The sequence below is a fragment of the Camelus dromedarius genome, chromosome 9, assembly GCF_036321535.1.
Source record: "Camelus dromedarius isolate mCamDro1 chromosome 9, mCamDro1.pat, whole genome shotgun sequence".
Classification (NCBI taxonomy): Eukaryota; Metazoa; Chordata; class Mammalia; order Artiodactyla; family Camelidae; genus Camelus; species Camelus dromedarius.
The window spans coordinates 70,804,594-71,017,531 of NC_087444.1; the positions used below are offsets into that span (position 1 = coordinate 70,804,594).

Here is a 212,938-nt window from a genome sequence, read left to right on the forward strand (position 1 = left end):
TTCTTTGTATTTCTTATAATGCATTTTTCTTCGAGGACTACTTTGTCCAATATTAATGTATTTTTAGATTATAGAAATAATTGGAAACCTAGGATGATGCTCTCTTCCCTAGAGAGGATTTTCTTATAATGCATTTTTCTTCGAGGACTACTTTGTCCAATATTAATGTATTTTTAGATTATAGAAATAATTGGAAACCTAGGATGATGCTCTCTTCCCTAGAGAGGATTTTCTTATAATGCATTTTTCTTCGAGGACTACTTTGTCCAATATTAATGTATTTTTAGATTATAGAAATAATTAGAAACCTAGGATGATGCTCTCTTCCCTAGAGAGGATTTTCCTTTGTTTCTGTTAGGTCTTTGAAGATACTAACAAAAAAGTTTCACTCTAATCCAATTTCAAGTGCGGCGGTAATTTGGAGTTTGTCTTCAGCCTCTATCAAAGAGAATTCATTTCCTTTTATCCGTCTTCCTATAAGGCAGCTCTTTTGGGTTTTACCGCGGACTCTTCTCCTCCCCATTCAGACCTCGTCCCAAGCCCCTTGAACGTGGCTAAAGTGCTGCTTAACTTTCAACAACAGAATGGGTAGGAGTCACCAAGGAAGACACTAGCAGCTCACAACAGCACAACTTGGCCGGGCCCCGCGCATACATTGTAGGAATCAGTCGGTAGAAGCTCAAGGTACTTGGGAGTCTTTCAGCTTCAGGGGGCGGGGCCGTGGCCGTCGTTTCTCTCAGGCATTCTGGGAAGTGTAGTCTCGTGTCCGTGCGACCCAGACCACTTCCGCTCCTGGACGTCGGGGGTAGGGAATTCTGGGAAGTGGTCCTCGGGCTCCCTCTAGTAGCCTCGCTTTGGGTAGATGAGTCGTCCATCACCCGGGCTTCTCCACACCTGGGACTTCCCAAGCCTGGGCGGAGAATCAGCGAAGCCCGGGCCCTCGTCCTCGGGGAGAGTAAGAGAAGCTGCGGCCGGCTGCAGAGCATGGTGTTGGGGAAAGTTTGCGTTCCCCTCCGGTGAACCTCCGGTTTGGAGCAGTCCGTGCGGCCCCGGTTGGGGGGCTGCCCTGGTCACCTATCGCCTGATTTGCGGGCCTCCTGGCTCTTCAACCGGCTTCCCTCGCCAACGAGCCGGCTTTGCGTCTTCCTAGTGGAATAACATTATGCGAGTTACTTAAACTCTCTTGGCCTCATTATCCTCATTTAATGTCATTAATAGTAGTAACCCCTTATCGTTTTATACGAATTAATTCATTAAGTGACTGCAACAGCCTTATGAGGTAGGTAAAGCCATTAGGCTCTTTTTTGTTTTGTTTTGTTTTAAACAGATAAAGAAATGAACGTTGTGTTGGGGAAATAAAGCATCCTACCAACGCAAAGTCCTCTGTACCCAATGTAGAAAAAAGAAAGCAATCTTATTACTGAGTAAGCATTTCTAGAGTACAGTATTGTAGATATTTGCGGAAAGATATTACAAAGAAGGGAATTTAACCCTATTTATATAGTCAAGCAATTATAAACTTTTTCTGCTATTCTATTTTTAACCACTCGGTACATACATTCTCAACATTAACGGTATCTTGTCTTCCAATAAGAGGTCGTGACTGTCCCATTTGCTGCAAGTTCTTTGATAAATTCATCTTAAATTTACTTGGGAGTCGGATCTTTGTTAATTGACTTCATCCAAAGGAATAATAAAATTTACCTTATCTCCTCTGCCAGCACGTTTACAGCTCAGAGAAAGGCACCTTCGTCAAACTCCACAGTGATAGGGACACTGGATTGTTATTTTCTCAGATGTTTATATTCAAAAGGGACAAACCTCAGGACTTTGCAAAACATTCTTGGGTTATAAACTTGGTAAGAAGCTTACTTAACCTTTAACAAAATTTACATGCAAATCGAAAAGGTTAGAGAAAGGATCTGAAAGCACTTGGATTCTTATGGAATTACTCTAAGAAAAAGGACAGGGAAAATGGACCCTTTGGACAAAGAAAATTCTTTTTTATGTTTTTCATTTACTCTTAGTGAGTTTATCTTATGTGCCCAAGACTTAACAGCTAGTAAGAGGCAGAACTACCATTTGAACCCAAAGAGTTGGAACTTCAAGTCTGTGTTTTTAATCTCTATTTTTTTTTAATCATAGGAAATAGTCGTGTATATGGTTTAAGGAAATCTTTTTTCTATCAGGTTTGGAAGGCGGTTTGGGGCTTTGTAGTTTATATCTTCATTATAGAAGGAATGTATGCCCATTATGGAGAGATTATGAAATACAGAAATATAAGAAGGAAAGAATCCAAATTACCCATAATCTTGGGGTTTGAAAGTAACCACTGTTTACATTTTTAATGTATTTTGTGTTGGAGCTGTACTATGCATGATATTTTTTCCTTAAATTTTATTAAGAAACAGCCCAGACATACACACAGAAAATAGTGTAATGAAACCTGCCCCCCTCCATCAGTCATCTGCAACCCTTGTCAGTGTTTTGCTTGTCTTTTTGTATCCATTCCCTTTGTCACACAAAATACTTCTGGGGGATATTAAGGGGAGGAGGAGATGGAATCTTTCAAATTAAAAACAAACCACAGTCATGGAGTCACTATTTAAAATCCACTAACATAAAATTATCTAAAACAGAGAGCAAAGGAAAAGCTCTTTGTTAACTTAACAGTTTTCATTCTTGACAACCAGGAGGATCGTAGTTATGTATGTAAGAAAGCTAAGGGACATAGAAACATTGAAATTTGAAGAGGAATAATTACGAATTTGGTTTCTTTAATTGGAGTTTGACTTGAAACAGTCTTCTAGATCTTAGTCTCTGATCTGTTTCTCCGTTAGGCTTTGTGGTACTTTGTTGCAGCGAGAATGTCACAGTCTTTAAAGTGTGCTTCGCACCCAGCAAAGAGACGCTTTTCAGTGTTTGTGGCTGGTGAGGCTGCCCAACATCCTGAAACAGGGACCTGCAGCCCAGTTAGATTTTATTCAGAATTCCTGAAATGGATTTCGGAAACAATAAAGGGGAATCATACAAACTTTATCGATCCTAACAGGCCACGAAACAGGCTGTTCCCGTTAGCATCAAGTTTAAAGTTAAATTATGTACAAGCTAGAATGACTTCCCCATACCTCAATATGTGAAAATTTCTTCCATCAGTACATTTAAGCAAATAACAAGTCTTTATCGTGACTGTTGTATAAACACTTAACAATAACGTGTTCATCTTTCAAATTCAGAAACTCCCTGAGGAATGATTACAACGGACCTGATTGTATTGAGAAATTGATCACATAGGTCCATGCGGAAGCTTGTTTTTTTCACCCCATGTCTAGCTGTCCTTAGCAGCCAATTTCTGAATTATTTGACTATTCTGTTAACAGTAGTGGGAATTTGCAATATAATCTGTCCCCATTGGGGAGAGGGGGGTTTTTCATTCTTTTTTATATCTAAAAAGTGTCTTAAAACTTCATTTTAAAAGCTCTCATTTTTTTTCTCTTTTTTCTTGTAGAATAGGTACAATTTTATTACAGTGTTCTGTTACTTACAGTCCTTTTAAGATTCTGACTTTTCAAATATATGCTATTATGTTTTGTTTGTCAGTGAGAAAAAGCTAAATTCTACTGGCGCCAGAGAACTGCTTCAGGTCGGCAGGGAACCATAAAGGGGATTCGTGAAGTTGTTGGCCAAGAACTTCCGAGAGATCGGGGTTGTTTTGAAGCTCTGAGGGCGCGGGCGTGTCCCTCACTCCTCTTGCTATTCTGAGAAATGTGTTCCCCGAATTCTATCCGGAAACAAAAGGCTGAGGCACTCTTTCCCTGGGGCTTCTGGGAAGTGTAGTTCCGGAGCTCAGTGTAGTCAGAGGCACTTCCGCCCTTGGGAAGCGAGACTGCCACCATCTTTTCGGTCCGGGAGGTGAGTTAGCCCTGCGTCCCCACGACCCCTCTGAGCCTTTTCGGCCTGAGCGTGGGACTAGTCGCTACCTAGCCGGCTGTCTTAGGATGGAGAAGTCGCGGCCGCCGGCGGAGGCTGAGAGGCGGAGGGCAGAAGTGTGGATTCCCTCAGCTCTCCTCCCCCACTTACCAAGCAGCGCTGCTACTTCCATCGGTACAATATATGGCGAGTTGTTTATTATCTGTGCCCTACTTTTCTCCTATAAGATAGCGAGAGAGACAGTAACTCCTAGGTAGGGGTGAGATGAGACGTAAACGGGACCACACGCGTCAACAGCATAGAACGCTGGTGGCACCTAACGGGTTGGCTCTTGCTATTGATCCTGTTAGTTTTCTCACCAGCGCAGTTTCTGTTGGACGCCCCAGTGAAGGGAGAGAGCGAGGAGCAATGCCGCGGCCCGCCCGTCATCCGTCAGGAGACTGAGCTCTTTACGAACTTTTACTGATCCCTTTTTTAGGAAGCATCGAGCCCCGCGTCAGTGCCTGGAGATGTTCGCTGAAGTTTATCCGGGAGACAGATACAGCCGGGCTGTCCCACCGCATCCTTCTCGTTCCACTCCTGAATTCGGAGAGGGGAAGAAGGAGGGAATTCTTGGCTTCTCACAGCCTAGCCTCAGGTACATACTCCTTCCTGAAGGTTCTTTCTTGCTCCATCATCTTTCAGTTAATCAGATTTCCTTCAGTCAGTAAATTACTGCTAGGAAAATGTTTAATTATTTGTTGAATAAACCTGAGAATGTTTACTCTGCTTGTTAATATGCACGTGTGTATTTCCGCCATACATATATTTTTAAATAAATACATAACTTTTTATTTATTTTTTTAGTGTTTTTTGTATTTTTATTGAAGTATAGTCAGTTTACAATAATGTGTCAACTTCTAGTGTACAGTACAATGTTTCAGTCATATATAAACATACATATATTCGTTTTCATATTCTTTTTCATTTTAAGTTACTACAAGATATTGAATATAGTTCTCTGTCCTATGCAGTATAAACTTGTTTATCTGTTTTATATATATTAGTTAGTATCTGCAAATCTCGAACTCCCAATTAAATACATAAATTTTTAAAATACATAAATACAGACATTTTATTTGCTTGTTTTAAAATTTTTAAAAAATATTTTAACATATACATTTATTTTTAAATCTATCATGCTTTCCTTTTCTTCCTTTTATTCTTTGCTGTCTTCAGTTCTGTTTACTCCCCCTCCCCTTTTTTTTAACTCTCAACTGAGTTGGAAATTATGTGGTCTTGTATTATTTTTTTAACTTTTGAAAACGATGTATGTCTCAACAAATACTAAATTTAATCAGAGTGTATTCTCATTCTGAAAAATATAGAGACTGAAAATATATTTGAAAGTTGATGGCTTCCCAAACCCTTTTTTTTTTTTTTTTTTTTTGACTGTAGGTTAGGTTATAGGTCTACTAGGTTTAGTTTTTATTGTAACTACCCTCAAAAGTTGTCATTGCAGTCTTGGGTTTTTTTCCTTTTTTCTTTTAACAAAGATGTTACCAACATGTTTACGTGTTTTCTTGCCATTGCTTCTTTCAGGGTTCATTTAGTCATAAATTTTCTTCATTTTTTTTCAGCTAAGATGCCTTTGTTCCTCTCCTATGTACATAATCATTTAGTTGAGTGTAGAAATCAGGTTCACAAATTTTTTTCTTCATTTTCCCACTACTCAGTTATTTTAGCTCTCCATTTTGCTTCCTTGTTTCTGTCAATGTAATGATCATTTCTATGTGGTAAATTATACTCTCTCTGGGAGCTTTAAGGATTTTTGTCACTATTTTTAGTTATTTATTTATCCTTTGCCTTCCTGATTTTCACTCTGATTTGTTTGGGAATACACTTATTTTTATTTCTACTGATCAGAATCTCGATATATGAACTCAGCACTTGTCTCCTGAAATGAGACCTCTCTGCCATTGCTTTTGTTCTCTCCTTCTTACACTCCTATTGGACACGTGTTGGAGCCTTTCAGTCTCTCTTCTATGTTTCCTGATTTTTTTTTTGTCTTTTTCTTTTCTCTGTGTTTTTCTTTATCCCCACGCAGATAGACTAAAAGCTTTCTACCAATAAGCCTTTTCTGGTTTCAGTGAAATAAATTGACCTGCAATGATTTGTTTTAGAAAATTAATAATAGCATGAATATAATGTTATTAGCTCGGCAGTAAATTATTAAGTAGGGAGAAATTTTAAGTCAGAATCGGGGCTTTTGACTCTGGAAAACAGTATGGAGATTCCTTAAAAAACTAAAAATCGAGTTACCATAGGATCCAGCAATCCCACTCCTGGGCATATAGCCAGAGAAAACTCTAAAATTCAAAAAGGTAATGCACCCTAATGTTCACAGCAGCACTATTTACAACAGCCAAGAAATGGAAACAACTGGTTTCCATGAACAGATAACTGGATAAAGAAGCTGTGGTGTATGTATATATAGTAGAATACTGCTCACCATAAAAACGGGTGAAATAATGCCGTTTGCAGCAACATGGATGGACATGGAGATTGTCACACTAAGTAAAGTCAGACAAATATCTTATGATGTCACTTATATGTGGAATCTTAAAAATGAACAAATGAACTTACTTACCAAACAAAAACAGACTCACAGACGTAGAAAACAAACTTACGGTTACCAAAGGGGAAAGGAGGTGGGGAGGGCTAAATTAGGAGTTCGAGACTTGCAGATACAAACTACTAGATGTAAAATAGATAAACAACATGGTCCTACTGTCTAGTACAGGGAACTACATTCGATATCTTATAATAATGTACAATGGAAAAGAATCTGAAAAAAACATACATATGAATATGTATAACCGAATCACTATACTGTGCACCAGAAACTAATACAACATTGTGAATCAAGTATCCTTCCTGTTTTTTTTAAAAAAAAAAAAAAAGAGTGGGGGAGAATCAGGGCTTTCAGAAAAGAAAGATGACTTTCATAGGAGAGCAGTCACATATGAAGTCCAGATGCCTTTCAGGTCTTTTTTGTTGTCATTAAAAAGGCATTTGCAGATACAGTGATGCCAAGTATCTCATCTGCTTTTTTGCAGCTGCAAGAGAAAGGGACTCCTGGTTTTTTGAACTTTCCGTCTGCTCATTCACTCCTTGGAACAGCCCTATGAGGTGGGTATGACTTAACAATTCTTATCTTCTCGTCATTATGCAGGTGACCAAGCGAGGCACAGAGAGATTTTTGGAACACCCCTGATGTTACCCAGGTGGGAAGTATCATTTCCAGGATTGAAACCCATGCCTGGGGCCCCCTTTTTTTTAAGCCCCACATGTTGTTACAGTGCCTCTCATTTCCTACTATCCCCAGGATCTGAAATCTTTATGGCAGGGATACCGCGTTTGGCTGTGCGAGTTGTTGACTGTCCGGTGGCCACTGGCTGACAGACCTGTCAGTGGCTGCCGTGTCCCCCAGGCTCCGCGCACCGAGCTGTGCGTGGCTGCATGTGCCGGAGGTAGGGTGCTCTTGTATAACTTCTGCAGGGACGCACGTGGGCTAGTGGCAGCTCTGGCCTGTGTCTCATGGCTTCTTTGTCCTTCCCCAGTTATGCCTTCTCAGGACTCTGCCCTTCCGCACAGGGAGCGGGAGGAAGTGACTGAGTTTCAGGTGAGTGAGGCATGGCTTTCCATCCCCTAACGTGGGACTTTGCTTCTCAGAGTTGAGGCACGTCTTTTTTCTCTGCCTTGGAAAGGTGAATGGAACACAGCAGATCTGGAGAGCCTGTTGTCTGCCTGACTGTGTGCATGTGCATGTGTATGTTTGTTTTTATCGTCTTTATTATTTCACAAAGCAATCTTTGAAAAAAAATAGAGAAATCTGAAGTCGGCAAAAATAATTCACAGTACAGCCCTGCTCACAAACTAGCTCTTTTCGCTTTCCTATATTCTTTTTTCACATGCGTTCACAGTTGCATATTTGCATTATTAGAGTCAATGGGATATACTTACAAACATTAGATAAAGGCTTACTGTCTCTAATTCTTATTAAAATTAGTGAGATAAAGTAAGACCCAATTGGAATATGAGTGAAAGAAGTGAATGAGAGTGTCATAAAAAAGGAAAGTAGATTCATGAGGAAAATACTGATCATTAATACCTAAATGTGTGCAAACGTTAATAAAAGCTCTCTGTTTTTTTATCTCACTTAGATTGTTGAAGATTTCTTTAAAAAGGGAGGTGTGTCTTATTTGGCCAGTATAGAGATTCAGGAACATTTGTGCTCTCACATGCAAGATGAATTGGGAAAGGCCCCCCCCCCTTTTTGTTTTAAATATTTCCCCTTAACAGAGGCCCTGGGGACTGAACCCAGGACCTCGTGCATACCAAGCATGTGCTGTGCCACGGAGCTATACCCTACCTCCCGGGAAAGCCTTTTGAGAGGGAGATATGCCACTATGGTTTCAAAAATTTTAAAGTGCATGTTTTGTGACTTTGCAGTTGCTACCACTTGGCTAAGGTCTCTGTAAAAGGATCTTTGCAGCATTGATGATAAATAAAAATCTGTAACTGATTATACCTTATTTGGATTGAGTGAAGCTAAATCGCCTGTTCTAAGGAATACTATACTGTGTAGTTCACAACATGGAGTGAAAGATGATCATGACGTGACTTGCTCAGATGTGTGAGTGCTTGTCACGTGCTAGGCATCATTCTAAGTGCTTTACGTGTACTCACTCATCTAACTCTTCCAAACACCTTGTGATTTGGACACCGTTATACAGAGGAAGAAATGGAGACAGTGAGAGGTTAAGGAATTTGCCAAGGGTCCTGTCATTAAAACCTTGACATTTGAGCTCAGCCTGTGTCCTCACCACCTGTGCATGCGGTGGATACAGCTTGTGCCTCAAAAACACAAAGGAGGAGCTAGATGCCTGTCTTGGAGGGTTGCTGAGGGCCTGGGAGCTTTGCCAACATTAAAAACAGTGATGGAGTGGGGAGGGTATAGCTCAGTGGTAGAGCGTGTGCCTAGGATGACAAGGTCCTGGGGTCAATTACCCATTACCTCAGTTAAAGATAAATAAATAAAAACCTAATTACACCCCCCCAAAAAATAATTTAAAAATTAAGAAAAAAAAAACAGTGATGGGGTAGGCGGGGAGGGAACATCACCATCACCGAGAGGGACAGTTTTGGGGACTAAGGACTGCATGGAGACCTCCAAATTGGTAACAATTTGGGGGGAAATCTTTTTTATCCTTCTCAGTGCTGCCCTTCTTCCAGTGGGGTTGTACAATTGAAGTTACCTGTAGTTGATGTTGCAGGAGGCAGTGACATTCAAGGACGTGGCTGTGGTCTTCACGGAGGAGGAGCTGGGGCTGTTGGACTCCGCCCAGAGGGAGCTGTACCAGGATGTGATGCTGGAGAACTTCCGGAACCTGGTCTCTGTGGGTGAGGATGGGCGCCCTCGGACACTGAATCCCAGCCCCCTTGAGATCTCTGGTCCTCAGTTGTTCAAAGCTTTGGACCTTTTGAAAGGGCTCCCTGACCTTGAAGACACAAATCTTTCTAATCCATAGATTTTTCTGGTCCCTCTCTGCTCAGGCAGAGTTCTGTTCAGGGGTGATTTTGCCTCCCTGGGAACACTTGACAGCGTCTGGAGACAGTTTGGATCGTCACAGCTGAGGGTGGGGTGCTACTGGCATCTAGTGGCTAGTGATGCCGTTGACGTTCCGGCAGTGCCCGGGACAAGCCCCACCACGGAGAAGCAGCCAGTCCGGACTAGCAGTAGCGCCTCTGCTTAAATGAACTGTAAACGGGCAGCCTAGTTTCTCTACTTTGTCTTGCAAATACTTTCATGGGAAATGGAGTCCACTGAGTACATTGTACTGGGGTTACTTTCTTTGGTTGAATCAAATAGAATAAAATAGAAAAAGGATAGAAAGGATCAGCATTCCTTCTCAAGACCTCACGTTGCAGCAAAACTGACCATTAGCAGTACGTGGTGGGAGGGTGTGGGGACTATGATGAAAACAGGCAACTCTGGCTAAGTCTGATTTTATCTCTATTTGGATGTGAACTAGGTCGTAACTTGAATTTATTTCTTATTGCAGTTCATAATCAAAAAGTTCTTAAAATATCACTTGAGAGGCCTGAGGGTTATAGAACTTGGACTGAGGTCTGTATGAGCCATGTATTCATCTGAAATGTGTGTCTGTCTTTTCATAGGACATCTTCCCTTCAAACCAAATATGGTGTCCCAGCTGGAGGCAGAAGAAGAGCTTTGGATGACGGAACGAGAAACGCAAAGAAACGGGTGTTCCGGTGAGAACCGCGCTGCCGTTCTTTCAGGTACCTGCCCACCCGCTTCTCACCATGCCCGCGACGTGGTTATCACCCTTGTCCAGGCACTGTCGTCTCTTCCCTGGACTCTGACAGCTGCCTCCACGCTGGTCTCCGTGCTTCTGCCTTTGCCCTCCTGTCTTCTTTCCCTCCTAGTGGCCAGAGTGGTTCTTTAGAACACTGTTCCTCTGTTCCAACCCTCCCAAGGCTCCACGTTTCACTCACAGTCTTACGTGATCTGGCCTCCTCACCAGGTTCCTCTTCGCTCTCCCATCCTTTCACCCTTGTGGGGATCATTCCTGCCATCCTGGCCACTCAGTGTTCACCTCTGTTTCCTGGCTTTGGACTAGCTCTCCCCTCTGCCTCGGTGTGCAGGTCCCCGGCCACGCCCTTACTCACTTGGGTCTTTGCTCAGATTTCATGTCGTCAGACAGGCCGTCTGCGTCTGCCCCAGGTGAAATATTGTCCTCTCTCCACTCTCTGTGCCCTCGCTCTGCCTTCTGAGCCCTGATCACCTCGTGCCCTGGTAACCTGTTTTTGTTCACTTGTTCATCACCTGTCTCCCCATGAAAGTAGGAGTTTGGGCAGTTTGATTTGCTGTCAAGATTTCTGCTTCTAATCTGAATGAGTATAACTTGGAGACACCAGCCTTCTTGAATAGTTAGTGCCTTTGTTGGATGTATTGAGAGAACCCAGAGTGGGGTGGAGAGATGGCAGCAGTTCTCGGATGTAGATTCAGGACTTGGAGAATCTGTTACTCGTCATATTATTTGAAATAAGTCACTTTCCTGTATGCCTTGGTGAATACATTTTAAGTTTTCTAGCACATGCTGGGGAAAAAAAGGCCTCTGATGGGCCCTTTGCATAGTAGGTGCTTAGCACGTACTTGTGGGATGAATAAATTGTTTTAAAAGTTACTCCTGTTTTGAGCAGAAATGAGGACTCTCCTGACAGCTCCTCCTAACCTGTGAGCCCCTCCTCCCCTCTCCGTGGCAAGCACCTCATCCAGGTCCCCAGTGGCCGTCTCACTGCTCTGCCTTGGCTTTCAGTGCCCTGTTGCCCTGCCTTCTCTCAGTTCTTCACTTTTTAACTTCACTTTATTTATTTATTCATTTATTTATTTTTTATTGTAGTATAGTTGGTTTATAATGTATTAGTTTCTGGTGTACAGCATAATGATTCAGTCATGCATACATGTATATATTCCTTTTCATATTCTTTTTCATTATAGGCGATTACAAGGTATTGAATATAGTTCCCTGTGCTGTATAGTAGGACTTTACTGTTTATCTATTTTGTATATTGTGTGTGTATCTGCAAATCTCGAACTACCAGTTTATCCTTCCACCCTCCCCTTCGCCCCGCCAGTAACCATAAGTTTATTTCCTATGTCTTTGAGTCTCTGTTTTGTAACTCAGTTCGTTTGTATCTTTTTATTAGATTCAACAAGTAACTGATATCATATAGTATTTACCTCACTTTTTTACTCCTTTCCTTTTTCTCCACGTCTTTCTTTTCTCTTTGCATATTCTGCAGTTCTACCCATTTAAAAATATCAGCTCTTCCTAGGGAGTGTAAATTTATATACTCTCCCTCTGTCTGAAAAACAAAGCAGAGACGCTTCTCTGCAAACGTGATGGATTAGGCCCTGAATTCTGTGAGTAGGCGGTGGATACAATTCGTCTGCTCCTGTCCGTCTCCCTTCTTGTGTATGTACATAGGATGCGCACTTGGTGTATTCAGGAATGTGAGACACTTGCTTCACTTTACCGAGGCTCATCTTCATAGGCAAACAGCCTCAGGAATCGTGATTCTACGTATTGTCACGTTTCAGTTTGGTGTGGTAGACCAAGTCTCTTTTTAAATAACTCTGGTGGCTTTTTCTGCTACCCTTTCTCAAAGGTTTTTTTTGATCTCCTCAACATCAGTGTGTTTCTGGATTTTGCAACCATGCTCCATGTTCAAATGCTACCTAAAATACTCTTTGTAGGTCGCCTGAGCGCAAATTGAAGGGCTTGTTTCTGTAAGAATTCTTGAAACCCGAAACCCTGCAGATCACAGAGACAAGAGGATCTCATGTCTCTGTTACCTCTAGAGATGGCTCCTGGGCTTAGAGCACACGAATGTGATTAAGTGGATAATTTCAGAACTTTGTCTTCCTGTGAACTTCTAACGTACTTATGATCTTTTAGACATCTTCATATAAGTAAAGATTCACACTTACTAACCATAGAAGATAAAAGCTGTTTACAGTTATCAGAATGTATAACTACATTATCAAAAATTATCAATACCACGGAATAGAGAAACAAAGTCCTACTGGGTAGCACAGAGAACTATATTCAGTGGCTTGCAGTAACCTGTGATGAAAAAGAACATATTTACATGTATACCTGAATCACTGTGCTGTATACCAGAAATTAATACAATATTGTAAATCAACTATATTTCAACAAAAAATTTACAAAAGATTACCAACATCAATGTGCCAGGCATTACAATTCATCGGTTCTCAGGTAGCAATTTCAAGTCAGCTGCTTATGAGTGAAAACTGCCTCATCCGTGCAGCTGGTGTCCCACTGGTACCTCAGCACCCAGGACCTAGGCGGTCATGTAACATACACGGTAGCTGTGCGTAGATTCCGATTGGGTATTTCCAGAAGTCAGAAGACACTGGCATATGTGGAGATGAAGAGTCCTGGTTAGGAAAGAAAATTACAGAATTTCTAAGTAAGTTCTCCAGTGTAACTTGCATCCTAGTGGGATGAACTAGTTGATGTCACAGGTGACACAAGCCTGTTACATGTTGCAGAGCGTTCTGATCCCAAACCTCCAAGATTCACCCCAACTTCACAGATTAAGGGCACAGTCCTCCACAAGACTGCCCCCCGAAACTTCAGGCCCCAGCTGGGGTTCCCTTCTGACCCAGCTGGCTATAGATTTGTGGGTTCTGATGATAGTTGGCTAGAATGGCTCACAGAACTCAGGGAAGTGCTCTGCTTAAAGTTAACCATATCATTATAGCAAACAGTACAAATTGGAACTGGCAAAAGGAAGATGCATAGGGTGAGGTCTGGGGGAGTTCCCTCCCTTCTGCCTCTTGTAAGGACCCTTGTGATCAGTTTGGGCCCATCCAGAGAATCCAGGGTAACCTCATCTCAAGATCCTCAAAGCAATCAAATCTGAAGTCCCTTTTGCATGTTAACTTACTGTTAATTAACTGGACAATTAATATGTTAATTGTATAATTAGCTGTACAATTAATATGTTAATCGCACAGTTAACTGCACAATAAATATGTTAATTGTACATTGACATAGTCACAGGTTCCAGGGAATAGGGCACGGGCATCCTGAGGGCATTGGATTCGCCTGCCTCACCCAGAAACCTGCACGTACCTGTTGAGACTGTTCCAGTGTGTATTTGAATGTAACTTTCCGTTTAAGCAAATGAATCATTAAGGACTTGGTACCCCCATCCACACTTCAAGCCAGTGGCTTCCATGCATTTTTAACTACGCTCCTCAATAAGGAATACTTCACATCTCACCCCAACATAAATACAATGTATGGGCATATTTGTGTGTGTGTCTACAGCTGAAACAAGCATCTCCTATAGTGGTACCCTTTCCACTTGTAATGCACACTTCATGTTTGTATTCTTTTAATTTTTCTTTTCACGTGTCACAAGGTCGGGAATGGGTTTCACAGTTCACTCATACATGCCAGCAAGTTAAAAAATTCTGTCACAGTGGGGCTAAAGCAATGAAAAAAAGGGCATGTCTTCCTCGTGTCTTTTCCATTCTGATGGGTCTAAAAAGACGAGCACAAATGAGGAAGGCTGGAGGGAAGCAGAGAGTAAGTGCTGCAGGGGAAGATAAAGCAGAATAAGGCAGAGGGGAAGGTGAAGGTGTGTGCAGCTGGGGAGGAATGACTTTCTGCTGGGTGAGGAGGACGGCCCCCCTGCCTTGACTGACATGTGCGTAGAGAGACCTGCAGGGAGTGAGAGGAAAGGCCAGCTTTGCAGCCCTCTGGGAGGAAGCTTTCCCAGCGGAAGATGACTCTTCCCTCTCTCTCACTTCATGGCTGCCTTTGAGAGTCTGGACGGTGCCCTGTTTCTTTCCTTTGCCCAAGTGCTTTCTCAGCCACAGAAGATGAGTTTTTCCCTTTTCCACTTCTTTCAACAGAGACCTAAATTACTACCAGGTTTAGAACAATGAATGTAATTATTCCAACCACTTCCCAAGTTTTCTCTGGGAATATCCTATCTACAAGGACCTAAAATACCTTCGTAGGCCCATAGTCTGAGCTTTTGGGACCTAACTGGGTAGAAGCCCACTTGTCCTAAGCCCGCTAAGGAGAAGGTGAGTAGGCTTTTCATTGATGTTGTTGTAGGTTGGAATGTGGGTTGTCTTGGTTGCAGCCATCTGGTTTCAGCCTTAGAGCCCAGGTATTAAACTGTTAGACTTACGGTTCTCAGTGGGTCACATGTACAGAAGAGTCTGTTGACTGCATTCTTTGCTTCCACTTGTACAGAAAAGCATAACAAAACGATAAATGGTGTTATACAGACATGTCCCTTCCCCTGGCCTATTAAGGCCTTATCTCCTGGCCTAAGTGTGAAATCCTGATACTTCTGAACAAAGCATTTACTTGTCCTGGTCTCTGAATATTGCCTTTTCTCGTAGGCAACAGGAATCAAAATGAGATGGAGAATCCGCGAAAAGCTGCGTTAAAATACATTTCATGGGAAGAGCCATCCTGCTGGCAAATCTGGAAACAGGTTGCAAGTGATTTAACCAGGGGTCTTTACTGGAAGAGTTCCCCATTACTACAGGGCGATTCTGTTCAGGTTTCTGAAAATGGGAACCATGTAATGAATCGTAAAGGAAATAACTCCATTTGCCTTGAAAATCAAGAGTTTTTGGTGTTGAGAACACAGGATTCTCGTGTGAACACCTACCTGAGTGAGTCGCAGAATCAGAGTAGAGCTGAGCACATCAACAGGAAAAATGACCTGCGTGTGTGTGAAGGCTTCATGAGGAAACCACCACTCAGTGAGCCCGCTGAAACTGACACGGACCAGAAACCCTCCAAACGTAACGGATGTGGCAGGAGCCTTGGTGACGGCTTCACTCGGCACTGCCCCTTTGGAGAGAGGCTCCGTCCATGCAGAGAGTGTGGGAAAGGCTTCAGTCATCGCTCGGTGCTGCCAGCTCACCAGAAAGTTCACACAGGAGAGAGATGGCCCTGTCAGAGCTCACACCTTCAGACATGTCTGAGGATTCCCCGAGGAGAGAAAGTCGATGAATGTCATGAATCAGGTGACTGTTTCAGTAAGACGTCTTTTTATCCTCATCAGTCTCATCATATGGGAGAGAAGTCATATCGGTGTGGCAGTTGTGGCAAAGGGTTCAGTAGCAGCACGGGGCTTACCGTCCACTACAGAACGCACACGGGAGAGAAGCCTTACAAATGTGAAGAGTGTGGTAAATGCTTCAGTCAGAGTTCAAATTTTCAGTGCCATCAGAGAGTCCACACAGAAGAAAAACCATACAAATGTGAAGAGTGTGGGAAGGGCTTCGGCTGGAGCGTTAATCTTCGTGTTCATCAGAGGGTCCACAGGGGTGAGAAACCCTATAAATGTGGGGAGTGTGGGAAGGGTTTCACTCAGGCCGCACATTATCACATCCATCGGCGGGTCCACACTGGGGAGAAACCTTACAAATGTGATGTCTGTGGCAAGGGCTTCAGTCACAATTCCCCTTTAATATGCCACCGGAGGGTCCACACCGGAGAGAAACCCTACAAATGTGAGGTGTGTGGGAAAGGCTTCACCCGGAATACCGATCTTCACATCCATTTCAGAGTCCACACGGGAGAGAAGCCCTACAAATGTAAGGAGTGCGGGAAGGGCTTCAGTCAGGCTTCCAATCTTCAGGTCCATCAGAACGTCCACACCGGGGAGAAACGATTCAAATGCGAAACGTGTGGGAAGGGCTTCAGCCAGTCGTCAAAGCTTCAGACCCATCAGAGAGTCCACACCGGAGAGAAGCCATACAAATGTGACGTGTGTGGTAAGGACTTCAGTTACAGTTCAAATCTTAAACTGCACCAAGTGATCCACACCGGAGAAAAACCATATAAATGTGAGGAGTGCGGGAAGGGCTTCAGCTGGAGGTCAAATCTTCACGCACATCAGAGAGTCCACTCAGGAGAGAAACCCTACAGATGTAAGGAGTGTGATAAGGGCTTCAGTCAGGCCATAGATTTTCGGGTCCATCAGAGAGTCCACACTGGAGAGAAACCCTACAAATGTGAGGTGTGTGGGAAGGGCTTCAGTCAGTCCTCTGGTCTGCAGTCCCACCAGAGAGTCCACACTGGGGAAAAGCCGTACAAATGTGATGTCTGTGGAAAGGGTTTTAGATACAGTTCACAGTTTATATACCATCAGAGAGGCCACACTGGCGAGAAACCGTACAAATGTGAAGAGTGTGGGAAAGGCTTCGGCAGGAGTTTGAATCTTCGCCATCACCAGAGGGTCCACACGGGAGAGAAACCCCATAAGTGTGAGGAATGTGGGAAGGCCTTCAGTCTCCCCTCAAATCTTCGAGTCCATCTGAGTGTTCACACTCGGGAGAAACTATTTAAATGTGAGGTGTGTGGTAAGGGCTTTAATCAGAGTTCACGTCTTCAAGCCCATCGGAGAGTCCACACTGGAGAAAAACCATACAAGTGTGATGTCTGTGGTAAGGACTTCAGTCACCGTTCCCGCCTCACGTACCATCAGAAAGTCCATACTGGCAAGAATCTTTAAAAATCAGAAACATGTTATTGACTTCGGTCAGGATGCATGTCTTCAAGCTTTTGGTGATTCCATGCTGGTGATAAACTCTATAATAAAGTATTGAGGGTGGAGAGGGATTTCTTCAGATGGAATCTTTCTAACAAATCCATTAAAATGACATAGACCCATACATTGTAACAGAAGAATTAAGTTGTAACCCTCCTGGTAAGATCCACTTGATATAAATCATCTTTCAAAGTGAATATATGCCTGAAAATAATGTGTGATAAGGCTATTTGCTGTATACTAGCTAGGTTTTTGGGGAATTAAGGGGATTATTTTTCCTTCAGCTTCCATTTTATACTTACTTACAGTGACCGTTATTTTTACTAAAGCTGTAAAACTATGAAAAATGAATAAAATTACTGACAAAATTTCCAGTAGCCAAGAATTCATAATATGATCACTTCATTCCGTATGGTAGATTGGATTAAAATTAAAGAATAGATCCCCAGAGATGAATCTTTGATCCTCAGAAGTAAATATCTGTCTACTGTAGATGTATATGAAGGGATGTTCATTGCATCATTGTTTATAATAGCAAACATAGAAATAATCAGTTGGATTGCCAAAGTATTTTATGATTTATTGACCCAGTGGATCTCTATACGGACATCAAATGAGAGAAGGTAAATTTGCATTACGTATGTTGGAAGATGCCCAGGACACATTCACCTGGAAAAACACAAAGCATGGGATTTTCGCGTGGTCTCATTTAAAAAAAAAAAAAAGCTTATGTAGATGTTTATTTCTGGTTATTTCTAAATGATGAGAGTTTGCTTCTTATATATTTTTTACCTCTTTTTAACTTTCTTGTCTTGAAAAAATTTAAAACTTCCCAAAAGTTGTAAAAATTATATAAAATCTCTCATATACCCTTTACTCAGATTCACCAGTTAACATGTTTGAGTCGTTCTCTTTTTGTGTATGAATGTGTATACATGCACGTGCATATTGACATATTTTTCTTTAACCACAAGTATGTTCCAGACCTCTTACCCTTTGCATCTAAATACTTAAGTGTGTGTATCTTAGAACAAGGATATTTACTTAACATACCTACATCAGGAAAATTGAATTTTGATACACAACATTATCTAACATACAGACCTTACTGAAATTTTATCAGTTGTCCTGATAATATGTTTATCACACATTTTCCTGGTCTAGAATCCAGTTAATGATTATATATTTCACATAGACTCCTTTATTCTGGTTTAGAACTCATTCTTTGTCTTTAATGACCTTGATTAAAAATTTTTTTTGCTTGTTCTTTTTTTTAATTGAAGTATAGTCAGTTTACAATGTGTTAATTTCTGGTGTACAGCATAGTGTTTCAGTTATACATACACTTTTTCATATTCTTTCTCATAGGCCAATACAAGATATTGAATGTAGTTCCCTGTGCTATACAGTAGACCCTTGTTTATCTGTTTAAGTTACTATCTGCAAATCCCTAACTCCCAACTTATCCCTCCACCCCTCCCCTTCCCCCCAGTAACCATAGCTTGTTTTCTGTCTGAGTCTGTTTCTCTTTTGTAAATAAGTTCATTTGTGCCATTTTTTTAGATTCCACATGTAAGTGATAGACCTTGGTATTTTTGAATGTCACTTAACTTGGATTTTTCTAAGGTTTTCTCCTTACTGGATTTAAATTGTACATTTTTGGGTACAAGGATTCCATAAGTGAAATGTCCTTGGCGTATCATGTTAAGGAAACATGATATGTTTGTCCCGTTGTAAGTGAGGTTAATGTGGTTAACTTGATTAAGGTAGACATGAACTGGGGCTTTCCACTGTAGAGTTACCATTTTTGCCTTTGTAATTAATCATTTGTGAGGAGATAATTTTCTGGTTCCTCAAATGGCTTGTTTTTACGAATATTCCTATTCTAGTTTAAGCATCCATTGTAAAACCTAGCCTAAATAGATTATTACTGATGGTTACAAATGGGTGATGTTTCTGCCTTCCTCATTCCCTCAACATTTGTTAGCAGACATCTGTCTATTATTCACTTTTTGTAAGTTTGAGCATGTCTCTCACTCTCTGATACAATACGATATTCCGTATGCATCTTGTACCCCACTGCCCCAGCCAGGGGGTTTGCTCTTTCTTTGAGAGCCCTGGTTCCTTATGATGGGGACTGGTGTTTAGAAAGATCTGAGTAATGGATGTGCTCATTTTCACTCCTGTGGGCAGAGAGATGATAGGCAGGCAGACAGGTGGGTAGAGAGGGAGGTACATATGTCAAAAGAACAAATCATGAGTTCATACTTTAACCACCAGTAATTCCTCATTCAACATCAGTGTTCATCCTAGCCTCCCCCAAACTGCAAATTCATTCTCCAAGAATCAGAAATGTGGCTCCCAATATTATCCACATATACCAGCTAGGACTTCACAGGAAGAGAAAATGGAGTATTGGACAGCTGATGCCAGAAATGATTGTTGAATGGCATAGCTCCCCTCAATCCCCCAACTAAAACTTTTCCCATCGTTATGGCATTAACTCTTTTTTTTTCAATTGAACTACAGTCAATTTCTGGTGTACAGCACAATGTCCCAGTCCTGCTTATACATACATTCATTTTCATTTTTTTCCATTAAAGGTTATTACAAGATAATTGCTATACAGAAGAAACTTTTTTTTAAAATCTATTTTTATATATAGTGGCTAACATTTGTAAATCTCAAACTCCCAAATTTATCTCTTCCCACCCCCTTTCCCCAGTAACCATAAGATTGTTTACTATGTCTGGGAGTCTGTTTCTGTTTTGTAGATGAGTTCATGGTGTCCTTTTTTGATTCCACATATGAGTGATATCATAGGTATTCTTTCTCTTTCTGGCTTCACTTAGAATGACGATCTGTAAGTCCATCCATGCTGCTGCAAATGGCGTTATTTTATTTTTTATGGCTGAGTAGTATTCTATTCATTCTCTCTCTCTCTCTCTCTCTCTCTCTCTCTCTCTCTCTCTCTCTCTCTCTCCATATGTATGTGTATATACATTTTCTTTATCCAGTCATCTGTTGATGGACATTTAGATATTTTCCATGTCTTGGCTGCTGTAAACAGTGCTGCTATGAACATTGGGGGGGGTGTTTGCAAATTATAGTTTTCTCTGGATATATGCTCAGGAGTGGGATTGCTGGGTCATATGGTAAGTCTATTTTTAGTTATTTAAGGAACCTCCATATTGTCCTCCATAGCAGCTGCACAGTTTACATTCCCACCAACAGTGTAGGAGGTCTCATCTTGATTTCTAAAAAAATTTGCTGAGATTTTGATGGGAAGTGTGTTAGACGATTTGGTATCTTAATTTAAGTCTTCCAATCCATGGACATGGTGTAGATCTCTGTTTAGGTCTTTTATTTCATCAGTGATTTTTTGAGTTTCAGTACACATATGTTGCCTGTGTTTTGTTAAATCTATATTTAAGTATTTTCTGAAATTTTTGTTCTTTGTAGCTTCTTTATAATAGAGTGTCTGCAAACGGAGACAATTATTTCTTTTTTTCCAATGTGTTTTTGTTGTTTGTTTTTTCCTTATAGTAATGTCTGGACCCTCCAGAAAGCTATTGAATGGGAATATTGAAAGCAGACATCTTTGCCTTTTTCCTCATCCTAGGGGAAAACATTTAGTCTTTTAAGTGTTATATTAACCTTAGGCTTTTGTAAATGCCTTTTATGCCGTTAAGGAGAGTCCTTTTATCCCTGGTTTGCTGAAAAATTTTCATCATGAATGTATGTTAAATTTTCTCAAGAGTTTTTTTCTGCGTCTGTTAAATGGTTATATAGTTTTTCTTCTTTAGACTATTACTATAGTAAATTACATTAATTTTCAAATATTGGAACAACATTGCATTCCTCGGATAAACCCACTTGATCATGATGTATTATTATTTTCAAATATTGTATTCTACTTAATATTTGTTGAGGGATTTTGCATCTATGTTCATGAGGGATGTTGGCCTGTAGTCTTTCTTCATGTAATGTCTTTTTCTTATTTTGGTAACAAGGTAATGCTGGCCTCATAAAATGAGTTGAGAAGTGTTTTATTCTGTTCTCTCAAAATGCTTTTGTAGAATTGTTTTTTTTTTCTTTTAATGATTGGTAGATGTAAGCAATCTAGGCCTGGTTTTGTTGTTGTTGTTTTAGAAATTTTTAAAACTTGAATTCAGAATGGGTACAGAAATACTCTGGCTATTTATTTTTCCTTGAATGAGTTTTGGAAGTTTGTGCTCTTTTAAGGAATTTGTCCTTTCACCCACGTTGTCACATGTGGCACAACACTGTTTACAGTATCCTTTTAATTATCCTTATTTATATTGAATTATCTTACTATCCTTTTAGGATCTGTAATCATATCTTTCTTTCAGTCCTGCAATTGGTAAATTTCTATTTTATTATAGTTCTTTTCAAAGCTTACTGCTTTTTCTCTATTGTTGTTCTTTCAGTTCCAGTGATTTCTGCTTTCCCTCTTTATTATCTCCTTCCTTCTTTTCCTGAATACCATTATTAGAACTCACTTGAAGTTCCTGCTATGGACTTTTGTTCATTTTTTCCCTCCCCAGCATTAGCTCCCTTATCCATGCCTATGTTCCCTCCTCACTCGGTTGTGTTACCCAGCTCTCTGGGGGTTATAGAGAACTCTGTTTTGCCAGGTGTTTAAACTACAGGAATTATTGCTACATTCAGCCCCTCATTCCAGTTATACTTGAAAATACATTTTTAAAATACATCTTAACCCATTAAAGTTAAACTGCTTTGAGAGTTGTAGAGTTGACACCAGTGAAAATGATGGAGTAGGTAGTTCCAAGGGCCCAACCTCCATAGAAACAACAAAATCAACAACTGTCAGAATCTGCTTCTTTGGAACTCTGGAAAAATAGCCAAAGGTTCACAACAACTCAGTGAATGTTGAATAGAGAAAACAGCAACTTTAAAATGGTAGAAAGGCTTTGTGGTATTTTTACGTGCCTTTGCTTCACCCTTCTCTCCAGATCAGTGATGGTCTTGAAAGTGACAGCCTACATTCCCAGTGTAGGACCCTTATCCTTGGCTTCTAAGGAAGCAGAGCTGAACTTGTTCTCCAAGAACTGTGTTTGTCTGTTTTGAACTCTTTGGGAGCTGGCTGGAGGACTAATGCAAGGTTTCTGATTCTGTTTCACCTAACTTAGAAGTTTCTCATAGTGGAAAAGCAGCTAAATGGAGACTTCCTTGAAACATCAAAAGGCAGATGAACAAACCACTGCCATCTGTGGTAAGAGATTACAGTTGAGGCAAACAATAGATGAGCTGAAAGCCTGGGAGGAAAATCTGGAGAGAGATTCTGTGGGAGAAGTAGGGCATTGAAAAGCTCTGTGTATACTGGGGAATTTAGAAAGCCATGAGTATGCCTTTCATGTCTTCAGAAATGACCTGTTAAGCCTCTAAGCTTTTACCTGTGGCTGATCTTTGGCTACCAGTGAAACAAGAGGTGAAAGCTAAGGCAGGGTTGTAAATGGTTTGGCTAAGTGTGAAAGGAGGGTTCCAATACAGAGCCATTAGCTAAAGACTGGGAGTATTTTTTTTCTTTTATTTCTTTTTCTTCCCTTCCTCCTCCTCCTTGTCCTCCTTCTCTTCGCCCTCCATATCCTCTTCCTCCTCTTCCTGCTTCTCTACCCAGATATTCCAGGAAATCTCTATTAGCACTGTAGCTGAACAGAAACTAAAAGAACAGTGACTTTAGAGACCACATAAGACAGTTTTTAAAAGAGTTTAGAAAAGTCATTATGTTTATTCCTATTCTACTGTAACAACATACCACAAACATGGGTGGCTTAAAACACAGAAATTTGTTCTCTCATATTCGGGAGGCTAGATGTTTAATCAAGGTGTCAGCAGGGCCGTGCTCTCCATCCTCATGTCTTACTACCTTCTGGTGGTGGCCATTGATCCTGGTTCCTTGGCTTTCAGCTGCATCACTCTAATCTCTGTCTCTGTAGTCACATGATGTTCTCCCTGTGTATTGTTCTAGTCACATGGCATTTTCCTCTCCTTACAAGGACACCAGTCATATTGGATTATGGTACACTTAACTTGATTATATCAAGTTGCCCAATAAGGTCACATTCACAAATACTGGAGGTTAGGACTTCAGTGTATCTTTTGATGGCACACAAGCCCTTAACAGTCACTTAAAAACAAATCATTGCAACCCACAGCAAGCAATAAAAAACAAGTGGAAGAATCTGATTTCAAGAAATAGCACATTATAATATTCAACAGAAAATTACACAATGTGAAAAGAAACAAAAAATATGAACCATCCACAGGAGAAAATCCAAATTATCCCCAATGAGGTACAGATATTGAGCTTACTTGAGAAAGATTTTAAATCAACTGTCTTAAATATTCTCAAAGTACTAAAATCCATGGACAAAGAATACACAGAAACCAGGAGAATGTTCTCTGAACAAATAGAGAATATCAGTAGATGAAAATTATAAAAAGGAAAAAAATTCTGGGGCTGAAAAACCTTTTTTTTTTTTTCCTGGAAAAAATACTAGAGGGCTTCCACATCAGATTCTTCAGCAGGCAGAAGAATTGGTGAACTAAAAGATAGGTTAATTGAAATTATTTAGTCTGAGGAATGGAAAGAAAAATAAACAGAGCCTAAGAGTACACCATTAAACATACCAACATATGCATAATGAGAGTCTCATAGGAGAGGAAGGAGAGAAAGAGGCAAAAAGAACATTTGAAGAAATAATGATCAAAAATGTCACAAAATATATGATATAAATCTACACATCTAAGGTCAAGAGGGATAAATGCAAAGAGATCCACACCAAGACATTTTAATCAAACCGTCAAAAGCCAAAGCCAAAGCATCTTGAAAGCAAGAGGGATTATGACTCATCATGTACAAGGGATCTACGATCCAATTAACAATTAAAAAGGAAAAACCTATAGTTCTCCTGTATAGGAAAAGACATGATTCTTCCCCACTGTTTGTTTCCTCCCTGTGAGTCTCCTTTACTACTCACATAGAACACATTCCTTCTGACACTTCTGGTCACCAAATGTGTGGAGGTTTTTGCCCCCAGCAAGCACTCTCCTGTGACACCAGCTGGGTGTCCTACAATTTAGCTCAATTCTGACACTATTTACCAGGAGATAGCATCAGAGCCCACAGGTTAAGGGCTCAGTTCCACAAGTCTGTTCCCAGCCCACTTCTAATGCCAGTTGCAAATTGTAGGTTCCCAGGTTACCAATAACTTCTGTCTGATTTGGCTACAAATTGGAGATTCCCATAATCTCCTTTCAGTTTCAATTAATTTGCTAGAGTGGCTCACATAACTCAGGGAAACACTAACATTTACCAGTTTATTAAAAGTATATAATAAAGGACACAGATGAACAACCAGATGAAGAGATACAGAGGGCAAGGTATATGGAAAGGGGAACAAAGATTCCATGCCCTCTCTTGGCAAGTGACTTTCCCTGAAATTCCACCTGTTCACCAACCTGGAACTTTCCAAACCCTGTCCTTTTGGGATTTTTATGGGAGCTTCTTCACTTAGGCATGACCAATCATTATTTCAATTTTCAGCCCTTCTGCCTTCTTAAGAGAATGGGGAGTGGAGCTGAAATCCCAAGCTTCTAATCATGGCTTGTACTTTCTGGTGATCAACCCTTACTTAGGAGCTGTCCAGGTGCCCAGCCAGAGTTGCGTTTTAGATTAAAAGACACTTCTATCATCCAGGGAATTACAAGAATTTCAGGAGCTCTGTGTCAGGAACTGTAGTTAGAGACTAAATATTAAAACAAAAGATGCTCCTAGTGCTCTTAACACTTAGGAACCTACAAAGGTTTCAGGAGCTCTGTACCAGGAACTGTGGGCAGAGCCCAATACACAGTTTTTATTATCTCAACCAATTTCTCATCAGAAACCATGGAATTCACAAGGCAGTGGGGATGATATACTTAAAGTACCAAAAGAAAAAAAAAACCTGTTAACAAGGAATCCTATACCTGGCAAAACAATCCTTCAAAAATAAAGGAGAAATTAAGACACTCCCAGATAAACAAATGCTGAAGGAGTTCATTGCTAGTAGACCTGCCCTACAAGAAATACTAAAGTGATTCATTCAGGTAAAAGTGAAAGGACACTCAGACAGTATCTTGAAGCCATATGACTAGTAAAGAACACTGGTAATGCAACTATGTAGATAAGTTTAGATAAAGTAACTACATAGGTAAATATTACAAAAGCCAGTATTACTTTATTTTGGTTTGTTACTTCTATATGATTTAAAAGAAAATTCATAAACAATACTTATAAGTCTATGTTAATGGGTATGCAATGTATAAAAATGAAATTTGTGACAACAAAAATCTAAAGGAAAAAGAGGTGTGTGGGAACATAGTTTTTCTGTACTATTGAAGACTGGCAGGTATTCATTCAAAATAAGCTATAATACATTTAAGAGGTTAAATGAAACCTCAGAGTAACTACCAAGAAAATAACTTTAAAACATGCAGATGAAGAAATGAGGAGGAAGTAAAAATGATGTATTTTTTAAAAACAATTAAAATTTAAAAAGGCATTAATGGAGGAATCAAGCAACAAAAAGATGACATATGGAAAACCAGTAGCAAAATGGCAGGGATAATCTTCCTGATCAAGAATTAATTTAATGTGAGTGGGTTATACTTTCCAATTAAAAAGCAGAGATTGGCAAAATGAATAAAACATGATTCAACTGTATACTGTCTGCAAGAGACTCATTTTAAAGCCAAAGTTGTATCTAGATTGAGTGTATATAAATTTGTATATGGATTGTATATAGATTTGTATACAGATTGAGTGAAAGGATGGAAAAAGATATTCCATGCAAATTGTAAACAAAGGAGATCTGGCATGGTTACACTAATATCAGATAAAATAGGCTTTATGTAAAAAACTTTATGAGACAAAGAAGTATATGGTATATCCTTAAAGGGTTAATCTATGGAGATACAACAACTATAGACATTATGCACCTAGCAACAGAGTCCTAAAATGTGTGAAGTGGAAATTGACAGAAATGAAGGGGAAAATAGTTCTATAATAAAATTTTGAGACCTCACCAGCTCCACTTTCAATAACACATACAACAACCAGATCAATAAGGAAATAAAGAATTTGAAAGCACTATAAACCAAACACATAACAGATGTATACACAGTACTCCACCTAAAAATCAGCATAATACACATTTCTCTCAAATGGACACAGAATACTGAACAAGATAGACCATATATTAGGTCACAAAACAAGTCTCGATACATTTAAAAAGAAATCATACAAAGTATATTCTCTGACCACAGTGGAACTAAATTAGACTCCATAGAAGGAGAAAACTGGAAAATTCACAAATATGTGGAATATAAACACCACACTTGTAAAAGCCAGTGGGGCAAGAAAAAAATCACAGGGAAATTATGAAGGACTTTGAGATGAAAACAGGTCCACAGCAGTTAGTAAGTTCTTAGGGCTGTATTTTCTACATAAAAGATGGTTTATCCATCTTTATTTCCTAAAATTTACTCAAGCCTGGAAGGTGGGGCAGTTGTTTCTGTGGCTTCTCTGGCTGTTCTTCCACCTCCATCGTCCAGGCCACCATGACTGCCTCTCCTGTCTGTCCTGCGACTGGCTCTGCTGCACTTTATCCCTGACTCTGGCTGGAGCCATGTCCCACACTAACCCAGATGTAATTGTAATGTGATTATTATCACATATGAATAGAAGTCTGGGGAAACTCATCAATGAATTCAGTAAAGTTGTAGGATACAAAATTAATGTACAGAAATCTCTTGCATTTCTATACACTAACAATGAAATATCAGAAAGAGAAATTAAGGAAAAATCTAATTTACCATCACATCAAAAAGAATAAAATACCTAGGAATAAACCTACCTAAGGAGGCAAAAGACCTGTGCTCTGAAAACTATAAGACACTGATGAAAGAAATTGAGGATGACACAACGGATGGAAAGATATATTGTGTTCTTAGATTGGAAGAATCAATACTGTTAAAATGACCATACTACCTAAGACAATCTACAGATTCAGTGCAATTCCTATCAAATTACCAATGGCATTTTTCACAGAACTGGGACAAAATTTTTGAAAAATTTGTATGGAAACACAAAAGACTCTGAATAGCATAAACAATCTTGAGAAAGAAAAACAGAGCTAGAGGAATCATGCTGCCTGACTTCAAACTATACTATGAAGTAATCAAAACAGTGTGATACTGGCACAAAAAGATACATAGATCAATGAAACAAGATAGAAAGCCCAGAAATAAACTTGCATTTATGGTCAATTAATCTATCTAATCTATGGCCAATTGCACACTGAATAGACTGCAGTGTAGTGTCAACATAACTTTTGTATGCTCTAGGAAACAAAAATTCATGTGATGCATTTTATTGTGATATTTGCTTTATTGCAGTGGTCTGGAATTGAATCTGAAATATTTCTGAGGTATGCCTATATTCTAGGCTTTTCTTTTTAAAATTACAGTATTTCTTTTACTTCTTGCCAATGCCTCTTCTTTCATTTGCCAGAAAACCCCAGATTTCAAGTGAGCAATTTAAACAAATAAGAGTGTGAAACTTTTTAAATCTGTCCTGTTGTTGGATCAAAGGTTACTTTTTCTTTTCACGAGTCTCTAGCACTTAGAATAAATGACTCAAGCCCGAAAAAACTATCGGGGGTCTAGCTGCATTCAGGCACAAGTAAAGTAAAGCAAAAGCATCAAGCCAAGTTTGGTAGACTTTCGTCAGCTTTAGTTCCAGTACAGCCACATTTACTTTTCAGTCACACTTATTTGTAATGTGGTTTAAGAAGAAAAAAAAAAGGGAAGAAAGGAAAAATAAACAAACAGCAAAATCAAGCTCTAATAGCGCCTGTAGACTGAACCGAACCATCTACATATGTCTAAAAAAAAAGTGGCACTTTCTTGCCGAGGATTCTGGGAAGTGTAGTCCACGAGGGCCGGGTAGTCAGGGCCACTTCCGCTCTCCAAGGGAGGAGCTGTAGCCCTTGTTTCCGCTCAGGAATTCTGGGAAATATGGTCCAGGTGCAGCTAAGAGTCCGGGCACTTCCGCTACAGGAGAGGGAGGCCGGCGTTATCAGTACCTGCTGGGAGGTGAGTCGGTTTCTGGAACCTGCGTCGCTTCGAGCCTGCCTGGGCGTGGGAACTGCAGGTACCACTCTCGCCCTTGGGGAATAGAAGCCGCGGAGGGCAGGGGCGACAATTTTGGTCACTTTGGTGTTTAGGGCGGCTGGCGGGCGGCGGTCGTAGTCTCCGTTTTGAGAGTCTCTGGGACGCAGGTTTTCCCTCGCCTCCCCCATCTTCCGCACGCTCTGTCGTTTTTTTAGGGATTATATCCAAGTAGAGTTATTTAATTTCTCCGTTTCTCTTCTATAAAGTGGAGTTAATGTAGTACCTTACTAGTAGGCGTGAGGTGAGATTTACGTGACGTAAATGGATGTAAAAATGCTTAGAACCGGGCAGCGGCACATGCTGAAAGGCGGTCGGTTGTTCCTAGTCTTTTATGTCTCTCCGAGAAGCACTCAGTACCTGAAAGCCTCTGTGAGCCCGCACTGGGTTCTGAGCTCCAGTTGCAGAGCCACTGGCTCGTCTCTGACCCCTGCGGAAAGAGGGGGTTTTCGTGGATTCCTAATGACTCCCTGCAACCCCGCCTCCCCCCCCCCCCTTTTTTAATGGAAAGAGTGGGTCTCACCCCCTAGCTGGTGCCTGGGGATGTCAGCTGTGATTTATCCTGGACGAGAGATATGGTTGTAATATCTTCTAGCCTCCTTTCCGTTCTCCACCTTGACTTCTCAAAAAGGGCGCAGAGAGGATGGAGTGACCCTTGACGCCAGGTAATTGTCCCAACGTGAGAGCATTTATCGTGTTATTTCTGCTCTCAAGTGAGCAAGACTTCCTTCACTATCAGGTTTTTTTCTACTGGACAAGTATTCAAATATTTATAGAGTAAATGGGATGAGACGTGTCGGTGAATGAGTAATAATAATTTGTTAACATACTGAATGCTAAATACTCTTCTACAGGCTTCATATGCATTAATTACCATGATCTTCACGACAGAGATACTGTTAGTATCTGTATTTTACAGATGAGAACATTAATAGTTGAAGAATTTAAGTTGTTTTCCCAAAGCCGAACAACAGGGAAGAGACAGAACTGGGAATCTGAACACAGGCAGCCTGAGTTCTTGACCTTTAAGCCATACTCTTGAAACTGCAGGACCCTTGGGGGCTTCTCAAGGTTGTTATTATGTACCAGGCACTGAGCCAAGGCTTTCCCCCACTGTTTTTAAACTTGAGATGTAATTTACATATCATAAGATTTCCCCCCTTTAAAATATACAACTCACTGTTTTTTAGTATGTTCACAAGGTTTTGCAGCCATCACCATTGTCTAATTCCAGAACGTTTTTGTCACCCCCAAAATGCCCCTGAGCCATCACCTCCCACCTGCTGCACTCCCAGCCCCTGACAACCACTAATTTACTCTCTGTCCTTGTGGACTTGCCTAGTCATGGCTACTGGACTTGCTCACTTAATCTCCAAAGCACCCTTATAAATTGTTACCTGTTATGGCCACTACAGCCTTGTTCATTTAAGTGAGGCAGACTGTCGGACTTTTGTTTAAAATGAAGGAGAAAAAATAGCAGTCATATTTTAAAACGGTTTTTCTTTACTACTGTCAGTGTGGGAGAGGACATGGGCCATTGAGACTCTTCTGGCTGCATGAGGAAAATTCACAAGTACTCACGTCTTTTACAAAACCAGATGCTGATATCAATGAAGTATCATTAGAGAAGAACAAATGACCAATTAATAAAGCCAGTCAGAACTATGGGCTTGTTGGAGATAGAGGTGAATTTCTGAAGACAAAGCAGTGTACAGTCTCTGAAATCTGGATGTTGTAAAAGCCCCCTTTGTTGGAAAGGATGGTAGAAGATGTTTGCAAGGACAGTTTTAGGATGCATAATATCACCTTCTTTTCTGCAGATACAGTGAGATCAGTTTTAAGTTTCTGTCTACTCACACATTTGACCCTCATAGCAATCCTGTAGGGAAGCACTGTTTTTTTGTTTGCTTGTTTGTTTGTTTTTTTAATGGAGGTACAGGGGATTGAACCTAGGACCTTGTGCATGCTAAGCATGCGCTCTACCACTGAGCTATACTGCTTCCCCTGACCCTGCCAGAAGCACTGTTCTTATTTTGCAGATGACAGCTTTGAGGCATAGGGAGGTTAATTAACTTAAGCAGAGTTAGTAGCAGCGTAAGAAAAACTCAGTCTTCCTCCTGCTTTTCTCCTTTATTCTTACACTGCTAGCCCATTCACCACATTTCTTTTTTTCCCTTAATTTTATACTATTATTATTTTTAATGGCGGTACTGGGGATTGAACTCAGGACCTTGTGATGCTAAGTAGCACTCTACTGCTGAGCTATAACCAGCCCCCTTCACCACATTTCTGACACCAGATGTGGATGGTTTCCTGCCCCCCACACCAGGCAATTCTGCTTTACCAGCTGGGTGCCCTACAATGTAACTCAATTCTAACACTATCTACTTGGGTATAGCTTCAGATCCCACAGGCGAAGGACTCAGTCCCACAAGATTGCCCTCCCCCACTTCAGGTGCCATTCATAAGTAGTAGGTCCCCAGGTGACTTCCGTCTTCTGACTTGGCTACAGATCAGAGGTTCCCATGACTCCTCCCCTTTGGATTTGATTGTTTGCTGGTATGTTCACAGAGCTCAGAGAAACACCTACTTAACATTTACCAAGTTGTTAAAGGATATGTTAAGGTTACAGAGCCAGATGAAAAGAGCTACCTAAGGCGAGGTCTGGGAGGGCGGGTCCCAAGCACGGGCGCGTCAGTCCCTCCTGGTGTGTGCATGTACTCACCCACCTGGAAGCTTCCGGAACCCCATACTATTGGAGTTTTATGGAGGCTTCCTCCGTAGGCGGAATCAAATGTTAACTCCATTTTCAGCCCCCTCCCCTCTCTGGAGAATGGTGGGGTGGTGAGGCTGAAAAATTCCAAGCTTCAAATCATGGTTTGGCCGTCCCGGTGACCAGCCCCCATCCAGGAGCCCATCAAGAGTCACCTCATTAGAACAAAAACACCCCTCCACCCCCAGGAAATCACAAGGGCTTCTGGGGCCCTGAGTCAGGAACTGGAGGCAAAAACCAATAGATGATTTCCCAGTTGCTTTACCATGATTGACCTGTTGGCCCCAGAGTCTACTCTTATAGCCAGTATATTCCACTGCCCTTTCATTTTCCCTGATACCGAGGATAAGAATAAGGATCCTGAACCCTGGAGACCACAAGGGACTCGTGTGTGAGCCCTGCTGCCTAGACCTGAGCAGAGTGTCCACTGCACAGGGGCCCCTGGCTGGGGGGCTAGTGACTTACACACGGCAGGCACGTGGGCTTGGACCTCCGTCTCATGGCTTCTTTCTCCTTCGCCAGCTGTGCCTTCCCAGGACTCTGCGCTTCCACAGAAGGGGCAAGAAAAATGACCAAATGTCAGGTGAGTTGATGTTTATCTCTTAAGATTACATCTCTTTTCTCAAAGATGAGACACATCTTTTTTCTCTTCCAGGGGAAGGATAAAGGAAGAGAACAGGTGTCTGTTATGTGCCAGTTACTTGCTTCTTTGTTGGTTCTAGTTATTGTTTTTGCTTTTAGTTTTTGTTTCATATTATTATCATCTTCATTTCACAAATAACAGTACAGAAATTCACAGAGACCAAGAAATTTTAAAAGCCCAACTTAATACATTGCCTGTGAATCAGCTATACTTGATATAATTACAATCACAGTATACGTACACTTTTCAGTTTTATTTTTTCATCTAATGTTATCACTTGAGTTTTTTATGATTCAGTATTCTTCTATGAATTGTCTCAGAAGGGTTTTGATTTTTTTTTTGTCTGACATTTCAGAAGCTCCACTTCCTCATACAGACTGTTGTGCCTCTGAGCAAATTTTGTTTTGATTCATAACACTTGCACAGGGCTTTTAGAAATGAAATATAATTTACTTAAAAAAATGACACAGATCCTAAGTGTCAGATCAGTGACAGTTGTAGGCCCCATTTTGAAAGTTGTGTAATTGCATTAGCCCACTACCCAAAACAGAAATAGAACATTTACTTTACCTTCCAGAGTTCTCTCCTGTCTCTTTCAAGTCAGTTTCTTACCCCTGGAGGGCATCAACTGTTCTGATCTGTCATTGCATCATTAGATTTCCTTGTTTTCAAATTAAATATCATCAGTGAAATCATACTGTATGTACTCTTGTGTCTGGCTTTTCACTCAGCATAATGTTTTTGAGATTCATCTATGCTGTTGCTTGTGTCAGTAATTCAGATCTTTATCCTATTCCATTTTCTGAATGTATCAAAGTGTGCTTATCCTTTTGAAGGAGCTTTGAGTTGTTTACAGCTTTTAATTGTTATGCATAAAGCTTCTTTGAGCATTCTGGGCTGGTCTTATGGACATATATTTTTGTATCTCTTGGGTAAATATCTCGAAGTGGAACAACTGGGTTTGTAGGTGAATATAAACTGTTTTCCAGACTGGTTGTACCATTTTACAACCCATCAGCGGTGCATAAAGGTTTCAGCTTGCTCCTTTGCCGCCATTTGCTGCTGTAGATTTTTATTTTAGCCATTCTAATAAAATGACATCTCACCGTGACTGTGACTTGTATTTCCCTCATGATAAATGACGTTGGATGCTTTTTCATGTGTTTTTGCCATTGGCAGATCCTTTTTGAAAAGTTTATTGAAGTCATTTGCCTGTAAAATTTGACTTCTACTTTTTATTATTAAGGAGTTCCTTATATTTTTGGAGTTCAAGTCCCTTGTCAGATATATGTACTGTGAATAATTTTTTTCCATTCTGTGGTTTGTCTATTTGTTTTCTTAATTGTGCCTTTAAAAGTCATTTCTGAGGTGAAATTTACATATAACTTACATATAATAAATGTATTCAATCACTTTTGACAAATATGCATACCTGCGTGACCATTGTCACAATCCAAGTGTAGATCTCCATCATCAGAAAGGTTCTCTGAATACCAAATGTTATCACTTATATGTGGAATCTAAAAAAAAAAAGACACAAATAGACTTGTTTACAAAACAGAGACAGACTCACAGACATAGAAAACAAACTTGTGGTTACCAGGGAGCAAAGGGGGTGGGAAGGGTTAAATTGGGAGTTCGAGATTTTCAAATACTACTATATGTAAAATAGATAAACAACAAGGTCTTATTGTATAGCACAGAGAACTATATTCAGTATCTTGTAGTAATCTATAATGAAAATATATGTATATATACGTATGACTGAAGCATTATGTTGTACACCAGAAATTGACACAACATTGTAAACTGACTATATGTCGATTTAAAAAAATAATAAAATCACAAAAAAAGGTTGTCTGGTGCCCCTTCCCAGTTAATCACAATCCCATATCCCCAGCTGTAGGCAACAACTGATTTACTTTATGTCACTGTAGGTGCGATTCATCTCTTCTTGCATTTCATGCTGATGGAATTCTACAGTGTGTACTTTCTGTGCCTGGCTTCATCTGTTCTTCATGATGTTTGTGAACACGTGTCAACAGTTTGCTTCTTATTGCTGCATAGTACTTTGTTGCATGGGTATACCACAGCTTAGTTATTCATTCACCTGTTGATGGACATTTTTGATTGTGGTAAAATATATATAGAAAGTACCATTTTAAGTGTACAGTTCGGTGGCATTAGGTACATTCACTGTTGGGCTACTGTCACCACCACCCATCTCTAGAACTCTTTTTCATCATCTCAAAGTGAAATTCCATACCCATTAAACAGTCATTCCCTACCCTCCTCTCGCCCAGTCTCTGGCAACCATCATTTTACTTTCTGTCTCTGTGTATTTGACTACTCTAGTCTATCTCATGTAAGTGGAATCATCCACGTAATCCTTTTGTGACTGGCTTGTTTCAAACTTCATCCATCTGACCAGGATTTTAAATCAGCCATCATAAATAGTTAATTCTAGCATACAGGATTGATATGCGAGGTGGAGAAGAGGAGGAAACAACATAAGGTAGACTCAAGGCCCTCAGAATCCAGAACAGCTTCCCACCCATCCTTTCCACCCACTCAGTGCTGCCCCTTCCCAGTGGCCGCTGATCAGAAGATTGAAGTTGTATGTGCTTCATGTTGTAGGAGGTGACATTCAGTGATGTAGCTGTGACCTTCACCAGGGAGGAGCTGGGGCTGTTGGACTCTGCCCAGAGGGAGCTGCACCGAGATGTGATGCTGGAGAACTTCCGGAACCTGCTGTCAGTGGGTGAGGACAGGTGCCTGCTGTGATTCAGTGTCAGCCCCCAGGAGTGGCTTTGTATCCTTGGTTTCAAATGTTTAAGACTTTGGGGCTCTTGAAATGCTTCCCTGGGGCGTGGGTACAGCTCAGGGGTGGAGCACATGCTTAGCATGCATGAGGTCCTGGGTTCAATCCCCAGTACCTCCATTAACAAAAATTTTAAAATAAAAACATTTTTTAAATTAAAAAAGTTTAAAAAAGAAGTGCTTCACTGAATCTAGGGGCCTGAACATCCTAATTCCTGTGGAATATCTCATCTATACCTTGTCTGTTTTTTCAAATTGTATTTGTGACATCTTGGTGGGGTTTAAAATCAGTGAGTGGATTGCATCAATATTGCATTTAATGCAATAGGACAGAAATAGCATAGCTTCTTGTCAGGAACTGCGTATAGTGCAACAAAAATTGTGAGTAAAAGACAGGAAAGGAGAAGAGGTAGGAGCAGATGATGGTTAGGATCAGGTCATTTGATCCCTTGACTCAGTGATGTGCATCTGTGTGTTTGCATACTGGGTCACAGCATAAAAGGTGTTTATTACAATGGGTCACCATCAGAATTTGGAAAAATACTACTTAGCCGCATGAAGATCATTACATTGGAATGAAAATTTTTGCCTTTAATGCGTTCACCTTATACATGTGCCACTTCTTTTTCACAGGCCATCCATCCTTCAGGTTAGGGTTGATATTACAGGTCGGGAGAGAGGAGAAGCTTTGGACGATGGAGACAGAAATCCAAGGAGGTGGGTGTTCAAGAGAGAACTGTGCAGGTGTGAGTCCTTGCAGCTCACAGAGTGGATGATGAGGCAGTGTGATGAAAGAATTATTTCAGAACACTGGTAATCTCCTGTTGGATGTCTAGCCTAATTTTAATTTCTGTGCTGCTTGTATTTGCCATCTATTGCCGAAGGGCAAATTACTCTTAAACCTAGCAGTTAAAACTACAGGCATTAGGCCGCTCTCACCTTCTGAGATGGACTGCATTCTGCCTACGGAATGTGTAGCTCTCTAAATAAACTTGCTTTCACTTAAAAACAAAGAGTACAGGCATCACGGATTCTGTGTCAGGAACCTGAGGGCAGCTCAGCTGGGGGGTCCTGGCTCAGGGTCTCGGGGAGCGGTTGTGAGGGAGGTGGCCAGGACTGCAGTTCTCTAAAGGCTTCAGGGGCCTGAAGGATCTGCTTCCAAGAAGGGCTCATTCCCAGGGTTATTGACAGAAGGCCCCAGTCCTTCCCCGGCTGTTGGCAGGAGACCTCAGTTCCTTGCCACGTGGGCGTCTCCCTGGGGCTGCCTGAGTGTCCTCAAAACATGGCAGCCGGTTTCCCCAAGCTAATCGCACCCAAGGGAGTGGGAGGCAGAGACCACAAGGCCTTTTGTGACATAACCTTGGAAGTGACACACCATCACTTCTGCCATATTCCATTGGCTTCGCAGACCAATACTGAAATATTGTGGAGGGGACTTCAGTAGGGTGTGGGTATCAGGAGGGAGGGATCCTTGGGGACTGCCTTGTCTGCTGGCTGCACAGCACCTTTTGATATTTGCAGATGGATGTCTGCAGGACCTGGAAGATAATTCAGTTTTGTCAAAAAATTCAGCTGAATTAAGTGGCAATAATTATCATAGGATTTTTACTCCAATAGGATGTATCAGTTATGAGAGGAAGTTTTCTGGTTTTTTTTTTTTTCAGTTATAGTGTTCACTAGTCGAATATTATATTTTAGGACATCATTGAATCAAGGGGAATTTTCTCAGATCTAGCCTGTGTATAACAAGTGTGTTTAATGGCTAAATTAAGGAAACAAATTTACCATCTCATGGGTTCATCATCAGAACAGAGGAGATATTTCCCTTTGCCAATATATTCTTTTCACTTTTGCTGAGAACATCCCCTGCTCTGTAGCCTTGTATTTCTAATTTTGACCTCGTTCGTAAGTCTCCGTATATTAGTTCTCAATGAGTCTCATTAACACTTAGTGGATGGGAGCCTACTTATCACCTCTTTGTTTCCATAGGCATGAAAAAACTAAGATAGATTCTAGCTGAACTCTGCGCTGATTGAATAGAATCTCCCAATAGGGCCGACTTGTTAAATATTTTTATCCCTGAACATTCGTTTGTCCTCACTTCCATCTCTGAATTCTCTTTGTCCTTCCAGGACACAGGAATCCAAATGAACTAGAGATTCTTCAAGAAGGAGGGTTAAGATACCTTTTACATGAAGACCTTATGGGCTGGCAGATATGGGAACAACTTAAAAGTAAACTACCCAGAACTCAAGACCCGATAATAAATCTGCAAGGTAGGAAGTCCAAGTTGCCAAAACAAGGTGATGCCTCCTGTCAGATGTGGGCAGGAGAATCTACTCAGGTTCCTGAAGATGGGAACTATGTAGCAGAGCCTCAAGGGGAGAGTTCCAGCAGTATCAAAAATCAAGAATTTCCAACTCGGCCCTCCTGGGATTTCTGGAAGAAAATGTACCTGAGAGAGTCACAGAATTATCAGAGGAGGAGTCAGCAAATTGACATAAAAAATAAGCCGGGTAAGTGTGGTCATTGTATTATGAGAAGGATACCTGCTCAGCGTGGTGAACAGGAAGTACACAGAAGCGGGGAGGCTCGTAGCCACAATAATCATGGAAAAGACTCCACAGAGAACTCATCCCAGCATGGTATGATCCACCCAGGAGAGCAGACCTCTGATGAGAATGGAAAAGCCTTCAGCCTTGACTCTGATCTTGAATTCCATCAGCAACTGCCCCAAGGAGAGAAGCCCTGTGTGTGTAGTGAGTGTAGGAAGGGCACCAGTTCTAGCTTAGTGTTTCACATCCATCCGAGTGTTCACACAGGGGAGAGATGCAGTAGGAGTGATGAGTGTGGTACAGACCTGAGAGCCAGCACAGATGAGAAACGCTTCCACTGTCAGGTGCGTGCTGAGAGCTTCCATCAGAACTCCTCCCTTCCCACCTGGGAGCCTGATCACCCAGGGGAGCATCGGTATGTGCGTGGCAGGCATGGGAGGGCTGCCAGTCACAGCTTCAACCTTAACAGTCACTGTATAGCCGACACTGAAGGGGAATCCTGGAAACATGAGCAGTGTGATACAGGCCTCAGTCAGACATCACAACCTCAAGGTCATCAGAGAGCCCAACCCAGAGACAAAACATACAAAAAGGCATGTGACAGGATATCCAGCCAGAACTCTGCTCCTCAGCGGAGAGTTCACACTGGAGAGAAACTGTATCAATGCGAGGTGTGTGGGAAGGACTTCAGTAAGGCCTCAAACCTCCAGGCCCATCAGAGGATCCATACCGGGGAGAAACCATACAAGTGTGATGTATGTGATAAGAACTTCAGCCGGAATTCCCACCTCCAGGCCCATCAGAGAGTCCACACTGGAGAAAAACCCTACAGATGTGACATGTGTGGCAAGGACTTCAGTCAGATCTCCCATCTCCAGGCCCACCAGAGAGTCCACACCGGAGAGAAGCCCTACAAATGTGAGACATGCGGGAAGGGCTTCAGTCAGAGCTCACATGTGCAAGACCACCAGAGGGTCCACACTGGAGAGAAACCCTACACGTGTGACGTGTGTGGGAAGGGTTTCAGCTGGAGTTCACACCTTCAGGCCCATCAGAGAGTTCACACTGGGGAGAAACCCTACAGGTGTGAAGCATGTGGGAAAGGCTTCATCTGGAACTCCTACCTTCATGTCCATCAGAGGATCCACACGGGAGAGAAACCCTACAAGTGTGGCATGTGTGGGAGGAGCTTCAGTCAGACCTCACACCTTCAGGCCCATCGGAGGGTCCACACAGGCGAGAAACCCTACAGATGTATTGATTGTGGTCAAGGCTTTAGCAAGCGTTCCTGTCTTCAAGTTCATCAGAGAGTCCATAATGGTGGTCAACCCAGTTCACATGCCAAGTGTGAGAAGAGTGTTCTTCAGACTGCAGACTTCCCATTTCCATCAGAAAACCTGCACAGCTGGGGCTATTTATAAAATGTTGGGTTTTCAGAATTCAGGAGTGAGCTGCATTTTTTACAATCATTCCATCGAAGGAAACCTATTGGTTGTATGAACATGGCCAGTGTTTCCCACAGAGCCCCAAACTTCACAATTCTCAAAGAGAATACACAACAGGGAAACCTGGTCAGAATGGTACAGTTTAAGTTTCAGTCCAAACCTTCATATTCAGTAGAATCCACACCGGGAGAGGCTGCCAGAATGATACAGGGTCAGGATGTCAACAAAAGTAATGATGGGGGAGGGGTGGATACAGTATAGGTCAGTGGTAGAGTGCATGCTTAGCATGCATGAGGTCCTGGGTTCAATCCCCAGTAACTCCACTAAAAAAAAAACAAACAAAAAACCTAATTACCTCCCCGCACCAAAAGCCAAAATGACAGATGTGGCAAAATCCACAGCCACTAGAGTGTCAGCTCCATGGGGGCAGAGGGTTTGTTTACTGCTGTGTGACATGGCCCGGAACCAGTGCCTGATGTACAAGGTGCCCAGGAATTGTCTAACGTGGAGAGGAAAGCTATTATAAGGAAGACAAAACAGTTGAACATCTCAGTGAGCTCAGCCCCAATTAGTCCAAGTAAATTGTCCTGGGAGAAAGATTCTTGTAAGAAGCCTTCAAAGTAAATTCAAGGAAATGATCATTTAGTAAAAATAAGTAAAATCGAACAGTCTGCAATTTGAATGTTAGATTTTTGCCGCTGGCTCCTGTTCTCAGCCTCACCTTTCAAGCAGTGAAGGGCTAAAGTATTTAATCTCATCATTTAAGACTTTCTCTGTACCGGGTACCATCAGTTGTGTCCAGCCTGAGTTTCACTATTTTTCTTTCTTTGGGTCTTTGGTGACAAGAACAGACTGAATGAAAAAAAAAAAAAAAAAAAACTCATTTTTAATTCCATCAAGCTTCATGAGCAAGAGGTGTGCAAAAAAGGGGGAAAATATTAGAGCATGCATTTTTTCTTACTTTTTATTGAAGTTTAAGTGTAGTTGACTTGCAACAGAGCATGCATTTTGGGTGCCGAACTAAGCTATTAAGGGCCAGGACATTTTGGACACCACTACCCCCTTCTCAGATGCATCAGTAGCTTTCAAGATGGTTGAAATGGTTTTTGCTTGGTTGAATGGTTTACTCAGGTGTCTTATTTCCTGGAAGTAGGGGATGGTTTCCCACAGTTTCTTCTGGACCTCACCTTCCTGGACACTGGAACCCTAAGTCCCATGCTATCTCAAGTTTCATGGTTCCATCGGAAATCCAGGGCCAGTACCAGACCCTGGGGGTGACTACTGGAGCTTACGGTTGTTTCTGTCCATTAGGACGTTTTCAGCTGTGAGAAATGGGAAAGCCAACTCAAACCAGCGAGACAAAGAGGAGGCTCACTCCTTTAAAATTCTTGTCAGCAAATCGCCACATCTCAGTTACCTTGGTGTGTCTGTCTGTTGACTGCCTTTTCTCTTTCAAGTTCTGATTGTTGCTGGTCTCCGTTTGATGGGTGGGTGGTTTTGGTTTTGGTTTCTGTTTTATTGTATCCTGGATATTTAGGTTGTAAGACTTTGGGTCCCATTTAATCTTTTTGAGCAGGAAGTCACCCATTTGGGTGTAGTCGACAGGTCCAAGTGGGGGTGGAAGTTCCTTCCCTCTGGGCCCTTTTAATACACTGTGTGTGGCGGAGGTAGGAGGGGTGCACGTGGCAGGTGGGGGTGGGTGGCAGAGAGCCAGCTGCCACCATCTCCTTGCTGCTGGGAGAGGCTGTCCCTGTTCAGCTGTCCCCACTCAGCCTCCTGACACTAGTCTGGTGGGGGGAATTAGAGCGTGGCCTGGGCCAGCCTCATTTCTGTGAGTGGTGGGGGTGAGGTGAGGAGGGGAATTCAGCCCCACTGACACTGTCTGGCTGGGGAGGGGCAGGCAGACCCAATATTATGGACTCTTCTGTCATACTTGCCTTCTCCTGTTCCAGAAAGGATAGTTCAGTCAATTGCAGAGGAGTAAGATTTTCTTTCTTGCTTAAACACCTTGTCCATTTTCAGAATAGACATGTCTCTTATGAAGGGAGCTTAACATCCACGGCAGGACACTGCAAGATCCCCATTGTTACCGTGTTTAAGCCTCAGTGAGGTAAGTGATACTGTTCCTATCGTAACATGAGGAAGAGTTAAAACCATTGCCCTAGTTCACACAAGTAGCACAATTTGAACAGGTCTGCAAAATTCCAGATTTTAATTCTTAATTATGAAAGATTTCCAAAATAGTCAAAAAGAGAAAACACAATGGACCCCCAAATGTTCATCACCCAAATTTAACAGTGATCAAGATTTTGCCACATTTGCTTGATCTATCTCCTTTTCCTCTTTTAAAATTTTTTGGGTTTTTTTTTTATTGAATGATTTATTTTATTTATTATTGAAGTGTAGTCAGTTTACAATGTTGGGTCAATTTCTGGCATATTCATAGATATGTTCCTTTTCATATTCTGTTTCATTATAGGTTACTACAAGATACTGAACATAGTTCCCTGTGCTACACACTAGAAATCTGTGGCTTCCTTTTTCTGCTTTATCTTATATGCTGAAATAGTTTAAAGCAAATCCCTGATCTGTCATTTTACACTTAGCTATTTCAATAAGCATCTCTTAAATATGGACTATTTGTTACAAAACCAGAAAGCCATTATCAGACCTAACACACACATTTAACAGTTACATTTCTGTGATTAACAATCACATTTCTATGATTTCTTCAAGTTTTCACTTAACAGTTTATTTAGTCTATAAGTATAATTTTCTTTTTATTTTCTTTCTTTCCTTTTTTTTGGGGGGGGGTATTGTCCCAATTTTGGTATCAGAATAATATTGGCTTCTGTTTTCTGGAAGAGATTGTGCATAATTGGTACTGATTCTTTAAATGTTTAGTAAAATTCTCCATTGAAACCATCTGGCCTCAGAGGTTTCTTTTTTGGAAGCTTTTAAATTATGGATTAAATTTTTTCAGTAGTTACAGGGCTATTCAGATTATTGCATATTGTGTGAATTTGGGTGGTCTGGTTTTCAAAGAATTGGTCTGCTTAATTTAAGTTGTTGAATTTACCTGGATAGAGTTGTTCATAGAAATCCTTTATTAAGTTTTTATTGGCTGCAACATCTATAATTGTTTTATTTTTTAAAAAATTTTGGTGGGGAGGTAATTAGGTTTGTTTGTTTATGATGGAGGTACTGGGGATTGAACCCAGGACCTTGTGCATGCTAAGCACACACTTTACCACTGAGCTATACCTTACCCCACAACATCTGTAATTATATCTCCCATTTTATTCTTGATATGGGAAGGTTGTGTCCTGGAGGCAGCTTCCAGTGGGGGAAGGGCAAGAGGAACACATTCCAAGGACGGGTCGGGGATGAGGAGCCTCTTAACTGTCCAAGTCCAGCTCATGGGTTAACCAGTGGTCACATCCTTTCAATGACCTCCCCCAGCATAGCCCCTCCTTTTTACAAGGAGGCCTTCTTCCCTGTAGTGGAGAATGGTATTTAGAAGCCAAAATACGGGTACTAAGTTGCTCATTACTTTAGAGATTCACAGCTCCCACACTCTCTTATGTCCCAGAACTGGAGGGGACATTTGTGTTTATACACACACATTTATATTTTCTATATTTTTTATACAGTTGACCCTTGAACAACACAGGTTTGGACTGCATGAGTCCATTTATATGTGGATTTTTTTCAATAGTAAATAGTTAATACACAATCCACAATTGGTGGCATCCACAGATGCAGAGCATCAGATGTGGAGGAACCTTGGGTATGGAGGGCCAACTATAAGTTACACTCAGATTTTTAACTGAGTGGAGGGTTGGTGCCCCTAACCCCCAGGTTGTTCAAGGGCCAACTGTACGTATTGAAATGCATTTATTGACACCGGTACCACCAATTCTAACCCCAAACCACAAGTTGCATTCTGTTTTCTCCCTTCCCAGGGAAGAGCTCTTATGCCTAAAGAATTCATTGTGTTGTTTTAAGCTAAGTTTGCGCTAATCTCCTATAGCCGCCATAAGAAACTAATCTACTCTTCTACTGTCCTTTCTTGATTCCTTGAGAATCCGCCCTGCTCTCCCTCTGCCCCTGGCTCCTCTGTACTTGTCCTTAGAGCAGTTCCGTGCCGAGGTGAAGAGCACAGGCTCTTGAGTCAGAGCTGGGTTCAGGTCCAGCCTCTGCCCCTTGCCAGCTCTGGGACATGGGGAATGTAATCTCATTGAACCTCAGCCTTCCTGTCTGTCAAATGGGAGCATCAGTCCTCCTGACCATCACTGTTTATTGAGAACTTATCTAATACGCCAGGCTCTGAACCACAGCCTTAGATAAATAAGCTCACAAAATCTCCAAAACCACTCTACAGCTTGGGTTCTGTCACCAATGCTGAAGCATTGTTAAATGATACAGACTCACCATGTTTTTTTAACAGGACTAATTAAGAAACATCAAAGATTCACAAGTCCATGAACCTGGAAGCAGGATGTGCTGTTGAGCCGTTTCTGGCTTTAGGACGAAAATTCAGCAGCAATGATTCCTTTTTATAAAACACACACGAACGTCAAAAAATTACTAGGCAACAAAGAAGTAAAGCTGCCAGCCAGCATTTCACACTTTTCAGAGATAACAGTATGACGATGGGGTGTCTGACAAGCACGTTGGCAAAGATGGCTTTATGAGGCCGAGTAGCATCTGCTTCTGTATAGCTGCCAAGAAGTGGGACTTTCCCCCGAGTAGAGTTTCAACAGCTTGTCACCTGCCCACACGTTTAATCCTCTCAACTGTCCTGTGAGGTGGGAACTACTGGAATCTTCAAATTGCAGATGACAATTAACTTAAAGCAAAGTTAATTGACCAGTGAGTGGCATCACGATGATTTTTCACTTGGGCATTTTGGCCCCAGCATGAGAATATGTGCCGCCGCCTCCCCTGCCCCTGTTTCCCAGGGCAGAGTGGCTGGCCTGGCTGCTCTGTGGAACAGCTGCTGGCGTTGTTAACACAGCTGTGCAGCTGGTGCTTGTCCAAGGCGGACCCGTGACAGCTGGACTCCAGCCCACACTCTGCTCACTAAGCGCGGGGGGCTGTGTCTGCTTGGTGAAAGGGGCGCCTTTCTCTGATTTCCACAAAGATGCCAAACAGGCTAGGGAGTCCCTGCCTTTTTCTCATGACTTCTTTTCCTTCCTCCAGTTCTGTCTTCTCGTGACTCTGCCCTTCCCCAGAAAAAGGAGGAGAGGACGACTGAGTTCCAGGTGAGTTGTGTTTTCATCTCTTGTTTGGCAGTGAGTGGCTGTGTCTTTTCTGATTTCTCAGAGGATGAAAGATAATATCAGATATTTGGTATCTGTCATGTACCAGGCATTTGTTTTTTAGTAGGCAATTTTATTTATGGTTTCTGTCTGTCCTCCGTTTTATTTCCCAAGTAATAGTGTAAAAGCAAATGAAAATTTTCTACTTTACTACTCGCCTTCCAAACCATAGTTTTTGATACTGTTTAAAATAGTCACTGATAACTGTATTTGCAATAATAGGAAAAGTATGATTTTGAATTGTGCTTTCTTCACCTACTTTTTATAACAGCCTCATTGAAGTATAATTCACATATTGTACAATTCACCCATTTAAAGTGTAGAATTCAGTGGGTTTTTTTTCAAATTTGAAGTATAGTTGATTTACAATGTCACGTTACTTTCTGGTGTACAGCAAAGTGATTCAGTTATATATACGTATATATATTCTTTTTCATTATGTGTTATTACAGGCTATTGAATATAGTTCCCTGTGCTATACAGTAGGACCTTGTTGTTGATCTATTTTATATATAGTAGTATGTATCTATTAGTCCCGGACTCCTAATTTATCCTCCCCTCTTACCCCCGTTTGTTTGTTTTCTATGTCTGTGACTGTTTCTGTTTCGTAAATAAGTTCATTTGTGTCATTTTTTTTAGACTCCACGTATATCATATGATATTAGTCTTTCTCTGTCTGACTGACTTCACTTAGTTTGACAATTTCTAGGTCCATCCGTGTTGCTGCAAATGGCATTATTTCATTCTTTTTTAATGGCTGAGAGGTAGTCCATTATGTAATACACCACAGCTTCTTTATCCAGGCATCTGTCAGTGGACGTTTAGGTTACTTCCATGTCTTGGCTATTGTAAATAGTACTGCTGTGAACCAGTGGTTTCTAATATATTCACAGATACCACAGTTATTTTTAGAACATTTTCATTACCTCAAAAAGCAACCCTGTACCTATTAGCTACCACAGCCCCTCCACCCCTCATAAAAATAGAATTGTATAATATGTAGTCTTTTCATGACTCGCCTCTTTGATTTGGTGTAATGGTTTCAAGGTTTATCCATGTTGTGGCATGTATCTCTACTTCATTTTCCTTTTTATGACTGGATAATATTCCATTTATGAATATAGCACATTTTAATTATCTATTCATCATCTTGGAATATTTACCCCTTCTAGCTGTTATGTATAATGCTACTGTAAACATCTGTATACAAGTTTTTGTGTGAATGTTGTAATTTCTCTTGGATATTTCTCTTGGGTAGAGATGGAATTGCTGGGTCATCTGGTAACTCTGTTTAAATGTTTGAGGGCCTGCCAGACTTTTCCAAAGTGGCTGCACCATTTTACATTCCTGCCAGCAGTATATTAGGGTTCCTCTCCACATTTTTGCCAACACTTGTTACTGATTTTTTTTCCATTCTAGCCAGCCTACTGGGTGTGAAGTGGTATTTGTGGTTTTAATCTGCATTTTTCTTAATGACAAATCTGTTCACTTTAAAACTGGGTTTTTAGACTTGATAGCATTGAGTTGCCAGAGTGCTTCAGATGTTCTGGATACTAGTGCCTCATGAGACACATGGTTTGCAGATGTTTTCTCCCATTACGTAGGTTGTCTTTTCACCTTCTTAATAGTGTCCTTGGTACAAAATGTTTAATTTTGATGAAAATTTCAAAACTAAAAAAGAAAAAACAAAATTTTTGTCGTTTCTCATGTTCTAAGAATCTGCTCCTAAATCTGAGGTCATACGTATTCACCCCTGTTTCCTTTGGAAATATTTCTAGCTTTGACTCTCACTTTTAGCTCTTGGGTCAATTTTGAGCTAATTTTGTATAAAGTAAGACGTGTCCAGTTTCATTCTTTTACATGTGGCTGTACAGTGGTCCAACACTATTTGTTGAAAAAAATGATACCCCATTGCATGGTCTTGGCACCCTTGTTGAAAACCAGTGGAGCATAGACACACCACCATTCTGATGTGTGACTCATCACACAGTAGATTTGCCTGTTCTGGTTTTTTGCTGTAGTTGGATGTGATGTGTCTCTATGGTTTTGTTGTTGTCATTTTCTATGTTTCTTGGGTCTTTTTTTTTCAACATTTTGCCACAATTTTCAAACAGTAACATTGAAAAATCTGTTGGATTGACCCTTTTATCATTATACAATGTCATTGTCTGTGTCTGGTAACAATTTTTGTCTTAAAGTCTGTTTTCTGATATTAGTATGAACACTCCACCTTTCTTCTGGTTGTTGTTTGCATGCTGTCTTTTCCCACCTGTTCACTTTCAGCCTAGTTGTGTCTTTGGAGTGTGAGAGGAAAATCAAAATGGAGTTAATGTTGCTAAGAGAGCTGTCTGAAATAGAGCTGGGAGGCCATTAAGGAAGTTGGGTCATGCACGTCTCAGCCTCTGACCTTTTTGCTCTGATGAAGTTATCTAGGGCATCTGCCAGAAATCCATGCCTGTCCACTTACCGGACCCTTGCCCTAAAAACCAAACCAAAACAACACCACACACACACAACTCATGATTCCCGAGGACAAATATTTTCTGCCTCACGTCAGAGTCCATCACAGTTCTTACCCAGCAACTTTTAACAACCTTCGTACCTTTTTGTCTTTTATCAGCCCATGACTCTTTCTCTTCCTTGGAGCACTCTCATGGTTACCTGCATCTGTGTCTCCCAAATTGATAGACTCTTGACTTACTTGCAGACTCCTGTTATTTTTTGGTTGACAGAAGCTCCTGAGGGACAGCTCAGAACTCAGCTTTTCCTTTTAAGCTTTGTGAGGAGTTCATTGTCTTCCCCCAGCTGAACTGCTTCAGGCCGTCGTGATGTTAAAACATTGCATGGGGCGGGCCTTCCAGGGAATCAACTGATTGGTCCGATAGTAATTCTTTTTTCAAAGGAGGCTTAGAAAGAGCTCCAGTCCTACTCTGCTTCCTGGAGTATGGAAATGCAGACTGTTGGTTTCCGAGACTGTTGCTGAGCAGGGGAGTGGGAGATGGGACTAAGCTAAGGTAAAACCATAAATCTAGCTGTTCTTACTGAGGTTCAGCTGTTTTTCTTGTCTGAACAGTCCCTAGGTTGCTGCATGCCTGTGGTTAGTTTCCAGAGTTCTGGGGAAAAAAAAGTCAATTCTATATCTACTAGTTTTTCATTCCTTGTATGTAAGGTGAAGTTTCAGAGGTCCTTACTCTACCATTTTTGCTCAATGTTCCTGTGTTAGTATTTTCATGGACTTAACGTAAAATTGAGATTCATCAGTATTGTTCCATTCATCAGTTCATTCCGTTTAGATTTCCATTTCTTAGTATAGTGTGGATATACATCCATGGTATGGATTTATCACAATTTGTTTATCTGCTGACCAGCTAATGCAGCTTTCAGTTCATTTCCAGCTGTAAGAACTTATGAGTAAAGCTGCTATAAACATTGCATACAGTTTGGGGGTGTGTGTTGTCATTTCTTGTGGGTGACTACATAGGAGTGAGGTTGCTGGGCCTTGGGATAAGTTTTAGTCAAGTTGATAATAAACTGTCAATTTTCCAAAGTGCGGTTACATTTTGTGTGAGTTCCACACAAATGAACTTGATATTTTTATTTATTTATTTATTTTAATTCATAGTAATAGGTGTATACTAGCATCTTAAACTGTGGTTTTAATTTGCCTTTCCCTATTGACCAATGATGTTAAACACATCCAATGCTTATTGGCCATTCCTGGGTCTTCTTTTGAAAGTGTCAGTTCAAATATCTTTTTCCACCTAAAAACTTGGGTTATGTGTTGTCTTTTCATTAGATTGTCAGAGCTCCTTATCTATGATTGATGCAAGTCCTTCATCACATTTGTCTTAGATATTTTCTCTCCCTATGTAGCTTAACTTTTAAACTTTGTAGGAGGGAGGGTGGTAGCTCAGTGGTAGAGCACATGCATGAGGTCCTGGGTTCAGTCCCCCGTGCCTCCATTAACAACAACAATAAAAAACTTTGTAATAGTGTCTTCAGAAGTTTTTAATTTAATGAGATGGAATTTATCAAGCTTATGGAGTTTTTCTTTAGGTTCATCCTTTCTGTGTCCAATTTCAGAAATCTTTGACTAACCCATGTTCATAAAGCTTTTCTTCTGTGTTAGAAGTTTTATAGCTCCAGTTTTACATGTAGGTCTATGATACCTTCTGGGTAAACGTGTAATTATGGTGCAAAGGATTAAAGGTTCATATATTTTAACGTATGGTTGTTCAGTTACTCCAGTAACATTTGTTGAAAAACTACTGTTTCTCTGTTGAATTGCCTTGGAACTTTTGTCAAAACTTAACTGACAAGATATGTGTGGAGTAGTTCTGGATTGTCTGCTCTGTTCCATTGAGCTATGTGTCTGTTTCCATGCTGATACCAACCTGTCTTGACTGCTGTAGCTTTAGAGTAAGTCATGAAATTAGGTAGCATGAACCTTCCAATTTTGTTCTTCAACATTGTTAGAGGTGTCCTATATCCTATGACTTTTCCATATACATTTTAGAATCAACTTATCAATATCTACAGGAAAGCCTGATGGGATTTAGATGATGACTGTGTTAAATCTGTCGATCAAGCTGGGGAGAATTGACATTTTAACAATAATCTGTCTTACCCAAGAAAAATGATCTCTCTCGATATACATAGGTCTAGCCTCCTGTAAGTTCTGTCTGAATGATAGATTATAGTGTACAAATCATATTCTTCTGTCATAGTCTACCTGCAAGAGGGGGTGACCTCTCATCCCCTGACGGATGCTATGGTGCTGGAGGAGGTCACCCCTCCCCCAGGCCCCTTGGCTGCCTGGGGACCCCCTTGGGATTAACTGAGTGAACAACAGTGGAGAGGATGGACTGGGTGAGGGACGCTGCCACCACCCACGTGATGGAGCTCAGTGGAATGCCACTGCTTTCCACCCTGTAGCCAGGAAGTCCCTGATAAAGAAGAGGACCCAAGCATCCACACAGCTGGTCACATTTCAGGCAGTCTTCTCATCACTGGATGATGCCCTGGCCAACAAATGGTTCCATCTTCACATTGATTATAAACCACAGGGCCATTACCTAAAAACTATCATCTAGGATAAAGGACTGTGGGGTCTCTTGCCTCACAGACACACAAAGTATAAATCAAGTCACATGTGTCTCTCCACAAACTAAATCCACAACACAAGACCTTGCCGGGACACTCCTTAGCCTCTTCAGAATTACAGAAATTACTGATAGCATCCAAGGCACACATTTCACTTTCCAAAATACACATTGCTAGTTCTTAGAAGAGGCATTCAGTAGAATTTTCATGTTGTGATTGGCCCCAGATAGCTTGTTTTATTAAAGAGAGAGAATGGTCACCTCAACAACTCCTTTCCAAATTTCAGTCAAGCAAATGACTCCTAAATGGGTCTCTGTCTTGCCCCAGACTTGACTTTATCCTGATTCAGGGCTCTTTGGCTGACTCACACCATTTCACCCTTCCGTTATCCTTTCCTGTATTTAAAGTGGGTTATGTATGACCTCCATGTAGATAAAGACTCATTATGTATGAGGCCCCTCAATAATCTTTCCCCCCTACCATTAGACATTTTTTTATCTTGCCCCCATCCCATAAGGGCTGGAAACCAGACTGAAGGTGACTACTCTCCTGGAACCCACTGGAGCCTAAACTTCCACCACCCAGAAAACTTCCCTGAATATTTGGATTATAAGGGATGGATAATTAATCTGCACTCTCCCTCTGATCCTCTTCAGGACCACCCAGGACCATCCTCACAGACAGCATGGACATGCAGAAAAGGAGACAGAAAACTCTTCTTAGTACATTAAAAAAAGTCACATTAGGGCATCATAAGTCCATCACTGTATTAGTTTACTGTTGCTGTCCTGAACAAAATAGCACAAGCTGGGTGGCTTAAACAACAGAAGTGTATCCCCTCCCGGGTCTGGAGGCTAGAAGTCCAAGATCAAGGTGTTGGCAGGTCTGTTTTCTGCTGAGACCTCTCCTTGCCTTGTCTTTGTGCGTGTTCCCACCTGGTGTCCTTTGCCCAAATCTCCTCTTACAAGAATGCCAGTCAGATTGGATTAAGGCCCGCCCCAAAGACTTCGTTTTCACTCAATCACCTCTTTAAAGACCTCGTCTCCAAATACGGTCATGTTCTGAGGTACCAGATGTTAGGACTTTAACATATGAAATTGGGGGGAAGGTGGACACAGTTTGGCCCATAACAACTACTTACCCCATAATGATGAAGCCAGACAACCCCTCCTTGGTGACAACGGGTGCCAAGGAAGCTCAATACCATGTGACTGAGCCTACCAAATGCAGCTGTGCACCGTCCTGGTGACTGTTGGTCTGGTTATCACGGGTCCCGCTGCTGTCGCTGGTTTGTAACCTGGATGCCCAAACCCTCCAAGGAAGCCACTGATTCAACCAGAGTTGGCGAATGCTGACGCTTGCATGCCATCAGGTTTGGCTAATACAAGCCCTGTGATCCAAAGACTTTGCCAGCTTGCCTATCACCAACCAGTCCTTTACTCTAGAGGTAAGGGGACCACAGTAATGAGTCAAATTAAATGGCCTCCCTACAGGCTCAAGCTGGATATTTCCACTGGCAAACAGTCTGACACCCTGTTAACAACATACACCCAAATCAGGCCATGTGACCTAAAACCCATTTGCAGCTGAACTCCTTCCCCTGGTTACACACAGATACCACTGATCCTTACATATACTTCCCCAAACTCTCAGCACATATCCTGCAAGAACATAATTGCCAGACCTGCCACCTTGACCTGAAAAATAACACCAAGATGTCATTGTATTTTTTCAATGGCAAACTTCTCCTGATCTGTTGGCCTTACTCTGCTTCAACTTTTCTATGAATACACTGTATTTAAAACCAGGTGATTGTGTCCTCTAGTTTTATTTCTTCTTTCCAATTTGTACACCCGCTAGTTTTTACACTAACTTGGACCTCCAGTCCAATATTGAATATAAGTAGTGAAATTGGACGTCATTGCCTTGTTCTCAGTTTTAACAGGAAAGCATTCATTCTTTCAGTATTATGGATGGTGTTAGCAGTGGAGTTTTTATAGCTACCTTTTATCAGTGTGAGAGAGTTTCCTTCTGTTTATACTTTAGAGTGTTAATCATGAATGCGTATTAAATTTTGTCACTTTTTCTGTAGCTATTGGAATGGTCATATGATGATTCTTTTTAGTCTCTTATTAACATGAATTATATTGATATAGTTCAAATGGCAAACTGACATTGTATTCCCTAAATGATCACCATTTGGTCATGAATTTACTCTTTGTAAATATTGCTGGATGTGATTTCCTGATGTTTTCATATGAATTTCCATGTATATCCATGAGGTATATCCGTCTATAGTTTGCTTTTCTTGTCGTATCTTTGCCTGGCTTGGGTATCAGAGAAATGCTGGCTTCATAAAATCAGTCGGAGAGAATTTCTTCCTCTTCAATTCTCCAGAAGATTTTGTACAACATTAGTACTAATTTAACCCTTTGAATTTACCAATGAAGCAATCTGAGACTTGAGTTTTTGTTGATTAGTTTTTAATTTTAAGTGGGAAGGAATTTAACTATAGATTCAATTTTTTTTAAATACAGAGCTATTCCATTATTCTGTTTCTTCTTGAGTTTGCTATGGGTAGTCTGTATATTCCAAGGAATTTTTCCATTTGGCTTTATTGGTACAAAGGTACGCATAATATTCTGTTAATGGCTTTAATATCTGTAGTGATGTCCACTCTCTTTCCTGATATTAGTAATTTTTTTCTTGTCTTTTTATTCATAATCAGACTGACTAGAGATTTGATTTTATTGATCTTGTCAAAGAAGTGAATTTTTGTTTCACTGATTCCTGCTTTGTTATTTCCTTCCTTTTGCTTACTTTGGGTTTAGTCTTTGGACATGAAAGCTTAGGTCATTAACATCTATCTTCTATTCCAATGTAAACATCTATTGCTATGAATTCTTCCTAAGCACCAATGTAGTTGCATAAATTACTTTTGGTGTAGTGTGCTTTAATTTACCCTTGTGATTTCTTTTTTGTCCCATCTCGTATGATTTCAACTCTCTTGAAAGTTGCAGTGTATCTGAAAGGAATTTCTATTCTGCTGCTGGTGGGCTAATTGATCTACAAATGCCAATTACATCAGGTTGATCAGTAATATTGTTCATGTCTTCTGTGTTCTTACAAATTGTCTTTCTACTTGTTCTGTCGTTTACAGAGAAAAGAATGTGGAAGAGACATTCTAGTAGGTGTGTAGTGGAGTCTAGTTGTGGTTTAACTTTTAATTTTCTTAATTGCTAATGATGTTGTATATATTTCTATGTGCTTATTTGGCATCATTATAGCTGTTTTGGTGAAGTGTATGTTGATGTCTTTTGCCAACTTCCAGTTGGGTTGTTCATTACTGTTGAATTTTACAGTTCTTATTGTTGTTTTGAAAGTTTTTTTATATATTACAGAGAGATTTTTCTGAATATGTGATTTGCAAATATTTTCCTATGGCCTATAGCTCATCTTTTTCATTCCCTTGAAATTGTCATTTACATATTTTAAAATTTATTGATAAGGTCCAATTTATTAATGTGTTTTTATACGGGTTGTGCTTTTGGTGTCAAATCTAAGAACTCTGCTTAACCTCAGGTCCCAGAGATTTTATTTTTTATTTTAAAAATTTATAGTTTTACACTTTATAGTCAGATCCATAAATAATTGCTAATTTTAGTATAAGGTATGTTTGGTTAAGGCTTATTTTATTTTGCAGATAGAAGGTCAGTTGTTCAACCATTTGTTGAAAGCATGTTCTTCATCCACTGAATTGTTTTTGCGTTCTTTGTCAAAGTCAATCTGCCATATTTATATGCATACACTTCTGAATTTTCTATTATGTTCCATCAATCTATGTGTCTGGGCCTTCATTATAGCCACATTCTTGATTACTGTAGCTTTAGAGTATCTCTCAACATCAAGTAGTATGATTCTACTAATTTATTCTTTTAAAATAAAATTTTGGTCTATTTAAGTTCTTTTGCTTTTTCTAAATTTTAGAATGAGCTGGTCTATACCTACAGAAATGCTGCTAGAACTTTGATTAATATTAATATTACATTAAATCTGTAAATCAGTTCGAGGATAATTGACGTACTTTGTTTTGAGTATTCTAATTCATGAACACTGTATATCTTGTCAATTATTTAGGTGTTTGATTTCTTTCAGTACTTTGTACTGTGTGGCAGACAAATTCTACATGTGTTGTTAGATTTATACCTAAGCATCTCATTCTTTGGAGAGATTGGCATTGTGTTTTAAATTTTGTTCATTGCTAGGGCATAGAAAAATTAAAAATTGCTAGGATACAGAAATATGATTTTGTGTGTGTGTGTGTGTGTTGACCTTGATAAACTACTTATAAATTCTAGGTCTCTGTAGAATCTTTAGAATTTTCTGGGTATGTAATTATTTCTTCCTTTCCAGTCTATATACCTTTTATTTCTTTTTCTTGCCTTGGTGCACTGGCAAGCACTTCCAATACAGTTTTGAATAGAAGTGGTGGGAATGGATATCCTTGCTTTTGTTCCCAGTCATAAGGGGAAATAATTCAGTCTTTACTAATGAGGATGATGTGACCTGATGGTTTTGGTAGGTGCCTTTTATCAAGTTGAGGAAGTTCTCTTCTTTTCCTACTTTTCTAGTTTTTTTTTTTTAAATCATTACTGGATGCTTTATTTTGTCAAGTGCTTTTTCTGTGTCAGCCAATATGATAAAGTGTTTTTTCTTTCTGAGACCAATACTGGAAAACTTTTTCTGAAAAGGACCATATGATGGCCATTCTGACAAGTGTGATGTGGTGTCTTATTGTGATTTAGATTTGCATTTCCCTGATATTGGTGATGTTGAGCAGCTTTTCACGTTCCTGTTGGCCATCTGTATTTCCTCTTTTGGAAAAATGTTTGTTCAGTTCTTCTGCCCATATTTTAAATGGGTTGTTTGCTTGCTTGCTTTTTAATTGAAGTACAGTTGATTTAAAATTTTGTATTTGTTTCTAGTGTACAGCATGGATGGATTTGGAGGGCATTATGCTAAGTAAAATAAGTCAGAGTAAAGACAAATACTATAAGATGTGGAATCTAAAAAAAATTACAGCAAACTAGTGAATATAACAGAAGAGAAACAGACTCACAGATGTAGAGAAGGAATTTGTGGCTCTACCCACTTTCCCAAGCACGTTCTGGGTATCTACCAACATCAGTAACTTTGAACTTACCTTTTATCATTTGATTCTGCATAGTATTCCACTGAATGGATAAAGCCATTACTTGTTCTGTCAGATCCAACTGGTTAATGCAAAGTGTGCTAAGACCAATAATGCAGTGATGAACATCCTTTTACGTATATCCACAACACGTTTACATGCCATGAGATAAAGCAGTAAAATTTAGCTGTAAGGGATTTTCATTTAGTTAGTAATTTTGCTTGTTTTATTGCTTTGGTGAAATTGATAATGGTCACTGTTAAGTAATTTTTCAGAAAAGTAAAAGGGGAGGGTATAGCTTAGTGGTAGAGCACATGCTTAGCATCCATGAGGTCCTGGGTTCAATCCACAGTACCTCATCTAAAAAATAAATAAGTAAACCTAATCACCCCATCCCCCAAAAAAGTAAAGAAAAATCATCCCAACCCTCTGCCGGCGTAAACCAGGCAGCTTATTCATCAGCATCCTTCCATGTGCCTCTGTGCACATAGCCACGTCTCTGGGGACACACACCTTTATTACTGGGAGCAGACCAGGAAGGCGTTAACCTAGTTTTCTCATGACAGTACTTTTCCTGTCATTATACAGCTTTATTATATTTCTCACGTCTGTATATTATTGGAATATATTTAAATATTTTGCTGGTGCTTTTTTTTTTTGAATTTATATAAACATTTTTGTGTACGATCTTTCTTACTTTTGCTATACTCTTCTAAACAAAACCACTAATGCTAGGATTTGCCAGGTCAGAGTATTCTGATACATCTTGACCAGCTAATGGGGTTCACTCCTACTAAGGGAGGGTGAACCCAGAGTGCTGTGTATGTATGTGGCAGTTAATCTAAATTGCTAATGTTAATGAAATCTCAATCAAAATTCAACAGGTTTCTTGTCTACTCTATTCCATTTTTTTGTGGGGGGGACACAATGGAGGTGGAATGTGACAAAATTAATATGCTTGATTTCTGCTAAAGCCCCCGACTGAGTATGTCTCGATGAAGGGCTAGGGTAGAGAAGGCCTGTGACGTAGCCTGAATGGAAATAGTGGGAGGAAACCAATGACTAACAATTCAAGTTTACTAAGAAAATTTCTGTCATTAGTAACTCAGAGTTACAGTCAACCCTAATTAATGACTTAAGGTTTGAAATTTCCAATCATATAAACTGCAGTGTGCTGTTACCAGATTAATTTTTAAAAACTTGTATTTTTCAGTCTATAAAATACAAACTAACACTACTATTACACCACACACAGTGGATGATACTGGACCTATAACTGAAGCTGGATGGAGGATGGGAGCCAGTCCCGAGTCTTGTCCACATCTGCTCTGTTGTGGTTGGCAGTATTTATTACATGATTCTCTGTACTTCAGTTCACGTTTCCTGAAATTAATCTTATTAAGGCGACTTGAAGGATTCCTTGTCTATTATGAATCTGGGGCAGGGAGTTGATGAGAACTTAAAAATATCTGTGCTAATTAGGACTTTCTCCACTTGGTTCAGTAATTGCCGGGCGCCTGTTAGGAGCCAAACACAGTTGTACATGGTAGAGATACGGGGTGGAACACACTCCTCCCCCCACAGAGGTTACGCTGCAGCTGACGTCAGTTTGGCTTGTCCATTGTTACACTTCTGTTACAGTCCTGCCCGTGACCTTCACTTATACGCCTTCTTCTCCTAGGTAGACCCCAGTGAGTCTTCTCTTGTGTGGCATCTTGAGAACTGGGACATTCAGAACTCTTAACCACTGACCATATTTATAGGTTTTCTCTCATCTGTGAAAGCTGATGTCTGCCAAGAATCCACCTCCCAACTGAATCCTTAAAACACAGTGTTTGTTTCATAATAGAATTTATTTCCCATGAAGATTCCCTTAAGTGTCTGAGTTCTGAAGGAATTTCCCACAATTACCAGCGTCGATGTCCCAGTGGAGATGCAGAAGGGAACTCTCACTGAAGGCTCTTCCCTGCCTCACATTTCTATAGATTGCCTCCAGTGTGGACCCTCTGATGGTATACAAGATGTGATCTCTGGCTGAAGCCCTTACAACATATACCACAGATGTACGGTCTCTCTCCAGTGTGGACCCTCTGATGCGTGTGGAAATGCGAGGCCTGGCTGAAGCCCTTGCCGCACTGCTGACATGTATAGGGTTTCTCTCCAGTGTGGACCCTCTGGTGAGCACTGAGCCCTGCGCTCCAGCTAAATTCCTTCCCGCACTCCTCACATTTGAATGGTTTCTCTCCTGTGTGAAGGATCTGATGGACTTGAAGATTTGACCTCTGGCTGAAGGCCTTACCGCATGTAGCACACTTATATGGTTTCTCTCCGGTGTGGACCCTCTGATGGGCTTGAAGATGGGAGGCCTGACTGAACCGCTTCTGACATGCCTCACATTTGAACGGTTTCTCCCCGGTGTGGACGCTCTGATGGGCTTGAAGGTTGGAGGCCTGGCTGAAGCCCTTCCCACACTCCTCACATTTGTAGGGCTTCTCCCCCGTGTGGACCCTGTGGTGGTTGTGAAGATTCAAGCTCCAGTTGAAGCGCTTCCCACACACCTCACACTTGTATGGTTTCTCCCCAGTGTGGACCCTCTGGTGGGCTTGGAAATAGGAACTCTGACTGAAGCCTTTCCCACACACGTTGCATCGAAATGGCTTCTCTCCCGTGTGAACCCTCTGATGGCTCTGGAAACTTGAGGCTGAACTAAAGCCCTTCCCACACTCCTCACATTTATAGGGCTTCTCCCCCGTGTGGACACGTTGATGGCTGTGAAGATTAAAGCTCAGACTGAAACACTTGCCACACTCCTCGCATCTGTACGGCTTCTCTTCCGTGTGGACTCTCTGGTGGGTGTGGAGATTGGAGCTGCAGCTGAAGCGTTTGCCGCAGTCTGCACACCTGTATGGCTTCTCTCCCGTGTGGATTCTCTCATGGGCCTGCAGGTGGGATCTCTGGGTGAAGCCCTTCCCGCAGACCTCGCATTTGTACGGCTTCTCCCCGGTGTGGACTCTGCAGTGAATGTTCAGATCAGTGCTTCGACTGAAGCCCTTCCCACAGCTCTCACACCTGTAGGGCTTCTCCCCTGTGTGGACAGGCAGGTGGGCGTACAGGTGTGACGTCTGGTTGAAGCTCTTCCCGCACTCGTGGCACGAGTAAGGCTTCTCCCCCGTGTGTACCCGCTGATGAGTCTGCAGGTTGGAGCTCTGGCTGAAACCCTTCCCACACTCGTGACACCAGTACCGTTTTGTCCCTGGTTGAATGGGAACAGCGGAGCCATACCTGGCGTCCTTCTCACGGGTTCCACATGTAGGGGACTCCTTGCCTGAGTGGACCTGCTGATGGAGTTCAAGATGGAAGCCGTCACTGAATTCGTTTTCATGTTTATTATCACACTGGGAGGTTTTCTGTGTGGTCTGAGTCACACTGAGCCGGGCAAGAGGTGATGCCTTCAAGATGTCTTCACCACGCTCTCTGTTGCCGTGACCTTGCTCTCTTTTGTGCACTGTATCATCCTCGTGGTGGTGGGAAATACAACTGAAAATGTCAATGTCACTGGACGGAGCAAACATAAATAATTTGTGTTTCATCAGAGTCTGCTGACAGCGCCGCTGATAATTCTGTGCCTCGTTCAGGTAGAGTTTATTCCAGGAATTCTGAACTCTCCCAGATGGAAAGCCTTGATTTTCAGTAACATTGGAATGATCCTCTATAAGACTGATGACACAGCTGTCTTCCACATGAGCCTGAAGGGAGACTCCCGCAGAAGGGTTACATGGTTTGGGGGACTCAGAACTCTCTCCTCGGATATTTAGCCCGGAGTCTTGACTTTGGGTTAATTTGTTCATGACATGTCTCTTGATTTGCCAGCATGAAAGCTCTCCTAGAGAGAGGCACCTTACTCCTGTTTCATGAAGAGGTTCCATCTCACTGTGATTCCTGACTCCTGAAAGGAGAACAAGAATAAGAAATTAAGGACAGAGTGACCTCAGCAAGATGGTAGATGAGGAGCTCCAAGCCCTTGCTTCCCTGTGGAAACATTAAAAAAACGACAAACAGACATCAGTGCAGATCACTTCATTAGAGTTCTGAGAAACAGCCCCAGGTCTACGGCAACCAAGACAGCATCAAACCAAGAAAAGCCAAACTTAAAAAGGTGTGAGATTTGGGATCAGCCCAGAATGAGTCTGCTCATATCGTTGGCAGATCTCTTAGGAGAGCAGCTGCAGGAAAGCCCAAGGGCCTGGGCCAGAAAGCATCAGCTGGAAGCCAGTAGGTACATGAAAGCGTAATAGTAAAACATGTGATTTACCACGAATAGTGCAGAAAGGGACGAAAATATGAACAAAATCGATGAGAACCCCCCCAACAAAAGTAAATGCAAGTACACCTGTTTCAGTAACTGTGTTATGTGGGTGTGGACGCCCCTAAAATCAAAAGGCAGAGATTGGCAGAGGATGTAAAAAGCAAGATCCAACTGCGTGCTGTCAACAAGGGATGTGTTTTAAATAAATTAAAAGAAAAAGGACAGAAAAAGACATCATGCAAAGCCTAAGAAAGCTTGAATGGCCAAACTAAATTATCAGACAAAAAGACTTCACAGAATAGAGCCTGATTAGCTACAAGGGCATCACATGACAGAAGGGTCAATGGAGTGAACAGATGTAACAATTACATAGGTGTCTGCGTCTCATAAAAGCTCCAAAATATACGTAACAAAAACAGAGGGAACTGAGAAGTGGACAAATCTAGGGTCAGACATCTTAAAACATGTCTCTGTTCTTTGAAAGAATAATTAGACCATTAAAAAAAAATCAGTAAAGATTTTTACTTTACAAGATCCAAACCATTAATCACTTGAACCAAAATGAAACTTACAGATTGATCACTGCACCCAACTGCAGCACTCACATTTTCTTTTTCCAAACACACATGCAACATCCTTCGAGATAAACCAGACCAGACCCAGAGCTAGAAGACAAGTTTCAAAAGACTTCAAAAGGCTGGAATAGTAAAGCCCACAGCAGAATTAAATTCAAAACCAATATCTGAAAAAGCCCTAACTATATGGACATCAGACACACCCACACGTCAAATAAACCCCACAGGAGATTAGAAAGTGTTTTGAATTAATAAAGGAAAATAACATCACAATTTCTGGCATGCAGTTAAGCCACACTCAGATTACTTAAAGCTTTAAATATTAGAAAACAAGAAAAGTTTAAAATCAACGACCTGAAGTTCCATCTCAAGCCATAAGAGGAAATTAAAAAGGAAGGAAATAAACTGAAAAGCAAATAAAGAGAAACAAACAAGGTTTAAAAAAAAAATCAAGGAAACCAAAAGCCGAGTCTTTGAAAAAGAATTAATAAAAATGATAAACTGCTAGACTAATCAGGAAAAAACAGGAAAGACAAATATTACCACAAGGCATGAAAGATGGGCAGAGAAAATCTTTAGATATGTACAAAAATGCTTTTAGAAGAGGTGAATATAGGAATGCAGGCTACAAGATGGATGTATAAAAATCGACTGTATTCCTATATAGTAGAAGCAAAAAATTGAAAAATAAAAAACAATTCCACTTATATAGCATCAAACAGTAAAACACTTCTGAAAATTGAAGACATGTAATTCCTACAAACTACACACGACAAAGCGTGACACTGAGACTTAGAATACACGTTTGGGCTTCCTCCGTGGTTCCTGGCTCAGCTCCCCATGCCCTCGCAGTTTCCTGAAGGAGGAGAGCAATGGAAGCATCTTCTGTTACACAGTTTGGTCATTTGTCCTCAGTTCCTGAAACGGCATCAGAGCCCTAACGGTGAAATGGGCATTTTGTTCTTCACGATAAGCCTGGGACGCTGATTGATTCATGCATCAACAAATAAACCCTGTCTTTATTAGATCTTCTGAATTAGATCTTTGTTAGATCTTCAGATTTACTCTGTTGAATTTTATTCTTTAACAGACCGCACGAGGAGATCCCAAATCAGAACTTCGAGGGCAGCTGGGGACAAGGAGAAACACGGGCCTGGCGCCTGGAGAACCATTCTGAGTTCAGTGTCTTTCTCACCATTTCTGAGGGCCGCTGGTATGTGGGACAAGTGTTCCAGAAACTGCATGATACGTCCTGGCATAAAACGTTGTCATCAAAACTGAGGCTCACACTAAAAGGACTGAACCTGAGTGTCAGGGAAACACCCTCGCTGACTTCCATGCAGAGGCAGCCGCACAGAGTTTATAAAGATGGTGGCCCGTGCAGATGGAGTCCATTCTGCTGTTGCAAAGAATGACCCCTCAATGCCAGACTTTTGCCACCGTGATGTCCTTGTAACCTGACAACAGCCTGCTCCTGAATCAGAGAAACAAATGGGTGAACAGCTGTAAACTTCTCAGTTGGGACTCTAAGAAACCCAAGATGGCCACCTGGTTCTTTCGCTGGCAAACCCCATTTTCTGGTTTCTGCATTCTTTCACCCACCAGCGTACATTTAGGAAAAACTTTTTGCCCCAGAGGCCTCAGACCTCCTCTTTCTGAACCCTCTGAGCACCTGCAGCTGGACTTCATTCAGCTGCCTGGACTCCCGGCGGGCTGTCAGCATGCACGTGTGTTTTCCAGACGCGTCAGGGCCTTGCCCTGCTGTAAGACCAGTGCCCTCACAGTGGCCAGGAAACCGTAAAAGCATGTGTTTCCCGCTTGGGTACTCCTTCCACAATCTCCAGGGATCGAGGCACCCACCTCACTAGGCAAATCACACGAGCCTTAATGAAAACATTGCAAACTTCTGGAGTGATCCCTGCCCTCTCAGCCTCCACCATCAGGCAAGGCCGAGAGAACTCACGGGCCGACCTGAACTGAGGAGGATGCTCTCATGTTTTCATTTTCCAGGTTTAAGGAGATCTCTTCTCTTACGTTAGCTATGACTTACAGCAATTTGGTAAAATGTACCTTTTGTGAGCTAAGACAAAACACCTACTTTTTCTCCCTACCTGATCCTTCCAGAATGCAGAAAGCCTCTGTGAGTATTCTTACTTTCATGATAATATATTTGTTTTCATACTTTCAGTGTCCTATTTGAGAGAGATGTGCGTAGACTCAGCTGTGACCAGGCAGCTTCAAGGAACTGCTTGGAAAAAATCGACCTGGTACTTTGCTTACAGGGTTCCGGCGAAGCAGTCTTAAAAAAGAATTTATATGATCAGTCACTGTTCTGGCTGTTATTATAAATAATCAGGTCAAGTTTAATACAAACAAATGAGTTTTACTGCAATGATCTCTGGTTAAAAAAAAGGGGGGAGTTAATTGTAGAGAAAAAAAATTATGTTTGCTCCTTTTTAGAGATTAAGTTCTAGGCCTGTTAACTGCCTTGGAGGTTTTGTTGCATACCTGTAAACTGGACTGGATCCTGAATTTTTCCAGTGTCCTCAAGTACCTGGCTCTCCTCCCCTCCGATTTGGAATCACTGAGAATGTAGGCAGCCCCCGAGCCCTGTTGGAAGGGACCTCACCCAGTGCTCCCGCCCACCCACACCGCTGTACAACCAGAAGGGACTGGACCCTGTGTGTACATCCCACAGCTAAAGTGACACCCCACCTGCCACCAGGTCCTGCGCAGATGCCGAGGCCTGCCCATCGAGTTGACGGGGGAGAGAAGGAGCTGACATCAAGGTAGACGGCTTTCGTCCAAGATGCCAGACCAAAACTTTATACTTCACACATGAAACCCTTTTTCCTTCCCTTTCTTTCCTTCCCTCTGGCCCTGGCCTGGAGAGGTTACACCCTCATCTGCATCCCCCAGGCCACTGCTAAGGTGGGTAATGCCTGGAATTTAGAGTAACTTTCATTTCAGGCTGGGGGAAAATCTAACTGACCCTTGGCTTGAAGAGGCACATGCAACAATTCTTACAGACGAATCCATCACAGTGCCATCTTCGTGGAAGTAGTTGGTGCTCTGACAGGATTCATCTTTGTCTGTGGTGGTGCTCATTCTCCCTGGGCCTCTGAATGATGGCTGGTGCACAACTGGGCACTGCCTCTTGGGTTATCTAACCGTGCCCCTAACTTCTAGAAAGGACCTGCCGTAGGAGGTTTTTCACGATTCAGGGTTCACGTCCTTTGGTCGGGCCCTACTGTCCCGATGACGAACAGATGTAACTGAGACCATGATCAGAAACCTCTCCTTAATGTGGATTCTCCCCCAGGTCCTTCAGAAAGCATCCAGTCCTCATAACACTTTGAGTATAGCTTAGTGAGACTCATTTCATACTTCTGGGCTTCAGAACTGTAAGACAATAAACTTGTGTTGTTTAAAAAAAAAAAAAAGGAAACCTCTTCTTATTTTTAGTTTGTTTTTTTTTAGTGGGGGTGGGAGGCGTATAATTAGGTTTGTTTATTTATTTTTAATGGAGGCACTGGGGATTGAACCCAGGGCCTCGTGCATGCTAGGCACTCACTCTACCACTGAGCTCTACCCTCCCCGCCTTCTCCTTAACTCTTGAAGAAACTGTAGGTTCCCTTGCTAAGACATCAGCTGCCCAGCAGGAACATCTGGACCCTCTGGGCAAAGTTGTTCTTGCTAATAGGATGGCCCTTGACTATCTTCTGGAGGAGGTGTCTGTGCGTGGCCGGCACCACCCGCTGGACCTGGGTTAACACTTCTGGCCAAGTTGAAACTCAGTTACATAAGATCACTGAGGAGGCCACTTGGCTTAAGATGACTCCTTCAATGGGGGTCTTTCTTGGATTCACTTGGTTTTGATTGGTTTGGGTCCTGCTTTTAGTTATAAAAATCCCTCTGGCTTGTGGAATTCTCTCAAAAGCTTTAAATGCACGTTCACATTGCTAACAAACAGCCAAGCAAATGATTTCCCTAGACTAGAACAGCATCAGAAAAGGAACAAGGAGAATGACCAACTGAAGGACTGCAAACCTGGGACTATGACCCGTGAGCCTCACAGGGAGGAAATAAAAGCACGACCTACAGGTCCCTTTGCCAAGAACCAGCGAAGCCACGGGAGTCACAGAGCCGCAGCTGAGGGCAGCGCCAATGCCTTACGTTTTGAGAGTCTGATTAAAAGGGGGGAAACGTTAAGAAATAACCAGCCCCCAATGGGGTCATTTACCCCCATGATGGCAAACCAAGATGGAACTGCGGTTTCAACCTCTCCCAAGAATGTGGCCTTGAAGCAGACAATGTGAAACTTCCTGGCCAGTATTAGTGAGGTACTCTGCATCTGAAGACTCCCTAAAAAGATGACCTGGCCTGAAAGAATTTTTTCTTTTACTAACACCTTCCTTGCCCCATCCTCCTTCTGCCTGTAGAAACCTTCCCTTTTGTACACCTCCTTGGGGTGCCCTTCCAATTGCTCGGGGGAATGCTGCTCTATTCAAGAATCGCTTGATAAGGCCAATTTTATATATATATGTAATAACTTTTATATATATATAAAAGTAAGATACCAACATGAATTCTATAGTTGTGACAAATTTACCATGGTCATGTAAGGTGTTAAAAATGGGTCCTGGGGGAAACCAAGTGAAGAGTGTAAGGGAACTCTCTACACTATGTATGTAACATTCCTCTAATTCTGAAATTGTAAGTTTATTTTCAAAAAGGGTGAATTTTACTATATGTAAATTGTTTCTCAATAAGGCAGACTGAAAAGCATTTGTGACTAGTGCACAAATCTTGGTTTCTAATACCATTCTCTGCTAAAAGGAACAAGAATCCTTGGACAAATGGCTAAGTCTAAGGCTGGGCAAGAAAAATAACCAGATGAAGCGGAGCATCTGGTAGAGTCAGAAGGGAAGGAAATGCTCCCAAAACTTAAGGGTGGGGGTGGGGCAATGGGAGAGAGGAGCTAATTGTTAAGGGCTCCCAACCGTCAAAGCAGGAAGACTTTGACAGCAAAATAAACAAGGCCATGTTAGACTGAACCCAAAGTAAAGATAAATATACGTGAGTCTACACTGATCACAGAATAGGCATTAGGTGAGTTCTCGGGGGCACATACTGAAGTACCTGTGGGTGACATGGCAAACTCCAGCAAGAACAAAAGTGAGAGGGCTGACAACACAGGAATGGCAGGGAGGTGAGGACGGTTGAGATGGAACCAATGTGTATTGACTACACTGTACGATTTTCATGTGTGTGTGTGTGTGTGTGTGTGTGTGTAGGATGGAGAAGCAGAGGATTAACTTTTTAAATGGTCGGTTCCATTTTCAAGAAAAGGAAAAAGATACGATGATGTGTTAACATCAAGCTCAACTGTTGGGTTACAGTTGAGGGGCCCGTTAAATCATTTTTATCGTGGATGCCCCCAGTGTGGTGCTTTGTTACACGGTTATCTGCATGCAGCATGTACGCAAAAATTAACTGATTTTCTATGTTGTACATGTTTTTTTTGAAATTCTTCCACTTCTGTAGTAGCGGCTGCACTTGCAGGAAAACAGCAAAATGGCATTTCCATGAACATAATAACAGGTTTAAATCAGTGGCTTTACTAAGAGCAAACAGGCTTTAAAATCAAGATTTAAAATTTCGACTCACCCACTTAACAAGCTACGTGACATTTTTCTAACGTATAAGTTTCATCTCATAAATGATGTGATTACGTTACCGGGGTGGTCAGGACTATTGCAAGGGTTAAACGCATATAAAGTAATTCTTATGATAAACGAGTTAAGAGTGTTACCAAATTAAGCAAATTACACTTGAATGTACTCGAAGTTGCAAAAGGTTCATTTTGGTAACTTCTTCTCTTTTCCTATACAGATTCAGCTTATCTACACAACTGGATCTGTGACTTCCATAAATGTCATATTTGAAATTTCTACTAGAAAACTCCACATAGGGATTGCTTAAGTATTAGAGGAGAGGGCAGAGAGGATAGAATGAATGGGTGAGAAGGTGATGGTCTGGCTAGGAATATAGATTCCACACACAAAAAAACTGTTAAAGCCAATAAATGAATCCAGCAAAGTTGTAGGACACAACATAGACATTAAAAAATAGTTGCATTTCCATAGTTGCACTTCCATATACACAATGAACCAATTTGCAAATGAAATTAAGAAAACAATTCCATTTACAACAGCATCAAAAATAAACTACTTAGGAATTAACCAAGGAGGTGAAAGATGTGTACACCAAAAACTGTAAAACACTGATAAAAGAAATCAAAGACACTGAAAAATGGAATGACATTTCACATTCATGGACTGAGAGATGTAATGTTGAGAGATTTCATATTGTTTTGCCAACACTACCCAAAGGGATCTACAGATTCACTGTAATCTCTATCAAAATCCCAACACAGAGAAAGGAAAAGCCATCCTAAAATTCACATGGAAACTTGAGGGGACTCAAATAGCCAAAACAATCTTGAAAAATTTGAAAAAAGTTGGTGGACTCACACCCTAATTATAAAACTTACTATAAAGCTATAGTAATCAAAACAGTGCAGTACTGGGATAAAGACAGACATACATACAGACCAAGGGAATAAACCAAACAGCCCAGAAATAAACTACTGAGTATACAGTCAAACGATTTCTGACAAGGGTGCCAAGACCACTCAATGGGGAAAGGACTGTCTTTTCAATAAATGGTTCTGGGAACACTGGATATTCACATTGTAAAAGAATGAAGCTGGACGCTTCCTCACACCATGTACAAAAGTCAACTCAAAATGCATCAAAGACCTAAATGTAAGAGCTAAAACTATAAAACTCCTAGAAGAAAACAGAGTAAAAGCTGCATGACATTGGATTTGGCAATGATTTCTTAGATAGGACACGAAAGGCACAGGCAACCAGAAAAAAAAAAAAACCAAAAAACAAATTTGACTTCATGAAAATTAAAAACTTGTGCATCAAAAAGACCCACTCAACAAAGTAAAAAGGCTACACATGGAATGAGAGAAAACCCTTGCAAATCATGTAACTGATACGTGATTAATACTCAAAATACACAAAGAACTCAAACACTCTGATTCAAAAATGAGCAAAAGACTTACATACACATTTCTCCGAAGAAGATATACCCAGTGGCCAATAAAAGATGCAAAACATCATTAATCATCAGAGAAATACAGGTCAAAAACAATGTGTACCACTTCACTCTCATTAAAATAGGTATTATAAAAACAAACAAAATAACCAGTATCGGTGAGCATGCTGCAAATCGGAACCCTTCCGCACCGCTGGTGGGAGTGGAAGATGGCGCAGCTGGTATGGAAACCAGTATAGCGGTTCCCTAAATACTGAATAACAGAATTACCACATGTTCCAGTGTTTCTACTCCAGGTATATACACAAAAGAACAGAAAGCAGGGACTTAAATAGGTATCTGTACACAGCACAGATGCTCACAGCAGCATGAGTCACAATAACCAAAAGACGCAAACGACCCAGATGTCACCAGTGGATGAATGAAGCAAATGTGGTGTATACATACAATGCGGTCATTATTCAGCCTTAAAAAAGAAGGAAATTCTGACACGTGCTCCAACATGGATGAACCCTGAGGACATCATGCTAAGTGAAGTAAGCCAGACACAGAAGGACAAATACTGTATGGTTCCTTTTATGGGAGGTACATGGAATAGTCAAAATTCAGAGACAGAAGGTGGGACAGTGGTTACTGGGGACTGAGGGTAAGGCGAGGAAGGGGAGTTGTTGAATGGGGACAGAGTTTCAGTTTGGGATAGTGAACAAGTTCTGGAGGGAAACAGTGCTGAAGGTTGCACAACAATGTGAATGTAGTTCATGCTACTGAACTTGCAGTTAAAATGATACATTTTACGTATATTTTGCCACAATTAGAAACATATATACTAATAAGTCTGGAGGGATAGTACTTAAGACACAAATTCAGGTAAATGGAGAGTGAAGGGTGGGTAGTATTTTAAAAGGACTGGTCGGAAACAGCCTCGGGTGAAAGGACTTCTGAGCAGAGACAGGAATGAATAAGAGGGGTGGGAGGTGCGTGGGAGAGCTGCGTTCCAGCCAGAGACCTGAATGCCTACCTCCCTGAGTCTGGATCTCTGTCATCCAAAGCTTTTCCTCTCTCTCCAGCTGGGATATCATCTCTGGTTTGGAGGACTGGTGCCCTGTGAAAACATTAAAGGTAGAAAGCACTGAACAGTTTTGGTCCCAGTCCCATGGTGTGAGGCTTCGCGCCTCCCCCAAAGTTCACCAAGCATTTCTGACCCAGCATAAGGAATATACGTTGTTAGAAATGCATGACTACTGCATGGAAATGACTGAAGTAAAAGATTAAATGACCTGCTTCCAGACAGCCTGTTTTCATCACGGCCTTTGCGGTCTCACGCTCCTCAGGGTAACAGCTGCAGCGGTCACTACGACCTGCACCATTCATCGCTACTGTATTCTACATTTTTACTACAGGAATGCTGATGCAGCTTACTGATTTCATGACCCACAAGTTTAAGCTCAACTGTTTATAGTTCATTTATGAAAGGCAAATGTTTCCCTTGGAACAAAGACTAGAAACATCTTGTCTCTGTGCTCCAAAGGGACTGGAAAACTCTGACCTACAAGGAGCCCTAAAGCCTTGAAGTCACGGGCTGAGGCCAGGGATCCTAAAGCGCATGGGACAGTCCCCACAACAAAGAAATCATCTGGCCCCAAATGTCAGTAGTGCCGAGGCTGAGAAACCCTGCCCAAGGGCGCACATCCTCACCTACAGAGACCACGTTCCGGAAGTTCTCCAGCATCACATCTCGGTGCAGCTTCCTCTGGGCGGGGTCCAGCAGCCCCAGCTCCTCCTCCGTGAAGGTCACGGCCACGTCCTTGAACGTCACTGCCTCCTACAACATGAAACATGTGTAGCCTCAATCTTACCAACCAACCTCCCCTGGGAGAAGGCCAGCACTGACAAGGGGGAGGAGATGTGGGAAGCTCTTCCAGATTCTGAGCAACCTGAACGACTCATTTTAGGAGACTGTCTCCTTTTCCCCTCCCACAGTCACACGAAAACTGCTGGGTGGGGCGTGTGTGTGGGGAGGTGGGGCACGGAGGAAGGAACTCCCCCCCCCCCAATTTTTTTTAAACCCTGCGGTACATGTAAAATAGTGCCCTGTATAGAGCTGCATCTCAGAACTGTCACTGCCACTGTTAAATCACGGCGGACGTGCATTTTACAGTTGGGCTGAAAGTGCCAGATTTTGTGGGAAATGCTGAGTTAGTTTAGCCCCACAGACGGGCACTCCTCCGCGCCCAGCTCCTCCCCCGCCGGGCGGTACCGCTGTTCTGTCGGTGCTGCCGGATCTGACCGGCCTTGGCGCCTCCACAGGCAGGTCCCTAGTTCGTTGCCTCGGGAACTCGCCGTCTGTGTCGGTGGCAGCCTTCAGTGTCAAGGTGACGGGCACAGGCTCTGGAGACGAACTGCCTCCGTTCACAGGACTAGATCTCTGACCTTGGACAAGCCACCCAGCTTCTCAGCACCTGCCCATCTGCCCTAGAGCGCAACATCCCAGGGTACCTGAAGGGATTCAATGAGGCTACTCAGCGGGGAGGGTAGAGCTCACTGGTAGAGCGAGTGCTAAGCCTGCAGGGGGACCTGGGTTCACTCCCCAGTGCCTCCATTAAATAAATAAATAAATAAATAAATAACCCTAATTACCTCCCCCAACCAAAAAAAAAAAAAAAAAAAAAAGAATGTTAATACTCAACAAATGCCAGTCATCACTATAACTATTATTTCATTATTCATGGCTGTGTGGTTATTTCATGAAAGTGAAAAAATACATATTTAACCGTGCCATAAAATTAAATAACAATGTAATACCTTAAGATTTTTAAACTATTAATAATGCTGCAAAAAAACTTTTTTCACACAGATTTGGCCAGCTTGTCTGCTTATTTCCTTTGGGATAAGTTCCAAGAAGTGGCAACTGCATTGTCAACAAATATTTACCTTTGCTAGTAAAATGGCAATTTCCCCAATCAACTCTCCCTGTAACAGATTAGAAGTGTCCCTGATTCTCCATACTCTGGCCCAAACAGGGTATTATCTTACTTCTTAAATCTTGGGTAATTTGGTAAGTGAGAAAAACAGCTCTTTGGGGGGTGAGGGGTATAGCTCAGTGGCAGAGTGCATGCTTAGCATGCATGAGGTCCTGGCTTCAATCCCCAGGACCTCCATTAATACACCAAAAAACTGTCTCCTGCGGGTCTCATGACTTTGTATACAGCGTTTTCCTTTACGAAAATTAAAATGATTTATCCGAAGACCTTGCTCCTCTCTGATTTGCTTTGGCTGGAGTCTTGAGCTTCTATATATTAAACAGCTAGTTAACACATTTGGCCAAAAAGAGACAGGCACTCACAAGAGGAACCAGGTGAGGGGCAGTGCTATTGTCAGAGTCCTCCGTCCACCAGCCATGCCAGGCACGCACACAACGTGGCCTCAGGTCCCCGCATGGAGTAGTCTCTTCCGCTGGGTCTCCCCGTTTACCCTCACTGGACACCTGAAACTCCTGGCCCAGGCAGTGGGAACTGTAGTGTGAGCTGGCCACTGAGTGGATTTTAGCAGGTATCTGAATGCTCACAAATCTGTTCATGTTAAAACGCACACGAGACCATCTATGTCCTCACACAGATGTCCCTATTGCTATTAGACTCTTAAAACTAAATGTGTACTTCTTTATACTAACATGTCAATGAATAAAACAGATACTTAACCATAATACATATATGGTTTAACTTAAAATTAAAGAATCTAGTTGTTCTTGTGTGAAAACAATGAAAATTATTTTCTCTGAGTTCAGTATCAGTTGGATTGTTGCACCAAACCATACTTTAGACATTCTAGCCACAAAACGTGAGACTCCACATATGAGGAAACAATCGAGTTCCTAAAATTTTAAGAAGAAAATAGTAGAACTCTCAAATTTCCTGTTTGGGAAGAAAGGTTTATATATGTAGGGAAACTGTCCTTGTAAACATATTAAAATGGTAAAATTCATAAACCACATAAATATGGACAACAGGGGAAAATATTGGTAAATCATGGAAAACGACGAGGCCATTTAAGTTGTAGATGATATAAAATTCAGTTTTAAACATGCAAGATGGCACTGAAACACTGGTAACAAATCTACACGTGCAAACACAAAGGAATGAGAAGGAATGTGGAAAAATGAAAAGTGCTGATCTGCAAACATGTTTATAATATGGGGACTGTTTTTACTTAAAAAAAAAATCTATTAAGTTTCTGGCTATTATTTGGAAAGAAACAAAAAGAGAGGGCTTTGGGTTCCCTCTTACCCTCCCTAAGCAGGAGGAAAATGTGTCTAGCTGTGAAATGAGATGTCATTGTAAGAAATAAAGGCCAACCCAACTTACCTGGAACTTGGTCATTTTTTTTCCTCGTCCTTCTGGTGAAAGGCAGGGCTCTGGGAAGACAAAACTGGGGAAGGGAAAGCTGAGATGAGAGAGATGCTGGAGATGTGCTAGCCCACACGGTACATCAGATGAGCAGGAAGAAGGGCCCCTTTCTCTAGGCAACGCAGAGCCAACATAACCTAGTGAGAACAGGGGCTGAATTCAGCTTCCTTAGCTCATGAACAATCTATTAACAGCCCTAACCCAAGTGCTTCTTGGAGCTCCCAGGGTATTCCTGAGGCTGGTTATCAAGGAAACGAGAGACAGGACAACTTAACGGGGCCCAAACACCTGGGTTCAAATTCCGGCATTTCTCCTTAATTACTTTCTCCTTACTAGTAGCACGTTATTAACCTTCAGGTGCCTCATTCCAGTCACTTGTAAACGGGTGTAGTAATGCCGGTGTTCCCCGTTCCCTGCAGCTTCAGACAATGCCTGTCCTCTTATGAGTCCCAGAACTGCCTTTGTGAATATGCTTCAAGAAAATGAATCTTAAGAAACACTGAATTCAGAGATGACTGCTCTGTCCCTTGAGTCACCCTTACTCTCAGAAACATCTAATTCTGACCGATTGTCTCACAGATAATTTGTGTTGCTCTTAATGAACGTTAAATTGCCGTGGATTTTTTTCCCCCCTTAAAAGGTGTAATTGCTTGCACATGTTATTAAGCTGGAAGAGCTCAAGATTTCTTCTCCCACTTGCATGAAGGTAAACAATGACCAGTAAAAACCTAAGACTAGGAAATCGCGTAGCACTTAAATTAACAACACGAGGTTGTTATTATACGATACTGAACATTCTTTATTAAGGCCCCACTACACTGCAGGCACTCTTGTAAAGCCGTGATCACGATGATTTCTCAGTCTGGAATAAACCACAGAGGACTTTTTCCACGATCCAGTTGAAGGTAACTCTCCTTCCTAAACAAAGGTCTAGAAAGAGTCCAGGAATCCAGGAATAGCCCCACATCAGTGACCAGGGGGCAGTGGGGCTGTAGCTGGGACTCCAACCCCATCCCGAGCTCGCAGGCGCTTCCCTACAGGAAGCCAGAGTATTATACTAGAACCTATGATAACAGACCACATTTTACTATGCACGAGGCATTATTTTTAAGCCTTTCAAATATAGTCTCACTTAATTCTCAAAAGAACACCACTGGAGAGGAACTGACTGGAGGAAACTGAGGCAGGGAGAGATTAAGTAAGTCGCCCAATATTTCACTGCAAGAAGGACGCAGAGCTGGCTGGTCCTGCAGGAGGGCGCGGGGAGCGGAGAGCGCGGGAGATCCGCACACTCGATGCACGACGCCAGCCCGCCCCGACGCCGGAGGTCCGCCGGGGGGATGCACGCCGCCGCCGCGGCTCTCTCCCCGCCCTCCGCGGCTTCCCTTTCCCAGGGGTGAGACCCGGGGCTCCGCTGGCCCTACGCGGAGGCCGAAAAGGCTCGGAGAGATTGGAGGGACGCGCGGGGTTAACTCACCTCACTGGAAGCAATCGCAGTAGTGACCTCGCCTTCCTGAGCGGAAGCGCCTCTGGCTACACACCGTTCCCGGACTACATTTCCCAGAATCCACAAGCGGGTGCGCCTCCGCGTTAACATACCTCGTGGACTACATTTCCCAGGATGCAGTTCGCAGGAGCCTTGGCTTTGGTTTTGACTGTAGAGCTGGTTTGGATTGAGAGTCACTTCTCCGGTGCTATTAATTGTCAGATTCCTTTTCGTTTTATTCATTTCTTGAAGCTCATGAGAAAATAATGTAAGAAGACAGTTGTTTGGGTAACAACTCAATAATTCGGAATTTTAAAAAATGCGGCCGTATAAGAGAGAAAAGCGGGGCTTGCGCTACCAAAGTAAGTTAAAAGCCAAAAACTTTAGGGGAGACAAAGGGTAGACTAAAAAATGGGAAACATAAAAGTAATCTAGGCTGAGCTGAACTTAAGGAACACTGGATTTCAAACTTGTTTCGAATGCTGGCTCCCCAAATATCAGCAATAAAACCTGTTAACGAGACAAGAACGTAGTGTAGTGCTGACCGCCGTAAGGGAGAAACGCCACCTCGACAGAGCTTTGGCACCTTGACAGTGTCGGGGGAGCCAGGAAGGCAGGGTTGGATTTACTGAGAATTGGAAGTTTGGTTTAAGGTGGGTCTTTCAATGCAGGAGACTTGATTGGGACTGCGTGAAGATCATGATGCTACAATCCAACATTGACGGTACCAGGAAGGATTTTTGTAGACAAGGAGTCTATAGGTGCAAACTGTCGATGCTTTCTTTTGAAGAGATGGTAGAGTTGATGGGTGTTCGTGGAAGTTCCTGTAATGAACAATCCAGCAATTTGCTTGGGCAGGAATTTCCTGGAATAGTAAAGGTATGCTAATAAAACTGAAGTTATGTTCATGTACCCAGTAAACGGTGAGAGGAAAGGTAGGAAATCTGTCTTCATTGTCCAAGCTGTGCGTCTTGGGGAGAGGGGGGAGGGGTTGAAATGAAGTGTTTTGACTCCTTTGCTTCCTTTATTAGCAAAGCACTTAAGGGTTCTTGACAGTGTTTTGTGGCTTGAGCTGTTCATTACAATACGCTAAGAATTTGTAAAAAGGCTATACACACGTTGATTAAAGTACAAACAGGAATATCTTTAACTTCATTTTTTTTCAAATATAGTGATTGTTATGGCAAACGAAAGCAGCTCCATTGCAAGGAATTTAAGAAAATATTGTGACGTGTGCATATATAAAATCCACAGTTGTTTTCTAACGCAAGTTTGGCTTCAGATGTTTGATTACATACTTCTAAGTTCTGCTCCTGACAAATAAAGTGTCCTGTGACTGAATAAGCCGAGTGAACAAGGACGTGATGATTTTTCTCATAGGCAGGAAATGTATTTTGTAGCTTTTTATTATGAAAGTTTTCAAAAATAGACAAAAGTAGAGAGAACAGTAAAATGCACCCCATATACTCATATCCCAAATTCAACTTAATTTTAAACATTTAATTCATCTATCACTATTACTTTTTAGTTATAGTAGAATTTTGAAACAAATCCCTGACATCATGTCTTTTCACACCTTGTTAAATATTTAAAAAATAAAAATATTCTTTCAAAACCACAATACTATTATCATGCTAAATAAAATAATTATTAATTCTTTAATATTTCCTAATATCCAATCTGTTTTCAGATTTTCCCCCAAACCCCCTCATCAGTGGTTTGTTCAAATCAATGTCCAGAGTCCATTCATTTTATTTGTTCAGGTGTGTTTATTCTTGAATACTATCCATTCACTTCTTCTTACAGACCTTTGACCTGTTGAGGAATCAGGTTGATTGTCATGATGATCTACATTCTGAATTTCTCCTACTGTTTATTTTTCATATCATTAGATAATTTCTTCTTCTATTCTGTTTCCTATAAAGTAAAATTTAAATCTAAAGGCCTGTTTAAAGTTCATCTCTTTTGATAGAACACGTCATAGATGGTACTGGAAACATCTGAGCAAAGACCAGTTGAAGCCACTTCAAATCCTTGGCAAAGCACTTCTAAGCAGGAAAAAAAAAAAAAAAAAAACAGTAAATATGTGAAAAATAGTGGTTTTAAAGAACCATTTTAAGGAATCAGATGAAAGGATTTTGCCGAAAAGTAGAAACATTTGGTAATAATTGTTTTGTAGTTTCACATATGAAACAGGATTAACTTAATAATAGGAAAGATAATTTTCAGATAAAGATTACTGCCAAATTAAAAAATATAATGGAGTCTTCTACTTTGACTAGTGTTAAAATAGTTATTTCCCATTAACTAGACACACACACACACACACACACACACACACACACACACACACACACACACACACACACACACACACACACACACACACAAGGCCTATCTGTAAGAAAAGAACGTGTGGAGAATGAATTAGCAGCCCAAAATTCAGGAGAATAGGGAAATCAAGAGAAGAGAGCCAGTTACAGGAGCCAGTTTTGCCCTGAGGGGCACTGGTCAACTCAGGAAACTGTAAGGCCAAGAAACAAGGCACTTGTCTTGACACAATGATGGGAGCTACGGTTATAAAAGTTGTGTCACCCATACCAGAGCACCAGAGCTGCTTCGCAGCTGCGCTATATGAGATGCAGTGATCAACCGTCCTGAACCAGCTCTGACTTCACCACAGGGACGTGCCTGTGCAGATGAGACCTGACAGTGTCCCAGCGTTACCTTCGCTTCATTAACATGCTAAGATCTCTGCCCGAGGAAGGGGCTTGTATTCTGCTAGGCACAATTCCAGCCGGGTGCCGAGAAGCCGGGAAGACTGCGCATGCCCCAGCTGCCCGCACCCCACCCCCTTTCCTAGAGCCCTGATGACGTGTCTGCTTCTAACCCTTAAAATCGCCTTATTCCCCTCCCTTTGGGGAAAAGGTGTTTTTATATCAGGAGTTCCCCTTCTCCATTCCCTGATCAATGAATAAAGTTTCTGCTCTGCTATACTGAACCTGGTTTCATTTAATTGGCATTTGCAACTTCAGACAAAGGACCCATTGAGGGGTCAACAACCAGTTGGGGATGGGTAACTGTTGGAATCCAGTACCTCCCATGAGCAGGAAACTAGTAAAACTCCTATGTTTTGTGTTGGACACCAAAGCCCACTGTACCCTAGTGGGGAGAGTGAAGGGGTATAGATCTGCTCTGGCGGGGTCTGAAGCATAGCCCCAAATCAGCTGGTATCCTTGAAACTGGATAAAAGTAATCTTTAATCGCTAATGCTCTCAGGCACCTAATAGTATCAAATAAAAATCCTTTTTGGAAGAAAAGATATGACCCTAAGCCTGAAATTACTTTGACAAAATTTCAAATACAATATTAATATCAGACAAAATGTATTTTAAAGCAAAAAGCATTGCTAGACCATGCAAGTTGCACATGGGTGTTCGTAATTATTTATAACAGACAAAAAGTGGAAACTACTCAAATCTCCATCACCCGATGAATGGGTAAACAAAATGTACACCCATAGGATGGAACATAATTTGGCCATAAAAAAGGAATGAAGTACTGATACAAAGATGAACTGTGAAAACATTATGCTAAGTGAAGCCAGCCCAAAAGGCCACACAGTGTATGATTCCACTTATATGAAATGTCCGAATTAGGCAAATCCATAGAGACAGGAAGCAGATTAGGGGTTGCCAGAGGCTAGGGGGGGAGGTAGAATGGGGAGTGACTGTGATTGGGTGTAGGGTTTCATTTAGGGGTGATGAAAATGTTCTGGAATTAGATGGTGATGGTTGCACAACTCTGAATATACTAAACCCACTGAATTGTACATTTTAAAAGGGTGAATTTTATAGTATGTGAATCAGATGTCAATAAAGATGCTTTTTTCTTTATTTTTATTGAAGTACAGTCAATTACAATGTGTCCATTTAAGATGTTTTGAAAGAAAGCATGGCTAGAAATACTCTTCGTATTGATAAGACGTCAAATTCATCAAGAACATAAAACAATTCTAAATTTGTATGCACCTTGTATATTTGCATATTGTAAGTTTGTATAATAAATAATTTGGCTGGCCTTTGTCCCAGCTCCTGGGAGGTAGTGGAGTAAGTCTTTGTTATTCCTGGCATTACACCTGATAGGTATGTGCTAGAGAGATGGATTACGGTGGGTCCCTGGACATGACTACGCTAAAGACATGACTCAGGATGGATGCTGATCACCCCAGAAAGAACAACCGTGTGATTTGAGGTTTTTGAGCCAGGTGATACTAGTCTATGGAGAGAAAGGAGGCTGGAGATTGAGTCACATGGTCAATGATTCAGTCAATCATGCTACATAATAAAGCCCCGATAAACTCTACAGACGCTGGAGCTTGTGTGAGCCTCCCCAGTCGGCTGTCCTCTGCACAGGGCTACACACCTGTGTGCTGGGATGGTAACGTGTCCGGACGCCACGGAGGGAGGACAATGGAAGCCTTGCATTTGGAACCCTCCCAGACCATGACCCGTGTCTCTCCCTTTGGCTGGATCTGACTTATACCCTTTTGCTATAATAAAACTGTAATTTGTGAACATAGTGCTTTCCTGAGTTCTATGAGTTGTTCTAGTGAATTATCAAACCCGAGGGATTAGTGATCAGAAGTGAGGGTGGAATTGGAACCCCTGAACTGGAAGCTTGACTGGAAGTCTTGTGGGGTCTATGTCCTTAACCTGTAAAGTCTGATCTAAGTTTGGGTGGTTGGCATTAGAAGTCATTGCATCCCCTAATAATATGGGGGAATACCTCCGTGATCTCAGGGTAGGAAAAGTTTTCTTAATAAGTACATATAAAATCCACTAATCATAAAAGGAAAGACTGATATATTAGACCCTATCAAAATTAAGGACACATCTATTCATCAAAAGACACCATTATGAGACCTCACTTTAATATTGAACAAATACATTTTTAAAACCCCATTTCTAAGACAGTTGGGAAAATAAATATACTAACTGGAATGTTTGATGAGGTTACTTGAATTTTAAAAAATGATAACAGGATTATTTAAGAAGACTGAAGTTCAGCATGTATGTGTGCCTAAGTGCGTGGGTGTGCATGCACACGCACACACACACACAAACTGGTCTAAGCCCCATCTCCAATTTAACAATGAAAAATCTCAGTAGATGAATTTAAGGGGAGGACTGCCAATGATGAGAGCAAAGACAGTAATCTCTAAGAGTAAGTGACAGAAATTTCTCAAACACAGAGCAGAAATACAACCAGTTGGAAATCAAGTTGGGAAGAGAGGAGGTTTGAAAGATACATCCTAGAAACCTATCATGCGAGTAAAAGGAATTCCAAAAATTGAAGAAGGAAACCACAGAGAAGAGAAAATAATTAACTAGATAATGGAAGGACACTGTCTTGACCTGAAGAAAGAAGCAACACTGCAGACTGATAAGGCTACCTACCAAGGATCATGCCTGGATTGATGACGAAAAAAAACTCCCACCTGGGCATATCTGGGCAGAATTCTGGAATTCTAAGATTTAAAATGAAAATCTTAGAAACCCTCAGGCAGAAAGAACAAGTTACTCATAAAAGCAAAAGAATCCATTGATACTGAACTCTTCCTCTACAAAACAGGAACACAGAAGAAGGGAGGAGCTCTCCCACATGCAAAAGAGAACAGAACAGCAAGCCAACAGTGCTCTACTGAAGCTACGTGCCATTTACTTGTCGGGGCAAAAGGAAGGATCGGCCTGAACCCAGAGAGTACATCCCCACAGGAGGAAAACACAAAGAATTGCTAACCACCAAGTGCTGCCTGCAGCTGTGGCTCCCGAGAACTATAAGCCTGAGGAGAAGTACCAGCCTCACGACCTAGATGGAGCCAAGATGCCCTCTGGTTCTATGCTTGTTCCAGCTACTCCCATATCATCAGGAAGCAGCAGCTCCAGACTATCATCTTATAAACCAGGAGATACTGGCAAAGAAGACCAGTCCAACATCCTGCTCATGCAGCAGAGGCTGCACCCCATGAGAAGCAGGGTCACTGTCCTGGCCCCCAGATCCAGAGCAGTGGTGAGACTCCACCCCTGAGGAGAGGCAGGCCATAAGGACCACAGCCCTGTGGCTCTCCCTAAGGGGAATGACCTTATTTGAGAGTGTGGGTGAGTTAAACTTCATAATGTCAGAGATCCCATTTTACATACATTTATTGCTTTAGTAAGCTGAAGTTCATTGCAAAATCTAAAAAATAGAAGAGAACTATACTGAATACCTTCTAATGGCCTATATTGACAAAGAATATGACAAGGAATATACATGTGTGTCTGCATGTGTTAGAGCAGGCAGATAGCTAGATATGAGCAGAGAAAGGGGGACACAGACCAAATGGCAGGAATTGGGCAGAAAGGAGGGGCACAAGCCAAATACAGGAAAATATACATTATGTAAGCACCAGGGGTCCCTGGGCAGAGAAAGAAAAGCAGGAACTTTGGGGCTGATAAGGGGCCACACCTTTTGGCCTGAAGACCAACAAAGAAAGGTGAGAAAAGACAGGAATTTCCAGCGTCTGAATGTAACCTTTTGCTCATTATGCCCTCATTTCAATAAAATTAGCCTTGCAGATCAGAAGTACCCATCATGCACTGACGCCATGACACTTCTGATCCAGACTAAATAAGGACGAAAATCCCTCCTCCCTGTGGGAAGGTGGAGTTGGGATGATATCAGGAAATACGACCCCCAAGCCCTTTCCTCCTCAGTGAATGTTCCACTCATTCATTTTTACACCCTACGTACCTAACTTGCCAAAGAAACTCAGGGCAACCGCTCTCCTGAGCCTGCCCGCTCTTTCCTTGAGAGTGTACTATCCATCCTTTAATAAACTCTCACTTTACTTTTTTTAACCTCTACGTCTTGTCTCTGAATTCTTTTTGGGACAGGACAAGAACCTGGAACACCGGTTGCATCCACAGGCAGCATATGTATAAACAAATCACTGGACTTGCAGACCGCAGAGACACACGTTAAACATTTTGAAATATACTAACTCCTCTCCAAAATGTATTCATTTTTTACAGCTACTTATAGAGACAACTATGTAAAAATGTCAAGCCTACTCCATTAATGTAAACATTTGAAAATAAAATGACCAAATGCCAACAATTAAAAAGAATTTTTTCCCCTTGGGGTCTGGGAGGGAGAATACTGGATAGGGAACTTGACAAAATTAATATTCAAATCCAGCATAGCTGTACCTAAGAAGTGTTAATGGAAGGAATGCTATGGCAGTCTGAATACAATTACATCAAAGCTTCCTGAAAATATGAAGAATAAAACAAGCCAACTATCAAAGTTTTACTATGACAACTTTTGTCATTAGTAACTACTTTTGACACTTTCTAAGTGTTATAATAAAATTCTACTTGAACACTCTAGTGGGTCAAAAGATTCAAGTGTTATGGAGTGTCCTCTTACTGAAATAAACAAATTATTTTTGTTTATGTTACTGAAATATAAACAAAAATAATTTTTAGTCAGGTTATACCATCACAAAAGTCATAAAGGATAGCTGAACTCAAATTGTTTACAAGTGATGGAATATGAAACAGAGCGCCAAATAATAACTCAGCTTGAGAACTGTTTTATAAATTAGCCAGAGATAGACCCTGCATATCAGCCCTAGAGTGTTTACTTCTTCATAGCAGGTTGGGACCATTAGCAAGAAAACCTGCTGGTGCCAAACTAAAATCCTTTCATTGCCAATTATTTTAACAGCCCAAATAAGCATATTGTTAGTCATTTAGAGCCTGCTTATTTTGTATACTCTGCAAAACTGCATCCAACATCTGCTAGCCATAAAGACAAACCCTGGAGTTATAACAGACCTTCAAAAGCCGCTGCCTTTAGGAGTTCCCTGACCCCAAGATTCTACCTTGGACTGCCACCGAGCAACATAACTTGGACCTGTAAGTCCCACTTCCCCTGGGAGTTCCCCTGCCCTCTTGCTCTTCTCGGTGGTGGTAGCCACACACTGTAGTCTTTGCGAGGTCTTGTGCTGTGAGACTTCCCCTCACAGATGCAATCCTGTCAAGCACCACCTAAATGAACCGCACTGTGTGCCACTGCCACTTCTGGGTCATATCTTCTCCCTTCATCAGCCCTGAGATCTTTTAACTCACTGTACGAATACAGGCTGGGGAGAGACCTGGGGCCAATCACAATAGTGTAAGACCCAACCAGATCATGCAATGCCATTGGTCTTCTGCATTTTGCCTGTTTACTTAGTTTTTGCAGGGTTCTTCAGAATAAACTTTATATGAAAATTTTGAGATGAACTTAATATAATTTTCTCCCTTTTACTCATATAACAAACAAGATCACATATGTACAAAGCACAAAGCAATGGTAAGTCTATGCAGCTTCAGCAATGAACAAGGCTCTGTCCTCTGAACATCTCATAGGAAACCAGTTTTTGTCATCACACTTTTAAGCATGTGATCATAGTCATTCTTTTTAATATCTCTCTCCTAAGTAATGTCTGATAAATGTCAAAGTTCTGACCGGTGTCCTTAGTGTACCACTTACAACAGTTCTCTGCCATGTAGGCTCTTAACCACTGGGACATGTCCAGCTATGGCCAAAACACTGACTTTGATGAAAATATTTTCTCTCTCTTGACTTGACCACATGACTTGATGAATTTAGATCTCATTTCAATCTTTTAAAGACACCATTTCATACAACTGTTTTCCTATGTGGATCCTCTGATAAAATTCCCACCACTCTCATCACTTCTTCAAAAATTTATCTTGGATAAATTAGATGATTCACAAAAGTCGACCTCAAACTGAAGCTCTTACCATATTATCTCATAATTGGAAGGTTCTTCTCCTGTGTGAACAGTCTGATGACACTGAAGTTGCAAAGACCATCTGAAAACCATATTGTATACACTTTTGTATTTGTATGCCTTCTCTCCGTAGTGGATACTATGATGAAGCTGAAGTCTTGAGGTGTAGCTGAAGCACTTAGAACACTCCCTGTATTTATATTGTTTCTCTTCCATGTGGACTCTCCAACTAATCCAATGCCCTACAACCAGCATGGGTTCTTTGGGAGGCTTGAAGTTGTAGCCTCTGGCAGAACCTCCACCCACACTTTTCCCATCTGAATGTTTTCTCTTCACTGTTGTCTCTCTGATGGACCACAATGGCCTGACTGGAGCTTGACAGGTTCCTCATGCTTAAAGACTTAAGGTCTCCAGAGACAGAACTTTTCTGATGAGGTGGCTGGTGGTATTGACAAAAGTGATCTTTAAAAATACTATAAAATAAAATGTATCAAGGTGTGAAAGACCTCCAAAACTCAGCCATTTAGTATTTTCCAAATGAGTGATGCATAATTTCACAAAACCATGAATGGATACAAGACATACGAAAAATACTCTGATACAGTTTTGATTCTACATTGCAATAATTTTAATAAACTATCACTTGTGGGATTTGGGTGCAGTGTCAAAGAAGAATATTATCTGTAGAGTCTATTAAAGTAACTCTTTTGTAACTTATAACTGTGGGAAGCTGTTTTCTTTATTTCAACCAAAACAATATATCACAACAGGTAATGCAGAAAAAGATGTGAAAATCCAGCTATTTTTCTTATAAAAATTCAGGAATTAAAGAGATTTGCCCAAAATTTAAAACATTGCTACTCTTCTCATTAAATTTGTTTTTGGAAATACAGTTTTCTCATAAAAGTTAGTTCTGTTACAGGTTTATTTTAAAAGTAGTTTAATAAACAATTTTAAAGTATTAATTCCTAGATAATAAATACGTTTTTCATAGCACCATCCCAACTGTAACTTGTATAAAGCCCTTAGACTGGAACTTGATAACTAAGGCTTAATTAGTGGCATTGCTCAAGACCAAATACACATCCTACATATTCTCCAATTTATGTGACTATACAGGAAAAAAATGCCAAATCCTACTTACGTGGGGCCCTGCTGCCAGGAGCCAAGGGGTCCCTCACTCCGTCCACCTTGGTGCAGTTCTTGTGAAGTCAGGGCTGGGGAAGGAAAGGAGGCTGTGAAACATCACCATTGCCCAAATAAACCACAGAGGACATTCCAATGGTATTAGAAAGGTACTATTATCAACCAATTTTACAGATGAGCAGAGGCACAGAGAGATTAAGGAAACTGACCAATGTTGTATTTCCAGGAAAAAGGGCTGACAGGTGGGGGAGGAGAGTTAGGGGAGCCGAGGGCGCGAGAGCCTGCAACCCCCCACCGCGCCCAACCCGGAGACCCGAGAATCTCCCTAAACGTGAGACGATTCCCTCAATGTGATCTAAAACTGCCGTCCTCACACCTCAAACATCTGCTTTCCCCCTCAAGCCCACAACTGGGTTGTTGTTGCTTCAAGAGCAGGTCGAGGAAGTTCAGAAGTGTTCCGAGATGAGAAACCCACAATCACTACGAGAAAACAAGGTCGTAACCCCGCCCACCTGGGCCGGAAGTGCCTGCAACTACCAGGAGCTCTAGATCAACATTTCCCAGAACTCCCCAGTACAGCCCTTTGGGAACGGAAGTGCCTGAGACTACACGGTGTTCTTGGACTACACTTCCCAGAATGTCCAAGGAGGACAACATCCACAGCCCCGCCCTTCGGGGAGGAAGTACCTGTGAGTACTTGGAGCCCCTGAGCTGAAGGAGAGCGCTGTCCACGGTCCTGCCTGGCAGGAGCAAAAGTGCTTGCGGCCACGGGGAGGGCCTGTACATTACTTCTCACAGTGCCCTAGGAAAACAATGACTACAGCCTCGTCTTCCTGGGAGAAAATATGGATTACTACACTGAGTACCTGGATTAAATTTCCTAGAATCCTGGAGGGGAAAACATTACAGAGACATGTAGTTCTGGAGCCCAAATATCTCCAAAAACCAGAGCTCTGGCGAACTAAGCTCCACTGACCCGTTTGCCTGGCCAGAAGAAGCTTCTTCTTCTATGTCTTCTGGATCTTCTAGACTAATTTCCAGAGTGGCTGCATGGTAGTACTTTCCGCCAGGCTGTCCTTTGGTGTTATGAACAATTGGGTTCCGTTTGGATGAATTCTGTGCCGCTGGTCGAGCCCAGTCTTCCCTGTTCTTTTTTCTCACTCCCCTAATCCTCTTCTCATGTAACTATGCTAATAAGCAGTTGTCAAGGAAATACCTTGTATAGGGAACAAATAACATTTTCTGTGGAGGAAAGACATTATCATCCTTGGCTACAAATTATCACTACATTAAAAACTACAACATAAACAATAGGCAAAGTAAATTTTAACACCAAAAAACTACTACATTGTAGTGATAAAGATTAAATTATCCAAGAACATAACACAAATGTATATTTACATGCATGTAACAAATATCCTCAAATAAATATTTCTAACTGGCAGAACTAAAAGGAGACATACTCTCTGATTACATAATAGAATACACACACACACACACACACACACACACTCACACACACACACAAACAGTAAGCATATGGAAGATTTGACACTACTAGGAAATTTGATCTAATTATACGTGGCATACACATCTGTTCAGGTACACATAGAACGTTTACAAAATTTGACCACATGCTGGACCATAAAGCATAAACAGCAAATTTCAAAACATTTCAATAATATATATTCTCAGTGAGGTGCAATAAAGCTAGAAATCAGTAATAAATCCTTACTAGACAATTGTAGCTTATCTGTAAATTAAGAATCTTAACCATGGATGCACGAAAGCTCAATGGATGGGCTCAGGGGAATCTGTAATATATTTGTAGCTGGGTGCAATAAAAATACGTATCAACGTTTATTAGATGCAACCAAAACCACACTTTAAGGGAAATATAAATTATTAAATACATATACTAGGAAATAAATGCTGAAAATCAGTAAGAGACACATCAATCTCATGAAGATTAAAAAGGATGGGGGTGGGGTATAGCTCAGTAGTAGAGCGTGTGCTTAGCACTGGATTCAATCTCCAGTACCACCATTAAAATAATAATAATAATAATAATAATAATAATAATAATAATAATAATAATAATAAGGATAGCAGTGGACCTCCAATTCTGAACAAGATGGACTAAGCATATTCTACCCCATTCCTCCTGCTATTTACAAGTAAAACCCCTACACAAAAAACATAGGGAAACTAATAAAATTCTGACAGGTTGAAACAAGATGGCAGACTGGCTAGGGACATCAGTACTTGAGGAGTAACCTGAAGGTGAGTTCCCTGGTGTGTGTGTGTGTGTGTGTGTGTTTGCACACACCCTTTACAGGACAGAACCTTTTTGACTGAGTCCATTCTCCTTCAGGTAATACCACAAAGAGCTGAGCTCCTTCCTCTTTTCATTCAGTCCCACATCCTGCAGACTGTGGGCAGAGCCTTGTCGTCCATTCCAGCCCTGCACTAATGAGAGGCTACGGCCCTCTTCCAACTAGGAATTTTGGAGACTGTGAGGCGGAGCCCTGTGGACTACCCCTCACATCCCACACGTGCACTGAATGAAAGTCAGCACCCTACCCCATCCCAACTAGAAAGTGGGAGGAGGATTTGAGAGATGATGGAGCTGGAAAAAGGGACTTAAAGTGCCTCAAAAAATAAAAGGAAAAGAAAGGAAAAAAGGAAGAAAGAAAGGGATAAATTAAGCAAGTGTGGGAAAATATTTATTGTGGAATCTGATGGGAACAGGGGAGTCCACTTTACTACTCTTTTTGAGTATTGGTCAATTTTATAGCAAAGCCTCCAAAAGTAATCATAGTCCAATTAGTTTAAATTCTGCTGTTTTTGTGAAATAAAGCAGCCATATTAACCTCCCTCAGCCTGTTTTTGAATTTATTTTTCATTTCTGCAGTCAGGATGTATCTGCTACATGAGAATAGGAATACTGTATTTAGGAGAAATAACCCAAATCCCCAATTACCTGAAACTTGATAACATATCCTATTTTTGAAGAAAATCAGCGTACTAACAAGGCATAGTTGAGGGAGAAGGAAAAACCCATGACATCACTGTTTCCTGCCTCACCCAGGGCAGTTAGGTGGCGCCTACACAGGTAGGATTTAACTAGCTGGTACTATTGGGTCCCTCTTACCTGTATGATTTCTTCACACATCCTTCTTCCCAAGTTGTTCTTTCCTCTTCTCTCACCTTCCCATGTCTTGGACTCTCACATGACTCTCACTTGCTACTGAGGCTTTTGGGCCATGTTCTTTCTTTCCCTTTTCTTAATTTCCTGAATGCAATGACATTAGGTCCTAAACAACTTGAACAGGAGGCTACAGAATTGCTTTTTTGGAGATATCTCAGGGAAAATTCTCATTAACAAGGAGTGGTGTCATTTCCTGCTTTCATATTCTAGAACTCTACTATTATTCTAGCAGTCCCACGGCCTGAGGAGAAGCTTTAAATTAGCTGAAATCTTAAATCTTGGCTTTCAACAGTCTCCACTAAAAATTCAATTCTCAGGTTGTCCCTTTGCTCTGGAAACACTGACTACAAACATATTGCATTAAAGGCACGTTGTCTAGCTTGGAAGTAAAGCTCAAATTACTGCAGCAGGACAGACAGAGCCTGGGTCCCTGACTGATGGTGGAAGCTGCCCATTAATCAGGTGCTCCCCAGGGAACTCATAAGCCTGAAGTAAAGTTCTATCGTGTTAAGCCCCTGAGATGTGGGCGTTGGTTTACAGCAGTCAGTCTATCCCCACCTGAAAGGAAAGCTGTATCTGTGTGATTTTTGCTTATATCCTTTGAATCATTAATAGTATCTGCTGTGGAATAACTATAATTCATGTGATTCTGCCATGACAATTGATTACTTTGTTTTAGCACAGGAGTTAATAGGAAAATTGAAAGAATATGAATTTTGTAGTTCTCAATTTTTCACAAACATCTTTAGAAGAGTGGCAAACATTCTTCAGCAGGAAATAAGTTGAGTAATAATTAATACATAAACATAGTAGAGTACTGTGCAGACCATAAGAGGATGTGGCAAATGAATTCGTTGATAGGGTAAATTTTTTTTAACATACTGATAAGTAAAAAAGTTAGAAAATAGTTGCATGGTATAATCCCAGTTTTGAAAAAATATTATACAGAGGTGTTTGCCTACGTCACATGAGGCATAGTAGACCAAAGTATTTACAGTATGTAACTGAGTGGTGAGTTTGAATTTTCAAATAATTTCACTTACACATTGAGTTTTTCTGTAGAATTTTATTTGCAATGTTCAGGAATTGATTTCAAATCAGTCTACTGAGGTCTCATTTATATATTATAATATTTACTCCTTTTAGAATATAGTTCTATGAATTTTGAACAACATATACACCAAAATCAAGATATGGAACATGTTCATCACTCCAAACCATATTGCATGTGAGATTCATCCACGTTGTTGTATTAGTAGTTTATTTTTACTGTCGAGCAGCACTCCATTGTATGGATATAACATAGTTTATTTTTCCCATTCTCCAGGTAAAGGATATTTGGGTTGTTTTGAGGTTTTTCAGTTATAGTAATGCTGCTATAAACTTTTGCATTCAGGTATTTGCACGAACTTGTTTTCATGGTATTGCTGTGATGTATGCCACGTGAATGTTCTTTACAAGAAATTGCCACACTGTATTTCAAAGTGGCTGTAGTGTTTTGTATTTCTACAGCAATGTCTGAGAGCTCCAGTTGCTCTTCGTCATTTTCTGCACTTGGTATTGTCTTTTTTTTGTTTTCGTTTGAAGAACAAATTCATTCTAATAGGTGTCTAATTCTATCTCATTGTGGTTTTAACTTGAATTTCTCTAATGACTAGTGATGTTGACCCTAATATCATGTCCTTATTTCACAACTATATATGTTCTTTGGTGAAGTGCCTGTTGAAAACTTTTACTTATATGTTAAAAAAAAATGGGCTGTTTTCTTAGTACTGAGTTTTGAGGGTTCTTTATATATTTGGAACACAAACTCCTTTTAATGTATGTTTCAGAAACATTTTCTTCCAGCCAGTAGTTTCTCTTTCTATTTTCCTAAGTGCATTTTGAAAAGCAGAGGTTTTAAACTTTGATAAAACCCAACTTATCAAACTTCCTTATATGTATTATACTAAAAAGTCCTTGCCTACTCAAGATGACAAAGAAAATTGTCCCATCTTTTCCTCAAAGACTTCTATTGTTTAGGATTTACATTTAGGTCTAAAATCCATTTTGAGTTAATTTTTATTTGGTGTGATGTATAGGTTGAGATTTATTCTTTTGCACATGGATGTTTAATTATTCCTGCACACTTTAATGAAAGACTGTGTCTCTCATTGAATTGCCTTGGCATGTTTTTCGAAAATCAACTGACCACATTTGTGAGTCTATTTCTGGACTCTATTATGTTCTACTGTTGTACGTAGCTAGCCTTTTATTAGTACCATATTGTCATGAATGGATGTTCAATTTTGTCAAATGCTTTTCCTGCATCTGTTTCCTCTTTTTTTTTCCCCTGTGGATACAGTGAATTAGGCAGTTTGACTTTTGTATATTGAAACAATTTGCATTTCCAGAATCTATACCACTTTGTTATAATGCATTATGCTTTTTATAAATTGCTGAATATGCTATGATAATATCTTGAGGATTTTGTGTATATGTTCATGGATATTGGTCAAGTTTTCTGTTCTTATAATGTCACTGTTGGATTTTGTAATCAGGATAATGCTAGCTTCATAAAATGACTTAGAAAGTTTTTTCTTCTATTTCTGTAAGAAAATTTTTTTGTAAAATTAGAATCGTTTTTTTCCTTGTATGTTTCACTAAATTTTTCAGTAACACCATCTGCCCCTAGATTTTCTTTGTTAGAAGTTTTTAATCTGTAAATTCAGCTTTTTGGGGAGATATAGGAGTATTCAGATTGTCTACTTCTTGTATATGCATGGGTAATTTGTGTCTTTCAAAGATCTTGTACCTTTTGCTTAAATTGTCAAGTTTATAGGCATAAAGGTGTTCCTAACATTCATGGGGACCTCATCACCTACAAACCATGCAGTGTGTGGACACTCTGGGGCTGCTGCTCCTGGTGGGAGGCAACAGGCATCACTTGCTCAATATAGTCTAATTCCATTTGGATCAGAGAACATTGCGTGATTTTACTTCTTTTAAATTTGCATGGTTTGTTTTATGAACTAGAGTATGGATTTATCTTGGTGAATGTTCCAAAAGCACTTGAAAGGAAGGCGTATTCGACCACTGTTGGATGAAGTGTTCTCTGAGTGGCAAATAAGTCAAATTGGACAGCAGTATTGTTGAAGTCTTCTATATCCTTACTGCTGTCCTGTCACCTTGTTTTTATCAATTACTAAGAGAACTACTAAGGTTTCAAAATATTTCTGGTTTTCTATCAGGTTTTGCTTCATGAATCTTGAAGCTGTTTTTGGATGCATACATATTTAGCACTGCACATCGTCCTGGTGTATCCCTGACAATATTCCTTGTACCAATTCTTCGCTGATATTAATATAGCTAGCCCAGCTTTCTTTTGACTAGTTTTAGCATGACATACCTTTTCCCATCTTAGTCTTTTAATCTAATTTATTTATATTTAAGAGTTTCTTTTAGGAAACATATAGCATATAGTTGGGTCTTGCTTTTTTATCCAATGGGACAATCTCTGTTTTAAGTGATGAGTTTATTTTACATTTAACTTACGTTTAATTTAATGTAATTATTGATATCACTGGTTTTAACCTAGCATCATGCTAACTGTTTCCTATATGTACCATGTGTCACTCAATTTTACTGTCTGCTTTGGGTTATTTTTTAGAATTCCATTTTACATCTACTACTGGTTTATTAGTTATGTGCCACTTAAAACTTTTTCAGTGGGTGCTCTCGGGCTTATAATGTACATCTATAATTTTTCAGTCTACCTTCTAATAATATTACACCAATTCACATAGTGCACAACAGCTACTTCCAATTGTTTTCTGCCCTGTTTTATGGTATTGTTTGTTACAACACATTTTACTTTTATATATGCTATAAACTCACAAAACCTTTCTCCTATTTTTGCTCTAGTGAATTATATTTTCTAGTGATTAAAAATAAGAAAACTTATTTTATATTTACTTCCATTTTAACCATTTTCAAAATTCATTGTTTCTTTTGGGAGATCCAAGTCTATTTCTGGTATGATATTCTTCCAGCCTGTAGAAGATTCCTTCAGTATTTCTTGTAGTGCTGGCAGTATATTCTATTAGCTTTTGTTCATATGAAAGTATATTTATTTTGCATACTTTTTTGGAAGATTTTTTTCATTGGGTTGGAATTTCTGATTCACAGTACTTTGTTTTAGAATTAAAGATGCTACTCCATTGTCTTCTGGCATGCATGGTTTTTGATGAGAAGTTTCCTCTTTTTCTCACCTCTGTTCTTTATATGTAACGCGGCCTTTTTCTGTCAGTGTTTCCTTTGCATTGTTCATTTTCAGCTTTCTGGCAATAATGTGCCTTGCTTTTTGTTTTTGTTTGTTGTTGTTGTTTTTTAAAATCCTGCTTGTGTATTCTGAAGTTCTTGGTTTGGGTGAAGTCTTTTACTATTTAAAAACATTCTCAGCTATTCTCTCTTCAAATACTTTTCTTCTCATTTTGTCTCTCCTTCCCCCCTGGGTTTCCAATTATACATAAATTAGACCACAAAAATTTCCCCACAGTTCTTGGGTTCTCTATTCTGTTTTCTTCACACTTTTTTAAAAACTTTTTTTTTATTGAGTTATAGTCATTTTACAATGTTGTGTCAAATTCCAGTGTAGAGCACAATTTTTCAGTTTTCTTCACATTTTTTGTGTTTCAGTTTGGGTGACTTCAATTGGCCTTTATTCAAGTTCTCTGACATGTTTCTCAGCTGTGTATAACTTACTTATGAGTCCTTCAAAATCATCCTTGGTCATAAATTCTTTTCTAGTATTTCCCATTTGATTCTTCACTAATTTCCACCAAAAATCGCCCCAACTGTTCATGTATATTGTCTGCCTTTTCCATGAAAGCATTTAACACACCAGCCAGTCACATAAAATTCTGTCTGGTATTTCAGAAATACGGTCGTCTCTAAGTGTGGTTCTATTGATTGGTCTGCTGTCTCCTGACAGGGTGTTGTCTGTTCTTTTTTTTAATCTTGTAATTTTTGATTGAATGCCAGATCCCATGTATCAAACAGTAGACACTGAAGTAAACAGTACTTTTGCCTGGAACTGGGCACTTGTTCTGCTAGGACGTTAGCGTGGGGCGTTGAATCAGTCTGGTCAGGTATTAAGTTGAAACTGGATTCTGTTATTGCAACAGTTGTCTTCAGTACACTGCTTCAAATGTTTCTAATGTTACCTTGTGCTTAGGGTAGGGGTTGGAGTGCTGATGGATTTTTCTCAATGCTCCTGCTCCACCTTCAGCTTTTGGCTATCCCTGTGCACTTGTGCCACAGAAGGATTCTCTGTCCATGTTCTTGCCCTTTTCCCAAGGCAGCCTGCTATGACATGTCACTAGGAGTAAGCCAGCCTATTTATGGGGACCAGGGACATTCTTTATTGTCTGGGCTTAGTCACAGTCTTGAATAGGGATTGAAGGGGTCAGAGACCTTATGCATTTTGGGGAGCTAGGACCTGATAAACTCAAAAAACAAGACAAGCTCTCTCGCCTCTCAAGCTGTGAACAAAAAAAGCAGGTGACTGTGAGCAAACTGAAGACAAGACATAAAATGACAGAAGTTAAGAGAATTAAAGAAAAGCTTGACTGACCTGGACCCAGATCCTATCCTCCTTGTATCTTTTCACTTATATGAACTGAGAAATATATTTGGTTCAAGCAACTCGAGTTAGATTTTGTTACCTACAACTAAGAGCATCCTAACTGATAAAACCACCATTAGCTCATATGATCTTCCCTTGGAAGTGAGGGTAGTAAAGAAATGCATTAAAAGCCCTGGATTTCTAATCATACTGTGAAACCTGAGTTAGCACCTTGGAAGCCTGGTTAAGCCAGTGCCTTGGTCACCCTTTTCATCCAACAGGGAGAAATCTGACAGAAAATAGTTTGCTAATTTATAGTACTACTGAATTGTACTAGGACATCGTAGGCTGCATGGGCTTTGAGACCTAAAGAAATTTACAGAAAGGTAAGGTTGCCAACACCTAATTTATCTGTATCCTCTGGAGACTTTTGAAAATTAACTTCAGGGGTTTTATTCTTTAATTTTGGCCATAATGCCATCTAAGGAAATAGAGCAATCACGTTATGAATTCTTAACTATAAGGGACAATGTCTCAGTAGTTTATTGTTTTGGTAAAATTAGTAAATGTTAATTGTGAATTAAAAAAATAAAGTACAAAAAAGAGTAAACCAAAATTTTGCTTGTCACATAAAACCACGGTATACACGACAGTGAGAAATCTTTCACAGATAATCTATTAAATGTGTATTTGAACAGACATGTATATAGACTTAAGGTAACTGGATAGTATGAAGGTACAATCCACATTTTTACTAAACAATATGCATGATTCTTTCCTGTCATTTTAGATTGATCTCATACTTTCCATAGCTCTGTATTACAAGAATGTAGAGAAATTTAACCAAACTCATATTAATTTCCTGTTTAAAAATTACCCTTACGTACACATCATTTCTTTAAAACCGCTTTATCCTAAATTATTATTCTATGATTTCCAGATGAGTATGTACACTTTAAATTTTGACGTATATTGTCATGACTCTTCTCTAACCGACTTGTACTTTTCATTCCCTCCAACAAAATGCTTTGTTCTTGACAACAGAGATTGGTTTAGAGAAAATCCTAATAATCAGCAAAATGTTTAGAAAAAGTCAAAAGTTTTCCTTTCGTTGTGTGAGTGGAAGGAGTATGGAGATGGAAAACTTAACAAAATTAAAGTCCTCCAAACTTGCCACAGATCCTGCCCGAGGAGGTTTGGATTAAAAATCAGGTCTTAAAAATCAGTCAGATCAAAAGGACCTTGATGGAAACATGGAAATTAAAAAACCAAGTATTGTAATTTTGACATTTATTAAGAAAGTATTTTTCATCAGTAATAATTTCTGACACTTTCCAAATATTACAGTAAAACTCTGCCTTAACACACAGGGCAGGAGTAAAAATTCAATTATGTAAAATGCAGTGTTCCATTTTTGCAGTGTTAACCAGAAACATTGTTTATCAGCTTATGCATCATTTAAAGTGCACATAGGTGTACATACATACACACACACACAGCTAAACTTAAATGGTTGTATACCATATTGTAACAGACCAAATGGTAAGACACTCAGCTCATCCCTGCTTATGAGGGACAAAGGATGCAAACCAGTCCTAGTTGGGTTACAACCAAATTCATGTAATTTCAGGTTGCAATTTCGCTGATGTTCTACATTTCAAATAATATTTATTTGCTTGAAGTGCTTATATTAAGGTTACCTGCAGGGGTCCTCCTCCAAATACACTTTTAAATGATTTTTTGGGGGGAAATTAAAATTTTCAAACATGATACCTTTACACACTTTTAGTCATTTAGCAAAAAGTCCTGAGCACCTACACTGAGTTGTGCAATGTCATGGTTTCACAGACTTAGCAATGAGTGAAGCCCCTTCTCTCACTAAGCTTTCAGTCCAGTGGACGTGGATTTAGGTACGCTCATCCTTGTACTTTTCTTAAAGCCCTGACCATACTCTTATCTTTTATAAGCCCTACTGAAACAACTGGTTAAAGTCACATGCAATGACTGATGTTAAAGTTCTCACAAAATCCCACATGGAACCCCTCTTGTTAGATGTCTCTGCTGTGTGGTCTCCTGACTACTGTGAATGTTGATGTTGGGCAGAAATACTACATTTCATGAAAAATTCTTTTTCTACTTTATGAACTCTATAGTGAATGGAAAATTTCCACTCCCATTTGAGGACTTCAAAAGAGGACACCATTTTACAGAATCTCATTTCTGTATGGATTCTCTGATGAAGGATAAGATTTACCATACTCTTCACTTTTATAGAATTTATCACCACTGTGGACTCTTTGATGAATTAGAAGACCTGAGCTCCAACGGAAACCCTTACCACACGCATCACATTTGTATGGTTTCTCTCCTGTGTGGACTCTCTGATGAGCCTGAAGGTTTGATCTCTGACTGAAGCCCTTTCCACATACCTCACATTTGTATGGTTTCTCTCCAGTATGGACTCTGTGATGGGCTTGAAGACTTGAAAACCCACTGAAACCCTTACCACATTGTTCACATTTATAGGGCCTCCCTTCTGCGTGGACTCTCTGATGTGCTTGAAGACGTGAACTCTCACTAAAACCCTTCGTGCACACCTCACATTTGTATGGTTTCCCTCCTGTGTGGACCCTCCGATGTGCTTCAAGGCGTGAACTCTGACTAAAGCCCTTCGCACACATCTCACATTTATATGGCTTCACTCTAGTGTGGACTCTCTGATGACCTTGAAGATATGCTCTCTGACTGAAGCCCTTCCCACATACCTCACAGATATACGGTCTCTCTCCAGTGTGGACACTCTGGTGGCTTTGAAGGTATGACCTCTGACCGAAGCTCTTACCACACTCATCACACTGGTATGGTTTTTCTCCCGTGTGGACTCTTTGATGGGCCAGAAGAGTTGAGGCCTTACTGAAGCCCTTATCACACTCTCCACATTTATAAGGTTTCTCTCCTGTGTGAACCCTCTGATGAATTTGAAGATTAAAGCTCCAACTGAATCCCTTCCCACACTCTTCACATTTGAATGGTTTTTCTCCAGTGTGGACTCTCTGATGGCCTTGAAGGTGTGAACTCCGACTGAATCCCTTCCCACACTCCTCACACTTGTACGGTTTCTCTCCAGTGTGAACTCTCTGATGGCCTTGAAGGTACGAATTGCGACTAAAGCCCTTTCCACACTCCTCACATTTGTATGGTTTTTCTCCACTGTGGACTCTCTGATGGGCTTGAAGGTATGAACTCCGACTGAAGCCCTTATCACACTCCTCACATTTATAAGGTTTCTCTCCTGTGTGGACTCTCTGGTGAACATTAAGAACTGATCTATGACTGAATCCTTTACCACATGCATTGCATTTGTATGGCTTCTCTCCAGTGTGGACTCTCTGATGATCTTTAAATTTTGAATTCCAATTGAAGCCATTTCCACACTCTTTATAAGGTTTCTCTCCAATGTGAATTTTATGATGGCCTTGAAGATACGAATTTTGGGCGAAGCTGTTATGACATGCATAATGTTTATATGGTTGCTCCCTAGTGTGGACTATCTGAAGGTCCTGAAAATGTGAGGCCAGACTGAAGCCATTACCACACTCCTCAGAATTATAGGGAATCTGTTCTACATGAACTCTGTGCTGAATGTTAAGATCTGAGTTACAAATGAAACCCTTCTCACAATCCACATCTGTGTATAGTTTCTCTTCAGTGTGGATTTTCTGATGGGCTTGAAGACAAGAACTTCGAGTAAAGACATTCCCATTCTCCTCATATTCATGGGATTTCCCCTCAGTATGGACCCTGCAAATACCATTAAGTTCTAAGGTATGACTGAAACCTTTCTCATAAATGGTGCATCTATAGGGCATCTCTCCGGTGTGAGTAATTTCATAACTGTTATGAGAGGAACACTGGTTGAAGTTCTCACCATATTCACATTTACATGGCTTCTCCTCTGCGTGTACTTTCCGATGGGATTGCAGAGGTGAATCCTCAAAAACACAGTCATCTCCTCTATGAACGCTTTGATGAATATGAAGAACTGAACTGTAACTACAGCCCCTTCCACATGGACTGTATGAACGGAGCTTCCCTTCTAACTGTAACTGCTGGTGAACTTCAGAGCTAGAGTAATCACTGACGGCTTTCCTGTACTCATTGCCAGGGTGGGGCTTCTGCCCTGTTTGAATTAAGCCTTGATTAAGCGATGAAACCTTCGTGACATCTTCTCCACAGTCATGGCAGCTATAGTTTTTCTCTGCTCTGTGTACACCCCGATTATCATTGTGATGTGAAATCCAATTGATGCTGTCAGACTTACAGAAATCATTTTTCATGGAAACTTGCTGACATCTACACTGATAATTTCGTGACTCCATCAGATACATTTTCCTCCAAGAATACTGGGCTCTCCCAGAGGGAAATTCTTCATTTTTTATGTAACTGGAACCATCTCCTAAATGAGTCAATAGATAGTTCTCATCTTCAGAAACCTGAATTGGTATTCCTGCCCAAACCTGACAGGGGGAATCACCTTGTTTTTGCAACTGAGAAATGTTCCCTTGAAAATCTTTCATGGAATCTTGACACCTGGTTGACCCTCCTCCACTTTGTTGCCAGGTCTGCCAGGTGGAAAGCTCTTTGGGGGAAAGGCAGCTTAATCCCACTTCTTGAATACTTTCCATATTATGTTGACTCTTGGTTCCTATAAGAATAAAGAGAATTTAAACATGTGCTTGGTGGATGCTTTTATTCAGAGATTTCAAGATTTTGCACTTAGATCATGACACTTCAATAAAGTAGAGGAAAATTCATGTTATTACCTCTGACAGTACTTAGAAAATGGCTCATCTTTGGCTACACCAATAACATAAGTAGGAGCCACAGAATTCAGGGTATTTCAATTCAAAGTCAGGGATCTGCAACACAATCTGGACATTAAGGATAGTGGCTCTGTTCAAAAGGCCTAGTTAAACCAAACACATATGAGCATGGGTTTATGATGGGTTGCCTGGAGTTCCCAAGGAGAAAACAGCAGAGGGTAGTCTCAAATTGGAAAGAATATACTTTCAAGTGGACAAATGCTTTTTGCCTTTTCTTTTTTCTCTGGCACATGAGCATATTATTGTTTGTTTTTAAGAAGATCGTGTGTTAAATGCTGTGCAGATGAAGGTAAACAAAGACCTTTAATCTGTGCTTGAGGCATCATAAGGCTTATCTTTAATGAGTTATTATCTTCATGAGAATAATAAGCTCCTCTAAGTCACTGTAAGCCATTATCAGTTTTACTCCTTCCAAAAGATATTTTGCAATTATCAAGGACCATGGTGCAGGTCAGAATGTGAAACACTGTGACAGAATTCAACTCCAAAGACATTAGAAAAAAATGGAAGCTGACAGAAGGAAGCACAGGGAAGTTTCACGTCACCTGTTAGGTGTCCTCTGAGGCAACTCATTAAGCAAACAAAACTCAACGAAACGCTGACTTTGGCTTGCATCATTTTGTGGGATGATTACTTCAATGTTTAGGAAATTTGAGGCACAAGAAGAGTTGAAGATGGGCATGTTTGGGTGGAAATGGTTTATCTGTTAGTTATTAAAGCTCAGATTCTCAGCAGGCAGCAAATCTTCATATCCTGGTGAGAAGTATCCCCCCTGAGGGCAACTGGTCCAACAGGGTTGAAGCAATAACATGTACTCCCCTAATGCCTGGCAGTACATCCTCTTTCAGCATCCAAAAAAACAAAACAAAACAAAGACCTAGTAAAAGAGGACTTTTTTCATAACATGAATATTATCCTCAAACATAATTCTTCCTTATCTATTTGTGTTTTTCTATCTCCACAATGGAATATTTACCCACAAGGACAAGCACTCTGTTGTGTGCACTGCATTACCCTCACTGCCTACAACACTTCTAGCGAACAGCAGTTGTTCAAAAAGCATATAATGAATAGATCACAGTTTGAGTCACTCTCACTCACAGAACTAAAAGGGCGCGTATGTGAAAGTTATTTTTCATGGGAAAGGACTGGTGATGGCAGTTTTACTGCAAAGCTGAGAGGCTGTATGAGAAGTAGGGCTACACTCAGGGGTATCACCTGCTGTTGAGAAAAGCAAAGGTTAAAAGAATCTTGTGGGTTCTGTCTTTTTTAATTTTCAAAATTACCTTTGAAATGTAGGTTTTTCTCCACAAAATCTTACAGCTTAAAAAAAAAAAAGGAAAAAAATAAAAGGTTCCACTGATGATTGTGTGGCATGAGGCTCTGGGGCAGGGCACTGACTGCAGGGTGACACTTTACAGCATGCCCGTAAGTACTCATCTTAGTACTTTAAAAAAATGTTCAGCAATGTCTCTGGCTTCTCAAATGCAAAGCTTTCAGCCACTATATTAATATTTTATCACCTAAAAATGAAATGAAGGGACATACTACAGAAGGAATGTTAAATAAATAACTTATATGTGAGCAGTTTGGGCTTCCAGCTAGAGTTAATAATAATGCTTATAGTTTAGTCTTGGTATCATCAAAAACACTCAATATACATTCAAGAAGATACAGTTTAATATGTCATGTCTTTTGGGACTGATGTGGTGGCTTGAGAACATGAAAGAAGCTTGCTAGTCAAAGCCCAATTTCTTACGAAGCACCTGTTTCAATACAAATTTGTACACACGTAATTTATAACATAAGAATCTCTCAAATACATAAAGATTAAAATTTCTTTCTGACCAGTGGTTTTAATGTTAAAGGGACAGAGAAAGGAAAATAAAAGTTTCACTAAGGTGAAACTTAGTTTCAGCGTCTTATGGAAGAGATCATACATTTAACAACGTTAATTTTTATTATACCCTTAGTGGTACATACTGAAACAACTTATTTGTCATTTTCTCTCCATATATCAGCAGTTAAGTTCTATTTTAATATCAGTGGTAGCGTGTTGATGATAAACTGTATTAAGTTTATAAAAGAACATCATAAGATGGAGAAAATATGCACTGCAGAGAGCACTGACCGACCTCACTCGGAGTAACAAGGATAAGAATTTACTTAATCTCCTTAGTAATTCTGCTTTAGAGTTTGGGAAAGTTTAATCATTCCAACATCCTGTATCAATTAATTCAACAACAAAGATGTTATATTTATCATAAATACCAAATAATTCTTTTAAATTTAATGCTTATCCATAATGCATTAACAGAAAAAAAATCTCTTTATATTTTCTTTTTCTCTTCTTCAATAGAAGCTACTCAAGAAATATCAACTCAGGCAACCCAGGCTGATGTCACCCTGCATTCTTATTCTTACTACATTTATAGATAGTAAGAGAAACCAAGGCATTTTCTGGACAGTATCAGATACAGTAACAATAATGTCTTGATTATAGACTCATACTTAAGCTGCTGTGCTGGCTAATCTCTTGACCATACCTGAGGCTTACCTCTCTCTAACAAAGTATTGATCTTTTTTAAAAAAAAAAATTGAAATACAGTTGATGTAAAATATTGTTAGTTTACATAGTGATTTGACATTTGCATACATTATAAAATGATCACCATATTAAGTCTAGTAACCACCTGTCCCCATACACGGTTATTATAATATTATTGCCCATATTCCTTATGCTGTATATTACACCCCTATGACTTCTTTATTTTATAACTGGAGGCTTGTACCTCTTTATCCTCTTCACCTGTTTCATCCTCCCAGAGTACACTTAACCTTTAGAGGACTTCCTGTCCATCTCTACTTCTTTTCCTCACAACTGAATGAATTCTGGCTTCCTGTTTGGAAGATAATTATTTATTCAATTTCTTTACCAGATATAGGTCTATTCAAATTGTGTATTTCTTCTTGTGTAAGTTTTGGCAAATTGTGTCTTTCAAGGAATTGGTCCATTTCATTTAGGTTATCAAATTTGTGGGCAGTTTGTTCACTGTATTCCTTTATTATCCCTTTCATGCCCACAGGTTCTGTAGTCATGTCCCTTCTTTCATTTCTGATATTAATAATTTATATGCTCTCTTTTTTTCTCAGTTAGCCTAGCTAAGAAGCTTATAAATTTTATGCATCTTTTCAAAGAATCAGCTTTTGGTTTCACTGACTTTCTCTACTAATTTTCTACTTCCAATTCTTATTTTTTTCTTCTACTTACTTTGGATTTAACTTGCTTTTCTTTTTCTAGTTTCCTAAGGTCGAAGTTTAGCTGATTGATTTTGGATCTTCTTTCCTAATACATGTATTCAATACTATAAATTTTCCTCTAAGCACTGCTTTTGCTGCTTCCTAAAAATTTTGATAAGTTGTATTTTCATTTTCATGTAGTTTAAAATATTTGAAAACTTGAGATTTCTTCTTTGACCCACATATTATCTGGAAGTGTGTTGTTTAATCTCCATTTGTGATTTTCCAGTTATTTAATTTATTGACTTCTAATTTAATTCCACAGTGCTATAAGAACAGACACTGCATGCTTTTAAACTTGTTAAAGTGTGTTTTATGGCCAAGAATATGGTCTGTCTTGGTGAACATTCCATGTGAGCTTGAGACGAAAAGTTCTTTCTTTCTAATCATCTACATTAACAATGGTTCCAACAACCAATTCCATGCCACAAAGCTACCATTTTAGAATCAGTTTTAACTCTGTCCACAGGAAAAACATATTCCATACCTTGTTTTATTGTGCTTTGCTTTACTGTGCTTTATAGATACTGAGTTTTTCACAAATTGAAGGCAACTCTGTGTCGAGCAAGTCTATTGACGCTATTTCTAATAGAATTTGCTCATTTTGTGTTTCTGTGTCACACTTTGGTAATTCTCATAATATTTCAAGGTTTTTCATTATTATTATGTTTGTCATGGTTTTCTGTAATCTTTGATGTTACTATTGAGGCTCACTGAAGGCTCAGATGATAGTTTGCATTTTTTAGCAATAATGCATTGTTAAATTAGGGTATGTACATTGTTTTTTGGCATAATGTTATTGCAAACTTAATAGACCACACTATGGTATAGCCATAACTTACATATGCACTAGGAAAAACAAAAAATGCGTGACTCACTTTATTGTGACATTTGCTTTATTGTGGTGGTCTGGAACTGAACCTGCAGTATCTCCAAGGTATGCTTGTGTAATGTATGAAAACAAGAAGAGGGTTATGTGGAGTGAGGGCAGAGGGAGTGAAATGCAGAAAACAAAGACTACTTTTTGTATTATAGCACAAAAATGGCCAGCCTATCACAGCCCGTAATCAGATGTGACCACTGTTAATGATTGAAAAAGTAATCTAAAAATTATAAGAAAAAATTAATTAAATATATGTGTAATTTTAAAAACATATGTGTCATATTAGCAACATGCCATTTTATCCATAGTCCACTTTATGCCTGCAGTTAGTTAAAGCAAATGTAGTAAGTTTTTCTATTAAAAAGGAAATTCTGGCAAGCAATTGTAATGCTAGATCAGCATGACTGGCATGTGTAAGATGTCACAAGACATTTATGAGAGGTTGCATTAAAACTTAAGGTTTGCTTAAAGTTAACATACAAAGTTAAGTTACAATTTTGGCAGCTCTTAACAGTGATGTCTGATAATCTAATTAAGCCATAATGGAATTCAAATTACCAGAGGAAATAGCTGTTTTGTATAGCCTAGGAGCAAGAATAGTTTTTACAGTTTTAAAAATCGTGTAAGAAAAAACAAAGAAGAATATGTGATAGAGACCATATGTGGCCAGCAAAGCCTAAAATATTCACATCTGGACCTTACAGAAAAAGTTTTCTGACACCTGCTCTAAAGAGTGTATTGCCTAGATGACCCTGAATCTTAACGGAGATGGCAACAAAAAATTATAGAAGTGAAGTAATTTGTTTTGAAATTTTTAATTGACTAACTTTTTCCTACCCAGGAGCATCCTTAGGTATCCAGTTGTGACAATGCCTTTGACATCAGATGAGGACTCAAGAAATATTATTAAAATGCTTGCACTCACATGAAAGTACAATTTGGAAACTGTATTTCTAAAAGAAAATTACAGGCCAATATCTGTCAGGAACATAGATGCAAAAATCCTCAACAAAATATTAGCAAACTGAATTCAACAGTACATCAAAAAGGATCACATACCATGATCAAGTGGGATTTATTATTCTAGGGATGCATGGATGGCTCAATGTCTGCAAATCAGTCAGTGTGATACACCACATTAACAAAATGAAGGCTAAAAGTCATGTAATCATCTCAATAGATGCAGAAAAAATATTTCGTCAAATGCAACATCCATTTATGATAAAAACTCTCGACAAATTGGGTATACAGGGAATATATCTCAACGTAATAAAGGCCATTTTTGACAAGCCCACAGCTAGCATCACACTCAACTATGAAAAGCTGGAAATCTTTCTTCTGAGATCAGGAACAAGGATGCCTATTCTTGTCACTTTTATTCAACAAAGAATGAAAGTCCTAACCAGAGAAATTATACAAGAAAAAGAAATAAAAAGCATCCAAATTGGAAAAGAAGAAATAAAACTGTCACTATTTTCAGATGACATAATGTTATATATAGAAAACCTTAAAGATGCCATCAAAAAATTACTAGAAGTAATAAACAAATTCACTAAAGCTGTAGGATACAAAATCAAAACACAGAATAAAAAATCTGTTGTATTTCTTTACACTAATAACAAACTATCAGAAACAGAAATTAAGAAAATGGTCCCATTTACAATTGCATAAAAAAAAATACTTAGGAATAACTTTAACCAAGGACGTGAAAGACCTGTATATTGAAAACTACAAGACATTAATGAAAAAAATTGAATACACAAATAAATGGATGCTCATGGATTGGAAGACTTAATTTTGTTAAAATGTCCATTATACCCAAAGCAATATACAGACTCAAAGCAATCCCTATAAAAATTCCAATTGTATTTTTCACAGAAATAGAACAAAGAATCCTAAAATTTGTATGGAACCACAAAAGACTCAAAATAGCCAAAGCAACCTTGAAAAAGAAGAACAAAGCTGGAGGAACCATGTTCCTTGTTTTCAAACTACATTAAAAGCTATAGTGATTAAAACATTATGGTACAGGCATTAAAAAAAAGACACATAGATCAATGGAACAGAAAAGAGAAACCCATAAACATACAGTCAACTAATTTATGGCAGAGGAGCCAGGAATACAATGGGGAAAGGTCTTCAATAAATGGTATTGGGAAAATTGGACAGTCACATGCAAAAGAATGAAACAGGACCACTATCTTACACCATACACAAAAGTTAACTCAAAACTGATTAAAGACTTGAATGTAAGACCCGAAACCATAAAACTGCTAGAAGAAAATGGGGTAGAGCTCTTTGACATAGGTTTTGGTGATGATTTTTTTGAATCTGACACCAAAAGCAAAAAGAAACAAACAAGGAGGACTGCATCAAACTAAAAAGCTTCAGCAGAGCAAAGGAAATGATCAACAAATCAAACAGGTAAACTACTGAATGGGAGAAAATAACTACAAATCATATATTTGATAAGGGGCTAATATCTAAAATATATAAAGAACTCATACAACTCAACAGCAAAAACCAAACAATCTGACTTTAAAAATGCGCAGAAGAACTGAATAGAAATTTTCTCAAAGACATACAGATGGCCAACAGGTACATAAAAAGATGGTCAAGAACATTAATCATCAGGGAAATGCAAATCAAAACCACAATGAGATATCACCTCCCATCTGTTAGAATGGCTATTATAAAAAAGAAAGACAAGAGACAACAAATGTTGGTGAGGATGTGGAGAAAAGGGAACCCTTGTGCACCACTGGTGGGAATGTAAGTTGGTGCAGCCACCATGGATATCAGTCTAGGGTTTCCTCAAAAAATTAAAAACAGAACATATGATTCAGCAATTCCACTTCTGGGTATTTATTTGAAGAAATATATGTACCCCCATGTTCACTGCAGCACTATTTACTATAGTCAAGATAAGGAATGGATAAAGAAAATATGGCATATACATATATAGTGGAATACTATTCAGCCATAAACAAGAATGAAATCTTGCCATTTGTAACAACATGGATAGACTTTGAGGGCATAAGTCAGACAGAGAAAGACAAATATCCTCTGATCTCTTTTATGTGTGGAATCTAACACACACACACACACACACACACACACACACACACACACACACACACACACAAAACAACCAAGCTCATAAATATAGTGAACAGATTGGTGGTTACATGAAACAGAATTTGGGGGATGGGAGAAATAGGTGAATTTTTTTTTTTTTCAGTTTAAGTAAACTGAATAAAAATTTTTAAAAAATGCCAACAAGTGAAAGCAGATCAAGAAACTGTTCGGGAGTCAGAGGATGGGAGGGTAAGAAGAGAGGACAGAATGGGGATTTGAATGAGGAAGTTAATGTAAGAATGTATCACTTGAAATTGCTGCCTGAGAAGGGTCAATTATAGTGTTGGCTTTGATCATTCTTGATCATTACTTTAGTTGACTGGCCATTTTTAATCTTTGGAATAATGGCTACCTATCTATGAATACTCAAGGACACCTTGAACAGTTAGAATTAGGACAGGCAGTCACTGATGACAGACAACATTCTGGAGTATCCTTCCGTTATACTGATTTATTCTATACCTATTAGACTCCTATACCTTTTGTCTCAAGGACTGGAGACAGTGAAGACCATGCACGTATTAACCAATTCACTCATTCAAGGCAAAGAGAAAAGCAAGCCAAGTAACCTGAAGCAGAAGCATAATTATGACAGGTCTGATGGGGCAGTGCAGCTGGAACAGAATGAATAAGCTAGAGGGGATGAGGGGACAGACACCTTAAGGCCTGACAGGTGCCGACTTGTGTTTTATGAGGGGCTCTCTGGCTGCTGGGTCACTGCTGGATGGTTCTCACCTGAACACCCATCTCTCTGGGTTTCTGTCTCCATCATCAAAAGCTCTTCTTCTCTCTCCAAATGGAATATAAGCTCTGGTTTGAAGAGCTGCTTCCCTGTAAAAAGGCAAGGAGAGCACATGTCTTAAATTTTGACTGAGTCCAACTTATTTTATTTTTCTTTTCTGAATCATGTTTTTGGTACTGTATCTAAGAACTGTTTGCCTAACTCAAGGTCATGAAGATCTTCTCCTGTGTCTCTTTCTAGAAGTTTCATACTTCTACATTTTACATAACGTCTCCAATCCATTCTGAGTTAATTTTTTAATAGGTGTGAGGCATGTAAATATATGCATACAGAAGTCTAAATGTTTCCACACCACCTGTTGAAAAGACCATACTTTCTCCATCAAATTGCCTTGGCACCTGCAGTACACCTAAAATAATTTCAGAATTGCTTATTCCGTATCACTACAATAAACAAATCCACTAAAAAGTGTTCAGGATTGCAGTTCTTTGTCCCATCCCCCTCCCACTGTACCTAAAACTAAGGGTATGCAGTTATATACTGTGTTGGTATATAGTTATATGCTGTGTTCCTTAGCTGCTTCTGTGAATTCTTTTTCTTTTCTCTTTGATGTGGTTAAAGTATTTGAGTATAGTTGAGTTCATTTGTTTTTTTCATTTTTATTTTAGTTTCAGATTATCATCCCTTGTATTCTTTTTCTCTTTAACTTTTTTTTTTTTTTTTTTTTGGTGGGGAGGTAATTAGGTTTATTTATTTATTTTAATGGAAGTACTGAGGATTGAACCCAGGATCTCATGCATGCTAGGCAAGCACTCTACCACTGAGCTATACCCTCCTCCTATCCCTTGCATTCTCATTTAAGTTTTAGAATGTGTTGAAATGACATATTTTCAAAAGTCCAAACTAGACAAAAAAGTATACTCAGATAAGTATGACTCTCTTGAACATTCCTTCCATACTATCACCTCCCACTCACTTACAAGAAACTAACGTCATGATTTCCTGATTAATCCTTCTTGTGATTCTTCTATAAAGATCAGCAGATATACATATATTTACTTATTTTCCTTTCTTCCTTATTCAGATTGTAGTGTACTATTAATGCTCTTTTGTACTTTGTCATCTTTAGGGAAGATTCCTACAAGTGAATAGCTGGTAAAGGGTAAATCTATAGTTTTGTCAAATATCATCAAATTTCTCTCCTTAGGGGTGGTATCATGTTGCATTCCTACTTTCTTTCTTTTTCTGCTTTTTTGGGGGGGGGGCATTAGGTTTGTTTGTTTGTTTGTTTATTTATTTATTAATGGAGGTATACTGGGGATTGAACCCAGGACCTCGAACATGCTAGGCACACACTCTACCACTGAGCTATAATCTCCCCTCTGCATTCCTACTTTCAAGGCATGAAAGTGTTTTATTCTAAAGTTACTGCCCCAAAAAATACAGTGTCAAGTTTTTGAATTTTTGCTTATCTCATGGGTGAGAAATGGTGTTTCAGTATAATTTGAATTAATCTCTCTTATTTTGAATGAAACTGAATAACTATTCATACGTATACATATTTATATAACGTGCGTGTGTGTATATGAATTTGTGTCCACACACAGACACACCTCCTAGCTCTAAGCCCTGAGGCCAGGAAACAAAGACACCATGGTGGCAATGATAATCTCTGGCATCCAGACCTTGGTGTTAAATACCATTCCCCAATAAATGAAATGGAGGATTCCAGAGCTGGGGCAAAATAAAAGATGAGCCAAAGATAGCATGCTAAGCCACAAAATAAGGAAGTGCTCAAAAAAAGGGTGGGGGCATATTATAAGGGCACAGGAGTCAGCTTAAAGGGTCCAAATTTGGGACAATTTTAGCAATAAAACTACTACAGTAATAAATTATAAACCATTTTTAAAAAATAATTCACAACTCCCTACAAATAATAAATGAATAAATGGTTAAGAGAGAGGGGCTCTTGCTTACTCCAGAACGCCAAGCGCTGAATGCTAAATGTGAAGGAAGTACTGAGTCAGAAAATTATCATTTGATGCTGTTTATAGGGAAATATTTGTGTTGTCTTAGAAAGTGTTGCCCTATGATTGCAGAGGAAACAAAGCAGTGATTTTATAGTGGAGAAATTGGACATCTTGACTAGGTGATGAAAACTAGACATTTTCAATGAGGGACAGTTGGTGTGTCTCTAGATGTGATACCCTCAAAAGGACACCCCAATACTAACTGTAGAGTTCCATCCAGAATGGACCATCTGAATTGAATTATGAGGAAATACTAGGAATGTTCTATTGAAAATAAGGGGAGGGAGTGGTGGTATTCTTTTAAAATGTCACTGTTACAAAAGACACAGAAATGCTGTGAAAATGTTCCAAAATTAAAGGAGGCTAAGAAAGACACTGACAGCTAGACTAGACTCTAGGCTAAATCTTGCTCTGGGGAGAGACAAATATGCTTTAAAAATAACTGGCTCTACTGATAAAATCAGAGCACAAATGATAGATGGATAAAAGGATTGTATCTGCACTGGGGATATGTAAGAGAATAATCCTACTTCCATGAAATACACTGTTCAGTGAAGAATTAACTTGGCCCAAAGAGAGGTCTGGCTTTTGCCCTCAGCTCTTGGGAGGTGATCTCTATGTACTCGCAATGTACTACCTGATAAGAGAGTCTTTTTTTACCTGGAGGCCTTGGGCCACACCAGAGAGTTTAGCAATGTGATTTACGGTGGGGCCTTTGAGCTATGTTTATCAGCTTGATCTCCAGATGGGCTGGAAACTAAAGTCAGCCACACAGGTGTCCAAGCAAGTCTACGTGATCCAGCTGCAATTAAAGCTCTGGCGGCAAGGTTTGTGTGAACCTCCCTGGTTGGTAATGCGCCACGTGTACTGTCAGCCATCACTGATGGGAAGAGTGAGTGCTGCCCACGACTCCACTGGAAGGGAGCAACCGGAAGTTCGTGCTGGAAACACCCCTGGACTCTGCCCCAGTTGTCTCCTCCCTTGGCTGATTTTGTTCTGTATCCTTAACATGTAATAAAGCGTAACCATGAGTATAACAGCTTTCAGTGAGCTCTGAGGGTCCTCCTAGCAAATTACTGAGGCTCAGGGTTATCTGGGAGACCCTTGAACTTGCAACTGGTGTCAGAGTGAGGACAGTCCTGGGGACTCCCGGACTCTGCATATACACTGAAGCATTTAGAGATAAAGGTCCATAGTGTATGGAAATTACTCTCAAATGGTTCAGAAAATTATGAATACACATATGTTTTCATATATATATATATATAAACATTTATAGAGAAAGAACATGTACATAAATGATAAAATAAATGGGGTAAAATTGACACTACATTGTAAGCTGACTATATCTCAGTATAAATAGATAGATAGATAGATAGATAAATAAATAAATAAGGTAAAATGTTACTATAGGTAAATGTAGGTAAAAGCTATATGGGTGTTCTTGTTCTATACTTTTGCAAATTTTCTGTAAGTTGGATGTTATTTACAAATACACTGTTAAAGCAAAAAACAAAATACCTCCTAAAAATCAAGTTAATAAACAGCTACAGTTACTCGCATCCTGAAACACAAAAAAGCTGGAGCAACTCACTAAACTGATTTCATGACAAACCAGTGGAGTAGGATCACAGCTGCCCGTTTAGTTCATAGGACAGATTTTTTTTCCTGGACAGAAACATCAGAAACATCTTGTCTCTGTTGCACAGAGATTATCGGGATTCGTAGGTACCCAAGGTCAGAAAATGATTTCAGGAACCCCAGAGCTTCAAACAACTAAGCGCATGAAGACACCCTGGGAGGCTGACACTGAGTCACAGAGGGCGCCCGTCCTCACCCACTGACAGCAGGTTCCGGAAGTTCTCCAGCATCACGTCTCGGTACAGCTCCCTCTGGGCAGGGTCCAGCAGCCCCAGCTCCTCCTCAGTAAAAACCACGGCCACGTCCTTGAACAACACTGGCTCCTACAACACCAAACACACACAGACTGTGTTTATGGAAGAGGGGCAGTACTGAGAAAGTGTCCAGGATGGGAAGCTGTTCAGGATTCTGAGGGATCGAGTCAAATTTAAGTAGCTGCCTTCTGATTGCCTTTCACACTGCCAACTCCATCCACCAAAAGGGCTGCAGGAAAAGACATCCTTGTACTTTAAATTGCTGCCTTTTGTTAGCATTCCTATAGGTAAGTCCCAGGCCTCTGCAGCATCCTGGGCTACTAGAAAAGCTTTAGTTCCAACAGCATGTGATGGAGTCTGCCTTCCCTCTTGTACACGCTTCCACTACTTACTCAATTTGCCTGACTTACAGGGCACCAGTCACCCTTCCTGTCCGAGTATGCAGCTCATCCTCCGCGCCCCACGTAGACTGTGCAGCATTTATGGCGTCATGCTGCGGGCACAGCTCTGGAGCCTGACTGCCTGTGTTCACGGCAGAATGCTCTGCTTTGTGACGCTGGACCCGTTCCTCACCCTCTCTTCATTTGCATGTGGATATCTGTACCTTAGGGTACTGGTGATAAAATGAGTGACTATAGGTAAATCACTTAGGAAGAGTGTCTGGTACACAGCAAGTACCCAATAAATGTCAACTATTCTTATGATTATTACTATCATCATCATCATCTCTGGAATCCCATTTCATGGCTGTGTGGTAATTCAAGGAATTGATGATTGGGAATATAATGAACTGATCCAAATAATGCATGCTTACTCAGTTTTAGATTATCCATTATAAACAATGTTGCAAAAGAAAAATCTTTCCACGTAGACCTTAGTCCCCAGAACTCTGTTGATTATCTCCTTAAAATCAATTTAAAAAAGTAGAAATGGTAATGCTGAAGAATGACAAACTTTAAAGTTAATGAAACCATAATGGTGTGTGTTTCCTCTAAAAAGGTTTTTCTAACTTATTCTTCTTCCAAGAAAGTACAGATCCCTAAACCTCTTTACCCTGGCCAAAAATGGACATGAAGACTTGACAAAAAAACTGATAATCTCAGGGGTCAGTTTGGGATGTAAAAACCAATTATTTCAAAATATTTTCACAAAGTTGATTAGTAATGAAAATCATTCTCTTTTTGTATGTTTGGCGGTCATCTCTATTTCTTGTTTTGTAATAATTTTCATCTTGGGGACATTAAGGCCTTGTTGTAAATATTTTTCATTCTACCATGCTATTTGTCTTTTAACTTTTTGCTATAGGGAAATTTAAAATTTCTATATAAAGACCTGTTCAAAACTACATTTGTTCTTGCTGGGGCTCCAAACTTCTCAATCGTAGGTTGTGGTCTCTGAATAAGAATTTTGGTTTTATTTTGTTTGCTTGTGTGTGTGTGTTTTGTTTTGATTTTTTGCCTCCCTTTTCACCCAGATGGTATGCCTGATACTTTTGATTTGGAAGATCAAGTCTTGACACTTGCTTACTGTAGAAATTGAACAGGACTTCAAATTACACAAACCTCTTATCTCCATGTTGACAATGAAGATGATTCCAAGTCCCTCTCAGAGCAGTGACTAGAGTGACAGATGGGAAGGACCTGTGTGCCTTATAGTATGACTACAAATTTTAAATTAAGTACCTCTAATGCTCTGTAAAATAAATTAACTCATGAACAGTATAACACACAAAGACACACAAATATACACAGACACACAAAGAAAGCTTTCATGTCCTGGAAAGAAAGAATGTAGTTCCTTTTGTATGAAAACAGCTAACACTATTTTTTCTGAGTCCAGCTTCAGTATGATCCTGTTAAACAAAATTATCTTTTAGATACTCTTTTTACAAAGTATGTGAGGTACCACTTAGGAAAAAAAACATTTTTTTAAGTTTTGAGTCCGTAGAACGTAAGGACAAATAATATGAGAATTCCCTCAAAATTGCTTTTCAAGTAAAGATTATATGAAGAGAAACTGATACTGTTGTGTAAAACTGCGAAAATCTTCATGAATTTAAAAGCTTGTGAATGAAGAATAGTTAAAAAATGGGGGAGGGTGTACAACAGTTCACTGAATATTAGATGAGAAAAATTAAGTGCTATAAATTTAAGTAAAAAAAAAAATTCAAAATTGTATCTATTATTGCAAGCATAGTTATGAATGCACATAAGAAAAAAGCATAGAAAAAACGCAATTTGTAAGCAGGGTAATGATGTGTAGGTTTTCCCATTTAAAAAATTTCTATTCTCTTTTACACTATTATTTGTGAAATAAAATGATAATAAAAACCAAAAGGAGCAATATGAGGATGGCAGAATGGGAGGTACAAACTATTGGGTGTAAGACAGGCTCAAGGATGTATCACGCAACACAGGGAACATAACCAATATTTTGTAATAACTGTAAATGGAAAGTAACCTTTAAAAATTGTATAAAAATAAAAAATTTAGAAAATAAAGTTAAAAAATAAAATGCATACATAAAATAGAAAAATAGAAAGAACTGAAAGGAAATTTTTAAATTTTTAAAGGGCTCAACAAAACAGAAGTGTGGCACATAAATGGAATTAAATGTCTGCTGCCATTCTTTATTCTTGGCAAGGAAGAGAAAAAAAGGGTCTACTTACTGAGCAATAACCTGTTAAGTGACAGAAATAAAAATCCAACTCACTTGAAACTTGATCATTTTCTCCTCTTTTTCCTGGGAAAAGGCAGAGACCTGAAAAGGTACAAAAGGTAACAAGAAAGAAGCCATGAGGGAAAGGGAAATGCATGTCTGTGCAAATCAAAAAAAAAGGCATCCCCTTCTCCCAGACACAGCCACATACACCTTCATGGGCAGAGTGTGGGCTGGGGTCCAGCTGCCACTAGACTATCCTGGCAAGATGCCCATGTGCATGGGACAGCCTGCACCACTATTTCCAGCAGTCCTCACACACTTTGAGGCTCCCCAGATATTCATTCTGATTCTGGGGAAGGTGAGAAATGAGAGACAGTTATGTGGGAGAGGAGAGGTACTGGTTAAAGGTGGACTCTGGGGACAATTCATTTCCAAAATATGGCATTGCTATATATTTGCTGTACATTTGCTCTGTATTGGCACTGCTGTATATTTGCTATATATATTTCTAACCACAGTTAAATGAATTATCTTTATATGGTTCATTTCTGCAATCTGCAACATTAGAATTGTAATAGTACCAACATTATGAGTTTGCTTAGGATTATACAGTGAGTAGTGGAAAACTGTTGCAACCACATCAATGCTTTCTATTATCTTGTAGCTGCAGAGAAGCAGATGCTATTCTCCATCATTAAACTATCCTTGCAAATGGGTTGTAAGAAATCTGGGTGGCAGATATTATGGCTTTTTACTTAATAACTTGTTGCCCTGATAATGATATTTGTTGAGACATTGAGACCACCCTTATGAAAGTTTAACAGCTGGCAAACATTCTTCTGAAGCTGGAGGAAGCTCAAATGGTCCATTCCTCTTCCCATGTGGATATAATAAAGATTACAGAAGCCCGTGATGCTACTTTATCTGTGTAAGGCACTCAGTGCTTGACCCCTGGGGGGATTTGGAGACCAGGAGTTTAATTTCATGGACTCTTTCTCAACGTTATTTACTGTTCTCAACACTTATTTACTGTTACTTCCCTTATTTATTATTCCCAAGCAACTTCAAGGTCATCTGTGGAAGAAAAAGAACTCAAAAAAGAAGGGGGGGGTGCTAATCACGGGCTACGAATAAGACAGAGCCTTTTAGCACCATGCTAGCAAGGTTTTCTGTGGCTCTGGTAGAGTACCCAGACCCTCCCAAGTCCCTGCCCACCGAGGCCACTGCTGGAGAAGCCACAGAATGTATGCACAACTCCCAGGAACAAGGAATAACTTGGCTGCATGACTAGAAGTGGAAGAGCTGAGTTTTCTTTCACTGATTTAACACTGATGGATCACCTTCTAAAAGGGACAGATTTAGTTCCCAGATCTCTATTTGCAAGGAGCCTAGTGTAGGGGACCAATTAAGAAATCAGCAACTATACTCTACAACAATAAGATGCCAGAGCAGAGTTTAGACAAGGTCCTCTGGGAGAGAATGGAAAGGACCCCAAACTCAGGGTGGATAAGGGGGAGGGCCGGAAGGGCTCAACGGAAAAAATGAGGCCTGATATCAGCCCTGGAGGATGACAGAGCTGTATTAGCCACTTCCAGCTAATCCGAGTACTGACACAGAATGAGGGTCAGAGGGGAACTGGGACAAATGAGGAGGCAGAAAAGGTTGTGAGAAGTCAAGAGCCTGATCATGTGCTTTAGAAAAATTGCCTCATTTAATCCTCACAACGACCAGAGAGGTTGGGACAATTTTTGCAGTTGAGAATATCAAAACACTGAGACTTTAAGATTTTGCTTGTGATTATCTATTTAGTCAGCAGAGCAGCCAGAGTTATTAGCCCAGAGTCTGTGTTCTTAATTACTAGGTCAGTGGATCTCAATCTGCCAACTTACTCACTGGTATCACTGGGGGGTAAAAAAAAAAAAAAAAAGCCAACAAAACCAATGCCCAGCCAAGCCAGTCTAGAATCTATAAATCAGCATCTGTAGGAAGTTTCCATGGATGACTACAGTTTGCAGAGAGGGATGCAAACCACAGACCGTGAGATGAGTAAGAGGCAGTCTGGAAGCTAAGCCCATGCAATTAACACTAGGTCATTCAGCCTCTCAGTGAGTACAGGACATCACTGGAGAATATACAAGCCAGGAGCAGAGCAGGGCCTGGGACCCAGGCCTTCTGATTCCCTGGTCCCCAAAAGTTCCTGAAGCCGTCTCCACTCTGAGTTGTGGATGTCTTTGCAGGAAGACTTAGCATGAAGACAGGCTTCCAGTTTAAACCCGCCTGAACAGCTTTCTCAAGCAATAGGCGGGTCACTATTCATCCTCAGGACCTTGAAAATTCAGAATATAAGGCAATTCATATTAAGTAGGCATTTAAACAAACAGTGGTCATCCTACAGAATGTTCTTGTTTCTTTATATGTTTGCTAGAGTCAAAGTCTGATTATGTTCCTTTCTTGGTTATAAAACATGTGCATGGTAGCCAATACCCTTAGATAAAGTCTGGATTCCATGCAAGACACACAGAGAGGAATCTTCCACATCCATTTGCTCATTTTTTTCTCCAAACCCTCTCTTCCCCTGTAATCTCCAGCCTGTAAACTGCTTGATCTCAGGAAACCCCCCAGGCCTTTGCATGTGCTATTCCTCTGACCTTCTTCCCTTTTTACCTAGATCAGAGGTTGGTAAACTTTTTTTTTTTTTAATGTATGTAACGGGACAGATAGTGTATCTTTTAGGCTTTGTGGCCATATTCTGTTTCTCTCCAATACTGTTCTTATTCTTTTACAGCCTTTTAAACGTAAAAGCCATTCTCAGCAGGGGAGTAAGAGATTTACAAAAACCATGGCCATGGGGAGTAGTTTGCCCACCTGCATCCTCCAGTCTCTTAGATTTTAACACTCAGCTGCTCCAGGATACCTTTTAACAGGTTTGGCTGCAGCCTTATCAGTTACTAAAACCCACTTTGCCAGTCCATTTTTGCCAGAAAGCAATGTTTTGGCCAAGAGCCCAGGCTATAGAATCGGACCACCAAGCTTCAATCTTGATTCTGCCACTTACTGGCAGAGTAAACTTTTGCAAGTTAATTAACCTCTTGATGCCTCTATTTCTTCATCTGTAAAATGGAAATACAAAGAGTTATTATGAAGAATAGATAAGTTAATGCATCAAAGCATTCGAAAGCCAGTGTGATTCATAAGAAACACCCAATAAATATTAGCTATTACTAGGATCATCCTCATTGTCACCATGAAATATACAGAAGCCACATATTAGCCCTGGTTTCTTTCTAAGTATACTTATTTTGGGTAGTAATTATCAATAGGTGTTTATCACCTTTTGAATATTCTGAAAAAGCTGGTCGCTTCAGCATCCCACCAAAACTGACTGAGATAAAGGACAGGGAATATCTGTAGTATTTAGTCTCCTACATCCATTTTCAGAAAATTTGAATATAATCTCACATTGCGGAAGGTTCCTACTTCCCGATGCGTGTTGGAAAGCTACACCAGCAGCACACAGATCCTTCCTGCTAATCCCTATACTTGCAATAAGCACAATGAGAACTTGACCTAGTCCCTACTACCAGAAACCTGCAACTGAGTAGGAGACAGACCAGAAAGAGGGAGCAGAAATTCCAGTGAACTCAAAGACAGGTCAACAGAAATTGCTAAAATTGAAGCTCATGAAAATCATGTGCATTTCATTGGTTTTTGATGGCATGTTCTAGAAATGTTGATGAGGTCGAGTTGGTTAACAGTATTGTTCAGGTAAGAATAATCAGTTTTGTATTCTCACTGAGTTTCGGTCTGCTTGCTCCACGGACTAGAAGAGAGTTGCAATCTCCATATGTAACTGCGGATTTCTCTATTCTTTCAGTCGTCAGGTCTTCTTCACGTAGTTTGAAGCTCTGTTGTTTTCAGGATGCATATTTAGGACTGTTGTGTATACTTGGTGAGTTGACCCTTGGTGTAGTGTCCCTATTTACCCATGGTGATAGTCCTTGTTCTGAAGTCTACTTTACCTGATACTCACATAGTCACTCCAGCTTTCTTCTGATTGGTGGTTGCCTGGTACCTTTTTTAAAAAAAAAATCTTTTTAACTTTCCACCTATCTATATCCCTGATGTAAGGATATCCAAAGTGGGGTTCCTTTAGACAGCATATACTCGGTTTTTGTTCTTTATCTGATCATATAATCTTTTAATTAATCTATGCAGGTCACTAGCATTTCATGTAATTTTTATCTTCATACACAGAGGTGGGAAAACCACCCAGCTGTAACGTAATTTTTAATATGGCTGGATTTAAGTCTACCATTTTATTATTTTTTTCCCTCTTTTTCCTTCCTAATTTTCTTCTTCTATTACTTTTTCCTGCCTTCTTTTAGGTTTTTTTTTAAGTATTCAATTCATTTTAATTTATCTATTAGTTTTTGGCTATTATCACCCGAGTTGGTTTTTTTTTCCTCTAGGGTTGCAATATACATATCTAATCTTTCACAGTGTACTTACTGTTATTACGTTACCAATTCCCCCTTTATGTATTACTTATTGTATGTATTACTCTATATACAATACTCTAGCCAGGAAGTTATAATTTTTACTTTAAACAATTGCATTTTTAAAAGGAGAAAAACATTATTTTGCACGTACCAAAAACCTTATTATTTCTGTTGTTCCTTCTTCATTTCTTAAGTTCCTAGTTTCCATTTGGCACCAAGCCTAAAGAATTTCTTTTGGCACTCCAGTTTTGCATAGGTAGGACATTTTTACCCCTTCATTCCTGAAGGAAATTTTCAGTGGATACATACTTTGAGTTGACAATTCCTTTAAGAACACCAAAGATGTTGTTCCAGTGTTTCCTGATCTTCATAGTTTCCAATGAGAAATCTGCAGACATATGAATCACTGTTCTACCATATATAATGTGTCATTTCCAGGGGTGGAAAGGTTGTAACATCTGCAAGTCAATCTCTTCATCTACTTAGAAGTAGCAGCCCAAAGTGCTCAGTGGCTGAAATGAAACCAAATGACTAGACTAAAAGAGACCACTGTGTACTCTAGGTATGCTCAAGAATCTTTACCTTTAATTTTCAGAAGCTTCATTATGATGTATCCAGAAATAATTTTGTTTGAATTGGCTATATTTGGTATTCACTGAGCTTCCTGAATCTGTAAATGTACATCTCTCACCAAATTTGGGGAGTTTTTAGCATGACTTCCACATAAATATTCCTCTCCTCTCCTCCTGAGACTCCAATAACATGCATATTAGACTTTTAATATTATCTCACAAATCCTTAAGGCTCCACCCACTTTTTTCAATGTTTTTTTCTCTCTGTTGTTCAGATTGCACTATTTATAATCATTTATCTTCAAGTTCATTGATTCTTTCGTTCGTCATCTCCAGTCTGCTATTGAGCCCACCAAATTAACTTTTTATCTCAGGCATTGCATTTTTCATTAAACAAACATTAATTTATAAGAATTTTAAGTATTTTTCTCAACTATAATAGAATTAAACGAGAAATGAATACCAAAAGCTACATGGACAATCTCCAAACTTTTAGAAATTAAACAGCATACTTCTAGGAACCAGTGGACCAAGTCACTCTAGAGCATATGTTGAATGGACTCAAAATGAAGAGGCAACATATCAAAATGTATGAGATGCAGCCCAAACAGATATTTTAGAAAAAATACATCCAATGACTTATATGTTAAAAAAGAAGAAGGGTCTTAAGTCCATCATCTAAGCTAAGAACTAGGAAAGAAAGGGCAAATAAAGTAAACCTAAAACAAACAGAAAAAAAGGAAATAATAAACATGACAGAAATCAATAAATCCAAAATAGACATGAAACATAAAACAATGTAATTGAAAATACAAAAACAACAGACAAAATCAGGATTGGCAAAATATGGCCACTATACACGTCCGCTGGTTATTTCTGTATAGGCTGTGAACTAATAATGATTTTTACCATTCTTTGAGATGAACTAACACTGATTTTTTTTAATGGTTGGGGAAAAAAAAAAGTCTTAAGAATATTATTTTATGACACAAGAAAATTACATGAAATTCAAATGTCAGTGTTCATAAAGTTTTACTGGAACACTGCCATGCTCATTTGTTTATGTACTGCCTCTAGTTGCTTTCACACTACAGCAGCAGAGTTGTGTAGTTGCAACAGAGACAGTGTGTGCCCCTCTCATTTCTCTGTACTGTGGCTAAGCAGAATACAAATCACAGTGACCCAGCTGCAGCTCAAGGGTGCTTCAAGTACCACATATATTGACAAGTATCACATGTATTGATATACCACAACATTTTGATTTTTTTTATTACTAGCACATACTCATCATGTCAAAATGAGAAGAGAAAAACAGACTTCAAATGTTGCACTTTCAAAGCACATTGGAAGCAAAATATTTTGTTACTGAATTAGATGGCAAAGCCTTTTGCTTGTTATTCAATAACAACACAGCTCTGCTAAAAGAATACAGTATGTGTCAACATTATCAGACTAAACATTCATCACAAATATGCTCGATTCACAGGAAAGCACTGGGCAGAAAAATTAGAAAATTTATAATGAAATGTCTCATTAGAACAGAAATTCTTCAAAAAAATAAAAAAAAATGAAGCTGCAACCAATGTAAGTATTGGGTATTCAAATATTCAGCTTCTATTTCTGACCCCAGCAAATAAAGCAATTTTCTAGTTAATTAAATCATGCTTGATTGTAGCAGCCAAAGAAATATGTCCAGAGACAATAAACTCTTTTAAGATTATTAGACTTTGGGCAACAATGGTTGCTCAAAGAGTTGAATACAATGGGAACAACATTATAGTCAATTAAAATACAAGGGAAATAATTCTGATAAATTGGGGGGGGCTCTTGATAATTCAACATATGTCACAAGTGTTGCTCAGTAACTGTTTATTTAAGGATTCAATGCCAATTTGAAGTGACTAATTAAAAAGCCTCTAGGAATAGTCTGAGCTGGAACAACTACAAGTGAAAATATTTTCAAAGAAGTTGAAAAGATACTAATTCAGTACAACCTGAAGTGTAATCTTCTGGAATGTGTTAAAACTGATTACAAATTTATAAAGCTTGTAACAATGTAAGTGTTTAAAGCCTATGGTTATTCACTGTATTACTCATCAGCAGATACTCTGCAGAAAATATTTTAATATATCACGTACTAGTGAAGTAGCAGCATCATCAGTGAACTTCACCTTCTCTCATGGACTTCATCATCATCAGTTTCATGAATCTGTGTCAGAAACAGAAGCTGAATATCCTGACTTGCCTTACCACGCAGCAGTTCAGTGGCTGAGTGGCAGTAAAGTTTTATTGTGATGTTTTAAATCTCAGGGTTTCTGAATGAGAAAGCTACCTCCACCACTATTATCAGATACTGAATGGCTTTGGAAATTAGCTTTAGCTCCCAGCTTCACGACCTTTCTTAATGAATTCAACCTACAAGTAGAAGGCAAAAAGAGCACTTATACTGTAGTAAAGTCATTTCAATAACAGCTGATTTTGTTTGAATCACAAGTAATGCTAAACTACTTTATAAATTTCCACTGAGGTCAAAAGTTAAAACAAGGAAGATTTCTGGTCCCATACGAATTTGTAGTGTGATGACACAACTGCCAAAATTCACAGCATTTTACACTAAAAATACTTCTGCATACAGGTTAAACAACAAATGTTGAAAAATTAAGTGAGGCTGTTTAACGAGCACTTGTCCAAACTTAAAGTGCATAATGATCACCTGGTTTCCATTAAAAGGTAGATCCTTGATCCCACCCCCTCAAAATTCTAAATAATTTGGTTTGGGACTAGATCCAAGGATCTGCCTTTATATACAGCTCCCAATTTTGCTGATGCTGCTTGAAAGTAGCCAGAGAAAAACAATGCATTACCTACAGGGGTACAATGACTTGAATGAATCCATATTTCTCATTAGAAACCATGGAGACAAGAAGAAAACAGCATTATACTTTTAAAGTAGTGAAAGAAAAGAATTGTCAAAGCAGAATTGTATACTAAGGACATAGTTTAGAAAAATATTCAGGAATGAACGTGAAATAATGATATTCTCAGATGAACTAAGAATTCATAGGGAGCAGACTTGCTCTAAAAGGACTAGTAAAGGAAAATTTTCAAAGGAAATGAGAGAAAGATATTTGCATTATCAGGAAGGAGGAGCAACAGAACAGTAAATGTTCAGGAAAATATGACATTTCTCTTGAGTTCTTTGCAATATATTTTGCTGTTGGAAGCAAAAATTAAAACACCAATAGGGTTTTCAAAGTGTAAACATGAAAAATATAACAACTAGAGCACAAAGGTAATGCATTCTTTTTCTCTGACTGCTTTCTAGTTTCTTTCTTTGTCTTTAGTTTTCAGTGGTTTGATTATGATGTGCCTGGGCTTGGATTGCTTTGAGTTTATCCTGTTTTGGATTTGTTCAACTTATTAGAAGAAACTTCTAATGTACACTTAAGATACTAGAAGACAGAAGCGAAATAAACCCAAGTCAAACAAAAGAAAGGAAATAATAATGGTAAAAGTAGAAATCAATGAAATTGAAGTTTTTAATTTTTTTTACAATAACAAAAACTCTAGCAAGAATGGCAAAGGACAAAAGAGAGATAACAAAAGTTACCAATATTAGGAATGAAAGAGTAGATATCACTACTTCCAGTAGGAAATATAAGAGAAAATCTTCCTGATTTGGAGTTAGGCAGAGTTCCTAGATATGAAAAGCAGAATTCATAAAAGAAAACACTGACAAATAAAACTTCATTGAAATTACAATCTTTTGCTCTGCAAAAGACACTGTTAAGAGAATGAAAAGACAAGCTATAAGCTGAGAAGAAATATCTACAAATCACGTATCTGATAAAGGACTAATATCCAGAATATATGAACAACTCTCAAAAATCAACAATAAGGAAAACACAACCCAATTACCCAATTTAAAACTGGGCCAAACATATAAACAAACAACTTAGCAAAGTCAATTAAGCTGAAGAAAAGATACATCTCTTGAACATCTTTTAAATTAAAGTCACAATGAGATACCAACACATGCCTACTATAATGGCTAAAATTTTTTAAAAAGGCAATACTACATGCTGACAAGGATATGGAGCAAGTGCAAGTCCCATGTACCATTAATGGGAATGCAAAAGGGTAGATCCCCTAGAGAACACTTTGGCTGCTTCTTACAAAGTGAAACAGGTATTTTCCATATGACTCAGCAATCCCATTCCTAGTTACGAATTAACCAGAGAAATAAATACAAAATCTTATACACAAATGTTTACAGCAGCTTATTCATAACTGCTAAAAACTAGAAACGTGAAATATTCTTCAACAGGTGAATGGATCAACTATGGTATATCCATAATGTAATATTAACCAGTAATAAAAACAAATGAAGTACGGGGGGAGGGTGGTTCAGTTGTTAGAGCACATGCTTAGCATATATGACGTCTTGAGTTCAATCCTCAGTACCTCCATTAAAAAATTAACAAACAAATAAATATACAAATCTAATTACCTCCCCAAACAAAAATAAAACAAATGAAGTACTGATACACACAACTTGGAAGAATGTCAAAGGCATTATGCTGAGTGAAAGAACCCAGTCTTAGAAGATAACAGACGGTACAAGTCCACTTACATGACATTTTCGAAAAGACAAACCTACAGGGTTATAGTGGTTGCAGTGAGGGATGATTATAAAAGGAAAATAGAAGGGGAATTTTGGGGGTGATGGAACTGTTCTGTACCTGACAACAGTGGTGATTATACAAATCCTTACCTGTGGTAAAATTAATAGAACTGTACCCACAAAAGGAAAAAATCAGTCAATTTTACTGAATGATAATTGGTTTAAAAAAAAACTGCTTCTCATTTATAAAATGAGGGTAATGATAGGTTTGCTAATGAGAAATAGATTAATAACTGTAAATCACTGGAAACACTGCCTAGTTGTAAAACACAAGTAACAATAAATGTTAATTATTATCATTCCTATCAATGTGTTTCTTAGGAACTTTGTCTTAGATCATGAAAATAATTGTTCATAAGCATTTCAGTAATCTGAGAGATGGTGGAATACAATTAAATTGCAAATGGCTAAAAAAAAAAGTCAACAAAAACTCAGTTTTCAAAGCCTCTACAAAAATCCAAACATGCATTCTCAACCTGACATTAAACACATTAAGAACTAAAGCAGCAGATTGAAACTACCTAAATTTAAATCCCAGCTAAGCCTGTTACCAGCTGTGTGACCCAGGATAAACAACTTATGCTGTCTTTGACTCAGTTTCCTCATCTTCAACATGGGAATAACAGTATCCCCAGCTCCCACAGGGCTCTTGTGAGGACTAAATATGTTTCAGTCATACAAAACTCCTAGAATAATGTTTCCACTAAATGTTTAAATATTATCATTATTACTTATGCCCAAGTACTCCCCCATCCCTTCCTGCATTTATCCAATAAATAACAGGGCAACTTTGTAGCAGAAGCATTTGCCCAGGAGTGAAGGAGTATCTTCTCCCCTGAGAAGAGGTGACATAAGAGGAAGAAGGATGCTAAGTCCTACTCAGGTGAGGCTCTGCTGCCTGGAGCCAAAGGGTCATTCCCCTTCTCGCTGCAGCCTTTTTCAAGAAGTCAAGGCTGGGAAAGGAAAGGAGGCTGGGAGAAATCAGAACTTCATCAGCATTCCCGCATAAATTACTGTGGACGCCCCAGACAACAGCTAGGAGTCACCTCCTCCAAAACTTAAAATTTAAATAAAAAAAAAAATCATTAGGTATTAGGGTACAGCCCCGCTTCCTTCAGGGAATCTGAGATGCGCCAGGCACACTGCGGCAGGAGGTCTGACCCCATCCCAAGTTTCCAGAAGCTTTCAGGGAATTGAGCGCTTCTTGGGAAATTAAAAAATACTAGTAACAAGAGGCGTATTTCTTAACCACAAGCAAGCCCCTGTTCTAAGTCTTTTCCTGTATCTTATCATTTAACTCTCAAAATAGCCTTATTAGGCAGACACATTTAACGCCAACTTTAAAGAAGAGTAAACAGAGGCAGAGACATTTAGATACTCGCCGAATACTGCACTGTTAGGAAGCAGCAGCGCGGGCTGGTGGTCGGGTTAAGAGTCGGGAAAGTACAGAACCCAGGAGCCCCTCAACCCCAGCGACGTACGGCCCCGGCCCGGGCCCTAAACCCGGGATGCTCCAACCGCCCCACGCTCCAACAGGCTCATTCAAAGGGAGCATCAACCCGCCCTTTGCCGCAGGCGGATTCCTTCCCCAAGCTTGAGGGCTGGGTAGCTACGGGCCCACAACAAAGCGAAGAAAGGTCAGTGTGGACGTTGGGGGAAAAGGCCCGGCGAAGGGAGGGCTCACCTTTCAGAGAGGAACGAAGGCCGCGGCCTCGCGTACCTGGGCCGGAAGTGGCTCTGGCTACAGAGACCTCCTGGACTACGCTTCCCAGAATACCAGTAGGGAGCAGGGACACAGCCTCTGCCGCCTGTAGCGGAAGTTACCCAACTACGGTGTTCCCGGACTACACTTCCCAGAATTCCCAGGCAGTTCGTCGCCTTCCTAGGGCGGAAGGGCTGGCTGCTGTACTCAGTCTTGACTGTATTTCACAGCCTCCTGGTGCGGAATGAATTCCGAAACCCAGCCTTACTGGAGCCGAAATGCTTCCAAACATAGAGCGCTCTACCATATACTTATGTGTTTTCTCCAGCAGAACATGCATTAAAGGTGTCTTTTTGGAGCGCAACTGTCTGATGCTTTGAATCTTCTGAACTACAATTCCTGAATCTCCTGCGGGGCAGCCCTTTCCCTTTTCGGTAGTAAGTACTTGGATAAGCAGTATTGTCTTTAGGATAGTCAGTATAAATCAACTCTATACTGTTAGTCGAGCTTGGCCCTCTCCCTTTTTTCTTTCTTTTTTTTCTTTCAAACGTGATATAAACAAAGCAAACTCAACCAAAGCAAATTCTGTTTACCTACCCACCTACCCATTCCAAGAAACTACCCCATAAATAGAGACTAGAGAGGCTTGAAATATGAAAAAAGAAGAGGAGAGTGTGGGAAAAAAGGAAACTTCCTATGCTGTTGGTAGGAGTGTAATATTGCTGCAGCCATTATGGAGAACAGTATGGAGATTCTTTTAAAAACTGAAGACAGACTTACTTTAAGATCCAGCAATCCCACTCCTGGGCACATATCTGGAGTAAACTCTAATTCAAAGAGATATATGCACCCCAGTGTTCACAGCAGCACTATTTACAATAGCCAAGACATGGAAGCAACCTAAATGTCCACTGACAGATGACAAGATAAAGAAAATGTGGTATAAAAGCAAACTTCAGTTAAGGTGTTCAAAAGCAGGTGTGGAACAGTTGAATATAAATAAAAACAATAATAAAAGTCAATATTTTAAAAGCTAAAAAAAAATGTGGTATATTTATACAATGGAATACTACTCAGCCATAAAAGAAAAAAATAATGCCATTTGCAGCAACATGGATGGACCTGGAGATCGTCACACTAAGTAGCCAGAAAGAGAAAGAAAAATGCCATATGATATCACTTATATGTGGAATCTTAAAAAAAAAAAAAGATGCAAATGAACCTACTTACCAAATAGAAACAGACTTACAGACATAGAAAACAAACTTATGGTTACTAGGGGGAAAGGGGGTGGTAAGTGATAAATTGGGAGTTCGGAATTTGCAGATATGAACTACTGTATATAAAATGGATAAACAACAAGGTCTTACTGTATAGCACTGGGAACTATATTCAATACCTTGTAATGGCCTATAATGAAAAGGTGTATATATATTTTTTCCCTGTAAATATTAAACCATGATTACTCTGAATTTCACCTCTCACGTACTCTTTTACTATATTTATATTGCCTTATTGATAGTAGGTAATCTCATCCAGCTGAAAATTTATCCCCTAGAATAGCAATCTGTCCACATCAGGTGTAAGAAACCTGTTTACCAAGATCTCCCACACCAGGTTTCTGATCACATCTTCCAGTTTGCCTCTGGGTGTTGAGGCCACTCTTCCAAGCCCTTAATGTCTACAACTATCTACAACTACAACTATCCTGCAAAAGGCTGACTGTCAAAGAATATATTTCTAGAACTTTCTCCCTCATACTATTGAATGACATGAAACTCACTGTCCTCTTTGACCCCACACTCCCACTGAAATGGCTATTACAGTTGTCACCGGATCAGTCTGTGTCCAATAAGGAGACAGAAACCACACAATGATTTAAAAAGAAGTCTAATAGAAGGAATTATTAAATTTTGAAGAGAAACTATACAATATTTTAAAACTCTATATAGTACCCTGATGCTGAGAGAGAGTATCAGAGGCAGCACTTAGCTTGGAAGGGACACCCTCTCCCAAAGGCTGGAGTTCAGACTTTATGAAGATATAGCTGCAGCCTACTGGATGGCAGAGAAGTTTTCTGTTTTGCCCAAGTCAGAGTTGGTCCCTAGTTGTGGGTCAAGGAGGAAGCAATATTCCAGGATGTAGGTGGTTCGTAGGCAAGCTGCAACTAGTGGTGGGATGCACGGGTGTGCAGGAGGAGGGGTGGTGCCAACAGCATCATCCATTTGGGGAACAGAGGAACCACAGCCAGTGACTAGGTACGTGGATGTGTAGAGGGAATGGTTGTGCATGTGTGGGTAGAAAGCCTGGAGTGTGCAAGGCCCAAGTCCAGAGGTCCAGGGGAAGATGTCCTCGCACCCACTCTACCGACCTACTGAGCAGCTGCTACAAACAGCAGGAGACCTCTTCCTCCCGCGGCTTTCTTCTGACACCCTCTACTGAAAGCTTAACATCATTTACTGCAAAGGAGAAATGCTCAGAGCAATTTCTTTCATTATCACAGAGTATGTACTGAAGGGTGAATTTGGAGCTGAAAGACAATGAATTAGTAACTGGGATACTGCCCCTGGACTTAACTGCAACCACTGCCACTCCTGAAGTCCCAGCTGAGGTCAGTAGCTCAGGAAACTTTAGGTTATATAGGCGTCAAGGATAAGGTTCAGCAAGCCAAGGACTGGCCTGAAACATAGCATGATGAGCAGACAGACACAAGGAAGGCCATCTAGTGAGAGGACAGCTGGCTCTCCTATTGGCCCATCTGTAGTAATTACCCATGCAAGGAGCTAACTACAGCCACCATCCAGTGATGGATCAAGCCCATTGCCTTCCATCTCCAGCAGCCTCTCTCTAAAGCAAATCCTCCATTACTTGAGTTGCTTTCCCCAAACAACTCACCCTCTCCAGCCTGAGTTCTACTGGCAATCTATCATGGGGAAAAAACTAAACAAAACAAAACACTGTGTAAGAGTTGCTGAGTGTCTAATAACAAAATTGTTACCTCAAGCATGTGAAGGGAAAATAGCCCCGGGACAGCATTTCCCATGTTAGGCGTCTCCCCATATGGGTTCAATCCTCTGAACAACTCTTCAAACAACACTGAAAAGTGAAGTGTAGAGTGGGGGAGGGAGGTGCTTCCCAGTGCTGCTCTGCATTCTAAAAATCTTGTGTATCAATCATGGGTCATACTTTTATATTTTAAAACTTGATTTTTTTTCTCCAAACAATATGTGAAAATTTTTATAGGTCTAGGTCATTTTTAATGGTGTATGTTATTCCATTATATGGGGATACCATAATTTGCTCAATCTCTTATTCCTGAACCTTTAGTTGATCGTAATTTTTATTATTGCAAATATTCTTAGATGTTCCCTATTTAAACCATCTTTTCCAACTTGTGCAATTATGTCTTAAAGATAAATTTGAAGCAGGATTAGTGATTCAAAGGCAATGCTAATTATACGCTTTGATACATATAGACAAAGTTCTCTCCAGAAATGTTATACCTGTTTTTTTCTCCCCCATCAACTTATGTAAGAAAGCTGAATTTTTACTACTCCCTTACTGACACTGAGTTTTGTTCATTGTTCACTACTGCCCACCTGGGTCAGTAAGAAGGTAACACTTCAGGGACGGTTTTATTTGCATCTGAATGGTTGTTCCGTTTACAAACCATAACTAGTATGAAAATGTAATGTACGAAAAACTAGGAATAAAACATGATCCAAATGAAGAAATTTACAAATAAACTAAGATACAAAAAAAAAGAGACATTATTATTGAAGATGAATAAAGATACTGTAAAGGTATCTCCTCCCAAATCCAACTATAATCCCAAACTAAATCACAATTTTGGTGGAAACTTGACAAAATGAGCACCTTCTAAAAACTTCTAAAAACATTATTAAACAACACTGCTGACAAACAGTGGTGTCCGAGTCTGCCAGTGAACACTTTTGCCTTTTTTTTTTAGCCCCACCCCCCACCTTGGCCTTCTGTAAGTTGTTACTCACTTCAGTAAATGTTATTTTTACTTAATTTTATTAAGACGATTTGTAGGACACCATTTGTTAGTTGCATTTAACATGTGCGCTGACAAACTTTTTCACTATACATTGTAGAGTTTTTCAGCTGCACGGGATTTCTTATGTTGATAGACTGCATTTTTGATAAAGCTGTACTAAATGCATATTGTCTGGAATACTTCCTTTTTATGTACACACCAATGAATGAAGATTCTCCCTGAAGAAGTTCTATCTACACCATTTAAATGCCTGCACTGCCACAGAGAGCCTTAAATATCGAAAAATTCTGAACTCTGAATTATAAGGTTGCTTTCTTATGTGGATTCCAGGGAACGTGAAATACGTTGCTATTAAATCCCTCTGTATTAGTCAGCATGGCCTAGGCAATGTTAGTAACAAATAAACTGCCAAAGTCTGAGTAGTGTTAACACAAGAAATGTTTATTTCTCACTTGAAAAAAAAAAAAGTCCTACACAGGTCAGATTCCATCATTCCAGACTAGGACAAACAGCCTACAATGTGACAGGGAAGAGAAGCCTGGGGGACCTCACAAGATGTCTGTACGGGGCAGGCCTGGAAGCATCTTTTATCACTTTTGCTTACACTCCATTGGTTGGAACTCAAATCACGTGGGCCCTTGCATAATCCCTTGCCAGGATTCCTAGGAAACGGGGTCTCCCTTTGGGCCCAGGAAACAGAGCAAGTCCAATGAATACTTATCTCTGTCTCTGCCACATCCTTAAAATATCACGTCTGTAGAGCTTCTCTCCTGTGTGGAGAATCTTACGGTTTTGAAAACATGAGTATGGACTAATTCTTACCACACTGGTAGACTAGGTTTCGTTTCTGAGCACGCTTTTTGAATATTCTTCACAGAGAGTATTTTTCTAGTGGGGACTCTTTAAAAGCAAACAAAAACTAAAACACCTAAAGATCATGGCTGGACTGAAGCTCTTGCTATCCTCACCCCAATTAGAATTTCCTGCCCGGGCTCACCTATTCATAGACATTTGACCTCTAACTATTGCCACTGCCACAAATTGTCCCTCTATCAAGAATAACTGTCTTTGCCACCACGGCACATGACCGTTGATGGGAGCTTCTGGGCACTCGCTGAGATCCACAGGAGTTTCCGGGAATGCTCTTTTTTTTTTTTTTAAACAAATGATCTTTTTTTTCAGAGGGGTTAGATAGGTTTGTTTGTTTGTTTGTTTAATGGAGGTACCGGGGATTGAACCCAGGACCTTGTGGATGCTAAGCACGTGCTCTACCACTGAGCCATACCCTCCCCCTGCTGGAATGCTCTTAAGGACCACCTCCTTCAGTGCTGCCAGCTGACATCACGAGTGGCAGTGTCCCCATTCGTTGCTCCTCCCCTGCCCTCTTACTGGCCGAGGAAGCCTCCATCATCTGGAAAACATCAAGTGGCTCCTGTTTTCCTGATGGAACCTGGACTCTCTACATTTATAATGTTTCTGTCCTCTTGTGTAGCCTTGGATGAGTGAGATGGTCCGAGCAATGTATTTCCTGAGCCTGGCCAAGCTCGTGACACGTTATGTCCCATCTCCTCCCTGTGCGCTCTCTGATGGGCAAGAAGGTAAAAGTTCCGACTGAAGCCCTTGCCGCATTCTTTACACTGGTAGGGCCTCTCTCCGGTGTGGACTCTGAGATGAACGTGAAGGTCTGAGTTCCGACTGAAGCCCTTCCCACACGCCTTGCATTTGTGTGGTTTCTCCCTGCTGTGATCTCTCTGATGCAAGTGAAAATAGGAGCTGTAACTGAAGCCCTTCCCGCACACTTGGCAGGTGTAAGGCTTTTCTCCCGTGTGAACTCTCTGATGGGTGTGCAGCACCGAACTGTAGGCAAACGCCTTCCCGCACACGCTGCATTGGTAGGGTTTCTCCCCGGTGTGGACCCGCTGGTGAATGTGCAGGTGTGTGCTTTGGCTGAAGCCCTTCCCGCACTCACCGCACCTGTAGGGCTTCTCCCCCGTGTGCAGTCTCCAGTGGACCTGGAGGACGGAGCTTGAACTGAAGCACTTCCCGCACTCGCTGCACTTGTAGGGTTTCTCTCCAGTGTGGACTCTCTGGTGGACAAGGAGGTTGGAGCTCTGATCGAAGCCCTTCCCACACTCTTGGCATTTATAGGGCTTCTTCCCTGTGTGGACTCCCTGATGGATACGCAGGAGGGACCTGAACCCAAATCCCTTCCCGCACACGTCACATGGGTAGGGCATGTCCCCCGTGTGGACTCGGTGATGGTTGTGAAGAGAGGAGTTGCGCCGAAAGCCTTTGCCGCATTCGATGCATTTATAGGGTTTGTCTCCCGAGGAGCCTTTCTGACTCCCGGGAATGTCTGAGCTCTGTCTGCAGCTCTTAGCGCATGCCTGCCATTCACCAGGTCTCTCACCTGAATGGGGTTTATGATGAACAATAAGATCTGAGCTAGGACTAAAGTCCTTTCCATGCTGGTCACATTTAGATGTTTCTCCTCTGTGGGCGCTGTGATGAACACGAGCATCTGCTTCATCTACAAAGCCCACTGTACAGTTATTACAGCTGAAAAGCTGCATCGCGTGGACCACGTTACTGTGTTTGATTGCTGACTTAATGACCAAGTTCTCCCCACAGTCAGAGATGTATCTATAAGCTCCCTCTTCTTTACATTCTCGGGAATCATCACAATTATCTGAGGTCTGAATGAAGCCTTCATCACACCGAGCACATCCACACAATTCCTCTTCTGTAGGAATTCTCTTATATTTCCCCTGAGAGTTCTGGGGTTCAGTCATCATGTTGGCTTTCTTCCAAGAATCTGGGGTAAGGGCCTGTGTCAGGCCTTTCCAAGCTGTAATGTCTTGATTTTCTAAACTAATGGCATTTATTACATAGTTGTCACGTTCAGAAACCTGAAAAGACACTCCTGCCCACTCTTCACGGAGGGAAATATCTCTTTCTAAATACTGGGGATGACCTCCTTGAAGATTCAAGACGTAATCCTGACTCACAGTGAATTCACTGATCCTTTGTTTCCAAATCTGCCAAAAGTACAGCACTTCTTGTGAGAGGTAACTCAACCCTTTTTCCTGAAGATTCGAAATGTTGTTTTTAATCCTGTCTCCTGTGAGAAGAAAGAGAATTTGGCTAAGCGAACGAGTAAACCATCTATACAAAGGCTGTGAGGAAGTGACGTGGGATGGCGTGAGAAGTTGCCACTGGCTTCTAGTCATATATGAAACAATTAGAAACCCAGTAATTCTGATTTGTGAGCTGCTAGTTAAAAACCAGGTTTTGCAGGGAAATCCTGGAATTCAAAGAAATCTTGGAAACAATTTATGAAGGAAGAAATTCACCTCTCTGCTATAAAAGTAGTCGGTAAAAAGCCTTTAATCGTTTTGCTACAAAAGGGAGGGGGAAGGCTCCCATATGATTCATGTAATGTATGTAATAATGGAGTCCTGGACGTGGTGAGAGACAGAGAATCACGAGGACCTTCCAGGATACCGTAGAAGGTTGTGGAAACAAGCAACAACTCCTGTCCCCTGACAATGTCCCTTCCTTTACATCACTGTTCGATAGGGTTAGAACTATCTGTAGGTTTGTGTACAACCTGCACAACTGTACGTGGTGGGCCAAAAGCAGCAGTGGAGGTTGAAATGGGGATAATACAGTGAAATATGAGACTTCTTGTTTATCTTCCCTGAGGTTCTCTAGCTTCAGGAAGAGATAGAGTCCACCAAGATCCTGCACTCCAATTCCTTTAACTTCTCCTCTTCAAGGTTACTGCAGAGTCTCAAACAGCCATGGCTACGAGAATGGGCTGTGTGGAACTGTCAATGGCCTGGTACCCAGGGAAGTGAGATTGTACTAAAGGGGTCATAACAAACAGGGGGTCGAGGCAGAAGAGGATGGTCACACCCTGGGCACCCAAAATAGGCTTCAAAATGTCACAAATACTACGGTCAAGACCATTTGGACACCGCCTCTGGTTCAAAGTAGCTTGTGAGTCATTTTATTGAGTGACGTGAGTTCATAAAGTGGTGTCAGAGAAGAAGGGAACAGGCTTAAAATGGGAGTTTTTCAACTATTCTGATGGTGCCCACAGTTAAGAAAAGCATTTATACTGTCACCCAGTACGTACACATCGACACAGGCCAGAAACTGAAACAGGTTTATCAACTGATACTTACCTTACTGGGTGCCACATATTCTGACAAATTCTTTCGTGTTCTAGTCCATTGATCTATTCTGTCAACTCTCTATTTTTTAGGGGGGGAGGCAGTAATTAGGTTTATGTAATTATTTATTTAATGGAGGTACTGGGTATTGGACCCTGGACCTCGTGCATGCTAACCATGCACTCTACCAACTTGAGCTTCACCTTACCCCCTAGTCCGTTAATCTATTTTGCTTTTTAAAAACTGCTAGTTAAGACACAGTAACTGGATTTCAGGACTCACCAATGGGGTTGCATCCTGCAGATTTAGACCAAGGAGTGCTGTGTCTGTAATCTCTAGTCATAGCGGTACTTAGCGTCACATGGTTATTGAAAGAAAGCCCAGGGTCTAGAGCCAGACTGGGAAGGTTTAAATTCTAGTTCTTCTTACATGCTCCTAGGCCAGTCACCTGTCTACTCTGTGCCTCAACTGCTTCCTTTGTAAAAGGGAGGCAATAATAGCAAGTCAGCACCTGAGCTGGCATGTATATTGCACTCACTACAGACCAGATCCTAATTTGGTTCCTTTAACACGAGTTTGTTCAGAACTTTGGTTTCTTTCCAAAAGCAACCAAGGGACATGGCCTTGGGAACGTGTGAACTTTCTCAATCTCATTCAGAGTAACAAGAGGAAAGAATGAGAGCTTAAACGTGTGAGGAGGTCAGATTAGGCTCGCCGCCTGCATCAGATGCCCATGGACCAGGGCCTGCAGAGTCAAGGAGAGCTCCCTCACCAACACTTCGCAAGGGGCCACCTGCTCACGTTTATCTGCTAAAACTCATTAACTGCAGGGTGTCATCTGCACATGAGACCCTGCACCTCTTAGGAGTTTTCTCTTTGGTGGCCAGAGTTTCCCTTTGTGTTCCAACTGGAAGATATTCTATCTGGTTGGAAGCTGATCGCTTGAGCAAACAGGACCAGGGGTCTGAGGCTTAGTTATAGGGGGTCGTTGTCCTCACCCACTGAGACAAGGTTCTGGAAGTTCTCCAGCATCACATCTTGGTACAGGTTTATCTGGGCCTTGTCCAAGAGTGCCAGCTCTTCCTCGGTAAAGACCACAGCCACGTCTTTGAAGGTCACGGTTTCCTAAAACATCAAGCACATGCCACACTCATCATCCATGCAGATGACCCCTGGAAGGCGAGCAAAGTTGGAAACTGTGCCAGTCGTGAAGTTGCTGTCTTTCTGTTCCAATCCTTCACTTTTAAACCACATCTTGTAATGTGAGAGCTGGGACTGCGAATCACGCTTCAAATTTGACAACTAGCTAGATGTTAGGCCCAGACACTGCAGAGTGCTGGAGGGATTCTGCAAAGCTAGGGGAGGACATGGAGCTGGAGCTAGCGAGCCAGGAAATACACACGGATGCCCTACAACCTGGATGGCACAGACGCTGTAGCAAGGAGGAGTGGAAACTTGTCCCAGCGATCCCCCTTTCCCCTTCTTGGCCGCAACTACAGAGTCTGGGGAAAATAAAACACCCAGTTCCCTACCACCCTTGCAGGTTGGTGGATCCCTTGCCAGGATCCTATGCAGAGACTGCCATAGGGTTCAGGTACAAGGACAGTTCAAAAATAGTAACAAAAGCAATTTACAGACCAATAAATATGAAAGCAAAAATCTTCAAATTCTTTCCTTAGCACACAGCACCATCAATGAAGTGCCCTTGTAAGAGCTTGAACCTGAATCTTCTCAAGCATCGAGTGCCTTCACTTACGGGAAATACTGTGGAAAGAGGAACACATTGAAGGACACCAAAAAGAAGCGTTTTGGGGATCATCGGGGGGAAATTCTATTATTGTCTGGGTTTTAGATGATACCAAAGAATTACTGGTAATCTCACTGGTCCATTTCTGTTTGTAGAAATACATACTGGAATATATAGGAGTGTGTGGTAAATGAGATTGCTATTTTGAAATATTCTCTCTCATGCTCCCAGTTCCACTAAAGGACCTGACTACTTCCTTGCCCCCTTGACTTTGGATTTGGCCACATGACTTGTTCTAATTCTCAGTGGAGAACTTAAGGGGTCTTGTATGTTTCTGCTTGCTCTTTTGCCTCTCTGCCAACGTCCAACACATCCGAGATTAACCAGGACAAAGCCTTACCACGAGCGGAGTGCCACCAAATACCTATGGCATTGGCTTTGGGGTCAGGCTGCAAGAGCTGAGGAAACTATAGAAGAGGCTGGGAAAATGGTTACCTGGGTGATGCAGCCATGAGACATTTTATAAAACTGTTTCTGGCAGTGACACAGAAGATGGAGGGTGCCCCCAATGAATTTGTTAGCTTGAGAAAGACAGTTTCCAGGCAGAGAGTGAAAGTGTGAGCTCATTTATTTTAGCTGCATATAATCAGGTACTTTTAAGAAAGTGATACATTCAGGAAAGAAAAAAAAAGCACACTATTAAATAACATGTTCCTTGCATTATTCTTTAAAATTCTCTCAAGATGCTTTGGGAAAGCATCAAGAAAAGGGAGAAAGAGACAAATTAAGCAAATGTGGCAACACGTTAACTGTTGAAACTGCACGACAGGTGTTAGATACAGAGGGTCATAGGACTATTTCCTCTTTTTGTGTATTTTCATAATTAAAACATTGTTCATGATTAAAAAAACAATCCTTGCTCCACTCTGTGATGGTCTTTTTGATGTATCCAACTTGGCTAGACTACAGTCCCCAGTTATTGAATCAAACATTAATCAAGGCGTTGCTGTGCAGATATTTCGTGGATGTGATTAAAGTCCATAATCAGTTGATTTTAAGGGAGGTTATTCTAGATAATCAGGGTGGGCCTGCTTCAATCAGCTGAAAGTCCTTGAGAGCGGAACTGGGGCTTCCCTCAGAGAAGAAGAAATTCCACTTGCCCACAGCAGTTTCATTGGGTCAAGAGTTCCCACGTGCCCTTCCTAAGGGGCTGCCGGACAGCATTTCTGACTTTCCCAGCCCCCACAATTGCATCAGCCAATTCCTTATAACAAATCTCTTAATCTTGATCTCCTACTGATTCTGATTCACTGGTTGAACCCCGACTGATACAAACCCACTCACACCTGACTACGCAGAGCGTGCTCAAGTACACTGACCATGCCCTCTGATGCTGGGGCAATACCAAATCGCTCTAAGAGTTTCTGACCGCTCACTCTTGATTTCTGTACTTGCCTCTCGTGGACCAGTGACAAGCAGCTCACTGACTGGCACTGGAATGCAAACTGCACTTGGAGCAGCACTGAACCAGACATCCTGACATCCTTGAGCCTGTTTCTTCGTTTCTCCAAACACTGCCTCTCACAGCTTGTTATAAGGAAGGTAAAGTGCCTACCACGTAGTAGTCGCTCAAAAATTTCTGACTTCCATTATGAAAACAGAGATAATCCAGCTCCTCAGAATGGATGTGGCATTTAAGAGAAAGGAAGGAAACTTAAACTCACCTGGAACTTAATCATACTGTCTTCTTAGAAAGGGCAGGGGCCAGAGAAGGCAGGAGAACTGCAAAGGAGAAAGAACCCATGAGACCAAGGGTTTCCCAAGTTGTGGATGAATATTGGTTCCTTCTGATCTGGACATTTTTCTCACTCAAGTTACCCCATTTGACTGGGCTGTTTATCTCCTGTCTGATAAACCCTGTAAACCCAGTGACCTCTGGCCTTTGAGGGGAAACTTACTGTATACAGTTGCTGCTTTGGGCGCTGTGGAAACTCCCAAGATTAAGAGATTCAAAACCAAAAACTATGTCTCTGTCCTCTCAGATGGTGCTTCTTCAACCTCCTGGGGTAAAGAACCTGTTTCATGTTATTTTCATTTTTATTTCCAGCCTGTCACGGACTAATCTTTTGGTAAAATAGAGTGAAAAAGAAATTTTTAGAAAAAGGAAGCAAAAAGGCATACAAATTAGAAGTCCAATTTTTAAATTACTGGTTTAATCAATCATACAGTGACTGGAATTGCTACATAGATTTTTAAAGGTTTACACTGAAGTTCTGAAATGATCTGGTCACAGACTGCTAACAGTTAATTCTCTGACTGGCACCGGTTTGCTGGCCACCCTTTGAAGCCTCGAGTACCGCCCAGGGTGACAGATTCAGGTTAATGGGATATGAAATATCCCAATCCTTGGCCAGTCCTTGGACTCTTTCCCCTCCTTTCCTGCCTTTAAGAGACAGCATGAATCACCCTTACTCTGGGCTTCAACAAAGATCTCTTCAACTCCTCAGGTCAGTGCGAGTCACATTGTTTTATAATAGTTAAAATCTACCAAGAATTATTTCTCCCTAACCCTGTCAAGAGACCCTAAGTCCTGAAGGAATAACCAAGGCTTAGTCTTTTAGCTGCTTTAACTGGTGAAGATCCCGCTATTTCTCAAACAGGCACCAACGTTTCTTGACATTAAAAAATGCATAAAAGGAATCAGCTCTCATACACTAGGTACGTGCGCAAACATGCCAGGCTCCCCTCTTCCAGAATCTGCTCTCTCCTGAGAGCCAGCAGTGGGGCAGGTTGATTGACACGCCCACATATACACACATGCACCCACATACACCTATGTGGGAGGGGGTTTGGTTTCCTGGACTTCTGGATTCGGGCCCTCCCTGCCTTAAAGTCAGAGTCCTGGTAGGAACAAGATGGCATGTCCAGATTAGAGAGGAGTTTAACAAACAGATGACTTACATTGCTGTGGGCTGGGTGTCAGGAAATCACAGGGGATAAGGCACTGCCCTGGAAGTGACAGGAAGATGCTACGACTGCACCTGGGTCTGAAGGGGCAAGGGGAGACTGGAACAGAGGGCTGCGTGGACAAGGCTACCTGAGGAGCTGTAACTTTTTGTTGAGAAGCGCAGCCAACCTGGGGCAACCCAGCTGAGAGAGAACTGGGGGACAGGACACCCCAGGTCACTTGTCTCCCTCTCTCCAAGTTCTCCTGTTGTGACTGCCCATTGGCCAAAGACAAGCAAGGCCAGAGGGCAATGGCGGCCTCTCAGGTAGCAGGTGGAAAGTGGAGAGTGGATCTGGAGGTGGGAAGCCAAAGATACGCAGCACATGATGCCTCCAGACCCTTGCTTTTCAGAACCTCCGACACTGTGGGTGGGACTGTAATTTAGTGCACCCACTCTTGAAAACAGTATGGAGAGTCCTTGAAAAATTAAAAATAGAATCACTATATGATCCAGCAGTTCCATTCCTGGGCAAATATCCAGAGGAAACTCTAATTCGAAAAGATATGTGCACCCATTGTTCATAGCAGCACTATTTACAATAGCCAAGACATGGAGACAATCTAAATGTCCACTGACAAATGACTGCATAAAGAAATTGTGGTGTGTGTGTGTGTGTATATATATATATATATATATATATATACATGATGGGATACTACTCAGCCATAAAAAATGAAATAATGCCATTTGCAGCAACATGGTTGAACCTAGAGATTATCATACTACGTCAGACAGAGAAAGACAACTATCATATGCTATCACTTATGTGTGGAATCTTAAAAAATGACAAAAATGAACTTATTTACAGAACAGAAACATAGAAAACAAACATATGGTTACCAGGGGGAAAGGGAGTAGGAAGGGATAAATTGAGAGTTTGAGATTTGCAGATACTATTACATATAAAATAGATAAACAAGTTTCTACTGTATAGCAAGCACAGGGAGCTATATTCAATATCTTGTGGTAACCTATAATAAAAAACAAATGTACGTATGTGTATATATATATATATATATATATGATTAAAACATTATGCTGTACACATTGTAATTTGACACATTGTAAACTGGCTATATTTCAATTATAAAAAAAAAAAAGAAAGAAAGAAAAGGAAAAAAAGAAAAGAAAAGAAGAATGGACAAACAGTGGCAAGAGAGGGAGCAGGAAGAGCAGTTCAGAGATTATCACAGAAGCCCAGCCAGGGATGCTGGTGCCCTGGAGCAGGGCACTAGAAACAGAAGTAGTGAGTTGTTGGGTTCTGCATTTATACTGGTGATACAGCTAACAGGATCTGCTGACTGTTACATGTGGGCTGGGAAAGACAGCCAAGAAAGGAAGCTTTGCCTCAGTGACTGGAAGGATGGAGTTGCCATTTACAGAGGTGGGGGAAGACCAGAGGAGGGGCAGGTTTTGGAGGGGAGGTTCAAGAGCTCAGTTTTAGAAATATCAGGTTTGAGATGTTGAAAAATACACCTATATTTATAGAGAAAGAAGAAAAAAATTATCCCAGTCAAAAGACACAAAAGACATAAAAGACATAAATTACCTACGAAACAATTTCATTAAGGAAGAAAATTACAGAATTTTATTGAAAGGCCTTAAGCCCTGACTGCACTTTGGAGCTCATAGTGTCTCCCCAGGCATAGAGGTCTAGTCTGAGGGAGAATTCCCAAGGTCTGGCCCCGCATACTATGCGCAACTAAGAGTAACACCCAATCTTTCTATGCTTCAGGCACTTCCTAGATAGTTAACTGGAAAATTGTTTCACAAATATTTTATTATGGAAATTTCTACCGCACAGAGGTAGACAGAATAGTTTAATGAACCCCCATGCACCAATCACAGGGCTTAAACAATTAACACGTGGTCACTCTTGTTTCAACTATCCCTCTCCCTGTTCCCCACATACTCACATACTGTTTTGAAGCAAATCCCTGACGTCATATTATTTCGTCCATAAATATTTCATTAAGTAGCTCCAAGAGAAGGAAACAGTTTAAAAAATGCTAATATCACACCTCAAATAATTAACATCAATCCTTTAATTTTATCCAAGGCAGAGTCAATGTTCAAATTTGTTAACTGCAATTTAACAATTTACAATTTGCTATGTGTTTTATAATCCTCAAAGATTACACTTCCTGGCTCACAGCACGCGAGGTGAAATCGGGTTAGTAATTTAGAGCAGTTCTTTTCGAATTGTATTCAGAGACATACTCCAGATTTATTACTAGGGAGAGGAACGAGCAGTCCGAGCCGTCCCCCAGATCGGAGATGAACTAATTCCTCTCTCCACTCAGGGAAGCAAGGCTCAAACCAGTATCTCCAAAATCTGAGTCAAAGCCCCCCCTGCCCCGGCCTGGGTCCCGAGATGCGCGTGCCAAGACCGACACCAGTCCCGACCCGCGGCTGCACACATTGTCCATGCCATTACCCCGAAACCTGCAGAGGCACCACCTGAATCAGTCCTTGCAAACCTAGTGCAAGCGCTCCACACCCCATCCCACGGAGGCCGGGCGGGACCCCTCACCGCCCCACCCCGCCAAGGAGCCCTTTCATCAGTCACCAGTCCCCGCTTCCAACTCCTCCTACTCCAGTCCACAGGGCCGGGATATAGCTGCACACCCTTCACCTCCATCCCCCGCGACACCTCGGAAGGGGCGCGGTCCACGCTAAACTTACCTCAGCGCCAGAAACAATGCCGCCCACTGCACGCGTCCGGGACCATTGCGCATGCGCAAGGAAACGTGTGACTACAATCCCCAGAAGCCCCTGCGCGGCAGCGGCGGCCACGCCAGGTTGCCCAGGGGTGCACGGTGCCGCTGGGGCCACCCGGACTCTGCCTTTCTAAAATAATAATAACAATGACAATAGCGATAAAACAATAGTGAAATGTTAATAACAAATTTTTAAAAAATCACTCTCTACCCGTAATGAAAAAGGAAAGAGCACAGTCAGTATCTTACTACTTGGAAATGAACTCGTTACCATATTGGTGGAAATCTTTGCAGGTTCTTCTGTAGACGCGTCCTTTAGTTATATAAGCATGCAAATTGTCAATGAAAATTAACTTACTTATTTTTTTTTTCGCGGTTTGTTTCCATTGCAGGGGACTTGAGAACTGACATAACCCTGTAAACAGGATTTTTTCCCCTTTGGAGAAGCAGAAAGAAGTAACAACTAGCAAGTAGCTGCTTTATTATAAGGGAATACTACGAGCCTGGCGTTCTCTTTAAAGAGGCATGTTTCAACAAATTTCGAAAAATTGGGAAGTTTTCAGATTCTCTTTGAGAAGTCTCTCTTGGGACTTAAGCTTTTTTCGCAGTTTAAGATTCCTATTACAGAAAACATCTTTTTGATGCCCTAGATTTAAATGGGGATTCAAATTGAATTGGGCCCTAAAACCGAATAAAGATTACACTAGAGCCCTATAATTCTAGCCTATAAGGAAAGCACCAAAAACAAACAAACAAACAAAATGGATGAGAACAATCTCTGGCAACTCTAGACCTAGGCTAGACAGATAATTAAAGACCCTCATCTGCAAACGGTTGGCAGGAGCTGGAGTAATAATATCTAACTATAGTTTGACATTGCAACTTGGGGCATATAGAGGGAACAGTAAAATGCTTTTGGCCTGTCTCTTGTCTTTTGATGCCTCGACATTTCAATTTCACCGTGATTTAAAAAAAAAATCTAGTAAACTCTGCCACAGAGATGAGAGTCATCCTTGATTTTGGCAGATCCTAACAGTTTATTTTATGGGATAGGGAGGAGGATGTTTTAATGTGCCTCGGTAACATCTGTAATAAATACCTAGATCCTCTACCTTGGAGTCAATTTATTCTCTTTGAGCCCCTCTTCTCTGATCTCATCTTCTATTACTTTCTCCCTTGCCCATTCTGGTCCAACCACACTGGGCTTTGTGCTGTCAAACCTGATCGCTGTTCCCCCTGCTGGTATGTTCTTTTCCCCAAAGGCCCCAAAGGTAACTTAACTGTCTTTATTCTTTGCTCAAATGTCACTCTCAGTGAGGTCTATGGCACTCCCATTTAAAAGTGCAAAGGCCCCTAGTAATTCTCCACCTGCCTTACTCCACCTTCCCTTTCGCTTCTTGGTACATATCACCTTCTAAAATACAGGCATACCTCGTTTTATTTTTTTTTTATTGCCCTTCACAGATGTTGCAGGGTTTTTTATTTGTGTTGTTTTTTACAAATTGGAGGTTTGTGGCAACCCTGCATTAAGTCTATTGATGCCATTTTTCCAACGGCATTTGCTCACTTCGTGTCTCTCTGTCACATGTTGGTAATTCTAGCAATATTTCAAACTTTTTCATTATTACTCTACTTGTCATGGTGATCTGTGACCAGTGATCCTTGATGTAACTATTGCAAAAAGATTACAACTCGCTGAAGGCTCTGATGATGGTTAGCATTTTTTTTGTAGCAATGAAGTATTGTGAAATTAAGGTGTGTACATTGTCTTTTAGACATACTACTACTGCACTTAATAGACTGCAATATAAACATCACTTTTATACACACTGGGAAACCAAAAAAAAAATTGAGTGACTTGCTTTATTATATTTGCTTTATTGCACTGATTTGGAATTAAACCTGCAGTATTTCCAAGGTCTGCTTATAACTTAGACTCTTTTTCTGGCAGCCCTAGGCAGCAGAAGGGAACTCAGCCCAGGCCGTGCCTTGGGTCACGAGTCACCCACGTGCAGCAGTCAGACTGCAATCATGGTCCACTGTCCTCCACAAAGCTAGGCTTGTGGGCTCACTGGTCCCAGGGGCCAGAGTGTAGCACAGGAGTGCCAAATTGGTCCTCCCAATTATCCAGACCACCTCATCTCCTACCAGCCAGCAAAAATGATGCAGCCTCTGAAAGTATCTAAATCACAAATTTCATAGTTCATGTATACCTTGTATTTTGGTACTAGGGGCTAAGTGAATGGTAGAAAAAGCAAAAAATACATAGAGGTTATAACATAGATCTTTGACCAAAAAAAGATCGTCCCAGCAGACTAATTTTTAAAAAATAGGTAGCTTTACTATTGTTATAAAATGGATATATGCTCTTTATAATAAAAATATGTAAAAGTACATGAATGCATTGCAAACACAGTATTCCATCTGCTAGAAATAAGCAGTTATAATACTGACCTTTCACACATCTTTTCCTTTCTCTCTCTTTATAAACACACACACACATTAACGAAATGGGGTTGTAGTATAATTACTGTTTTACAAATTCCTGGTTCACTAGTTTGTGAGCAACCTTCAATGTCATTACAGGTATACCTAAATATTTTTAGTGGTTTCTCCTTGTTTACATGTGCTTTAACTGATTAAAACTGGAGCATCAAGATTTGTGGGTTTTTGCTGGAGTAAGACGATGCTATTAAACCTGGCCATCTACATACATCTTCTCCCACATGTACAACTATCTCCCAAGTATAAATTACTACACACTGACTGCTACTTCGAAGTAGAGGTTATACAAATTGAACTTGACACACTGACAAATTTTCAAAAAAGACAACCTATTTTCAGTCTCACCAATAAGTGCATAAGAGCTCATGTTTCCACAGATCCGCACTGATGTGGCTTTGGTGAATCTGTCTACCACTGCTATATTGACGAGTTAGAAATGGTATTTCTGATTTTTTTAAATGTTATAATATTTGTCTTATAGGTTAAAAAAAAAATCCCAGTATGAAATGAAATGGTAAAAATACTGTATTCATGATAGCAATAAAACAAAATCCTAGAAATATACTTAAGAATATTCAGAAGCTAATTTTCAAATCTCTAAAATAATATTTCTGAAGGCTCATTTAAAATACTTTAGTAAGTAGAAACAAACAGCATCTTCAAATGGAAAAAAATCAGAATTTCAATGATGCAAGTTCTTCCCAAATTAACCTATAAATTCAATGCAATGCCAATTAAGAGCCCAGATTTTGTTTAAAATGATAAAATACTCCTGCAGTTTACATAACCTCTCTCTGACAGCAGTTTCTCTCTAGGAGATAAAATACAATCACAGAAACACGATGATAGTGTGTTGGAGACACGTTACCCAGACCTGCCAAGAGAGCATCTATCCCTGAAACCATCCATGGCCTAAAAGTGACTTGCCTCAATGAATGTTAGTATCATCTTTTAATTTTTATAAAACTGCTTTCTAAAAGGTATGTACAATATTGCTTTGAGTAAGGGGACAGTTTTTTCCTACACTTGTCCCGTTTGTAGGTATTTCTCCCGACACGGAATCTGTGTCCATAATCTGCCCCTTTGATATATTCTTACTAGTCCTAGCATTTGTAAAAACTCCCTTCTGGGCCACCTGTGATGAATGTGATGTTTCTCTTTTTCCCTGAAACCACTGCCACATCATTTCCTTAGGGACTATTCCACTGTGCAAGAGACTCTGGAAGACTGGAGTTTGTGAAGTTTGTGCCTGAGTGCTTTCCCTGTTTACCAAACTTCCAGATCTTCCTTCCTGTGCAGACCAGCCTCTACTGCAGCCCTTCCAACACATCATGTCTGTATCGATTTTCTCCTGTGTTGGCTCTGGATGAACAGAAAGTTCTGAGGTCTACCCGGAGATCTCCACTCACACCTGCTTACAAGGTTTCTCGCTTAAGTGCACTCGCTGATGATTCCGCAGACCTGAGCTATAGCTGAAGCCTTTCCCACACTCTGTGCACTTGTAGGGCTTCTCTCCAGTGTGGACCCTCTGATGAACGTGAAGACAGGAGCTTCGACCAAAGCCCTTCCCGCATTCCTCACATTTGTAGGGTTTCTCGCCAGTGTGGACCCGCTGATGACCTTGAAGGTGTGAGCTCTGACTGTAGCCCTTCCCACACACGTCACATCTGTACGGTTTCTCCCCCGTGTGCACTCTCTTATGACTGAGGAGACCTGAGCCGTACCGGAAGCCCTTTCCACATTCGTAACAAATGTAGGGTTTCTCGCTGGTGTGCAGTCTCTGGTGGGTGCGAAGATTTGAGCCATAGCTGCACCCCCTGCTGCACCGATCACACCTGCAGGGCTTCCTCCCCATGTGGACTCGCTGATGTTTGTGAAGACTTGAGGTGCACCGAAAGCCCTTTCCACACTCTTCACACCTGTGAAGTTTCTTGCCCGTGTGGACCCTCCAGTGGATAAGGAGTCCGGAGCTGTGACTGAAGCCTTTCCCACACTCCGCGCATTTATACGGCTTCTCCCCTGTGTGGGCCCTCTGGTGGATGAGGAGGTCGGAGCTGTAAACGAAGCCCTTCCCACACGTGGCGCAGATGTAGGGCCTCTCTCCCGTGTGGACCCGCCGGTGGCTGTGAAGGTCGGAATTCCGCCAGAAGCCTTTCCCACACTCGGCGCATCTGTAGGGCTTCTCTCCCGTGTGGACCCTCTGGTGGACGTGGAGGTCTGAGCTTCAGCCAAAGCCCTTCCCGCACTCACACTTGTAGGGCTTCTCTCCCGTGTGCAGTCTCTGATGCGTGAGGAGCCCTGAGCTGTAACTGAAGCTCTTCCTGCACACGCCACAGTCACAGAGGCGCTGCCCCGCGTGAGCCCTCAGGTGAGCCTGCAGGTACAAGCTGTGACTGAAACCCTTGTCGCACTGGTCGCACTGGTCGGGTTTCTCTCCGGCGGGCGTTGTCTGATGACTGCTGAGGTGGGAGCTACAGCTGAATCCCCTGCCGCGTTCCGCACAGCTGTAGGGTTTCTCCCCGGGGTGGACGTGCTGATGCTTATGTAACGCGGACCTGGCGCAGAACCCTTTGCCGCACTCGCTGCACGTGTAGGGCTTCTCCCCCATGTGCAGCCGCTGATGGACCTCAAGCACCGAGCTGTAGCTGAAGCCCTTCCCACACTCGCTGCATTTGTATGGCTTCTCTCCGGTGTGGACCCTCTGATGGACCAGCAGGTTGGAGCTCTGCCCAAAGGCCTTCCCGCACTCCTCGCACTTATAAGGTTTCTTTCCTGTGTGCACGCCCTGATGGATGAGAAGAACTGATTTGTACCTGAACCCCTTCCCGCATACCTTGCATGTGTAGGACGAGTCTCCTGCCGGGACCCTGGCACGGCCATGAATGCGTGTGTTCTGCCCGGAGCCCCAACTATGCTCGTTACTTTGAAAGGATTTCTCTCCTGGGGGAGTTCTTAGATGTCTCTCCAGACAGGCACTCTGCCCCAAGCCCTTAACAAACTTATGATATTGATAGGGTTTCTCTTTCAAGGGCACTCTTGGATGAGTGGGCAGGTCTGAATCATCCTGGCAGCCATTTTCACTTTCATTTCTTTTAAAGCCATTCTCTCCGGGGTTAGGGCATTGAAGTATTGACTTTTTAATGCAGTCTTTTCTGCCTTTATCACAATTACGTGGTTTCTCTCTTCCAGGTTTCCCGTGGTCATCACGATAATGTGATAGTCAGCTGAACCCGTCATCATCCCAGCCACATTTATATATTATATCTTCCATGTTGAGTTTTTTCCATCTTTCTTGAACATTCCTTGTCTCATTCACAGAGGCTTTTATCCAAGATTCCTGAAAGGAGACTGGTCTCACAGGCCAGGCTGGAAACTCATGATTTTCCAAATTGATGGACCCATCCCGTTGAAGACTGTCTACCAAATTTCCAATCTGAGAATCCTCAGCAGATACTAATTTCCCGCCTTGACAGAGAGAAGCATCTTCTGAGGACCAGAAATCTGCCCCTGGAAGAGTTGCTCTGTGGTCTTGACTCGCAGTTAATTCACCAGCCACCTGCTCCCAGATTTTCCAGCAGGGGAGCTCTCTGTGTGAAAGAAATCTGAATTCTTTTTCTGGAGTATCCTCCATATCCTCCTCATACTTGTCTCCTAAAGGGGTAAAGGTGACTTGTGAGAAGAAGTGCAAGACTGGCTCAGGGACATCAGGCTCTCAGACCGGGACCAATAATGTCCTAGAGGAAACTTCAGGTTTATGTATCACAACTGTCATGGTGCTTCTTTTTATGTTTGAGAAAAGGAAGAGGCTTCTATTGATAAACTTGGAAGCTCAATGTTAATATAATCCTGTTAGTAACAAACTAGTCTCATCATAGAGCTGCCAAGCAAAAAATAAATTCTGAACAGGATTTTACCCCCCAAATTTTATTTCTTCACTTAATAATGCTGTTGTTGCTAATAATAATAATATTAATAGTATCTAACACTATTAAAACAGTTCCTATGTGCCAAAGATAGACATATATTAATTTATTTAATGCTCAGAATACATGGAGGTAGGGACTATTATTTTCATCTTACAGATGAGGAAAACCAAGGCACAGAGAGAGGAACCTAGTCAGGTCACTGCACCGTGCTGTGAGGGAGGGCTGAACTGGGATTCCCACATACAAGTCTGGCTTCAGAGCCCACACTGAGTGGACACTCTCACCACACTGCCTCCCAGAGGACTCTGGCTCTGGGTGTGTGTGAGCCAAACGTGGGCAAGGAACAAAGCAACCAACCTGCCAAAGTGCACCAGCCGTGTCTGCGTCTTCTGTGGCATATCACAGGGAGCCAGGTGATACGGACAAGGTGTGGAGACATAAAACCTCTCCACTACTGACGGCGGGCCACCACACTGTCATGTTTGCCACAGAGTTCCACATGCTTTTAAAAATGTGCCCACACTTTCTGATGTTCTTTATTGGCCATTTTTATCTTTTAAGGCTGAGGTAACAGGAACCTGTTTATAACCAGGGACTTGTAGGATACAGAAGTGAGAAATCCATCAGAGGTCTCAGCCTTCTGGAACAGTCTCTCTGCCACTGGCTTGCTGGTCTTACACTGCCTGTTCTATCAGAGGGACGAAAGTCCAGAGATCCCACACTCCCTCTGGGTCTGTCATTCTCTGGGAAGCATGAAGGAACCATGAGAAGGCAGGGACTGAGGAACAGAAATGAGGCTGCACAACAATCACCTACTTTGGGACCCGCCGTGTCCACGGGCAAGGCCGAGGGTGGGGAAGGGGCCTCTGTGTGGCCAGCTCACCCGCGCACTACCTGGCCTGGATTCTAGACTCCGTGGTCCTCACCTGGATGTGCATCTCTTGGAGTTTCTCTCTCTTTCACCCAGGTCTCTCTGTCTCGTTCCAAACAGCATATTTTATCAGGTTTGAAAGGTTGTTGCCCTGAAATCGCAAGAAAATGCAAAGCTAAGACTTGCTTTTGAGGTATAAAAAAAGAATCTGAAAATGCAGCCCTAATCCCATGACTTTCAGGCGTTTGAAAGACAGATAAGGAAAAGATTCACGACTGGTTAAATGAAACTATTTTTCAACAGTTCTAGAAAAAAAGGATTTAACCTGAATACCAAGACCAAAAATATCCTCTCTTCAGGGAACAAGAACACTCCGATGAGTTAAGTTTCAATTACCCAGAAGTTCCCCTCACCCACAGAGACTAGGTTCCAGAAGTTCTCCAGCATCACATCTCAGTACAGCTCCCTCTGGACAGAGTCCAGCAGCCCCATCTCCTCCTTGGTGAAGACCACGGCCACATCCTTGAAGGTCAACGGCTCCTAAAATGTGATGCGCCATTAACACCAACACCCACTAGATGAAAAGTCAACTTGGCATCACTAACAAAAGCAGACAGGAAAACAGAAAGTTGTTTGGCATGGCAAGTTAAATCAAGTTTTATTAATGTTTGGTGCCAATAATTTCAATTCTAACCAATTGATCTTCCACGGTTATCCAAAGAGCAGAGCAAGGAGCATCCTTTGCTCAACGCGAGCACTTCTGAGGGCCTTTCCTGGGACTGGAGTGGCTGAAGCACAGGGTCTGCATGTTTTATAATTTGACTCTAACGTGTAGATGACCAACTCTTCCTCCAAAAATACCATGAAAATGGACAATTCCAATGGTGCCTAATTTCAGAGTAGCCATGTCTGCACACACCCCCAAAATGACCAGCCCCCCAGAATGGCTGTTTTCTGACTGCCAGCCCCTCACCCCTCTGTCAGCAGTGAGGCAAACAGCCCCTGCCCCCTCCACACACACAGCTTCTAGAAGCTTCTTTGTCGGCATTTGACGGGCAGCCAACGTGTGTGACAGCAACAACCTCCCAGCCGGGTGAGACCTCCAGAGCAGCGGTTCAAACCGGGGAATTTAAATCATACCATGTCATCCACAGCTATGAACTACGGCCTGTTTTTTAAGTGAATTGCTTCAGTCCAGTGAGGGAAAAAAACCCAGTAGTGATATATTTTGAAACACAGTGACAGTCCTGGCCTGGGCCACACAGCAGTGACGGGGCCAGGGCCTGCGTGCAGCCTTGTTCTAGACCACTAGGCTTCTTCTTCCTCCTTTCTTTTCCTTTCCTTTTTTTCAAAGCCACTGTATTTTAACAACTTTCTTATAAAAGCCAAGATGTGTGTTCCCAGGGGATAAGACAATGAAAAGAAACTTCTGGCTATGAGGTGAACACATCCCAGGGGTGCGGGGGTCATGGTGAGCACGCCGGGGATCCAGTCAACAGTACCGGAACAACTCTGGTGACAGGGGGTAATGGTCTCACTCAGGTGACCACTTCATGATGTATAAAAAACACTCAGTTACTAGACTCACACCTGAAACTCATATAACATTATACATTAACTATGACTCAATAAAAGCTGAAAAAAATGAGAGCAGAAAGCAGATAACACCAACACCTTATATTTACAGCACACCCACTGTAAGGTAGGTACAAGCCTACGTACTTTTTTTTTTAACGAACTTTATTTCTATTTATTTGGTGGGGGGAGATAATTACGTTAGTTTATTTATTTACTTATTTTAATGGAGGTACTGGGGATTGAACCCAGGACCCTGTGCATGCTAAGCACATGATCTACCCCTGAGCTATTATACCCTCCCCGCCCCTCCAAGGCTAAGTACTTTTATACACCTTATTTCATTTTATGCTCACAGAACTCACAGCAGGTGAGAACTTTCTGGAATGCTGGCAATGCTCTATTGTCTTGGTTGGGTCAGTAACTACTCACAAGGCAGTCGCTATTCACAGATGAGCAAAGTGGGGTCTCAGAAAGGCGAGCACTGTTTGTCCATGAACACACACCTGTTAAGCATAGAGTCAGGACTGAACCTGGGCAGCCTGACTAACCACGCGGTAACCACCCTGTAACCACCCTGCTGCCCCACTGCCCCAGGGAGATCAGAGGAGCACAGAGCAGAGGAGCCCACGTTTCTGGTTTGGAGAAGGAGTGTCACCAGCAGAGCACACTTCCCAGCAGAATCTGAGATCAGTTTCAAGACTAGAGCCAGCGTGAGGGGGAGGAAGCTTGGGGCGGAGGCAGTCAGGTTAGCAATTCATTCAGCAGATGTGGACCGGCCACTAACTTCCAAATCTTTATAGCAGCCCGGCCTTCCAGAGCAGATTCCTGCCAAATCCAGCCACCACTTGGGTGTCTAAAAGGTGTATCGAGCCAAAAAAAGCCTCATTAGAATTAAGTCTTTGAGAGGGGAGGGCATAGCTCAGTGGTAGAGTGCATGCTCAGCATGCACGAAACCCCAGGTTCAATCCCCAGTACCTCCATTAAAAAAAAAAAAAAAAAAAGAATTGATTCTTTCCTCCCAAACTGATCTCTCCTTACCCCATGGGAGTAAACAGTACCATCTACCTTAAAGTTATCCTGAATTCTTCCCTTTTCCTCATTTCTCACACTATTCATAAAAAAAAAGTCTGCCAATTATGATCCCCAAATACCCTTCAAACCTACCCAGTTTGCCCCATCTCTGCTTCCATCTCTCTAGTCTGACTCATTGTTATCCTTTGCTTAATGATGCAGATACTTTTCCTCAGCTCAGCCAGTCCCTTAAAGTACTTGAAAGCCATTGTCTTGTTAGCCCCATGAAGGCCAGGATGTTGTCTGATTTGTTCTTTGATATCCCACCAGTGCTCAGAAGAATGTCCACAGTAGGTGTTCAATAAATATTTGCTGAATGAATAAATGAAAGGAAACATGAACAGACCAATAACCACACAAATAACTGGAAAAAGTCGTTTGAGATCTACCATGAAAAAGAGCACCTGGTTTGGAAAACATTACAATTAAGTTTTAGCCAAACTTTAATTTTAACATTATTCATTTTTTTTTCATAAATATTTTTTCACCCGAGAAATATGCTGATGGGTACACATCCTTTTGTTAATGTTGGGCATCTCAGGGAGGGCAGAACTGGAAGGGGGAGCTTAATTTTTTTTCTTACAGATCTTGGTATTATCTGACTTGTATGAAATTTTATTTTGAAGATTATAATAAAATATATGTAAACTGGAATTATTCACATGGCCAAGCTGCACAGGCTTAATACTATGAGTTAGTAAGATGGACAATCCAAAAATATCTCCATGGTAGTCCACGGTATCCCTTTTATGTGGATAAAAGCTGGGGTCACCAGGAGGAAAGTCTCATAACTGTAAGTCACAATGGTTTTGGAAGAAGTTAAAAATATAGTCTTAACACTCGAACTCAAAAAGTACATTCACTAGATGTTTTCTTTTTTTTGCGAAGGGGAAAACCTCGCTAGGAAAAAACAAAAAAACAGAATTCTTGAATTGTAAAAAAAAAAATCACTATGATTGGAAAATAAAACAAAAAAACCCCCAAAACCTCAAGAGATGAGCTAAACAGCAGAATGAACACCAGTGAAGAATAAGCCAGTGAACTGGAAAACCGATCAGGCCCTGGAACATGGTAGGGAACAGCGAAGAAGAGGATAAAAGTTAAAGAATAGGGAAGATGGACCCAGAAGTTAAACCACTTACCACAGGAGTTCCAGGAGGGCCAAATGAATAAAATACCAGTAACAACAGACATCCAGGCAGAAAATGCACTAATCAGCGCCAGAAGACCACAGAACAAGCACAATAAAGAACAAGGGTCACGGATTTTCAAAGATCCTTGAAAGTGACACCCAGCCAAGCCTTTGTCAAGTATAAGCTTGACAGACCTTTCTCGGAAAAATGACCAGAATACACGTGGCTCACTGGAAGATGAATGGAGAAGGCAGGATGCAAAGACCAGCACGGCATTTCATGCCTAGAGAAAATGAAGCAACTTACGCAAAGTTCCGCAAGTGAATGTAAGAATTTTAAGCCCAGACAGTTTGCCATTGGAGCATAAAGGCAACAAAGACTTTTTTTTTTTTTTAACATGCACTGCACCTTCTGTTCTTTTATTGTGGGGGCAGCGGGGTAATTATTTTTAATGGCAGTACTTGGGATTTATCCCAGGACCTTGTGCATACTAAGCACGCGCTCTACCACTGAGCAATACCCTCCCCACACAGCCAACATTCTTAAGCAAGGAAAAACTCAGAGGATACAGCATCCATGCCATGAATCTTCTTTGGAAAAAAATCAAGCTGTGGATGAAATTAAGCCAACCCAAAGATAAATCACCACAGAGTCAGGCCTGAAGGAACAGTAGTAAAGGACAAGTGGTGAGCAATGACTTACACACCTAGAACTGAGACACGCCCACAGCGGGAATCAGGGGAGGCACATCAGAAGGGAACAACGACAGTAATGATAATACAACATCAGGAGGTGGTGGGAAGTAAAAAATCTATCTTCAGCTCTCATTTCAGGGAGCTCACCGATAAGATTTAAAATTAAAGCAAGTGAATCAAACTTTCAAATTTTTTTCCCATAATCTCTTTTCATAAGAGAAAGCTTTATAAAATATCATGTCTTGAAAAAAGTCCTTAAAATTCTGCAACTGCTTTTCCCCAATTTAAAGACACATTAACATATATACATGTATGTACTGAGAGAGAGAGAATATATTTTCATGCCCTAATACTTTCACCCACTTTATCTTACTTGATAGCAGCATAGGACCTAGATACGAGGACAAATGAAACCATAATAATCCAGCAGTGCAACATCAATTCAATGGATGGTCACGGAGTCCACGCCACCATTTTTTTTTTTTTTTCTGTTATGAACAACACTGCAATGATCATTCTTTGAACACCTGCTCTGATTCAGAATAAATTCTTGGAATGGGACATACTGGTGCAGAGGTTTGCAGAACTTCCAGAAAGGCTGAAAGGCCCCTGCAATTGTGTGGATTTCTCCATGTGTTGACTAACAGTGATCTTTCAAATCTCTGGTCATCGAGAAAAAGAACCGTAACTTCTTTCAATCTGCATCACTCTGACTAGAGGCTGATCATCTTTTCATATGATTACTGGTCATTTGTTTTTCTTCTTTTCTCCCTCCCTAAACACGAATGCTTAGGTTTTTATTCCCAATCCCTCTTTTTAACATAAGGTTATTAAAAGTTTGTGGTCCATGAACCTTTTTTCACCCAATACGCTGACTCTGAACACTGTTCATGGTATAGTTTTTTGGTCGGGTGTATTAATCGGAAAATACAACATCAAGAAACGAATAAGAGAAATGCCCCACGAGGAGGCAAACGTGGGCAGTGGAGGAGGATTCCTTATTTGGAGGGGCATCTCTCCACATAATACGGGCTCAGTCCCTTAGATGAAACTCTTACTGACACGTGACACGTGGAGCAAAAAGGCAAATTACACGGGTCCTACTATCCTGGGTTCAAATCCGGGATTCACCACTTGTTTCTTCGCCTCTGAAATAGGGTCATACCACCTCTCTTACCCAGCTAGTTTGGGGATAAATGCACTGAGTAATGTAATGTATTCACCTAACATGCTGGTTTATTCCCCCTCTTTGTCCTTTACCAAGGGAGGGAGGTATGTTTACCCTCTGATGCCTGAAGTGGTGTTTCTGGAGAGAAAAGAAAGCAACCCACCTGAAACTGGGTCTCATCCTCCCCGTCCTGGGAAAGGGCTGAGGCTGGAGGATGCGACCCTGTGGGAGGAAAAAGACCCCTGGAGAAGGGTAGGGCCTGCCTGGCCTCGGCCACTCCTTCCTGGGCCCCAGGAAGAGCTGCTGCCTTCCAGACTGGCTTCTCTTCACCAGACGCAAGTCCTCATCCGCCTCCCTTCCTCTCTCTCCAGGCCCGCTCGGCTTCTCCCGTCCCCACCCTTTGCTAACTCTCACCTCCTTCCTCATGCCTCGAGGTCCGACTCTCCATGGTCTCCTCTCCTAGGTTTCGGGAGCAGCAGCAATTGAATTTATCCTCTGATCGTCCCAAACTGGAGAAGCAGAAAAGCCAGCGGTTCTTCATTCTTGAGTCTCTCTAATCTCTGACCAGGAGATTCGGATGGATACAAGGCCCTACTGATGAGCCTGGGGGACTATATTCAATATCTTGTAATAACCTATAATGAAAAAGAACATATATATATCTGAACCACTATGCTGTACACCAAAAACTAACACAACATTGGAAATCAACTAAACTTCAATTTAAGAAAAAAAAAAAAAGAAAGAATAGGAAAGAAAAAAAGGGGTAACAGGAATAGAAACTGCAAAGGTAGAAATACCAGGACTAGATGAGTAAGTATGTGTGGGGATGAAAAGGAGGAGAAGTCAAACATGAGTCAGGGACTGAAGTTTGAGGAAAGTGAGTGAATGATGACATTTTCATCCAGACAAAAGGGGGAGTAAAGTTTTGGAAGCTGCAGTGCTGGTCTCTGAGCATCAGAGCTGTGAACTGGTTTGGGTCCAAAGTCTGGCTCAGTCACTTTGTAGCTCTATTGACTCTAGATGAACGACTAACCTGGAAAGAATTCTTTCTCTCTTACACATGTTCACATGCATACATACTTGAATAAAGCTCCCAGTTCAATACGTGGCACAGAGAAAATCCTCAATAAACTATTATCATTGCCGTTATCCATTCATCCCCAGCACTGACCCAAAAGTACAGGCACCCATCCATTTAACAAATGTACCTTGGTGTCTAACTACATCTTGGATGCTATAACAAACACTGGGGATGCAGCAGGAAACAGGACGGGCAAGGTACTTGTTCTTACGGCGCTTCCATTCTCATGGGTAAACAAGTCTACAACGAAGGTGACCTCTGATTACAAAAACGGCAAGGAAGAAGAGAAAACAAGCATGATAGATTCTTGCTCACCAACTAGCCTGGAACTTCTTTCAGATAAAACATGATGGCAAGTGTGGGAGGGCAACATTCAATCAGGTTGTCATGGACAGTGGCTGAGACCAGCATGAACATAAATCAGCTGTGCAAAGACCCAGGATGAGGCGAGCACAGAGGCAAGTGCCTGTGCAAAGGCCCTGACTTCTGGTTAAAACATCTCCTGGCTGGTGGGGAGGGGATACCTCAGTGATAGGATGCATCCTTAGCATGCACAAGGTCCTGGGTTCAATTCCCAGTGCCTCCATTAAAATAAATAAGTAAGTGAAAATAAACCTAATTACCTCTCGCTCCCCTCCCTCCCTCAAAAAAGAAAAAAAAAATCTCCTGGCCAAGTGACATTCCTTAAGCTTCTTAACCTTTCTGAATCCTGGTTATTCTTGCCTGTAACAGGGGACTCATATTATCTGATGTGCAAAGTTGCTGAGCAAATTAAATATATTTACTCATTCTAATATTTATTGACAGGTTACAGATGCCAGGCACTATTTCAGGCACCAGGGATACAGCAGTGAAAGCTCTCAACATAGAAACTGGCATATAATAAGCAGTTAATTAATGCATATCATTATAGCTACCATCATGATCTCTTTCCTGTATTTTGCACAGGACTGAAACAATATAAGCCAGAGTGATTTACTGACCACTACTAGAAGCCAGGGAGAGAAGACACTAAATAGACACCAGGGATTTCCTCAGCCTTAGAAGAAACCCATTTCTAGGCAGAGGCAGCTGTGGCTGAGCAGCCTGAATAGACATTTGTCAAAACCACGGGATGAAGAATGAGGTCAGGGAAGCAAACCTCTGGGAAGAGAGCTGGCACTGCCATAAAACCACAACAAGAAGCCAAAGTTCTACTCACCTGCAGCTCTAACGTCGAGACCTTCCTTTTCTATGCAGTTCCTTTCAGCAAGGAGCAGTCCCAAGAAGCCAGTGCTGTGGAAGAAAAATGATCCGTGAGATAACATGATTTTATCGCAATTCCCGACACCACAGGGAGGTACCTGTCAGCACCAGCTGGAAGTATTGTACCCCTTCCTTTAATTTACCCTTCCTGCCCTACTAGTACCTTCAGGAATGCTGGAAGGAGACCTCTCTCCCTACAGGACTCAGAATGAAGGACCCGCACCAGTTGCTTTGGGTGCTGACTACAGTGAGCTACGCTCACTGCAGCTCCCAGGAGACGAGGAGAATCAGGACAGTCCCAAGATGGGAATTCAGAGCCATGATTTGCACCTGCTACCTGATATTGAGCGTGGCATTCAACCAGTGTGTGCCTCAGACGCTACCAAAAGCAGAGCCAGCAACAACACCTCAGCAAAACCTCGCTGACAGCTCGTACGGTGCTTAAAAATTCTCAGAGGAAAACATACAGAACAGGAAGCTCCCAACTTCTACAGCTTTTTACAGAGATGCCTTCACAGACAGGAAACTGAAGTTAGTACAGAAGTGGGCGGGCAGTTACTGTGATAGAATCCAAAAAATCAATTCACGACTGCCTGGACTGGGGTCTCTCAAACACGAGATGCCCGTCGTAAAGCCGGAGCTGCGGGCCTTCGAGAGCTCCTTCCGAGCCTGGGGGTGCCAAGGGTTGCCCGCCCGGGCCCACCCCACATCCCAACCCAGGATGCTCGGGGATCCGCCTCCTCAAACCCGTCCTCCGCCAAACCGAGCTCGTTGAAATCCCCCGGTTCCGACCCTCCGTCATACGCTGCTCTTTCATCCTCAGGTCCCAGAGATCTGGCCCCCAAGCCTGCGGCCGGAACGAAGCCCTCCAAAAAGACTCGGGGCTTTTTGGACCGTCGCAAAAGAGGCTACGGCAATTGTGCCCTGGCCGGAAGCGGAAGCGGGTGACTCTGACGTGTCCGGACTACAGTTCCCAGAATCCTCTGCGGCGCGAGGCCTTATTTTGGATCCAGGTAGTGAGTGAAGTAAGCGCCAAGCTGGAGCCCTGGCAGAAATCTGGCGGAGGGTGGGGGAGCACAATGCGGGTATCCCGAAAGGGCACGGGATGTTCTGGCACTCAGCTTTCAGGCACCGCTATACTCTCCTTTCCTTAAAGAAAAAAAAAAAAAAAAAAAAAGATTCCTTAGTACTAATATGTTCATGTTGTAGAAAGTCTGACAATGTTCTCAAATCCACAATCCCTCACAGGGGGGAGGGGAGAGCTCAGTGGTAGAACGTGTACTTAGCATACAATAAGGTCCTGGGTTCAATCCCCAGTACCTCCATTAAATACATAAGCCTAATTACCTCCTCCAAAACAAACAATAAAAACAAACACAATGCCTCACAGAAGATATAAGGCATTATTGATGTCTTGGTGTAAATTTTATATATGTAAATTTACATTTTATATACATTATAAATTTATAAAATTTACAATTTATATATAAATATATAAGCTATATATAATATATAAACTACATATATAGTGGATTTGTATGCATTGTGTGTATATATTGTATACACTATATATAGTGGATTTGTATATATATACACACAAATATACATAAAATACAAATACAAATATATATAATACATGTATATACACAAATATATTATATATATTATTTACTCCAAAAGTAATCCATGGCCAATATTAAGCAAAGTAAGCAAAAGAAGAAAAAGAATGTTAAGCAAGAAAAAAGGGGAGAACATGTAAGAAAAAAAGGACGAAATTGAAGTCCTCTGTAATCCTAGCACTTAGAAACAATGATCAATATCTTAGCCTGTTTACTTCCTGATCTTCTGTGTGAGAAGAATTTTAAATAATATTTAAAATTTTTTCTCCCCAGAAAACTGCCATCATAATATTTTGGAACTATTTTTTTTTCTCCCACTTTATGTCTCATGGGTAGCTTTTTCCATGTTACTAAATAATGAAATCATTTATGTGGTTGCTCAGGATTTTTTAGTTATCGATGCCACAACCTTGTCCGCCAATGAAGTTAATGGTTCCAATCTTAAGTGTATCAAAACTAGAGATAATAACTTTCTTGAATTTTTCCCAATTTGATAAGCAAAACATACTGTCTCTTTACGGAGATGTTCAATAGGTAATGATATATAAGTGGTGAGTGAATTGCTTATTTATATCCTTTGCCCAGTCTTCATAACTGATTTGAAATGTTACCATGTCAAATGCTAATTATATAGTTCATGCTCAAATGTGCGTTCTGCAGGCTCTGTTTTCTTCTAGGGGTTATTCCAGCTGTTTGGAAGTTTCAAGTTGTTTCTTTTTTTCTGTTTTGTTTTCCCCATAGGTTTATCCCACTTTCATATTAACTACATTTCTACTGATTTCTTAATACTCAATTATTTTTCATTCCATTTCCCAGTTTGAGTTCTATGATTCATGTGTCGGTTATATTTTGCTATTGTGATAACAAGAGTTTAAGGTTATGCAAACTCCCAAAGATTTCTGCAAACTATAAAATTTTAATATTTCATGTTTAGATCACTGCTTTCCTCTACCCTAACTGAACAGCTTTTAATTGTGAGTTTAAATTCCCTTATAAACCATGATTAAAGAGTAGGAGATTTTATTCTCACAAGTGATGGTTGTAATTATTTTCTGTTTTAGCTTCTTGACATGTAAAAATTTTATCTGAATGATTTCTGTGTTGTTGTATGTATATATACATATATATGTATGTGTATGTTGCAATTTAAGATTTTGTTTTCTCATTTCTTTTTTTGGTCACAGATAGTAGGTCACACTCCAATCTGCTTATTTGAATTTCCAGAGAAATCAAACATGTATTTCCAGCCCAACATTCTACTCTTAACCTACTAAATCATGAATCTAAGCTAGGGCTCAGGAAATAGCATCATTTTAGACAGTCCAGGAAAATTTGAAATTAGCTGTTTTGGGAAGCTCTGGTCTACATAAGCCCAAACTGTAAATGAGCCATATGTATTTCAATATAAGGTATCACCTGCTGAAGCTCTATCATTTTATCCATTATGTTATTGTATGAAGACAACTCAATATGTGGGTCAGTTCCTATGTGTATTTAATTTTTCTACTGAATGCAAGAGGTGCGGTTCCCCCATTCCCTCTGTATCACTAGCCATCCATGACTTTTTATCATATTTATATAAGCATGATGGTTGGTACTTTTTTAAAGTAAACATTGATTTCCTTTTCCTATTTAGTGCTCTTGACTTGAAATTTTTTTGGTTGGGGCTGCCTATTGATTGATTGATTGATTGAACCAGCTTTATTGAGATATAATTGACAACATTGTGAAAATTTAAGGTATAAAACATGATGATTTGGTATATGTATATACTGTGATACACAAGGTTAGCGAACACATCTATCATCTCATATAGTTACCCTGCTTTTTGTGATGAGAATATGTAAGACTTACTGTCTTAGCATATTTCAAGTATACACTACAATATTGTTAACTTTAGTCAACCTGCTATATACATTAGAGCCCCAGAACTTATTTATCTTGTAACTGAAAGTTTGTACTCTTTGGACAGTATCTTCCCGTTTCCCTCATCCCCTAACCCCTCACAACCGCCAATCTATTCTGTCTCTATGAGTTCCATTTTTTAGACTTCACATGCAAGTGAGGTCATGCAACATTTGTCTTTCCCTGTCTTTGTATTTGCTCTAAGTAAACACGGTCACCTTTCATTTACTTATTGATGTGTAGTTGATTTACAATGTTGTGTTTGTTTCTGATGTACAGCATACTGATTCAGTTATACACACAATTTTTTTAATATTCTTTTTCATTATAGGTTATTACAAGATACTGAACATAATTTCCTCTTCTATACAGTAGGACTTTGTTGTTTATCTGTTTTATATATAGTCATTTATATCTGCTAATCCCAAACTCCTAATTTATCCCTCCCCTGTCCCCTGTGGTAACCATAAGTTTGCTTTCTAAGTCTGTGAATCTGTTTCTGTTTTGTAAATAAGTTCATATGGTCACCTTTTAAAAATCCTGGGTGACTAAAAATAAACGTCTGAACTCCTTGCTGAAATCCCTCACAGAGGACTTCTCGCCCTCCTGTATATACTTGATTGCCTGGAAAAAGAATCTGAGACATCATTAGCGATTTCTGTGGAAGGTAGCCTAACAAAAGACCACAAACTTAGTGGCTTAAAACAACTACTTCATTATGCTCAGGGGTTCTCTGGGTCAGGAATTTAGAAAGGGCACAGCAGGGATGGCTTTTCTCTGTTCTGTGATGTCCGGAGCCTCAGCTGGGAAGACCCACAGGCTGGTGGCAACTTGACAGCTGGGGAGTGGAATCACAAGACTGGAAGTTGATGGCAATGGTCGGCTGGGACCTCAGCTGGGGCTGTCAACTCCCGTACCTACACATGGCCTTTCCATGTGGTTTCCTGGGCTGCTTCACAGCAGGGTGGCTGTGTTCCAAGTGCGAGCGCCGCAGGAGAACAAGGGAAAGCTGCATCACTTTCTATGACTTAGCATCAAAAGTCACATATAGTGTCACTGTCATTGTCACAAGCCTGCTCATGCTCAAGGACGAAGAAGATCAATCCCCTTCCCCCAACCTCTCTATGGAAGGAAAGTTAAAGTCACATTTTAAGAAAAGCACATAATTTGAGAGGTGCTATGTTAGTTCCTGGGGCACAGGGACCTGGTCTGGTATTGCCATCTAAGACCTGACAGGGCACCTGGTTTGGGCCAGGAGCCACTCTGGGAACAGGACAATTTCTTCTACACCATTATCCCATAGGGGACCTAAGTGCAAATAGCCAGTAGTATGGGTTTGACAAAATTAAAGAAATCCAACAAAAAATAAATAAAGACCCCTTTGAACTTTTGGAAAGGATTTATCAGGTTTATAGCAGATCCCAAGGTCCCTGAAAATGCTAGAATGCTAAATATGAGAAAACTGCAAAAATTAGATGATGTATTTGGAATAAACCCTTCACAATTGGTAGGTGTTGCTTTTAACATAACAGGGAAACACTCATTCTAGAAACTCATCACTTTACCCAAGATTGTCCTTATATCCATCACCACCTCACTCAGCTCATGTTTTGGCTTCCTTGATCCTACACTGTCCCTCTTTGTTTTAGAGAAGTTCACCAGCTGGATATGTGGGACTGACTCATGTTTGGCAGTGTCCTATGCCAGTTCTTCACCACCACTGGGCCATTTTATCAGTGATAAAATGCCACATCTCAAGAAATGGTTTCTGAGTTTTGGAAACTCAGTCACAGCAGGGTGCTGCATGTTCTTAGAGCCTGTCCCAGTCTTGCACATTAAGAGGTGATGGCCCTCCAGAAGGTGAGACACCCAGGCGGCTTTCAAGAGAACAGATTTTTGTATTGATATCAGCAGCTTCCATTAAGTTAGGTTCCATGATGTGCTATTCTAGCCTTGGGCCCTTTTTCCCCAAGGAGCCTGAAAAGAAAGGAACCAGCAGTACAGTTATTGGTATGATCGCTGGAGGTTATGCTTTGTCGGATTTGGGGGCACCTTTGGTTTTTGGAAAAAATCATGTACATACTGGAGCACAGTTTGTTCGTAATAAGAAAGTTTGTCTCAGGAGGAATTACAGTTCTCTTTGGTGTATGGGAACAAGGCTTAAAAGGACCAGTGTTTATTGCTATGCGTTTTCTAATGAGAAAAGCTGGAGCAGTAAGTTTTTTGCTGCAGCAACGACTGCATCTTCTATCCTTACAAAGACGTGTCCAAATGATGTGGCGACAGTATTGGGAAGTCTTGACACTTTTTCTGGACTGGGACTAATGCTAGGGCTTCCTTTTGGTGGCTTCTTGTACCAATCCTTTGCCTATGCAGTGCCTTCTATTTTTCTGGGATACATAGTTCTACCATCAACATGTGCATTTTGCATAATTATGAGTCTGATCCAGGAAAATAATTAAAAAGGTGGGAGCCTCTTACATGGTAAAAAGAGAGGAACACTGATGAATGAAGAGGCTCAAGGGCTCCCTTGGACTTGAGGCCCCCAATTCCAGTTTCCCCACAGGAGCCCCGGGTACCTTTGACAGTGGGCGGGCCAATGGTATGAGAATCCAAAAAAGGCTGCCTCTTTGGTATTTCAACTGGTATTGAGTAGTGCTATTAACTCTTTGGGAAAAAATAGCCAAAATAAAGCCTTATCAAATTTATTAGTACTGTCTCTGGTCCTTGAAACACTTGAATAATTGTGATGCTATTTAAGGAAAATAAAGTTAAATTTCAGGTCTTGCCATTGCCATCAAAAACAAAGTAGACAGGAGACTTGGCTTTACCTGGGTGTGTAGTTGAATATTCTGCACCCGAGGCGTCTGACCTCTGTCACTGTGCCAAACTCAGGAGCAGCTGCAGCGAGTGGTTACTCCGCATGCACCGCTCAGTTTAGTTTCACGTTTGCATATGGATGGTTTTTAAAAATCCTTTTACATATTTAGTAACTATAATGCGTCATAAGTTAATTAAACTGTAAGTTTAGTTTAAATCAAATATGCGAAGTTTACTTGAGTTTTGAAAGCAAATTTTGACTATTTACAGAATTGTTTAAATTATAGTTTCTCAGACATGTGAGCTTTCCTTTTGGGCCTCTTGCAGATGCATATTAAGGGATTAGTGTTAGGATCTGTATACATGGGGCACTGAAAAGACAAAGGACTTACAAATAACCTTTCGCTTATATTTTATTCCAAGACTGGCACTGCTGTCAAGGGAAAGTATTTTTAACTAATCTGTTATTGAGAAATTAATCATATTTTTGCATTTCAGCCAAAATAAGGACCATAGCTAATATTTTGTAGGATACAGTTAATCTGCAAACTTGAAATTCATGTTTCATATGATCTGAACAGTCTTCTCCAACTTAAAATAAAAATGCAGTATTGATTCAGAAAAGTCTATTTTTCTAACAGCTTCACTTTATATTATTTTGTTGGGTTGCGTAAAACAGGAATTGTATTTGTTTTAAAAGCTTAAGAAAACTATTAGTTGAGTTTATTGTATTTGTACATCATTGCACACGAGTCCATGCCACTTTTTTTAAAAGGTGGACACTATTTTAAAGCGATCTTTAATATGTTTTTTATATAAACAAACTTGAAATAGTTTACTTGGTGGTCTTTGCTTATCAAGTCCCGTAAGTCTTGTATTTGTTTCTCCTTAGTGGAACCCTGGACCATAACTTCATGTTAACTCTTTGCTTTGTCTTTTGGGTGGCCTAACCTACATTAACATGAAGGCTGAACATTTTTAAACTTTTTTTCAAGAAATTATAATAATGATTTACTTTATTAATAAAAAAGGATTTTTTTGTTGAGTTTCATGAGCACTTATGCAGGTTACATGTGCTATAGAAATACTGGACACAGTCTGAAGTGGTTAAAGCCCTCCTTGATGAAACTGTCCCCTGATTTGGACTGCCTAATACTCTTCAAAGTGATAACAGGCCTGCTTTTGTCTCTAGCATAACCCAACAAGTGTCTAAAATGTTGCAAATTAACTGGAAATGACATTCATCCCAGAGACCACAATTAACAGGAAAAACCAAGAAAATAAATCATACGTTAAAAAGGAGTATTGCTAAAACATGTTGAGACTAATTTAACTTGGGATAAAGGCCTTGCCAGTTGCCCTGCTACAGATCAGAGTGGCTCCTAGAAAAAGGCTTAAATTAAGCCCCTTTAAAATATCACATGGTGGGCCATTCCAGGCATCCCCCCAGGCAAGAGAATCTACAAATGCTCTTAAAGTCCTAGCAGTTGTCAATTATGTTAAAACTTTGGGCACTCTACTAACCTCTGTTCATGAGTTTGCCTCCAACAGGTCTGCTTATCCAACTGAAGTAGCCTTACATCCTTTCCGACTTAGAGACTGAATCTTGCTTAAAATCTGGAGGGAACAAGGGCCTGAGAGTCAGCTGACTGTAAAGCAGACAGGACCACGTGTGATATTACTTACCTCGCACTCGTCTGTCAAGTTAGCTGGGGTAAAGCCATGGATTCATCACACGTAGATTAAAGCAGCACCACCATTGTCGGAATCAGAAAACAACCCGACTCCTGAGAGGCCTGGGGAACAGTGGTTTTGTGAACCCTTAGAAGACTTCAGGTTACTCTTTAAAAAAAGATAACTATTGAGATTATAATTTCACTGTAGCTGAAAAAAGGTCAACCTATTTGTTTAATCTTGCCTAAATGAACAGTACAGGAATCTAGTGTAATTATGGCACAGTAAGAAAGTTAACATTAAAAGATATGTACTGGGAACTGGAACCAAAACTCCAAGTTCAACAAAGTACTATGGTTCAAGTGGCTGTAAATAAAGAAAAAAAGAGAATTATACTATTTACTAAAGATTCTAAGAAATGTTCCCTGTACGAGGCTGATCAATTCTATTCCATAATCACCCCTTCATTGCCCCTGTTCAGCAGGAAGTAGCCAGAGCGGCCATCACCCCTCTTCCCACAAGACTGTGGAATGGACATTGACAGAAGTGAATTGTAATAGGAAAGAACAAACCTGACTCCATATTATATCTGCTATTTTGGCTTTAGCCCTACACCCTGTTTTCTAGACTTAGTCTTGCTAACTCTGTACCTTTTGTAAAAGAATGTTGCCTACAGCCTGAAATACACAGGGGACCCTATTCTCAAGGCTCTGACCTTTAAGGGTATTAACACCTATGCATTCATATAAAGATAACAAGTGCAGAATAGAAAATAACATTTGTTTTGTTGGAGGCTTATAGGGACCCATGTGGACACCTGCAAGAACAAAGAACTCCTGCATCAAGAAGTTTGCAAAAACCAACCACACCCTCTCCCATTTTTAGTATAAAAGGAGCCTGAATTCTGACTTGGGGAAGATATATCTCCAGGAGATGAGTCTATCATCTCCTCTGTCTGCCGGCTTTCTGAATAAAGTCACTATTCCTTGCCCCAACACCTCATCTCCCAATTTATTGGCCTGTTGTGCAGCGAGCAGAATGAGTCTGAACTCAGTAACATCCTCTCCAGCCCAATAGCATGAAAAAAAGCCTTTAAACTATTATACATTTACGCAAATACCATTACAAATACCAGATGGTCACCAATGACAATAGAGTACTGCTTGATTAAAACACACTTCTAGATATATGGGTTTAAAAAAAAGTCCATTTGCCTCCATACTGCCCATGCATTTTTCAGTCCCTCTGGCCTAAATTTCCAGTTCCACATTCCTAGGGAAATATTTTATTTCAATGAGAACTATTCCTGGGAATCTAAGTCCTAAGGAGTGACCTGCTCATGCTAATCCAAATGGGACTCTCAGAACCCTGAGGGATCTCTGCTACCTGGTTGTCCCGTCTTTCCTAAATGGTCAAAGGAGATGGACATTTTTGGATGGGTAATTATTATCCATTATGTTATTTATTAGTATGATAAAAAAGCATATGTCCCAAAGAAAGAAAACCAGACATCAACCCAAAGTTAAAACAGATACACCTAGAATCCCTTTCCATTCTGATCATACACAAATATCTTACCATGATGGTTCTACACATGAGTGTTCTATACTCTTGTCCTGCAGTTTTCAGTTCATATCAGAGCCATTTTCCTATTTTTACAAAATCTTCACATAAAAAAAAAGTGCTATATGGAAGAGATTATTACCAAGTAGCTGCTGGGGAAATGATGTTGTAAAAGGATCCACTGAAATGCCACTTTCCAGTCTAACAACCACAGCAAGTTTTCAACCTTCTCGGCAACAAGCCCACCAGTGCTAGCATTCTCACTTATTCTTTATTGGAAAAGAGGTCTACTTCACTGACAGTCACTTCTCATAATAGTGCCCATTTAATGGTAATTCTCTTGGATTCAGGTTGAAGTGCTTTCTACAAGGAAAAGTGCCAGTATTTATTACTTTCATGGGAATGTTTCATAAGGGCCAAGTTTGATTTTCTTATGTGGAATTAAGTAAAATGTGATTCATAGTCTTTCTCTCTTTCCTCTCTAGAACAAATTTTCAAATACACAATAACAGAAGGCTAACTGAAAGCTTTTCCACACATATCGTTTTGATGCTAGTTCTCTCCAATACATGTAATCCTGGATGAATGGAAGGAGGGGGAAAGGGTGGAAGCAAAGGAGGGAGGGAGGGAGGAAGGAAAGAAGGAAGGAAGGAAGGAAGATACATATACTCTAAAAGATTTCCAAACTAGTTACATTCATAGGGTTTCTCTTCACTATGAGTTGCCTGATGCCTAATAAGTTTAGAGCTATTAATGAAAGCTTTCCCACACTGATTGCATGTAAAGGGTTTCTCTCCAGTATGGGTCCTCTGATGTACAATAAGTCGAGCACTCAAGCTGAATGTTTTTCCACACTGATTACATTCATAGGGTTTCTCTCCAGTATGAGTTCTCTGATGTTGAGTAAGGCATGAACTCTGCCTGAAGGATTTCCCACACTGACTGCACTCATAGGGCTTCTCTCCAGTATGAGTTCTCTGATGCACAACAAGAACATAACTCTGGCTGAAGGACTTCCCACACTGATTACATTCGTAGGGTTTTTCTCCAGTATGAGTTCTCTGATGCATGACAAGGTGAGAACTGCGGTTGAAAGACTTCCCACACTCATTACATTCATAGGGTTTCTCTCCAGTATGAGTTCTTTGGTGTGCAACAAGTTGAGAGCTCCAGCTGAAGGATTTTCCACACTGATTACATTCAAAGGGTTTCTCTCCTGTGTGAGTTCTCTGATGGGCAACAAGTTTGTAACTCTGACTAAAGGACTTTCCACACTGACTGCATTCATAGGGCTTTTCTCCAGTATGAATTCTTTGGTGTGCAATAAGTTTATAGCTCTGGATAAATGATTTCCCACACTCATTACATTCATAGGGCTTCTCTCCGGTATGAGTTCTTTGATGTGCAATGAGTTTGTAGCTCTGCCTGAATGACTTTCCACACTGACTGCATTCATAAGGCTTCTCTCCAGTATGAGTTCTCTGATGCACAACAAGGACATAGCTCTGGCTAAAGGATTTCCCACACTGATTACATCTATAAGGTTTCTCTCCTGTATGAGTTCTCTGATGGGAAACAAGGTGGGAGCTGCGGCTGAATGATTTCCCACATTCATTACATTCATAAGGTTTCTCCCCTGTATGAGTTCTCTGATGTGCAACAAGATGAGAGCTCCAGCTGAAGGATTTCCCACACTGACTACATTCGAAGGGTTTCTCTTCAGAATGATTTCTCATGTTTTGAGCAAATGATGAACTCTGGGAGGTTTTATTACACTTATACTGACTCTCTTCAACAGGGAATCTCTGTTTTTTATTATGGGATATGCTATGGTTCAAAACTTGCCCATGTTCCTTAAAATCAAAGTATTTTCCTTGTGTGTGTATTTTCTCATGTATATTTAGGGGTGTACCATGGCTAAATGATTGAATACTGTCAGTAAATCCATAGGATTTATCTTCTGTTTGAGTTCTTGTGAACTGAATAAAATGAATGCTCTGGGGGAGGTTTCCACATTCATTATTTTCACAGTGTTTCCCACTGTCATTAATCATCTGATGAGTATTTACTGTAGAATTACAATGCGATTTTTTAACATGTGAGGCATGTTTATGAAAATGGTTTCTTACAGGTATTAACTGGGGTGAAAGAAGACTGGAATTCAGATCACCCTTCTCAAGGTCATCACTTTTGCAGACTCTCTCATGAGTCATAGCTTTTCTGTGAGTAAATGTCACTTCCTTCAAAAGTCTCGCTTGTTTTCCTTGTTGCTTCTCCAACTGGTCCTTACAATCCCGAACTTCTTCACATGAAGATAACCAAGGGTCATCTCTTGTCAACCTTTCTATCTTCACTTTGAGGGATGGTTCATCATGAAAAATGCTCTGCTTTGATGTTGATTCTCTACTTCCAAGTGCAGTTGCTGAGTCTGAAAGAAAGCAAAAGAAAACATCCTAGCGCCAAAATGTTAAAGCTGGAATAGTGCGGGGAAAAGCTGACAAGAAAAGTATGCAAAATTTATGTGGATTTGTTTTAAGCTATGCAGACAGTGGATCTATAACCTGAATTGAGAAAGCAAAAGAATGGGATGAAACAGTAAGCAGAGAACTATCACAGTCCAATAGCATAACAAGGCATTAAAATGAAATGACTCCCATCTTAGTGTTGTTGAATAAAAAGACTTTAGATGTCAAATATCTCCACATTCCAAAATAAGATCACCTATGCAGAATGTTCAAATTACAAAACAATTTTGCAATCCTTATATATAGGCACACACACAAAAAAGAGGGTCCTTTCTACCCTTAGAGCTAGAAAAAATGTTCACTGAAACAGAGATTAGTGTTTATATTTCTAACAATTTCTGGAGGCATGAAACTTGCTAGCACAGTCTGTGTTAGTAAGACAAGGGCAAACTACTTTGTGAACCAGGAGCAAAGAATTAGGGCACTGTTATCTGAGGGTCCCTAAATGCCTTAGGAGTTAAGATGGCCCCGTGGATTTCAAGTGACAGAGGATGGAGATTAGCTCAGAAGCAGATGCCTGGGTGTCTACTAGGCCAAGCAAGAGAAAAAGTACCCCTGGAAAAAGGAGTGAGATGGAGAAATATGTGGCATGCCTTATGGGGATTTTCCAAACAAATCCTCCATACCTGTAATGACTCCTAAGTGTCTGTTTCTCACCTGGATATGTGTGTTGGGAAATCCTTTTTATACTTATCCCCTTGTTCCAACAGGAGATTGTGTCTGGTTTGAAAGGCTGATAGGGAAAGATATAGAACTTTGGGTATTTGGCCTGGAGACAAAAGAAAATCAATGCAGAATTTGGTCCCAGTCTTTGGCCTTTAGGAACCAAGAAGACAGAAAAAGCTCAAACACAAGAAACTGTATCTTTGCTAACCTACAAATTAAAATTAACTCTTCAGTGGAGTGTAAAAAGCACAAACACAATCTATGTGTGGCCAAAATCATTTTGGCCTCTGAACTCCCTAGGTCTTGATCAATGGAAATGAGAAATCATTTCAACATGTAGACTTCATTAAAGGGGACTGTATTCTTACCCCAAGAGACCAGGTCCCTGTGGTCCTCCAGGATCACATCTCTGTCCAGGGTCCTCTGAACAGCATCCAATGTGCCTTCTTCCTCCTGAGTGAAGTCCACAGTCACTATTTTGAAGTTTACTCCTTCCTAAAACAGCACACACATTCCTGCTCAGCTGAGCATCATTTCCTTCCAGTGTTCACAGAGGATGAAAAGTTTGACAGATGGAAGAAGGAAAGCCTGATGGCCTGGATACTGTCCTGAGATGGTCAGTGTCCAAAGGATTCTAGTCAAGAGGTACAAGTACCTTCTAGGCGAGCCCCTTTGGGTTTTGAATGCTGGACCAGTTTATATAACCCCAAAGAGGAACACCAGATAAAAACTGACATATAAATTGTTTTTGCTCTTGTTCACCTTAAAGAAAATGCTTATTCTGATTTTAGCATTGGTGAATACAGAATTCCTACTTAGGAATTCCCTCCAAATTCCCAAACAGCACAGGGTCAGCAAACTTTTTCCATCAAAGGTCAGATAGTAAATATTTTAAGCTTTGCAAGATACACAGTTTCTGTTACAACTACTTAGTTCTGCTGCTATAGCGAAGAAAGCAGCCACAGAAAACATATAAACAAATGGGTGTGGTGTATTACAATAAAGCTTTATTTATAAAAACAGGTGATGGGCCAGATTTGGCACACAGGTTTGACTGATGCTTCAGACAGAAAATGGTCTGAAGGCCTCAATGAAAGGCTGTATGTACAGGTCAAGAGCACTGGATTTGGAAAAGAGACTTGAGTTTTCTCACCTATTAAGAGCATGTGTCTGAAATTTTTTAAAAATACATCTGATCTGACCATCTGTCTTTTGATGGTGAGTTGATTCCATTTCTATTTATTAGGCTTCACACACCCAACTCATTCTGCTGTTGAGTGAATTGATTGTAATGATATATGAAAGCAATTAGAGTTTACTGAACAACAACAACAAAAGGCTGGCAATTATTATAAGGATTATTAGGTTTGAGAACCCTGAAAAATTAAGGGACAGCCAATGCGACCTTTATCCTGGACTCTTAGTCTTCAGGAACAGTTCTATTTTGCCCACGTGCCAAGCTGCACCATAGGGCCTGTCGTTACTGCCATGTAAAGGGGGTTTCTTGGTCTGCTCCTCTAAGCAGGAAAGACTACTGGGCAGGAATTTTGATCCAAAAAAGTGCTGGGGATGATCTGTCCTTACCCAAAGGCAGCAAAATCCACAGAAGTTGAACGCCACTTGCCAAGGCTTTAAAAACAGACGGGGTATTCCTTTTTTTTTTTTTTTAATTGAAGCATAGTCAGTTTACATGTGTCAATTTCTGGTGTACAGCATCGTGTTTCAGTCATACATATATGTACATATATTCCTTTTCATATTCTTTTTCATTATAGGTTACTATAAGATATTGAATATAGTTTCCTGTGCTATTCAGTAGAAACTTGTTGTTTATCTATTTTATATACAGTAGTTAGTATCTGCAAATCTCGAACTCCCAGTTTATCCCTTCCCACCCCCTTCCCCTGCTGCAGAACGGGTGTTCTTAAGCTGTGGTTCATGAACAGGACACAAGGTCCCTAAATTTCATGCTGGTACCTGCATTTTCCTAAGTTGTGGCCCACAAATCTCACTAAAATCTCAAAGGTTTTCTTGATTAGCCCAAAATGGGATTCAGAAATATCATTTGCAAACTGTTACTTGTGTGGAACATGGGATTTATAGGTACTGTTTTTCAACTTCCAATCTACACTTCTTAATAAACACCCCCCTTCACTGTTTATTGTCGGTCCCTTTAATATCAAGCTTGTTCAAATGTCAAATAAATAATAGCAGACTAGATGAGCCCCCCAACTCCACCCTAGAATATATGTCCTCAAAGTTCCAGGGGTTTCTATTGTAAGACTCACCCTGCTTTTTCATCATTTGCAGAATGGTCATCTTTGTCACCAGGCTGAAATCCATGAGGGCAGGGACAGGTATTATTTAACTTCAGTGCTTAGTACAGTGTTGGTGTATAGTACATACAAAATATGTATTTGGTAAATAATTTCCGTAAGTGAATCAACAGTACCAATGGACTTGGTAATATACTAAAATAATCCTAGTTCAATTTCTGATTTAAGTCCTCCCTCCCCTGAACCTCACAAGGCCTATCACAAACCCATTTGAAAAAGCCCTCCAACCGGTGGAAACTGCTTTTTCTGGACTTTTAGTCCCTCTTATTCTACTCCTCCTCTCACCTGTCCCCTGCTCTCCACTCCTCCAAATTCCTTCCCAAACCCTTCACCTGTGCCCTTGGGAACTCTTCTTCAACAATAACAAAACCTTACAGCTTCACATTGTCACTAAATATCCTCTCTATATCCCTGTGTACATGGAAACCTACACTTCCCCGAGGACTCCCTCCTCCACAGCCCTCAGAGGCTCAGGGTGGTCATGCTCTCCCATCCCGGGGGTCTCGGCATCAAAGGAGGAGGGCGTGTGCCCTTCCAATTACCCTGAAACTCATGCCACTTGCCTCACGTCTTGGAGCTTGGTCCTACCAACCTCTTGAACACCACCCCCCTCATCCACTGAAGAGATATAATACTAGGATTTATCCTCTAATTCAAGAACCTGTATTGCCTGCTCTTACACTGCCTATAGCATCCACCCGTAGAGTTCTCTGACAATAATATAAAAATAATTGACTTTAATAAACACTTACTGTGTGATATCAGGCAGTGTGCTAAGCATTGGCATAAATTACCATTCATCTAATTTTCACAAGGTCCCTGTGAGAAAATGCTATGAGCAACACCATTTTTCAGATGAAGAGCTAGAAGGTTAGAGAAATTAACACATATGCCTAAGGTTAGTGACTAGGATGCCACCTCGAGTTTGCCTCATCAAAGACCGTGTTTTCAGTCATCAGTTCATAAGGTCGGCCCGATGCCCAACCCCTCACTCTTAGGGTGAGACCCTAGATCTTGAAATCACCATGAAGGAGGCTACCGCTCAAGTCACACATACAGAATGACTCACTATGATTACGATATCAGATTGCTCTCAGATTGCTCACCTTTACTTAACCACTCCTTTACTCATCTCATTCTTTGATGGTTTGGGGCTTTTACTTTATTGAAATACCTATGATTCCTATCTACCGGCCTATATTCTTTTTGTTTGTTTGTTTAGCATCCTCTTAATCTTTTCATCTTTTCCACAGTTGAGAGTCTGTGGATCCTTCACTTTAATCTTTCTATTTGATATGCTCAAAAATCCTCTTGCAAATATTACCTTGACCTGTGGGGCTTCCACTAAGTGTGTACCTGGCTACAAAGACCAAACAAAACTGAATGTCAATCTGCTATCTATGGAAAGGAGGTTACAGGGTGCCACTGTGAAGGAAAACCCACAAGAGCAGCTGGATAGAGTATTATGAATGGTCAGTATCTCAGAATGAACCTTTTGGGCTGATCAGCAACCCTACTCTACCTCCTGGAACAGCGTGGCTCTCATCATTCAAAATTACTATTGTAAACCTTCTTCACTCTTGGCAAACATCTCTGCATTCCAACTCCCTCCCTCTTGCTCCACAGATAACTTCCTCTGATTATTCACAGAGAAAAATGCAAGCCTTCAAAAAATTCCCTCAATCTCATTCTTTTTACATGAGTCCTTCTTCCTCTACAGAGCCAATGGGCTCACATGCGCTCTGAATTAATTCCCCTGACACGAATCAGAGACTCTGCTTTACAGTTTTATCTCCTCTCTTTCCTGAACGGTAACTTCTCCACTTTCTCCTTCCTGTAACCACGTAAACACAGCCAAATCTTTTCAATCATTTAAGGGGAAGGAAAGAAAGAAAGAAAAGTCCCTCAGCCTCAAATTTCCCTGCAGATATCACTCTGTTCAATCTTTTACATGACAACCAAATCTTTGTAAAAAGCTGTGCACTCTGATCTTCATTTTCTCACTCTCTACTCACTTCCCAGCTCACTTCGGTCTGGCTTCTGCTGCCCAGCAGCCATGCACATTTCTCAATGTAAAGAAAGAGATCAAGTCCAACTCACCTGGGATGGGATGGCCAGTGACCCGGCATCTTCCCTCTCGACCTTGACGATAATCTCCTGGGGAAGGAGAGAGTCTTGAGAAGGCAAAGCAGATGAGGAAAGGGAGGAAAATCACCGCTCAACACTCCCCCTTGAGTAGGCTAGGATTTGACATACCACCTTCTTTAATATCTCTCACCTACCAACTCCCTCCCATTGGTCAGCTAAAGCTAACCGTGTGGAGAGACAGGGGACATCTGGAGGAGCAATGAAGCACCAGACATGGCATGAGGTCTCTGGGCATCTTCCAGGCCAGCCCAGCTACCAGCTGAATGGAGCTGAGTAACCCTAGACACTATATGGGAGAAAAGAACTGTCCAGCCTGGGCCCTGCCTGAATTCCCCAATCATGGAATTGGAAGCAAGTAAGATGGAAGACAGCATGACCAAAGAATGATCAAGAAAAAGAACAACAAATTAACTTCATAAAATTTTTGGCAAAAAGTGCCATCAATAAGGGCACCATCAATAAGAATCTATATTGTTATGATTTCTTCTTAAATCAGTAAGGAAAAGGTAGCGTCAACAGAAAAAGGAATAAAGGAAAGTGCACACGCAACTCAACTATGAAGGAAAATGGTCAGTGAATATACAAAAAGATGCTTACCTCTTTCAATCAGAATCACATCTCTCTCTCTATACTATCCCTGTACATTAGAGACCATAAATTCACACTGATACTTCCAATCACAACACAACAACACATTTATTCTAGCCTTCTGGCTTCCTGTATTTGTACCCTTCTTCTCTGGCTTTCTTCATCCTCTTTATATGTACTTACTACTCGAATCCCTGTATGTAACCAACATCCCAACCACATGGAGTGTTTCTTTGGACTGTTGCTAGTGACGCCTGCCCTGGTGGCCTGCCAGTCAAGAGCTTCATGTACTCTTTGTGGAAATTTAAGTAGATACAACCTTCCTGGATGAGCAATATTTTTTAAAATAATATTTTATTATGAAATAGCTTCATGCTATTTCAAGAAGCTCACAAGAAATTGCAAAAATACAACAGAGTTTCTGTGTACCCTTCACTCACCTTCTCCCAATGCTAGTATCACACGCAACCACAGTGCATTGTCAAAACCAGGAAATTGGTGTCAGTGCAACATCTTTAACGCAGGTACAGACTTGATCCAGATTTCATCAATTTCTATATATAGTATTTGCTTTTTTTTTAATGGCAACATTAAAAAAATGTAATATTCAGTAAGTTTACTTGAAAGCATGTCCTTAGGAAATAAAAGAAAGTACCTTTAGATGCGGGTACAAGAAATCTCATTAAAGGGTTACATTATCATAGCAAAAAAGGGAGGGGGGTAGTAAGTATCCATCAGTAAGTGCCTGGTTAAATAAATTATGCTTTATCCAGATAACTGAATACTATTTAGCAGCCAAGAGAAGAAAAGATAAATTTGCATGGATTGATGCATATAAATAACAGAAAGATGTCTATAATATAATTGTTGAATGAAATTAAGAACAGTATATGTGGGTTATGAATAAACCTTTCAGAATATAAACATGCACAGAAAAAAAAGCATTGAAAGCAGTTATTTTTGGAAAGGTAGAACTGAGGGGCAGTAACATAGTCTACATTTCAACACTGTATTCATTTTTTAATGGCATTTATTTTCCTTAATTAAATATTTAGGAAACAACCGACAAAATCTCTTTGAAATAAGATAATTTCTTTGTGGCTTCCAGAAGTTTCTCCTACAGAGTACAGTCACTCAGTCTGTCAAATGATAGTCCATTCGAGGACAGGCATATTTCATTTTATTACACTTGACAAAATGAATGCTTGTGGCAACCCTGCATCAAACAAGTATACTGGTGCCATTTTCCCAACAGCATTTGCTCACTTCATGTCTATGTGTCACATTTTGGTAATTTGCACAGTATTTCAAACTTTGTCATCACTACTATATTTGCCGTGGTGATCTGTGATGAGTGACCTTTGATGTTACTATTGTAACTGTTTTGGGGCATCGTGAATTGTGTCCGCATAAGATGGCAAATTTAATCTAAAAATGTTGTGAATGTTCTAACTGCTCCACTGACCAGCCCTTCCTCCATTTCTCCCTCTCTCCTCAGGCCTCCCTGTTCCCTGAGACACAACAATATTGAATTAGGCCAACTGATAACCCTACAGTGGCCTCTGAGTATTCAAGTGAAAGGAAGAGTTGCACATCTCTCACTTTAAATCAAAAGCTAGAAAGGATTAAGCTTAGTGAGGAGGGCATGTCGAAAGCTGAGATGGGCCAGAAGCTTGGTCTCTTGTGCCAAACAGTTGGCCAAGTTACGAATTCAAAACATAAGTTCTTGAAGGAAATGAAAAGTGCTACTCCACTGAACAGATGGATGATAAGAAAGCAAAACAGCTTTACTGCTGAGAGGGAGAAAGTCTGAGTGGTCTTGACAGAAGATCAAACCAGCCACAACATTCTCTTCAGCCAAAGCCTAATCCAGAGCAAGGGCCTAACTCTTCAATGCTGTGAAGGCTGAAAGAGGTGAGGAAGCTGTAGAAGAAAAGTCTGAAGCCAGCAGAGGTTGGTTCACAAGGTTTAAGAAAAGAAGCCGTCTCCACGACATAGAAGTGTAAGGTGAAGCAGCCAGTGCTGATGTAGGAGCTGCAGCACGTTATCCAGGAGATGGAGCTAAGTAATTAACGAAGGTGGCGACACTAATCAAGAGATTTTTCAACGTAGACAAAACAGCCTTATGTTGGAAGAAGATGCCATCTAGGATTTTCATAGCTAGAGAGGAGAAGTCAATGTCTAGCTTCAGAGCTTCAAAGGACTCTCTTGTTAGGGCTAATGCAGCTGGTGACTAAGTTGAAGCCAATGCTCATTTACAATCTTTCTGAAAATCCTGGGCACCTTAAGAATTATGCTAATCTACTCTTCTTGTGCTCTATAATCAGAAAAACACAGCCTGGATGACAGCATATCTGTTTATGACATGGTTTACCGGGTATTTTAAGCTCACTGTTGACACCTATTGCTCAGAAGAAAAGACTCTTTTCAAAATACTACTGTTCACCTGGGAACTCCGATGGAGATGGACAATGAGGTTCATGTTGTTTTCATGCCTGCTAACACAACATCCACTCTGCAGTCCATGGAGCGAGGAGTTATTTCACCTTTCAAGTCTTATTATTTGAGAAACAGATTTTGCCAGGCCATAGTTGCCATACATAGCTGCTGATGGATCTGGACAAAGTCAATGGAAGACCTTCCAGAAAGGACTCACCATTCTAGATGCCATTAAGAACATCTGTAACATGTGACAAGAGGTCAAAATACCAACATTAACAGGAATTTGGATGAAGCTGATTCTAACCCTTATGAATGACTTTGAGAAATTCAAGACTTCTTGAACTGGAGGAAGGAACTGCAGATGGAGTGAAAATAGCAAGAGAACTAGAAGAAGAAGTGGGCATTACAAAATCGCTCCAAAAGCCAAGGAACAAAAACAAACCTAGCTCACAATGCCAAAGTAACACCAACTAAACGACAGATGGTCCAGGAGAGCCACAAGGTTTGACCCCAAACTGCTAATGAACTCAACCACATCGTGGCAACTGGGCTGCAAAGAGAAATCACAACCATAATGTGTGACAACACCAAATGTGTCTTTCCTTGCTACAAGACTGGTTGCTGTTAAATTCTAATAACTTAAGGGCCGGAAGTTAATTCATCCTATAATTTAAAAGTACCTGGGGCACAACCACACAAAATTTATGGGACACAGCAAAGGCAGTGCTAAGAGGGAAGTTTATGGTGATACAGGCCTTCCTCAAAAAAGAATTTAACCCACCAACTAAAAGAACTAGAAAAAGAAGAACAAAAAACCCCAAAAGGCAGCAGAAGGAAGGAAGTTATAAAGATCAGGGAGGAAATAAATAAAATAGAGATTTAAAAAAACATAGAAAAAAATCAATCAAACCAAAAGCTGGTTTTTTGAAAAAGTAAATAAAATCAACAAACCTCTGGCCAAACTCACAAAGAAGAAGAAAGAGACAGCACAAATTAGCAAAATAAGAAAAGAAAATGGAGAAATTACAACAAATAAAATAGAAATACAGAATATCATACGAGAATATTATGAAAAACTATACGGAACCAAACCGGATAACCTAGAGGAGATGGACAAGTTTCTGGAAACATACTGTCCACCAAGACTGAATTAAGAAGAAACTGACCACTTGAACAAACCGATCACTAGAAATGAAATCAAAATAGTAATAAAAAACCTCCCTACAAATAAAAGTCCAGGACCGGACAGCTTCATTGGGGAATTCTACCAAATATACAAAGAAGAACTCATACCAGTCCTTCTCAAACTCTTCCAGAAGACTGAAAAGGAGGGAATACTCCCAAACTCATTCTATGAAGCCACCATACCAAAGGCAAAGACACTACAAAAAAAGAGAATTATAGGCCAATATCACTGATGAACATAGATGCCAGAATCCTCATCAAAATATTAGCAAATAGAATCCAACAACACATAAAAAAGATTATACATCATGACCAAGTGGGTTCATCCCAGGGACACAAGAGTGGTTCAACATACACAAATCAATCAATGTAATACATCACATCAACAAGAGAAAGGACAAAAACCACATGATCATCTCAATAGATGCAGAAAAAGCATTTGATAAAATTCAACACCCATTTATGATAAAAACTCTCACCAAAGTGGGTATAGAGGGAACATATCTCAATATAATAAAAGCTATATATGACAAACCTACAGCCAGCATAGTACTCAATGGTGGAAAAACTCAAAAGCTTCCCACCAAAATCTGGGACAAGACAAGGATGCCCACTATCACCACTCCTATTCAACACAGTCTTGGAAGTCCTAGCCACAGCAATCAGGCAAGAGAGAGAAATAAAAGGGATCCAAATTGGAAAAGAAGAGGTAAAAGTGTCACTACATGCCAATGACATGTTATTATATATAGAAAACCCTAAAAGGTCCACACAAAAACTACTAGAGCTGATTGAAGAATTCAGCAAGGTAGCAGGTTACAAGATTAACGTTCAAAAATCAGTTGCATTTCTTTACACTAACGATGAATCAACAGAAAAAGAAAGTAAAGAAACAAATCCCCTTTAAAATAGCACCCAAAGTAATAAAATACCTAGGAATAAATCTAACCAAGGAGGTGAAAGAATTATACACAGAAAACTATAGACCATTGATGAAGGAAATTAAAGAAGACTTTAAAAAATGGAAAGATATCCCATGCTCTTGGATTGGAAGAATCAATATTGTTAAAATGGTCACACTGCCCAAGGCAATCTACAGATTTAATGCAATCCCTATCAGATTACCCAGGACATATTTCACAGAACTAGAACAAATCATAATAAAATTTATATGGAACCACAGAAGACCTAGAATTGCCAAAGCATTACTGAAGAGAAAGAAAGAGGCTGGAGGAATAACTCTCCCAGACTTCAGACAATACTATAAAGCTACAGTCATCAAGACAGCATGGTACTGGTACAAAAACAGACATATAGACCAATGGAACAGAACAGAGAGCCCAGAAATGAACCCACAAACTTTTGGTCAACTAATCTTCGACAAAGGAGGCAAGAATATACAATGGAATAAAGACAGTCTCTTCAGCCAATGGTGTTGGGAAAACTGGACAGCAGCATGTAAAACAATGAAGCTAGAACACTCCCTTACACCATACACAAAAATAAACTCAAAATGGATCAAAGACTTAAACATAACACAAGATACAGTAAACGTCCTAGAAGAAAATACAGGCAAAAGATTATCTGACATACATCTCAAAAATGTTCTCCTAGGGCAGTCTACCCAAGCAATAGAAATAAAAGCAAGAATAAACAAATGGGACCTAATGAAACTTACAAGCTTCTGCACAGCAAAGGAAACCATAAGTAAAACAAAACGACAACCTACGGAATGGGAGAAAATTTTTGTAAATGAAACCGACAAAGGCTTGATCTCCAGAATATACAAGCAGCTCATATGACTTAGTAAGAAACAACCAAACAACCCAATCCAAAAATGGGCAAAAGACCTAAACAAGCAATTTTCCAAGGAAGACATACAAATGATCAATAGGCACATGAAAAAATGCTCAATGTCACTAATTATCAGAGAAATGCAAATCAAAACTACAATGAGGTATCACCTCACACCAGTCAGAATGACCATCATTCAAAAATCCACAAATGACAAATGGTGGAGAGGCTGTGGAGAAAGGGGAACCCTCCTACAATGCTGGTGGGAATGCAGTTTGGTGCAGCCACTGTGGAAAACAGTATGGAGATTCCTCAAAAGACTAGGAATAGTCTTAACCGTATGACCCAGGAATCCCACTCCTGGGCATATATCCAGAAGGAACCCTACTTCAGGATGACACCTGCACCCCAATGTTCATAGCAGCACTATTTACAATAGCCAAGACATGGAAACAGCCTAAATGTCCATCAATGGATGACTGGATAAAGAAGAAGTGGTATATGTACACAATGGAATACTACTCAGCCATAAAAACTGACAACATAATGCCATTTGCAGCAACGTGGATGCTCCTGGAGAATGTCATTCTAAGTGAAGTAAGCCAGAAAGAGAGAGAAAAATGCCATATGAGATCGCTCATATGTGGAATCTAAAACAAACAAACAAACAAAGCATAAATACAAAATAGAAACAGACTCATAGACACAGAATACAAACTTGTGGTTGCCAAGGGGGTGGAGGGTGGGAAGGGATAGACGAGATTTCAAAATCGTAGAACAGATAAACAAGATTATACTGTATAGCACAGGATCTTACGGTAGCTCACAGAGAAAAAAATGTGACAATGAATATATATATGTTCATGTATAACTGAAAAATCGTGCTCTACACTGGGATTTGACACAACATTGTAAAATGATTATAAATCAATAAAAAATGTTAAAATAAATAAATAAATAAATAAATAAATAAATAAATAAATAAATAAATAAAAGTACCTGGGGGGTGGATAGAAAAGGATAAATTAGAAATTCAAAAATTGCACCTCTTGGGGAGTGATGGAAATGTTAGCTATCTTGATTGTGGTGGTGGTCTCACAGGTGCATATATCTATCAAAACTCACCAAAGTGTACATCTGAAGTATGTGTAGTTTACTGTACAGGAACCACACCACAATAAAGGGGTTAAATAGATAAATAAATAATGCACCTGGGAAATGAGACATTTCCCAAGGAAGGAAAACTTAGAAACACTAGACTGTATTTTAAATTATTACATAATCTTTCTTTTTTTTTTTTTTTTTGCTTTTTTAACATTTAAGACCAGTTAAGAAATAAGGCCCAGAACTGGAACACTTCATGTTTCTAACTCCGCAGGTACAGGACAGAGACAAGACTCCACCACGTCCTTGATCTCACAACTGCTGAGATCGTTTTACTTGGGGAGTACGGGTGCACCTTCTCTTTAATCAAAACTGGTTTCAACACCTTTTGGTTTAAAAGTTTTCACAAGGAAACAAAAGGGAGCTCAGTTCTGCTCACAGTCAATCCTGCATCCAACGTCCTTCCCAGCCCCTACCCCAGCAGACAGTTCTGCACTTGATCCTGCTTTCGTTTCTTCACATCACACATCTATTTATACCTTGGGTTTTTTGTTGTTTTTTTTAAAATACAGCTTCCACTAGAATGGGTTCTTTAAGAGCTTAGCTCACCTCTCTCCTATTTACCATGGTTTCATTGTGCTTAAATCAGCATGGGGGCGGGGGGGGGGGATAGCTCAGAGGTACAGCGCGTGCTTAGCATGCATGAGGTCCTGGGTTCAATCCCCAGTACCTCCATTAAAATAAACATATAAATAAATAAAACTTAATTACCTCCCCCGAACAAAAAAAAAATCAGTACAGTCATCACTCCAAGTCTGCCAAGGATTGGTTCCAGGACCCCCAGATACCCAAATTCTTAGATGTAAGTCCCTTATATAAAATGGCATAGTATTTGCATATAACCTATACCTACCCTCCTGGATACTTTAAATCATCTCTAGATGACTTATCATACCTAATACAATGTCAATGCTATGTAAATACTTGTAAGTACCAGGTAAATGCTACATAAATAGTTGCCAGGCATGCAGAAAATTCAAGTTGTGATTTTGGAACTTTCTAGAACTTTTTAAAAAAAATATGTTCAATTGGAGGTTGGTTGAATCTGCAGATACAGAGAGCCGACTGTACTGACACATAGTAGGCACTTCATAAATGTGTGTAGACAGTAAAACCACCACCTGGAATGTGTACCTGAGACTTGGCAGTTGTCCTTTGGCCCCCAAAGGCACCATATCATTGCTGAGCTCGAGACTCCCCTGTGAGGTGCCCTTTCTTTTCAGAAAATTCAAAGGATCAACCTCCAGAACCCACCCCAACTTACTGTCTTGAACTAAAGGCTCAAAAACCATGTTGTCACAAAAGTGAACACACACACATCAACACCCAGCCACCCCTTCCACCCACTCTGGGTCACTGACCATTTTGGGAAGATCTCCTGTTACTTACACCTTAGCTCCTGCAGTGTCCTTCAGGTAATGTCATCCACCATTTGCCTAGTGTTTGATAACGCACAGAGTACTTCAACATGGAATATCTCATCCGATTATCCAAACTCTTTTGAGGAAAGCAATGACATATCTATCTCACCAACACAGAAGTTAATGGTAATAAAATTTAGTGAACTCATTTAAGTCCATGGAGTTCACCAGTGACGATCCAAACACCGACTGTCTGATCTGAACTCCTCCCCTTTGCACTGCCCTGCCGCTCCACTCCACATCTGACCATTCAAGTTCCACATCAAATGCCACCTCCTCCATGAAGTGTTCCTGGATAGCACAGTCTCATCTCTTCTTCCCTTAGTATTTCTTAGCTGTCTTAGCACATGAACTTGCCTTCAGTAACAGTCTGTCCCCTGTCAAGTCTCAACATTCAGAGCCAGGCAGGTGATTGGTGAGTTGATGACCTGTGGTGGAGGGTCTGTTCTCTGTATATTTGAGGAAAGTTGCGAATTATTCACAGAGGATGGGATGGGATGGGAGAGAGAATTTTCTTGTGCCTGAGAAGTAGTGAGACCCTCTGGTGAGGAGGGTCTCTGGGAAATTCAAGCAGGGGAAACTTCAGCTTTCTAGTTTGGGTGGGGGTTACTTTTACTCTCTCTTGAATTAGTAATTAAGAAACTTTGGTGAATAATATATGCGAAAATGAATCATAAGATGTTACGTTATATAGACTTTAGGTATAATTGTTGTCATTTTGTGATTACAGTTACGTGTAGCAGTGGTTTTTAATCTGGCTATGCATTTGAACTACTTGTGAAGATGTTAAAAAAAAATACAGTTGCCTGGGCTCTATCTCAAGTCTACTTAAAAAAAGAGAGAGAGACAGAGAGACTTTGGGACCTCCACATGGGCCCTGCATATCACATCCCTTGAGCTGAAATGTGAACTCTGCCTTATGTCTCCTGCAGGCAGTAAAAGAAATGAACACAGCAAAGAGGGACAATTCTCCTGGTGTGACGCCTATCAGAGTTAAGATTCTGAACCTCCTTATAGATATAGGAGTTTCCAGCCAGGACACCCCAAATACAAAAGCTTTGAAAATTGAATTCAGTAATAATTCTGTGATTTGGCTGGAAGCTTTGTTTTATTGCCAGAAGAAGCCTCCGAGTTAGGAAGGGTCTGTTTGGTCACCTTTGTTTTCGGGAGAGCCAGCAGCAAACAGCCCTAGGACTGACCTGCACACGGGCTCGCTATGGAGTAGGCAGTCACTCCGCGACGGCCCTGCCAGTCAAGCCTTCCCAAGGCAGCTCCTGCCCACAACTTACTGCAACCTCGTCAGAGACCCTGAGCGCCAGAAACATCCAGATAAGCCGCTCCCAATTCCTAACCCTCAAAAACCGCGAGAGACAATAAATGTTGGTTGTTTTAAGCTGCTAAGTTTGCGGTGTGCAACCATAGAGAACTAAGACAAGAAGGAAGGTGTTTTTATCTAGGTAGCTCAGAATGTGTGAGAAGCGCATTTCTGCCCATGAGAACGAAGTCATCTTTCTCCCTGGCACCTCTCACAGGGCCTCGCACCGACTAGGCAATCGACAAATGTGTGATGGAAGCAAAACTGTTAGCGAGTAGATTGCTAATTCCATTGTATGACACAGAGGAGAATAGCAAAAGGACCATTATGATTCCCAGAAAACACACGAAGTCACTCGCTTAAAGTACAATACCAATGGCCACACCCAAACTCGTTTTACCTGTGCTTTTGACAAAGACGTGGATGTGCATGTATGTAAATGTACACGTTCATAACGCTCTCTTACACTCTTGCGCATGTGTACAGGGAATCACATGCAAAATCATTTACAGCAGTGCCATCCATAACAGCAAAGAACCGAACACCAAATCTCCATTAACGGCAAACTCATAAAACCCATGGCATATTTAGAAGCTGAAATCTGGGCACTAGGGGTGCACACGGGCATGGAAATGTCACTGCCCCCAGATCCTCACAGTGGACAGAGACAGGGAATGTATGTGTGCACATCTGCACACACACACGCACACACACATCGAGGCACACAGACACCTCTACATATTTCTACACCTACATACACTGAAAACCATGAGCCACACCAACAGCTCCAGTTCCACTGATCACCGCCAAGTTCATTCCAGTGTTCTCTCTCTCTCCACAGCTGATGGTGAGAACCCTGCTTCTCATCATCCTTATGGTATTTACTCATCTGATCAAGCCCCCCCAAACCCCGTAAGTAGCTAATTTCCCGTTTCCCCTGCCACTCCCTGTCCCTCCTCAGCCCACCTGGGCTCTGCCACTCCACAGGAGGCCACCCTCTCCTCATCACCCTGCCTGGGCTCTGATTCCACAGGCCAGATGGCCTCTCCTCGTGGACTTCCTCTCGTGCCACTTGGCCGGGGACTCCATGTGGATGCCCTAGCCTTCCTGCTTGTGCTGACACTCCACGTGGGGCCACCCTCGTGTGCAGATGCCCTCAGCCTGCTCAGGCTGTGACATGCCACACCAGGATGTGCCCCTGTCCCCAACATGTGCACGTCTCACCTGCTCTGGCTCTGACACCCCAAGCTGGACCACCATCTGAGTGGAGACTCTGACTACATGTTGACTGCCAATTCTGGGGTGTCGCCTTTGTGGTTGCCCTTCTTCCCTGTTCTGGCCCTGCCACCCCAAACCAGATCCCGCTCTCCCATACAGACATAGCTCACTCCACTTGGGCTCTGACTCCTGGTGCCATCGTCTTCACCCCACTTGGTCACTGATGCCCCCCAACATGGAAGCCCTTGTCACCCCCAGGCTGTGACACTCCACAGCAAGCAGCCCTCCCTCAACTGCAGACACCGACCTAGCTCTGCCCCACCTAATAGCTTCAGGACTGAACTGTTCAAGAGGAGAAAGGTGAAATTTTAATTTAACATTAAAAAAAGGGCTCTCCCTCTCACCGGTCAGCCCCACTGGATCCTCACTCAAACAGTAATAGCATTAGTTCCCGGTGCAGCTGTACCCTGAGCCTGCACCCATACTGTTTCCTCCACCCACCTCCGCAGGCCCCAACTTGAGTCGCACCCGCCCAGATTCTTGCCCAAACATCTTCCTGGGCACCCGCAGCTCAGGGAGATGCTGTCTTTCCCCCAACCTGGGCATCCTCAAGCTGTGATTAGGGAGCCAGGTGCACAAAGATCCCAGGGCCCTTGTCTCACCCATTAAAAAAAATTAAACATTCTTAAAGAATAGCTGCTGTAGGAAAATGCTTTAAATTGTTCATTTCTTAACCTTAAAATCCACCATGCAAAAGCACAAAAATATAGATAAGTAAATGAAAGCATAAAGTCACTTGGAATATAACTTACAGATAATCTTTGTTAACTGATCAATTTGGGACAGATTTTCTATGCATACACAAACTTCACCCCCCCTTTTTTTTTTTATCAGTTTGAAATGCTATTTACTTAACATAGATCATAAATATCTTATGTTGGTAAGTATGCGTTACTCTATCAATGGCTACAGTGAGTTTCATTTCATGGTCTTACCATAACCCGTAACTCTCCTCCTGCACTGCACATTCTCATTCTTTCCAACTGCTCATTCTCAAGCACAGCTGTGAGCTGCTGGTCAAGGGGGAATCAGTACCCTAAGGGCTTTTGATGCAGGGTGCCAAATTCCTTCCAGAAAGAGTTATTTGGGTTAAAAGGGTGAGGAAATGCCAGGAGCCTCGTGAAATGTACAGTGTGTTAGATGCCTGCTGATTGGGAGGGACCAGAGGGCCCCAAAACACAGCCTCTCAAGCCCAGAGGGTCAGGCTGTGGGGCGTGGGTGGGAAGTTCCGGGTCTCCCTGGGGAAGGGATGCTCCACTCACCTGCGCACAGGCCCTCAGGGGCCCTGGGGGCTTCTCATCCCGCTCTTCCATGCTCTCCTCCAGGCACACGCAGGGGCCTGACGTCCTGAGCTGCAAGGGGAGAAGCCCTGAGAAAAGCATTCCTGTGCAAGTCCACTGTGGCTCCCCCATCCCTGGATTAGTCTCTGCTTCCAGGATGCAGTCACTATGGCAACTGTGCTTCCAGAGGTTCCTGCCCGATAGATTCCTGCCTGAAGAGCTGTGCACACACCTACAGTCCCTCAGTTCCTCTCCCAGGCCAAGACTGCAGCTCCAGCCTGGTTTCTGTTACCTGGGGCCTCTGGGCCACCTACCCAGAAACTCACATCATGCCCAAAGACAGCCTTCTGCCCACCGCCAAGATCCGCAGCACAAATCAGTCCCTCTCTTTTCCACTGGATCTGGGGACCCCCACAAACACCCAGCACACTGAGGATCCTCTAGTGTGCACCCTCCCCCTGCAGCCCCAAACCAGCACCTCTTCTAGGGTGAACAACAGGCCCAGACTGATGGCCCAGAGTTAAACTCCATGACTAATTGCATGAAGCTCATGACAGCCCCACCACTCCCAGGACCCCATCCTTCCCCTGCCCCTCCAGTGCCTGTCATGGGTGGACTGCCTCTCACTTCCTGCTCAAATAGCCAAGTATGTGCACAGAGCTGAGCTGCACCCAGGACCTGGTCCCTCCACCATTCTGGGGTCAGTGGGCCCCTACAAGAAGTGCACCAGCTCAGAATCCCACCTCCAACCCCTCCAGGCCCAGAATGTGTACCCTAGTTGCCTTGGTACCAACTGTTTCCGGGTCTGAGACTAGAACAGCCCCTGGCAAATCCCACCCTACGCATCCCATCCCCACCTCATCTCTCCCTCTCACCGGTCAGCCCCACTGGATCCTCACTCAAACAGTAATAGCATTAGTTCCCGGTGCAACTGTACCCTGAGCCTGCACCCATACTGTTTCCTCCACCCACCTCCGCAGGCCCCAACTTGAGTCGCACCCGCCCAGATTCTTGCCCAAACATCTTCCTGGGCACCCGCAGCTCAGGGAGATGCTGTCTTTCCCCCAACCTGGGCATCCTCAAGCTGTGATTAGGGAGCCAGGTGCACAAAGATCCCAGGGCCCTTGTCTCACCCAAACACATGTGTGTGTGCACAGAGGGAACCTGGCACAACCCTACCCTTCTGCAGCCCAGAATCTGCGGCTGCTCCCTCTGCTGCACCCACCAGGACATCCTCAGGCTGTACCAGGGCCCCAGGACTGCCCACGCCTCCACATTCTGCCCAAATGCCAGTGCATGTGCAGAGCACAGACTTGGCCCTCCCCAGTCCAGAACTGGAAGCTCCAAATTCAGCCCTCCCAACCTAGCCTCTACTGCAGCAGCCACCACACAGGGGCCACCCAGTTAGGTTCCCTTCTCCTGCTGGCATACCCGAACACACAAAGCAGGCTCATACCCAGACTCTACATCCAGAACCTGGGCCCTCCACCAGCCTGGGGCATAAGTCCTCGCTCTTGAGATGAGAGGCTGCATCTCCCACTCTGTGCCTCAACTTCCCCTGGATACATAAAGCATCCACTAGCCTCTGGGAGGACTCTAGGGTCCCCAGCCCCACTGCCTGCTTACCACCAGAGCTTCAGAACACCCGAACAGTAGTCTAAGCAGAGAACTTCAGAATCAGGCCTAGGACTTGGGCACTCACCAGCCTGGGGGTTCTCAAGCTCATGGCAGAGCAGCTCCCATGGCAACAGGGTCCTTTTGCTTCCGCCAACCCAAACATGAACCCTGGCTGCCACCGAGAGTACAGCCCCTTCCGGGTCCAAATCTGCAGCCCAGACTCTGTCCCTCTACCAACTGGGGCATTCTCATGCCTGCAAGCTAAGTGGCCGGAGCAAAGGTCCTGGGAAAAACTACTTCACAATCATATAGGCAGCATCCTGCTTCCTCCCCAAACAGCTGTCGATTTAATGGCAACTGGTGCAGCTCTGTCATTCCCGGGCTCCAATTCTGTACCTATCACCCACCGTCTACACCAAACTTGAATGTCCTAGAACTCTGCACTATCTTACAAGGGTCCATTTCAACGTGTGCAGAGAGCCCTCCGCCTCGAACCTACCTCTAGGCCCTGGTCTCTCTGCCAACCTAGTCCGTAAGCTATCCCCACCATAGGCGTCGGGGGAGGGAGGGCTCGCTAAAGCAGTGCTCCCTCTCCTGAAACAAGAAACTGCAGCTCCAGCTTGGTCTGTCCACTACCCAGGGCGCCTCCAGGCCTGCAAAAAGAGCAGTCTGTTCCAGCATCCGAGAGCCAACCGCCCAGAATCCAACCTCCCACCTCGTGCTTTCTACTCAAACAACTACTCAAGAGTATACTAATAATGACAGAGCCCCCCTCCGTCAGGAATCAGAATCTGCAACTGAGCACTTTCCAGCCATCCTCAGGTCCTCCACTAAACAGGCCCAGGCTTGTATGAGGAGGAGGCGGGGCTCTCAGGATAGCTCCCACATCCGAGCATACAGCCTGTCTTCCACCAACATGGGCATCCTCAAAGCATCCCAAGAGAACCACCTGACCAGGCACTCGCGCGCGCACGCGCGCAGAGCACAGTCCCAGAATCTGCAGCTGTTCTAGTATCACTACCCACTTTGGTGACCCGAGGGTGAAGCACCGCCCACGCAGGTTCCAAATCGCCCACCCACAGTCCCGATCTCAGCGGCCGGCCTAGACCCTGCGCATGCGCGCATGGAGGAGCCGGCGCTGCCCCGCCCCTCACTAACCTGGGCGTCCACAGGCTCGAGGGCCAGGCAGGGCCCGTCCCAGTCTCAGTCCCTAGCACGGCTCTGCGTCAGGACGAGCTCGGTTAAGCAACTCTCTGCCCCGATTCTGCATGCGACAGACTTGGGTTAAGCTAGTTCTGTCCCCTTCCCTAGTCGGCATCCACAAGGCCGCTTGGGTTAACCTCCGAAGGGCCGAGGTGCGCGAAAACAACAAGCCTCTGCGCGCGGGACAATGGCTGCGCTTCTGGCCGAACCCGGAAGTGCGTGTGGACTCCGCGAGCTGGAACTACAATTCCCAGAAGCCTCGGCTGCGCGGGCGACGATTGGGCGAGGACCCAGCTCCTCAGGGGAGGCGGGCCCGGGTGGTGGTGCTGCACAAAGCCTAATGTGCGGGTTGGAGTCCCGGCTGGGTGTTGAGAGTGGGCATATCCGTATTTTTGCGGGGCGCCGAGACGGGGAGCCAGATCGCAGGCCAAGGCACCGATGCCTGGGGAGTAGCTGACCTGGGAAAGGCTGGGCCTGGGCTCAGTTTGGCGCCCAGAAAAGACTGAAAACGGGATCCGGTTGGAAACGGCGGGGATCCCTCTCTGCCTTGTGAGACGGTTGTGCACAGTCTCCTTTGGTCCTCATGGGCAAAGATAGTTGCTACAAACCCGTTATACAGTTCAGGGAGCTTCTAGCAAGCTCTTCAAGAATCTGATACATGTTTGTAGTTAATAGCAGTAAAATAGCAAGAATCCTTTTTTTTAAATTGTTGTCTTTTTTTCTTTCTTTCTTCTACCTATAAGGACTTAAGGATCTATTCCCTGCCCCAACCCCTTGCTCTGTGACTTCATCTCCTGACCATTTTCCTGGCTTAGTTGCAGTCACGCTGGCCTTTACACCTTCTCCAAAAACTCAAGCAGGCTCCCACCTCAGGACCTTTGCATGCGCTCTTCATGCTGCTTGGCAGGCTTTCTCTATGAGGATTCTCCCACCATTTGGTTTTTAGGCAAAGGTCACCTCATGAGGCATTTCCCCCACCAACCGTTGTAAACTTGCAAACGAACTCTTCACTTCCCATGTAATCCCTGCCTCCCCCATCTTTATATTTTTTCTCTTGAGAACTTTTCTCTAATATACTATATATTTTAGGTATTTATTTGGTCTATTGACTATCAGCCTTCACCACTAGACTGTCAGCTCCTTAAGGGAAAGGATTTATATCTACTTTATATCTATCCACAGCACTTATTACGTGGCACATAATAGCTGCTCAGTAAACATTTGTTTTGAGTAAATAAAATACTTGTTTTATTTCATGTTAAACTATATTAACACTTTAACATCTAACATCACATTGGGGGAGTGCACTAATTAGGTTTATTTATTTATTTTATTTTATTTTAATGGAGGTACTTGGGATTGAACCCAGGACCTTGCGCATGCTAAGCACGTGCTCTACCACTAAGCTATATTCTCCCTCCCAATGTCCCATTAACCAACACAATTGCCCTGTGAGGAAATTGTCATGGTTATTCCTACCCCACCAGGGAGGAAGCTGAAAATTGGAGCCCTGCTGTATGAATATAGAGTATCTTAAAGTTTTTTCTTTTAATGCTGCCAACGCACTCCTGTAGTGTTCCTCACACAAATTCTGACTTTCAACAACAAATTATTGCTGTTGGAAATGTAATCTCTACCCCCAAAGTTTCTTATAATTGGTTATTGTGCTTGATGCTTTTTTAAAAAGTATTTATTTTTGGCTAACCTACTGAACTCTTACGAATTCTTATAGTATTCCATTTGATTTTCTTGGCTTCTCTACTGAGACAGTCATCTACTGATAATAATTTTATCCCTTCCTTACCAGTATTTTTAACCAGGTATTTCCTTTTATGGAAGATAAAACTGAAACCCAGAAAGATTATGTATCTTACCTTAGATTGTATTGTAAGGGCACAGCTGGTATCTGAGTTCAAGCAGACTGACTCTGGAGTAGATGCTCTTAATTTTCACATTATTCCCCCCTTGCCTACACTTCAGTATCTTTCTTACACATAATCAATACAAAGTTTGCAAACAAGACAGAGAAAAGTTTTGTATGTATTCATAACAGAAGCCAAAAAAAAAAAGGTCCTACAAATAAATTTAGTAATATATGTAGAGACATTAGAGGAGACCTTCAAAACCCTACTGAGATAGTGTGGACATACAAATGCTGCCTTATAACTGTTGTGTTGTAAAAACGTTAAATCTTGCAGATTGATTTACAGACTCAGTACAAACATGACAAAATCACAATGGGTGCTTTGAATGTTAGCTCATCTTCCTTTTTTTCTGTTCAGTTGTTTTTGTTGTTTTTTTAAGATATTTAGACATTAAAGCATAAGTGATATGTAATTTAAAACTGACTTTGTCTTTTGTTTGGTCATTTTTTTCCCCTTCAAAATGAACTAGATGGTAAAGTTTACTTCCAGGAGCACTTGAATCCCTGACCTAACCTGAATTATAGGGACTTTGGAACAGCTACTACTAAGGAACAGGAGCTCCTTCTACAAAGATGCCCAATTAATCCAGAGATTTCTCTCTCAGTTGTCTGGGGATTGGCTGTGACCCAATTTTCATATTGAGGTTCTACTGGCCAGGAGTTGGGTGAGGGCTTAATATCTGAAGAGCAAGGAGGTTGAGAATCCATTTGCTTTAAAGACAAAAGATAAGGGAGAGGAAGAGTGTGACCTGTTCCTAGGATATTCGGTGGTAAGGGGAAGCAAGGAGGAGGTTCTTGGCAGAAAAAAAAAAAAAAAAAAAAGACAGTCCTTGTCCTTTGCTTGATCCTCTGTCTCAAACTATAAATGTTTAAGGGACCAGTGCTTAGTTTGTCAGTCTCTACCCTTCTCTGTCTTCATCCACTCTCTTTGGGATCTGTAGAGGAAAGGGTTAACTTAGCAGGCCTGAGTTGCTCAAACCCTGCATATTCCCCACAAAAGGCCTATCTCCATGACTAGTTCTTGGTCCGCTTCTAGCAACTGAGCTTTTGTAATGTTCTAAGTGATAAAAGTGTTTTTGCATGTCTCTACCCATTTGTCCAGATAGTTATACAAACAATGTGATCTATAGTGAACATCTGCTACCCTTCTGGGAGTCTGGAGCTTCAGTGACTGACCCCCTTTTAAAAACCTTGGACATTCAATTTCAGGGTGAGCCTCCCCACTTGGCAACACTTCACATGTGTTGTCACACATTCTGGGAATCCCCATGTGACTCCACAGACAAGGGACACTGGGAGCTTATTCATGGTTTCCTCCAGACATTGCCATTGGCACCTTCTCCCTTTGCTGATTTTACCCTCTATCCTTTTGTTGTGATAAGCCATAAAAATGAGTATAAGAACTTCTAGGTCCTGTGAATCCTTTTAGCAAATCTTCGATCCTGAGGGTGGTCCTGGGAACCCCTGACACAAGATCTCATCTACCCCCATAACTTCAAATCCCAAATGTGTATCTCCAGCCCTCCTTTGCCTAGACTTCTATGAACTGCTTAATGCTCCAACTGATCCTTGACATGTCTAAACCAAATTCTTGATTTCCCTCTCTATCCCCAAAATGCTCCTCCCCCATTTTTGCCTCAGAAGGTGGCCTGCTAGTCATCCAGTTGCTCTGGCCAGAAACCTAAAAGTCCTTCTTGACTCCTCTTTACCTTTAGCAAATCTCATTCTCACATCTCCACCCTTGAGTTCCTCAGGACTCTAAGCATCTCATGCCCACTTCTCCTCATGTGCCTCATCCCCATGTTTCATTTTATGATTTCTCCTGTTATCTCTTAACAGCTCCTTGTTCCTTATCCTCTACCATGATTTGAAAAGACACTGCTTGTCTGACCCCTGCATACATCCCACGCTCATCTCTAGAACTCAGACTCACAGTTCTCCCTGGCTGCTGTGTCCAGCAGTGTTTGTCCATCCTTGTGATGCAGCAAACACTATGGCATCCCCAGCTTCTGGGTATCAGAACTTGGACCTCTTAACTCTAGGTCGCTTTTGCCCTGTTTCTGTTGCTTTTAAAGAAACATTAGTCAACTGAACATAGCTACTGAAACTTCTTCAAAGAGGTTTTTTTTAAAGGCTTTTCCTCCTTTACAAGAGTAAGAAATGAGGTGCTGCCTTTCTGTTTAGCATAGTCAATCTGCAGTGGCATCTAAACAAGAGACCCTTATATGTGAATGATTTATTATTCATTATTTATTATTATGATTATACTTTTTGCGCTCTCAGAATAGTTTTTTGGTAAGACTCACAGATATTTATTCCTTCTGAATATATACCCCATTATAGGAATAATTGTTAGTAAATTTGTGCTTTAGGATTCCATTAAATTTCTTCAGTAAAGGATAATCATTTTTTAGGTTAACTAAAGCACAGAATTTTGGTGAAAATTTTCCATCATTGAAAATTTTGACCAAAGGCACAATAATGAAATTTACAGTTCTCTATTCGGTCACTGTAATTGCCAGTCACTGTTATTATCAGTCATTACTAGGAAACTGAAACCTAGGTTCAAATAAGTTGTAATTGTCAAATGAAGTATAAACACCTACATTAACTTTCTTTCTTTCTTGAGTGGGGAGGTAATTCAGTTTTTTAAATTGTTTTTAAAATTTTATTTTAGTGGAGGTACTGGGGATTGAACCCAGGACTTCATGCATGCCAAGCACTTGATCTACCATTGAGCTATATCCTTCCTCCCCACTACATTAACTTTCTGGTAATTATTTCTTCTTTTGGACAGTTCTTTAACCAATGACATATGTACTTTGTGTGTGTGTGTGTGTGTGTGTGTGTGTGTGTATATATATATATATATATATATATATATATATAGTACATTTCTAAAAACCAATATGGATACATCCATTCACTGTGGCACATTTTAAAATAAAATAGTGTAGCAGTGAGTATGGGGGAAAAAAGAAACATGAGTCAAAAGCCTAAGATTTGGTGGGAGCTAGGGTCCAGAGCCTGAAAAACACATTGAAACAGAACATCATATGGTCTACAAAGACGATGTCTAGGACATAATATGTACACAGTAAATGTCATTGAATATATGATTGAGCATGGTTTCTCTAGGATTTCTGGAGAAAGGATCTCTGCTTCCGTTAGGTGGAGGAATTCATTTGGCAGTAAATGTTGTGCTCTGGATTCACAAGCACCTATTAAACAAAAAGAAAAAGTGAGTTCCATTTCTAGGTGAGCCTTCCTGGTCAACTTGCTGAAGGGGCCCAAACACTCTGGCATTCTCCTTTCTCATCCTTGAAAATTCCAAAGGTCTTCCTCCTTTCTCACTGTACTTCAGCCACACTGGCACCTCTCTGTTGCTGGAATGGCCCATGTACTTCCCCACTGCGGAGGGCAGACGGTAAGGTGACCCTTATAATCCTCACCTCCTGCTATTCATGCCCTTATGTAATCCTCCATTTGAGGGTAAGATCTGTGACTTGCATCCAACTATTAGAATATGGCAGAGGGGACAAGACGTATGTCATTCTGCTACGTAAGATCAGGGCATAAGATCTGGCTTGGCTTTGAAGTAGCAAGATGAAATACATGAGCCACTTAGGGAGAGGGCTACATGGCAAAGGACTGAGTGAAGACTCCAACTGATGGCAAGAAACAGAGGCCCTCATTATGACAGCCTGAAAGGAACTGAATGTTGCCAATAACCATGTGAGGTTGGAAGTGGAGCCTTCCCCAGACGAGCCTCAGATGAGACCTGAGACTTGGCCAACACCTTTATTTGCAGAAGACTCATCTGAGCAGTGCCTGGACTCCTGACCCCAAAACTGAGATAAAAAATGTGTGTTGTATTAAGCTGCTAAGTTTGTGGTACTTCATTATGCAGTAACAGATAACAAATACATTCACTTCAGGACCTTTTCATTTGATGCCTCTCAACTCAGAATGTTCTACTCCAGACCCTTTGCATTGTTTGCTCCTTCTCATCTCTTCAGGATATAACATGCTCAGGTGGCTGGCCTCACACTCTTCCTCACATCTTCTCTCTTGTCTGCTTCTACTGAAGAGACTGGGAAGGATAGTACCTCACTTTCTCAGCCTTCCTTGTAACAAGAAAAACCATGTGGCTGCACTCCGACCCAAAGAGATACAAGATGAAGTGTACTAGGTGAGATTTCCAGGAAGAGCTTTTGCTCTACTGATAAAAGGGAACAGATGTAACTCCTTTCCTTTGACCCTGATGAAGAGAGGGACCTAGGAGCTATGTTTGTACCAGTTCATAGGTAATTGGAGAGCTGATAGATACCAGCACAATCCATACAATGGCCTGAGCAAGTGTGATTCTCCTCTGGAGAATGTGAATCTAGAAACTTTTAAACATTAGTAGAGGGCATTGTCATATATAATCAGAAGTTATAGAGGAGTAGTGACCAGGGAACTTACATAGGAATTCCATGTGAACTGAGGAGAGTGGAATGAATTCATGATCAGAAAAAACGAGCAACCACAGAAGAGAAGGAAGCTTCCTGATAACATTCTAGTCCCCATGAGGCCCAAAAGTAATTTCTAAAACTGAGTTATCTGAGATTCCCCAGTGTTCTCTCAATTAATCCCCACTTTATCTGAACTACTTTTGAAGTGTTTGTCTTAGTTCTTAAAAATCCCTAAGACACAGACATTCACATCTTGTGAGAATGGTTCATCCAATGAATAATGGAGTAGAATGGAATGGGATACAATGGAGTGGGGTGGGTTAAAGAGGAACAGAAGGGAAGAGAATGGAATGAAAGGAATAGAAAACAATGAAACAGAATTGAATGGAAAGGGAAAGGATGAGGAAGAGGAAATGAAGAGAAAAGAAGGGAGGAAACAGAAAGAAAATGAAGTGAATGTAAAAGAAATATACAGAATGAGAAGAAATGGAATGCAGTGGAATGAAACGAAAGCTAATCAAATGGACATGAATGTGAATAGGGACATTGACTAGAAGAGGAGGAATGGTAAGAAATAGAATGAATGGAATGGATTGAATATGTGGATGGAAAGAACAGGAATGAAATGGGACCGGAAGGAAAAGAATGGAAATGAAATAAATTGATGGGATGGAAGTGGAGTAGACAGGAATGAAATAGATGGTAATGGACTATGGAAGAAATGAATAGGGTAGGATTAAAAGGAAACATTAAAAATAAACAAAATGTAATAGGAAGAATTGGGAAGTATGGAAATGAATGAAAGAAGAAAGAAATGAATGAAACACAAGGAAACAGAGTGGAGTGGGACTCAATGCAAAGGGATGGCATTGAGTGGAGTGGATGGGAAGTGATGGCCAGGAATGGAACAGGAAGAAATAAGAGGAATTAAAGGAATGGAAAGGAAATAAAAGTAATTCTATGGAAAGAAATGGAGTGGGATGTAATGGAAAAAATACTAAACTGGATGGAGAAGAAATTGTTGGGATAAAGTGGAGATGAAATTAAATGAATAGAAAGGAAATAGATAGGTGGAGTGAAAATAAATGTGATGGACTTGTGGAATGGAGTAAAATGGAGTGGACTGGAGGGAATGTAATGAAATGAACCAGAAAGTGATAGGATGGAAACAGGTGGAATGGAATCGAAAAGATTTTTGAAAGGAAATCTCTTGATAGTTTATCCTACAGACTCTTCAGCAAGGAGGAAAAGGCAGACTGGTGACAGCTCTGCATCTGTCCAAAGACTCAGTATGGCATAAAAATACCTCATAGTTTGACTCCGTGTTTTCTCTTGGTAGTGCTGGGACCAATGGATGCAACGCAAGCTTGGGTGATGGCTTCCTGGGGCCATCAGAATAGCGCTCAGGCATTGCTGAAGGTGATTCCTTCTGCAAGTGAACAAAGATGAGTTAGAGCCCTCAGGCAGAGACTGCCTTAGAATCACAGCATCTAGAAAGTCAACTTACACTCTTCAGGGATCCAGAGAGGAAGAGGTTTAACCATGTTCTTACGAAGTATCAGAAGCAGAAGTAGATTTAGGACCCAGGGCCCTCCCTCTGGCCCAGAACTTTTCCTTTTCACCTGGCGACCTCTGCAACCACCACTTTAAAACGTCTTTTGCAACCCAGCATGTTCTAGGCCAACGCCACATCACTTGCAATACAATTCCAAGCCCTGGAACTGGAAGCGGCTCAGTACAGGAGCCTAGAATCTGATCCTCCCTGTGAGACCTTGGGCCACTTTCTCCCCCATTCTTGACCCTCCAATGCTCAATGAAAGATCTAGACAAGACAGTTTCTCAGACTCATCAAATATAACATGTATTCCCTTGAAGCTTCTTTAATAAAATCAAGCAGGGCCAACCTACCTCATAGAACTGCTCAGGAGGGTCTAGTGGCAGTATCTGGGGGAAAAGAAAGTAGTGAAGAGATCATGGGGCTTGGGATGAAGGCCACCCCTGGAAATTCTTGGAAAACGCTTAGGCCTCAGAAACAGTTACATCCCTTCTGATTCCCTGGGGGTGTCCAGGGAAGAGCAAGAAGACAAGGAGAAGAGATGAAAAAGTCACAGAAGGTCTTGAGATCCCCAGAGAAATCAGGGGAGGAGATGCAGAGAGACCCAAGCTTCCACTGGGCATTCTCAAGAGAACATGCCTGAACCCTCAACCCCAAGAGATGGGACTGAAACAGCCCTGCTGGGCTGGAGAAGGGCCAGACAGTCAGGGGAGCAGAGATGGTCCCTTTGGAGCATTACCTACCTTTTTGAGTTGGACCTGTCCTTGACTGTCCGGTACATTGGCATATATTGGCCAGCCTAGAGAAAGTGAACACCAGCCCAGGGCTGGAGTTAGGAGGGGATGGGGCGAAGGGGCTATTTGTCCAGGTCACATCTATCCCCAGGAAGGGTGTGGCAGAAACCTTCCTTCCTTTCTCCCTAGGACTCCCCATCACATCTCCAGTGATCTTGACCTGGGAGTGTCCTGGAAATCAAGATCTGAGTTAGCTGAGGACAGAAGTCTAAGTTCTAGCCCCAGTTAGGCCAGGGTCCTCTGTAGCCTGGGTTTATCACATACCCTTCCTGGTCCTGGTTTTTTCTCTGTAAAATTGAACTGGATTGAGCAAGTCTCTAGAGAACTTCCATTTCATAAGGCTGATCATACCAGAATCTTAGGCCAGACATGGCAAAGATGTTTCTTTTTGCCTTTGATCAACTCCCCTCCATCAGTAGAGGGTGCCTGAGGCACTCTGTTGAGACTGTGAGCCTGGTTTTGAACTTACAGGGAGGAGTGTTGTGATTGATTCTGTCTACAATAATCAATTAACAAAGCTTTCTGAAAGTGAGGAAGAAGAGAATGGCAGCACGTTGCCCTATTTGTGTTACGGTTGTTAGAACAGGCAAACTCCTCAGAGTTCTTGATCCCGACCTCGTCCACTTTCCAGATGCGGACATGGAGGTTCTGAGAGTACAGGGTTTTCCCATGATATCATAGGGACCTGGGGGCAAAGCTGGAGCAGAGGCCTGGGCCCTAGCACCAGTCTCTTCTCCACATCTCATTGCTGCTCTGGGCATCAGCTATGGAGTCACTTACTGCAACCGGGCTCTGCAGGCTGATCCTTTTCAGAGATAGTTGTCACGGCCTCATGGATGGAGTCCTCTGCTGCTTCCCTTGAGGACCTGAAACCCCAAGACTCTCATTCTTCTATGCCTCTAGTCCTTGCCCATATCGCATGTCCATTTTTGGGCAATGTCCCAAACCCTCTGACTTCCCCACCTGCCATGGATACAGCTCAGCACCATGGTCAGCAACACTCCTGCCAGGCAGGTCCCCTGCGGGCCAGCACCCCCATCCCATTCCCAGCTTTACCCTGTGGCATTTCTGATGTAGAGGAAACAGCCCAGCCCTGTGACCAGGGCAATGACAGCCAGGATCCCGATGGCAATACCAGCGATGGCCCCTGCAGACAGGGACGACTGGGGACCTGGGCAAGGAGAGAGAATCAGGGCCTGGGCCTGACACACTCTCATCCCTGTCCCCAGCCCATTCCCAAGCTTGTAGCTTTATTTCCACTGTCATTTGACGAGTGCTTGTCTTCCAGTCACTGGGAGAGAGAAGTTCATGGTAGTAATAACATGATTTCTGGAGTCAAATGGCCTAAGTTCACATCTCAGGTGTGTGACCTTGGCCATGCAATATAACCTCTCTGTGTTTCAGCTGTCTCTTCTGTAAAAACAGAGATAATATGAAGCCTACTTCATATGGTTGCTGGAAAGATTAAACATATATGTATTCATATCCAATATATGTAATGCTCAATATGTTTAATGCAGGTAAAGTATTTAGAACCATGGAAAGTGATCAGTCAGCATTGGTGTGATTATGACACTGATTAGGATAACGGATCAAATGCGGCCTTCAGAGGAAAGGGCTTTGGCAACCAGAAACCTAACTTTCCCCCAAGTGAGTCACCCTAGACTTCCTGAGGCCCTGTGAACATGGACAGTGACTTCTCTATCTGAGTCTCATTTCTTCATCTGCAAAGTGCAGTAAGTGGTACCTACTGCACAGGTATGTTGCCAAGGTGACATGAGACCATGAATGTTAATGCCGGGCACCCAGCAGGTGATTGATCAATAAACAGCAGCTGTTGTCATGAACACTGGCCGACTGCTTACCCATCCCACTTCTGCCAAAACCTTTCTTGAAGGGATGAAGTCCAGCCACAAGAATTAGGAAGGCAGCCACACGAGGGTCAGGGGTAGGAGGAAAGGGCTCTGCTTTGGATGGACGGGCAGAAAGGGGCTTCCTGGATGCCTTAGGAGTTCTTGGTCTTATTCTTGGAGTATCTATTTCTTTATATGTCAAATAAGCATAGTAATCCATAACCTTACAGGCTTTTGAGAAGATTAAATGAGATCACATGTAAAAGAACCAGCATGGTGCCTGACACTTAGTAGGTGCTTTATAAAAGGCGATGATGATGATAGAAGCTGCCATCTACCAATCTCTAAGCTCCAGGAGCCCTTTATACGTGATCTCATTTAAATCCTACAACATCCTGTGAGCATCACCCGAACTCACTACTTCCTCCTCCGAGCCTCTGTTTCTCTCTCCATCAAATGGTCATAACAAGACCAGAGGGTTATTCTGAAGATTCAGTGAGGTAATTTAGAAAGCTGAATGGGATCCTCTACTTTGTGGACAACTAAGAACACTGCTCTTGAGATGGCCAGCCTGGTTTTAAACCCTAGTCACGGGGCTTGAGTCTCTGCATCTCAATCTCTCCCATATGATGGAGACACCAATAGGCCTACCTCAGAGCTGGCTGGCCAAGAGTATCCATGAAATGTCTGTTGATAGTATATGTGGAAAGGCTTGCTTTTAGGGTGTAGCACAGGCTCAATAAGGAATAATTTTATGTAACAAACATAATATGCCAGGCACTGACATAATAACTTTCCAAATGTTAATCTCCAACAACCCTATAATATAAACACAATTGTTATGTTTGTTTTACAGACAAGCAGTTGAGGCCCAGAGAGGTTAAGTAGCATGCCCAAAGTCACACAACACTGGAGCCAGAACGTGAACAGTGACTGGCTAACAGCAACACTGTGTTGCCCCCTCAAGGACTCAAGACAGAAACACAGTAGTTCGCTGCCAGTCACATCCAGGTTGTGAATAATATGATTCCTGACTTTCCTTATCAGCTCACCCCTTCTCTCATTGGTTATCTCCCTGACTCATTGTACTTCTAAACTGAAAGGTAGGCATCACAAACCCCATTTATGGGTAGGAAAACTGAGGCTCACAGCAGCCTGGAGTGTGCCAGGGCGCACAGTTAGGAAATAGAGATTCTAGCGCCTGAGTGTGAGCAGTTGGGATTCAACAGCTCCGGATTAGGAACCTGTCCATGCAGGACTGTCATTGCCACACCCCAGCCCATGGTAAGGGAAGACTAGACGGCTGAGGCCAGCATTAGGAAAAGTCACTTGGCCCCAAGGAGAAGGTGCACCAGAAGGACTCACCTATCACTCTGATCAGGACAGAGGTGGAGCGGGCCAGGTGGGTCAGAGAGTTAAAAGCCATGCAGTTGTAGATCCCGTGGTGCTCCCAGGTCAGGGCCTCGATTATCAGCTGCTCGCCCGTACACACAGTGGTGGAGTGTGCAGAGGTCCAGTGAAACTCAGCATCCGGCTGGGAGTCAGCCCGACACTGCAGGGTCAGGCTGGAGTTGAGCTCCGCCTTGATGATGTTGACCACCTGGGACGCTGACCCCCTGGTGATATCCACTCGATCAGGGCCATCTGCATGCAGAGCCAAACATTATGCACCCATCCTCCACTGGCAAGATGTCCTATTCCACCCTGTTCCATTCCCATTTCTCTTTGGCTTCATGCCAATTAGAAGCAAATCCTGTGAATCTGATATTTAAAATGTATTTACAGCCCGACCCCATCTCATCACCCGACCCCATCTCTTCACCCCCAGCTGCCACCCTGGCTCAACCCCATCATCTCTTGATGGGTAATTGTGATCACCACCACCAGAGGGCGCCTCAAAGATCTCCAGTGGTAAGAGTGTAATTGACCAAGGGCAGCGCTACAGGACCCGAAAACGCATCCATAACCTTCTCACAGGCTACACCCTGCCAATACCGGAGTGTGCTGGAGAAACTAAGGGAGATCCCCTCCTGGGAGACACGGGATCCCTGACAGTCTTGATGTTCCTTAGACTCCATGGTGTTCTACACACGCCCGCCCAACCCTCTCTCCCTTTCTCCCTCACTCCAAGTCAGACTTGCATCTCAGTCTGATGGCTCTCCCTGCCTTTCGAGGCTCTCTCCCTACTTTTTCTGCACAGGAGTATTCCCTTAATAAAATCCTTGCAGGCATAACCTCATTTAATCCCATTGTGAGGCCTGCCTCTCCATGGACCCAAACAAATAAAACTCTTTCTATAAATTCCTCTCTCTCCCCTGCTTCCACTCCATAGACAAAGGCCAGAGAGACACTGAAAACCTAAGTCTAATCCTCTCTTTCCTCTGCTCAGAGCCTTCTGTGGCTCCCAGTGTCCTCACCATGGCCCGCAGGACCCTATGTGGTCCACTCCCACCCTCTCGACCTCTTCTGTTCTACTCTCCCCATAATTCACCTCTCCAGTCACCTTGGCCTCCTTGGATTCCTCTGACATGCCAAGCACAGTCCCACCTCATGTGCTGTTTCCTCCCCTGGAACTCTCTTCCCTTGGCCACCTGCACGGCTCCCTCCCAGGTCCTTCAGCACAAACACCACCTCCTCCAGGAGGCCACCTCTGACCACCCCAGCCAGGACTGCAACACCTTCCCAACCTCCCAGCCTGGACTGTCTTCCTCGCTGCCTCCAGCCCCATCTGACACTCCACGTATCTCCCCTGCTTCACTGTTTATGGTCTGTCTGCCTCACTAGAATGTAAGCTCCATGAGGGCAGGTGCGCTGTCTTGTCTGGTGCCCAGCATGCCTGGCCCAGAGCAGGAATTCAATAATTATGGAGTGAATGGATGGAAGGAAGAACTTCAAGCAAGGGAAGGAGGAAGGGAAGGGGAGAAGGTCCAGGCTGCTGGTGACTCACAGCTGATGTTCAGCCAGAGGGGGTCGCTCCGCGCCCGGCAGCCCCAGTTCCAGATCTCACACTCATAGGGCCCCGCGTCGTCTCGCCAGAGGCTGTGGATGGTCAGGGTCCTGTTGTCAGCCGACAGCACCAGGTGCTCACTGGGCTGGAGGAGCTGACCCCCCAGGAACCACTGGGCTCCAACCTGCTTGTGGGTGGTCTGACAGGTCAGGGCAACCAGGCTGGTGTTCTCCACAGGACTCAGGTTTGAGGGCGTGATGCAAGGCTTGGTCAGTCTTTCTGGGAACACACAGAGACACAAGGATGGGACCCAAGGACCTTCATCAGTCTTCTGCACATATGGAACCTACAGGATTTTCCAGGGGTGTGTGTGTGCGCGCGTGCACACTTAGCATCTGAATGTACTGTGAGGGTGGTAAATCTAAGTCCTTTGTGTATGAGTGTGTCTTGTGTGACAATTACGTGAATGCGTTATGAATTTTGTGTGTATGGAGAGCGTGTGGTATTTGGGTGTGTTTTGTGTCTGCTGTATCTGTGTGTGTTGTGTGTATATGTTTTGTGACCGTGAGGTATGGGTGGTGAACACAGGGACTTTGGGAGCAAGTGCGTATTGTGTGTGTATGTATTCTCTGTAGCTGAGTACGCTGGTGTCTGTGGTAGTGTGTGTGTCATGTGCATGTGTTTTACTGTGCGTGTATATCACTGTATTGGGCGTGTAGTGTGCTTATGCATTGTGTGTGTGTTCTGTGTCATTGTGCACATGTTGAGGTGTTGAATACATAGCACATTTTCTGTGTTGTATGTGAGGATGTGGAGTATCCGTGTTGTGTGTGTCTGTTTTGTACATATTATGTTTTGTGTGTATATGTTTTTATAGGAGGATATGTTGCATGTCTGTGGTCTTGTTTGTTGCATTCATGAGATACGTGTGTCTGTGTTTTGTGTGTATGTCCTGGGTACTGTTTATGTGCTATGCATATGTGTGTGTGTATTGTGTGTACGTGGTGTAGGTGTGTGTGTATGTGTTGTGTGTTTGTGTTAGGTACTGTGTGCTGCACGTATTGTGTATATCTGTTGTGTGCATGTGATATGTGTCTTGTGTGAGTTTGTGTTGTATTCTGTACTGTCATGTGTTGTGTGCACTTATGTGTGAGTTGTGTGTGTGTCTGCGGTGCACATGCGTGAGTGTGCTGTTCCTGTGTGATTGTCACCTGTGTGTGTGTCTCTAGGTGAGGATGGGATGTTTGAATGTGGTGTTACTGTTTGTATGTATAGAGATTCACCTCCTCCACTTCCAGAGAATCACATTATAGACACTCCACTGAGAGCCAGCAAATCCTTGTGGAAGACATGCCACACCAGGACCCAGGTCCTCCCCTGTGCTCAGAACCATGATCTGCCACCCACCACACGGGAACTCCCCACTCCACTGGCCTCCTCAAACTGTAGGATATCAGTGTAGCTCTGATTCTCGGAGAAACAAAGGAGAGGAACTGGGGAAAGAGACTCACCCAGGACTCGGACGTTCAGAACCCCCATGCGGGACAGGTTGGTGGCACTGTTGGACACCAGGCACCTGTATGTGCCCTCGTGTTCCCTTGACATGGCATGGATGGTGAGTGTGCTCGTGGTGTGGAACAAGCTCCCGATGGGCAGAGAGTCATTGGGGAGAAACCATAAATAGGTGGGGCGTGGGTGAGACTGAGTCTCCACTGAGAAGGTCGCGTTGGAGCCTTCTATCACCTCAACCGCCTCCCTGTTGGCCACACCAGACTTCAGCTTGATTTTGACGGGGTCAGGACCATCTGAGGGGACAAGAACAGTGGTAGCAGGAACAACAGCTTCAGTAACAGCTCTCTTAGGGCGAACCTGGGGAGTCAACAAATACTAACTTTTCTCCCCACCCAAACTCTGGGACCATTACAGAGAAGACGCAAGAGCCTGGTGGTGATTAAATGTCTTCCCTGGGTAGGTGGGAAGACACAGCTAAGCATTCCAGCAAATGCTCTTTCCTCACCCCTACCCAGACAATATTTTGGATCAAACATCTGAAAGTTAAAGAGCTCAGTTTTAGGGATGTCAAGTTGGTTGTTCCAGTAGAATCCAAGGAGAAGACGCCGCACAGGTATGCGCCTGGAGTTCAGGGGTGGACAAGCCCACGTTGGGATGGTATTGAAATCTGTGAGACCGAATGAGATCACCAAGGAAGTGGCTATCAGTGAGGGGCTGGGGAGAATGGAGAAGGACTTACAGCTCACGGCCAAGAAGGTGGGGTCACTGCTCTGGGCTTGGAGGACACCCCAAACTTCACATTGGTAAGTCCCAGCGTCCTCGCGCTGGACAGTGAGGATGGTGAGGTTCTTGCGATCCGTGGACAGCCACGTGCGCTCGTGGAACACCAGGGGAAGACTGTTGGAGACCCAGTGGATGGTAATGTTGACGTCCTTGGTGTCACAGTAGAAGGTCACCATTTCCCTCTGCTCTATGGCAGTGCCTTGGCTGACTGAAATGGTGGGCTTGGCCAGTGGTTCTTCGGGGAGGGGGGAGGGAGACAGAGGCAGAGAAACGATAAAGGAAGACCCAGGAAGACATAGTCACAGAGGGACCCAGAGGAGCAGGGATGGGTTGGAACTGTATGCAGACACCCTGGAGCTCAGTGACTGGGCTCAAACGCTGGATCTACTTCTCATTCTAGGTGTGATCTCGGGCAACTCACTTCCCTTCTCCAAGCCCCCTTAAGTGGGACTGTACAAATAAAACAGAGGGTCTGGGACATGACAATGGGTCAATTAACATCAGCTGCAAAGAAATCAAGCTTGTAGCAGGGTTGACAGTTAGGTTCCTCCTACCCACTTCTTAGCGAACCTTCCCCACCCACAGCCATGACAGCTGCAATCCACACCTTTACCCTTGCCCCCAACACCACTGATCAGACCAGTTGTTGTCAGACCCTGGCTGAGCCAATCAGGTTTGTCCAGTTGGAACTTTGGACATAGAACCCTGATGGGTGCTTGAGGTGTGGAGACAGAGATCAGAATGACAGCCTTGTTTTCTGTGCCCACATCTCTGAATCTGCCATGAGCGTGAGGTGACCAGGGGAGTCTCAAACACAGATGGAACAACATCCTTCTCACTTTGGATGGTCTTAAGCAGGCTGGCACCACGGGAGAGCTGGGCTGCGGCTGGCAGACTCCACACGGTCAAAAGTGAGGCTGCAGGAGGAGAGAGGAGGCGTTCAGGGACGGAGAGGTGTGTTGGGGGTGTCCAGTTATGGTCTTCATAAGTGGAGGGAAGTCTGAGGTCATGGATATGACACTCCACCCCTAGCAGCCTGACTCCTACCCACTACTTACTTACTGGTTGTGTGGCTTGAGGCCTGTTTTTATCTTCTCTGAGCCTCAATTTCCCCAGGTGTAAAATGGGAACAATATCATCTGCCTCCTAGAATTGTGGTGGGTGGTAATGAATATTGGCAAGCTTTAACTGGATCCCCTGAGGATCACTGAGCTCTCTCCAATGATGCTCACTCTGTGGGAGATGCATGATCAGCCTCCCCATTCCACAGAGAGGTAAACTCAGCTCAGATTGGTGAAGTCACTTTCCAAGACCATACAGTGAGTGTCAGAAGTTAGAGCTGAATCTGGCCCGCCAGCTCCTGAAGACTGTGCTGTCAACACCCTACAATTCCTCTGGTCCAGGGATGGGCACAGAACCAATTCCCGATAAAGGGGAACTTCTATTAACTTTGATGGGAGGAATTAACCCTTGGTACTCCCTCACACTTGCTCTCGGGCAGAGACCTCCCTTGCATGGGGCAAGAAAAGGGAACCAGGCGGAAGGAGTTTCCATTTGGCTGTTCTGTGCGCAGTTTAATGGAGACTCAAAGAGATGGTGGGCGTAGGTGGGGGAACCCCAACCCCAGCAGCTGACCTTGACACCCCCCGCCCCTCCCATCAGCCCAGTTAACAGAAGTTGGACTCCACCCCACCAATGACCCGATTTTAGCCCAAGCACTGCCTCATTCTCCGCTCAATCAGTGGTTAAGGGCTCGGACTCAGGATATTTGGGAGCAAATATGGACTCTGATGCTTACTTTCCCTGTTATCATGGGCAAGGGGCTTTCTCTTTGTGAGCCTCAGTTTCTTCAACTGCAAAATGGGGAGAATAGCAGAACTTACTTCATTAGGTTATAGTGAGGACTGAGGAGACAACAAATGTGACATTCCACAGTAAGTGGCAGTCACTTTTATTATTGTTACTGTTACTATTACTCTTGTTATTATTTCCTGCGCTTGTATTTCCCTATCTCCAATGTTATTAGAGGTGAAGCCCACAGGCTGTGTGCCTGACTCCCTGGGTTTTGGATCCCAGCTTCTCTGTTTGGGCCAGTGATGTCCTCTGTCTGAGTCTCAGTTTCCTTATTTGTAAAATGGGGATAACAGTAGTGCCTGCCTCGTTACTGTCGTAGGATAAATGAAATAAGGTGAGCGGAAGCATCAGCATTGGGCTCCACTGTGTCCATCCAAGACAGGAAAGTTCTCTCTGTGCGAAGCCTCCACCTGGACCTTTTCCTCCTGCCTCCCGTCCCCCCCGGGAGGAAGCCCCCACACACGTTGTGGCTGATACGTCAGCCCCCCAGGGAGGACCACGAGCCCCTGTAGCCTGCCAGGTTCAGCCAGGCAGCTCCGGCCAGAGGGAAGAACCAGTCTCAGGACCACACAGCAAAGCCAGGCTGAGCCTCACTGCTGCACACCACACATGGCAAGATCATGTCTTTGCCTCCAAAACGCCTTTCTTTTCAAAATATTCTAGTTTCTCCCATTTGGCCTCAGATGCCCTTTAAGCATAAATTTCACCTCCATGCCCCGTCCTGGTGCGTGAGCTGGCCACTCAGGGCTGGTGCCTCCTCCCTCTGCTTGTCTCACTCCCGCCTCTCTGTTCTGCTCCAGCTCTGGGTCTCTATCTCTCCCCAACCTGACTCCCCTTGAATCTTTTTTTTTTTAATTGAAGTATAGTTGATTTACAACGTTGTGTTGGTTGCTGGTGTACAGCACAGATCTATGTACACACGACAGGTTATTACAAGCTATTGAATACAGCTCCCTGTGCTGTACGTAGGACCTTGTAGTCTCTATTTCTGTGTGTCTTTGAACAGTTTTCTTGCTGCCTCTTTATCCTCTGTCTCCCTGTCTCCTCTCTGTCTCTCCCTCCCTCTGGTGCAGTTTCTACTGCTATTTTCACTCTGTCTCTGTCTCTCTCTGGGTCTCTCTGGTTCGCTAGTTCTGATCCGCCCCCTCCTCTTTCTCTCCATATGTATGTTGTTTTCTCTGGTCTCTGCCTCTGTCTCCCGTTGTCAGTCTCTTTTGTATTTGTGTTTATTTTTGTCTCTGTCTGTATTTCTCTCTGTCTCTACCTGTGTCTTTTGTGCACAGGTGCACGCACACACAGCCCCCCCGCACCGCCCACCCCATCTGAGGGGAGCAGAGCACTCACCTGAGAGCAGGATTCCTGCCCAGTGGGGCTGCTGTAGGTCAGTGGACCCCATGGATCCTGACGCCTGACTTCAGAGCACCAAGCTGACAGTGTCCCCGGCTTGCACACGCAGGCACTGTCCTCACTCCGGCTGTGAGGGCTCCCTTCTCTTCCCCTCTGGCTTGCTGCAAACTGACAGGGACTTCAACGACAGCAGACAGCAGCTCCCGGAACAGACAGGGGTGGTGGCATGGGAGGAACTTTGGCTGCACCTCCGCCCTTCACCCCAGGGCTCACTTTCCTCCCTCCTCTGCACAGAGAACAGCAGCCCCAGGAACCCTGGGGTTTCCTTCAAGGTGAGAAAGGAGAAAGAAAGCCCTGCCCTTTGGCCCTGGATCCCCTTGGGAATTATGCCTCCTCTCACCCCAAGCCTCCCTCCCCACCATTCTGCCAGGATGAGGGAGCAGCCAGGGAGACATGGTGCCAGGGAGGGACAATTCAAGAAGTTTAGAGTTAAAGGGACCAGGAACTGTGATCGTAACAGTTAACAGCTATAACAATAAAATAAAAAAATGACAAGACAGACCCAGTGCTGAGTTCACCGTGAACAGCCTGGAAATATTAAATAAGCTGAAATGATGCTTGTGATACAGATTCCTGGTCATAGAGGCACAGAGTGAGCTGGGCTGCGAGAACCCCCAGAGGGTGCCTGACTCAAGCTAGGAGGAAGGGGCAGGGAAGGCTTCCTGGAAGAGAGGACATCTGCGCTGAAACCTGGAGAACATAAAAAAAGGTTCAGTATATGAGAGTTAATTCCTCTCCTTTTCAAAGGAAATTCAAGTGGCTCCGGAACAGAGGAGGTGGGATGTAATTCAAGAGAAGGCTGAGAAAACTCTAAAATGATTACTTAGGGTGTGAGGGGCAGCTTGGCATCCAAGGAAAGAGATCTCAGCTCGCCCAGCTGCCTCGAATTGCTGCCACTGTTTGGGTCTCATTCGAGCCATGGACAGTCACCAAGTTTCTGCTCCAATGAAGCATGGGCTGAGCAAACTGGCTCTGGATCCAAACTGCAGGGAGGGGTTCAAATCCTGGCTCCTCCACTTGCTCACTGTGTGGCGTTGGGCACGTCAGTTCTCCTCTCTCATGGTCACTTTCCTCTGCTATAAGATGGAGATGGTGCCAGTTTTGCCTCTTTGGAGGCTGCTGTCCAAGTTCTCCACGCCCCAGCTGCGGTTTTTGGGGAGAGGTAGGTCACGTGTGTGTGTGTGTAGGTTCTCACCAGCCGACTGGGGATGAACAACAGTCTCCCCTCGCAAGATGGTCGTGAGGATCAAATGAGTTAACGGTGGGAGAGAGTGCTGGGAACAGTGCCCGGCACAGAGACGGTGCTCGATACATGGGAATCTCCACTAGGTGTCGTGACTGTCATGTGTTGTAACACAGTAGCCCCTGTGAGGAAGGTATACACTCAGTCATTCAACACACATTTCCTGAGCTCCTACTGCCCCTGCTCTATGGAGTCAGCTAGGGACAAAACAGACAGAAATCTCTGCTCTGGTAAGGAAAGAGACAATAAACAATAAACATAATAAATAGGTAAATGATGTGGGATATTAGAAGGTGATACATGCTATGGAAAAATGAAAAGTACAGTAGGGTAAGCGATCATATCATTCCATCTTATAGTTAAGAACACCAGAGTTTAGTTGGGAGAGTACAGCTCTGTGGTAGAGTGTATGCTTAGTGTGCACGAGGTCCTGGGTTCAATTCCCAGTAACTCCATTTAAATTTTTTTAAATAAATAAATAAACCTAATCACCTCTGCCTCTTAAAAAAAGAAATCATAAAAAAAGAAATGTAAATACTTTAAAAAATGTTTTTCTTAAAAAAAAAAACAAAAACACCAAGGTGTTATACAGGTGTGATGACTTGCCTAACTCAGGCCAGGGATTCTGGTGTCTATGCATGCTGGGACATTGTCCTGTACATTGTAACTGACTGCACTTCAATTAAAAAACCCCAAAAGATGGAGGATATAACATGCAAATGTTGGGGAGGGTGTAGCTTAAGTGGTAGATTGCATGCTTAACATGCAGGAGGTCCTGGGTTCGATCCCCAGTGCCCCCTCTAAAAATAAATAAATAAACCTAATTACCTCCCCACCACCAAAAAGTAAAATAATCATGCACATTTTATTCAAAAGAAAGCAGGAGTAAGGAACAAACTTCCAGTGGTACAATAAGTACCAGAGATGTAAAGTACAACACAATAAATATAATTAACACTGTTGTATGTTATGCATGAAAGTTGCTAAGAGAGTAAATTCTAAGAGCAAATATTATCACAAGGAAAAAAAGAAAGGAAGAATGGCTGTATAAATAGCAAATAAAATGGACTTCAGAGTAAACAAAATTACCAGGGACAGAAAAGGACATTATGTAATAATAAAAGAGTTAATCCACCAAGAAGACATAGCAACTGTAAATGTGTACACACTAAACAACAGAGCTGCAAAGTATGTGAAGGATAAGTTGACAGAACTGAAATGAGAAATGGATAAGTCCACAATTATGATTTGATACTTCAGCACCACCATCAACAACTGATAGACCACCCAGGCAGAAAATCAGCAAGAATATGGAAGAACTCAATACCATCATCAACCAACAAGATCTCGTTGATATTTATAGAGCACTCCATCCCACAAGAGCAAAATACACACTCTTTTCAAACATTCATGGAACATTTACCAAGATATACCATATCGTGAGCCAAAAAACAAACTTCAACAAATGCAAAAAAAAATTGAAAACCATATAGAGTGTGTTCTCTCATACATGGAATCAAAGAAATATCTAAGATAATAGCAAACTTTCCAAACATTTGGAAACGAAACAGCACACTTCTAAATAAGCCATGGATCAAAGAGGCAGTCTCGAGGAAGGGGGGACCAAAACACATGGAACTGAAAGAGAATGAAAATACAACACATCAAAGGTTGTGAGAAGCAGCTAGAACAGTGCTGTGGGAGAAATTAAAGCGCTAAACCCTTCACGGGACAAGAGGGGAAGTCTCAGAGAGTCTAAGCTCCCTCCTCAAGAAATTAGTAAAAGAATAAACAACCCATATCAAGAAGAAGAAAAAAAGTAATAAAGAGCAGAAATCAGTGACATTGTCCAATAGAGAAAATCAATGAAACAAAAACCTTCCAAGTTATCAATAAAATTGATGAACCCCTGCTATTACTGACAAAGCACAAAAGAGGGAAACCACTGATTACTAATTTATCAGAAAATCACCAACTACCAATGTTAGGAAAGAAACAGTGAATATCATCACAGGCCCTGCTGACCACAAAAGGATAAGGAAATAGGACAGACCACTCTACACACATAAATTTGACAATTTAGATGAAAGGAAGCAATTCCTCAAAAAGCACAAACTACCACCATCAACCCAATATGAAATAGACCATTTGAATGGCCTTATGACAATTAAGGAAATTGATTTTGTAATTTTAAAACTCCCAAAAGAGAAACCTCCAGGCCCAGAAAGCTTTACATGAGAATTCTACCAGCTATTTAAAGAATCAGCAACAATTTTACACAATCTCTTCCAGAAAAGGGAAGAGGAGGAAATAATTCCCAATTCATTTCATGAGGCCAATATTACCCTGATACCAAAACCAAGCAAAGATGGGAAGGAGGAGGAGGAGAGGGAAGAGGAGAGGAAGGAAGGAAGGAAGGAAAGAAGAAAGGCAGGCAGGCAGGAAGGACTATAGACCAGTACCCCCACATGAATTCAGACACAAAAATTCTTAACAAAATATTAACAAACAGACTTTAGCAATATATAAAAGGAATTATAAACCATGATCAAGTGGGGTTTATTCCAAGGATCCAAGACTGGTTCAATATTTGAAAATCAATCAATGTAATCCACCATGTTAACAGGCTAATGAGGAAAAAAAAATCACATGATCATGTCAATTGATGCACAAAGAACATTTCACAAAATTCAATAGGATCTCTTTTTCAAGAAATCGTGCTTGAGCAGTTAGATATCCATGAGCAAAAAGTGAATCTTGACCTAAACCTTATATAAAAATTAACTCAAAATGGATCACAGACTTAAGTATAAAACATAAAACTATAGAACTTTTAGAAGAAAACAGGAGAAAATCTTTATGATCTTAGGGCTTGGTGAGGAGTTCTTTTCTTAGACATGACACCAAAAGAACAATCCTAACAGAAAAAGTGATAATTTATCAAAATGTTGAAGTGTTTCTCTGCAAAAGACCCTGTTAAGAATATAAAAAGACAAGCTAAAGACTGAGAGAAAATATCTACAAACCACATATCTGACAAGGAACTTGTATCTAGAATATGAATATCTCACAACTCAACAGTAAAAAACAAACAATCTAATTAGAAAATGGCCAAAAGATATGAAGAGATATTTCACTGGAAAGGATATGTAAATGGCAAATAAGCTCGTGAAAAGATATTCAACATCATTAGCTATAAGGAAATGCAAATTAAGATCATGATGAAATATTTCTACACACTTATTACAACTAAAAATTTTTTGTAATAGTTACATAGAAAGGGAAATTATGTAATAATAAAAGAGTTAATCCACCAAGAAGACATAGCAACTGTAACAATAGTAATAGTGACAATATCAAATGTTGACAATTGAACTTATTTACAAAACAGAAACAGACTCATAGACTTAGAGGATAGATTTATGGTTACCAGGGGGTAAAGGGGTGGGAAGAGATAAACTGGGAGTTTGAAATTTGTACCTCTTGGGGAGTGATGGAAATGTTAGGTATCTTGATTGTGGTGGTGGTTTCATAGGTGTTTACAGCTATCAAAATTCATCAAACTGTACATCTGAAATATATGTAGTTTACTGTACATAAATTATACCACAAAGTGTTTAAAAAAAACACAAACGTTGACAAGGATGTAGCGAAAATGGCTCTCTCATACACTGTGGAAAGAGCCATTCCGGAAAACAGTCTGGCAGTTTCTTTAGAACACTGAACAGACGCTGACCATATGACCCAGCAATTACACTCTTGGACATTTATCCCAGAGAAATGAAAACTTATGTTCACATAAAAACCTGTAAATGAATGCTTGTGGCAGCCTTATTTGTAATAGCCAAAAACTAGAAACCACCAAACATTCTTCAATAAGTGAATGATTAAATAAACTATGGTATGTTCATAATGTGGAATACTACCAGTAATCAAAAGGAATAAACTATTGAAATGTAGCTACTTAGATTGGATCTCAAGGGCATTGTAGTTGAGTGGCGGGGGAAGCCCCTCTCAAAAGGTCACATGACAAAATTATAGGGATGGAGAACAAATTGGTGGTAGCCAGGGGTTAGGGGTGGTAGGAAAGAGAGAGGTGAGTGTGAATGTAAAGAGCGCCAGGGAGATCTTTGTGGTGATAGAATAGTTCTGTATCTTGATTTCAGTAGTGTTTACATGACCATGTGATAAATTGGAACAGAATTCTACATACACATCATACCGACAACATTCCTGCTTCTGCACTATGGTTATGTAAGATGTACCCATTGGAGGAAGTGGAATGAAGCATACATGAGATTTTTCAATGATACTGTATCTTTGCAACTTCCTGCTAATCCATAATTATTTCAAAATAAGAAAGAAAAAGAAAAGAAAATTTTAAAAATGAACTCTGTTCATTAATCCTACTCCTGGGCATCTATCTGGAGAAAACTAATTCGAAAACATACAGTGTTCACAGCAGCACTATTTACAATAGCTGACACATGGAAGCAACCTAAATGTCCATATATGTGTATATATATATATATATATACACACACACACACACACACACACACACACATATATAATGTGTGTATATGTATACACACACACACACACACACACAATGGAATACTACTCACCCATAAAAAGAATGAAATAATGCCATTTGCAGCAACATGGATAGACCCGGAGATTATCACACTAAGTGAAGTAGGTCAGAGAAAGACAAATTATCATATGATATCACTTATATATGGAATCTAAAAAAAAGATACAAGTGAACTTATTTACAAAACAGAATATAAACTCACAGACATAGAAAACAAACTATGGTTTCCAAAAGGGAAAAAGGGAGAGAGGGATAAATTAAGAGTTTGGGATTAACTTATACACACAACTATTCACAAAACAGATAAACAACAAGGTCCTACTGTATAGCACAGGGAACTATAGTCAATATCTTGTAATGACCTACAAGGACAAAGAGTATGAAAAAGAATATCTATATGTATAACTGAATCACTGTGCTGTACACCAGAAAGTAACACAACATTGTAAATCAACTACACTTCAATAAAAAAAATGAAACCTTAAAGAAAATATAACAAAATGTTAATAAATGTTTATCCTGGGGTGAGAGTACATGCAATTTTTCTCTTTTTTGCATACGAGTATTTTCTACAAGGAACATTATTACTGTGGGGTTTGTTTTGGTCATAATCATTTTAAAAAAATCTTCCAGGGTTGTGAGATGCTTTCCCAGCTGCTACATGTTCCCCCATCAGTGATGGGGAGGTTGGCATCTCCTAAGACATTCCTGGGAGAATGACCTTGAAGGTGCAAGAAAGTGAGGAGGACAGAGCTTCTTCTGGCTGGGGACCTCTAAGCAGTGGGACAAGCAACAATTATTTGTGACAGAAAGTGTAGGAAACAGACACTCTCTGACACTGCTGGTAAGAATGCAAAATGGTATAATCGCCATGCTGGGGAATTTGGCAATATCTGACAATCTATGTGTGCATTTGCTTTTTTTAAAATTGAAGTATAATTGACTTGTAACATCATATTAGTTTCAGGTGTACAACCTAATGATCGATATTTGCAAATATTGTGAAGTGATCACCACAGTAGGTCTAGTTAACATCCATCACCACACGTAGTTGCAAATTTTTTTCCTTGTGATGAGAACTTTTAGATCGATTTTCTTAGCAACTTTCAAATATACAATGCAGTATTATTAATTAGAGTCATGATGCTGTACATTACTTCCCTCTGACTTATTTATTTTAGAACTGGAATTTTGTACCTTTTGACCCTCTTCACCCATTTTGCCCTCCTCCAACCCTCACCTCTAGCAATCACCAATCTGTTCTCTATATCTTTGAGCTCATTTAAAAAAATTTTTTTAGATTCTACATGTAAATGAGATCATACAGTGCTTGTCTTTCTCTGTCTGATTTATTTCACTTAGTGTAATGCTCCCAAGGTCTATCCATGTTGTCACAAATGGCAAGATTTCCTTCTTTTTTATAGCTGAATAATATTCCATTTATATCACATTTTCTTTATTCATTCAACCATCTATGGACACTTAGGTTGTTTCCATATCTTGGCTACTATAAATAATGCTGCAATGAACATGGGGTGCATATATCTTTTTGAGTTAGTGTTTTTATTTTCTTCAGATAAGTACCCAGAAATAGAATGACTGGATCATATGGTAGTTCTACTTTTATTTTTTTAGGACCCTCCATATTATTTTCCATAGTTGATGCATCAGTTTACATTCCCACCAACAGTGCACAGGGTTCTCTTTTCTCCACATCCTCATCAACACATTATTTTGCATTAACTTTTCCAACTAGCAATCCCACTCCTAGGGAAGTAAGCCTGAAGAAACACTTTCAACAATGTGAAAATACATGTGCACAAGGTTATTTGTTACAACATTGTCTGCTATTGTGAAATATTGGAAACTACCTAAATGCCCAACCATTTAGGACTGAATAAATTATGGTACCTCTACACAAAGGAGTACTATGCACCTATTAAAAAAGAATGAGGAAGAGTTCTATGAACTAACGTGTGATCACTTTCCAGACATTCTGCAAAATACAAAGAGCGTTTACAGTATGCTATCTGTTGTTTAAGAAAAAAGAGACAACAAAAAATAACGGGAAAAGAGACAATAAGAAAACATACAAATATCTACTTATTTTTACCAAAAAAAAAAAAAAAAAAGAAAGAAAAGAAAACATAGGGAGGATAAATCAGAAGGCACTGAAGTTGGTACCCACAGGGTGGAAGAGCTTTGGGAGGGACATTTCTATCTGCATATATCTTTATGTGTAGTTTTAACTTCTGGAATCATGTTACTCTTCTACAGATTCAAGAATTTCAATTAAATCAATAAGAATTGGAAAAGGAAGAAATAAAACTGAAAAGCTGACTAAAGCAAATAAACCTAACTGTATTTAAAATTAGCATTAAAATCATACTGAGGGGAAAGGGAGGGAGGGAGGGCAGGGAAGGGACAACCCAAGTAATTTGCAAACGTATTATTTGACTATATGCAGGGGAACTGCAAATAATTTCTGAACTCTTTTTAGTAGGATATTTTTTGTAGTGGTATAGGCGAAGCAATTCAGAAATATTTTAGATGTATTATAATGAAAAAAATATATTAAGCAAATAAGTGAA

General features: G+C 41.4%; 6 protein-coding genes and 1 long non-coding RNA gene across 7 annotated transcripts; 1 reads left to right on the top strand and 6 right to left on the bottom strand.

The window, feature by feature from the left end:
- Positions 1-1,314: 1,314 nt before the first annotated feature.
- ZNF227 (zinc finger protein 227) lies at positions 1,315-39,513 on the top strand. Its single transcript, XM_064490012.1, has 12 exons — positions 1,315-4,567; positions 7,029-7,101; positions 7,298-7,442; positions 7,533-7,594; positions 9,237-9,375; positions 10,153-10,275; positions 14,954-17,080; positions 28,231-28,357; positions 31,670-31,730; positions 34,428-34,551; positions 35,244-35,327; positions 36,743-39,513. The coding sequence occupies exons 4-12, from the start codon at positions 7,535-7,537 to the stop codon at positions 38,584-38,586; spliced, it is 4,689 nt and encodes a 1,562-aa protein (XP_064346082.1). The 5' UTR covers positions 1,315-4,567; positions 7,029-7,101; positions 7,298-7,442; positions 7,533-7,534; the 3' UTR covers positions 38,587-39,513.
- A 16,547-nt stretch (positions 39,514-56,060) lies between these two features.
- Positions 56,061-72,169, bottom strand: LOC105090271 (zinc finger protein 235). The gene is made up of 5 exons (XM_064489407.1): positions 72,121-72,169; positions 70,602-70,665; positions 67,936-68,062; positions 67,259-67,342; positions 56,061-58,174 (listed from the first exon to the last, which is right to left on the bottom strand). Exons 2-5 carry the CDS (start codon positions 70,614-70,616, stop codon positions 56,208-56,210), a joined length of 2,193 nt encoding a protein of 730 aa, XP_064345477.1. The 5' UTR covers positions 70,617-70,665; positions 72,121-72,169; the 3' UTR covers positions 56,061-56,207.
- A 1,348-nt stretch (positions 72,170-73,517) lies between these two features.
- On the bottom strand, positions 73,518-82,683 carry LOC105104703 (uncharacterized). Its single transcript, XR_838594.3, has 3 exons — positions 82,500-82,683; positions 82,122-82,194; positions 73,518-74,177 (listed from the first exon to the last, which is right to left on the bottom strand). It is a non-coding gene; the product is annotated as an uncharacterized LOC105104703 (long non-coding RNA).
- Positions 82,684-86,412: 3,729 nt separating this feature from the next.
- LOC105104708 (zinc finger protein 112) lies at positions 86,413-121,973 on the bottom strand. The gene is made up of 5 exons (XM_010998464.3): positions 121,911-121,973; positions 110,523-110,570; positions 107,753-107,879; positions 103,879-103,974; positions 86,413-95,644 (listed from the first exon to the last, which is right to left on the bottom strand). Exons 2-5 carry the CDS (start codon positions 110,535-110,537, stop codon positions 93,144-93,146), a joined length of 2,739 nt encoding a protein of 912 aa, XP_010996766.3. The 5' UTR covers positions 110,538-110,570; positions 121,911-121,973; the 3' UTR covers positions 86,413-93,143.
- Positions 121,974-126,402: 4,429 nt separating this feature from the next.
- On the bottom strand, positions 126,403-182,604 carry ZNF285 (zinc finger protein 285). Its single transcript, XM_031458790.2, has 13 exons — positions 182,584-182,604; positions 170,087-170,143; positions 160,747-161,018; positions 153,626-154,027; positions 152,835-152,908; positions 150,964-151,184; positions 150,713-150,771; positions 145,318-145,444; positions 144,960-145,055; positions 137,568-137,732; positions 133,599-133,656; positions 131,126-131,252; positions 126,403-129,070 (listed from the first exon to the last, which is right to left on the bottom strand). The coding sequence occupies exons 11-13, from the start codon at positions 133,611-133,613 to the stop codon at positions 127,371-127,373; spliced, it is 1,842 nt and encodes a 613-aa protein (XP_031314650.1). The 5' UTR covers positions 133,614-133,656; positions 137,568-137,732; positions 144,960-145,055; positions 145,318-145,444; positions 150,713-150,771; positions 150,964-151,184; positions 152,835-152,908; positions 153,626-154,027; positions 160,747-161,018; positions 170,087-170,143; positions 182,584-182,604; the 3' UTR covers positions 126,403-127,370.
- LOC105104709 (zinc finger protein 180) lies at positions 139,465-185,421 on the bottom strand. Its single transcript, XM_010998465.3, is given in 6 exon segments — positions 139,465-142,947; positions 163,156-164,887; positions 166,019-166,145; positions 170,087-170,143; positions 182,584-182,673; positions 185,377-185,421. Coding segments are annotated over 5 exon segments (3,402 nt in total). The 5' UTR covers positions 182,635-182,673; positions 185,377-185,421; the 3' UTR covers positions 139,465-141,512.
- A 4,809-nt stretch (positions 185,422-190,230) lies between these two features.
- On the bottom strand, positions 190,231-206,237 carry CEACAM20 (CEA cell adhesion molecule 20). Its single transcript, XM_031458799.2, has 12 exons — positions 204,445-206,237; positions 202,086-202,163; positions 201,203-201,481; positions 200,463-200,756; positions 198,952-199,230; positions 197,370-197,648; positions 195,208-195,322; positions 194,932-195,017; positions 194,101-194,156; positions 193,711-193,746; positions 193,109-193,231; positions 190,231-190,566 (listed from the first exon to the last, which is right to left on the bottom strand). The coding sequence occupies exons 1-12, from the start codon at positions 204,494-204,496 to the stop codon at positions 190,513-190,515; spliced, it is 1,731 nt and encodes a 576-aa protein (XP_031314659.1). The 5' UTR covers positions 204,497-206,237; the 3' UTR covers positions 190,231-190,512.
- Positions 206,238-212,938: the final 6,701 nt, after the last annotated feature.

Excerpts from the sequence above, each read along its gene's own strand:
- ZNF227 (XM_064490012.1), top strand. The coding sequence starts at position 7,535 with ATGCCTTCTCAGGACTCTGCCCTTCCGCACAGGGAGCGGGAGGAAGTG. Across the intron at positions 10,276-14,953 it reads CCGCGCTGCCGTTCTTTCAG|GCAACAGGAATCAAAATGAG; the intron begins GTACCTGCCCAC and ends CTTTTCTCGTAG. Across the intron at positions 35,328-36,742 it reads GGAGACAGAAATCCAAGGAG|GACACAGGAATCCAAATGAA; the intron begins GTGGGTGTTCAA and ends TTGTCCTTCCAG.
- LOC105090271 (XM_064489407.1), bottom strand. Across the intron at positions 67,343-67,935 it reads CCGGAACGTGGTCTCTGTAG|GGCACCAGTCCTCCAAACCA; the intron begins GTGAGGATGTGC and ends ATGTTTTCACAG. Across the intron at positions 58,175-67,258 it reads AGAGATCCAGACTCAGGGAG|GAGTCAGGAATCACAGTGAG; the intron begins GTAGGCATTCAG and ends TTCTCCTTTCAG.
- LOC105104708 (XM_010998464.3), bottom strand. Across the intron at positions 103,975-107,752 it reads CCGGAACCTGCTGTCAGTGG|GGAAGCAGCTCTTCAAACCA; the intron begins GTGAGGACGGGC and ends GCCTTTTTACAG. Across the intron at positions 95,645-103,878 it reads CCAGAGAGATGGGTGTTCAG|GAACCAAGAGTCAACATAAT; the intron begins GTGAGAACCATC and ends TTATTCTTATAG.
- ZNF285 (XM_031458790.2), bottom strand. Across the intron at positions 129,071-131,125 it reads CCAGAACCTTGTCTCAGTGG|GAGACAGGATTAAAAACAAC; the intron begins GTGAGGACAACG and ends TTCTTCTCACAG.
- CEACAM20 (XM_031458799.2), bottom strand. The coding sequence starts at position 204,496 with ATGGGGTCCACTGACCTACAGCAGCCCCACTGGGCAGGAATCCTGCTC. Across the intron at positions 197,649-198,951 it reads CCTCTGGCTGAACATCAGCT|ATGGCCCTGATCGAGTGGAT; the intron begins GTGAGTCACCAG and ends CTCTGCATGCAG. Across the intron at positions 190,567-193,108 it reads ACACGGAGTCAAACTATGAG|GTGCTTGTGAATCCAGAGCA; the intron begins GTATTTTTATGC and ends TTTGTTTAATAG.